This window comes from Bombus bifarius, unplaced genomic scaffold (genome assembly GCF_011952205.1).
Source record: "Bombus bifarius isolate JDL3187 unplaced genomic scaffold, Bbif_JDL3187 scf7180000008165, whole genome shotgun sequence".
NCBI lineage: Eukaryota > Metazoa > Arthropoda > Insecta > Hymenoptera > Apidae > Bombus > Bombus bifarius.
In genome coordinates, this window is record NW_022884487.1 from 181,909 (window position 1) to 439,150 (window position 257,242).

At 34.3% G+C, this 257,242-nt stretch overlaps 8 protein-coding genes and 1 pseudogene across 20 annotated transcripts; 3 read left to right on the forward strand and 6 right to left on the reverse strand.

Moving 5' to 3' along the window:
- Window positions 1-14,803: 14,803 nt before the first annotated feature.
- LOC117208964 (RNA/RNP complex-1-interacting phosphatase) lies at window positions 14,804-58,038 on the reverse strand. Its single transcript, XM_033450516.1, has 9 exons — window positions 57,771-58,038; window positions 56,984-57,059; window positions 39,305-39,336; window positions 37,935-38,022; window positions 35,730-35,809; window positions 24,019-24,062; window positions 17,167-17,227; window positions 16,324-16,370; window positions 14,804-15,920 (listed from the first exon to the last, which is right to left on the reverse strand). The coding sequence occupies exons 1-9, from the start codon at window positions 57,791-57,793 to the stop codon at window positions 15,166-15,168; spliced, it is 1,206 nt and encodes a 401-aa protein (XP_033306407.1). The 5' UTR covers window positions 57,794-58,038; the 3' UTR covers window positions 14,804-15,165.
- On the forward strand, window positions 29,075-31,503 carry LOC117208965. The gene is made up of 4 exons (XM_033450517.1): window positions 29,075-29,494; window positions 30,383-30,609; window positions 31,035-31,103; window positions 31,213-31,503. Exons 1-4 carry the CDS (start codon window positions 29,433-29,435, stop codon window positions 31,467-31,469), a joined length of 615 nt encoding a protein of 204 aa, XP_033306408.1. The 5' UTR covers window positions 29,075-29,432; the 3' UTR covers window positions 31,470-31,503.
- Window positions 58,039-58,256: 218 nt separating the features above from the next.
- Window positions 58,257-59,858, reverse strand: LOC117209112 (protein DPCD). Its single transcript, XM_033450763.1, has 4 exons — window positions 59,718-59,858; window positions 59,009-59,211; window positions 58,638-58,871; window positions 58,257-58,384 (listed from the first exon to the last, which is right to left on the reverse strand). Exons 1-4 carry the CDS (start codon window positions 59,794-59,796, stop codon window positions 58,280-58,282), a joined length of 621 nt encoding a protein of 206 aa, XP_033306654.1. The 5' UTR covers window positions 59,797-59,858; the 3' UTR covers window positions 58,257-58,279.
- Window positions 59,859-60,659: 801 nt separating this feature from the next.
- LOC117209109 (segmentation protein cap'n'collar) lies at window positions 60,660-172,577 on the reverse strand. Of its 7 annotated transcripts, XM_033450757.1 has the most exons (14): window positions 161,277-161,436; window positions 160,715-160,742; window positions 135,352-135,519; window positions 128,323-128,398; window positions 104,425-104,735; window positions 102,595-102,792; window positions 87,131-87,365; window positions 86,113-86,337; window positions 64,508-64,796; window positions 63,991-64,139; window positions 63,709-63,885; window positions 63,433-63,531; window positions 62,843-63,207; window positions 60,660-62,709 (listed from the first exon to the last, which is right to left on the reverse strand). In XM_033450757.1, exons 1-14 carry the CDS (start codon window positions 161,282-161,284, stop codon window positions 62,542-62,544), a joined length of 2,496 nt encoding a protein of 831 aa, XP_033306648.1. In that variant the 5' UTR covers window positions 161,285-161,436; the 3' UTR covers window positions 60,660-62,541. The 7 variants fall into 7 exon arrangements, with proteins under 7 accessions (XP_033306648.1, XP_033306646.1, XP_033306645.1 ...); XM_033450755.1 differs by lacking the exons at window positions 160,715-160,742; window positions 161,277-161,436 and adding an exon at window positions 172,164-172,577; XM_033450754.1 differs by lacking the exons at window positions 160,715-160,742; window positions 161,277-161,436 and adding an exon at window positions 169,392-170,728.
- Window positions 82,064-85,277, forward strand: LOC117209111 (ATP-dependent RNA helicase vasa). 2 transcript variants are annotated; one of them, XM_033450761.1, is made up of 4 exons: window positions 82,064-82,232; window positions 82,951-82,992; window positions 83,061-84,908; window positions 85,024-85,277. In XM_033450761.1, exons 2-4 carry the CDS (start codon window positions 82,957-82,959, stop codon window positions 85,108-85,110), a joined length of 1,971 nt encoding a protein of 656 aa, XP_033306652.1. In that variant the 5' UTR covers window positions 82,064-82,232; window positions 82,951-82,956; the 3' UTR covers window positions 85,111-85,277. The 2 variants fall into 2 exon arrangements, with proteins under 2 accessions (XP_033306652.1, XP_033306653.1); XM_033450762.1 differs by lacking the exon at window positions 82,064-82,232 and adding an exon at window positions 82,374-82,543.
- An 807-nt stretch (window positions 172,578-173,384) lies between the features above and the next one.
- LOC117208934 (endoplasmic reticulum aminopeptidase 2-like) lies at window positions 173,385-195,995 on the reverse strand. 5 transcript variants are annotated; one of them, XM_033450466.1, is made up of 15 exons: window positions 195,566-195,995; window positions 191,526-192,561; window positions 184,589-184,735; window positions 184,408-184,493; window positions 183,376-183,472; window positions 183,023-183,105; window positions 182,635-182,840; window positions 182,356-182,536; window positions 181,785-182,010; window positions 180,873-181,435; window positions 180,566-180,797; window positions 179,552-179,957; window positions 179,261-179,403; window positions 177,700-178,052; window positions 177,178-177,333 (listed from the first exon to the last, which is right to left on the reverse strand). In XM_033450466.1, exons 2-15 carry the CDS (start codon window positions 191,656-191,658, stop codon window positions 177,178-177,180), a joined length of 3,012 nt encoding a protein of 1,003 aa, XP_033306357.1. In that variant the 5' UTR covers window positions 191,659-192,561; window positions 195,566-195,995. The 5 variants fall into 5 exon arrangements, with proteins under 5 accessions (XP_033306356.1, XP_033306357.1, XP_033306355.1 ...); XM_033450464.1 differs by having other exon boundaries at window positions 184,589-184,738; XM_033450465.1 differs by lacking the exon at window positions 195,566-195,995 and having other exon boundaries at window positions 173,385-177,333; window positions 184,589-184,738; window positions 191,526-191,658.
- A 7,070-nt stretch (window positions 195,996-203,065) lies between these two features.
- LOC117208935 (high affinity copper uptake protein 1-like) lies at window positions 203,066-205,054 on the forward strand. Its single transcript, XM_033450469.1, has 4 exons — window positions 203,066-203,586; window positions 203,670-203,803; window positions 203,907-203,966; window positions 204,534-205,054. The coding sequence occupies exons 1-4, from the start codon at window positions 203,581-203,583 to the stop codon at window positions 204,730-204,732; spliced, it is 399 nt and encodes a 132-aa protein (XP_033306360.1). The 5' UTR covers window positions 203,066-203,580; the 3' UTR covers window positions 204,733-205,054.
- A 14,583-nt stretch (window positions 205,055-219,637) lies between these two features.
- Window positions 219,638-223,758, reverse strand: LOC117209067. 2 transcript variants are annotated; one of them, XM_033450666.1, is made up of 8 exons: window positions 223,680-223,758; window positions 223,464-223,589; window positions 223,164-223,370; window positions 222,389-222,510; window positions 222,171-222,290; window positions 221,636-221,791; window positions 220,593-220,724; window positions 219,638-219,739 (listed from the first exon to the last, which is right to left on the reverse strand). In XM_033450666.1, the coding sequence occupies exons 4-8, from the start codon at window positions 222,441-222,443 to the stop codon at window positions 219,645-219,647; spliced, it is 558 nt and encodes a 185-aa protein (XP_033306557.1). In that variant the 5' UTR covers window positions 222,444-222,510; window positions 223,164-223,370; window positions 223,464-223,589; window positions 223,680-223,758; the 3' UTR covers window positions 219,638-219,644. The 2 variants fall into 2 exon arrangements, with proteins under 2 accessions (XP_033306557.1, XP_033306556.1); XM_033450665.1 differs by having other exon boundaries at window positions 223,464-223,752.
- A 12,568-nt stretch (window positions 223,759-236,326) lies between these two features.
- LOC117209070 lies at window positions 236,327-242,858 on the reverse strand (annotated as a pseudogene).
- Between the last annotated feature and the right edge of the window lie 14,384 nt (window positions 242,859-257,242).

The following is a 257,242-nucleotide window of genomic DNA, read 5'->3' on the forward strand; positions in this document are numbered from 1 at the left end:
ATGTACAGACGTATTGGGAAATATAATCGATTACCTTGTCAAGCCATAAGTTACCAAGGAAAACTATAAATTACAAGTGCTAGTCACAAGTCAAAGGGTAAAGATAGTTGGTTCAAAGAATTTAATGTACATATTTATCACCACTTCTTGCATCTAATGTCAGGACATAATGTCAGAATGTTCAAGACACTCCGACGCCAAAAATTTATCCTCCTTTTTCTGTCATAGAAATATTCGTAGGGAACTGAATCTAATAAAGTGATTTTTGTGGAGAAATTCTCTTATACAGGGTGGTTGATAACTGGTGGTATAAGCGGAAAGGGGGTGATTCTACGCGAAAAAAGAAGTCGAAAATATACAATAAAAATTTTTTTTTAATTTTTCCATCGAGACAACGATCTACAGTGAGATCCGTTATAACGAGACGTGATAAAGTGCACGCGTACCGAGCGAAAATTTAAAGTCGATTTTCTCGAAAACAAAGCCTCAAACGAAAAATTTTTATTCTATATTTCCGACTTCTTTTTTCACGTAGAATCAGCCCCTTTCCGCTTGTACCACCAGTTACCAACCACCCTGTATAACAATACTTCTTCACTTACAAATTAAGTTCGTATTTGCATAGCACTTTAAATACCGTGAAACTAAAGAAACCATGAGGATGATCCTGACAAATCATCGACTTAATAATATGCTAAGTATTCGATTTTTGACATTTTATCGTATGATATTACGTACAAACAATTTATCAAAACTTCGTGGAAGTAACTGAAACGATGGCGATGAGAAAGTTTCAGTTGACACCATGCAGCTCCTGTATCTTTTACTCTCGAATGGAAAAATCGGATAAGAGGGACGCGATCCGGAACGAAGGTAATCGCAGACCATCGGAGTTGGAATTGTAAACACGGCTTAAAGTCTGGATAGACGAATGCGGCGCCAACGTAACGCTGACGCAACACGTAAGAGGAGAGTAAACGCGAGACGATATGTCTCGCGGCGAAAGGCAATGTCGTATCATCCTGGATTTTCCGGGAGAACAGCCGGCTACTTCGCTTTTCGAGTGAATTCAATTGTCGCAAAAAAACTGCACTGCAGTTTTTATCAGATTACTGTTACGCAACAATCGATATTCCAATGGAAAGAAAAATGACAAAATGCAAATTGCGTTCTGAAAGAACGTTTCCCATTTTTCTATTTCGACAATTTTGCATATTCCCAGGTTAACAAGGATTCTGTGTCAATGCATGAATTTGTATAAAAATTTATTTTTATCTATAGTTTTACCAAATTTTTACGAAATATTACACGATGTATTCATACTTCTTTTAATCTTTCTGATCTTAATAATATCACATACTAATTATATAAATAGCTGTACGGTACCAAAAATTACAAACTTACCAAGAATAGACGTGAAGCGTATGTTTTAATAACCCCCTCACGTTTCATGTGTATTCGCAACATTATGCATATTTTAGTAACTTATTAATTAACTAGTTGATGCGAATGCATTTATTTTTTGTAAATCTGCTATTAAGCCATAGTACGTTATGCTTTGTTTATAATCCAGAAAATATGTTTTTATATCTTAATAAATAATAAAGTAAACAATTTTGCTGCCCAGCTAAACAAAAATTTGATCTTGAAGGGAGTAACAATAATACCAAAATGTTTGTGTTCCATACATAACGCGTTAAATGGACGGTGTTCAGACGGAACTTGCAAGCCATCGGGCCTTTGAAATGGAATATTTCAAGAATTTGTCGTTCGTTATACAGCAACGATGATAGCAAATGGATTCCATCGTCCATCCTATGACGCACGCGATATTAATCAACTTTCTTCGAATCGCCGTACGCCCAAAGACCGAGATTATTTTTGGCCGAATGTTTTCTGCTAAAATTTCGCGATCGATGCGTCTGACGTAGCTCGTAACGTTACCATTCGCGTCAAAAACAGTCTGTTATTACCCTGTAGCCGACGTTTTTGGTGCGTCATACACACGCTATCTTTCTCCAACGGAATGTTCAACTACTATGCTTTCCCACGATGATGTCCCCGATATATTCGCGTTATAATACGTTAATTGTTATCGATGATTGGAATCACTAAGTTGATGAACTCGTCGTTTATTAGCAAATGAGACATTGATTCTTACTTTTCACAGTATTTTGTATAATTAAAACAAATAGGGCGGTATTATTTATTTCAAAATATATACTGACAAATAGCATATACAGGGTGGTTAGTAACTGATGGTACAAGCGGAAAGGGGGTGATTCTACGCGAAAAAAGAAGTAAAAAATATAGAATAAAAAATTTAAAAAATTTTCTTTTTTTTTTAATTTTTCCATCGAGACAACGATCTACAGTGAGATCCGTTATAACGAGACGTGATAAAGTGCACGCGTACCGAGTGAAAATTCAAAGTCGATTTTCTCGAAAACAAAACCTCAAACGAAAAATTTTTATTCTATATTTTCGACTTATTTTTTTCGCATAGAATCACCCCCTTTCCGCTTGTACCACCAGTTACCAACCACCCTGTATATTTCTGTATAACACGATGAGCTAAAAGATTTATCAATTTATCTTAATTGTTATCTTATTGTTTATCTTGATAATTTTTAATTTTATTAAGATTTATCAATAATAATAAATAAATCTTGGTTTATAAAAAGTATAAAATTCTTTAACAACCATAATGATTATTAATTCGGACGTGACTAATATTACAATAGTACCAACTAACACTAACCAGTACTAGGACTTCCGACGTAATTTGTTCCACCTGATATATCGTCTTATGGACCCTTTTTCCAGAAAGTTGTGCGATTATAAATTTGCATACCGACACAAGATTCTCGAATAAAAACATACGTACAATTTAATGATATTTAAAGATATTTACAAGTGTATCATGAATAGACAACATTAACGATCGCGTCAGTATGTACAATAACGAATAAGCCTCCTACCTCTCCTAATCGAGTAAAAAGCGAGAAAAAGCTGTGTACCACTGAAAAGAGGTACAGAGGAACAAGAAGATCCACGCAGCGGCTTCCAACGACGTAACAAAATAAACGATAGCGAAGGACGAAGAAGAAAAGAAAAAGGAATGAAAAAGGAAAAAGAGGGATGATGAGGGCGAAAGAGAAGAAAAGAAATAGGAGGAAGAGAGGGAGGAGGGGAATTCGCAAAATCGGCGTGGCGAGGGCCTCGAGGTGGACGATGCGTAAGGCAATAAATATCGTGCGATTAGATCTTCGAAGCAGCCGCTGTTGGGGTTGCTTACGAACAGAGGGAGCGTCTATTAATCACTCGACGTTAATCAAGCCAACCGCTAAGTAGGCCGCGCCACGGCATTAAAGTGCATTGCCACGTATATCTCAGTGGCGCGGTGCTCGCTGTAGCATGCGATTACGCGACGAGATTCAACTCGGTTAATCCGGTCCAATTTTACGTAGAAAAGATGCGTCTGTAAACAAATTGATAATAAAAATGTTTTCGCATATGATCGAAAACAACGATATTCGAGTCTCTTATTTGCCAAACCAATTAACTCCACGAAACAAGAAACAGAGGAAATCGATGAAATTATATGAGATAAGCATCGACCAAATGTTTTGACACTATATAATTTAAATATATAATTCTACACTTCATCTTCGTAATATCAAATTGTTGTAGTCATATCGAAATATTGCTAAATAATACGAAATTTGATACAGGTCTTAGACCTAATTAATTACTACGTGAATCCCGTAATAAATTCAGCGATGTCCAAATACTTTTCGTATTACCATTACCTTGCACATTTTTCATTACATAACCATCGAAAAGTAAAATCGAATCACTTGAGTTCAAGTGACTTGATAAATACCAGCGAGCCTTACATCGAATCATCTGATTTCAAGTCGCTTGAATTCAAACAGTTTGACTAATGTGAACAAGGCTGAACAGATACGCGTACAATGTGTCTAAATCGGTGGAAATACTCGGCATAAGCATAGATACAGATAGACAAATAGGTAGGCGAAGATCGTGGAAGAAGAGTGAAAAAGAAAGGTAGGGCTATCTATTCGAGCTAGGCCCATGTGTGATGAGCCTTCAGCCTCCTATTATTCGAACGAAGGCCCCTACCTACCGCAGACCACGCGCGTGCATCTTTCTCTCCCCATTTTTGAAGAATTAATCGAAACTAATTGCCAATCTGCGCCTAAAGGGAACCCGAGCCCTTTCGCCGCATAGAATTACGTCGGTCCAACTGCACGAGTTTTTCTCCTTCCGAAGACCCATCTTCCGCGAATATTCTATCCGTGATTTACCGTCTAAGCTAGTCAGACAATTTCTGAAGAGTAGAAAATTTGTTAATATTACACTGCGGATTGTATACCGTGTAATCAAGATAAGTAAAAATAGAGTTTAAATTTATCGATGTATATTAATAACCATTTCGAATAACCACTGTCTGTTAGATAAGCTTCTTTGTGCGTCTAGTAAGCCAGGAATTATAAATATAATAAAAGGAAAATGAGTAAGAAACGCGATGCCTCGTTGTAATTCTACGATATTAAAGCATAAAAATAGCGAATACCTGCTAATCTTGTTTAATACTTGACACAGTTTTATTTAACATACCAAACATCTGTGTTTTTAACCCGGTTGTTTACCTTCAACAAATCCACTTACCACGATACTAAAAGCAAAGTATAATTCCGTGACGCTATATTTTGACACGTAAATGGCACTCGGTATCTGGAAAGTAGCTGCTAAAGTTAGTAGGGAACACTGGACGAATCCAAAAGTTATAAGTATTCGTTGCAAAATATTTGAAAGAGATAGTCGTTCGATATCTAACGAACGTGAATTCGAATTTTATTGCATCGTGACACGCGTATTTTGAATATATCGCGGTGAAATGTGAAACTTCCGTTAAACGGCTAGCCGAAAGGAGAAACTGTAAAAGCGCAGAAAGAGAATAAGAAATAAAGAAAGAAAGAAAGAAAGAGGAAGCCGACTCTTTATGGACTTGTTTGTCGCTGCGTGGCTTTTTACGAATTATTCGAAAAGTTTGAATCCGCGTCGAGGCGCATTCGCAGTACCGTTTTAGACGATCGCGCGGCAGTTAGATGAGATGATTTCCTTTTTCACGAGTAACCGAGTGCCGAGCATGAACATTTTTCTAAACAAAAGTTTGAGTCACGAAGACCAGTTTGCAAGCTTAATTTGCCCTTATCTATTTATCCGTAATCTATAGACTATCCCTAAAAACCGTTCTTGCAGAGACGAATTATCAAGATTATAATTAAAGTTTGCTAAAATATAGTAGATATTTAATTAAATTATCTTAATTATTTTTCCAAAGTACGAAATCACTTTTTCAGATAAAATTTCTGTTGCGACGTCCAACAGTATTCGACTAGGTAGTTTAAACGTATATATACACCGAACAGACAGCGAACATTCCTTTCTTCGAGTATGACCGAGAATGTTCCCCTTTATCTATTTCGCGTCATCATCATCTCGTTTTGGGTCTCCTCTTGTTCAACCAGCGTATTCTCTTCGCAATGTGTCTGGCAAATCTGAAACAAGGCGAACAGAATTCTCAGATAGCCAGAAACGAGGAGGGTCGAAAGGGAGAAAGGGAACTGGTATAGACTGGGACGAGGTGGATTGTCGTTGTACAAAAATAAATAAAGTCTGGCAAAAGACTGAGAAAATATGTCGATAAATCTAATGTCTAGCTGAGATAGGTGGCGAGCGAATGCTTAGCGGAAAACTACTGTCTCGAAGGAAGACGAGCATTAGCCGACTCAAGCGGACTATTATTTCTCGTGATCGTTGCCAGGCTTGTGCAGAAGTTGCTGTTGAATTGTCCCCGTGTACCAGGAATCGCGGTGAGCAGGGCGACGATCCTTCCACCTCGAGCTCCGCTTTCCCCGCTGTCTTTTAGTTCGTCCAACTCAACTACGATTGCCTTACCGAGATTTGTGTACCCTTTCGAATTGTTCCACTCCGTCGTGACAAATTATACGCTTCTATATGTATGATCTAGTTTCATAGTGGCACGATGTCGAATCGCCACGATGATATTTACTTCCGCGCGGGGAATCGAGTCCGCTTTCAAAAATCTTTCGCGTCCCAGTGACTCGCTGCACAGTTCGTTGTACTTTCTTGGAGAAGTCATTCGTACAGATTACCCTAAGCGAAATCAGCGACAAACTCTTCGTTCGATTGATCGCTTGTCGTTTCTTGCTGCCTTTCTCTCCCTGTGATTAAGATCTGTTTTGAATTCCCTTATTTTTCACCTACGTCTCTCGCCGATATTACTTCGCCTCGTGAGATTGCAAATTTCGCGGGTCACCGGTATGAAAACTGATCCTTCGAGTTGCGTTTAATAACAAAGCTGCATGGTTATTCGAGAAATTGGAACGGTGAATAATTTACGGGCCTGTAATTTGAAGAAATGTATCAGGAACTGTGCGAAGATATCACCATTCCATATATTTATATTTTACAAGTTAATAATTACTTTACATGTATTATACTATAGCTTTGCTTCGTATCGTATTCCCACATTTTGCTTATTTTATATTTCATATTCCTCCCATTAAGCATTGATTATATTATATCACAGTAAACATATGAAACAAGCAAAATAATTCAATTTTAAATACACAATGTCTTTTTTTCTCATAATTGCTATGTAATATCATAATACATATACATACGCATACACATACCTAGGAAAGTGTAGCGTGTAAATAACACTCGATGAAATTTCAGTAATTTTTCACTTTATTAATAGCAGGAGCTTTCGTGTATGTAAGAATTACATAATCTCCATTTTACACATTTTTATACTAAAAAAATAACACATGCGACATAAGTACATTTGGAATATTTTCATCGTACGAAATATATGCTTCAGTTTCCTTACATTTTTATACAATACCTCGTTAACAAAGAGCAATTTATGCTTCACGATGTTACACTTCCTTAACCGCTACGTACTTAGATATTATACAAAAATATTTATTCTAACATTTATACAATATTTTTCACAATTATAGGAATCAAAAGTGCTTGGGAAGAACCCTTTTTTTAAACTGGGTGATCTTTTAATACCACTGTATACCTTTACATATATTCTATATTTTTCGAAATATTTAATCACCTCCATTTAAACCGAACACTGTACACGCGTGGGGAGACCCGAAGAAATCGTATACTTTCCTTCTAAACTTATCTTTCTTTTTTTACATTTTCTTTACACTTAACAATCCTTATTAATAAAATATCGATAAACGCGTAACGATCGCTGTTGCCTAAAAGCACAGTGCATAATAAGAAACTACTAATATTAGAGAGGAATAGGGTTTCTCTATTTTCTTTATTATCAAACAATTTGTTAATATCCGCCTTTACAAGCAATTAGTTTCACTTAAAATATTATCTCAATGACGTTTTTAATTCTTCTTCTACATTTCCCCTTCGTTGATATATCACGAATTTGCCACTCAGAACTTAGCCAATACTTTAAACAAACATATAACAAATAAATCTCATATTCAACTGCTCCCTTATTAAACATGGAAAATACGACTTATGATGTTCTTTACCCGTAGTGTTCGCATACATTTAGCGCAGAAAAAACAGCGTTTGTAACTTGAAGCGTTCGATGATTAGACATAAAATAGCTGATAGCTAGATACGTAATCTACATATAGTTGATTTATATTCTTCCTTGTTTCAAGCTACGTATCCAAGGCCACTGGCAGAGATCGCCAAGAGTCTCAGGGCGTTACTCGCGTATGACGCGTGCAATTTCTCGTGGAATTATTCCACGCACGCCAACGGCAGTTCGTGATATATGGACAGGCGCATAAAAGACATGTCCCTCCTACACGAGTGACCTATGACCGGAGCCGAATATTGAATCACTTTAATATCTCAGAACGAGACAAGGGACGTACGACGACGAGTCACGGCCCGTGTCCGACCTTGTCCCCTCTGTACGTTCTCCATCGTGTCTGTATCACGTGCAATACCTACCTACGTAACAGAACCAACGTAAAACATCGAACATTCTTTACTTAAACGTTGCGAAATCCATCCCTCTCGCCCTCCAAATATCTAGCTTCGCGCGTTCAACGTGCGTGAATTCCGCGTGGTACTCAGGAACGCTTAGGTTCCAGAGGGTACAATGGGATATGTTATAACGAATGATCGTAAAATAAATAAATGCTTTAACTAGACTGCTGATGTTTGTTCATGATCGGGAAATTTGAAAAATGCGAAAACACTCTATTTGAACATAGTATAGGAAAATATATAAAATATTTGAAATACAGAAAATTATTAGATGCTTAGAACATTGGATATAAAAAGTATAGAAATGCTTTAGATGTTTTATATCCAATACTCTACGTATTGGATATTTCTATATCTAAAATTATAAAATGTTTGTAAAAATATCTAAAGCTGGGTGAACGAAACGAATCTCTAGTTAGATACTGTTTGTTCGATTATATTCACAAAGATATGAGATAAACATCTGCAATGTAATTATAACGAACAGTTCTTAGGAATAACATCACAATGTACGCATTTATATATGTATTTTTTATTTACATATATGTATGTTAGAACGAACTGATGTTATAATGAAGTTCTAGGACCAATTATTTCGTTCTACTATATCCCATTGTATATATATTTGTGAGGAAATACATAGAAAAATTTAAAGGTACATAGTTCAAGAACGGTGATACAAATATAAAACAGATACAGTAGCGAAATACAGTAATTAAAGTATTATGAATATTATAGGATCCTTAAACGAGAGTGCACGCAGTAACAATAATTTATTGGTAATTTAAATTACTGTTTCGGATAAGCTTTGTACAGCGTAACAACTTGCTTCCGCTCGATAGAAGTTGCGTCAATTTCTATTGAGATATACAGAAAAGTACTTAGATACGAAACGAAAAAATTAGGAACCATTTATGTAAAATATAACACAGTTATTGCTTAGCGAAATTAACGAATTCTAAAGGCTATAAAAAGGTTTATTTATTTATTTATTCGTTTATATAAGGGAAACTGTCTCATTACAAATCTGGGTTACAATATTTTGGAATTTTGTTCGTCATATCGTAGTACGCACGAGTAAAATAATATTATCGCGAAATTACAAAGAATGTATGAAAACAGTGAAACAAATTTAATTTCTGTTTGGATGGTCATGGTCAACAACAAGTAGAATGGAAGTTTTGAAGGATCTGACAGATCCAAAAGCAAAGATCTTGCAGAGTTACGTATTTCACTGTTCTGCAGCAATTTTGAGAAGAAGGTGGAGAGGAGCGAAAAGATCTTGAAAGAACATTAAGTTCATTTTTACATTTATAAGTTTAAACGGAAAAATAAGATCGTTAATACGTCTTCATTCTTCTGGAGAGCAATGAAGAAAGGTTTGAATAAGCTTATAACTAGCATAGTACCTTCCGTCATAAACCATAAAAATCTAAGAAACTTATATATTTTTTTGTTTTTTATCCATTTTTTTTATTTATCTTGATTGACGACAGTCCAGATTATGTTGGCATACTTTAAAATAGGCCTAATTATCGATATATAAAGCACTTTTAAAGACGTTACACCTGTTACAGGTTGAGCATGAACGTTTGATTAGGCTTAGAGATTTCTATGCCTTATTAATCGTACGACAAATACATTGATGAAAACATATTCGTGAATATACTATAATAAATATTTCAATGACGTTTTTAATTCTTATAATATTATAATATAATAAATATACCTAACTCCGAGGATCGCAGACTTGTTCGATAATGTCGCACATTTACATTACATTACGTAATTCGCGTTATACGGCATTTCGATATATTTAGTTCCAGTTCGTTCAAAGAACGCCAGTTTGCTAATCTGGTTAGAACAGATTGCAAGTTCACTTAATGTTCATTAAATCGACTTTCAGATACAGAGTACAATAAATAACGCATTAACATGGGCAAATTCACTTAAATTATTGATGAAAATAACAGATAATATGGACCAAGATGTGATCCTGGCAATACTCTTCATTTGACTTTGATTATCTTAAAAAAGTTATTACGAACGAGCACTCTTTGGGTTCTGTTATACTTCCACGGGAACCAAAATTGTATAACTTTTATACGAGTATTTGATGGTTGATTGTCTGAGAAACCTTATAAAGATCGGTGAAGATAACATGAATTTACTTTCTTCTGTCAGGAGCTATTGACACATAATTACCGAAAACCGATAGCTTTGTAACTGTCGACCTATTAATTATATAACCATGTTGAGATTTACGCATAAAATTCTTACATTGTTTGTGAATCATGTATACAATAATTTCTTCAAAAAATTTTAGAGAAACATCGGTAGATTTAGGTAAATAATTAATTTTAAACACGAACGTATCAATAGCACAGAGGAGATTACTATGTAGAAAATGTCTACCATTGCATCGGTGATTAGACATTCGAGTTCGTCATTTCAAACGTTACAATTCAAATCTTCAAAAAATCTATCTCAAGTCCCTTTCTGTTTTGTTGCAAGGATACGAGCTTTCTTTCGCTCCTCCTCATCTTTGCTGCAGCGAGCTTTAGACATTGCTCATCCGTTATTTAGCAAACGTTGAAACAATCGACTTCAATGTTTAATTGCGTTATCTGCATCATTGATAAAATGCTTTTGTAGCTATCATTAAAGACGCTAGCAACTGTAAATGTTGCAATATCAATTGTATGTTTTTCATAAACTGATGTTTTTGGAGCCCTATAGTCCAAATTCAAACTTTCGAATTTATCTTTTCTCTTGCGTAACAGCACTAATTTCAAGAGACGGCGTATTAGAAAGACTATCTGCCTCTATTCCGCCAAACGTAAAATCTTCAATGAATTCAAACTTTTGTTACTCTTTTGTGTAAATCTAACTTCGTGTAAGTTCGCATAATTTTAACACATCTTCTAAGTTGACTTCTTCGTAAATTGGGCCAATTACATCTCGAACAATTTGGTGAAGGAGACGTTTGTGCACATAATAGCGTAATGTGTTCTTTGTCTTTGCTTGTTGCCAAATGCACCAAGAATTTTCGTCAGTTGAACACATTTGCTGCTGAACATTTTCATTGGTTAATATCTTGTGATGGAAAGTACTTCACATGACTTTCTTCGTTTCTTTCTTACAATGAGAATTTCTCTTGATAACAAGATCATAATATACGGTCAATTCATTTACTAATTTATCAGTAAGTTTTTGCTTACTGCCTTGCATTTCACAACAGACTTCCCATCCTTTTTCTCATTTTCTTCGCATGGCCAATGTATTCCTTCTTGAGGATTACTTGGTCTCTAGAAAATCTGATTTTGCATCAATTACAGCTTTGAACGTTCTATTGTCTCCATCCTCTATATAATTTCTATAATATTACAGAATACTTTTTTTGTAATCTTTGGGACAGTTCTATACATCGACTGCATGTTCCCTGACGATTCTTCGTAATTGGCACTTTGATATGTGTATTAAAAAACACGTAAAATATGATGTATTTATAAAATCTTTATTTTTATTATTCTTTTTTTATATTAAAACTTATATTAAAGCTAATAAAGAAAGTTCTTTTATGTGACTTCGCCAAATATTAACTTATGTTAATTTATGTTCACTTACATTAACTTATTTTAATTATGTGAAAATCGATTCATAGACAGCTTTAGTTTATTTCTTTTTTGGTACTTTTATTTGGCTTATTTGCAACTTATTCATAAATTTATTATAATTCATGTAGTAAGAAGGGTCACAAATAAAAGACTCGTTGCCAGCCTGTATATTTGTGCACATTTCATAAATCCACCTACGCCATATAAGATAATGCATTTAATCAACTCTTTCGAATATATGAAGAGAATCACAAAATACGCACATCTCTTCCGCAGACATTTGCATTTTTAGTAGAAACCATCCCCGATAAGAAGAATATATTATCAGTATAAAGTAATGTAATCGTAGGGGAAAAATATAACATTTCCTTCCAAATGCACCAATGTCTTGTGATGGAAAGTACTTCACATGACTTTCTTCGTTTCTTTCTTACAATGAGAATTTCTCTTGATAACAAGATCACATCAAAACAAATAGGTAACAAAAGAAATAAAGACATTTTGATACCCGTGTATCTGATTTTACCTACAATCAAATACCTGGCTTTATCTCGAACGAAGTAATTTATTAAATATTATATATTTACATTTCAATATGCGACAAGAATTCAGGTAAAATATTATTACCGTGTAAGGATTACACAATACAATTCAGTACTTACTGTAATAGATTCCTTAAATCCAAAGCACGAAAAAGGCCAATTCGCCAACACACTGAAACCTTTCAACCCGAAATTTTTAAACTTCGCTGCATGACAAACTATGATGTTCCTTGTTCTATGATTCATCTAATAATGATGAGATATACATATTGACTCCATGTGCAACAATAAATTTATACATACACGCGCAATAATATGTAGCTATCCGGCTATACATGTATATCGCATTCTCCTACTTCTATTTTGATTTTCTGTCTCTGGCCCTTTTCAAATTTTGCCTATTCGGAGGTCGATGATTTTTTTAAATATTTTCGTGCCAGTTTTTTAAATATTGATCATCCTTCTTGGTCCAAAAATTTCCGTTTCAATTCATTCATATTCATTTATCACAAATTATATAAATATATAATAGCTAAGTAAACTAAGCCTAAATACATATATAACTAAGAAACTAATTAAATAATGATAAACGTATAATTAAGAAAGTAGCAAAATAATCTAAATAATAACGAATCGTAAAGGCCGACAAGAGAATTACACGACTGTTGCAAGATACTTGCTCGACGACGCTCATTGAACTAATACTGGAACTCCAATTTTATACGAAATAACACAAAAGCGCATGATCTCTGTAGCTCCGTTAACTGTCAGAATTTTGAAAAATCGCTTTGACATATGGTACTCTACATATATTTGAAACTTTCAGAAGATTAAATTAAAAAAAACTGAAACAAAAAACCAAAAAAGGATTAAATTGTTATATATTTTTATAATTAATTTTAATTAATTTAATTTAATTAATTAATTTATTAATTTATTTAATAAATTAATTGATTTATTTAATTAATTAATTTATTTATTAACTAATTTATTAATTAATTTAATTAATTTAATTAATTAATTTTTAATAATTTTATAAAAAATGTGAAATTAAAAACAAGTGTTTTTAAAAAAAATAAACTATAACAATTATTTAAATAAGCTTTTTTCCTGCCGTTGTTTAGTTCACCCAGAAGAAAAATATATAATAATTTAATCCTTTTTTGATTCTTTGTTTCAGCCAAGAATTACGAGGTGGATCTTTCTCGCCGATCGAAGACTGTAGCGACAAGACGCCCATGAAATAAGCTTAGAGATCTATTATAATTTATTTTTTTACTTTAAAAAAAATTTTTTTGTATTCGTTAAATATATATGTAACCATACCTCAAAATTTAATAACCATTTCTTTCTTTCTTTCCCTTCTAGAAAAAATCACTAGAAAAAAAACGCTGTTTTAGAACATTCTAATTCAGGATACCCCCTTGAGACGATTACGTTCATGCTCGAAATATTTACAAATGTAAAATGTTACATTTAAAATATAAATTCTCTGTAACAGTATGCAGATACATTTTTTTTTAATCACAATTTCATCAGGTCATAAAATCTGCAAGAAAATATCTTGATTTCAACGTGTTATTTATCTTCCGCGTTTAATTATATATATGAGTTATTTTAAATACTACGAAAAGCTAGTAAAGTATAGTCTCCTCGCGTTTTACTTTTCAAACGATTCAAGCTCTATCTTATTGAACAAAGAATAGCTGCTTTTGTCTTTACGTGACATTGCTAATAACATTGATCGTGTAACATATTTTCTAACAAAAAATTTTCTTAATCTTCATGATTTACAACGAGAAATTACATCTACTGTACTCCATTTACAGAATGCAAACGCCAACGACGCTAAGGAAATCAAGTAAAAATTCTTCTTCTCATCACATTGTCTCTTACCGTTATTAACATACGATACAATTAATGAAAAATATGAAAGGATCGAATTACACACAAAGATCATAATATGGAATGATTTACGAAGAAATAGCATAATTATTATATTAAGTATAGAATGAAAATAAATGTTTGTAGCACAGTATTTACAAATCTCTTGGTCAGAAATATTTTCAAGTTAATACGCTTGAGATTTAAACTGTACAGAGATAAATACATTATTATCTATTAGTATACGATGATCGTTTATTAATCAATAATAATAACCAATAGTCCTTAATAAAAAAATAGATTTTTTTAAAAGAAGGTCGCTCGAAATGATTTGTAAGGAAAGAAGCCGATCGAGAAATTAAGTATTAATTCGTATTTGCAGTCATAAAATATAATTAACAAGCCGTTTGAATTGTCTACACGTATTTAAATGTATGATATACAGTATTTGCAAATACTGTACTTAAGGCTAACTCTGCTGGAAAGATTTATTTTCACTCTAAAGCTATGCACAGAGATCGAACTGTAATCTTTCCAGTCGGAATTAACAATAGCAATAATCGCCTGTAGTCAATTAAGTACTAGATCATAATCCTCGATCATGAGTTATTTAAATAATTAATTACAGAAGGAGAATGGTGATGGATTGGATCATAATAATATCATCGACAAAGTGTATTTATTCTCAGAAATGATGAAAGTACTCGTAAAATAGTGTCAAGGAACATGTTGCATGGGGTAACGAGAAAGGGGCGTCGTGTAGGATGGCCGTCAATCGTACTGTACAAGTTTTCACATTTCATATAAACACACTCAAAGTATATCTTTATGCTTCTTTGCTGTCCAAGTCAGATAAATTTCCATAGTCATGTTAATTAGTAGCCGTTGTCCATTCTCGCAACTGCTTATTCCTTTAATGGCTAACGAAACCATCGCAGAAAACTGCGAATTTCGGTAACAGCGAATTACACGGGATGTTGAACGTTTAAGTAAACGTTCCATGACTCCTAAATGGCACGTCGTCACTTGGTTTGATTGAATTTTCCTTTCGTTGGCCGCCTGTTCGATTGAGTCGAGACGGCGAGTAAATTTTCTTCGAACGTATCTACCGTGAAGTCCTGTTCTTTCACTAACTTCGGTATTATCCTACTCATTTGGCTATTTTGCCTAATAACACCGGAGGGATTTCTAGACAGCGACACAATGCCATTTCGCACATGCGACTTTCGTTTTTGCCCTTGCAATCGCTTCAAAACGACAGGTTGCGTTGACGAAGAATGTGGAAGGGGATGTGGAGGGATTTTTGGTGGTGGTAACCGAGTTGGTGGAACATGAGGTAACCTTCCAGCGGGTGTTCTGGACGGACATGGTGGCGGAAAACCTGGAATAGGGAATGCGAAACCTGGTCGAGGTGGCGGTGGACACATGGCTGGTCGCAGTGGCGGTCTGTACCTGAATGACCTCGGTCCGTACATAGACGAAAGACCTGGTGGCGGTGGTACCAGCGGCATGCCAGGTGGAGGTAGCATAGGACGAAAGCCTGCTGGCGGACCGCCAAAACTAAAATGTGGCAACGAAAATGGACCGTCTTTTGTGAAACCGCGACGCGGCGGTACGGGACCTGGCGGCCCCATCGTATATAGTTGGGTTGGGTGTGGAAGCCAATCCCTCGGTCGCGCTTTGACTTTACCCGTTTTGCTTTTCTCGCGTGGTATTTTCTGCAACGCGCTTATATAGTTTTTACGCTCAATCTGATAGCCACGAGCCTCTTCGAATGCTGAAACAAATACGTAAAATTCGCTTGTGTAACAGGTATAGAAACAAACGGGAGAAGCTAAATTTCAACAGAGATATGAATTTTAGAAAGGAATTTTTCTTTAACCTATATTTTTTCTCATTTTCGCGTGTATCTATTGTAACGTAGTTGATCTTATTCGATGCGTTCAATATAGATAGAATTATAATTTGTCGTTATTAGATTGCGAATATCTATGCATTTGTGGGAGATTAAAATGTGTACGAATCCATGGCATGCGCATGACATACAAAACTAGGCACAGTATTCATCAAAGTAAAGTATTCATTGTAACATTTAGTAGGTGAATTATATATATATTTATTTAGTTTCTATATAATTATGTTTATAAAAGTATGAATTTTGTAATTTATGGTTCACTTACCTTTTAAACAGGTATCGACTTCCCAACCTAATTGCTGTACAAGATACCTGTAACAAAACAAATGAATTTATGTACATCATTAGTTTTATTAATTTAATTGCAAATTAATAACGTATTGATTTTGTAAAATCTTATGTGTGTGTGTGTATATATATATATACATATATATCGGATTATGGTTGGAATTTTGGGCGTTCGATGAACCTTCACTCAAATTTACCATCGAGGATATACCTGATATTAACCAAAACAAATGTGGGCACTATAAAAGGCTATAAGTAATAGCGGCGATCGGATGGTCGAGATGTTGATGGCAACGAATTCAGGTTCGATAACAAATCCACAGTCCACGGGATGACGAATGCTATGTGATACACGTATAACTCCACGTACAAGTAAAACTTATCTTCAAGAACTCTACCAAAATCCAAGTGAGACTGCCCTTATAAATATATAAGGAATACCTCTCCCCACCTCTCGGGTCAATCTTTGTTTTTAAGGAAAGCCATATAATCATTCCATCCCTCTGTCAGGTACACGTCCCTCCAGTGACCGTGGCTACATCCAGTGACCTGCTATGTCACTTCGAGCCCAAGCCCATCGTCATAAAATCGGATTAGAACATTAAAACTATTTCTTACTTTTATTACTTAAGTGTAGCTATAGTAAAAGCCTGGGCTAGGGTTTGGGTATTAGAGTTTTTCCCAACATCCCAAAAGGGAAGTCCCGATGTCCTTTCATCTCCGACATATATATATATATATAATCTTTCAAAATGTAAAACATATCTGAGATGATCTTTGATAACCATATTTGATATTTTGCTTAATATAATATACTAACCTACAAATAAGATATCCCGAACGGTTTACGCCATGAGTGCAATGAACTCCCACAATATCGTCTGGAACAAAAGAACAAAGCAGCAATCTTCAATTTGCATTCAAGTACACATTAGCATTGTACATAGAGATATCGCGGATAACATAGAAGATACAAAATTTTACTTTTAAGATTCAGTCAAAATTCAGTCAAAAATATACTACACATAGTCACTACTATAATCATTATATTAATACTTCGACTAAATTCTTTCCATTTAAATATTTTCAAAATAACTAATTTTTCAATAACATGAAGTTATATATAGTGATTGATGTTTAGCGATGATGACACAATGGTGTGCCGACTATAAAATATCACTTTCGAAGGATCGACCTTTTGGTGATATACGAAAACCGCTTTGTTCTCAATTACACTATAAAGCAAAACTATACGATGCAGGTATACTTGCACACTGTGAAAACCATGTGCGAGAAATCTTACGAAACTTCTGAAACTGAATGTTTGGACGTCCCTTTAAATTTTCGTCCCTTTATACTAATAAAATATAGCCAATTTACTTAATTGGTTCATCAGTGCCTATCGTATCCCTTTGCACGACTCTATTTAAACCTCGAGCACTCCTCCCCCATCAAGCTGGTCCAAGTCACGGGTCCAGCGGAGCGAATTAGGTCCAAAAAGCAATTTCGTTTGCTGATTGTCAATGTGTTTAAGTACTGAGCTACAGGTTTATGACACGTCATTACTATTAAAGGTGCAAAGGCGAAAGCTTAATAACTCATCTGGCCCGTAGATGTGCAATTCCGCGAGCACAGAGTAATTTCTAAGCTTCAACTTTTTAAGCAAAAAGATTGAACAACGATAGATCTGAAATCTATAGTAAAAATAGCAATTATGCGTCTGTCTGTGTCATAAATCCGAGAAATCGAAGCAATACTTAACACCCTACTCAATAATTATATTTAAACCAAAGAACCGTAATAAATTCACAGAATAATATGTTCGTGTTGAGATATTAATATATAAGAATAACTAGCGATGTGCATTCAAAGGTGTTAACTGTAAAAGATATTTTCGAGGGTTCGGTGGGTTAATGACGTAAGAAAAGGATACTAAAAAGATGTACTCGCGCGAAGCAAGTCCAATAAGAGGAGCATACGTAAGGCGAAACGTACGATTCCACGGGTCATCAATTTAGCCCAGAGCACAGGGTCGGCACCTCCTCAGGCTCAGCAAGGGGCTGATTATAATATTACCGCAAATTACCGGTAAAATCTGCGACGAATACACGACGATTCGTGACTCGACTCGGCGCTTTCACGTAAGGGCAACAACACTGATGAAAGTAGCCGCGTAATAACGATCGCCACAACCCTATCGTCTCTTTTCTCCTTCAATTTCATCCTCCGTATTTCCCTTTTCCGCATGAGCTGTAGATAAGTACCGAGCACTTTAGAGCCACTTCGTACCTCTTTACCTCGGGTTACACTGGGAATTAAGTGGCCATCGAAGATCATGCGATATGTTGTTTGACCTTGGCGAGCTTCTTAAAAGGATCGTTCGCAGAAACGCGATGCGATTTATACGCGGAGCGGAGAGTTTGATATTTTAGCACTACTATGCAATATACCGGTGAATTTAACAGCAAGCTGTGGAAAATTATATCTTCGATGTTCGCAAGAGATGTAAAAATCACAATGCGCCCTTGGATATCTTGATATGGCATTCTCAGCACTGAGAATAGTAAAAATACCGAAATATGCGCTCCGTTCGCAAGAATTTGACTTACAGTAAAGAAGATAAACGCAACAGATCATTACGGTCTTGGTGAAACTTGTGTTCCGTATTGAATCGTTAATTTTAAATTATAATAAACTTGATATATCTCATTTGGCACGTTTTAGTACGAAGAAATTTATACATACTACATTCACAAATTCGTTCATCCGTTAAGTAATCAATAGCTTGTTAGAGTTATTAATAATGCACAATGCTGCGCATACACGACATGAAGAATGAAAATGTTAACGTATAATATTATACAATGGTACATCAATGATTCATTTAAAAAATATGTCCGATGAAAAGACATTTAACAATCCGTGAGAAGAGATTGAGAAACGAAGACATGCGTATTTAATTCAAAAGAACGCCGGCACACAGAAGTAATTCAAGGTTGCCTGTTTTGTACGTGGAGAACGAGCAAGGCTGACTTATACCACATTCCTATCTATCACAGGGTCATCTCGTTTTTGCATACGAAGGAACATATGTCGCGCAGAAGACAGGAATATTCTCAGAACACGTCGGCATCTAATGTAAATCTAGAGCGTGCACCCCTGCGGAGCTCCAACATACTAAGTCTGGTAAATAAGCCGATCTTCAGAGAGATTGCCAAAGACCTACGACCTTTTCTGATACGCTGTATTGATTTTCACAGATGATTAAATATCCAGTAATACATCTTTTCCTTCGGTAATATCAAAACTATGACATAGTAATTAATATCTCTTAGCGTAAGCTCTCGTCCTAACGTGTTCAATCTATTGTTACCCATGGATTATAGTTCATGTTTCCGTTGCTTAGATGTTTCTCAAACGTAACCTTGATTATCAGTATTAATTGAAATCACGTTGGTCAAACGATCAATCTTCCTACGTAAACGAATGGTTATGGTTCTACCCAAGGAGTGGTCATTCATTATGCGATATTACATCAATCAGTCAAAACAAATGGCATAGTTAAAAATTACATTCTCAAGATTATTCCTTTTCCTTCTTTAGATCGTCTCTGATTATCGTCAGGTTACGTTCGAATCGTCGAACAATATCTTCGATATGGAAATAATATTTTTCCCAACACCAGAAAGGTCTCTCATTCCTCTAAAATGTAAGAAAGAAATTCAATGTAAATCCAATGCATGTTTCTATTCACCTTAGTGGCGGACGAGTAGGAACCAGGGATAAAGAACAGTTATGATATCGATTTCGGTTCTTAAAACAGTTATGTACTATCTTTATTCTGAATAACTGTTATAAGGAATCGAAATTTATCTCATATCGGTTGTACAACCGTTATTTTCTCGCTTTTATAACAATTCTAAATCGATTTTCCATTTCGTATAAGAATGTCATTTATTATTTTAAAAAACTTAAATTTATTAATCAACAGATTAAGAGAAACTACTACTTCGTAATATGAAATATAAATGGGGTCGAGGATTATAATATAAATATAAATGGGGATATAGGATTCAAAAAAATAGCGGTTTTAAAATCATTATAAGAACTGGTAGGCACAGTAGATATTCGGAACGAATTAAAAAGTTTCATTTAATGATTGATAATAAAATCTCATGTACTCGATTTGAGAATTGTTGTCAAAACAACTTGAAGTTTAAGCGTAATTGGTCGAACAAGGTGGTTGCAAAATAAACAAAAGGGGTATATAGGCAGAAGGGTAAAGGGTACCTGGTATTGCATGTCAGTCCTTGGTAAACGTTAAGGTTGGTTTTCGGGCTACTAGAGTAGTCGCGAAGTACGACCCGAAGCGACGTGGTTAATGTGGCAATATGATATATAAGCAGGAGGTATGTCGGCTCAAATAGCCTCTGGTAGAAAGGGACCATGGGTTCCCCTTTCGTGTTCCTGCATCTTCTAGTAAGAGCGTAAACTCCTCTGAAAATATATGTAAGAGCCGCTGAAACGGGGAAGGACTTTAACGTTCAGTCGTGCGCGTACATAAACATGAAAATATCGTCGATACATACAGAGAACGCGACGGCTTTTCGGCCAGCCGATTACTGCCGTCTTAAATCAATCGAACGATCGAACTTCTCGAATGTGCCTCGTATCGCTGGCTCTACACACGAACTATACACATGGAGCATCGCAAACGAATATAAACGTGCACCTATACACATAGCTGATTCGTCGAGAGTGCTACATGACACACAGGATGGATGCAAGACGATTAACGACATCTTATGTTCCGCGGCCAATAAATCACTAGCCACTGTAAATGGACTCGGCTTACTTATCTCTCACCTTGCGTACCTTCGTGAAATGCCGCTGCCAGAGAAATTATAATAACGTACTCTCGCGGCACGTACGACCACGCCAGTATCGCTAACTGCCTAGATATTATATAGGCTACTGTTCACGCGACACCTTTAATTATACAATCGCGAAAGTTCATTGAAATGATAAATAGTAGTTACTGGTGTATGGGCAGGCAAAATAAACTCGCGAGGAAATGTAGGAATCCAAATACACGTGGTCGAATATAAATCACTGATGCTATGTTACGTCTTACGTTAAACTGGCTCGAATTACACCGGATAGAAATAAAATCCACTAGATGGAGTTGTTTACGTAACAGTGCAAGAAACAGTGCTGCGAAGAATTATGAAATCCCTACGAGATCTAAATCCACAATTCATATAGGTAGAACGCAAGAAATCTATGTATTGTCTTGTGTGATTATTCATTGATTGGTTAAAATTTTGGCTTTCTGATAGTAAATTCATCTTACAGTTAATACGATATTTTGCACTAGCTTTAAAGACGTAATTTAAATTTTATATTTAATCTCCTAATATAGCACTGCCTAACGCTTCCTAATATAGCAGCGATAAACCTTGATCTTGATTAACATGTAATATTAATAACATCATCATTCAATTTAGATATGTCTATTGTTTATAAATACACCTTCATAATAGGTTCATACAAGATGTTATCTAAACATACGTGATAAACTGTGAAAATCGGGGTACATAAATTACAAATTATTTATGATATCGCTCGATTGCCAGTGGAAATCACTTACATATTTACTGATTCTTTTTCGATATTAATCTTCTTGTATAGATATTAATAAAAAGTTCTGTTATGTATTACAGTCTTCTAATATAAATATTTTCAACGCTTCTAATGCAGATCTAACATACAATGTTAACATACCGCGTTATAAAAAGAAATATCCGCGATTATTATTATCAATCTGAATGTAAAAATGAGAGTATTTATATTTATGTTAGAGTAATTAACTGTACATTGAAAATTACATTAAAATAAATTGCGGGAAAAGATACAAATGAACGTTTCAGAAGCCCGTAATAATGAGAAAATATATCGAAATTGCAATTAAGAGTTTCTTCTTTTACACTGTGGCGTGTCAATAGGATAATGGGCGTTGGATGGAAGGTATTGATAAATGCTAAGTGACGGTCAATGGATGGTCGATGCAGCGGCGTCTTCGCTTTGGAATGTGTTTCGACACGTTTTTCAGTCAGCTCTCTTCCGAGTTTCGCTTCTTCGATTTGTAAGCTTTCCACGAACATTTTAAGCACTATAAACAGTATTCATTATTAACATGTACATCTTTTTTCGAATATTACACGAAGAAAAGACAAAATAACATGACAAAAAAAAATATGTTACCTGATGTTTCTATTTTATATTGTGTATAATTCTATAAGTAACACACAAGTTTAATCTTTCTTATTATGTAACCTTATAGTTTTTATTCCATGATCTACTTATATAATTGAAAGATATTCTTTATTCTTTCACTAATTTCTTTCAAAAATCGAGGTCTTCTAGAATATTTTTTATTACTTTTATGTTTTTTATACTATTATCTAATATAAAATAGAGTTCAAATTTTATACTGTTATTCATACACTATAAAACTATCATAATATATTTAACAGTATAATATTATCCATGTAAAATTGTCGCAATTCTGTCACATTGTTCATTGATCTTGTCTGTCTCGTGTATGTAAGTACCAGATCGAGAATGGTTTGGAAGAAGAAAAACAGAGATGGAATAGAAAGGAAAAAAGAGAACGGAAAGGTCCGAGGAGGATGAGAAGCGAATGAAAGAAAGAGGAAGGAGAAATGCCAAAGGAAAGTTTCTGCTCTACCGGTTGATAAACGGCGGCAGATAATTAACAACGCCCTGGTATACGTGGCTGTGCGTGGGCGATCCACTGCTTCACAAACTCTGTCCAGATTCGTAGCGTGATCACCGTCGTCATTCTCATTTTTCCTGGGAATCGTTTCTTTTTTTCCAGCCGCAGGAGCCAAACTGCATTTTACAGTTAAAATAACCGTACGAATGTTTCAGGTTCATTTTCATGGACTTAACCTTTACCAACATAGGAACACGATAATTTACTTAGACTCTTAGTTTCTTCGATAAACTATTTGTTGAGATAATATGTAATGTACGTAAATTATTCCTATAAATCACTGAGTCTAGATTGCGTTATATAAACTGCTACGTTTTAAATCGATGCATACATTACTTTCACATCGCAATACGTAATATTATAAAAGCCATGCAACTCTCTTGTCCAGACATACGTATTTTGTAACTACTTTCATCTTATTGTCATCATCGGTAATTGACATCAGAAATTAGTTACATTGTTATAGAGCGTGAGTGTGTATTTTCAGTATACTATAATGCATAATTACAAGTTTAATTTAAAATCTGAATTTAATCCGATTAATAATTAAAACCATTTTGCATTATATTCCTTTTTTCATAATAGAAAATCAATCAAACGACAAACAATTTCCAATAAAGAAATGTAATTTAAGAATTTTAGTAATTTAATTTGTTGTCGATATTTCCTCGAAAATTTTCCAAAATGAAAATTTATTTGACATTGTTCAGAAGGAAACATTTCAATCCTTTGTAGTTAAGAAAATTGAAGCATTTTTCGAATAAAGAGTTGAGAGAAGATATTTGGAATGTAGGATATTAGAATAATAGTAGACAAGATTGATGATATTACAAGTAGAATATACAGAGTCAGTATGATGTAATGCAGACTCACCTTCACCACAAGCTGACATAAAATCATCCATCGTTTTAAAGAATCTGAAAGGAAAAAGAACACATATATTTACCTTTGGAAAATCAAGAAGACATGTGTTCCGGATTTAATAAAATTTTAATTACGGGAAAGAAATGAAAAAATGTAATGTAATTTTTTCTTCCAAAGAATTTTATCAATTTTCATCATATTTTAACATTTCTTTTACGATTATTCCCGACAAATTATTATAAAACTTAGAAAATTCTAGATACGTGTTTGACTTGCAGAGAATTTTTCTTACGATTACTGTTACCATATACCTGCAATTATTATCTCATTACATTGCAGTTTGTGACTAACAAGTTGTTTTTGAACGTAAGTTGCATTACGTCGATTTATATATATTAATGAAAGTTACTTGAAAGAACGTAAATTATTATAAATTAGTGTAGATACTATATGGTATCTATACTATATGTAGCCTTATAACTTTTATACTTTGTACCTATTAGGTAATAAGTTGTAACAACAAATTATGAATATATTGATTATTTCAAATAAGTATACAAATGGAGTTTACACTTACGATAACTGTATATCAACAATTTATATTGTAACAAATTAATGTTATAATGACATGAAAATGACATGAACCATCGTCCCTGCAATTTTGATTAATCTACTTATCGTAAATTGTAACGTAGCATGATAGGGGGAAATTTTATAAAAGTTTGCCGATGTTTCTCATGCATAGAGTGTGCAATAAGAACACGAGGAGGAGGGTAAAGCGAGCGGCGTCCTTCCCTATACTTTCACGTTACTGATAATTTTTCAAAATAACTACAAATAGCGATCGAATTTCCATGGTGTCGATAAAAAAATAATCAGCTAAATCAATATTCAAATATGGTAACCGGTCTGGAGAAGTGACAGTGTAATAACTGCGTAATAGGCATGCAGGGACTCCGTAGCAAACGGACGAATATGGTAATGAAGCTTAAGAACGTGAATGTTACACACCTTGAATTGCAACGAATACACCAAGAATGGGAATCCACGTGTCAGGAAAACATTAACAAATGGAAAAATTGTCAAATTATCGTCAAATTGAAAATTTAATTTATAACCAATAAAATAAATTTTCATCTTTCTTGACAATACACGAGATATAACAAAACACTTATCGATTATTAAACAATTTCATTTAATCGTTAAAATATAAGGGAGTTTATAATGTGTTTTCTTTCTCCTTCGTTTAAGCTATCACCGATTTAATTCAATTCGTTAATCGTAGACTAATTTATGCTTAAAATTAATAACGAATGCGAAATAATAAATTTTTCCTCTGTCATTATACGATTTCTGTAGATTCATTGAACGGTTCTTTCTTATAACGCACAGCAAAGGAAATACTAGAGAGGAAAGATACGAAAGGAGGATGAGAAAAAGATCTCTGAAACTTTGCAGATTCGAAGATAGGATACCGCTTGTAATAATTCATTGGGCGGAGTCGTGCGTCGCCATCCCTTTTTTGTCTGTCCGGTTAAAAAAAGGAGAGAACGGGAAAGGGAGGTCTTATTAACGGATTAAGCCTACTTCGGCTACTCGATAAATTATCGCAAGGTGTTCATTCCCCTTATACATTCCGTCGAGATTCCAGAAACATTCCGAACGCGCTCGGAGATATCTCGACTTTTGCTTCTGCTCCCTCCAGCCTGATATTAATACGACTTTAATTTCTCATCTCGCTATTACGCACGCTTGCATTTCAGTTACGACGTTTACGCTGAAATCTTTGCATCTTCGATTAAATGGTATCTTAAATTGGCAAGCTCGTTCAAGTAATTCGTAATATTGCTGGATAAATCGCACGAAACGACGTTTATGGTGGAAGTAGTCGCTATTAAAATTATCCGTATGAAGCATCTACGCAGCTGCTTAATTTTATATGCACGTTTTATATAAATAAAGATAACTGTTGAATTTCTTTTCATTACAAATAGAAATTCTCGTGAAGCATTAAGGGTCAGCGTTGCTGACGTTAACGCAACCATTCACACTCAAATTTCGAAGTTTTCAGATCTTCAAATTCTTCGATCTTCGAATCTACAAATATGTTATTACGTAATAATGTTACGTTCGCGTGCTTATTACGCTTTATTCCGCTGCCTAGTTCTTTATGGGTTGAAGAATAATGCGTTGGAAGAAGACTTTGTTCGATTAACCTTTAGTAGAAGTAGTTTTATTTTGTACCCATTTAGTGTATCTTTATTAATAAATTCACCAACAAAAGAAACGAAAACTGTTCTGATAAGCGTGAAATCGTTTCGATTTCTCCTCCTAAATATATCTACGATGAGGTTGGTTCCACGAAAAGTTATTACTCGTCATTGTGTGAGAATAGGGTGGCCCAATAGTGCTTCTCTATAGAGGCTTAATAGGACCGTTTTAGTGCCTCTGGTCCCTTTTACCTTTAACGTGGACTTCCTATAACACCGATTAGACTAACACGATTACAAATGGTAACTCATTCACCGACTTACCGACTGCTTTCCATCGTCGTTCAGTATCGATACGTTATAAGAATAGGGATACGCGTGTAACTTATTACGTATCCTCAGATCTAATGGTTACCTGCTAGTAGACGAGAATTTTTCAAACTGAACTGATGGATGATCGTATACGACACAACTGATTAAAAAAACATGCATTAAAATTAATTTAAAGAATACATTATTAAAATATATTAAACATTTATAAATATATAAAACACTATAAATACTATATGTTACTAAAAATATTCTTAATATATTATATATAAGAAAAATATTAGTAGAATATATGTTTGTTACTAAAAATGTTACCAACAAATGCACAAAGAATAATTTTTAAGCATCAAAGTCTTTCAACGTTCTTAATTGTTATATGCTGACAATGCGTCATCGTGTTATAACTGCGTAACAATAGGATGGCTACTTCGAAAAATGTGTAAACACATACTTACGGTCGATGAATGATACGACAACTTTACAAATGTTTTGACGTAACATGAAAGTAGATTCTTTCACTAATGTATCGTATGCAAGTTAATTCACGAAGTATTTCAGTATGCTGATAGAAACTAACTCAGACGATAAAAGACGTTAAATATAATTCACTCATGTAAACAGATAAATTCAGATTATTATTTCAATATACGAATTCCACAAGTTCTTCAACGCACGCGTTAACGGAATAACTGAATAAAAAGCCTGTTTATTTCTACGAATCGTAGTTCCTTAACGAGCACATGCGGCAAATAGCGGCAATTAGCGTGAAATATACATGCAATATAGCTTCTTTTTACATAAACTAATTATCAATTAAATTATACGATACTAGAAAGATCTAATTGCATTTTGCAATATCCTACATAGTATTGACTTGTTTCTTCTCTCTCCCTCCCCCACCCCTCTATCTCTCTCCCAGATATTATAATTTTTAGATTAAAAATTTAAATTTCTAGACTGTTTGAAACGATATTTGGATAAGAAATCCTAATTGTTCGATCGGTTAAAACAATTTTTAGATTTAAATTTATGTCCCATAATATTTCAAGTAGGCACTACACGTTCTTCCGCGTCGAGATAGCCGAACCTCGAGAAGACACATCTATCAGAAAAGAGATAGTACCCCCTGAGAATGAAATATCGAAAAATGGCTGCCGGAGATCCGCGCACCGTGGCGCCGGCGGTATGTGAAAAATGACGAGCGTTAAATTAATTTGACTTCGAATTTGAATTACAGATTCGACGTGGACGTGGAGGTGTCTGCGCTTCGCACCCTGCTCGCTTGGAATTTCCCCATTGAAAGAACCAGCTATCGAAACCGGGCATCATCAACGCGTTCCGATCATCATTGCCGCTGTTCTTGTCATCGTTAACGTTGTTCTTTCAATTCTTTTCATCTTTACCGAAAAATCGATCTCACTGGAGTTTTACTGTGTAGGATAGATGACCATTATAATACTTTTATAATATCTATCATCCGACAGTAATATTATTCTTCTCAACTGGCAATATAAAAAAGTATCTAATACTTTATTAACATTTAAATGGAAGGTATTTATTGACATATAAAATGGAATAATTTCTCTCCTTGTATATCCATTAAACTTTTTTTAATGAATGTCTTTTCATGTTTAAGCTTAAATTTCTTTACACGTAATATGGCGATATTGTGAAATGATAATTCATTGATTCGTTGTAAAGTTTATTATTCGGTGAATGCGATCAGCGATATGTAGATATGAAATGTAATAGATTCTATTAGAAGATAAATATAATAAGTACGTTATATTTGTAAATCGTCGTGCATTAAAAATTATTTCTCAGCTTTAATAAATTTTTCACGGGAAAATATCGAAGACTTTGCAATCTTCGTGTATCAATTTATGCACATATGACACGTGTTACGATATGTTTATCACATCACCACTGTGACTGTATAATGTATATAATTATTATTATTATTAGCCATACTGGATAAAAAATGTCTTGAATTACATATGCATAAAGACAACTTGCACCTAATTTTGTTAAAAACTAAATGTACATATGTGTAATGCATATAATAAAAAATTTCCTCTATTGTCAACTTTTGATTTTGCACGTTTGGTTTTATTTCTTGCATACCGCAAAATTTGACACGTTACGATGGATCTTTTCTCTCGTTCATGTAAAGAAGCCTTAGCTCGAGTACCAAAAACATCGAAAGGAAGCTGCTGGCCACCAAATCGCAATATTTGGTCTGCATGAAATCATGAAAACTTCAGTGGTCCTACGTGTCACACAGTTCAATCGAAATAAGGAGATGCTCGTGAAACTGCGAAATGACGTTTACGGCAGCATGATAGTACAGCAGAAGCGAAGTTCATTTGAATATCGCACGCTGTGTGGTCTTGTACACGCGTATATCGCGCTACATATACGTTATGTATAGCAGATACATGTGTAAAATGAACCTAGAATTGCGATTAGGCACTTAAATTATCATTCGAATAGAAAAAATGCTTACTAAAATTAACTTAATCGAAAAAGACTTGCTGCATAAAAACAAGATAAATCTCTTGATATAAAAGTTAATCGTTATTTAACGATTTCAAATAGTAAAACATTATTATATTCGCAATTTAAAGTGTAAGAGTATGTATCAAGGATTAATTATTAAACACTAAATGCATCATGACCGATAGCGGGAATAAAATAATTCTTAGACTTACGAATGAGCAATCGAACCAGGCGGCTGGTAAAAAAAAATATGATAGTTGAAAGTAACGTTACACTTGTCAAAATGTGATTTTTTAAACTATCCTATACAAAATAATTAACTTTGGCCACAAATTCAAAATTACATATCTTATATTTATGATCTAATTTACATTTTACTACGCTATGTGTTCTTGTAACAAACAAGAATGCACCGATGATGTTCTCAGTCTTCCGTACGAACAAGAGTGAGTAACCTATTTTTAATTACCCATAAAACGAACATATAAACATAAATGTTAATGTATTCAGCGTAAACGTGAACATAAACAAAGATGAACAAAATGTTCAAATGATTAAATTTGTCAGTCGCATGTTTCATGAATCACTCGCGATTATCATAAATAAAGCTTCATATAAGGAAAACATCTTCCGCCACACGTATCTTTCAACTAAAAATTTATAAGAAAGATAAGAAAGAGAAGATCGATGATTTAGGAGCAAGCATAATATATAATATAACTTTTTCACTAGGATTTAAGGTTATTCTATAGCACATGATTTTTAAAATTAGGACATATTAATATCCTTGATCTATTAACCTAGCAACTTTTTTAATTACGAGATTAGAAGCTACTGGAAGGATACGTTAATTGTAGCTATTCAGTTTTAGCGCTTACGGAATGTAAATATAATATAATTTATTTTTGAAAAAAAATGAAACGTCACGTATGTCCATATATTTACAATTTTAATATCGAATTAACTCATCATCTTTGGTTACGTTAAACGTTACGTATACGTTAAACTTCACATGTTTGATAAACAGACAGATAATAAATTACTCCATTCTTAAATAGTCTTAAATACGTAATTACAATTTAAGATTTATTAGTAATTATCAAACTAACATAAATGGTATGTGCTGTCAAGTGTCAGTAGTACACGAAATATCGTTTAAATAATATAAACAACTATAATGATAAAATGTATTGAGTTAATTAGCAAGATAAGAGTTTAGAATGTAAATGTAGATGTGATGTCAACCGGAAGCCATCCCAAGTCAAAAGGCAAGGATGATAATAAATCATGAAATAAAATAAATATTTATAACATCATTTATATGGTATTTGAAGACAAAGCTCGCAAGAAGCATCATGGCGAACACCAGTAGATCAAATCGTTGAGGACTCTTATGACGAATATTGCTCGCCTGCCTGTGCAACCCCAGCAACCCCAGCAACCCCAAGAACTCCTGTATCAGCCCGACGAGAATTCCGTACGCCAGCTGCGCCACTTAAAGTACTCAGCCAACGCCGCGATCTAAGACAGGGAGTAGCTGTAGCATCTCGTCGTTTGAATTGTATGTCAACCAATAATGTAAAACCATACTTATACATTTCATATTTATAATAATGGCACTATGATGATATAACGCACTCGTGGTTCTGCGAGTTTCGATCATGTTTTTGATAGTACGAGTTGTTCACTTCTTCAGAGCAGGTCGAAAACTTCAGGTCTTTCTTTCTGAAAACTCTACAAGAGTGTCGTGTCTGCTTCGAGGAAGTAAACTGGAATGTTCACTGGAACGGTGGAACAAAGAGCGACGTACTATCAAAAACACGGTCGAAACTCAAAGAACCACAAATACGTCATCCAATAAACATCGTTAAAGTTTAACATTTAAAAAGCTATTACATATAATCATAAAGATACGGTAATATGATAGTTTCACAAGCTTAATTATTACCTCAAATAATTTTTTTAAATTAAAATCATTGTCCACAGACGATATTATAGCAACAGGAGACAACACATTCGATAGTCTGGACACAGACGATAGTACAGGCTCTTCCCGTAAGTTATTTTCATTATTTAATTATCCGTGTAGATTTGTGAAACGCCTGTTTCATTATCTCGAAATTATGACAAGTAACCGGATTTTGACATTAATTTCTGCACCTAGAACGAATTATACGCGGCATGTTTCGATGTGCTCCTTCGTCTACTTTTCAAACTCTTCCAACTCCCCAAACTCGCACAGGGAAACTAGCACAAACATCTTATCGACTCCGTACCAGACCATTACCACCAGAAAGACAATATCTACCCAGAATAGCTAGAATGACACCTTGTGGAAAATGCTTAAGAGTAAACATCATAATATGCACATATAGGGTATTGCAGGTACTTCCAGCCACGGTTTGTCAGTATATTCTATGAGTATAAATAAGGACAAAAGCGTTACATAAATACAGATTGTTGGAAGATTTATTAAAAATGGGAATACATAACAAGGAGGATAATATTTTCCGATTTCATACAACTAGTAACTTTTCTGTAGGGTAACTCTGATCCTAAGAAAATCCGGCTGGAAAAATCTGGAACACCCTTTTTAAGCTGATAATTTGATGTTCGTATGAAACATCTAACGCATTCGATACTAATTTTCAGATTTGAAGACAACGAAATGAAGGACTAATAGACGAAATTAAATTGTAATTCATACAAAGTACAATTACTACATTTAGAAAAAAACGTGGTCTGCTTTCTCTAGACAAATTGTAATCCATAAGATCACTCTCGAAGAGGATTTTTATATTTGAAAATAAAACTACTTCTTCGTCTTACGAAGATATTGTACATATCGTGTTAAACATTTCGAATTGCTTGTACAAAAGATATGGAAAGATGAATTTGGTAGCAGAGTATAAAGAGAAATTCTCTATGTTTGAACATGTTTAATGCATGGATCTCGTGGTCGTAGATAAGTGAATGATTCACTAATATTTGTATGACCGTTTTCTCGACATGGTATGATTATAGAAGTACTCTGCAAATACGCTTAACTGTTTTTCAATTAGAACCACAATTGTCCGCTTATACGAGCAAACACGTGTCGTTTCTATTGCTTCACCCAGTTTTCAGGATTATGTATTTTCAAAAAAAAAGTAAAATTTGCCACTATATCCAAAATTCTATTTAATCTTCAACTTGGATCTTTGCGTTGTAGGTTATATATCAAGCGATGGTAGGTCAGATTGTAAATGTTAATTGCAGATCTTGAAAAATGATAGAAAAGTGGCCTTGAAAGTCGAAATTATTCATCACAGTGTTCGTCGTACGATGTAGATACACCTACGTTTTCTCTACGCGATTTTATTCATGTGGGAAATAATAGCAACACGAAGGAAGGTAACGCAAACAAAATACCTTGTATATTACAATGTGTTATAAATTTATAAAAATAGGTATCTTGTTTATATTTGTAAAACATGTATTTCGAGCAAATGTGAGCAAATGTCGTGAATATATGAATATACAAGTTTGTATAAACATACAATGAAAAAGAAGTTACAACCTCACCCAAAAATTTCTATATTTAATATAGGCATTATTCTATACTTTTATTTATTTTCCTATACTTCATTTGCTGTCCAATTTTTTTTACGTGTACGAAAATTTTTCGAATTGAAGCAATGCATCGATAAATATTTCGAAAGACTTTACACATTTCATATGCAACAATCATATTTAACGTATGGAAATCGAAGTAGAATGTTCACATCAAAAAATGAAATTTTACTTTTACGCGTATAAATGTTGTAATATGTAAATTGAGGCGATCGGACAGCGTCGAGATTGAAAGAAACGCAACACTTTCTTGAAGGAATTCGTGGTTGGATATGGGTCGAATAAACCCATCTCAAATATTTTGATACGTATCATGTCCACCATACGAGAAACGAGATTCTGTGACAGTGTTGGCACAAAGATGAAAGAGAAACGTTTTGGGAAGCGGTTGTGGGTGGTAAAAGATGCTTTACGTTCTCTCGTATGCATAATATGAGAACGTGTGCGTGTTGCTTCATACTTCCGGTGCCGTTAATTCGACCCATGGACCCAGCAAACGTTGTTGTGAGTCGTCCTCGAAAATTCCCATCGTCTCTCTTTGTTTTCTCCATCTTGGGAGCATTGCCAAGATGACGAGAAATGCGTCTCACGCTTGGGACCACCCGGATGGATCGCTTCATTACGTAAATTCGCCACTATCTATCTTCCTTGCCTTCGCTTTTCGTTTCCCAAGCACGATACTTGTTAGCGTTACACGTACTATAAGCGCTAATTTAAAAAACGAAAAAAAAATAGTAACTACATCGTGGCTTGTTTATGTAATTTCAAAGACAAAGACTAAAGAGAAAAAACATGATAAATCACATTCCTCTTTGGTGTTACCCGGAAGGCAATTTAAAAAGTCAGTACGCTATTAATTATTCGGCTTTTGATCGTTCTGGTCAAACTAAACAATTTTAGATGACTCATCTATGTTGTTTGTGATAAAATCATTTTATTAGGATAAGAACTTGAATTATAAAATCCCAATTACATTAAGATTCACAGCTAGCAACGATTCCTAATTATAATTTATAATTTACTTTTGTATAACTTATTGACAAATTCAAAGCAACGTTTGAATAGAAATCACAATAAAAATCTTTTTAAAGATAACTTCTTAAAATGCAATAAGTATGGTTTTAAAGGTAACTGTTTATTTAAAATTGATATATTTGTTAACCAAAACTGTTGATAAGAGACAAGTATACGGTTGTATCGAAAATCCGATTCCTTTCCCTATGTCTTCACGTACTCTTTGAACATCGTCAGGGTATTTCTCTGTATCCGTGGAATATATGAGCATTGTCTTACAATACAAGGCAGGGAACACGTGGAAACCTATGTTCGATGTCTCGACAAATAAAGACGTCGTTGCTGAAGCGTCAACACCCACGTGCATTGTCGCACGGCGCGTACATCGTAGTCGACTTGCCTCGAATCCTCACAGAACACGATTCAAACGTATTTAAGGAACCTGAGTGCACATATTGTCGACATGATAATGAATATAACGCAACGTGATCTTTGTTAGGTATATCTCGTTACACTAACTTGTAAAACTTTAAATTAAGTTGCGCTAATATATACGTGATATAATAAATTTTAAGTTTAACATTTACTCGAACTGATCGGTATAATAGAATGTAAAAACTCTGTATCTGCCTAAAAAATTTTGCATATTTCTAGAGAGTAACGGACTAGCAATAAATAATTTATACCGACTGATTAAAACGTATGTCTATATTTTGGTATATCAAGGATGCATTTAATTACACGTCGTGCTATACTCAAGGTACAAAACCGTCAGATCTCGATTTAAAAAATCAACAAAAAACTATGCTCGTCCGGGATACGACCACGATGAGAATCGTTGGTTGTTCACATTCTTCTTGGCTATTAACGGACGATGTGAATCACCATTTTATCCTCGAATTATACAAATCGAGTCGGAGGCTTTGTGCGGTTCAAACAAACGATCGAAGGGAGCCGAGAAACTCCACAGTTTCCGAGGTCGTTCTCTGACCTACTGCGAGAGAATTCGGAGACGAAATCGTGTCAGTAGCTTATAATGTTACATACGTCTATAATAGTTCCACGTTCACTTCGGAAGTTTTTACATATGTGATAATTATAGAAATTAAAGTTTTTAAAATATACTCGATGTTTTTGTTTTAGAAAAATTTATCGTTTTTTACAACTTTGTTAAACGATATCTTTTCGAGTATCGAACAACTAAAATGTTCTGTAAAAAGTTTTTAAAATATGCTCGGTGTTTCTGTTTTAGAAAAATTTATCGTTTTTTACAACTTTGTTAAACGATATCTTTTCGAATATCGAACAGCTAAAATTCCATTAAAAAAAAAACATCTCACAAAATTGAAATTTAAATTGTTACGACATTTAATAATCACAGCACAAAAAAATTAGGCATCATAATTTACTCTATTAAATTCACCCTTAAATCCATTCTTAAATTCATTCACTGCATTAAATTCATTGCTTCAGGTTCAACAAGTTAAGGCTTCCTGGACGCTGTAATACGACTCGCTATATAGTGAGTACTTTACAACCTAAATTAGTAAACCAAAATTATTGACGAAACAACAATCGTAATTTTTACGCATTTTTCTTGCTGCGCATATTCAGGAGCAGAAGAAAAAAAAGAGAAAAGTATTCAGGTTTTTTGAACGAGATGATATATAATTTTTTCTACCATACCGTTATCTGTATAATACGAAACAAGCGTCAATTGATCGACAATTATCGCTCTGATACTTGGAAGTATAGTAAATACGAAATGCACGTGGCATTAAACTAGATAGATTGTTTAAAAAATGTATCTATTACTATTCTATACGCAAGCTCCTATTTAATAGAAATAGTTTCATAATATCACTTTCACTGTATACGAAGATAGTTCATTATTCTATAACTAGTAACAGATATAGTTAGTATACCTTTTAGTAGTAAATTTTTTTTTCAAAATTGAAGAAACATTTATATAATTTATATTTCAATGTATTATAACCTTAATATCAATACATTTGCGTTTGTTTAAAAAAGAAAGTCGACTTCTACTGCACTTACCTGTTCACCAAGTCCACGGAGGGAATTTCCCGGCCATAAACCATAATTTTTTCATATTTGACACCAGAATTTGTAAATTCCTGTAACAAAATAATACCAAAAATAAACAAATAATCGTTAGTCACAAATTGAATTACATGAAAATTACGTCAAGAGTACATAACGATTGTTTGATCTCGCTTTCAAAAAAGAATTAATTACTAAAATTATATTAGGATAATTTCGTCCAATAATATTCCTCTTAGTAACAAATATATATAATTATTTTAAGAAACCATAAGAGAATGATAATCACTGTCAAAGAAGTCCGGCTGGTTATATTAAACCAATTATATCTGACTGATCGGTGAACATGACACTGACAACGATGACACGCACTCTCCGTTCATTTCTCCTTCATACCATGATCTCATAAAATCAAAAATTAAAACTAAAATAAATGCACCATAAAGACAACATCTATAGACATTTCTTCTTTCATGCTTTATTCTTCTACATTGATATTTATCAATGTATATATTTTGTATGTATAATTTATAATTATGTATAATTTCTATGTATAATTTTAATACTATATATTCACCATTTCTTATACGATTCGATAAATATCTAAAATATAAGAATAAATTACGATAACAAGAAATTATAATATCAATAAAATAATTCGTAAATTTTAGTGTTTTCAAAATGAGAATAAAATTGCTTAAATTAGATATTAAAAAAAGTTAATAGCATCTTTACGAATACTCGTGTTTGATACTAATTTAATCTTTCTAGTGAATGAACCTCTTTCCTCTAAACTACACCATTCACAGGCCAAAAATTAAGGGTTCCACTAAGTATATCATTAGGTATAATATGCTCTAATTAGACGCGGGAGACAGCAAAAGGTATTCGTGTTAATTGCCGATACCTTGCGGCACCATTGATGCTCAAAAGCGTTGTAGTATTTCTAAAGCATTTTCTATCATAGATTCCAGGCCTCTTCGCATAGCAAATGACTGTCCATGAAGGGAAAAAGGGAGGAAAAAGAAGCACGGAACAACCGAGAAAAGTCTCCACTCCAGAACTTATTAATATAATTGATCGGTCTTAGGTTGTGACAGGTCTGACCTAAAAAAAAACACATACACTCTCACTATGTGGACATGGAAGTTCAGCGATCGAGATGTCGACAGTCAGTTATTCCAAAAATCTAATAATAAGTTCATTAGCCCTCGTCGTCCCTTGATCCTTCGTACAAATTAGTTGGACGCACTCGACTAATTTTAAATACCAAATAAAGCTCGGGCTGACACAGACGTAACGTTAGGCTTTCGTGAAAGGAACCAGGGGTAAAGCGAAAAAAGGGAGGCGAAGGCGTGCGAACGAACAAGCCAAAGGAAGAAAGAGAGATGACAGATAAACAAAGATAAGAGGAGAACCGTGTAAAGGAGCCACGTTCTCGAATATCTGCTCGATCAAGGAACGCAGCTAGGGATCGCTTGCGAAGAAAAAAAAGACGAACATTTTTCCGTTTCAATTACGGAAAGATAAAAATATTCAAGTCAATGGACATGATTTAGCATTTTTTGTATCATTATTATGACAAATTCTATTGTAAGATCTTTGCTGCAATTAATTTATTTACAATAAATGGATTAAACAGGTGTTGGTTAAACAGGAAACGATGGTTGTTTAACGTGAACTGTATACAATAACGTACTATAATTTAGGCAACTAGATAGTTAATTTGTAACACTCGTCACCACGGATTCAACGCTCCCTCTCACATGGACCACATTCTCTCGACAACGCAATTCGCAGTGGAGACACTGACACTGACTATTAATTCATCTTTGTCTTTTGTCTTAGCCCCACCACGCACGTGCTCCGCAATAACTCGTGGCCAGTGTCACGCAGATCTTTTCCGCGAAATTACTCGATTGAAGGACCGACGATGCATTGTTGGTCCTATCGGCACTTCCACTTTCTCGCGACATTGTTTATAGTTCACCTGATGTCTCTTAGGCCTTCCGTCCACGATACTACACTATTTTATCATATGAAATTTAATACTGCTCTTATCATCTTAGATGATATTCTTAAAACAGGGTTAACGTTAAATCGACATTTAACAGTAATTACAAACACATGACATTAATCGATAATTTTGATTGTTGTTTTGTACACATAATTTTATAAATTGCAAATATTTTAGCTTGCCTGTTTATCATAGTAACGATCCGTATTTGTCAAGTCGATGATGTATTTGAGCCGTGGAAATGCTTCAAGCAGTACCGACGTTGTAAATCTGTAACAATAAATATATGCAACCAAATTATAAACATTAAACGTTTCAATTTCGTTTACTGATTACTGCGATCATTGCAAATAAAAAAAAAATCTCTACAAAAATTTATATCGTCCATTAAATAGTAACACAGTATTCATTCAGAACATATTACAAAACACATACGATATGACTGAAACAACGCATTCATAAGAAAACAAAGACAGTGAAAAATATCTAATTTGTACTGAATATCAGGAAACGTTCTATTTGTGCGTGTATTTTTGTGCGTTTTTATATAAAACATATAAATCTTATATTTATTCTATATGCATATTTTATATAGATAATGTATGTATAATATATACGTTATACGCATAACATGCATCTACTGTCTGAAGAATTACTCTTAAAGAATGCTCTCCCTATTCGTATTGTAGACAGACAGACAACTTCATCCCACAGTCGAAAGGGGGAGAACACAAAAAAATCCGCCGACTGTCACGATGGTCTGTGTTACGAGAGAATCTTTTTCAAGGGCGCGATCTGGACAACGCGATGATATATTAGGGGAACAAAGAATCTGGTCCCGAGCTAAAGGGCCGGTATTAAGCGGGGGTGTCGGCCCAAATAGTTTCACCATCCCTTTCAATATATCAAATTCTCCAAAGGCTTGTACCAGGGATGATAGCACGGGCCCGCTTGTCTCGAATAAATATTTCTCATAAATAAACAACCGTCCTGGTCCGTGTTTGAAAGTTATTAAAAAATCGAAATTTATTAGAAGACTAATCGATTTAAAAGCCATTAACGAACACCTTACGCGTTTCGACAGATTTATATCTTGAACAGAAGGAACTTGGTAAAGTGTATAAAATCATCTTTTTCCAATGTAGTTTTACGCTTAGCAAATGTTAATAATCGAATGATGTACACTGGCTCGTGAAAGTATTCGAATAATAAGGAATAATAATGAAATAATAATAAAGAATAATAAAGAAAAAAAAATAAAGAAAGTAATTCGAATTTCTCAAAAACGTTTTATGTACAAATACAGAAAAGAGCTGACTCGCATTGTAACGAGACTTAACAATTTTAAAAATCTCTCAATTGAGGAGTAACATTACTCATTTAATACATATTTGCTAAAGTATGAATGCAAAAACTTATCATGTACGTATGAAGTACTTATTATATGAGAAATTTAAGAGAATATTAAAGTAGTAGTATAGTGTGAAAATATGCAAAATATATAATAAATGCAAATTAATCGAATGACGAATTACCATGCTAATCAACTTACCGTTCTTCCGGTTCTAGCTTGTTGCACAGTGCCTAAAACAAAAAGAAGAAAACAAATCTAATGAATTATCTAATGAAAGAGTATAGGGAATAATTAATAACCCCGGATATTGGCAAGTGAGTTGTATCTTCACGCGCGAAGTACTTTAAAAGAGACGTTGAAAAGCATATTCGGGTAGCTGCATCATTTATGAGAGTTACAACATTACACTGACCCGTATCTATAGCGAAGATAAGATAAAATACCAGTCATCTTCTAACTAATTAATGACGTGTACAAAACCGAAACAAATAAGAGGAACACGAGTATCATTCACGAATTTCATTTAATTTTCGAATGATCGATTGGCTGCCGTCTATTGTTAAATAAAGATAGACGATGATAGTGACAATCATAATAGAAATATACATAACATTTCAAACAATGATCGTACAATATTCAAAAATATTGTTCTAAATCTGTTATTGCACTATTCTACCTTATTTTACAAATATAATACAAACATAGGCAGTATGATATAATGAAATAAAACCATAATTATCTCCAAATTCACTTTCTACGTTATCTAGATCATTCACTGTCAAGTTGTATGATCTCAAGCTTTGTTAATTGAATTTACCAATTTATTATTAACTAATTAAATTTACTAATAATGAAATGCGAATCTGATAAGGAGTAAGCGATATAAAACGAACCACATGACAGATTCGAGGGAAATCAGCTACATAAAAAAATGGAAAAGCTTGATCGAAAAGTGAAGGAGCGGGAAGAATAAACACACGTCTCGCATCTATTTCACATAGTTTGGATAGCGTACAGCTATGAACGCGTAAATTGAAACTTTGCTTCGTCCGCTTGTAGCATCGCACTCGCTATGGGTGGGCTAATGATAATTACGGGTTTAGAGTCCGCGATCCGATTGACTGGGCGGAGAGATCGTATCTACGGATGAGTACGGAATGAGTATCGGTCGCATTAATAACGGGCTTGTGGTAAAACTTTCGTATCCAAGCATAATAATCCATTGTTGACTAGGTGTGCGACTTTGGTAGCGCTGTTATAGTTGCACCACATCTAACTTATGGAAGTGCAAGTAATCCGTTCATACTTCTCAGACTGACAAGCGTCATATATGTATATATAAAACTACGTACATCCTAAGTTATAAGCATTAAGATACCTACAGAAAGCAAGAAATATTTTATGAATGATTTTAGGAAATTACTAAAACGTTTAAGAATTATTACCTCGTTCGAACCTTACATAGAGATATATAAAGATTCTAGGATCTTAAAATAAATAAATAAATATCAATGTGTAACCGAGACAATTGTACTTAAAAGATACAAAAAAAAATTCCGAAACAATTAATACGTATTACATTTATTAAGAAGTCATATACAAAGTGTTACCGTGCTGATAGTACAAGCTGAAAGGTGATGAATCTACATTAAAAAAGAAGTGAAAAATATACAATACAATTTTTCTGTATGACCGTGCGTGAAAATCCAGTTTGACAATTTGCCAAGTATTCTTGAACTTGACTTACCCCAGACTGAACAAGAGCAGATATTTGGTAGGAGGTAATACTACACTTGAAAGTAAGTCAATACCGTAGAATAGAATTTTGTCGTAAGTTGCTTTCTTTCCGAGAAAAATAAAATTGAAAATTTATTATGCGCGTGTACCAGTTTCTTAACTAAACACGTTCGAACTTTATTTTCCTCAAAACTGTGCCTGAAATGGGAAAATTGCATTTTGCATCATTAACCTATTTTCACATGTATTATATTAGAATAATCTCCTGTTGATCGTTTACGCATACCTAGTTCGTAATTAGCCAAGTTTTAGTATATTTGATAAATTTTCAAACTCAATTTTCTCGAAAACGAAGCGTTCTCTATATTCCTGACTCATTTTTTCATCTGTTTCCGGCTTGTACCAACAGATATCGGCAACACTATAGTTGCCGAATCTAATGCTTACTAATTGAAAATTACTATAAATGAAAATAATTCATATGCTATAATGAAAATACTGAAAGAACATGAATTTCAAGAGTAAAACAGTAAAAAGGTTGAGAACATATAGAAACGCGAAAGAGAAGAAGCGAGCAAGAAGCCGCAAAGAAGGAGAAATTGAAGCTGTGGGATGCTGCCCACCTGTAAAATTTACTAACCCTGGCCACGTCAGGGGTAGTTTATTTTTCGCACAGTATAGTACAGCTTCCTCTGGTTGAAAGCAGGATCGGTCTCTCTGCTGATTCCACCATTCAATTTCACGATCCTTAGTCTAATATACGACCGCGACTAAATCAGGATTATCGACCGGCGAGCTGCGCCTCTATTGTAAGCCTTCGTGGCGGTCCGCACGAACTCATGCGAGAGCAGCCTTTTCGTAAGTGCATCTTCCCACCACCGGCACTTTCCTATTCGTTCTTCTAACTTCTTTTTGCTTTAGCTACAATCGCAAAATATCGTGTCATGTCGATACATCGCTTGTCCTACTCTGTTGTAATAATTATCAGGATTTAACGGTAGCTACAATTACGAGTAAAGAGTTTTATATAACCAGGTACATGTAAGTGTTTTCAGAGGAAAACGAACGAATGGTAGCTTTGAACATTGTAGAAATAAAGCTTCAATGTAAAACGTAATGGTACACGTTTTTACATTATTTAAGCTTTACCTGTTTCGTAACGAGAATAATCGGTAGATGTAAATACGATGACATCGGTAGGATATACATATATATATACCTTAGAAGGTAGAGAGATATCTTTTTATTTGGAAAGACATTAAAAAACGATGTGTTCAATATTGCAATAAGTATAAACATATATCACGGTTAATTAATCTATATGATATTATGACTATCTATATGATTTCGCAATATGACAAATGTAAATATAGGATGTTCATCATTGTCCATTTTATTTTCAAAAAATATATATGAGCAATATAAAGATATATATATCTTTTATACTCGCTCATTTTAACTAGAACTAAAAGGACTAAATTTAATAAAAAATTTGAAGCAACTTTTAGCTAAATCCAATTAATTAACTTCATGGGATTATTAAAACCCCTTTAGAAAATTTTATACGGTCATTATTCATTTATGCATTTATTAGACATTTTTAGATTTCTCGCTATCTATTAGGTAGTCGATGAAAAATATATTCTAGGAAATAATTACTTGCACACACCTATATTCTTGATACACACACGAAAGAGAAAAAGCGAGGTACTGTGACGTAAATATCTTCACGGTGAAATCCGTGGACGCCTTTCGCGATTCTTTTCGTGAAATTTCTCACGGCAGTTCCGCTGAAATTACGCCGTCGCGTCGGTTTTGGATGACGGGGCGAGGACCTTCGAAGTATTACGGCCCACTCGGCTCGAAAGCATGAAAGCGCACCCCTCATAAATATTCCCAATAAATACTACCAATATCTACCGTTGGGAGACGCCTACGTCGCACGCCGGCGTCTCCTCTTTGCAAAAGCTCTTTGCTGCATTCGCGCCTGATCAATTTATTCATTTGTTACGATACTTAACCCATTAACACGTTAACTGTCAAGCGAATTTTATAGATTTTTCCCTGGAAGCCACAATAGACGGAAATATACTAGGCTATTGAATTTTTGCAAAATATTCTATTCTATTTGCGCACCTTTTTCTGACAATGTTATCTAAATTTGTTAGTCTGGAATAAATTATAAATAATACGTAAAATTATTAATAGCATTACGCAAATAACACTACAGAATTAATTTGCAAATACACTATAACGCATAAATTACAGTTCTATCGAATTATACTTTAACAATAGAACTACCAAATCCGTCAAAATGACGAATTTTAAATTTTATTTTTCCGCAATAATTACCGAAAACATGCAGGTATTTTTATCAAACTTAATATCGAATTTTGTTTAAACAGACGCATAATCATATAGATTTATTTATTTTAATTAATAGCATTTGAATTATACTGATCTACATGCAGAGCATTTAGCTACATATGAAAAACCGGTTGTTCTAGCGTTAATGAATAGTTTTAAAAAATATATCATCTATTTAAAGAAGTCTATAAACAACTTACAATCGAGCCAACCAGATTCGCCAACTCCCGCGGAACATGATTCACGACTAAGCGCATCAACAACGATCGTTCGAATGTTGTAAAAGTATTCTGATCGGCGAACATTGCACCGGCTGAACCAAACGACCTCCGTTGCACAAAACGGTTCAGACGATTTCTGTTAAATTCTCTTATGGACAAGGAGCAAGCTCGAGAGACGAAGGAAAGTACATAGAGAGAAGACAGAAAGGACAACTCGCGGGAAGAACATTTCGTTGCACGAGTGCGGCCAACGGTTATACTTTCTTATATAGAATCGTACAGAAACGCCATATAGACTACTATATGGCTGCCGCCAACTGATATATACGCGACGCTATCTGTATCCACTTACTTCCTCGTTTGGCAAACGATTCGAAGCGATTTAAAATGGGTCATCCTAACTAGAAAGACATGTACAACAAAGGAACGTGTCGGGAGCAGCACCCGCAATCAAATTCCTGAATCATTTCCCCCGATTATATTGTCTTCGATGTTCACCGAACGAAACACACGACACTCGTGCTTTGCCTTATGACATTTAAATTCTTGCGGTCGAACAAGCGAATTCCCAACAAGGGAAGAATTTTTAATTCGTACGAACTACCGTCATATCAATGATATCATTTTAAATTGGTAATAATCCCGCGTGAATAATTTTGAATTTCCTGTAAAATATCCATAAATTAGAGGAATTTACAATAGTATCGATAAAATTTCTAGGCGAATCATAAATAATTCATCGTAGCCGGAAATTCTAATAAAATGTCTATGGAAAGCATAAACATGGTGTTATTCAGTTTAGCATAGATCAAAACGATCCATCGAAGTCGAATAAGAAACGAAATGTAAATCCATTAATCTTTTCTATCATTTGCAGGCAGTAGGTATAGTTTTTCGAAAATGAAACGACTTTCCGAAGGTCCGTCGAAAATTGATTCACCACCTGTGTTGCGTGCCTAATTATTATCAGAGAATTCGGCGTTCATTTATGCACGTGGAATTCCGCGGGAAAAATATATTGACAGTTATCGATTAATAACTACTTGTTGAAATCTACTGCGCCAAGTAAGCACACGAAGAAAAATATTCACAGAAAAAATTAATTTTTCATTTTCAATACTAAATAAAATATTTGTACTTTATTATTAAAATTTTGCTTCAATGCAATATCAACATTTTGAAATGTGACAACTCCTTAAATTCGCCGCCGTCACATTATTTATACCTAAGCTTAGAAACCATGTGATACCTGTGAAAACCACATGAAAAATAGCTGGAGAGACAGAGATCGGCAAGATGGGAGAAACAAAAAATTCCATGATTCTTCCGAATCCTCCCATCGTGTCAGTAGTGGCGATCGATTGTCCAAGCAATATTGGTACCGGTAGCTGTGGGAGTCCTTTAAAACGTCTCTCTATGTTGTTCTCCGATCTTTTCTCCGCTCCTTTCAACAGATCCGCGCAGCAGATAAACTGACAATTAAAGCACACTGTGCAGTCTGTCTAGAGAAATCGTTAAGTATGAAAATAACTGTCCTATTGGACTTTCCCAAGAAGAAGGAATTCTCTCGAGGAGAATAGAAAGGGCCCTGTCATTTTCCATAAAATTTAGTATATCATGGTCACGCTGAGCTCCATAGTTTTTATCAGCTTTCCATCGACAAGGACATTTTTATTCGATCGTAAAAAAGATAGTACAAGCGTTTAGGAATTAATTACAGACCTTGTACGTCCTGATATGGCAGTATACCTTCGCCATTCTACGTGTAGTATGTACATAGATAACAAATTAGTATCGGCTCGGCACGAAACTTTATAGACTGCCATTAGACACCGTGTGTTTCCTATCACCAGGCATCGTGAAAGCTCGCAGCTCAACGGCTGAGAACGTGTTTCTGGTTGGACATAAATAATAGAACCACGTCGGCAATCGCTATAATTCAATTCACACCTGATAACCGCGACCACAGAATTTCCATATTACAGGCAGTAATAAAATTAAAAATATTTTCGGGGCGGTCCGCACGCTTCGGGGGGTCCCGCCGCTCTTCTCTTCGCTCCAGACGAACGAGCCGAGGTTCGCGATCCTTCACGTCTGCTGTCTTACGAATTTGTTCCTCGAATTTGTTTCTCGTTGTCTCCGGTGGTCTTTCCTTCTATACGACAAATGGCAACCGAACCGACAAACCTAAATGCTGCTGGGAGGCTACCACTTTTTTTGGAATTCCTACTTCGAATAGTGACTTATGCTCGGGAACAGGCAAATAATTCTTTTAACTCGTTTCACATTGTTCTATAAACGAATAGAACAACCATTTAAAATTATCCCGAATGAAATGTCGAAACGTTCGGTATTTATTCCTCTTTTCTTTAACAAATCGATTATGCTAATCCAGTGGACGCGTGTAAAGCAAATTTGAAACGTATTGGAGTGAAACGTATGTATCCGAATAAAGAACGCTTTGCTTCGTTTATTAATTGGAAATTATAAAATAATCAATCTTAATCCACATAATCGTAATTCATACCTCGTTAAATCAACGTTCGAAGGTTTCAAATTCCATTCGACAAATAAATCACGACATTACGAAAAAGGAATCTATTATGGCCAAGCACCTAACGGACATCCAGCTGACAGTCATAAATTTCAGCCAAAAAACTGACCGAAGAATCAATTTCGCCGACAAGAAGATGAATTCGGTAACCTATAATCTATACACCTAATCCGTATTACACTCACAGGCGTTATTTCCCTGGCGTACCTTTCACCGGCGATTCCTGGGTCCGTCCAGTTGATTGTTTTAGCTACAGGGGTGAGAATACATTATACATTAACGAACAAGCCGGCACGACCAAAAATAAGATTAACGACTCGCAGGTATTTACGACCGTGACTTGTCGGGATCGTTTAAACAAATGTTTGTTTCCTGGCTGAACGACTCCGCCTCGTCAGCCTTTCTTTGCAGGTCGTGCAACGAGTTCCTTTGGATCTTTTAAGCGGCGGCGTACGCGCTCGTGGCACCGCACCAATCACCCCCAAATATACGCCCACTTTTGTCATCCCCATCGGTGCCGCATTCTATCCGACCGCATTGCCAAGAAGTTCATTTTTGTGGACGAAACAGCCGGCGAGCACGCATGTACTCGATCAACGAAATTACTTCCCAACGTTATCCATTCGATCGTTTGTACGCGATCGTATGTACCTAAACGCCAATTTTCTCGATATAACGCGCAGATTTACGATGCACCGTTTACCTCTGTTTCCCTTGTCGCGAACAAATCAGGGAACGACGGCGAAGAAATAACGTGGAGGAAAACAGCCAACAGATTATAAATTTGACAATTTCTTCGCGTGCCGCTGCGGCATCTGATGAAAGATGTTACACTTAACGCTGTTGTAGATAACGTTGCTGCGTCCAAAACCGTTTGAGGTTTCGAGACGCAAACTGCGTCCAACAAGAGAAAGTTCCAAACTTCTCCCTCCTGGACACGACTTATAGTTAGAAGTCTCGAACAGTGTTGAACGCAACGAAGACATCTACAACAGTGCTAAGTATGACAATGTTAACCGTGATAACTCGATCCGTGAAAGCCTCAAAACTCTCAGATGAAAGATGGGAAGAAAGAGGAAAACTAGGGTTAACCGAAGATATAGAGGAAGAGGAGAAAATCAGACGAAAACGAAAGGATACCGCGAAGGACAAAGAGGGGAAAAAAGGGAAAATGTCTGTGGGGACAGAGGGTGAAAGGAGAGGCAGGTAGAACAGAACGGTGGGCGCTGGCTCATACGCGCGCCATTCACAAGAAATTTATGTACCAGAAGCATAAAGCCACTGCCGCGTCTTCCAGACCCTAGTGCATCGGAGACATCCAAACTACCGAATTCACAAATGTTCTTTTCTTCCCCATTCTCTCTGTCTTCCCCCTCTTTCGTCGAACTCATTCCTCTCTATACACGTATTGTAGCTACAATTCAAACGGATGCTGCATTCCAGCGGATATAGTAATGTCGGATATAAGAAACGCGAATCTGATGGAGGTGGACGAGGAGAGAGAGAGTGGAGAGATAAAAGAAAAGTAACACTATTGCCCCTCAACGATCGTCGTCGGTCTATGAGAAATTCCTTACGGGACGTCTGTAAGCCATTATTCGATGCGTTTGTATTAAAGGGAGTCCCCAGTACACGTATAGCCGATGTCATTATGTTCCCTTAACGATTGAACACAAGCACATAGTATTGTTTAAATGAATGTCACTCGGTACATCCGGGAATGGTTCTAGGTGGAATGGTAAGACTTCGACGTTAAAAGGACAAAGATCCTACATATCCAAGCAATATTCCGGGATCTATTCTCTTTGAACGAATTTATATCAGACTGTTGAATACCGTGGAAACCGCGAGTTTCTTATCTCTGTCAAACGGCCAGAATCGATCAAAGTAAAGTAAAATAAAGGATTTTTATATGCACAGTTTGTTATATGGAATATTTGAATATTATACCAAAGGATTTATCTTTGCATTATAAAACTCAACAATTTTGTATTATGAAATATTACTTGCATTCGGCCCAATAAGAAGTTACTTATCTACACACAGACATATTTTATATACAATGCATCGTACAATTTTTACGCTGCATAATATAAATTGAATTTTGCCTAACTAGGTCTACCAACTTGTAATCCATTTTGTCATCTAATTTTTAATTAAACCAGTTAATGGAATAACAGAATACCTGAATAGCAGAATAAGCCTCTAAGATAGAAGCAAAAAAAAAAGATTTAGCTTCTAAGAGCGTAATATTTTAACGTTTTAAGCTTCCTAGAGTTATGCAAAAAAGATACGTATAAACAACACATACACACATAGTAGCGTAATTATGAAAAGAAAGTACTTAGCAAATTCTAGGTAATAATTCCACCTCTGTAATGATTTCGTAGAACGCAATATCCGTGAGCAGGTAAACATCAACCAGGCGGATTGGTTGCACGCGTATGCAACAGACCACGCACCCACATACGGCAGTAAGTACATAGTACCTGCGCGTAACGATGGCTCGCAAAATAAGAGAAACGGCGAAACACGATCGGGCAGGAAGATAAGGTTGGCTACTGCAAGATCTCCTTTACTCCGCGGGGTTCCCGGAAAGAGAGGGCCTCGAGATGGACACTCGCCATCTCATCTAGCAGAGATAGGCTGTGGCCCAGCTACCATATCTGATGAAACGCGATGGATGGGACAGCGTGACACTAAAGTACGAAACAAAAGTGTCCTCCGTGGCGTGCTCCGCTCTGCCCCACGGTATCTAAAACCCTATGTTTCGACCACCCCCTTCGGCACCCACACCTGGAACCACGCGATGACCGCGTTGGGACCCGACAAAAACTTTTACTATCTTTTCGTCAATTTGTTACCTACTTTCACGTTAGTCGTCGAGTCACCTCCCTCTATAACGTTTGCCTTTTTTATCCTAACACTGGACACGTATAAAACTCGGAATCTTTCCCCCGTATGAATACATAGCGGTGTCATTTTATGTATTATCATGTTTCGTGTAGTCAGACGTTCATACGATTGTCTACGGATTTTTATGCAAATTTATACTTTTACGAATACAACCGAAGAAATAGAAGTTAGACAGAGACGTTTGTTTTTTATTTATTAAAAGTTATAACGAGTACCTTGTATATTTTATATATTTTCGCATAAAATGACCGATTTTCCACATTTCTGTCCTTTACAATCGCTAAAAATTTGTAGATGATCTTGACAAAATTAATGTTTGCCTATGTTCAGGCAGAGATATACTCATATACAAAATTTAATAAAACGATTTAGATTCCTCATTTTATCCCAGTATTCTCTATTGGTCTGGTTAATTGGAGTTCTTGGAACAGCAGCCCGCTATTTCTCTCGATATCCATGATTTTTCGTTCACGTAATAGAAGCTCGTGTTCAAACAAATCGATTCAATCAGACGAAATTTCATGAATCATGCATTAACTAAAGTTTCGTTTAACTACATGTACTTCCACTCAGCTTTATTTCTTTACTAGCAGACGAAAATATTAGAACTTGATCTTCTCGATACATAAAACTATTTTACGATATCTCTTGTTCCTTCAGCCGTCGCTCGATTTCTACAAATGTTCGACGACGATTGCGTATAGAGATTCGCGACAGTGCAGAGAAGAGCTATGTAAGGCGAACAAGTTCTATCAACGAATGACATGTTTATATGGTTTCCTCGGTGTCGATCGTCGTGGAACTTGGAGAGCAAAATCGCTGTAGCGCAGTGGGTCTCTCGACGTGACGCACGATCCCCTTACAGGCGCCAGCCTGCTAGAAGAAGAGGCGGACGAAGAAGACGAAGAAGAAGAGAAAGAAGGCGTTCCGACGAAACGGAGCGCGGTGTCGGAGCCAGATAAGATCTCCGAAACGGGGATCAGTAATATTTTACAAAGTCATCGAAGTTGCTCGCTAACTTCGGCATAAATTACAATCGCCGTCTCCTTCTCTCTTTCTTTCGCCCAGTCTTTGGCGTTCATCCCTTTCGCGAAGTTCCCTTCTACGGCTATGGGAAGATGGGAAATTGTACTCATCGTTGCGCATCACGAGTGTTAAACAAACATTTACCATCGTTTAATAACATAGGACATCAGGCCCACCTCGTTGCAAGCCAATAGATCTGTTCAAAGAATACGCCAGAATCGAAAAATCGCGGGAATTAATAAACACGTGAATAGTGGCTAAATAAATAAAGCTCTTCGGAGATTGAGCATGTTTATATGAACACAGTCGTGGTAAATTATGTATCCACTCGAGTGTCGAACGAGGAGGTGGTATAAAACGAGTAAATTTACGTATTGTTGATTTAACGTGGCTTGAACAATGTCATGCGAGTTTCGAGTAGTTTCTTCTGATATATTAATTGAAGTTGTTAGATTTATTTTACCATTAGCTGATAATCGTATTTTGTATAATGTGTACGAGATAGATTATGACATTGATAAAAAACAAGAAAGTTATTATCAATTTCCATTGAGAAAGTCCTTCTGTCTTCCTGCTTTTACAGGCGATGTAGAATGAAGAGAATTTTTTATGAAAATTTCAAAATACTTTCATATTTTTACGATTTCTTTCTCGATAATTCGAAGTGATTGCAATAAATTGAGTTATTTAATTCAATAGATTAATTGCATAACGAAAGAATTACTCATTTAACAGTTTGCCATGATTTTAAAATACCATTAGTATAATCAAGTATGACCTTATTCTCGCTTAAAGGGACACCCATTTTGGCAATTAAAAAATGTTAGGTGTCAAAAAATGTTCGGCAATTCAATATCAGAAAAGTTAAAGTTCCTGCCTGTCCTAGATTTGTAAATGGACAGCACGATGTTTGTATTCGGACAGATTTCGAAAGTTTGGGATAAAAGTTGCGCACAACCATAATTCCTCCACCATGAAATCGTGTGTTTGCCCGCGAGATTAGCGTCTACGACAAGGCACAATACCGCCGTTTATTACTTCCGACAGTGAACAAACCGATTACCATCGTCGAAGCCCGTTACTTAACATTTCGCTGAAAGAAAAAAAGAAAAAAAAAAAAGGAAAAAAGAAGAAGAACGAAACGAAAGCCAAAAAGTCCGAGAAACACGAAGTCCGGACCATGACACGAATACATTCTTCACTACAAACTTTGCCAGGGACTTGTTCATAAATCATATCTGAAAAAAATGTTTGCAGTGCTGTGCGACATGCGCTAGCAAAATATCACGTATGGCAGCGGTGAATGATGGTTTCGGTATGCCTGACAAATTAATTCGATGTCTTCGACGCGTAATTTTGAAGATTTTTAATGTTTCTTCGATTTTTACGTGTTCGACGATCCCTCGGCTACGAGCAAATCGCATGGTGTAAAAACTTTATGAATTATTACAGCCTGTATTATTAATCAGACAAATCATCGCGCATGTTAAATCGTATATCTACATGAATTCCTCTGGAAGAAAGGTTCGCATCATAAATATTGACGGAGATTTCATTCTGGAAGGTATCCACGTTACAAAGTTATTTACAAGAAAGATGCTAATTTTATCATAGATCATCCGTCAAGTGAGCTTCTTTAATTTATATGTATCGAAGAATGGAGTTTTTCGAATCAAATTATATTAAAGCAGTAGAACAAACTAATAAAAGCTACGTTAGTTTAGCAACAGAGTATTGAAAGTATTAGGTTATGCGAAAAGCTTCTTTCGTTTCATAAGGCGATAACAGACGAACAACAACTTCTGTTTTATATTATTTTATTGAATTAGGTATGATCCATTTCGTTCTATTTCTATTATTATGTTCGTGCATAATGCAATAAATTAATATAAAAGAAAAAACATTGTGCGTCTATTATTTCCTTATAAAACGAAAGTAACTTTTCGGACGACCTAATAATTCTCGAAAAAAGGAAGGAAAAAGGAAGATTCGTGACTGATGTTACTCGTACTATATTCATTCCCGTTTCTATGAATTATTTCAACCGATACAATTGATAATTATTATCTGAAATAATCTAATTAATTTATGAATTATTGCAGTAGGAAAAATACGTCCAACACAGATTTATTTAAATAAATAAAATAGATAAATCATATTTTCCTGTAATACACAAGGTTTGTGACAAAATACACGAAATCACGAACTCTCGAGACAAAGCAAAGTGACTTTTACCTCCGTGAAAACAACGAGGGTGGTTAGCCTGAATGTAACCGAGAAGTTAACACGATAGCGATCTGAATTTTGAAGATTTCCAAGGGTTGAAATACAGATATCACCCACGAAGACAACCTATCCATTTTCGAGTGGATTCCAACCTGAACTTAAGTCAGAAATTAATATTCTTCTTCAACATGCAGAATTTGCCTACTGCGGTTGAACGGTCTCAAGGGAAAATCTCAGGTATTCTGGCTGAACTGCATGGAATGGTAAGAATGAAGGAATACTATACGATCCGATATGTATGCATGTGTGTGTGTGCCTATCTGCCTTCTGATTTCCAACATTTACATCATTCCTTTTGTGCTAAAGAATGAGAAAATTTATCTCCGTCTATACATATTTTACTCTATTGTTAATCTATCCATCAATACAATATAATTCATTATCTATATATTCATTCCACTTTCAATAGTATTAATTCAATTAACATTAAATTGATTTTAAATGTACGATTGTTGTTAATTTTAATAACGAGCATTCTACCTTATATTTATTTTTCACTGTAATATTAAATGGCAACGTGCTGAATGAAAGATTCGCGTATATATAGCGAGTATCTACACTCACTTTATGAAATGCAAACGAAAAAAGAACTTTCGAAGCGATAAACATCGGCACGAGCGATGAAAACATTTCAATATTCTTCGCTGCTGACATACTGCAAGTAACACGTATAACCATGTCTATCATTTCATCTTTTAGTCATTTATCTTTCGTGCTGCATCTTTTCTCACGATAAATAAGCCTTATGAAACTCGTAATATACAAGACGAGCAGAGTTAAGTGGATAAATGTGAAATATTAAATTTATCGCAAATTCGATCAAAAAGTGTTTTGATTATGTAATTCTAATAAATTAGCACGACTACTCGTACTCGTATAACGAGTAAAATATTGGTAAATGTGTTCTCACTGTTAATGGAAGAAATCACAACCCTCGTTCGGATTAGTCAAACTACCTGATTATAACGAATATATAAGAATAATTCACAGGAAAGTTGCATGTATACTAATATTAATTATTAGTACCAATTGTATGTATACTAATATTAATTATTAGTACCAATTGTATGTATACTAATATTAATTATTAGTACCTCTATTATCGTTCTCTTCTTCCACCGCTCGTTTAAAACGTAATAAAAACAATAATAAATATAATAAAAAACCTTGTGCAAAGGATGAAAGAAAAGAATGTTTATATGATAAACTCAAGCTCAACAAATAACTATCATAAACGCTAACTGGAACTATTGACACAATATCTAAATAAGCAATAATATCAGCAAGCGATTGATTAGATTAGATGATAGAAGATTACAGGAATAGAACCAAAGACGAAGGAGATGCAGTACATTAAATGCATGAATTATAACATCGATCGTGTAAAAGAATAGTAGTGTGAAACAATGACAAGTACGTGTACATACAACGTAAAACCTAAAAGCCAAAGCCGCGTTAGCCTAAAGCTAAGCCATCGCGAGGCGAGCTTCCAGAACGATCCTCGACAAGCATCCTCCATCCACCGATTCCTTGGCAAATTACACGCGTACGAAATTCAATCCAAAATTAAAATCGACTTTAAAGCGCATCTTTTACAATGTATATGGTGACTAGGGGTTATCGGCTTAAATTCATCGAGGACGGTGTCCGGAGTGAAAAAAATGAAAAGAAAAGAAAAGAAAGTAAAGGGGGAGAGAAAGGTAGAAAGCGTACAGCGTGTCGGCGAAGACGGTATCACGTTTCGTGTGAGCCGATATTTGTTACACGTTCTTATAGAAGATGAAGAAGCGGTCCGTCGTGCGGTCTCAAGGCGCAGAGGTGAGCGAGAATGGGTGCTGGCACGAGTACGAGAGCACGAGCACGAGCACGAACACGAAAACAGGAGAAGAGAAGAGAGAAGAGATGAGAAGAGAGGAGAGGAGAGGAGAGGAGAGGAGAGAAGAAGAAGAGGAGAAGAAAGAAGAAGAAAAGAGAGAAAGAGAGAGCACAAGCACACGCGGCCACGAGCTCGCACGGGTATTTCAGGGCCCTATTAACGAGTGGCCCCCCGCGGCCGGCGCAACGGGCCCAATCAACCCAACTCCAATTCCTGGCCCTCGCTTCGACTTGTTTTATGTAATGCCCGCGACGCCAGAATCAATTAGTCGGGGCACCCTCCTATTTTGCGTATGCATGCACGCCTATATGCATAGCGGTCAATCCCGGCCAAAAAGGTTCCGAACTTATTTGCAACTGTCCGTTGTTGGTCCAGAGGACGTCGGTAGACGAGAAAAACCGGTTCGCTTGGAGTTAGACGGAAATTAAATGACTCGAAACAAACGGGAATAGCGGTGCCCTCCTGACTCGTCTCCAGCCGTGCGTATCCGATTGCTAACGCCGATTTTCACATGGAAATCTATTCACCGTTGATACCACTTTTCATTACATCTGTAAAACACTCAAGTCCACAATGAACGTCTCTATACAGTCATTCTCAATTCCAAAGGCAGGTAGTTCTTATATTTAGGAGAAATACCTTCAAAATTGTTTCATTCGATACTTTTGTTTGTATATGAACCCTCAACTGATATCCTAATCCGGAGAGTATCCTAATCTGTATTCTGATGATATGTATTACACAAAATATAAAATAAAAATTAAGACGAAGTATTCTAAATCAAAGTGGCTTAACCCAAACTTCTTTTAGATTATCTATTATCCATCGATTTAATCCTTAATCTAAATCTTCCAATATAAAGATACTGAAGAAGAAGTAGCTTAACCCAGACATTCTTTACATTATCTATTATTCATCAGCAACAATTGAAGATATTATTTAATATATCAAACAATTTTTATTTCCTAGTATCCCTCGAAATTGTCCATAATCAAATTACAAATCTTTCGATATAAAGATACAATCTAAGAACCGTTACCTTAATAAAAGTAAGCAGAAAAACGAAGAAAAGATGTCACTGAATCACGTACGTATACGTATCCTGAAAATCAACAAACTTCAGTGAATGCCGCTAGATCACAGCACGACTGCGATACATACATCACACAGCGGCAACCAGCATGGGAGCGTACGATCGCACTTTGTTCAGCTACTAGGCAAACAATCGAGCTGGGCTATTCACGATCCAAAAAGCACTGCCGCGCGTATCGAACGAAGTGTGTGCATACATCAAGCTTGTTTATATCTACGCTGGAGTCAGGACATGCAACAATACAGCAATTTGGCTTGGACCGATACCAGATCTCACGGAGGTGCCTTTCCCACCTTACCGTTACTAACACGGTCCATCGACAAACAAGCCTCCCTCGTTCCCAATGCCACACCAGTGGTATAGAACCAATTTTTATCCAATGAACACACACATTTTTTTCACACCTAGTATATATATTTTAAATCAACTCCTAGTTTCATTTTCTATTTTTATTGAAAATGAATAGTTAATATTTAATAAGTGCAACATCTAGGTTTCATTTTTCTAATTACATATTCGTACACAGTGCTATAAATAACAATTTCTTTCTAACAATAACATTTGACCGTACAATAGAAGTATTTAACAAAGAATTATTGACATATTTTCAAGCTACAATAAATGCTTCATATTTTCATAGAATATACAACACGATAATTAAATCATCCTCTCTTATACAAAGCAACAAATATATGTTATCTATATGTGTCTAAATATTGTCCGCATCTATGTTATAATTATATTAATATACTATACGAATGAGTAGCTGTATACATATTTGTAAAAAAATAAATTTGCATAAATATTAGCAGTCTAATTATCATTTATTAAATCATTATGAAAGAGACTCAAATATTAATTTGTCACATGTCTCATTATTTCTACCTTATCGATCAATGTTACTGTAAATAAAAATGGTTTCTATACCACTGGCATGCATCGATTTCACGGTGGCCCGTGCCACGTATCTCGGAACGTGTACACGCATACCTAAGTCGTACGAGACGCACCAACGCGTATGGATACCGGCACTGTATCCTCTATTTCTGGAATTCGATGCGATCTTATCTCAGCTTCGAAGCCGCCACGACCCCCGCGAAGAGGATGTTTGATTTACTATGAAAGGTAAGAGAAAAAGAAACACAGTAAAGCGACTTCGACGACATCGACCATGCGTTTAACAGCGACGGTTCTAAAAACACGATTTGCAAATGAAAATCATTTTTCTAACTTTCTTTTAAAGAAACTTTAAGCTTCAAATTTCGAAATATTTAGAACAAGATAAAATTTCTCGAGTAATACGTATCTTATTCTACTTCGATTCTGCTGGTATTCTGATGGTAATTGTATATTTTAATTATTTCAATAACGCAAGAAATATTTCAATTGCAAGATAACTTAATTATTCCATTCAATCATAAATTTTTATTTATCTTTCAATTTTGTGTATTTTACAGTTTGTATCCTATATTGCATAAAAGAATTATAGGTCGTTAAAAAGAAATAAATTCTTTGACAAACTATATCTGAATTACTATAAATAAAAAAAAACCTTTAAAAAACATTTGAATCAAATTTCAAACATACTTAAACGGTAAATTTGTAATTACATTTACAATTGCAATTATAAAAATCATATAACTATATTACATATTTTCCACTTATAATTAGTAAACTTATTGACGAGAACATTGCAGTTTGTAAATTTATTAGAAACGAAAAGTTAAGGTATGTGCGAAAAAGGCACGGAACCTATATATTAAATTACAAATTTCAATTGTTTATTAACAAGAACACTCACCTCTTTCAATGGAACTTTAAAGGGAAGAATTTTTGTACCACTGATCACTGTGCCATAGGGTTTATATTCCAACCACCTAAGATAGAAAATAATAATAATGAATAAAGATACAACACACTTAAAGTATGTAAAATATGAACACATACATTTATTTATTCATCTATTTAATATACATTCATTATACGTATAAGTACACATATCACTGAACAACTATAAGCATAAACAGATAATGTTAAATAAAAAGAAATAGCGCCGCGTGAGTACTTATTCGGATTCATTCTTGATAATTTTAGATAACAGAAGTTGAAATTATTTAACACTCAACAATAATGGCATTTGAAAAATTTTATTTAATATATACAATCGGAATAATGTATTTCAATTTATATAATAATATCTATCTACATATATATAATATATATTAATATTAGAAAAAAGTATCGTCTATGAAATTACCTTACAATAAAGAAAAATGTGTTTCTCGACCGATAAGTTAACTACCATACAAACCGCATCGAGTAAATGCATTTAGAAATATTAAAAATGTAGTATTAATTGCGACTACGGAGCAGATAAACCTGAACACATTTGATAATATTTTAATTCACAATTACATTCCTACCGATAATATCGCTTAGAAAAGAAATATTAAAAACAATACAAGGAAAGTCAGAATAACATAACCTCTATGCAATGTGACCTCCGATTTAAATCATTGAATAAATAGTTTTAAATGCCTCATTAAACTCAATGGAATTGTAAAAAATAAAAAATAAATAATACTTGCCTCTCGGGTATAGATTTCATCATATTCTTTGCTTATTTAGATATTATAATGCGGAATTATAAGCATAACACCGAAACGCAATATCACCAACACAGTTTACACGGCACACATACATAGTACCAAGATGCAGTCGATAGTACTCGCGACGCAGAACGAATGAATGATCGATCTATCGATTTCTCGATTTCCGCGCGCGCAATGCCGCTACGTTGAAAAATAAATTTCATACAAAAAGTATTTATAAAGATTATTTCTCTTAACCAAATTAAAAAGAATAAAATACTTACCGTTTGTTTACTATATGCATAAAAATTCTATAGATTAATATTTTTAAATAAATTTTTCAATAAATTTTCAATCAAATTTTCAGTTATATATAATAATGCGTTTAATTTATATGATATTAATGATAAATATTATAATGTGAAATTTAATTACTTTGACTTCATTTTCTAAATATGACTGTGGACAAGCAAAACAGAAAAATATTTTTAGAAAAAAAGATTTTATTAGCTTGTTGGACACTGTACATCACCATCTTTTCTTGCTTTCAGTTGTAATATTTCATCTAATACCTTTTTTTCCAACTCCAGAAGTGCAGGTGGTTTTTTATACTACAAAAAAGAAATGAACATAACAATTATATATAGGTTACAGACTTTTATGCATTTGTAGAAAATTTAAAGGTGCAAAAATGCATAGAATAATATACAGAACTATATAAAATATACAAAATACTCAATATTTAATAAATGAAATCACTACTTAGATTCTGTCCTTCGACTTATATTCACAAAAATATAATATTGCATAAAAATCTGCAGTCCAGTTATGTAAATGTATTAAAAATACAGATACTTCTCGTACCGTAATAATTAGCGTACTGTATTGATGTGTGAAGGATATTCTGTCTTGTACTACTTTTAATCCAGCACGTTCTAAATCTGGAACTATTATCTTTTTAAAATATTTTTTGTTGGTTGTACGAACAGTTATTGTGTTATCATCTTCCGCTGTTACACTATATACATTCTGTGGATATGGCAAATTCCTTATACGCCATTCAAGTGCAGTTTTTGTAATTCTTCTTGTAATAAATGGCTATTATAAAGATATATATAGTAGTGATTATTATTCATTATATTTTGGAAAATTCAAACATATATTTAGATTAAATAGGTTATCATGTATTAGATACATGATATAATCTTATACTGTGCAAAATATACTTTACATACAGCACTTGAACTTTCCTGAATCCCATATGCTTCAATATTATTTTGTCTAGGTTCAGGGTCTCCAATTTCTACTTTCCAACCTATATCTTGTCCAAGTTTACCTTTTTCTTTCCATGCTCTCCGTACTAAAACATTTGTTTCTAAGTGGTATTCTTCTACCATTTCCCTACCATCTTCCATTAAAAAATGGACTTTTCTTTTTCCTATATATAAAAGTATGTAAAAACATTACATTTGATATAATTTTAAGAAGATGTAACATTGCTTTATGTAACCATATGTAATTATATACATCAAATTACATCTGACAACATATGTTAAAATAACATTTAAATAGCTGACAAAAGAAATAAAAATGCCAATAAAATCATATACTAGGCACATTCATATCTGTAATTTTGTAAAGCACATTTATATTTTACATTACATGTAAATGAATTTTACATATAATATATAACAGATTTTACATATAATACATAATTCAATTACAGAGAAACGTTAGAGATTAATCCATGACATTGTCAATAACAAACGTATAATACAAAATTTCAACTGACAGTATTTATTGATTAAACATTTTGAAGGTTAAAACTGTACATTTAAAAATCTTTACATTTAAGCAATCTTTGAATAATTCTTACACAAAAAAGTTCAATACATAACGAAAGCTTTAAGAATATGACATTAGTATATTTTTAAATTATCTTACCATCTTGGATAATTGCAGTTTTCGTAGCATTTTGAATAAGTCTCAACCACTCCTCAGGCGCCATTGGTAAATACTTCATTAGTCTCCTAGCAACTCTCTGCAATTACATATATTTCATATCACGATAGCTATTGATACTTTACTAATATTCAAAATACTACACTTAAAGAATCATTAAACGATTTGATTAGAAAGAAATATGTTTAAATATATAAATAATGTAAAAATCATAACATATAAAATAAATTGTTAATATTTCTCATTAGCCATATTAATTATTTACAGCTGTTTACAAAAGGGAATATATAGGTACATACATTTCACTTGACTTATAATTAGTAAAAGTCCTTGGAACCTTGAGGGGAGAAGTATTTATATTCATCGCTTATTCAGGGAATATATTCTTCACAATACATTTACAATAAATTATACACTATAATTTTTATATGATGTTTAACTTTCTTGTTATATACTATGAAAATTATTCTTTTACTTACGTATTATATGACTATTCTAGTATGCTTTCTAGCATCACATGTAATATATATAAACAATAAATATTATAATTTTTTGCAAATATATTGCAGAGCTTATTTATTCTTATTCATAGAGAAATATATTGCAAAGAGCCAAAGAAATAAAATAGTATTAGGCAAAATTAGGTTTTGCAAAATGATATATCAGACTATCCTGGATATTTTTGGTCTATAACACTGTAACTTCATTTAAAATTTCAACTTTTGTTCATATTAAAAAATCTATGTTACTTTTGCATATAGAAATATATTATGTAATATTTTTATTATAAAAATTATTTTTGTTTATCAGCATTATAATTACATGGGTAACAGCTTTCACAGTTTCATTTTTATTTTTAAATTCTTAATTTTTCATAAATAGCATGAAGATGGACAAGTATCATGCACATATTATATTAAAATGTATACAGTAATTTCCCCAAAGGTTTATTCAGCTTTATTTATACAATATAGAAATTTAATGACATAGGAGATCTTAAAATGACAATGTGATCAGATGGAATTGAGGTGTATAAATCTAGTTCGTTTGTACAATTCACGAACAGAGTAATTGTAAATTATTCTTTTTGCAGCAATTCTTAACAACGTGATCTCCACTCGCTAAATACAGTACGTAAAGGCAGCCTACACCCAATAATATAAATACAATTGTGTATGTAAATGTTAATAAAGACATGACTATTATAAATTGTCGGCGTAAACAGTAGTTCTTTTTCGTTTTTAATCTTATAACATATATCTCAATTATTACTCTGCATATATGTATTTATACATATACATGTATATACATAAATACATATGTTCGATATTTATATATGTATAATATTTATAGAAAATTATTCTAACTATATTAATATATATATACAAAGACAAATGTGAAATACCTAAACTTTATTCGTCCCTTACTTTATAAAAATATGTGTATTTGTTATGTTTTCATTCATGTTTCAAACAATACTATTATTAATATTGTAGCAGTACAATACGTTGCGTTAAAAGTATCCACATAGTCACATTAATTACTAGATATCTCCCCACTTTATATTACAATTTATCGTTAATATTTCATTTGAACGGACTGAAATTTAACATTTTTGGAGCAGTTTACTGTACAGAACACTAAACAGTTCATAGAACAATATATATTATTCGATGCTTTAACACACATTGTTTATTATTTAAATCGTTCCTTCCATTTAATTTCCAATTTAATAAATGCAAGTTTAATTTTGCATTCCTGTTTTTTATCATTGCAAATTACAAATATGTTGTCCAACAAATGTTTATTTCCCTAGCATTGCATATTTGTGCAGATATATTTTATCTCTTCCCCATTGAGTTATGTATAACAAACTCAATGTAACTCCCTTTTTTATTCCTACCAAAATATGCAAATATTTATGAAGTTTGGCAAGTTTATATAATTTTGAAAGTGATTTAATTTAATAGACACGAATTATGTTGAATAATCATATTTCGATGTGATCGTAGATAGTTAACACCTACGTCAGTTATATATCAAATATATATCATATGTATATATATTCATAACTGAAACAACTGCATCGAAACGCGTTAAATCCTCTTCATAAAAATGTAAGTATATGTAATATACTCACTATATGTATATGTAACATACCCACGGTGCGTAAAAAACATACATGTACATATACATGCATTTAGGATTAAAACACACTTGTGTTATAAAAATAACAAAAGAGAATTGTAAGAAAATTATTTTAATTGGATTATTATTATACTGTTCCCTTGAATTTGAATAGAAAAAAAGTGACACTTAAAAAATTTTATAATATGATTCTTTTTTTTTTAAATGAGCTCGTGATTGTAAATCAACTCATAATGATATAGTTGTTTAAAATAATAAATAAAAATTTTACATTAAGAAATATAACGCAGACTTTTATAAATGTTGTCTACTTTTTTTCTATTTATATTGTTTATTGGTTTATTTATGCTATATAACTATATGTACAATCGACATTTCTTACGTTTGATGATTATTCTTCAGTTGTAAAGAAATGTGAGACTCAATGTGAGTTTCTGCAAAACTTTTGAAAAATTTTTTCATTTATTTGAACATGTGTGAAATATATCAGTATTAAGCAATAAGCTTTCTACGCAAACTCGTCATTGTGGTATTTAAAATTGTAAGTAATTTTTATCTCAGCACCGCCTTTACGTTCGTTTTGCAAAAGTGCAGCCGGTATATGAAGAAAATAGAGTTTCTCTTTCCAAACGTTTTAAAACGTGATTTCTTGATAATTTCATTCCTTATGTTCAGGATCAGGTTTTGTTTTTGGTTCCATTGTTGTAGGACGTGGATGGTGAGGATTTGTCTGGTTCCTTGGCACTAACAACACATTTCCATCGGCAGACTGTTGAAGACTGTATTCGTAAGGATGATATTGATTGCCATCAGGGTCGCGCAAGGACTGTAAATTAAATGGTAAAGTTGTTTTTAATTTTAATATACGAATAATATTACATCCAATTATTAACTTATATTATTTACAAGCCGAATTTCCAATTTATTTGCAAAATAAATAACTAATAGAATATACTAACTTGAAATACATGACGGTAAAGTTGACTAAATTTGTCTTTTACACGTTGTCTTTCAATAAGCATGAATTCTCGTTCACGAATAAGCCTCATCTTGCGGTCTCTCATCTCCTTTACTTCGTCAGCAAGACTAATGATTTGATCTAGCTTACGCTTGCGACAGTTTTGGGCGGCAACTTTGTTCTTGCCCCGTCTTCTAATGTCACGTATCAAAGACAATTGTGCTTCGCTGAGATCATATTTACTAAGACGTTCGTTAAATTCGTCCATTGGTAGATTAATAATATCATTCACCGGAATAGGGACATTCAACGCCCTTGCTCTTTTCTCATCTCTAGTTAGGTGTTCCTCGCTATCACTTTTACGTACTAAAAAAGACATTAACGAAGATTACAAATGTAATACTATTGAATTATAAATACATACTATTAATTATTAATACATATTATTAAAGTATATTATAATGTTATTAATATTATTAATATTTTTAATAATATTTTTTAATTATTGAAGTTAATAATATAGTATTATTACATTATAATATTATTAAAGTATGCAACAATCATGTTGTCAGTTTGATCTATACAGTTCACCTTTTTTGTCACGAGAAACTGGACGTTGAAGAGATCCGGAACTTTCTGCAGGTAAATGGTACGTGTGATTATGATGAACGTGTTCTATAGCTGAACGTCCTGATGATATAAAAAAGAAGCAAGTATTATTATGCTTAATACCTGACACATCTCGCTTACTTAAATAATACATAATACATTTTATTTAAAATATTTTATCGTCTTAGAGTTCTGTAAGGTAAAGCTAAGAAATATCTGTTTGATATAAATATTCAGAAGCTAAGAGGTCAGTTTTACCTGATTGATGACGACTGAAATCTACACTACAACTATATTTTATTTCAGGTTGAGGCCCGGCTGCACCCTCGATCGGGCCAGAATAGGCATTTCCTGGTGCCCCAGCACCGACTGTGTGCGATTCATATTCATATTTCATTGGAGTGGTAGGATGTGCTGTAGCTCCGAGAGGCGAACCTGCCATGTATGAAAAATAGATGTAAAATCCATTAAATCTTAATTACATACGATGCCACATTGTATCGATTGTTTATATATATATATATATATATATAAACTAACCAGTTCCTTGTTCCTGGAAGTATCGTTTTGCAAACATCTGATGTTTTTTTTGAGCAACTGGAGGCATTGTACGCTCTGTTTGACATCTTGGAGAACCAGCATTCCTTCCAGAAACGGAATAGCTGCAGTCGTATGACATGCGGTATTTGCTAATAACAAAATGACTAATATAATTACATAAACATTATTAATATTATGATTTATAATTTACGTCATTTACTTTCATTTATCGACAAAATTATATAGTCTTAGAAAAACTGTAACTTGCGACAGTCGTATCTTACATGACTAATTATTAATTATTGTAATTTGTAAAATTATATTGCAAAACATTATTTGTTTCATTACCATCTTGGTTTTATTATGTAAGAGCATTTAATAAAAATTTCAGTGATAACGTTAATTCGAACAGGAAGCGAGATTGCAATACAAAATATAGGAATTACTTATCAATTTGTCCGATTGGTAAATAACATTCTATTGAAATTGTTTCGTTATTTCAATATAATTTAATCACCTAGCATAATCCATAGTATAATGAGAATCAGCTTGTGTATGGCTAGAATTAGATCCAGTTTCCATCCACTCGCCATCCGAAAGGGATGGTACACGTTCGCTGCCCATGCTGCTGACAGCACTATCACTGGATGCATCCATCCTTTCGTCTGTTACACCCGGAAGTGTCGTAACTCCTGTTGCCGAAGAGGTTGTACCACCAGCTGTCTGAACTCCTGACAAGGCTGCTGCTCCCGTTGGACCAGAAGCGTTGTTGTTACCATTATCTAGCATGCGCATGGTATACATGCCTGTAACATTTTATTTTAATAATAATATGTTATCATTATATATTATATTAATGTAATTTAAGTTATAATATAAATCATATAACTATAATTAAATTTATCTAATAAAGGATTTTTTGTAGAACCAAAGAGAGAGAGAGAGAGAGAGAGAGAGAGAGAGAGAATTAAGGCAAAAATATAAATACGGACAAATATGAAAATAAAGACTACTTTGTGAAATGATATATGTATATGATAATACGAAAAGGCGATTTTATGAAATGATCTTGCATTTCCTTATTTACTTGACTTACAATTTTGCTTAGCAATGAAGTCTATAGATACGTCAATAATTGTGAAAAAGTGTACTATATACGTACATTGCATTCGAAATTTTAGCACAAATAAAAGAGTTAATTCTTTTAATTAAAGCGGTTTTATATTACGACATTTTCAGTAAACGGATAATTTTAAGCGTCATCCACAACAATTAAATTATATTTAAGAATTATTAATTCTGTCTTAAAATATCCACTGAAATATGTATTGTATTAAGCGAGCACTATTAAAATACATGAAATGATAGAGTATTAAATTTGTAATAGTACATTTTTATAAGTTACTCATTGTGTGTAATTATTTTTGTAGAAATAATATTTATTTTTACTAAAGTTGTCAAGTTATGGTGCAAGTGAATCAGTCGTGTGTAATAAGAAACATTCGCATGATTTTATTAAATAATTACTTGACAAACAGTGCATGTATATATTTCATTTAACGAACAGTGTGAAAATACACATGCCGTAAGAAGAGGAAGGCTCAAGCTCAAGGTCTATTGGTCGCGTGGATTACTTCTTGATCAACCATGCCTATTAATATGCGCTATATCTTTAAGATAAAATCAAGAAATCGTAAAAGAATTATACGATAAACGAAAGAAATATGTATAAGAATATGTTTATTTCACGTGTTATCGACTCTACTTACCCTAGTTTAATTTAGAATGAACTTATCGAAACATATTCTACATATTTATTGAACGAATAAAGGATATTACCAATACCAGATATATGTATGAATCAATAATTTAAACATAAGATAACTAGTAAATTTTATCAAATATACATACGTATATAGATATACAAAATAAACACAACTTGACAAGTTTATCGGAGAATAACATATTGCGAAAAAGATAAAAATTTAAAAAAGAAGTCAATATCGGCTGTAGAATCCATGCCGGATATATGACAAGAAATTAACTCAGGAACGTTGCATTCAAAGAGATTAAGATGCGCTGGTACAGTGATACCGCGTTTCTTAGAAACATTCAGCACATTCAGCTGCAACAGAATCGTACGTGACTAAGATCAAGTTTCATTCGTTCTTATCAACTAATTTTGCGAAAAGAAATACAATGCTTTATTACCATTTCTTTTTTTTTTACTCCTCACTATACTAACGACTATATACGTATCTCAGATAAGAGCTATGATATATTTTTAAACTGTTGATTTTTTCAATACATTGTACTTATTGATGCAAGTTTCTCAAGTAAGTTTGTTTGCCTCAAGAAGAAATATGTAAATTATACTGCGAGGGATAATAATGGTTTCACATTACCAACGAATAGGTGAAATGTCTGTGCGATTTAACATTCTATTAGTTGTATGTTAGCTGCATAATATCTATATATATATATTATTATTATACATTTTATTTATATAATTATATTATATATATTATTATATATTTAACTACTATACGTGCTATATACGTACATTGCATTTGAAACTTTAGCACAAAAAAGAGAATTAATGCTTTCAATTAAAGCGATTTTATAAAACGCATTTAATTAAATTTCAATTAAAGCATTTTCAGTAAACGGATAACTTTGAGCACAACAATTAAATTATATTTAAAAGTTATTAAGTCTGTCTAAAAATATCCATTAAATATGTGCTGTATTAAGCGAGCACTATTAACATACATGAAACGATACATATATGTAGTATGACTTAATGGTTCAAACTAGGTTTGTTATACTCATTCGAATTTTGTTATTTATCATTTTTCATTTAATGCGCTGAAGTATATTCAATAACAGACTATCCGTTATATATAGCGATGTAAGCATGAAAAAATATGAGGTGCAAGAAGAAAAAATATAGTAAGAATGCACAGAGTAAATCGTTAAATTGTTGTGACTCAGCACTTTCGATCTCAGCGATAAGCTATCAGACTAACGAATTCACTTTTCAATGGAACCTATAAATGAGAAACGTATCATGATATAACATCATTCTTATTCAAGAAGCACGTAATTTCAGTCTTTAAGTATCGCTTAAGTGCTTAAGTCGAACGCTATTTGAGTTCGATAGATTCAATGCTGGTCACAGAGTTAATCCAGAGTACATGTAGGTCGATGGCATATCAAACACGTGATATACTCTGCACATTGTGAACTATGTATATACCTAACTATATATACGAATTCCAAAGCTCGCGCATATTACGTTTCTCTCTTCCTTCTTACGACAAAATCAAGCAGTCTCGAACATTATTTATAACTTCTTACATTTTCCATCGTAAATCGGCTTAAATAAACATACTATAATCGGGACGCCAAAAATGTAAACAATAGGAATTTGCATAGTTCAACTTTAACGAGACAGGGTCTACAACGAAGTAAGACCCTAGCGCGTGAAATATGAAAATACGATATTATTTTGCCGATCACCGATAAGTCGAGCATGAGTCGACGTCAAATGCATACATTTAAATATTACTCATTCTCGGGAAAAAATTACCTACGTGGTATATATACGATAACTCCCATAGTCGCCATTTAAGCTCTAGAAGAGCTTAATCCAAAAATCAATGTTTTCGATCGATACGCTTTAACATCAGCAGAATATCCTCACTATATATCCTTCTCTTCGATTGATCGGTCGTTTCGCTTTAGACGTATCTACGTATAAACCGGTACTATATCTCGAGAATTTTCAAGGTACAGTAAACGGTACAATACGTGTAGGAGTACATGTTCGAGAACGTCGCCGGCGTAAATGTGTTTTCTCGTAGTAACCAGCTCTTTAGCACCTTTACTTTACCAGATGTTCCTTTCTCTCTTTCACAACAATCTTCCGCGGCATATTGAATCTACCTCCTGCTGGTGCATATTAATCGCGCCGAGATAAACACAAATATATCTACACCGTGTCCCCCTTTCTTTACACGCAATTCAACAATGGCTCGGTGCTAAGGACAAAGATACAGTTATCAACTCAAGTTTAGATTCTTGCGATTAAGAATCCGTTTGTTCGTCGATACGATTCACTATGTTTCAATCGATAATCACTTCTGTCGTTCAATAATATCGAATTCGATATTGTTCACTATATCGACACATTTTAATGAATTAAAATAAAAGTGAACACTTAATGAATCACAAACTGTCACACAACCGCATGATTATGCAAAATTTGATACGAGTCATTAAAAAAAACTTTATTATAGATTCACGGAATCATAGTTCATCGTTAATGAGATGCACACAGACGGGAATCTATCATGGCCAATGATTTCTCCTCGGAGAACACATTATGCCCGTCTAGACTCGTACGATTACCGCGACATCACGAGATATGTTAGATAGGCATTCGATCGCGAACGCAGCGTAAACATAACTACAGTATTTTAGTTGGTGGCGCGTAGCCGAGAGGCTGACCCGGCGCGGGGCGTCACCACTCGCTTCAAGAGGCTGGTGACTAGCGTCACTTTTCACTTCGGCATTGGACGGACACCGACGACGGTGGGAGCGACGTCGTACGGCTACGTCGCGTGTCCACCGATTCGTCATATAGTCAACTTTGCGTACCCTTGGACAATTCGTTCATCGATCAGTAACTTAGCGTATGTTCATGTTAATCTGTTAAGTCATCTAGCTACACGTTTTAAAAATACTATGTCAAGGAACGATAGCAATTGTCATGTATATAACACTATTGTAATCTATTTACTTATCATAGAAACAAAGCGATAGTTTTACTACATTTTCACGTTACTATCACCGAAGTATTTCGTTATTTACCTTAGAAACTTTTTATGCGTTTATTATAATATATGAAACATTTTGAAGTTTCACTGGTACTGTCAGGATTGTATCGGTTTAAGGAACCGGTCTGAAAATGTATACGGATGTTACAAGACATTTACTGTAAGTAAAAAATTACTATACGATACGAACAACAATCTTAACTATATAATAACAAGCGATAAAAATGGTCTTGCTGAGACCATCGAGGCTTATTAATATAATAAATAATTTGACTGTTTAGATACTTTGCTCGTCTCTGTGAAACATATACTTTCGCTAACTATACTGTAGCTTTTGTGTATATTTTCAGATTTGTTTCAAATTTTACCAATACGACTACTATGACAGTCGAGTTTCATTCAGTACTGATAAAATTTCAAAATGTTCCGTATAACACACGTATCCATATAATATATTTATATCATACATGGCAAGATATATTTGTAAGGAGAAACAGTTACAATTCCTCTCGTGCGTATCAGTAGCATAGTATCAAGAGTCTACGAAAGAACAATTTAATTACAAATATCTCATTTTTCTCTTTTTCGTGTTCCATTGCTATCAAGGAAATAGTAGAGAACTGACCTTGCTAAAAACAAGTTCATTTTAGCGCGGTCGCAAACATATTTTATCGTTTATACCGCTTCGCTATGATTGGACTTTAGAGTCCTTTCTGATAAACCCTTGTATTCTAAAAAAGTGGGAAACTTCCTTGTGATACGTTACGTGCCACGCTCTGTCGAATAAAACGAATGGAATCGTTTCTAGGTATGGCATACAAATTTAATTGATAAATCAAGTTTTTATTGATATTAACGTTGTATTTTTACTATACGAAGTGAGATAACAAGTAACCGAGAAAGACAGAAATTGATTGGGAATATCATACGATATGTTGCTGTAGGATATAATCTCGAGTGCAATCAAAGCTGATAAATAAATAACAACGTTTTAAGATGAAAATTTATGATGCGTCCTATATGTTATGAAATTTAACAAAACGCTAATTTCAGTAGAACGATGAACACAATTAGAAGAAATAAAAAAGTTGTTTATCATACGTATCGACTTTTCATGTTACTACGTTACTTCTAATTTTATCAATGACATAATAGGCTGTCTTGAAAGCGGTTGTATCTTCTTATGCGATATAAAATTTTCCAGACTAAAAGTCACGTTTCTTTTTATTCGTAAAAATCACATTCTTTCACTTCTCTCGTTATAATTAAATGCGCGCGAGAAAACATAGTATTACTGATAACGTCTTCGAGATATTAACAGCAACATAAAAGAAACGCGAAAAATTGAAGTTGCAGTAAATATTGCTGCTTAATTGACGTACGCGCAAATGCAATTCCAGTATCTATATAATGGCGCGATTTTACGACATACAGTTACTCATTAATTTTGATAAATAAACGGAACGAATTGTATTCCGAGTATAGCGATTTGCATATTAAAATTGAAAATTGAAGAAAGAAGAAACGTGTTAGTAAGTAACACCAGTAATAACATTAACAAAGAAAGAACTTGAATAAAACTTTTAATTTGGGACGATCTTACTTATGTAATTCATTTCAATTAATATTTATTTTATATATTAAACAGCAAATTGAGCTATTTGCGACATTAGAATCCAACGACGTCAGTAACAAAATTAAACAAATTTAGAGAAAGAATTTGTATTTAACATTTAATGTGACACCATCGATTTATACGATTTATTACAATAAAATTTTCCGCAATTCCATGGAAATGATCATCAATCAGCGCAATTAACGTGCGTCTTGCCCACATATAGTGCAAATGTTCGTCTATCGTAATCACGCGATATAACAGTGTAAGGAAACGTAACTACATAAGTATGCAGCCGACAGTCATTCGTACTTTCACCGCTGTTCGTGGGTGTAGTTTTGCAAACTTATCTGCCGCGTGTACGTAATTATCCCTTTTGTTTTGCATATCCTGCTGTTTTACACGGACGTTAAAAACACAGAAAGCGTTCTTTTTTTATGCCAGGTGTTATTACGCTGGAAAGAAAGAATAGGCTCGTCGAATCTAATTAAAACGGGACACATTTACGCTTCCTACAGCCCAACTATACGACATTAAAACAGCACATGCGACAATTTTACGTTTTATCGTTTACATCTAACTGCTGTAACATTCATTCGTAGCCATCTGCGTCATCTTAAAATTGTCAAGGATAAATGACGATCACCAAATTGCTGTCTCATGAAGTAAGGCTGCAAAATATTTTTATAACGGAATAATATAATAATAAAGAGCGCTCGTAATAATTTACGTTGCCAGGCTCCAGGCATGACACGACAATTTTTTTTTCAAGTAAATATATATATATGTGTGTCTGTGTGCATTCCCCTTAATATCTAAATAGTCTATCAAGATATCAAGTATCTTATCGTACGAACGATAACGTTTCAGGGGAATCGTTCAGAAATCGTTTTTTAAGAAAGTTCATTACCTACGAGAAACATTCTTCCTTCGCTGTTACGAGATGCACTTTGCACAGACCTGTACTCTCAAAATTCATCTGTAGCGAACTAAATAGAGGAGAAGCCTTTCGAATAACCGAGGTCGCGTGACTAAGCATCTCAAATATGGATGCGATATCTGTTCGCAAACCTCGCCAAGTGATAATAAAGCACATGCGGTCGCGCACGTAACTATTAATAGCGGTAGTTTCCGACTTGATTTTGGGTGACGCTACAATGTTTTTGTTTTTAATGCTATGTTTACGTCAAACGAAACTTATTACACGGTTTTCCTGAGATTTCGTTACAATTATCGATATTTCAATCCGTAGGCGATACAATTTTTTCGAAGATAAACGCATGAAATACGAGTACACAGAAGACGATGAGTACGCGCGATGACTGAATGGAAAATAATTTGAAACGATAGTTTAATGTACGGAGAGGGAACGGCGCACGTTTGGCAAAAGTTGCAAAACACTTCATCGGCGTTCAAGTGTTAATTAATCACGATACAAGCGCAAATTTATGCGTGCAAATAGAAGCGTGACTGTAAGACAGAGAAGAAAAAGACGACACACCTGTGTAATACACGTGACACGTGACAAGCTCGAAAAGCAAATAGCCAACGCTTGTTATCGTAAATATCGAGCTAAATTCAATAGCCGTATGCTAGTTAGCCGAGTATGTCATGTGGAATGTGTAAAGAAAACAATATTACGAAATTAGAACGACAGCGCTTCACAACGTTTTATAGCGGTTTGTCCTCCAGCCGATAACCATTCGCGATATCAACATAATAATGTCGAATCGACGACCTACCATTGACGACGATATTTGTAATTTAAAATAAAAAGCAGGAAGAGAGAGAGAGAGAGAGAGAGATAGGCTTGAAGAAATGACCAGAACGTTATCACATATAACTGCACAATAAATCGTACGATGTAGCATGAACAGATACACTCTCGAAGGATCATTTAAATCAAGCTGTATCTTCTCGTTAAGAATCACTGAAATTGTTCATTACGCGGGAGTTATTAATTTTATAGTAATTACGATTATTTCAAATAATAAATGATTTTTTAACAAGCACGTATGATGAATCATGAAAGTATTTGATGAATGCGTTATCGCAGAAAAATTTGTATGGCCATATTACATAAAAAAAAACTTTTTGAAACGTTATTAATGCTGCAATAACACATGGCTATTACGCTTATGTTGGTAAGGTTGACCTAAGGCGGAAATTAGAAGTTAGTTTTAATAAAACAAAATAGAGTTGGTTTTAATAAAACAAAATACTACATAATTTCACTACAAAATTAGTGCGTTTAATGCAAGACGATTAAGAGCTGTGTTATTTGTACTTTATATGATATTGTACTTTGAATAAAAACGACTCTTTCATAAAGTATACAATGGTATTTTTGCAACGATTGTAATTAGTGGAAAAGGTGTTTTCACTAAATACAAGGAAGCTTATTAATGTAAAATGGATAACTTATTGATCAAATACTTTGATGGCTCCTGTGAAATATGTTTGCAATAACTATCTTCTAATTTCCATGTACACTTTCTAATTTTTTTTTCAAACTTCACCGATATAAACACGATACCTGGCATTTCATTGCGACGCTAATGAAATTTCAAAATATCCCGCGAAATACATACTGAAACGAACTTCTATGGGTATATTAAGCGTTCAAATTTGCGAAATACAAAATACAAAGATTTCATATAATAATGAATATTTATAACGAAAGGAACACTTCTAAAAAAAGAGACAAAGATATTAAGCTTTCTAAACATATAACAGAAATCGTAGTGTAAAAACGTACATATTTTTGATTGGGAAAAAATGTTTTGCACGTAGACGATTTCATAGTAATTTTTCCTTGATAGAATTTAAAGACGTTTAACTCAATGTTTAAAAACACTTGTAATATCAGTAATACGATATAATTACTAGAAATGTGTTCCTCTGTCCATGTGTCGTCGATCCAATTGCAGATTGAATAAACGATATGTATGAAGTTGCAGTTTGGTTATCAACTGGAACGCGTAAAATCATGATTAAAGATAAGATTTTAGTCAGCGATGATACAGTAAATACCAATTAATACTGTCAGTATCGTCATAAAACTCTTAATCGTATTTCCATTCTAAAATTGTATTAGTGATTCTAAATAAATTATTCAAACAACTATGATTCAAATACTCTATTAATATATATATATATAATTGGTACGAGGATTCTTTGTAGTCGTAAATGAATACCATACCAGTACGTATCATAGCAAACTAATAAAAGAAGGATAAGGAAAAAACGAAAGGGAGAAGAAAAGGAAATTTGCAAAGTAAATGTTAGTATCTCGAACGTTGTTATATTATATAATAGAATAACCTAACTACAGTGCAATTTTTTATTGAAACATAAAAAGAGATCATGTAAGTAAGACGTGAGATATCTACATAGCAAGTAGAGTACTTTGTTCTTTTGATGAAGTTAACTAATGAGAAAATTAAATTTCGTGGAACTACAATAATTGTGCAAATGAATTCAATATAGTATTAAATTTTTTTTTAAATTTATACTTTACAATTTGTCCAGCTGGACACTCGGCAAATTTTTCTAGCTTATAGTATTAAATGAACATTAAAATCGAACATCCGGTATTTTTAACAATTGTATTTTTCATTAATATCTATCTTAATACTGGATCATTAACTAGGCAATACTTAACTTTGCAATATAAGAATACATGCGTGTATATATATATATATATATATATACGTATTTATGCTATTCAAGTTCTCGTGATGTAAATCCATGATTAGAATCATGTTTGCTTTTGTTCACAATTGTCTAGTCCACATATGTTATCTAATGAAGATTATAAACATTAAATTTCATTACCGTTGTGCGATATCTTATTCATGAAATTAACGATAAAATAAGACAAAATCAAGATATTTCTAATGAGAGAAAGATTAAAGCGTTCAAGAAAAATATGGTTTCTGATTGTCTTACACACAAAAGCACAAAGTATAAAATTATTTTCGCCACATGATTTTTAAGGATTTTTCCCTATTTATTGAAATTCACAATGAAGATAATAAAAAAATTAACAACGTTCAATTTTTATATAAAATTCATTTGCTTTGAAGTCAGTTATCTGTTATATAAAAGCCATTTGCATTATAGTTAGTTGAAATCGTCAAACATAGTCAAGCGTAGTAGTATTAAAAAATGTTAACGAAGAATTTATTCTCTATTAAGTGATTGGAAAAATTAGGTTTCTTCTTCGTGATTAAATAATGTTTATAATTCCATTCAAAATAATTCTTTTCGTTATTTATAAATGACCTATAAATTTCCCGAAAAAAATTACCCTAAATTATAATTCTACTTTGCAAAGGATCACTAACGCATAAACATACTAATTTTTATCATTCATTCATATTGACTGAGTATATAAAAATATCTCTACGTCGTTTCTATTAAATGCAATAATAAATTTAGTAGAAGAATATTTAACTATATATCTGTTGCAGACTGAGATGAATTATTACAAACAAGTTAATTTTACATTTGTAATACTCGATATATACTTCTTGATACATATAATTTCTAACTTAGCATAAATTTGACAACCGCTGCATAAATGAGTTGTTCTGAGTAAACAAAGATCTCTGAGAATTGGGACTGGAATGATGTCACGCGAGACATTATAGTTTCATATTCTACAATTAAGATCTTCTTTACCAATTCATGACAAACGTCTTTCAACAAAGATCTTGACGTCTCAAACATTTTTTAACAGTTCTTGACACACTTTTGGTCAAATTCCATATATGCTATATTATTTTACCAAGTTTCAATCTTCTTTTCTTATAATTACTCGAAATATGTATCCACGTAGAAGTTCCAAAAAAGAAAATAATTCCAAAAAATTAATGTTCTATTGAGATCGAGAGATGATTATTTCAACTATAATTATAATTAAGTTACTATTAATATTATTACTATTAATATCTACTATTAATATCTACAATATTAATAGCTACTATTAATATCTACAATTGTTAATGTGTGGTATATTTAAGCACAAATTAGAAGCTATTTCGATGTTACAAATCGATCGATATACGTTCATAAGACCAATATTGTACTAATGCGGCTATGAAACTGAACAATTCTCCTGAATTGTAATCTCCCGTAAGTTGTAGCAAGAGCAACAACGACAAACAGATTGTACACACCACGGACCTTCTATTGTAAGATTTATTATATCAATAAATAAATAAAATATATATTTATATAAATAAATAAAATTTATGGGAGCAAATTATAAATTAGCAGGTAAATTCTTTTCGCTGTCGAAAAACACAGTTTCACAAAAATTAAAGAATGCGAATTATGAGCACGTAATACTATATAGTTATTTATTTATAATGTTAAATTGCTGCGCATTACTGAGATTTTATTCTATCTTGAGCAACTGGTTGTTACTATAGACAAAAATAAATTTTACTGAATCATGTAACGGAACCGTGACTTTATTTGATATTCAATTCGCGTGATTACAAATTTAACATTTGCATAAGTGCGCGTCATTTATAGATATTAATATTCTAGAGCACTTTAATCAGATAATTATTCAAAGATAGATGTAATGTATAATATGACGTTTCTGGAGTAATCAGAAAATTATTATACAGAAAGAAAATGTTTACAATTTGCTAGGCTTGATTCGTATCTATATTTTTTTTTCTTTTTTTGGAATCATAATTCCTGTTGAAAGAACATTTTTTTCATTATTAATAATAGAGATACATTTCTTTCGATGTTTACAAAGAAATTCCTAAACAATAAAATCTAAGACCAGCTTTAGCAGCATTATCAGATACGCTTATCATTTAGATTATTACTATATCAAGAAAATACAATTGCTTATATTTATATTCATATCTTCATTGTTTAAATGCTCCAAACAAGCTATATTTAATAAAACAATTCGAGTAATCCAATAACCCAATAAACCGAAACTCGTCCTAATTGCTTCAAGCGTCAAAGCAAATTGAATTTTATTAAACTGCCCCAATTGTTTCTCTATCATGCTCAAAGTATCTCGCTCAGGCGATCCTATATCGTTTTATAATAAAAGAAGTACTAGAAATAGCAGATAAACGATATCTTTATTCTATCGGGGTAAGTATCTGGCTACGAAACGAATCACCGGTGAGGCGAGTGAATCAATTTCGTTCTATTATTACGATCGGCTGACGAGATGCAATGGCAAAAGAAGGGAATGAGTCACTTGCCGGCTTGTGACACACATATGCGAATACAGCCGCGTTCCCGTATGCACATGTGGCAATAGCCAGGCGTACGTGTCCGCGAAACTCGTTCGAGTCCTAGCTTTAAGCCATGGATAGCAGAAGAGGATTGTCGTGCTCTACCGCGGCAGTAATCGCTCTATCCCCTTCTTCTTCCGTTACTCATCGTTCTGGCGAATCATGCAAATCACGTTTCGAGTAAACATTCGTACATATACCGTATACGTACAATGCATTAATACATCTACAATACCGTTTCTGTTTGCATTTTCGCCCGAACGCTTACGTAACGCGCGTCATAATTATCCTTAATGGGTGGCTGAATGTGTGCGATAGTATGAATATTTTGACTCGTTTCGATATTTTTCTTTCTTCTAAGTAAATGCGTTTTACTATATATTGTTCAAAAATATCTTTACATATAGTATTACGTACACGGTATGTATCCGAATATCTGTTCATTCTTGACAAGGTGTATTACAATTTACAAATTACTGATATAAATGAGATCGCGGTATTTTTATTTCTTGTGATTATTGTAGCTACATTTAATAGAATAAAATTGCTATAAGCATCGAACCTCGTAGAAGAACTAGTGTCATTTCTTCTCAAGCTTTTTATCTTTAGATTCTTTAACTTCTAACTGAACGATCAGCATACATAATACATTCTCATGGCTTCACCATTAAGTCACCTTAAGCGATAAGACCTATTCCAGAGAGTCATGAAATATGTAAACAGAAAGATTTCATCGGGATATATCATTTGTTTATTTTAAACTTGACCATATGTCTCGTATATCCTTTTCAATGGTACTATCACGTATCACGTGTAGTGGTTCACGAAAATATTTCAACTCATGTATATGTAGAAACTTTTCCTCCATATATTATGTATATTATTATATAATATGTCGAGCGTATATATATTGGCACTATATAAGAGGTTGCTGATTCATGAAGATACGTATATTTATCATTATCGTATCAGTATCATTATTTTTGTTACTAAATCAAGTCAATTAATACGCTTGTACTTATTCATGTATAAACGATTTCACATTTAGTTATTAAGGCTAATTTTACTTATGGAACTAATAAGAAAAGATAAACGTCTCTTTACTTTTATCTTAATCTTTCATTGCATTTTAATAAATTTCGTTAATTCGTTAAAAGCATACGAATTTAAGAGATATAAACGTTATATGTATTATAGATAATTAATATTCAGTGATGTAATTTATTGTCATGAACTATTTTTAGGGAAGTTTGTAAATTAATAATTTTGTTGATTTTTCCTTTAATTACTAATTCTCTATTATATTTTTTATAATAAGATATCTATTCCTAGCTTTTATGTAAACTTTTCTAAGAATGTTTTACAGCAAATCTCAACACTGAACACACTTTTCTACATCTGGTCCGATGAAGAATTGGAGGTTTACAATACTATTGCATTTACGTTCTTCGCGCACTTCAAAAAGGTAGGCAAATGGTTTCGAAGTTTATTTTACTACTATTCAAGGACGCAAAGAACACGTGAGTCAACTGTGTGCCATTTGGGTATAAGGATGGTTACTTCGTTGTTACAAAGAACAATTGATTTGAAAAGAATACATATATTAAAAACCCTATACGAGTTTTTGTATTTATTATCGTTTATGTACTTGTTGCCGTTTATAATAATTATTTCTAATTTTCATTTCTAATTATTACGGACCTTAATCCCTTCTCTTTCTTCATAATATTTCATACATCTTTAACAATTAATTGCAGGCTAATTTGCATAAGACAGTGTTTGCAATACATAATCAAAAAAATATCAAAGCTTTTACGATTACAAGTATTTCTTTATTTAATCTAATTTAGTTAAATTTGATCCAGTTTATATAGTTACTCATAGGCAATATTATACTCTAATATTTCATCAATTAACTAAAGGATAAATGTATTTGTTTTCGGAAAAATCGATCTTAAATATTAATGCTTTATGTTTCCTTCAAAATATCATCCAAGAAATGCGTTTCTATTGTAGATAATTGATAAAAAGTAATTTCTTTCGAAAGCTAAACAAGAATTCGATTCTTAAATGGATTAACAGATAGTTATAGAAAACAGGTTATATAATAGGAATTAATAGATCTTTTGTTCTTATATCAATGTACATAGATATATATTACTATTATTAGAACAAACGTGTTTTCTCTTTTTTTCATCCGCTTCAACTTTCTTTTTGAATCATTTATACCTTTTTTAACAATCTTATCTTCAAACGTTTTTCTAATGCGTAATCTTACTGAAATGCGTAATTATTCTGATCGAAATACATTAGAAGTAAAGTTGCAATTTGTGTTAAGCTTCGCCGGTATTCAGTTCATCGCTTATTATGCTAAAAACTGTTCGCATTAAAGAAATAAGGTGTACCAACCAATAAGGTTTTTACCAACTGGAATAAGTATTGTGATATATTAAAAAACAAACGATTCTTCTAACGCTGACATAAATAAATAAATAAATAAAACAATAATCTCTTAAACACTGTGGTATCCAAATATTATTTAATAAGAATCATTGTATCTGGATGTTTCGATCAATAAACCGAATGTTTGAAAACCACAATAGATACATAATTGTACGTACTGAAAACTAGCCCTACAGCTGCTACTATGGTACGTCTGCTATACTTTTTCTCTTTCACACATTCCTTTGTCTTATTCATTGTCATTGATACATGTGCGCCGCGTTTAGCGCTTTTATCTTGCTGTACGGATTAACGTGTATGCATCGTTATGATGAATTGCATGATCCGAGACAAGCAGATTCATAACAGAAATGTGATCACGGTTTTGCTGTATCAATGACGTCAATTTCCAAGATGCTCTCGATCTTGCTACAATGTAATTAGCAGACTGCCGATATTTATACATTTATAAGGGATTCGAAGAAGTAAAATTGCATAGGCTATATATGATATGCAAAAGATACTCAAAGTGTTCAAACCAAAGTATGTACTCGTTATATTAGTTAAAAAGTAGAACTTTTCACTGAAATTGTATTTCTTTAATTACGTCTTAGTAATGCAACTAAAATTTAAAAGATGTTTAACATTCGATAATTTAACATACATGTAGGATTTAACAAGTTAAAATAGAATGTATATTTTACGTTAGATATTTTGTAGCATTGAAAAAGAGAAAAATTATTCTTTAGACATCAGCCTTCAGAGGTTTAAAATAAGATATCTATTTTTGATGTTTCGCGCTGTGTAATGAAATTTTAAATAATAGTCAATATTGATCTAATGAATATTAATATATTATATTAAAATACTAAAATGATCAATGAATTTCGTTATTTTTTTTTTTTACAAGTAAATAAATGAAATAATTTTTTATTTTACTTTCTAATTGAATTTTCATGATTTAATGCTTATATAATAAGCGTAGTGCATGAACCAAATATATTATACTATATATTACCAACTTTAATTATTTTATTTATGCACATAAGTCTAACTGTCTTTACAGTAAAGATAAGAATACAAGAGCATATACGTTAGAGTTATATATTGTTAGTGATTAAAAATGAAAAGAGAACATTCATCTAAAACATAAATAAAAGTTTAACAAGGAGTTCTTTCATCGATGGAACTGTAAAAAATTATTTTAGACGAATAATTCATAATGGCTCATGAAAAGTTATGAATTTTAATATTGTTAAAATGCGTTTAAAAAAACTATTTTTATTTTATTTTTTTATTATTTTGTTTATTCTGATAATCAATTTATAACATTATTAATGTTAAAAAACATTATATATTTGTTTGCTTTCTCAAGTATGTAGATATTCCTTCCCTGAAATGATGTGAAAAAGGCAAAATTCTACTAGAAAGGTGTTGCGATCTTATCTATTATGTTGTGATATTATCTTTAAGCCTGTATATTTGTAAACGTTGAAGTACAATATTTCTGCAAATGTTCACTAAGAAGTAACATTGTTACATGAAAGTGTTATATAAGAATCAAAGTTCAACTTATATTCCTAAGTATAAATAAAAATGTAATGGTAATGATTTAACTAACAATAAATTTGCACAATCATCACAGCAAACTAGAAAGGTAGCATTCATTAAATAATTATTTTTATGATACTATATAAAAATAACGAAAATAACATCAATAGAAATTTGAACAAATAGTAAAATAGCAGCTATTTAGTGATAATATACGATCTTTATTTATTATTTAAAGTTTTATTAGGTGACAAAAAAATATTACCAAATGGCACTGAGAGTGTACTATATATATAAATGTCGATATTTCTATAAATGCTTTTCTTTATCTTTTAATGTATATGTAATATTTTTATGTATGTTTCGTTTTAAATAATTTGTTTTATTATAATATAGACATAGTAATCAAGTTGATAAAAATTGTTAAATAAGGTAGAAATTATTCTAGAATGTGTGCAATGTTAATGTTATATAAAGGATATATTTTGCAATTTGAGTGAAAGAAATGATTTGGTATATAAACATTTATAATTATGATGCTATAATCATTTGCGGCTATTGTAAACTTAACGTTCTCTGAAGATATCTATATAAAAGTTAATCGACAGGAAATTGCAACCACATTGTATACAAAGAAAACTTGACCTTGAATATTATTGGCCTTTTATCTAAAGCGACTCTGGCACTTGTTTTCGTATGGTTTCTAAATGTAAGTAACTGATTTTTAGATAGATATTTCCCTTCAACTGACTTAAAAGATTCCACAATAAATAATGTACTTTTTATCTTTGCTGTAGTAATAAGTAATACAATTTTGGTACTAGAATATCATCAAGTACGTAAATACTTAACATACATTGTAAAATAACTCAGGAAATAAAGAAGCAAATACTACCAAAATATAACTTTGAAATAATTTTATGAAAACCAAAGATGTTTACTGACAATTATAAACAACACCATACAAATATTAAGATCATTTTAGATTTCCAAAATTATTATAAAGTATCGTATCATTTATTTGTTCGAAAATTATGTTACCTTTGTTTAAGAAACTGTTTACGTTAAATTTTTCATTTATACATTATTCTTCTAATATATTTCTAATAAAAATATAACATTTTCAACAAATTATTATTTTAATAATTTATTATTTGTATTTGAAGTGGATATGTGTAAATCTGAGAAAGGTATAGGTTCGTTAATACCTTACTACGATGTTGAACAAGCTAAATGCAATGTGGATAGCGCATGCGCACTGCTTCAAAACTCGACAGTTTATTCCCGAGAATCGGTTTCCTTTAAGTTGGCTGCTCTGTCATCTCTTTGTTCGTACTGGCAACAGTTCGTACTGGTAATACTGTCTATTCTACTCTTACGGTTGGGTGGTCTCATTCGTCTTTCGACAGTTCAAAAGAAAAACGATCTGTTATATTGATCTGTACGACGCACGACTCTCTTAATTGCAAGCTTAATTGAAATTTTCGCTTCTATTCTTCTATCAACAATCAAAACGTAAGTATCGTTAAACTAGACTAACTTTGTTCATGGTTAATAGTGATCAGCCATGTTTGCCGGTAATCATGTTTTCTTTTACTTTTACATATCATATTTACTACGCGCTAGAGAACAAGATATTTAATTAGTATTGATTGTCATTTATATGTGCTTAAATAAAACAGATGAAGTAGAGATGAAGTGAAGTAGAGATCAATATTTTAATTAGTGTATAATTAATAGTTTTACAAATATATGTTTTGCATTTCAACGCATACAAATAAAGCCATAGTACAAAGGGAGATCATTAAGTCAAAGAAAAAAAGACGGTCTGTTCTGTTCTCTAACTTTTTTTGAAGTTCTGTGTACATGATTGGTGTTTATATTGTGAGAGATATAGCTTACAGTTTGTATCGATCTCTATTTGCACGAATTACTAATTTAAACTGATGCCCTTGTAAACCGGTTGTAACGGAAAGTATTTTGGAATATTCACGAAATAAAAGTAAATAGTATAATAAATATCAATTGTAATTTTCTAAATATATGTATGTATATGAACTATATTTATTATTTAGATTATTTTTATTAAATTTTGTTTATAATATTTTCAAAGTGTTTTATTTCAAATTGGAATATTATCTTTTAATTATTGTCTTTTAAATTAGATTATTGTTGTTTATTACGTAGACTTTTCTCTATTCTTATTGTAAAATAAAAATAAAATTTGTTATAGGATATAATGGATTCTGAATGGTCTGAAGAACCTCAAACTTCTGTAAGTATTAGAATTTCAATACTAGAACAGTTTATGATAATAAAAATGATTGTCATTTTTTATATTAGTATGACAGTAATGGACGTAGTTATGGAAAAGGACGAGGTTTTATACCTCACAACAATAATAATATCAACAATAGTAATATCAACGATAATCTGTGGGAATCTAAAGACACAGAAGATATCAAGAATGAGCAATCTAATACTGACAAATTTTGGCAATCTGCTGATGGTTATGATTACAAAGTAACAACCAGTAAAGTGGAGAAAGACGGAGAAGGAGGAGGAAAAGATGGAGAAGGAAGAGGTAGAGGCAGAGGCAGAGGGAAAGGCAGAGGCAAAGGAGGGGAAGGAGGAGGAAGGGTTGGTCGAGGAAGAGGTACATTTAAAAATAGGGATGGGAATGATAATGATAATAATGATTACAGAAGAAATAATAATTATGAAGATAATGCTGATGATGGTAATCAGAATGACCAAGATGGTAGATCAAAAAAAACAGGTGCTGCACAAAGCAGTTGTGCAGGAATGTCACAGAAACCTAGAGAACAGTATATTCCACCAGATTTACCCAGTGATGAGAAAACCTTATTCAGTAATGGTGTTGAAATGGGCATAAATTTTGATAAGTATGACTTTATTGGTGTTAAAGTAACTGGAGAGGATCCACCTCAGCAAATAGAAAGTTTTGAAAATAGTGGCCTTAGACCCCTTCTTTTAAACAATATAAAAAAATCAGGATACACAAAACCTACTCCAATACAGAAGAATGCCCTTCCAATTATAATGGCTGGTCGAGATTTAATGGCTTGTGCACAAACAGGTTCAGGAAAAACTGCTGCATTTTCAATTCCCATTATAAATATGTTATTACAAAGAGATGCTGATCTAGGGTTTTCCATGTCATACTGTGAACCACAAGCTCTTATCATATCACCTACTCGAGAACTTGCTATGCAAATATGGCACGAGATTGTTAAGTTTTCATACGGTTCATTTATGAAGGCTGCAGTTGCATATGGTGGAACATCTGTTATTCACCAAGGGGGAAAGCTTTCTAAAGGTTGTCATATACTTGTAGCAACACCTGGAAGGTTATTAGATTTCATAGAAAGAGGAAGAATTAAGTTTTCTTTCCTACAGTTTCTTGTATTGGATGAAGCTGATCGTATGTTAGACATGGGGTTTTTACCTAATATTGAAAAGATTGTAGATCATGAGACCATGCCCACGATTAACAGGCAAACATTAATGTTTTCTGCCACCTTTCCTGATGAGGTACAGCATTTGGCAAAAAGATTTCTAAACAATTATTTGTTTGTCGCAGTTGGTACCGTAGGTGGAGCTTGTGCAGATGTGGAACAAAATTTTTATGAAGTTGTCAAGGGTAAAAAGAAAGACTTACTTAAAGAAATTTTACAAAGAGAACACGATGCTGGTACTTTACAAGGTACTTTGGTGTTTGTTGAAATGAAGAAGAAGGCAGACTTTATTGCAGTCTTCTTGTCCGAGAGTAATTATCCTACTACCAGTATTCATGGTGACAGATTACAGAAACAAAGAGAAGAAGCATTAGCTGATTTTAAAAGTGGGAAGATGTCTGTTTTGGTAGCTACGGCTGTTGCCGCTAGAGGTTTAGACATAAAGAATGTGGCACATGTTATAAACTATGATTTACCAAAGGGAATCGACGAATATGTTCATCGAATTGGAAGAACCGGTCGTGTAGGAAACCGAGGAAGAGCAACTTCCTTTTTTGAACCTGAGGATGATGCACCACTACGTGAAGATCTTATTAAAATATTGAAACAAGCAGAACAACCTGTTCCAGATTGCTTGTTGAATGGAAGCTCGAACAGAAACTATTTGCCAGGAAGAGGTACAAACAGATATGGAGGTGCAGACATTAGAGAGGTGTGTAACTTTCTCCATTATCATACTGTAATTGTATATGTAATTTATATTTTATATGATAAATATGCAGTAGCATTTAAAAGATGAATAATAATGTATATTTCTTTTTGTACAGTATGTAAGCGGATATGCCACAGCAGTGTATATGTCACCTACAGCAATGAGGCCGCAAATAGCAGTCGAGCCAGAAGAGACGTGGTAGAAAGTTTCTCTTTTTTTTTGTTTACATACTTTTTGGTATTATTGTTAGGAACAAGGTAGTATACTTTGTTTCTTTATTCCATAAGTCAGAGGTACAAAGAATTTTCTATTCATTAAAGCTTAATATGTTTAATAGTATTCTTCAAAGAAGATTAATAAGTAATAGTAAGTTTGTCTTTTATCTAACCAAATCGTGATTGATGTTTGACTGAAACGAACCAGACTGGATTACTACGTACCTCTTTAGAGTTATAAGTTATGTATAAGATCATATAATGCTACTTTTTGTTGATGCAATATGATGCGCGATTTCCGAGAAGATGCGTATTCGTAGATACAGTTTAATACACTGCGTTGATCGTACAAATATTAGTTTTTAAGAACAAATAATAACTTCATGGTAACCACTTAGAAACAATAGTTTATTTTTATGAAATGTTACTCTTAAAATATATTATATTATATTATATTATATTCAGTGTTTTGTACGTTTCTTTTTATAATAAAAAATGCAATGACCAAATGCCTTATTTTGAATATCTCTTTAGTCATTTTTACCAAAAATATATTTACTATATAAATTTCGATTTCATATTAACATGTATTTTTACGATATATGTATATGGGGTCTTAACTTATATACGGAAAACAAATTAGAAATTATTATTATTACTATTATTGGAAAGAAATTTTCATATTAGTTCGCGTAAATACATATGTAACATATAAATGTATATGTCTATATAAAAAGAGATATTTTTTTCGAGATATTAAAAGAGATTTTTTAATAAAAATTATTTTATTTACATTTTATAAAATTTTATAAATTAAAAAAATATTTTATACATATATTAGGTTTTAGAAATAATTAAACTTTTATATTAGCTTATAGCATTATAGGGGATGAAAATTCAATCAGTAGTGAATGAATTAAGGAATCAATATAAATGATTACGTACGTATATAATTCATAAATAATTTAAAAAATAAATTTTGTACATACCATCATTCATCGCCATATCCATCAGATGTAAATCCTCATCATTAAGGAGAGATGAAAGAAAACCATCGGTGGTTTGATTGATCGAATCGGAAGTTGGTGTATGGTAGTACATCATATCCGCCGGCTCGGATTTATAAGCTGCTCCACTTTCTGCGCCCATCGGTTCGCTACTGTTTGTTAAATTCATTGACGTTGCTACGGCCGAACCCAGATTAGATGACCCACCTGTGGCAATTAGTATTTTAGTTCCAACAGATTAGGTACTTATTAACATTTGTTTTTCTATCCTGCCATTTTTATTATATTGATAGCATTAACAATATAATAATACTATTAGTTAATTCTAACACTTATAAGAATATCATTTTAGACATTTTTTAAAAACTTTAATACTTCTAATAATCTACTATAACATTTAGGAAAATGTTCAGTATCATTTAGATAGCGTCTGTTTAAAACAATATGTAAAGATTGATCAAATAAAAATGTGAGAATTAGGTCTTTTATAAAAATGATGCATTTTATCTTACAATATTTCAGGAAATCTACTAATGAATCATTTTTAATACAGATGTTTGCATTTACATCTATTTGGTTTCCTTTAATTGAAAAATAAGATTTTGTAAAAGACGAAATATTCTCATATCTCATTTCTTCAAGATTAACAAATTATCGTATAGAAAAATATAATACAAATGGTTACTTCCTAATAAGTTGACGTATGCCCATAATTTGTCGTATTTATTTCGTTTGATAATTATAGATTTGTAAATACTTTTGCATGTATTTTAAAATACGACATTTATTTAATTTTTCTTAATATATAAATTAAGTTATGTATAAAATGACCTATTTTTGGTATATTTAAAAGCCATTTAGAAATTATATAAATATATAAATATACACACACATTGTATATGTACATCTTATAGAGAAGAGACACGAGGAACTTGATTTAATTTATATAAGTATAAATTTTTGTGTAATGAAAGTAAAATGTTTAATGTAGATCACTCACCCACATTGTGATACGGGCTCGTCGCATTAAGATCACCGACCGGTGGGGCCAAAGTAGCATTGTGAAGCAATACATTACGTTGTGCTTCATAATGACTGTGGCTTATACCGTGCCCTGGGTATCCAGGATGTGCCGGATGTGCAAAGTGATCTGGTGCACCAGGTAGCGATAAAAGAGATGCTAGATCTTGCCACCGTTGTTCCATACTCATTGCACGCATAAATGGCATGCGACCCTGAAGCATGCAAATTACAAATTAGCACATTTTCCACCTTCATATATTCTAACAAGCATTAATAATTGTATCAAACGATAAAAATACTATATATATATATATATTATAACGTTTTATTTTTCTATTCGAAAGGAATTTACTGCTCTTCAAAAAATTGTACACGCTAAAAAGAAAAACAGATACAATTTTCGAAAAGGATTTTCTATTTTCAAACAATGCAACGCGAACCACCCATATTTACTGCAATAATAGAAAGAATAGATCGAGTATAAACCAGATGCGCTACTCGAAAATAATACAAATCTTGAAATGTTTGACCTCCGGAGATTCCTAGGCATTGAGATATCGCGACTGATTTGTCTTCAGGGTGTTTCCACCTCGTTGAAATTGCAAATGTCTGGACTTGGTTGAAGCATGTGAGACTGGATGGGAAATGACCTGAAGAAGTTATATTGACCATCTTGAGGACGGGGGATGGAAATACGGTTTTAAAAGGACTCTTAGCCTTTTATATACTCTGTTTGTTTCACGCGAATGCCAGTTAGAAAAAGAACCGGTAAAAGAAATATCAAATTTTACTTTTTCTCCAAATATCTTACATGTTTCGAATATTTCCTTCGTTATTTCAGGATTTAAATTTTCCAGTAAAATATGGCTTCTCGCAAATCAAATGCTATATTTAATCTTTATTACGATATAAAAGCAATCAAAGATGTTGAAAACAATTGTTGTAAAAACAACAGGCATACGTGAACACATTTTATTTCAATAATTACATTTATATCAAATAAAATCTATATATCGTAAGAATTACGCTCTCTTTATATCGTGTTGTCATTGATTCATGTATCAATCCACTGTCACGTCTACAAAATTCCGCGGCTATCGAACCTGTCAAATCTCAAATCGGTGGATGTTCGGATTCTAGCAAGATAGAAACCCTGCTGATCGCGTAGGTGTTGGCCACACGTAAGGTCGGGCAAGATATTAATGACTTTGGTATACCACGTGTCAAATGTATCTTTCCGGCTGTGTAAGAATGCACACCGATCATGATCAAATGTCAAACCATGCGTCAAGTATGGAAATTACGAGCAAGAAAAATTTTTATTCAAAGAATGATATTTCAATACGATAAGGAGAACAATTTCGTAGTCCATACGATCATAATTCAATAAATGAATTGCCCGTGTAATGAACGAATTATACAATGAAATATCTTCAAATTTAATAATTTTGATATCTCTTTAAAGAAACGATTAGGTTTTTAAGCACAAACTTTAAAGTAAGCGACCTTACATTTGTATACTACGTATATAATGTACAAGAATATTATCCACTGTATGAAGAATTCAAATAAATTAAATTGTATTTTTTGTTTTTTCAATAAACATTATAGCACAAGAGATAAAAAGACATATGTAATCCGGTTGCTTACAAAATGACCTAGTCTCCACTGAACGAGAGTTAATTTATCTCCTTTATCCAATCTGATACCATCGAGCGTATGTAGAAACACGATATTTCTCGTATCAAAAATATATTCAATGAACACGTTAATACGTTTTCTTCTTTCTTACGTTTCGTCGAAAGAATCTATGAGTTATTAACACCGCTATCTTCCCTCTAACAACACACGTAATATTAATACAAGACTTGCTCTTGGCTCCATAAATCTCAAGTAACACAGCGAGTGTTAAAATGGTACAGGAACGCGTAGTAAAACGTCGGCGAGAAGTTCGCCAGGGCAACGGAACGGCATGGCAGGAACAGCAGGAAAGAGCTTGGCGCGGCGAGTTGCGCGTAAGTACAGTAGTGGCCAGTGGCGCTTAATGCACGTTGGTATTGTCGCTAATGCATCGGGCCGCAAGAAGAAGATGAATAGGGAAGCTGGCGTAGCGCGGATCCGGCGCGATTGTTGTTCGGCCGCATCAATCAGTCGCCGGTGCAATCTGTCGAGCGCGACGCCTTTAAGGTGATTCTCGCTTGTCAGCGCATCTGTCGGCTGTAGGCCGCGAAATGTAGGACGAGACGTTTGTTCCGCGACGATTTGTCCTGTACGGAGGCGCGCGGGTTTTCTAATGGCCGCAGCTTTACGCTCGTTCTGTTTCGATGCAACGCTCATGATTGAGCCGCTACGGGGAGAGAGAATGAAAAAAAAAAAGAAAAAAGAGAACCTTCTACACGCGTTTATACCGTTTCCAAGAACGCCGCTGAGAATTTGACACGCGCACACCAGTGGCCAGTTCACCGTGCTTAAACAATTTCTCATGGTCTTTCTGGCACTCGGTTTTCGGAGATCGGTGCTATTTCTATCGCCGCGCGGTTGTTGCACCTTCAGGAAATCATTTTATCATCTATTTCATGCGTTTACCGTAACGTTCGGTTACGGTTCTGATTTTTGGATCACCGCTCTTCCGTTGCAACAGAAATAAAAATTTGCCCGTTCTTCGGTTACTGTTTCGGGCATTTATGTTAGGGGGGAAATGAGAATGTGTTCGCTGAGCTGTAAGAATATCGATTATCGGCAATATTTTTGTAACATTTTGCTGCGGATATTTAAATGTTTATATTCGTTTCAAATATCCTATTACTAATATCATACTTCTTCGCACTTTGCTGGAAATATCAAAATATCTAAGATTTTTGTGTCCTTTCCTCCTTTTATGGTATATCGAATACATTACGCAAAAACTTAACTCAAACAGTTTGTACGTTACGTTACTTCTTTGCACTCTAGTCCAGAAAATAAATTACCCAGACGATAAATGGACACATTAGAACTTCCAAACACCATTGTTACTTAACTATAACTTTCGAACTGTGGATCCTTGAACGTTTGAAAAATTTCACGACATCGAGCTAAATTTTTGAATATACATATGCCAATGCCAAATATGATCTTCGAATATTGTATGCGTTTCTCCACTAGACTACTGCTGCTCATGATTTATGTATCAACATCATACACATATACTTCATACACATATACTATACTATATATATTCGCGTAAGTACCATACGTGTACATACGCATATCTAGAAGCGAGGTGCACGATCTTGCTTCGCGTATAGGAGATTCCGTCACAAGCCATATGAATCTGCGAGACTGTGAGGAAAGAGATCTGCGAGCGAACAGATGTTTGAAACGCGCTGTCGAGGACTCGCTAGTTTCTTCCGAGCTCTCTCTTCCTCCTTCCTTCGTCTTCTTAAATCTGTTTTCTATTCCTCTCTCTTTTTCCTCTCTTTTTCATAAATTTCTATCTTTACGCTTTTAATCCTTTCTGCGAACTAATCGAATAAGAAAATGATCGTATTTATTCGCAAAATGTATAATCTTGCACACTCGAAAATATAACACGTTCGTACCATCTTTCAAGCTATTCGGGACAACAATATTTCAATAACTCGATACACGTAACGAATATTTTAATAATAAAGATATTTCAATTTATCAATTGAAAGCTGAAGCCCTTTTTGATCTCTCGAAATATTTCGTCGAAGTTGCTCGTTAAAGTTGCATAATGTTTTTTCTTTTTTTATCAATGTTATCGAAAATTTCGTTTACCTAGGCGAAAGAGAATCGATTTTGATTTATTCTTAACCTCGCTTCATAATCTCACGTACTTCTGTGCATTGCTGTTAATGCAATTGATTCAAATTGAAAGGCACGACAGCGATCAAGCAGGTATTTGATACCTGCCAGCATCGTTTACCCTAACGTCCGCGTCCCTTCGATCCTTGATCGCTTACCTACTTTTTTACCGTGCCACATCGTTCATGTTTTCGTACGTGACTGCCAGTAAAGTTCGTTTCTGTCACGAAAGTTGTGAATCAAAATATTGGGGGATAGCGATTCAATCCCTCGCACTTTACAGCCTATAAACAAATATTTTGTTTCTCATATTCGTCGTTTCGTCTTACTTATTTGAAATTGTTTACGTTCGTTACGTACGAACGCGTTAAATTCGTTTGTTATCGATTTACTAAAAGTCAATCTTATATACACACCTACAAGCTTTATTACATAAAATTCGATAATATTCTAATTCTATATGGTTAACAGAGCATTGCATTGTTTTAAAATAAATACATTTTTTTACAGCAGCCTATAATATCTGTATCTTTTACTTTTATTTTTGCGTTTCGAGTTCAGTATTGTAATCCACTAGGTATAATTAATAAAATTAACCGGAGCATTGAATCTCCTTCGAATAAGTACTCTTTTTATTCACACGATATTCTACGTTTCCACGCTCCTTCTCAATTTGATATTCTGTTGCAACGCAGTTAACACAATCAATCACAGCACGATCGTCTTTTTTGGTTTTAAATACGTTTCCACGTTTTGAAACTCGACTTGTAAAATAATGTAATTTTTACCAACAAAAAAAAAAACGTATAATTTCGATATATTGGGAAATTACGAGAACGATAAAAAATAGAGAAGAGAATAACACTTTGTAAAATTGCTTCCTTTTGATCTGAAATCCTAAATTGCTGTACGTTTATTCGGAGGATAATTCGAGGATCGAAATTGTATTAATTATATTCGCATTTCTACGACTATCAAGCATGGAATTATCTTTACTCTTTAGACTTACGGAGGAGCTTGATGATTGCACAAAGAGGTAAATTCGTTTCACACATCTTAGATAGCTCATACCGCGACGCATTATGTATTTCACAGTGCATAAGTCCAGCAGCTGTTTGGAATCTCTGACGAACGGAACGGACTGTGACGCCCCGTCGCGTTTCTTGGTTCTTGGTGAAAATTGCTTGATCGTTGTACAAGAGTATATAGACTCACGTACCTTGAAAACGCGCTAAAAACTGGACTTTCCTTATAAAATGATCAGATGGTCGCGTCTCGTGCGAAAGACGTGGAAATAATTTTCTCGTAATGGATTTGTCGCGAGCGAATTTTTCGTGTTGGAACAAAAAGATTGACAATTTTCTACTAACTCTTTGCCAAATGCATGTGGCAAAAACTACGTGTTAAAAGTGCGCTCGATACAAGGAGCTTTTAGAAGATAAAAAATCATCAATAATCAACGAGACGAAAAAAATGAAAGGAAGAGAATAATCTTACGAGACTGGAATCTTCGTAACGTTTAGTAAGCGTACATCGTGCGAATAAGTATAAAAAAAGTCGAAACTGTTCTGTACGTTTTATAGCCTATCTGATATGGTTAAAGCGAAAAGTTGACTTTGTAAGAAATTCAGATGAAAAGATAATGTGCAATATGTCGAGTATGCTCGTAAAAATGGTAAACACGTGGAAACGAAGACACTTGGTTTCGTCATATCGAAACTACCATAACGTTTCTCGAATATGTCGTTTACAGTTTACAAAAACTTGTACCATTTATCGTCAAATTGAATATAATTTAAATAAATGAAATGTAATTTAAGTAGGAAAACGTTTGCTTGTGCGGTAAGACAAAAAAGCGGAGAAAAAAAGAATCGAAACGTAATGTATGAAACATATGTAGATTTTTATCCCGGTTTGATGAAAAAGTTGTGCAGTGTTTCATTCAGGTATTCGACTTTATCGCCGAACGTGCTAGTCACATCATCGTATCTTTTCGATTAATCATGAAAACAAAAATATTTACTAAATTATCTATTTCATAAATTTGGCCACGTTAAGGGAACATCGAATTGTTATAAATTGTAAGAGAAAACGTGTAATATGACACTGTCGGATGGGGTGCTGATATCCAAAAGGTATTCTTTGTTACCAAAAACTTTTTTAACATTCAATGTCAAATTGGTCAAACTATCTATAATAGATCGACTTTATCGAAAACCTATTTGAGTTATAGAAAGGATGTTATCACTGATATTATGTTCTGTATGTACTTTAATTGTTTTTTTAACGTTGCTTTAAAAAGCTTGTGTAAACATGTTATATGATAAAGATATCTATAACTCAGAGTTAGCCTGAACATTCTTTATATCTAATGCATTTATTCCATTTATCGATATAAATAATTTAAATTTTAAAGTAAATAAAAATCACTGTCCCACTCACTATCAACAATTTTATCGCTCGTTAAAGAGTAACCGAAAAATATGTAGCACATGGAACGAAAGCAAAGTGGGCGATAGTTAACCGAATACAATAATCTCGACGCCAAGTATACTATCGACAAAATACAAGTAATTAAAGATACGCAGAGAAAGCATGCGCATTACTTATGGTCGGCGGTATACTCTCATGGCTAATGGGCCAAGATATTAATTATGATTCATTCAGATAGTCATCAGATTAATGCACACTGGCATGGGTTACCGCGGCAGGCTCGCGCCAAGTCCTTCAAGTATCGCCACAAGTGCATCCTAATGCCTCGGTCGGTCTCCCTCTTTCCTTCAGCTTCTCATTTCCATATTACATACCTCGTTTCTCTTATTAATTTCGTCTTACGACTCTGCTCGCTCGCGATCCAACATACTCGCCACTATCTTTCAGGCCGTAGCTCTCGGATCGCCCTCTCTCACGATCTCGGTTCTTTTCTGTTCCTTTATCTTGCTTCATCTCCATCTCGATCTCCATCTCGATTCTCCGTCTCTATTTCTACTTCAAGACGCGCTTTCTTTCCTCTCTCCAATCGTAACTCGATGTTGCGTGTAAATATTATGGAAAGTCCAAGGATACTTGGAGGGTTCTTCTTCGCCGTTCAAGGTTCTAAGCAAATATCCAAGTGGCATAGTAAATAAAGCGCTACCGCTCCTCTCGGTCTGGCAAATCCTTGTAGAAAGATATGCAACACCAAGTCCGTCGATCACGGTCAAAGGTCGGCCTGAACTTTTATAATTCCACGATGACCGGTGTCTAAGTGCTTGTCTAACTTTGTGTCGTTGCGAAACGTTAAGAGGAATCGGCGTATCAAACGATAGATGAGTTTTATTATCTGTTCGGTATTTCGTTAGGCGATTCCATTCGTTTATATTGACGGGAATTAGCAGAATGTGGTCATTCGTCGTCCTTCTTTTGTTTTCTTTTCTCTTTTCATCAGCGTTGTCTCGTGTGAGTGAACCTAGAAATTTTTTGTTCCCATACGTTTTCATTTTGTTTATATGCACAAACAAGGTTATTTCTCTAAGTATAAATACATATTTGTGTTTGTCTTAATCCTTACACGTTTCATGTCATATCCTTTACGTGTATAAAACAACAGTAAATAAATATTCAAAGAAATAGTAGCATAGGGTGGTAAAGATATATTTAAATGCGTATTTTTTTTTTTTTTTTTTAAGAATTTTCTATGTTTCCATCGATTGAAAAATGTAACTTTTCCAAAATGAGAACACTCAATTTTCTGTACAGCTCTTTCTTTGAAAAAGGATCTTACATTTGAATCGATCCGAAAATGTACCGTTTTTAAGATAAGAAAAGGATTTGCTATTTGTATTATATTTCGTCGTGAATTATTTATAGAAAAGTGAAAACACATATCTTTGGGTATTTACCAGTATATAAATTATTATTTTTCGAATTTGCACGAAGATATTTAAATTGTTTTGCACTTGTATTTTCCAACTACTTCCATCAGCGCCGGAGGGCTGCGGCTGTAATTACTATTGCATTCTGATGCGCTCAGGTTCGTTCTCTCGTTACTTGCGCGGATCTCTTAAAGTTGCTTTTTGTAATTCCTGCTCGTTACCCACGTATAGAGCATCGTTGGCTTCTCTCGCTTTATTTTTAATCATACGATATTATTTCCGAACTTATTTGGAATACACCTAAAGCCATTTTATGCTATTCTCTGTAACTTGGATATTTCATTGTTCTTGTTTTGTCATTAGGTCGATCAAAAAGTTCTATGGTTTTTGCTGCTGAAGGAAATCGGAGAAATTAAAATCATCTTAATCTCTAGAACTATTCGATAGACGTAAAAGTTATTAATATATTGCTATGAACTTTAATTTTCTATTATGCAGTTCGAAAATTTCAAGTATCAAATGCAAAATACATGTTATAATGATTTCTTTTACGATCAAGTTTGAAACGTGTGCTGCAACCTTACGAAGATTTGTTGTGTTGGAACAGAATAAATTGGTGGTGACATTGGTCTAGAGAAAGTTAAGGTACAGGAAAAATATTGGTAGCCCACAAAGGATAAATGGCGACGAGTCGTAAATATCTCCCACCTAATTAGCACTTAAATCCTTTTTTGGAGATCCCTTTTTCTGTCAAAACTGTGGACGTTTAAGATTTTTTGCCCTTTACTGCCGAAGATGGAAATATTTTCACTGTGAAGCCACAAAGTACCTGTCCCAAACCTTCACGGTCGATACCTGCGGATCTCACGAAGGGTTCGGCTTCTGGTTAAGCTTCTACATGGAGAAAAATTATGGAAGCTGAAGGGCTGCTTAACAGTATTACCATTTTCGAATTCTTATATTCCAATTTTGCTTTCGTTGTAGCAAATAAACAGAATATGTAACGTCTCCAATAAATGTAAAACGTAAAACTGTAACAAAATCAGATTCTATGCAAAAGAAGAAGAATCACGTGTGTAATAAGATTGAAATATGAAATTACGAAATTTCATCATTTCAGTGAAAAGAAATTTCATTGAACAGTACAGAAATGAATAAAGCGATATAAATAGCAACATGCTAGAATCATAATACAAGTTTTTACATAGTTCTTATATAATGATGTAAACTGAAAACACAGAATTTGCATGTATCTTTTCCTGGATAGTAGACTGATGAAATTAACCGTGAAATAAACGAAGTCAAAGATCTTATCGATACTACTATGAATTAATATATTGACATAAAAGAAACCACGCAATTCATTAACATTTGTAATTTAAAATATACGGAAAACTACTAATAATGTATCGATTTCCTTACGTATAGAATAACTAGCAGATAAAATTAGTGGAAAGCAGTCCGATTTACGTTAAATGTTTCCGATTGTCCTGATAATCCAACAGTGTACTACATCATAGTTGCTTCGTACGATATCAAAGGTGGTGCGATTCGTTCAAGGTTATCGCAGAAGAATACGAGCGAAGAATAAAAATCCGACGATACGTAAGAATATAACGTGGTAGCGAGTATAATGGGACGTATTATGTATATGCGTCGTCTGTATCTTGGTGTATGGTAACAAGTAGCAATTACAGGTGAGTGAGGTCAGTGTTAATACGACAGTCGCGTGAGAGAAGAGTTCCAAAAATGATATGGTTCGCGAGCGGCGACACCGTGTCTTCTTGCGTAATCTCTCTGTACAATACGCACAGTACAACCTTCTCTTAGGCAAAGGTCCCGGCAGTGGGCATATATGTATTAATTTAGCTTGCTCATTACGTATTGAGAGTCCTGCGGACGCTCAACGCTGGATATTACATGTCCGTGGCCATCGTAATCACCGCTTTACACACTTCCACACCAGAGGCAAGGTCGCGAGATCCAACTCCTATGCGTGTGACTATATTACGAATACGAATTTCTTACCAATGTCCACCTAACATACGTCTGCTTTTTCTCTTCTTTATTTTTAGCAAAAGTCAATTTAGATCGTAGTGTCACGTGGAATTGTTTGCCTGCTATAACTTTAAGATTTGCGTTCGCGTGGAATTCATTTTCGAAGAATTTTGTTCTTAGTGCGAGAGAATCAAATTGGTAAATCTCTTTGATAAAACCGATATAAATGGGCATAGAGCGTAGAACGTTCTTCTTCTCGCGTGATTTTAATTCTTCGACAAAGACTTCGACTAAATGACAAACACATCTTCCTTAGAACTTATGTGAATCTATAAACATCATGAATTATAAAGTATCTATTAGAATTAATAATTCGTGAATAATTATTCACGAGAATAATTTATGAAGTCTGATTGGTGGGGTTGGTATAATTTGACTTTCTTACATTAGTAAATTAACACGTTCGCTCTGTTGATCGGATTTTTATTCGCACCATAAATCATTCCCAAAGAATATTTGTTTTTATATTGTACAATTTTACACGTGACGCATATAAATATAGAATTTCATTTCTATCTTTTTTTTTTCTATAGGGTGCATAGAATTTATAAATACATTTCTTTTACTTTGAAGCACTATAAATAGATAATATCTTCCAAATTATTGTTTCAAGTAATAACTACGAATTAAATTAAATTAAATTTGATCGAAGACTTTTCTACTTACTGCTTTCTACGAATTATGAAATTTTTCCTGCTTTCTACGGTTCTTTTCAACTTTCATTACCTTTGATTCATGCGCCGAGTTCGAGTCAATATCATCGTAAAATTATGTGCCGAATCAAATCCAAAGCATACGCCGCGAACGTGTTAAATATAATCATTCAATATTCATTCATCGATATAATATTCTTTCTGGAAGATAATCACGTATGAAAGGCGATAGTTATTAGTAAGGAAAATAATATGGCACATACAGAATCAGTGTAACAGTACGTACGCTCGTTACATTCGTCAGATATATAATTTAACTGTCGAACGATGTTAAACTACTTTTCAATCTGTGAATGTTCAATTGGTTTGTAAATCGATATTTCCCTGTTACGTCTTCTACTTCATTATGTAATTATTTACCTTGCAGTACGATAACGTGTTTCTTGTATGTACCTGAAAAAGACCTTCGTCCACAACGAGATTCCAACATTCTGAACTAGCTTGGTATTGTTGTTCGATGCTCTGTGAATGAGACTTAACGACAAACTGCTGCACGTCATTCATGTGTGTCTGTTGCAGTCAAAAAGCATTCGTTCCCTCGACAGTTTCTTTTAAAACAATTGAAAATCGTCGATTTCTCGAATCGAAGCGAACAATAGATCTCGACTGAGACTAATGAAGCTAAACGCTGCGACAGCGATAGCCATTAGCCATCGCAAATACACGGAACAAATATTTGTACTGTCTCTCGTATTCTTATGTAGCGATCAGTTCCTCCGTTGTCACCGCGAATACAGTATCATCGTGTAATTAATATTCGCGTAATGTCGCGGATTTTCAACAGTAAATCATGCACAAAAATGATCACAAAACGAAGCACGCACTTGTGTATAACTGTCACGGTGCTCTTAAAGTAATCAGATAAAACCGAATCGATTTATCAATCGATAATGCCTGTTGACTCTAGTCGTTTTTTCCTCGTAGCTTGAAGATTGCAAGGAAAATAAATAATCCATGTATACCGAATTATACTATATCACGAAATGGGGTAGATTTCCTTCGAATCACACATTCTACCTTATATTCTTACTAAGCCTAAGTCAGTTTGAAATTTGGACGATCTTTGTCAACAGAAACACTACACTTCCTCGCGTCACAATCGCCTTTCTATATAATTAGCGATTTAACCCGGGACTCAGTTTCAACGATGTTAACGGATCAAAGTTTTTCGACGAGGGAAAAAATGGCACGCTAATTTCCCACAAGGTTTACGTTTACTTCGAGCCGCATGTCGTCCGCGAGTGTTAGTCGCGGCCGCGTTGCCAGGAATACAACGCGATCACGATCGTGCTCGGCAAGGATCATGGTAGGGGTCCCCGAGTTCTCCGATTGGCGGCAGTTTTCAGGTGTAGTTCTCCACGTGCATGCACCAAGTCCTGTGCACGTATGCATTGCGTCACGTTCGCGTCTCTCGTTGCCCGACGAGGACTATCTCGGTAGGTCATTGTCACGATCCTCCTCCCGACTAACAACGTGACTTATTTCGCCGGCTATTCGCGACGTAAACGTAAAAACGTCCAACCTGCGAGTCTAGGAGAGACGTTTATTCCACGAAGAAGCTTAACACGTTGACAGCCGTAATAATTAGAAATAATTATTTTTAGTCCTTTCTGGCGAGAATTGTTTTATCCTTGAATAGGATAGCGGTAACGTTGTTCAATTGTCGATGAATATAGAGGAAAGTAGCCAAATACGGAATATCATTTTGTTCGTTGAATTTCGCTTTTACATACTCGTCCGCGACAAATATACGATTTTTATGGCTATTCAGTTGCGTTATACAGGCATATACGCTCAATTTAAGAGAAGTCCTGTATTTCTAACGTTATGATCAATTTTCAATATTGAAGTAACATTTAAAAAAAAAAGACATAAATTGTACTTCGTACGCAATAGGAAGCCAAATATTGAAATTAGGTACAATATCTAAAAAAAAATAGTTTTATTCTTCTTACTGATTATAACGCTTTGGTTCATAAAATCACGTTTTTAAAAGATAAAAAGCGAGTATATTCGAGATAATCGTGAAACTCTACATGAGGAAATTCGTGATGTACTCAGAGTCTGCACATTAGACACTTGATCCATATTTCTCCAGCAGAGACAGATATTCATTTGTCAGAGCCTTAAAAATTGCATTATTCAATAATAAATTAGCTATACTGTTCGATACTTGCCTTTTAACCTGCATATTTTACTTTCCACTATTTCCCCCACCCTTCTAAAAAACTGTATTTTTTCACTATTCTTTTTCACTAAGAAGTACCATACGATTTACATGTGACGGTGTTTGAGAATCAATGAATTTTTAATATTCGCGGCTATTGTAGTTCTTCTGGGTACCCCAAATTGTGCATCTCATAATAGGCAACGTGTTAAAATCCCGTCTTGAACCCGAGTCTTCTCTCTGGTGCGATTTCGATCTAAGCGACAGACGTTCGTTGCATTAACATTAACCGATCCTATCTCGGACGTTACGCGCATCTTATGTGTGTCAGTAGGTTCGAAGAAATGTGGTAGAAGTTGGAAAATATAGTGCAACCTCAATTACCGAAACAACTATTTCTCTTTGTAGCCAACTCCGCGTTTCTCCTTTCTGAAACGCGAGTTTCTTCCCGCTGTTATGAGCTCTTTTTTCAGTAGCGTGATTCGAAATGGTATTAACCTTCCGGAGCTCTAATCTATTAGGTACACGGGAAATCTTTTTAGTAATATCTTTTTGACGGACATATTGTTAAAGTGAATGAAATTTGCCGACGATAAGTAGCTATTATACGTACAATACATTAACACCGGAGCCATCAATTCGTCATTTTTAGCGGTTAATATATCAAATACGAGAAAAGCTTTTTATAGATATCCTTAAACAGACACATTGTAGAGGTACGATGCATTAACGCCAGAATTATCCGTTTTATTAAATTTTCCATCGAAATTTTGTACGCTTGCAATAATACATTTTTGAAGATGCGAATGATTGTAAGCTACGTGGATGAAAATTCGAATTTTCTTTTGTATCATGCGGTTTTCACGTAGCTTTCACTGTGATCTTTTGGGCAATTTTATGTTTCGTGTTTCACGTTTCAGTCAATGATAATTCCACTGTTTATAAACTTTTCAGTGCTTAAAGACTTGAAAATAATTAGTATCTATATCCAAAGTAAAATTGGTAATATAATAGAATATATAAGAAATATATAATATATAACATGTAATAATAAGTAAATATGTAACTATATTGGTTATATGTTATAATATATATTGGTAATATAACAAAATAAACTGATATAGGTATTCACATATTTGATAAGACAACTAGATCTTTGCTATTATATTCGTCGAACTACATGTGTCATTTATCGAAAACTGGTATTGGATATAGATAAGTTGTTTTAGAATTAAGTCATTTAAAGTGTAACAAATCGCACGCGACATATACATACATTGAAATTCATATAAATACATTGAAAATATACAAATATCAAGCTGTCTTGATAGAAATTGAATATTGAAGCCATCGTTCGTATGTCGATGTGCTATACATATTTAGAGCTTGTAGATTTGCAATAAAATATCTTCGACTGTGTACGATGAATAATAATAACGTAAATTTATGAACAATACAAACTTGTCTAATAACAGATAATCAAAATATTTTCTTGTAATCGTCAACCTGAAATTCAGATCAGTTTTTTATTTATAAAAATTAATGAAAATACGAAATTCATTGCAGGATAAAAATTTGTTGTTTATGATTACTGGAGTTTTCTTTAACCTAATTGAGTTAGACATAGAATATACATAGTTTGTTAACTATAATCTGGAATATTTAGTACTTTAGTATTTTTTAGTATAAATGCATTTTATGAGAAAATGTATAAAACAAAATTTAACGAACTAAGATAAAATATATTCCAAGTCATAAATAAAATGCGATATTTATTACGTACAATTGCTTTTTAATTTGCTACAATTTTCTCATTCTAATAATTACTTAGTTCAAGAATGTAAATTTTGTTCCCTTCTTTTTTCACCAGCAATTTAAATCTCCCGAGTAAATTTTCCAATAATCAATAATTATGATAATTGTATTGATATTTGAACAATTATGACAACTGCATAATTATATCAACATTAGTCACATCTATAGTGATCTACATGCCGCTACATTATTACATAAAGGCTGATATTATTCGTACAAACGAAAGGCATAGAAACGTGAACTAAACGTTTAAGATTTATCAACTGACGTTGAAATATGATTATGAGATGTAATTTTCAAGCAACCTAATGAGATAGAAAGATATGATTTCAGATCAATGGAATTATTTCACCTGTTTTCATGAAGCTGCGAGTATGTACTATGCGCTATTTATGGTTCATAAATAAAAACATTTAATTATGGAATAATTATACCAACTATATGCTGCCTTTGTAATACACGTATACGTATGTTATAATAATATTGTTTACGATATCAGCTAACTTTTAAATATCTATACTATTGAGTAATTAATCTTGAAAAGGTCATCCTCGTAGAAGAAATGTAACTTCAACAATTTTGAAACTTACACAACTTATACGATCATAGAAGTTACAATTTATAAAATAAATTTTTAGAAGCAAGAAAGTATACCAGAATCGAATTACGTAGAGTTAATTAGTAAATGAAAGTTTTATTAGCTTGAAAACCATTTCCTAATAATTATATTGATGATTCCTAACAAAAAGTGCCTGGATACTTGTTAATAATATAAACATACATATGAATATATGTTATATAATAATATGTAATAATATAAACATATGCATAAATCGATCGTTGAATATAATTACTTAAAGCTAAACGGCGACACGTTTCATTAACAATCGTCTTACTCGATGCTGCATCGGATGAAAAAAAAGGTTAATGAAAATGCTAGTTTTTCTAGAATTACACAACTTCGCACACTGATATCCAACAGGAGATAACGATAAATTGAAGAAAATAAAATCAAGGTCGTACGTACTTGCAAGGAACGATGGTGTGGATGATGGGGATGATGAAACTGCGGTGTGTGAATCATGTCGCCGGTCTCAGGATCCTCGCACCTGGATGACTTCGCGACCTCGACGCTGCTCGAGCTGGTAATAGCCGACTCGTCCTTTGCACTCGTGGATTCTTCGATGCTATCTTTTTCCTTCTTCTTCACTTCCGGCTTCGTTTCCTATATAAGCAATCTTCATATTATAATGCCAATGTCAGCTTTTCGTTAACGACAAGTCGCTCGAATGGTTAACCAAACTGCACGATTTTCGGATGTTTTACATTGTGAGAAAAAGATTAAACCTTGGTTGGATTTATTGTATTTTCATTAGGATCATTCGATTTTCCCGTATTACATTGCTAAAAAATAGACGAAACATTTTATCGGTATACCTGAAGTTTAAACTAAACGTATCTTAAATATGTATTTTAGATATCTCAGTTCATTTTAAGTAGGTAAATCTATTTAATCGTTTATTTATTTATTCCACTTGTATCGGAGTTGACCTTGTAATTGCAATGATAATTGGAAAATTGCGAAGGACACTAATACATAATTTCATTTACTACGCTTTTATAGTAAGTCGAGTATAGTCTGAAAAGAAACGGCCGGAAAATTCGTACAGGTATAATTGGAATTTTGACCATAATGTTAGTATTAGATGAAATACTCTATTTTCTGTATACCACTACCTTGTATTTGTAATTTATTATTTCCAAAGATTACAGTGACGGATCGCAGTCTTATATTTTTATAGATAGATAATAAATAGACAATAGAAAATCGAAAATTAAAAATTTGTAACAGATATAAAACTTTGGAAAGAGCCATACGTTTCTATCTTGGGGAAGATTATTGCTACGTCGCTATTTTATAACGCTACAATAAATTCAGTTAATTGTGCTATAATATGCTATAATAAATTCAGTTAATTAGATACAAAAATGAAGAACTAAATATTTTAACATCGACTTAACAATTCTACAGCGATGGTGAAATAAATGATAAACTATTACACTGTATCTTTATAAAGTAAATTAATATAAATACAGTTTACTATAACGATTTGAAAAGTCTATTTTAAAATGTTTATAGTCACAAACTTAGAATATGTGTACTATAATCGTATAGCATAAATAAATATACTCTAAATTAGAGTTAAATGACTACTGAATCTTTCTAATGATAATTGTGAAATGATTTTAACAAACAGGATGGAAAGAAGTGACTCTCGTTTATAAGACACTGTAAAATATATTAACATCTATCAAATATCGATTTTTGTTATATTCGTTTTTAAAGAGAAACACAGAATAGCCTGAAATATTGCTAGCATCCATAGAAGAACAAGTGAAATCAATATATTACTCTATACACGCAACGCTAAAAATAAAATCCTTCTGCGTAGACTTAATGCGTAGATTTAAGAATAATTAGTACATTGCCAATATTCATGCAAATTTATACTTTTGAAGACATAATTATAAAGATAGAACCTCGCTGGAAAATTGTTTCATGTTGCAAGAGATACTAAATTTTAGTCAATTTACATATTTTTTCATATTATATGCATTCGTAATTCATGTTACGTAGAATTTTGTATTTTCAAGTTTCTTACAAATGCATAAAAATCCGCAGTCTAACGATTAGAACGTAGGCGTAGAAAATAAGAAAAATCGGTGTGCCCACCGCGATATATGTCGTAAGAAACGAAAGCTATTATTATTATTATTATTATTAAAGAAAAACAATTCCAAAAATGAATACGAGATAAAACTCACTGAAATATCAGCAAATAAAGATCGAACGAACCTCTGATTGCGCCTCATCGAGACCAACAAGTTGTAACGCCTCCTCGAGGTTGAATCCGTCGGGAAGACCCAAAGTATCGTTGTTGAGAAGGCCTTCGACGTTCGTACTTCCTAAGAGGCCACCTTCCAGTAAGTCCGAAGGGAAATCATTCTCGAGTTCTAAAGTGTTGGTTAATCCCAAAGAATCGTCGGCTAGTCCGGCCAACGGGTGATTGTTTAAATCTAACGACGCGTCTCGAAGGAGTTGATCGTCTTCTTCGATCGCGTTGTTTCCGTTCTCGCCTTGACTGCCGGAATTGAGGATATATTCACCTGTAACACAAGGCACGTTCAGTTTAAGCAGATCGAACATTTGCCAGAGAATCAAGGTCATCGATATCGTTCAAGAGGAGAAGAATTGTTTAATCGTGAAAAAGCGTTATTACTCATATTCCAATCTGTCGCATCAGTCTCATCTAATAGCGACTTTTGTCCCGCCTGACTCACAGAAAGAACGCACGCGATCAAATTATCGGTTGACGAAACATAAGTAAGCGTAAACAGAATCGCGTGCCCAAGTACGACTCTTAAGGATCATTTAAAACTATTTAATTGCAGTTAAGATTGTATAGTACCGGATAGATTGCGTACTTTAATTCTCCACTATTACATTCCGCACGATATTTATTGACAACTATAATTCATCGCTTGCTATCCTTCTTTTTACCAACTAATAGCAGACCTCGAAATGTGAAAGAAACATTTTTGAGGGTGGGACGCGCGTTACGTTTATATGCAGGTTTAAGAATCGTAGTAGCGTAAATCGGTTTGCTGCTGTCTTTCGCGAAACGGCGTATCGTTGTCAAAGATTCAGTATATTTTTTCAAGCCGTAAAATGTACCAAGACGGAAAACAAAGTTATAAATGGGTAGCTTAATTAATTGCGAAACTATAGAAACGATGATTCTAAGAATGGAATGGACACTTACACCAGTATAATTTTCAATCTGTCGTACATGAATAGAGTATGTAAAGATATATATTACTTTGTATGCTGAATTCCAAGCCATGGTTCAATATTTAGAACTTGTATCACTATTTTTTTTGATATAATAAAACGATTAAAAAATTTGTCACAGATCTTAAACGCAGCAAAGGATGTTTGTTAGATCACGTACGTTTAGTTCAAACTTTTAATTCATTGCACTATTATATCACATAATAAAAGTCGTCTTCCTTTCACACAGTATCCTTACAAACATTCTTCATATAAAGTTCACTAAATAAATCACTCGTGAAAACACCATGATTATCTGACGTAAAAAATGCTTCAAAGTTCATACGTCTTATTATTGTTACATCTTAATATTATCGAAAATATTTCATCAAAATCAACACTTTACACCATCATCGATACATATGAATATTGGTAAATCGGTGTTACATGTACGAATCGACGCATAGATCCAAATCTGTAAAAATTCTAGAAACGTAATTTTTCCACGAAAAAATCTACCACGCGTTATATTCGTTTGACGATTGGGCATTCGAACATGTTTAAAAAAAAGATTATACATAAAAATGGTTCTAGGAGGATTTGAGCAAACCGGATTCACTGTGACTCGACTAAAACTCGATTCGTCTGAAGGCGCAGCACTCGAAAACTGACTGTAGCCGACGGACAGGTAAAATTTCGGAGGAGGGACAGGAAAGGAAAAAAACGTAACTAATTGAGGGACAAAGGGGTGTTGTTGAAGATCCACCTGCTGGTTTGAACAACCCCCAAATGTTCCCGCCCCACGGCCAATCGCGCGTCCCCGTTTCTACCCTACTTCATCCCTTACGCACGCTCCGAACGCGATCTCAGTCTACATTTACCTCACCGTCGCTCTTCAAAACGCGCAACGCACCATCTACAATGCGTACAAATTTCTAAAGTGCCCGTTCTTCGAATCGATGCTTCACTACGCAAATATTGTACGTCCACTTTTCGTGAAATTTGAGTTTTCCTATACAACTGATAGAGTCCTTCACTGTCCTTTACACGACGCGTAAAAATTACATTTATATTTATTTCGTAGATTCGTGAAAAATAATATCTTTGTTTATTGTATCTGATAGAGATATTTTTAAGAACCACGATCCATCTTCGTCGCTTTATGCGGTTGGAAAGGATCAATGCACGATTTGCAACCAAATTTTATGATAGCATCGACGAAGATAAATACAAAGTAAAATGTATTTATTTATTTATGAATTTTTAAAACTATTTCTCTCGAAAAGCGCTGAAAGCGAACACACATAATATTTGTGTAGTAAACAATCGAAATTAGGGTTCGACGTTCTCAATATTTTTTAGCTTCTAATGTGATGATGCATATGGGATATCGCATGTAGTTTCTTCAAAACGTCGTACATATAGCCCTATTCATAAGTATTAGAATAGTTGTGACGAAATGAGATAATCCAGACAAATCATTAGATACTTAATTCCTCGACGCTCGTGCCCGTTGTTTAACTATGAGAATACGAGAATGAAAGAGTACGACGATGAAAGGAACTATGCGATGAATTTAGATGTGTGATACCATACGGTAATAAATTAATTGCTATATACACGACCGTCAACGGATTGAATAATAATCTGGACAGTCAAAGACAATCTACCTGCAGAAGGAATTTCCGACGAACAATTACTCGCAAAGTAAAACGAGGTAATCCACGGTAATTTTTATGTTCCACATATCACGTAACAACGACATGGCTACGTTGATTAAAAGCAAAAAGCGAATCTTCAAAGTGATTCTTCGCTGTTGTTTCGTAATTTATGTAAAACGGATAAGAGGATTAAATTTCAACAATACGTGACACCTGTATCGAGATAACAACTTGGCATACAGATTATTGGTGGGGTACGCGACAAATCGATTGCAACTTTACCAATGGCGCAAAGCTTCGCTCTTTCCGCTAATTAGTCTCGTTTTGGCGTGCGCAGGAAAAAAGAAATTGAGAGACGGAGTGAGAAATTTTCGACAGTAGATAGAGGTCTTTTCCTTTTTTCCTTGCGAGCTGATGTTATTAGAGATAATAATCTCATAAAATAATAATTCTTCGAAGGCTGCTCGAATACGGACAGGTCGGAGCCGAACGACAGGCGGGTCGGCAAAAGAAGAAGAAGTGGCTTTTCGTTCTTCTGCTGGTCATGAGTACGGTATCTGCGAAGAAGGAAGATCCCAGCTTGGGATGGCTATTACATTAACGAGTAGTGGCGGCCATTGTCTGGCCCAAATGCGTGCCAGACCGCACAATAATGGCCACCTATAATTTAGGAACTTCAAGCATTCTCCTCAACAGACTGTGCACTATTTTTTTTCAAATTTAAAGAAAGCATAAGATATATTAACCACGTATGTGTTCGGAGGAAGATAATTCTCGAGTTTTATTTATGAAAACTGAACGTCTTAGAGGCACGAACGAACGAAGATAATAATAATAATAATAATAATAAAAATAATAACGGTAATGATTTCATTATTTAGGAGAAATTGAATTGAAATGTAATTTATTTGTTTACAAGTTATTTAGTTTTTATTTCATGATCATTTGTAAAAGTAAAGTGCAATGTCAAGCTTCGAATGAAATATCTAAATAGATAATAAAACGTAAAAGTTGTTTCGTTTCTTTTCTATTAAGAAAGTTGTAAACGAGATTGATGAGCTATGAAACTGTCGACATTTCAGAAGTAGACAAAATGTTTCATTGGAAAATATTTTAAGATGCTATACGGTAACGCATGAAAATATTTCATACTTGTTGAAACCTCTTGTACGTACAATATATTATGCGTGTTACACGAAACATTCGCTCGTATAACGAGACTCTATCATTATTTAGAAGCTACAAGATATTTAGTAGAAATAGTATATACATTCATAGAGATCGCAAAAGTATTTAGATACACAATTTATTTATTGCATTTACAAGCCTCGAATATTTAAAGGACACTTATTATACATTTAAAATGACTGCTGTATATACTAATTTTTTGTTCAATTTACGTTTGCGATAAATATGTTATAACTATTATGTACCTGGATTTCTTTGAAACCTTATCAGAATATAATCACGACAACTATGTCTTATTATAGTGCTACTACAAATTTAAAAAAAGTATTGTATAAGCTATATATTATACCCATAAAAATGTTGTGCGGTGAATGTCAAAAATACCTTTGTGAATAGCTGCATGAAGCATCCATTCAAAAAGATTTCATATATTCTTAACAAATGTGTAAAAATATGTAATATTATTTTATCATATGTTTTTTTCAGTATCCTTCCCCTCTGTGCTGGAACGGACTTCCAGTTACATTTTGTTATGGTCTACTTTCCTAGTCGTCAAGCTTATATGTAATACAGTTACGAGAAAAGTAAAAAACCATAAAAGGAACTAACCTTATTCATTGATGGAATTTATGTAGAACTAACTTTTTGATAATCCAATTCCATAAGCTCTACGCTAAGACTTTACTACGTACACGTTCGCGATAAATATATATTCTTCTACTAGTTTGTCAGAAATGTTTCTTTCGTTTTACAAGGAAATAATAGACGCACAATGTTTTTTGTTTTATATTAATTTGTTGAATTATGCACGAACGTAATAATAAAAATAGAACGAAATGGATCTTAATTCAATAAAATAATATAAAACAGAAATTGTTGTTCATCTATTATCACCTTATGAAACGAAAGAAACTTTTCGGACAACCTAATATATACGAAACTTTTTCCGATTCGTTTTAATTTTTACCAGCGTAAACATGATAGTCGTGTCCTGCTACGCAGCTAATAAAATTCGAAAATGTTTTATATAACACATAGAATGTAACGTAGAATCTGTGCACGGTAACCGTACGAATACTTCTGCGGGTCACAGTCTATACATATTTTTATCGAAACCCGGATAGAAACCCGAGTAGAAGGCAAAAGAAGAGCGAAAGAACGAGATGTCTCTGGGGAACGAATCTTTTCCTGTTTAAATCCAACGCAAGAGCGAATTCGCTGGATCACGGTGCGTCTAATGGCGCGGTTCTCAGTCTTCTTCGATTCTACGGCTTCTTTGAACTCGCGGTCGGCTTTTTCCACGGCCACGGGAACGTCGACAGATCATTTCTCACATTTCGCGCGCGCCTAACGACCATTTTCTTTTTCTTCCATAGCACCCCTGCACCGTCGCCCCTTTTTCGGATAATAATTCCTGCATTACTCGACAAAATTTTTCGACCAATGGCCCTTTGGGCCGAGGCGTCGAAAAGGTACTACGCCACTAGCGTTTGTGCCTCTAATGCCGCATCCACTTCCTAGAGACTCGTACACGAATGTTTCAATGCCAGAGAGGCGAAAAGAATTCTACGATACGAATGCGCTAGCACGATTATCCTTACCCTTGTGGATGATAAATATATCGGGGACAAATCTTATTTGCAGGCCTTGACAAAAGGGTACCAATGACCGATACCGACACGCTTCCAATTCCATTTGACGTCTCATTTTCCCGTTTGCTTAGTAGACGCGCGAATGGGCGTGCAACGTGCCCTGTGCGTCACCTGGTGCCACTATAAATAGCCTAACTTATAATCACGTTCATTGATTCTTGCTAGATCATTAATTGTTGTCGTTGACCGGTGTCATCGATGCTTATCGAGCAACGTTTACCGGAACGTATCGACCGAACAACCATACAGAATGTAGAATCGGAGTCTCAACGTTAGGAATGGTTAGAGTTCCTTGTCTTTCACATTCTTCTTGGGTAGGATTTTTGTTGTAACATAAAATTAATTTTCGATTCGAAAGAAATATTTGCTATTACTTCGTACAAGATATGGACAAATATTTCGGCTTCTTTAACTTTACTGCGTTCGTTCAATCGGTTTAGACCGAACCGTGTTGTTCTATCGTTGACAAATTTCCTACGTTTGAGCGAAATAAAACTGAGGTAATGTGTGTGTATATGTTACTAGATATATGAAAGTATAAGAGTCTGGCAGTGACGCGAGAGTTGCACAGAAAGTTACACAAAGTATATGATCGCAATGTGAAATTGGCAATACGTTCAGATTTTAATTTGATTTCAAATTGATACGATCATTCATTGCGCAAACTTTTGATTGACTCCCAACGCGCTCGAATATTTTAGCGATATTTTTCAAGATAGTATCATGTTCTCTACTTGGAATCTAAATTGTATATATCCATCAAATTTTTATATTATTTTCACATTATCGCCAGGTAATTTTCAACAAACGAATGTCCACTTCAAATATTAGACAGTATTGAAAATTATAATTTTCAAAATGATCCTTTAAGTCCTTATGATCCAAGAATAGAATAAAATTTCTATGGAAATCTAAGTCTCGTTGTAATTTAAGAAGTTCGGATTATTTATTGCCTATGGAATCCGTGTTATTATTTGTTATACCCACGCGGCTGCAGCCGTCGCAACCACGAAGTACCGAAAAACTACTTGAAAATTGTCTATAGAAATAAATTACTTTTATTTCACGAGCTTTAAACGTACAATAAAAGAGCAATGACTTAAACAAAGATACAAAAACGATGTTAAAAGCGCAATTATTATTGTATTGAATGAAATCCTATAAACAATATAGTACAATGAATCCTGCTCCAGACATTTATTATCAAATTACATCGTAATTACTATAAATAATTACTACGAATAAACGGGTGTACATACAACGAACGGCTGTTCGACATTATCGAAGGTACGTTAATAATAAAATTCTTTCCCTATATCGACATACCTCAAGGAGTATAATCCATAAAACAGGTAATCCACAATGCGACTAGAACGAAACGATCACAGTGCATCACAGTTTTACAAAGTCACGTTCGTGTCCGTAGCGGCAAAATTAATTAAATCGTACCTGAAAGATAGAACTTGTACACTGTTCACGTCACTCGATGCAAACAACTCGTGGAACCCTAAAGTAGAAGCAGCAACGACCCAATCACTGTTCAGACAAAACCTGCAGCACTTCACATCGCTCGTATACACTTTTCTTATCGTTTCTTATCTGCGCTTATTCTACTGAAATTTCTGGGACCTCGAAACGAGAGCAACGATTATTCGCAGTAGTACGTCCCAGTAAAGCTAGCTACGACCTGGCAAGCCTCATTGATATAGCGAACGCGCATTAACGATGGAAATCCAAAGAAACTCGAAAAATTCGACTTTCCGAGGGAATTTCCTTTCATGGTGACGCGATCATCGTGATTCCTGCATGATACCTCGTCGACACGACCTCGAGGAGAATCATAACAGCCGGCACTGGCAGATGATTTTGATGCAGGCACAGCATGGAGTCGACTGATAGTCTATCGCGTAGCGAGGCATTGCCTAACCATGGCCAGGAACAAGTATTGTGCCAAGCGACGGGTTCTCCGTTAAAAAACGGACCAATCACGACGGGGTTGGCTGTTATTCCAATATGGCTGCCAGACAATGCGCGCTGGAGGTCTGGAGAGAAGGGAGGGAAGGTCTCTACCCATAATGCCATTCTCCGACTCCCCACTGTGACCAGGGAGCGTATACCGAGTCTTGATCGGTCGACGTTGCCGCGTATACGAGCTTTAACCAGGGGTGCATCCTACTAGGACATAGCCCCGAGTCATTGTCCTTCGACTTTTACCCTTGCAAAAATCTGTATCGACGTCTGACGAAACTCGGAGATCGGTTTAACGATTCATCTTCCGTTTCTGATACGGCTATTTTGCAGAAATATGTATGTTTCATCTTCTGCTCATGTATATTGCAGTGCTATAGTCGTTATAGTATAGTTTATCGCGTTTAATGGCATTTTTCCCTTACAAAATTTGTTGGAGAAATTTGTTTCCATGTCTTATGGAACTCTGAGATCGGTTTAACGATTCATCTTCTGTTTCTGATACGGCTATTTTGCAGAAATATGTATGTTTCATCTTCTGCTCATGTATATTGCAGTGCTATAGTCGTTATAGTATTGTTTATCGCGTTTAATGGTACTTTTTCCCTTACAAAATTTGTTGGAAAAAGTTTTTTCTATACTTTATGGAACTCTGAGATCGGTTTAATGATTCATCTTTCGTCTCTGATAAATATGTATGTGTGAACTTTTGTTTATGTATATTATAATTATATAGTCGTCGTAGTATTGTTTATCACGTTGAATGGTATGTTTCCCGTGTAAAAATTCTTGCAAAATTTTTTTTCCATGTCTTACGGAACTCTGAGATCGGTTTAACGATTCATCTTCCGTCTCTGATACGGCTATTTTGCAGAAATATGTATGTTTTATCTTCTGCTCATGTATATTGCAGTGCTATAGTCGTTATAGTATTGTTTATCGCGTTTAATGGTACTTTTCCCTTACAAAATTTGTTGGAAAAATTTGTTTCCATGTCTTATGGAACTCTGAGATCGGTTTAACGATTCATCTTTCATCTCTGATAAATATGTATGTGTGAACTTTTGTTTATGTATATTATAATTATATAATCGTCGTAGTATTGTTTATCACGTTAAATGGTATGTTCCCCGTGTAAAAATTCTTGCAAAATTTTTTTTCCACGTCTTATGGAACTGTGAGATCGGTTTAACGATTCATGTTCCTGATACGGGTATTTTGGATAAATATTTGTCAAACTTCTGTTTTGTACTGTATCATGTTGTATATTATATAGTGAATATATTGATTAAATGTTTAGAATTATGCAGTGAAAAGAGATATGTATGATTTGTAGGTATTTAGTTACTACAGTTTTGTATGTTATATGCATTTTGCATATTTTTGTATTTTTCTCTCAACAATCTTTCCTCATATATATAAAAACCCCGGTCTATTTATGTGTATATTAAACAAATATTTATGAACATATAGTGAAAGGAGATGATATTTGTGACCGTAGAGTACTTATTCTTTGATTCAAGTACATTAAGACATCGTTGACCAGACCAGGCGCGAGTACACTCGTGCTCGCATACAAACCAAGCTGTGTAATTGTCAAAGTAGAAAATTGTAGTTATTACTGTTTATCAAGCATCTGCACAGTGTCTGCGTAATTTTGATATTATCTATTTTCCTGCACTTTTGCATTTTAATTACGATTTTAGTAGCATTAAAGCTCCTACAAACACGAGAATTTTGTGACGAAGGATTTTTTAAATCATATATAGATAATTTTTCTCGAATGACAAATAGATGGAAAATTTAACAAATGTGTGTAAACATTTTTTATATTCGCCTTATATACATAAACCTAAGTAAGATATAATCTTCTTATTATATATTCTTACAGTGTTCGACAGAATTTACACAGATTTAGTACAGATTCCGAATTTATTAAATATCATCTTTTGCATAAATGTAAATAGCGCAGTCGGATTTAAAACAAGATTCTTGTGCATTATAAATATATTTTACTGGTGTCTGACGGTGACTAGCGATTCCCAGTGCCAACCAGTAGGTTAGACTCGACAGATGATAAAGGCTGTAAACCACTGCTGTTAAGATGGTATCTAAATCCTGTCAAATGCCTGTTCTATCGATACCCTTTATTCCTGTGTCGTCACTCTTATTCGAACTCTGTCTCGCGCGCGCGGGACGTATCAGATTAATTTCCTAATTACCATCGACACGGCCTCACTACTAATGCCGCATATATTACATATCACGTAAAAGTAATATCCTCAGATGAAATTTTTGGAACAAACCCTTCCTTCGATCGTTACTAAATACAAAGACGTTATGCCCGCAACGATGAATTTATAATTCATGCTCAGCAGTTGATATGGTTATCTGTTGTTTAAGAAAAAGTAATTACCGTGTAATTATTATGATAGCCGTTATTTATTTGTCATTTTATCGATGTCTTACGTTGCTTTATAGTTTTACATTTTAAGCGTATTTACCCTGTTTCTATACGAATATACTGAAAAGCTGATTTCGTCTTTCTTAAGCTGTTTTTTAAGGGTATTTTTTAAGCATGTCAACTGTACGAAATATTAAAAAGATATTCTTAATTAAGCGTATAATTTATCGTGAAGTATCGTATTTTGGTTTGGAAAAGTCAAAGAGAAAGATTGACTACATACGAGTGGTAACTGGAATTTCGGAGCATTGATTTATTAATCAATAAGTGCAAATCATTGTAGCCCATGGCGAACTATTCTGTATAAGCGAAATGCGATCACCGACAAAAGTATAACGTAACAATGCGTGCTCGATCTTCTGGAACGTTCTCGGAGGAACCAAGTCTAGGACATCCTCTGTATACGATAAATAATAGTGGCTGCATGAACTTGTGCTTTTCCAACATCGCGGCCCGTCTCCGCAATACGTACTGATAGATACGATCCTGGTTTTTAACTTTTTCTTTCGTTTCTTTGCGAAATGAGTACGCAGCGACACGATATAGTCCTAACTTCTGTAAACTATCAACAGTATTTCGGAAATTAGAAAGTTAGAAAAATATAATACACTCCTTTTTTGAACAGTATCGATATTTTTGTTTTACATAGAACTGCCTGAAATTATTCGTTTCCTTCTTTAAATCTATTGTAAAACGTCCTAAATTAAAAAATAAAGAAAGTACCGTCTTCTCTAATATTCTATTTATATTTATTGATAACGTAACGTAACGTTCGTACGTGTAAATTATTTGTACGTATAATGTCTCATCAGATCGTACAAACGTTTTGAATGAGTTAGAGATAGTAACTTCCTCTTCTACAATTTAATGACTTATACGTGTAGTAAATAACGTATTTTATACGTTTAATAATGAAGTAAAAATGTAAATTATTATTAAATGTAAATGTAAATATGTAACACGCACTATTTCTGGATTCGTGTACTAAAAAAGAGTTGAGAAGTTCCTGCAATCTGGGACATTATTTATGGATGTATGTATCTGCGTATGTGGCAGTGATATGACGAAAAAGGTTATCAACTTACAGAAACCATTTGCATAATATTAATATGTTATGATGAAGTATAGGCTGTTGCACAAGATATTAATACGTTGCACGTTGTAAAGTTTCGAGAACTTTGATTTCTTCAAATCGAAATTAAACTACTGGGTAATCAAAATTTTCCTATTACGTGTAAACACGTAACGTCCTATCACTTTTTACACTGTGTATTTATGTAACCGGACTCTAATGTTTTTTACACTTGCTCCCTTTTTTCCGCAACTTACATAATACGCATAAAATAATGTTTACCATATCCGATTCACTGACAGGCTTTCCTATACCACTGATACATAAAAACCACATCTCATGTGATGTTGTATCAATTAATTGCATCTACTTGATTATTTAAGTTGCACCTGTGTACATAGCTCTTCGACCATAAATTACTTCTTTTACGGTGTTCAGTGTAAATATTACGCAGAAGTATTTGAAGTTTTTGTAACCATATGAAGGTAAATACCATTAAGTGATACGAGATCTATTATAATTGTATCGCATTAACTAATACATAAATACAATAGTGGTTAAATGCAGTGGCGTATAAATACTGTTTTATTCACCGTACACCACAAAATAGACGATTGTTACCGATATGGTAAAAATCTTTTGATATAAAAGTTGCTAACTTTCTTTCGTCAACGATATACATCTCAGAAATCTTATCTAAACCATATGCCAAACTGTGTTTCAAAGGAATTAACTAGCAAGTAGTCGCTAATAACTGAAGGTAAGAAGATAAAACAAATTATTAAAATTCATAGTATATCGTATTCATAGTATACCTTTTCTTTATCTGCCACTATAGAGCCTGGTAAAAAGAAGTATTTCATTGGAAAATAAGACTATGTGCCAATAATCTTTGTAGCCATTGTATATCGTATTTGACCACGTGAGTCTAAAGTTTTAATAGCAATGGAACCCTGTATTTAACCATCATTGAGCCGTAATGTATAGCCAGGCAATAGCGAAGGATTCTGTAAACGGGGTCAGAGACCTAGTTAACACCCTCGTACACACCAGTCATTCTGGATGTCAAGTTCTGCCGTCAATGAGCATTGTTGCCACCTCATACTATGACGTTCGCTCTTCATGTTTAGCTTGCACTTTTCGTTGGCCACGCGTTCACGAGAGCAACGGTAGCCCAGTCATGCTTAGGCGGTGCATTTTTCTCGTTTCGACATTCGAAAACTTCTTCTCTGATCGTATTTGCTTCCGTATCCGTTCCTCCCTTCCTCCCTTATCCGTTTTGCTCGTTTCAAAATAACGTAATAGCAAACTTCTTCGCACGGAAACTGGAACGTGACGCCATAACGCTCGAATAGCAGATTTTATTTCAACTCGCTCAACACGCAATAAATTATCCGATTAATTATATACAATTTACAAAGTATACACGGTTGACGTATCACGAGATCCTTCTTTGTAAACGAGGTATGATCTTGTCTGGGTAATGTATGAAATTTGGCGCGGTGATATTGCAAGATGCAGGTTGCGAGAATCTTGATCTTGATCTTGACATCTTGGAAATTCAAAGTTTGCGAAGCTCAGTGACGCGTCTTCGTCCTTTACTTCGATGGAACAGAAACATATCGAAGCGATTTATTTGTTAGCGTACGAGTTTTACCACCACAGGCGTAAAACGAAGCTTTCGAGAAAAGGAAAAGATCATGGTGACTGGAAATCTATGTTTGGAAAGATGTTTAAATGAAATTGACTTGTATCCGTTACCACTTTTCCTTACAACGATGCCTTAAAAGAGACGTCTCGTTCCCGAAAACAAGATTTTGTTGAACCTTCGACGTGTTGCAAGTTGTCATGATGCACGAATTCTTTCTCGAGATGCAGTGGCACAGTGACCTATTCCATGACAAAACATATTTTGAATTAGTCGATCGCTAGCTTAGTGCGCTACTTATACACCGTGGTCCTAAATTCGTGGTACGAACGAAATCAGGTAAGTTCTACGGCTCAAAACAAGATGAAAATCAAGAATAACAAAATTGCGTTTATTTATATTGCCTCATTTATGCCACTTCAAGTGTCACAAATATATTTTTCTCAGTACGAGCAAGCGGTCTTCACTATGTGCTTCAGTTAACTATAATTATTTTCAATCACGATTCATTTTTATGCTTTTTAGATTTGATCGAAGATCTTCAAGAACGTTTGGGAAGCAACGAACAATATTGACGCGAGAGCTAAGTTTTTAGAAATGTTGGAATAATTTTCTTTAGGTCACAAGATCTTCGTTTCACTTTTTAAAAGGAATTTCTCATGAGAGTCAGTTGGAAAAATGGCTTGATGCAATAATGACAGGTTGAAGGTTGACTGAAGAGAGACTGTCTAGAAAGGGCTAATGGTACTTCAAGTGACAGGTCGACCTTAACCAACCTGGTCTGATACATATCTATCCTAAATCAACAGAATTCTCGGCCAAAAGCTTACCTTATGCCTTGGCTACCTTTTATTTAATGTTTGGATTTGCATTTTTCTCTATTCTTCAATTTGTATTTTTGTTCCTTGGATCACGAACGTAAAGTATAAGTGACATTTCCTATATTGGATAATCCATTTTGTAATCAATTCTGAGAAACAGATGCATTTACTGATCTTGTAAAATTACTAATTGTTGCGATTATCCGACGGAAATTGCGTATTATCTGTTATAAAACTAATCTTTTATAGCAAATTCAAATATACTTATCTACCGCACGTTCAATGATAATTTACGATATATCCGATGCGAGAAAATTGGAAAACCAAACCAATCATCTTCAAAGCCTGCAATAATTTTATCTTTTCCATATTAAATTTTCCAAACGATTTATTTTAATAAAACCAATTCGATGTACAAAATTCAGAAATCGTTTGATCCTCAATGGATACCTTAAATAAATTTTTATAATTTAGGTAATGTCTAGGAAAAATGAATTGACGCAGAACTAAAAAAAAAAAAAAAAAAGGGAAAAAACAAATACGTACAATTTGACAAAACAATTAATAACGATTTTCACATCTGACTAAAAGCCAGGCCCAACAATGAAAATCTTAACGAATCTTTGGATACGCTTGCTGCTTATGGAGCAGGGATGATTTGCAAAAAAATATCTAAGGAAATCGTAGAAGCAATGCGGACCAGGTAAAAACTCTTATAGTTCATAGAAAAGCTCTATTGTAGCGACACGAGATCTTTGAAAAGGTAAAAAAAAGGGGCGGAGAAGACATCACCGAGCTAACTTTTCAACGCTACCGGCAACTGTCGTTGTGTTCTGACTCGGATGCTTTAGTACAACTTTTATATTAATGTTTTAATCCATCGATTGAAATATTTCTGGCGTACAGTCAACGAAAGAGACAGTCTTTTGTCCAAAAGAAGAGATCTCACTGAAGGAGATAGAATTATAGCCCGTTTAACTGTCGCTGACTTCGGATGGAGTCACCATATTTAATCTAAGGTGAGAAAGCTAAAGCGAGTTAAATACAGCTAAATATAGTGGCTTCCGGCTTAATGTAATTCTTTTGCCTCGGTTGGACAACGACAGATATCTCTATTACGTTAAACAGAAATCTTTGTATCTACCTGCCTAAATCATAATTTCAATTAAAACCTAACGTAAATTCAGCAAACCCTAATTTCGACTAAAACCTTACTAACAATTAGTAACAATTGTTAATTTCGATAGAATTAAAATTTTTTACTTAAAAGGATTTATTTAGTACGTTTGTCGTATCAATTATTACGACTGTTACAGTACATAGTTATTCCTTCTTTCAATAACAAAATTTCCATTCTTTAGTCATAAAGTGGCGTTAAAATACAAAAATTCAACAAAAAATGAACTTATCTATGACATGATATCACCTGCGTATAAAGAAATGTAAGCATATTAATTGACGAATGATTCTTACGAGCCGATATTCAAAATACTTTTAATAAAATGCATAAGAATCGTAAACACGACTACAGTGATTAATGTCGCCAATTAACGATTTAATTTACGATCTTGTTATTTTCCATCGATACGCGTTCGTCGACAAAACTCTGCGCTTCAAATTCAAATACAAATTCAAATGCAACTCGCGTAGAAAGATATATTTACGCAGGAAGATACAGCTTTTTTTCAATACGTCACATCTATTGTTGTATATTTTCATCCCTAAGCTTCCTGGAAGTGCCCTCCCGAATTCGTTCTGAATCCGTGGCGTGCAACGAGCCACGATATGAGTAATGATGCGTGCTCGTGTTATAGGGGTGGATACAGCAAGTCATGGCCCCGAGTATCCCTATAACCCCATACATACCTCACCATCCAGCTGCCCCCCAAACACCGTCCTCCATGGGGGTTTCTCACTGAAATAGCCGAACTAACATGGCGGAACACGTACGACTCCAAATATTGATTCCCTCTTGGGATTTACCAGCGACTTGAATCGCTTCCAAGGATTCCACCATTTTCTTTCAAATTTCATAAAAGAAATTAAATACAATATGCCGATCTTTATTACGAAAAATTTCGAACTCGTGAAATATCTGGCTAATAATATACTCGAATTACATTATATTCGAATTTATATTATTATATTATTATTTATACTATTATTATATCGAATTTATATTCGAAGTACGAAATCCTTCAACATCTGATATGAGTAATCTCCTCTTTTCATTTTCTCGTTGTTAATTCTTTTCTTGCTGAATCCGAGGTATATAGCACTTTTCAATTTCTTCGTTACTATATTAATATACAGCGAATAATATGCATCGAGCTTTTTTTTATTATATCCATATACGATGAATAACTTAACAGGTAAGCGTCAGGTCGCATAATATACCTACGCAAGTTTGATTATTACGCGTGAAGTTCAAGATGGAACTTAAAAATGTCCAAGTCTCGCCAAGATTCATATAACTCTATCTAATCTCGCTAATAACGATATAAGTAAATATTGCGCGTCTGTCTTTTTATTATGGAAGGAAACTTAATAATTTTTGTATTTTATATGCTTGAGGAATAGGTGGTTCACGAAGGGTCCGTTCTCAATTCCGTATCCACTTTCGATGAAATTAGTCACGGTTGTTGCTACGCATCGAGCCAGTCGGATATTATTTTTTTCTCTCTTTGTGAGCGCTCGTGACGAATCGAAGCGGAAATTAATACAACACTGGGAATAAATTGCATTCGATCGTTCTCAATGCTTCTTGCTAATTTTATTGCGACGAAAAACTATGTACGGATAATATAAAAAACCGAGCGCCTATACTATATAAATGTACAATACAGAAATGAATATAACCATTGTATCAAGATAAACACGTTCGTCGTTCAGAATTAAAGATGACGTGATAGCTAAGTATTATGTAGTCTTTTATAAGATACGTTATACGTATTACCCATAGCAGCATGCTTCGTGCAAGTTTGCAGAACGTTGAACAAATTTACTGACGCGCGGATCATTTATTTTTTAATGAATCTTAAAATATTTATATATTTTTTTATACAAGTAAAATATTTATTTATATTGAAATAGAAGAAAAGAGTATATAGGTACGCGTATATAGTTAAATGCGCGCACACGCATGGCGGATGCGGCCATGCTTTCACGATCTCTTCCCCCTTGAGATTTCTGTCGTCCACGCACGAATACGCACTATGTACCGCCCGCGCACGTGGCAGATGTTCCATTTTACGTACTCACGCATGCGTTTTCCATGCTGTTTCCCCACCATTCGCGATTCTACTATCCCCATCCGATTTCACGTTCCCACCAATTGACCATCCGTTAATCCTTTAATTCCTATACAATTTATAATTATACCACGAATGACGATATATTTACAGCGAGTTGTTACGCTAATAAGATTTGTTTTTCTGTTATCGAGTATCAACACGAAGGAAATATCGTAATGTTATCAAACGTCCTTGCTATGGGACTTAAGATATTTAAGCAATACGTGTATCTTTCGCTGTATTCGTCGATCGTTCGAATAAATGTTAGGAATCAGGTATGTTGCGAACAAGATACAAAGTATTAAATTTCTATCAACTATAATGAATGAAACAAAGATTTTAGTACTAATGAAATATTGAAAATAATTTAATTATACTTACAGACACTTGTTGTTAGAAGCGTTTTAATTATCTGCATGTTACGTATATTATCGGTGAAGCAGTTATTATATTAATGAATCATGAAATTATCAGTTGTCACGGAAAAGGTATATCTTGGCGGCTGGAGACTATCTTCATACTTAGTCATATATCACATTATATTTTCATAGTACCGAATAATTGTATATTTTCAAATTATGTACCATTATTATTTCAGTTATATTATGCGTAGATATCTGTTCTTTCTTAATTTTATTTATATAAAAAAGCTTGGAACTATATAACTATATAACTTATATTTATATAAAACCTTATATATACATATCTGTTTGTATACAATAGCTATACATATAATAGGTAGCAGTACGTTTTGTAAAAGCATCGAGAAAGCAAGATCCATTCGCTGATCTCACTGCATAGTGATAAAATTCTAACAGCGATCTCACGAACCGTGGCTAGCGAAGCGAATCAATGGTCAGTGTCACTTCTTACAGCTTAATCAATGCCAACACGAAACTTACTGTTTTTTTGTAAATGAGGGAGGAAACGGTCATCATTTGAAAAAAAGAAAAAGAAAAATAAATTACATTATCTTGCAGACATAAATATCAGTATCCTTTTTCTGACCTCCAGATTAAAAAAAAAGATTTCATTTATCAATGTAGGTTAAAAGATATTTATGCGATTCTGCTTTATACACTATGGCAAAGCAATTAGAAAAGTAGGTAAATACGAATAAACCTTTATGTTGAGGTAAAATAATGAAATGAATATTACAATACAAATACCTGTTAATAACTATTTGTTGAAATCCTATTAACATGACACGAATAATAGGAAAAGAAGAATGTCTGCGTGTGTAGATTGATAAAATGACATTTTCTAATTTTTATGCCTTATTAGATCGCTTTCGTTCGATATTCAACCTCAACCTATCTTCGATTCCTTCCTCTATTCGATGAATTATTAAAGGCAGAGATAAGTCTGTAAGTATATTGAAGAAGGCGGGGTCGGTCACGTTCAACGCCTATTACAAAATTTCAATGCGGCAATTGAAAGTCAATACAAATGACAAAATAGAAATGTATGTACTACATATGTCCATTTTAATACACTATATACAGCCGATGTATGACATTAAGTATAATAGAATTATTCTTCGTCCCAATTGTTTGCTGCTTGTTCTACAAAGTTATTATTTAAACAGATTTATTTAATTTTGTACAGTCTATATGCTAAATAAATGATAATTGTATTTCAAATAATTATTCACGATAGATAGTGCAAATTAAGTTAGAAGCTTATTATATTTCGAAGGGACTTTAAATTACTATAGGCAGCTATACGTTCATTAAAGATAATACCAAATGCATGATAATTGCGGATGTTTATATAAATTCATATTTTTATGAACATACTTATACTATACTTAAAGAAGTGGTGCTTAAACTAATTTTTTTCGCTTGCTATATAATATAATATTGTAACGAATACTTTAGATCGAATTCTTGCTTACTACTTACTTTCTTTTCCTATTAAACAGATTCATTCTATAAATTTGTTCGCTTTAATACAAAACGTTTCGATCGAAATGTTAAATAAAAGCAATTCTTTTCTAAATTAAACATAGGACAAAGACAAGTAATCGAAGAACTAATAAGATAATCCTATCAAATAGGAAGATAATTCAATTCTCTGTCTCTTTTAAAAGTATCCTATTCATAATTGAATTTATTCAACGAAATTTTTCGACCGTCAATAACGTAACATCAAATAAACTAATATTTCAGAAATTATGTTCAAAACCACGAAATTAGAATTCGCTTGGCAATACGCTTCACGACATAAGTCCGGGCGAATTTTTAATCACGGCGGAACATTATCGATAACGTAAGAAAGAAAAATACATCGTGTCGATCGAAGGGGAACACTTTGCGGCGCACCCAAAGTCTTCGTGGCGAGACAATGCTATGATAATTTATTCCTCGGATATAAACTTTTTATAAGATCCGTCGTGTAATCCATCATGCTTCGTCAAATTGGTACAAGCGCCTTGTATGTCGACGGCATCATACAGCACCTTTTTATCCTCCTCTTTACCCCACCTCTTGATTCCCTTTTCACGAAAGCACTTGGTCCTCGTGCGTGAAGATCGCGATTCGCGCGGACCCATGTCTATGTAACCGCCAGGAAACGATTTGTAATAGTGTTAGGGATTACGTGTTGCGAATAAATTTACATGTAATCGTAAGAAGTCCCTTCGAATGCAACTCTATATCGAGCTACAACAATATCGTTTTGCAATTTCCCAGCGGTCAAGGTATTATGGCGCTTGATTATTCACCCAAGCTTCCCAGTGCACTGAACTTTTACCGTAGATATATCATCCGCAGTTTAATGAATTATTTGTTCATTAATCAGATAACGACCGGCTTTCGTTCCAAAGGCAACCGTTGCGTGTCATTTTTTCCATTTTTTCCCCGCTTTTTTTCCTTTTTCTTATTTCAAAGAGCAAGGCAGGTTCTCAGTAATAGGAACGAGAAGGGCCATGTTTGGAAATGAAGACTGCAGGAAGAACGCGATAAGTCGTATTTCCCATTTTTTTCAGAGGCTGGCTGCTTTAAAATTCAGTACGTTGTTAATTAATTGTAGCAAGGTAAATTAATCTTATTCGAGATAAGCTAAGTAATTCACCTTGTAATTTGGCAAATTCGGTTATGAACGATTCTTAAACGATCTATATTTGAAAACAGACTAGTTATTTAATTCTTTATTAGTAGCGTGACAAACATGCTTGATAGCTAGATGGCCATAATTTCTTACAAGAATATAACTTCTAGTCGTTAAGGAAAAAGAAGTCGGTTCAATTAATGCTAATATCCGCGATTGTGGCTATTATGATTCAGTCGTGTGTGTATTACCTTATTTCTGGAAGTTATTTTGTTATTTACTTTCTTAGTTCTTATACGTATAATACCTCCTCGCCGAGCCAAATAAACCTGCTAAAGGGTTATTCGAAGCGTTTTCTCGTTTTTGTTATTTTCTTTTGCTGAATCTGAAGTTACGCGGTATTTCCTCATTCCTTCGCTTTTACATCAAAGATTAATGAAGCTCCATAATACACAACGAGTTTGGTCATTGCATGCAAAATTCAAGATAGAATTTTAAGATGATGAATCTTAGATGACTCAAGTAATTCTACCTTACTCTGTGTTATCGAAATTATCCTTCAATTTCGCTTTGGGACTAAACACGTATCTTTTCACCATCTGCATAATATAAAGATATTGTCTTTCATACAATTAAAATATTACTAATATCAAAATACTGTTTGTCTCAAGAATTATATCTTTGGCTGGACGTAACAGGTTCTTCTCATTCTCAACTATTCTACGTAAAAATATTTCTTCCGAATCATATGGCGACATTAAAATCCAAATGTCGTTTACTCTATACGTTAAAATTATTTGGACATAGCTATGTCAGGTAAAATGTTAAGCGATAAAGATACTTTTTTTTTTCTCTCGAAAGGTCTGTATCTCGGTTGGAGCCCCGTTCGTTATTCTCTATTTTTCTCTTAGTAAATCTTAAAGAATAGCGACGCCCAAGGAATTTGTGCTTTCTTTTGTCGAGCGACTCATTAATCACACAATGCCGTACGTCGAGTCGATCGATCGACGACGAGATAGCCGCGTAATGAGCTCCGCTGCTCTTGTTAGTCTGGTCGGTGCTTTGTAAAACGAACTTATTATTGCGGAATCGAATTAATTTACTACACCAACGGCTCTGTGTCGTGCAACAAATAAGCAAACCGTAAATTGCGGTAAATTGTAACGGTCGCTCTTTAACTCTCGCTATTTTTCTCGTAAATGACAAAATAATTTATCATGCTGCAGCTCTGCATATTGTTTCGGAAATAATAAAAACGTAGAAGAGTCACGATGGTAATTATATCGTTTAATTTAAGAAACACTTTTATTTTTTGAAAACAATGAACACATACATATATATCAACGTATGGTAGAAAAATATTTTCCGTGTAATCTTGTTTCTCAGTATATTCGACTGCTGTTTAACGTAATGTTACACATTTGCATTCTCTCCCCACGGTGAAAAATAATTTTTAACGACGCGTGGATTAAAATCAAATCCCGCGTCGAATATTACCTATACAGCGTAAAAATGAAAGGCAACGAATCAATTTTCTTTTTCGTTTTCTTTTTCACATCTCCATGCACATACGATGGTTCAAAGTATTCAAACACTTACAGAAACTTTCTTACGATTCTATTACGTGTACGTGTAATGAGACACGACGATCATGACTATAATTGATCGAATTTGTAACGATTCTGAAGATATCTACAGAAATTACTGTATTTATCGCAAGAATATATTCTGCAGAGATCACGAAGATATTTAAAAAATCAAGTGCACATTATGTACCTACTCGCTAATCAGCGGGGCCACTTTTAACATTCGTTATACGTTTAAAACCGCTATTCACGCTGTGTATTAATTGTTTACTAAATAAACGTTACGTTAGCATCCTAGCGTAAGTATCCTGTAACTTTTATATACATTTGCCGATCCGTTGCAAATTTGACCAAAGCTACCCTGATCACGAAAGTCGTGTCTCGCAACTATACCACTGAAACCTCAAAACTTGTTTTTTATATAAAACATTCAATATAGACGTAAAACGTGTATACTAAATACTTCACGAGCCATTTGTGCAACCTATGTAAAATCAAATCGTCATATAGGGAAGTGCTTTCGAAGCATCCATCGATCAAATTTCTCGCTTTTCTTTTTCCCGAAAAACGGAGAACAAAAACGAGACTCGAACGAAACAAAAAAAAAAAAAAGAAGAAGAAGAAGAAGAAAACAGAAAAAAAGGAGGAAGAGAAATAAAGAACGAGGTTCGCGGATACGCCGACATTTTAAAAAGGTTTTAACGAGCGAACCTTCGTCAAGCGTCGATACGAAACACGACGTAGAGTGGATCGCGGTGGGCTAGGCGCACTCTCTGGTCGTCGCGACGTAAAGTAATTAAATGCAGAGAAGGGGAAACCGAGCGAATACGAAGGGCTGCTGAGGATGGTGGGGTTCGAAGGTAAGGGAGGGAAGAAGGCAGCGAGGGCGTTCCTGTAGCCACTCCCCGACTTCTCCACGAGACTTTACGAACTGGAACCTCTGGCTCTCTGAAATCTCTCACTCCCGCCGTACCTGGACAAAGTGTATCCTACCAGCCAGCCAAACGCTCAGCTTCGTGTTAGACGATCCTTCCTTCTCTGCATACGTTCATTCTTGATCTCGTACGAACGCGCAAAAGTGTCTCCACGAATTATTTTCGGTTGTCCGGCGACGTTCTTTTCACGCTGGTTGGCCACAGTCCTTCGGATTATGCAACAATTGCGCGAAAGAAATTCTCCTCGGTGAGCTCTCTATACACAGGAATGTACTTGCGCGAAATTTAACGCGACTATCAGTACGGGGAGGTAGCAACAATGGAATGAAATTCTTTTGTTTTCCTTTTTTTCCTTTGAGCTACGTTATAGAGGAAGAAGGTGATAAGTCACGTCGTTCATTTTTTAGAGGAAAGCAATTTAGAAGTTTCATGAGCGTTAAAATGAATTAAATGTATTTATAATCGGGTATCGAAATTGTGTTTGCTTTTGGGGCTAAATATGTATTTTTCTTACTCGTTTCGTTATATACTTATCAATCATGTTACTCGTTGGAATATAAAAATATGAATTGTATTAATAATTTTATTATTAATTAGGTATTGCATTTGCTTTTGTTGCAAAATTTCGTTGTGTATATTTTTCCACGATATTAACTATACATATATTAATATTACATGTACGAAATTCCTTCTGTTTTATTTGAGTTATCCGAGCGACATTGGAATCAACAACTTAACAGTATCGGTACTTACCATGACTTTTTCTGTAATATGGAATTGAGTAAGATAGAGCGCGCAATTTATATATTGAGACACAAATTGTTGGAATGTGACGTTATATAATCGTTCATATAAATTTTGTGTCACAAATAAAACTACTAATACGATTTCTACTTACGATTTTATAAGACAACGCTTATCGCAATTTATAGTTAGACCGCATAGTTGCCGATACACGTCATTTACGCTTTTCATAGCGTTAACATTCTTTTTTGCCTTCGTTTGCCGCCGTCACTACCGAATTATCTACCACTGACTAGTCGATATAAAAATGATTCGACTAAGGAAATAATCATCGAATAGACTACATTTAATCAACGCGTTTATGGTAATTAGATTCGCGAGAGGTGCGGCCAGGCGCGGTCGTGGCTCTTAACTGCAGCGAACCTTCAAATTGGCTTTTACAAATTGCAACGTTAATTTGACACGCTTTGAATAGAAGGAGCTACGCGAACTAGCTGTATATAATTGTCCCTGGTTTTTTACCGGCGTATTAGGACGTCTACGGTATACGGACGGTGTCTATCACCTTTGATTGACTCTTTAATTAGAGACTGATACGCAAAGCAAGCGTTCAAAGCAGCGCATAAACGTATTATGTAATCAAAATTATGAACACCTTTCATAGTGCTGCTGTGCTTGTTATACGGTTCTTTTGGATATATAAGTACCTATCTAGTTATTCTCGCATAGTTTGCACAAATGTCGCAATATTTCTTTTACAGGTAAAATTTCCAAATAAAAATTTGATACAAGTTTTATCTTAAGTTGTTTGATTGCACGATAAAACTAATTTGCACTTACCAGTTTCGAGATCGACGGTATAAGGAAGGCCTGCCCATGGATCATCTTGTGGCTCGTCATATTCCTTTCTGTCTTTCTGGAAATGAAACACCGAGGAAATGTTCCTAGCAGCTAACAATATATTCCGTTGAGCGAATAAAACCGGACTTAGTCACGAAACTAACTTTTTTCTTGTCTGCTTCAAGATACGATGACACCCAATCGAATCAATAGGAAGAACTCTTTGTTACTGAGAAATGTTTACGTAGCCAATTCCTCGTAAACAAGCCGCAATTAGCAATTATGTTGGGTTTAGATGTCGTTAAATAAACGGAGTAATAAATTAAGAAATTACCGTGATAAATATCTGACAAATCTAAGACGTCAAGTGTCAATTGATTTCTTAACAAATTAGCGATTAGCAAGCTTTTCACGTTTAGAAGACATCCAGTAAACTGAATTATTCATATTCGTTTTAAAAACGTTATTCATATTTAATTCCCACTGAATATTATTTACAACATTAACAACTTTGCGTCAATGTGATGTTTCATTTCTAACTTGTTTTCATTACTTTACAGTATTAACGTCGTTATATTCATCTTTTCAACGCGTCAAAAATTTCATCGCCACTTTTCTTATCATTTCTCCATCTATCTTATCTATTTATCCTTTACATTATCTTTTGTATTACTGTTAAAAATTCTTCTCAACTACCGACACTAGTCGCTCCATTGAAAAGAAAGTGACAGATTGTTCGTACATCGTAGCAAAAGCTCGCAATATCACGGATGAAGCCGTTTTCAAATTTGGATACGGCGGCCGACTTTCGGTGAAAACGCCATTCCGTTGATAATGAAAGGATCGAAAACGACGCCGCGTAACAATGGCTGAATTCACTCGGATGGCATTCGAGACCGTGAAGGTCGACGATCATAGAGACGTCATAATCAAGGGAACCTAACGGCAACGTGAAAAAGAAGCCGAGGGCGCTCATATGGCCGAGACCATAGGCTGGCCGTACCCCGTGTTATATACGGGCTGCAGTGAAATGAGTTTAATGAAAATAGCATTGTACTCGACCATTAATCATAGCGACTCTCTGATAGTAGCTATCCAACCACTGGCTTCTCTCTCTCTCTCTCTCTCTTCTCCCTTTCCTGGCCTCCAGCTTTTCATCCCCTTCTATCGTTGCCTCAGTCTCTTTTTCATTCAGTGTGATGTATCGTCGTTGAGTGGTGCGTTATACCAAGATCCGGGGTTATGAATACAAACTTCGATCAATCCTCTCTCCACCCTTCGATCGAACAACTCCCGCGAAATGAAACTAAGTGCATCGCAGTTACGCGCCATCAAGGATCCGCGTGCATTCTCGTGCTCACTGTTTCCTGTTTAGATTCGCAGCTAACTTTCCTCGCTTTAATTTTACTGTTAAACTTTTTCGACTTTAGAACTATATCGATATTGCTATATGTATAATCTAAACACGAGGATAATTTTGTTTTACCTAGTTTTGTATTTATGAGCTGTTCGCTAGACACGTTGATCAAGTACATTAATTGGAAAGCCGAAAGAAGAGATGATATTATTATATCGCAATCGTTACTTTTCAAATTTACCTTGCAATGAATGGAAGTATAAGTTAATTTGTTTTTACAGAATTGAATATTCATGGTGTATCTACGTAGGAAATGAAATTGAGAGATTGACAAAAAGTGGAGTTGATCAGTTTGGTTTCCGAGTTGATCATATATGTAATATCGCATGTTATATCAAATTGAATATTCACTTTTGCGTACACCAATCCTTCTGCTGATATGTCATTTAATTCAAAGGATAGCATTTGAGGCAATATATCGAAAATATGTAAACACAAAATAATTTCAGTTACCTAAATCGTTAGAATTGTTTGTTCCCATCTATATGCTCGTCATTGTATGTACCCATAATTTGTATTATACAGGGTGATTGGTAACTGGTGGTACAAGCGGAAAGGGGGTGATTCTACGCGAAAAAAGAAGTCGAAAATATAGAATAAAAAATTTTTTTTTAATCTTTTTTCTTTTTTTTTTAATTTTTCCATCGAGACAACGATCTACAGTGAGATCCGTTATAACGAGACGTGATAAAGTGCACGCGTACCGAGCGAAAATTCAAAGTCGATTTTCTCGAAAACAAAGCCTCAAACGAAAAATTTGTATTCTATATTTTCGACTTCTTTTTTCGCGTAGAATCACCCCCTTTCCGCTTGTACCACCAGTTACCAACCACCCTGTATATAATTATTCATTTGCAATCTAAAGAATTGCGATAGTAATTAGGATATGAAAGTAACTGGAAACCAAAGATCTAGCAATATAACTATACAATTTTTATATCTTATTATCTTTATCTTGTTTATTCGGAAAAGACGTGGCTCTTCTTCTCAACGACACGGTCGCCCGTATGACAATGGAGGTCCTGTCATCGTTATGAGTTTGCATCGTTCGCGCAGCTCTCAATTAAGATTTTCGAACTACTTAGAGTCTGCTTATTTCGGCCGTCACGAACGATCTGTCGGTTGAAAGCATAGCTAGAATCTGTATTGATCTCCGCGAATATGTACGAAATCAATGGGCCACCGTGACCGTCGAGCCAGCTATTGAAGTCGCCAGGTTGTTGCCAGTCACGGTTCTGCGAATAATTCGTAACCTGTCGTCTTTTCGAATTCGCAACACACCGATCCTGGCACCTTTTATCCTGGTTCTATTTTAAAAATGATAACTTCAGCTCTTGATTCGTTCGATTATTCTCACTGCCAACGAACATATAGACACGAAGTACGCGTAGAAAGAGAATAACAAATTGTTTTTAGTCCGACAAAGACTAAATACACGCGACTAATTATAAGAAGCACAATGAGATGTATAATACGTATGAAGCACCTCGTATGTTTCTTCGTCTACAACTATACCTATCTAACCCTGTACTGCAATAATTCAATTAATTAAAAAAAAAAAAAAGAAACAAGTGTTGCAAGCAAAACGTCAAGGATCCAGCAACGACTAAAATTCTAGCTCGTTACTTGTAATTTCTATCTATATTTCTATAACGATTTGAAAGACGAGAAAACTATAAATACGTAGTTGATTGAAACTATTCTTTGCCTGCGCAGAAGAAACAATTGTTCGAAAACAAAGTATGTACGTATGTGAATAATGAAACTATAGGTAGGTATGGATGGAAACAATTCCGAAATACAACATCACGGGATCGACCGCCATTTTCTCCCGAAAATTCATCCGACAGAAACAATCAGGGAAGAGAAGGAGGCCAAACCCACTTCGGTTCGCTGGGCGCGTTTTCAATTTCCAGGACCATCAATACGTCCCTCAGAATCCCCCTGCCATGCTGCTCCAATCTCTTTGGCCCTGCTCTCCCCTCTCTTTTTATCTTGCTCTCTCCTCTCTTTTTTTCTCGACTACGTCCCGCGACCAACCGGCTTTCTTCTCCCTCGCCCTAACCCTCATCTTCCTTTCCAGCTTGCTTTATCGATGCCGCCCCTCGACCAGAGGGATGCTGTACATCTATCATTTTAACAAACCCTCAGCGATTGCATCCCGCCAACAAATGAACGCCATCCGTTCCGATGTTTTTACGAATACATTTTAGCTGGCTCCTGTCGTTATGCAAAAGAAAGCGGGAAGCCATCATCGAGCATCGTTCGTATTTTCTTCTGATTATATCGAGAATTTAGCGATTCTTTAGGAACATAGGTGAGCGAAGTATATCGTAGTAAGCGTGAGAAAAATGGAGAAATGATTTGTTCAGTGGGAAGAAGGATAACAGAAACGAGTTCTCTTGTTTTTAGTGAAAATTCTTACTTTTGGTACTTACGTCGTTTGTCGGTTCAAACGCTTTAATCGTAGCAAGAGTTTGGAGTTTATATTGAAACTATCGATGATGGAATTACAAATTTCTGTAGGTAAAGAAATTGAAGAATAAAATTGACGAAATTGAAGAAAGAACGAAGAATACGTGGATAATATGGAAAGAAACGGGATTTAGGGGAAAAAATCACAGGAAAATGTCTTAAAATGCATTGTTATAAATCTGCAAAGTTCCTAAATAAATTTACTCAATTTTAAATAAGTTTCTATAGGAAGTTAAAAAAGGGTCTTCTAGGACTTTGAGTTTCCATTAGATCGAAAGAGATTATTTCCTTCGTATAAATGGAGCAAGTCGCTATAATCGAACCTGTCACCATTGCGAACGCAGATCGTTTGGAATTTCAGCCGAAGTCGTAAATTAAATATTCACGCCAGTCACTCCGAATGAGCGCCATTATTTTACGCTGGAACATAATACGCTGTACTCTTCGAGTATTCTCGTCCTATTAAATTGGAATCAACGATAAAAGATGATTTAATAGTCGCAGGCAAATTTAGATCGAAATTTTACCATTAATCTATTAGCATCCCGTTTCATATAAAAACAGACAAACCGTATACTCAATATTATTAACGAAATTACTAAAAAAAGAAAAAAAGAAGCATACCGTATATCTTCCAATCAATCGGGCACGAAAGTTTCCAAATTTCTCTGTTTCGAGAAACGTACAAGAATTCGATAAAAATCTTTCGAAGAACTTAAGTTCAGCGTTCGATAGAAACGAGGAAGATAGACTCGTATTTTTAAAGATATTCGCAGTTAAAACAATTTCAGGACTAAATATCGGGACAATGGCTGTCAATATACAGCGAAAGAAATTGGAGGAAGATGGGACAGAGGAGTGGACTGGCCTTTGTTCTCAGCTGTTCGCGAACCACACTTTGGATCGATGTGTCTGCTTTCGATCGGGATCGAGGATATTCCCCGTATTATTGGAGCCTCGAAGACGGCGGTCCCTTCACAAAGGTGGAACCCGTTGGAACAATACGATCTTCGAGGAGGAAGAGCCCGAAAGACGAAGCGAGTTAGATAGGGATTGGAGAGAGGAACGAAGGAACACCGACTTTACTACCGAAGGCCGTGAGAGCAAAAGAGAGAGTCAAAGTGGAAGAGTAAAGGAGACAAGAGACCGGAGAACGGAGAGAAGAGACGATCAGAGAGGAGAAGAGAAAAGAAGAGAAGAGAAAGAACGTCGAGAAGTCTGATGGGTTACCCGCCCAGAACGTCATGCAACGTCATTGTCGGTGACCACGGTATGGATGAGCTCTCGTTGGCTCGAATCTTCGTGGATACTTAAACGCTCTTCGTGCTCATCGACTGAAACGCGTCAGATGAAGGAAATCGACGTTGAAAAAAGTTGTGTCGTAGAATAGAAAGTGAATTAAATCAGTCGATCTGGAGTGAACTGCAGACACGATTTTAGATTCTTAAGGAAACTACGCATCGTTGAACAGGGCACAATAGAATCGTGATCGAATAAAATTCATTGAATCAAACCGCTGCAATCAATATAGGTACAATCATGCAGTCGTTCAGTCTTTGATTATTTTAAGTTTGCCGAACATATTTCCTTTTTTTTTTTTTTTTTAATAATAATAAACTCTAACTTGTATTTACCCCAAGATCGAGATTTATACTGTTATTTACTAGCTTGTGAAATTCATGATTCTGAATAAGATTACGAATTGCGCGAATAGATGGAACGTCTAACAAAATTGATAAGACGAAGAGGGAAAGACGAGGAGGCAAATCTGGAGGAAGGAGATAAAGTACAGTAGTTTCGAGATATTCTCACGTACAGGGAATTAGAGGGAAGAGACAAGACGAGAAGCCGACAGTTTGGGGTTCGAATTATCGACCGAGATCATATCCGAGTGCGCGTGGGATGGTTCCTCCTAGCCTAATCTCTTTGGTATCTATCGAACATAGCTTCTATGGGTTCTGCAGGATTATACCTTTTGACTGATCTATGTTTGACCGATTATCACGGTGGGAGTCCACATGCAGACACTTGATAAGAATTAGGAGACCTACAGGGAAGAAGGGCAGCTATACTTGCTAGTGATTCGCACGTTCTATAAGATAACTTATAGAACATAGTAAACAGTACAGATACGTTTGCAAACTTCAAATGAATAAAATAAATGAAAGAAATTCTCTTAAATTTTGTTCGAATATAATAGACGCAAGGTAGATTTATCTAACTAAATTTAACTAACTCAATGAGATATTTTCTAGACAAGGATTCGAGTAACGTTTGTACAAAACAGGACAGTCGGTCGAGAGATTGTAAAGAGATAGCCACCCCGAGTGCCGAATTCTTCTGTTAGTCCATCGAGTGGCGTCACTTTTGTTTGATGCCTCACCGTCGACTTCACGACGAATCGATACCGATCTATCGACACGGATCGCTTGCCTCTCATGGCCGTATCCACTCGAGTATTAATACGATCAAATCTTAACCTTTTTTCTTCTTTTCTTTCCCTGTCGTTTCCGATGAACAATCAAACTTCCGACTGGTGAACTGTTTCGAACTCGACGACTTAACGACGACGAACGTATTCCCACGAAATAGTTCCGACAAGCGAGAACGTACATCTAAATCATGACTTTCTATCGCTGATAATCGCAAGGAAGACACAAAAGACGGAAAGGCTGAACGCCAAGGCGAACTATCAGAAAAGATACACTACCGGACAAAAGTTTAAGTATCTGTGAAAGGTCCTTCAATTTTCCTACCGTTTAACTTACTAATTTTAATGCTTCTATTCTGTCAATGTTAACACGGCGATTCATATTATGCCATATCGTTTAACTTTACTTTCATCGGAGTCTCGACTTTTAACCCTTAAGCCGAAACTTTTAGCCGATGGTGTACGTTAGAAACGCGAATTTGAATGTCACACGAGAAAAGGCAAAATGTTAGGTTCTCTGTAATGTGAAAGTATACGAAACTCGATAAACAATATGTCATTAATTGCTAATTGCGGTCCGTAAACGGGAGAAAACGTGGCAGAGATCGAAGTCGAAATTAAGAATAAGAATATAGGTACTTATCGAAGACAGATCGGTAAGTTCGGTTGAGCACGTTATGACAAAGATAAGGGTAATGTTACGTACCTTTTCGTTAGTCCCATTGATCGCTTCCAGAGCTTTTAATTTCTCGATCTCATCGTCGGACTCCTTTTCCAACGTGGACGCCTTTTTCGTTGTTGTTGTTGGTGCTTCCACCAACGTAAATCCCAGATCCACGTCTTGCTTCCAGAGCACTTCGATTAAATCCATATCCTGAAACAATACGTAAGCGTTTGTGAAAAAGTGTTGGTAATTTAGATACATAAATTGAAAAAATGAAAAGAACTGTTACGTTGACACAAATTCATATTTTTATTAGATACAAATGTTTATTTTTACAAAAGTAATAAACGAAGCCTAAATAGAGGTTCGTTTCATCTAGTAAATATTGTAATATATGTTCCACTTCGGATATTTTACGTTTTTCTTCATATTAAATGTGTATTCTACAAATTTTTGCTTTTTAATAATTTGCCATAAGTTCGTGAACACCCGCTGTATATCAATATTCGTTAGATGTTATAATTAATAATGTACTGTTAGAAGCAGTGTAAAAAGTATAGATACGATAATTAATTTCAACGAAGATAACGTAGAACGTCGTTTATTAACTATTTTTTAACGAATAAAAAATATGTATACATTCTTACAAGTCAGCAGAATAATTTTCACAAAGAAAAAAGAAAGAAATGGCATATGTATAGTCTGTGAGAAAATATTAAGAGACATCTAAAAAATGAAAAAAATATATACGTGGAAGATATTCGTAAAATTGCAGTTTAATGAAGAAAATTAATAACTCCGATATATAGGAGAGGAAATTACTAAATTTAATTATTTTTATACTTAGTGAAGTTTTCTTTTGGTTTTACTATGGCTTGAAGCCGTCGTGATATTGAATTTATTAAATCGATGTGTACTCTAGCGGAAATGATTTTCCATTCTTCTAAAATAGTTCTTTCCCTATCATTTCTTGATGAAATACGTTGACTTCGTAATTTCCCATTTCAGGTGATCCCATATATTTTTAATAATGTTTATATCTGGGGATTGTAGAGGTGTTTCTGAGTGTTTTCAAGTATTATACAAGATCGATGCTCGTGTGTTAGTAGCATTATACTTTGGACGGTTATCATGCATCATAATGAAAGTGTCTTTCAAACTCATTTTCTTTTGATGCAGACTATTTTTTAAAATACCTATGGTCATATTTATATTTAATATTAATATTCATTATAATAGTAATAATATTTATTAATATAATATTATATATTTTTGTAAGTTGCTAGATGTTTATTGATATTTTCACAATAGGAATAGATATCGCAGTCTTTTCTTCTTGAAAATTATTCTGAAGACTTGTAAGAATACGTAAATATTTTGATTCGATTAAAACCTTGTTACCATACGATGTTTTACAATAATTCTGTTAAAGTTCAGTACTGTGCAAACACTTTTTACAGTGACTCTATACTTTTACAGGATAGAGAATTTATAATTTCTGAAAACTGCAGTATGTACCTACCTATGTATCTGAATTTAGATATTGAATTTCATACTGATTTAGTTTATTCTTCAATATCCGTAATAACCCATTTAAAAAGGATTAGATGTCACTTATCGTAAATTGCAAGAAAACTTTTGCAAATTGTAAATTGCAAATTGTAAGAATTCTATTCTACACTTCCAATTAAATTTTTCGCGTACTCGCACGACTAAAATAAGTATAATTGATGATTACATGTTTACGCGTAGCATAGTAATTAATAAGTACAAGGATTTCGTGGTAGCACAACAAGTTTTGCGTGCTCGCTTTATGTAAGTTAATAACGTTTCGATCGCGATCGAGTTGTTCGAAATCGAAATCACGATCCTGAAGATTCATTTTGTTGCGGGCCAAGATGTCCCTCGCAGGGAGTCCCATCGACGAGTGTGTACAAAAGTGCATGATTAATGACGGGCCGAGTATCGATGCATCTCGAAATGGAGGAGATCGAAAGGAGAAGAAAGAACCTGGGAAAAAGGACCAATCACATGACGGGGCACAATTGTCGGGGCAGCTGGCCCGTAGCTTTTAATTGAGCCAATTTCGCCGAGTTCGTATTCAACCTCGTTAACTAATCTACAGATTTTCTTCGCTAATTTAAACCTGACCGTTATTACAACCTGTGCAAGAAGAAGTAATGTCGAGTAACGGCGACCGTAATTAGATTTCGCAATTAATTCGACTCTGTTACAGTTTTTAGTGAAAAATATTCGATAAAAAACACTTTGGCTAAGATATCCATGTTGCAGACTACGCAGTTACAGAAGTTAAAGATCGATTAATTTTTATCGCTAATTAGAACGTTTGTTTTTTAACGGTTGATCAGCAACTATCGGTAATTTAGTGGTTTTGTCAATTAAGTACAAATAAATGAAATTATATATATATACACGCATATCTATTTGTCTCAGCTTTAGGATATACGAAATTAACTTGTACTGCTCTTTAATAGATGAATATGCTCTTTTTAATTCAATAGCTGTAACAAGTTTTACTTATTCGTAAGGAGATAGCGGACAACGTTTTCATATTATAAATAGATTACGTATGCGAAAATGTTTAAAACGATATTTCAGTAATTTAAGAAACTTATAGATACACCTATATAGCTATACGTATGATTTAAAAGTGATCGACTTTTTTTATCGAAAAAACATTGATCAAAGATAAATTGAAATTACTCCGAAGAAGCTTTCCTACCGTACATTTCTGCAAATATATAATAAATAATTCGCGTCCAATGAATCGTATTCGCGGATTAAGTGACTAGCAAATTGCAACTACTTATCGTGTCATAGCGGCAACAGGACGTGAGATTTTTGAAGTAGTATTAAGAACACAACGACGTCTTACTACGTCCAAGAGAAATGTCAAAAGCCTCGTTACGATTTCATTAAAAATTGCGAGTGAAGGAGGGAGAAAGATTGCATTGGTATAACAGCCGGTTATACAGATATGTGAATGAAGACACGATTAGATTTGCTAATTTTTGTTGGAACGAGCAAGCGTGACAACTCGTGGCCTGCTTATTAAAGTCGAAGAACGGATTTGTATGTGTTCATTTGATGTACTTGTTTATACTTTCATAGAAACGTAGAATTTCTCTTATTTGGCGAAGATTGCATTAGATTAAGGAATGCTGCTTGTTAATTAGAAGGCAATTAGAAATTCTGCTACATAAATTTAAATAGCAACGTCTCGTCTATTCCAAGTTTGAATAAAAATATGCAGTTCTTTAGTGGAACAATCTCTTTAAAACTTTCTCTATTATATATTATATTATTATATATTACATTTATAGGTAGCATAGGTTACATCTCTTCTGTGTTATAGGAAAATCATGTTAATCTTTAAAATAAACCAAACAATATAAACTTTGAATAAATAGTTTTACTTGTATATATACATCGATATGAAATACAGATACAGTTAAATAGAAATACATGTCGTCTTCAATAGAATGCTTAAACATTAATTCGCTTCATAAATTTATATCTAATACGAATCTAATATCTATATCTAATATCAAATAATACGAATTACTAATTCTATTTGACATCTAACTTTCATCGATATTTTACCAGTTTATTCTTGCAGAACTGTATTTTTAGAACGGTCGCTACGTCCTTAATCAGATAAATTTGTTAAAAAAAGAGGAAATATCTAAAGCTTCACTATCGCAATTACCTTACGATGCAGGAGAAACGATTAAGCGTGTAAAACGATGGACGTGTAGACGATTATCAATAATATCACATATTTCTCGTTAGTTTGAAAAATTATTTCTTCGATCACAAGAAATACCGAATTGGTTTTAGTTCAGTATTACTTGTACGTACTTGAAAGTTTCTTATCATTATAGTCGCTAAGCGATCGATCCTATATTCATCACGAATTAATTCCAAATATAATTTGAAATTGTTACAGACAATTCTCAACTATAAAATCAATCCAATAATTCTTATTTACATACACGTGGGTAATCCGATAATTTTTCCAAGCTAACAAGAAACATATGATTAATCATTCCACCGTTTTACACGCTCGATCGTTCTTCCTGCAACAGATCACGGTCCCGATAGAATTTATTTATTTAGCTCGTGTATACGCATAATTTCATATGGATCAATCGGAGGAATCATTTGATGGTTAATACACGGGGTAAAGACAGAGCCGGTTGGCTCGTAGCCATTAATCTTTGGCCATCGTTATCGGTGATCGCAAATTTTAACACGGCGCATCGGAACCGCAGGATAACGGATATGTTTCTGCATCACGCTCGATCACGAACGCGCCATCGAAAATTACTTCACCGAGCGTGTAATTTGATGCTCCGGAGGAACGAGAAAGAAATGGAGGACGCGATGAAAAAGAGAACCAGAGCGTGGGTGTGCATAAGGTGTCGGCCATGTTGGAGAAACACAGCGGGATATCCGCCGCGCCCACAGCTGGGCACAGCTCTCCTCGAGAAATCGAATCGACTTCGATGCCTAGGCCAGCAGCGCGTTTCACCTGGCACCAGCGCGCTCTTTCCAACGACACCGACGCCTTTAATTTTTATTCGATTAGCCACGCGGCAAGATAAAGCGTCGGGATACCGACTCCGAACGGACAGTAATTTCTTCTTTTACGTTCTCATTGATCCCTTTTTATCGCCGTAACGTAACAAATCAATGGCTATGTAATTGAGATTTTGGATTAAATATACAGAGAAAATATAATTTCAAGAGACAGTAGGTACAGTAAATGAAATTACGTGTTCATCATCGAAAGATCGCTTCGTTGCTTTCGTACGATTCCTGGGATTTGGGAAATAACGAGGAAAGTGAAACGCTTCCTAAGGAAATAATACCAAAGGGACGATTTGCGCGTAAAGAACATGCAAGTTCCGAAGCTGAAGAAAATTCGTATCTCCCGCGCTATACGTTTCTAACTGTAGGTATGTAATGATAAATAATACACGAAGATATATACCGTGAGCCTAAATGAGAGAAATGAAGCCGTTGAAGTAAGACGAAAATCAAGAATAACAAAATTACATTGGGTGGTTCGAATGTTTAGTCAAGAATTAGTCCGGTACACGCATTTTTGTCAAAAATAACAATCCTCCAATGTGAAAAGTGAAAATAAATAAGAAGAAAAAAAAAGGAGAAGAAAACGGAAAGCGGAAAGCAACGGAGAAGCGAGAAAGAAATCGACGATTTTGTTACATAGGTGCAAAAGAGATAGCATGGTTGTGGAATTAGAGAAGAGATAAAGTTTAGTCGTTTCGAGATTCCGAACAAACAAGATTGGCGGAAACGATATAACGAGGAGGTAAAATCGGTTAGGAGTGACATTTACACGTTATAAGTGTCAGAACATGTGTCGAGACACTTTTACAGAGATAAGGACTTGGAGCTCTTTCCAAGACGTACCGATATCAATTCGAAACTGTTTCCTATTGTTTCTTTGAAAAGTCCTGATTTTCAGCAACTACAAATTAATTTTTGTTTACTGGGCAGGAGATAGTAGAGACTTACTATGGCGCAAATTTCATCGTTTAATTGTGAATATCAATATCCAAATAACTTTTCCTAAATCTTAAATGTTGCATGAATGAGCGTAACTTCTCAACGATTTCATTTACAATTGCGCTCTGGATATCGTTCCTGTTTGTCTGCGTACATACTGGTAATAATTACATAACTGAGAAGTTACCTCTTGCATAATAATTCACTGATCAAATAACGATATCACTGAATCGAGACAACTGAGAAATTACAGGCTACAAATTTCTATTTTACAAATACTTTTCACAGTTTTACAATTTACAATTACAAGTTAAATAAGGCGATTACCTTGGCTGTAATTTGTGACGATCACTTTTAAGACTTCGCTCATTTCATTATAAATCTTGTTATTATCATACGAAGGAATTTATACATGTATCGATAGTTTATAATACGTACAATGTAACATATTACGATAATATAAGTCCCAACATTTTTTTTAATAATATCAAGTAAACAGAGCCTGAGCGTCCTGTTACCCGCGTAATATCGTCAACTTTTTCGACCATGAGGCTATGTTGCGAATCGTATGTTTTACATTTTGAAAAGTATGGAATAGAACAACGATCTTCGTATCGAGAACACGTGTCCCATCTTAATTAGTTATCTTGAAAAATAGTTTTGCAGTCGATTGTTTCTTCGTCCCTGAATAACAGGTGCAACGATCTCCACCAGTCTTGAATCGATCTGTCTTCCTAAAGGAAAAGACTTCGCTTCTGCGGGACACGAGCCGATGACTATACGTTTTATAACTTACTGCATCGAATGTCGATCATACAACACCGTGATAATGTAATTACTCTCCATTGTCGCCGATGACAACGAGTACAGCCAATCTTCTCGAATAATCAAACGCTTCTTCGGGGAAACGACGGTTTATCGTTGGTATACTATATAGCAACAGATCAGTTGCGTTCAAGTGGACTTTTCTGCAAAGTTTGATCGATTACACGATCGGTTAATTCGTGTTCTTGATACGATTCTTTGGTATTTGTACTGTACTCGACATTCCCAACGACACCGTAAAACTTAAAGGAATATTTCGTCAGAAAAGTATCGAAATATTTGTAACTGTTTTTAGCACTTTTATATGACACTTCAGGAATCATAAACTCGTATCGATTATTAATGATTTATATATCATAAAATATTAATTTTAACTATCAGTAATATTCTAGAAGTTATGACACATTATTTGAGGAAGGAATAACTATGCACTTTCGTTTGCAAACTGATGTTTTAATCTACTTTTCTGGGATCCAGTGCTTTAGTGGTGCCAGAATAATAAAATTATGTATGTAAAAATGAAGAAACTGCATTACATACAAAGATAAACGTAGTTTGATAAGTACAGATTCGTCGAACATTCTGGTTGATAAGAGATACGAGTATAGATATTCTTATCATTAATTGATATTTATTTAAAATATTCTCTCGGTATACAGAATTAACAACTAACGATTAATTCTATTATCCTGAAGTCTGGAAAAATATAGAATTATAAAACGTATATATACATACGAACAACGATTGACATGGATGTTCTATGAAAACTTTGATCCTCTTCTTGATAAATCCATGACATTGTGACTCCATATGTTCATGTAACCTGAAGTTCTCACTTTGTCCTCGAATTTCTTATATTTAAATTCTTCCTAATTTCTTATCTTTAAGCCTCACTTTTCCTATTGCTTTGTTCTCTAACATTTCCTACTGCGACCAAAATACTTGCTTTAACATTGAAATTATTTCCATAAGGTGTTCGTTTATTAGACGTTAGTTGAGTGTTTATTTAATAAACGTAGAATGGAATCCCATTTATTGGAACGAAATTTTAGACACTGTCTGGTTAAATAAATTCTTGAAGATTAAATCCACTTACGTGTCTGAACGTAAACATCCAATTACACGAATAAAAAATCATAAGACAATGAAGTGAATCAGTGAATTTCTATTTATGAACTTCAATTAGATATAGGATCTGTTTTTGTCTCTCGATGTGCACAAATAAACGGAATTCTTATTCTAAACAGTAATCTTATCGTATGCTTATCTTTTTCCAAATTAATCTACACTGTCTTACATTATTTATTTATTCATACTAATGGCCGAAGCATGTCTTAAAAACCCAGACGACAAAGCACTGGAGTCTTATTTTTCAAGAGAAATGTTATTTTCAAATCAATCATGGACTTGATCGATAGTAATTAGTGATACGAATTTCATTACAGATTGCTATTGTAATCATTTCTCTATTTACACAGTACGGTATCAGACATGTCGCTGATAGATCATTAAGGACACACAATGTACACAAAGAAGAAAAAAAAAGCAGTATCACAGCTTATTTGTTAGCAATATTAAGCTATTAATTACTTTTTTCACATCTGATAACGAACAAGCTGAACGTAATAAATGACAGTAAATTGTTTATTGAGTTTATATAGCACATTATATTAAACAAAATATTGTTGAAAATTTCGGTATATCTAGCGTTGACACGGGCACAATATCTATCTCTAGAATAACAAACATAATTTCGAAATAGTTTATCAATTTATGTGAAAGATGAATCAAGAAGCCTTCGAGAAACAGGTACTATGAGCTCACGGTTATGCTAATTAAATTACACCGTACTCGAATTGCATCGTAATTAAATTACGTTGTATTTGAATTACATAATTCAAACTTTTCAATTAATTCAATCGCTAATTACCGCAATCGTGGGTATAATTGGAATACAATGCAACTGAGTGACAGCTCGGAACTCCGAAGAAGCGAGATAAATGTTTATACAATTTATCTTTCATATCTGTATCTTTTTAACGTCTACGCTGCGTATCTTCCACTTCCCGTTCATGCGTGACGCAATTTTACGTTTATGTCCTAAAATTAGATTATTCGATTGTACTTTCTAACCGTACAATTACGAATCATACAGTAATTTAATCGAATAAGAGATACGAATTACGAATTACAATGTAATTGAATACGATGCACTAATCGAATTACTTTGTACACTGTAATTATAATTCATGGATTAATTCAATTGTAATTTTGCACACTTTCGTACGGTTTATAATTCACGATAATAGTTACCCATATCGATACGATCAAATACTCGATCTATGATGAAACGTGCGATCATCGAAATGTGAGAATGAAAAACTAAAAGGAAAAACGTTCGAAGATAAATGTAATACGAGTCAAAGATTAATTACACCAAATGGTGACTAGCGAGTTAGAAAAGTGGCTTACCGCTAATAAGTAATCTTTACAAATTTATCGGTAATCTCGTTATGGCATAACGCCAGTTTTGCCTTTCTTTCGACGGCTGTTGTGTATCGAATCCTCAACAGAACAACGTACTTCTTAGTCGGTGAACCTGTCAGGATGTACCTGGCTTTGAACGATAAATAGGCCTAATGGTGGTTCTACCGTTAGGTTGACCAGGCATTATCCTCGATTTTCACGCCACCCTTTCGTATCTAGCCGAGAACGTACCGACAGCTTAGATCCTCCTGTATCAGAAATAAAAACTACCTACCGACGTAGCTTCTTGTTGCGTTCGTTAAAGAAAAGACAACGTTCAGAAGCGTTTGAAAATGGAGATGACCATCCCTGGAAGGTTCTACTATCAACGATTATTTGAATTATTAATATTCATTACAAAGATTATCATCCGAGCTGTTACTATTAAGAATATTAAATTGTTATTATCGTTAAGAAAGGTTGCAATAGTGAAAAATGAAATTTCGTTTATTTCTAACGTAAAAGACAGGAAGAATGTATCGCAAGAATTATAAATGATTCGGTGCTTTGAAATTCAATTTTCTCAGTTTTGAAAGCCACAACGTAGAACAATGTTGCAATGCTTCATATACGAATACGATCTAATGCAACGAAAGTTATAATGATTTACGATCATAGAGTTACGTTGAATTAACGATGCATGAAGTGGGAAGTGTAACTAAATGAAAAATCCTAGGGAAGGATCTTTCTGCACTGCTTGTAAAGTAATGACTACGCTATAAATAAAAAAAGGTAGGAACCGTAGCGAATGATGTTCCGCAAATTCTACTTGCCATTCATAAATTATTTAATATTCGCTTAGTTACAAGTGCCTTTGAACATTTTGCGGTAAACCAAGATAGGCACTGACCGCTAATGGGTCCCACGGGTCACGCCTATTCATCTTCTTGCTCTTTCCGGAAAAGGGATTGTAAAGGACCATTTTCTTACCGGTTCCGATTCATCTTTTTTATCAGATGGTAGATATCGCTGAAAGAAATTTTTATCCAAGTTTCTACAAATCCATCGAATAGGTCGCGGTATCGCGCAACTAAAGAAATTCATCCGGTTCTTGGTAAATTTATTTTTACTTAGAAAAATTTCGCAAATTAATTGTTACTGATACGATTTCTCGCTTATATTGTACGATGATAAGTTCTTTAAAACATTGATTTTCTCCTTCTTAAAAAAAAAGCCCTTGTTTCGGTTGAAATTAAAAAGCGAAATCTAAACATAAAATTAAAGAGTCGCAGCAGCGATCGAACCTGATATGATTTGCGTATGTGTTTTAATTTGTTTTCATTTAATTATCACGTTACATCTATGTGTTATACTTGAAAACAACGCGATGAATGTAGTACCTAGGCATTGCGTGCAAATGGGTGGGAAAAATTGTTCTAATGATAAATCACTCGAAGATACCTAAATCGCGTTCACGGAAATGCTTCATTAATAATAACGAAAAATTACGTGTCGCGAAAATAATTCTGCATTACCATGTGTCAAGAATTTTCGCAAACATTTTAAGAAAATCTCTCATTCGCTGATTCACACTCGGTCGCTCAATTTTTAATATGAAAATCCTTGTAAACATTCTTGGCTAACTGATAAAACGTTATCATAATCGCACTTCACACGAACTTTATCGGTCTGTAGGAAAAAAATGTAAGTAGGTACTACATAACTGTTCAAGCAAATACAGGAGTTACAATATCGAAATACCATCGAATGCGTAGACGTTCCCGTATCAAAGAATACCCGAGAAATCTAATCAATCACTATACATTAATAGGACGTTTTCTTGAAAAGTGTCCCGTTAGGTGATTCAAAAGTTGAATTCCTATAAGGTTGATTAAAGAAATTGAGCAACTTTCTAAAGGCTGGGTTACGTCTTCTACAAAGGGAGAAAGAAAGAAAGGAGGAAAGAAAGAGAAAGAGAGAGATTCAAAAGCATAAAGCATTAATTTCCTGGTTTTAATTAATGCGTCGTGCACGCAGCCGTACAGTAATGGCGGCCGAACCGTCGTACTACGAAGAGGGGATAAAGGAGGGGGAAGAGGGAGGCGCGGCTAAAAGGGGAATTTGATTAATGATCCTGCAGGATCTGGGACGCGAGGAGGGAGAGAGGAAGCGTATCCTGGGGGACGCCTGTCTTGCCACAGAGCACCGATCACTACCAGAACATACCTCCACTCTACGGAACACATTTTTCAGATTTTTTGAATACACTTTTGCATCGAATATTTTTGAAAAATAGTTCCAACAATTTATTCTTTCTCTGATAAACGAACGATAAAAGAGAGAGGGAGAGAGTGAGAGAGAAAAATATATAAAAGATACGTTAAAGCATATAGGACAGAAATATATATGTGTATATATATATATACAGGACTATGAATGACAAACATTTACAATTAGAATGTAGAAATCAAATCAATAGAATGACGTAGTTGCGTGGGAATTAAAATTACGCAAGTTGTATAAAACTTGCGCGCATGTTTACATTAAGTTGAAGAATAAGTTGAAACACGTTAGGGTAAGAAGTAAATTACAGAACACAATCTATTTATCTTCTAAAGCAAAGCACCGAACAGTTCTTTTAATTTCCACAGCTATTCGCCTTATATAATTCGAAATAAAAAAGAAAACGGTGCTCCAAGAATGCTGAAAGATAGTTTGCTTATACCCTATTTTGGATATATGTTTTCCATGAAAAATTCCTGTTCCATAAACGTTGAGATAACTCGAGTCCCGTAAATTAATGGAATTACGAACATTCACGCACGGCAATTAATATTTCAACACGCTGAAACTCCGTTCCTCCTATCAATCACGATAAACGACCCTTAAACGCCGCTATCTCTAGAAAATTACACTTCTCGACGAATCTACCCGTTTTGTCAATGAATCATTTTGCGATAAAAAAGAAGAAAGGAAAAAAAGAATGAACGAAACAAAAAAAAAAAAAAAAGAGGAAAAGAAAAAACAAGGCAAGAAAGAAAGATTGATCAAGGAAAGAGAGGATGTCGGTAGGAAGATCAGCCGTCTCGGCTGACCGAAGAAAAATAGTTTGGTTATCGACGCGGGCTGGAGCCAAACCAGCCCCTATCTCGTGTCCCATCGACGTATCATCAATGTAATTCGTATAATGTATCCACGCAAGTCGAACTGGTGAAAGAGGCAGAGAGGGAGAGAGGGAAATAGGGAGGGGGAGAGCGTGCAGGAGAGGGCGAACGCGTACTTATGTTGTGGGATATATCGGTGAGAGGCAAAAGCAGTGAGGGGCGGTGCGTGTGTACAAAGGGAACGCCGACGATGCCGTCACGAACGTTCACCCCAACAGGGGCGTACCTATCTCTATCTCTCTCTTTCTCTCTTTCTCTTTCTCCTTCTCTTTTTTCAACCCCCGCGCCGCGATGTATCCGAGGTGTACCGCCAAGCCCACGTATTATGTATTCTCCGCTTTTTATTCGTATATACCTCGAAGACGTGCGTGTACTGTTGATCGTAGATGAAACAAGAAACGCTGGGCGATAATTTTAAAAGAAGAAGAAGAAGAAGAAGAAGAAAAAAAGAGTATGTGCGCGGCTCGACGTTAAAGAGGAAACTATAAATCTTATTATAATTATTAACGTATAGCGTTATCTTCTATTATCGCACGTGCTTTTCAACGTACGCCTCAGACTTGTCTCACTAATATCTGTACTTAAGGCATAGAACGCATTATAATTTTATCTATACGTCCATTTCGATTTAATTACTACGCGGATAGATTTCTTTGGCATCGGTGGATCGCTTTGAAGCGGCTAACTTATCGGATCAAGATGGAAAGCAAGGTAAGGCAAAGTTGGGAAATTTTGTTTTACATTTAACGTGATTTCGTATGGCATATATTTGTTAAGTGAAGTTTAGAGCTAATCATTTTGTACATTCTACATTATGCCGTCTTTTGTTATTTCAAATAACCTAATATTTGATTCTCTTTCGTAGCTTCAAGATGAACGTTAATCGAACGCCATGGCAATGTCTCAAAATTCATTTTAATATACGTGATAGCATAGACGACATAGAATCTTTTGCTCGATAATTTTACACGATAATCTTAGCTGTAGATATTTTATATTAATTGCATTTCCTACAGATTTATATATTTATTTATCGTATATAACGATATATAACAGTAACATTCATAAACGATCTAATTTGTTGCGCGATTTGTTACACGCACATGCGTACTATATGCAGTGTACCTGTATAATCTTTTATATGGCAAATAGATGAGGCAAATTTTATTTTCAATTCGAAACAAGTCAACTTCTTCTCGGCTAAGTTAATCATCGGAGAAATTCTTTTCCTTTACGATCAATCTCGGAGTCATACATAATCGAACAGGTAGGTATGTTGTTTTTCTACACGATGTTAGGAAGCTTGATTCTTTCGCTTTTCTATACACGAGATTACTTTTTTGACGTCGGTTTCGCCGTTCCTCGACGATTATTAATAATTAACGTGTCCCGGCGTACGATGCTTCCGCGAAAACCCATAAAAATGTCGTTTTTGATTAAATCGACAAGATCCGCAGATCGAGCGGCGATTTTTTCTGAGATAGCGCGCGATCGGTTCGAAGCTTGTAATTACGCGGGGAAGAAAACCGGTCTTGCGTCCAGCGATTTCACGACGGACGCCTTCACTCGGTTATGGCCGCCATTAGTGCAAATAAGATTCTGGACTGTCAGACTAGCCGAACTAATCACCTCGTGTCCTCTTCGTGCGAGACTTTCGAAGGCGTTAATTATTTCTACTGACTCGATGTCTGCCCTACGATTCACGTATCATGACAATATATTGCAGATACTTTCTACTGATTTTAAATATTCTACAGTGGACAACATCCCCACTGCACTGATGGTGAATTTTCATGGCAAACTTAATCGCAGTGTGAGCAACCCCCTGAGTGACGCCACCCTTTCTCGATATTTCTTTCGAGAATTCTTTGTTTCGTAGTTAAAATATCATAAAACTTCGCCGAAAATCTGCCTTCTTTGATTTTCATGAATTTTACGCAATAAAGTTTTAAATGTGAAGGCGCTAAACTTGTTTATATATTTTTGTAAGACTCTGATTGCGTACGTAAAAGTTTAGACTTTCGGTTTAGCTTCAGATTAGTCAAAGTCGCTCGAGTTCGAGCAAATATTTAACCCCTGCAAGCTACTACTTCACTCGATGCGAATTTTGTTTGAATATTATCTCACTATAGGATCATTTTTTTCGCTACCGATATTTTTCTTACTCAGCTAAAAGTACATGGTATCTTCTCATTTTGACGTTATTATATCAAAAACTAATCCCGTGGCTTGTAATGTACAAGTTTGATTATTCGTCGCAAACTTCAAAATTGAACTTTTAAGAAGTTAAAGTCTGGACAGTCTTCTAACTGTAGGTATCCCGTAAATTTCTTAGAAAAAGACAAAGATAGGTAAGAATGATCTTTGCCGCGAACTTGTAAAATTCGCGCAAAAGTTTATAAAATAGATCGTTCCGTGGCAGCACCGCCATTGTAAATAATTCCTAGGTAATCCTAATCTATTTCCAATTAGTTTATATACTCGTAAATAACACTGTTGCGAATCGTAAACGTTTCGCATTTACTTTGTTTTCTTCTGCAAATATACTTGGAATTATCCATATAACACGATCCACGGCAATTGTGATTACGCGGAACGACCATCGACGCGGTTGATCGTGGAAAGTCGCGGGAATATCCAAGAAACTGTAGAAACGAACAGATGTTAGCGGGTCGCTTTGATTCGTCGTGAGCCGCGCTTCTGTGAGAATCAAACGGAGAACTGCAGTCCATGCAGTGCGCGTCCGCCGCGAAGAAACTGCAATTCACGATGTAATCTCTGGGGAACTGGCATCGATCACACGGGGATCTTGCTCGACGTCAAAATATTTCCAGAGACATTTTGTACGCCCCGGGAACGGAATCGCTTGATCCATCGGAAGCTGACCGTTAAATTTTGAATGTATTTTTCTGTTGTTAAACATCCGATAGAAAGAATTAGACGCGACAGAATCGATCCCCGAGGAATAGCGAGACACTTCTCGAACTTTTGCCGCCGCGTCTTCTGGAATTGATTGCCTTACGATCGTACCATAAAGCAATAATGATTCATGGTTACGTAAGAATATCGTATTTGCAGCTTTGAAATTGTTCCTGAGAAATAATACTTAAAAAATTACATAATAAGACTATATACAACTATAAAAAAATATATATAAAAAATAGTATGAAGCAACGTGCGAATTATTTATCAGGTAATATACATATTTAATGAAGTATGAAAGTACCTTGGTATATTAATGACCATATTTTTATTTACGATCATTATATTGCCGTTACTGTTACCGTTTAGACGTTAACACGACACGTTTCTTATGACACAATATCGCTGCCATTCTACGATCCCACGTTCTGTTTCTGGTTTTCCTTGCTTCTTCTCTTTCAGCTAATTGGTTATAGCGGCAGAAGTGTTGCTTTATTGGCCAATTGACATTTACAGATGTCTTACATCTATACGTACATACATACTTTTTTACTTCGATACTTTTATCGCGCATTATTTCCAACTTCGCTTGAAACTTCGTCAACCTATTTTACGTTAAATTGCTGGCGCAGGTGAATAAAAATAACGAAAAGGTAAATACTTTTCGTCATACGTATGGATCGAGGTATATAAACGAATAAGATGAAATATTTCGATACTCGCAATATACTGGCAATTGAAAAACCAGATAATACGTACGCCGTATAGAAGTGAAACTTTAAAGAAAGAATAGAAATGCGACTTATATCACGTTCTTCCCCTATAATTCTCATACTTCGTATTACACGCGTACACGCGTATTATGCCAATAGATAATAAGAAAAGTTATAAATTCCGTGATGATATCCGTATAAAAAATATGAGACGGTGAAAGGAGGGAGAGTGGGACGAAGGGAATAAGAAAGAGCAGAGAAAGCAAGATCGACGTGACTGGCCGTAGTGGGATGATGGTCCTTTCTTATCGTAGAATAGTTAGAAGGCGTAGCAAGGAGGGCCGAAGAGGCGGTTGACAAATGAAGAAGACGGCGTCCCTTTGAATTTATAGGCTATAAAGGAGTGTAAACGCATCCGGCACGAATCAACCGAGTATCGTGGCAACGGTGAACACGTTGCCGAGTATTCGGACTCACGGTGTCGATTAAAAAAATGTTAACGAGCCGGATATGGCTGACGGCAGGAAGGTTAAGGCAAGAATCGCGAATCCACCCCAGAGTTCGATAGGTCGGCAGCTTCAAGGAATTGGATGGACAGCCGATTGACGGAAAGAGACACCGATGTAAGTACCGATAATATCTCCGATATAACGCCTGCATTATGCTATGCCGACATACCCAGACTTATTATACAACTGTCTTTGTTCCCATCATCGTAATTACTGGCCAATCGTGGATTTTTTTCTTGTTAATGAACGAGAATTCGTCCCCTAGTTTATTATTGACGCAAACTGTCGAAAAGACGATTTCTAAAATTGCTTAGCTTGCTGAACTTGAAACGTTTGTTCAATCTCATTTTTATTTTTGTTCTTGTTTTTTGTTTTATTTCTCCAATCCTACGATTATTTGAATTATTTCCTCGTTTTTTGGATATTTTTTTATCGTTGAATATAAAATACACGACATTTTCTTATTCATAGCTTAAAAGCTCATAGCGCTTCGTAATATACGAATTGGATTATTTGGTACGAAGTTCGAGAGATTGCAAGACATTGGAGCTTGGTTGATCCAAATAATCCTACGTTTCAGCTACTTGATACAATAGCCTTGTGATGAAAAGAAAAGAACTTCACTAACAAAAATTAATTTTCTTTTTAAAGCTATAATAAGTCAAATGAAATTGCGGTTAAAGTGACGTGGTACGTTCCTGACTTTCTCTTCTATGTTTTCTCGTGGTCCTCTCTTTCCAAAGTATTTCAGTATCATTAGTCATTGCCGCAACATTTCTCCTCGAGAAGGGACGCAAAACTATTCTACCTACTTTGTCCGTGATAGAGGGTGGCAAACGTGTTTATGGTAATCTTACAAAAATTCTACGTAAACGTCAAAGGTGGTCTGTCATAACCATCATTTTTCACAATAAGTTATACATTTGAAACCTCTAGCGGCAGTCTTTGAAGAAACATCAATTGTCGGCTCATTTGACACACAAGTAGACATTTGCGGTTAAATTAATTAATCTGTGAATGTATAATATAATAATAACACCGGAATTATGGTTTTTTAAATTACCAACAAAACTCTATAATGCTATACACAATCACAGTGAGTAGGAACTTTATTACGCATAGAATAGAAATTTAATTCTGCGTAGAGGAGAAACTTTCTTTTAATACGAATCGAAATGAAATATTTCAATGTAACTGTTAAGCTTTTAAATTTTAGCAGAATTTTAATTTCATATAGAATTTAATTTCATATTTCATATAATAGAAATTTTATTTATTACAAATTAATAATAACCAACTTGATGTAATTTTCGTGTGTTAAAATCTAATAATACAATTCTAATACTTCGTTTTATATTTTCAAAGAGCGAATATGGAATCAGCTGAGAAAATAAGAATATTAAAAATAAGATGTAGTTTGAACGAACATAGATAATGTATGTGCTATGCCAAGGTACAGTTCTGAACCGTTCCAAAGAACAAGTCCTGACACATTGACAACAACCTGATGCGAGACCACCTTTACTACATCAAGGTGTTTATCTTACCTGTTATCTTGAAGCTACTATAATTTGTCAAACTGAAGCCGACATAACCGAGGAACGATCCTGATTGCTTGTTTAGTTTTGATTTAGGTTGCTATAATGTCGTGATTCGTAGATATACAGGTAGCTTCGAGCAATGTTATTTTAGTCAATTAATTTTCCCAATAATATTACTTCATAAATTCAATATTTTACATAATAGAAATGTCCAATGAAAAGCTACACATATGTATAGGTGTAAAAAATACACGCGTTTGAATATATTTTCACATTGAGATTCGATATAGGAATCTGCAATATCCTATGTGCTTCCATCGCCACCTATTGGAGTCATATTAACGCTGGATAACAACTCAGATAATTTATACGAAGTTTCATCAACCGGTAACTTGTCGAATTTATTCCGGTAAGATAAATCGTATTGAACAAGGACTGCTCCTCTGTGGATAAATTTTACGCAAAATGCGTGTACCGGAAGATCGTAATGCTGGACAAGTGGAATTCAATAGAAAAACCAAGAATCGAGCTTATTTATTTTTCTACACTCTTTAAAATTCTCCAAGTGCACGTAGAAACTTTCGTGCTGAATGAATTAAAATCGTATTATGTGCGTGAATTATATTTTCGTTAAACAATAAGTATTCATCATATGTCGGATTTCAGAATTGAAAAATGAAAGAAACTTTACAAAAGAATTTTTCTTTGATAACGTTGATGACGTAATGTTGTCTCTTAAGTCTCTGCTTTATATTTATTATATTCTGTTAAAAACTATACTTAAACTATAAATTCATTAGAGGAGAAACCTATCTAGTGATATGTTACAATGAAAACTATTTCAGTATTCGAACACTCTGATAAGGCCATAGTATTAAATTTCTTAAAATATTAAACATTGTTTACTTCAGCTATAGGTACATGTACACTTCAGTATCGGTTTAAAAATTCTGATGCAAAAGATATGGCTCATACCCAATAAAAATGAGTATTTTAAGTAACATACTGATATCGCGTATCTTACCAATCTATTATGAATATTTCAATTATTAAACAAGCACTTTTCTGATAATTTCCTCAAATTGAAACTTTATTACGTAACATATGAAAGAGCCATAAACTCTTCATTTTATCTGTACTTTATCTGAGTGAATCTTAACTATATAAGCACAATTTTACTGAATCTAGTTTGCTAAACTAATAACGATAAAACTAGCCGAACCACTAGTTTGTGATATTATTCTGAACCTACAGATACATTAAATACTATCTGTTATATAATGTTGCTTGATATAATGCTACAATAAAATTGATGTAATAAGAAATGCTCCAGTAACACAAAGTTGTAGAGTTTTTGATTTCTTACAGAAAAGAAATTTTTAATAGAAAGTAAATACAAGAAGAAACATATTATTGTTTGATAGTCATTTTATAATAGTTATAAATCTTTGAAAATCTGAAAAACACAGTAGAGTATCTTTGAAGTATAAAGTTAATACGATAACCATTTTCCTATACAAAAACTGGATCAAATAACATTGTATTCCTTTGAATATAAAATAAATGTGATTTTATTACTGAATTTATAATAGGATCTTGTAAAGCTTGTAATAAGATAACTTCATCAAAAATAAATTATTACAAAATATTAAAAAATAATGAACTGACATGAAATTATTGAAAAGTTCATCTGTTCTATTGGCAAAATTAATAAACTTTTGTAAGCATTGTTTATAATTTCCTTCTATTACCTAAAGTTACTATGAGTAACGTGAGCATATAATGTAATCTACGAAATCTTTTAATGCGAAATCTATTAAAATTGGACACGAAAACGTGTTTAACTAGTTATGCAAATTTATGTTTTACCAAAATCATAGTTAATCTTCTATACTGAAGTTCTAACCATTAAACGACCATTATACTATAGTTTAAAGCACCTTATGTATTTTGAAAAAATAGATTTTTAACAATGATAGATTAGTATAAATACAATACAAAATCAAAATAAATTGCTTCAAAATTCAGTAATTTGAAGAGTTTACGAATAAGATGTATTCTAGAAGCTCAGGTATGTTTAAAATAAATGAAAAATGTGTAAATTTTAAAAACAAGATCTTCGTTTCTTCGACGAATAACTATTTAATAACTACTTTAGTTTTCATTTAACTTAATTTACCATTTTCTTCTGAGTTTAGTTCAACTAAAAAGAGAACAGAACCATTGCATAATATTGCTGAATAGAATTATGTAATTGTACATTATATAAAAAAATAATTATTAGTATGTTACAGATATACGATGTCAGGAAACGAATCTTTAAAGGTGGAAAACTGTTTTATTTACACCAGCTCGATGATTCTAATCATTGAAGGAACGATTCATGCCAAGAAAATATATTATTGCGCCATGCTTTGCACGTGTCAACAGTATAATCATAGATGTATATACAGGGTGGCCTGAAAATCACTACTTATCCGCGATTTTTTAGGCATTTGCAAAAGCTGGACAAAAAAATGTTTCGAACAAAAAGTGATCAGCTTTCAATCGACTACAGATCGTGATATTGAAAATTTCAAAAATAAAAATCGATGAAAGGTCACGGTAAGCTCTATTTTTTTTTAAACGGAATAATACATTTTGTTATACACCATTTGATGCATTTTTTTTAATTCTTTACAAAAAGGTATTAAGCTACTTGTGTTGGAAGAACGATTAGTTTAAAGGATACTATAACTCCAATGTCGTAAAACTTATTGTACGAAAGATAAGAAAAGACAATATAGTAGTTGTTTATTTCTACGGTTTTCCTTAAAAAAGATTTCTACAAAACAAGAAAGTGGAGGTGTCCTTTTCATCGAAATAAAATCTTTTTTTTTTTAATTTTCAATATCACGATCTGTAGCCGATTGAAAGCTGGTCACTTTTTGTTCGAAATATTTTTTTTTTTTTTTTGTTCAGCTATTGCAAGTACTCGAAAAACCATGGAGGATGATTTTTAGATACGATCAAGCTGTATATCAATGGCAAAAAAGAATTTAAAATCAGAAGTGATATTTACTACTAAGAGCGAACCTACGCAACAAATTAATTTACTCAGAGATAAAGGAAATAAAAAAATCTTGAAAAGGCAATATGTTAAAACATGTATATTTGTAAATTATTTGTTTTACTTATTCATTTGCGACACTATAAAGAAACACAATTTTATATATATATACAGTACCTTAATAAACCCATAAATGAAGGTTATAGCAAGTAAGAGAATTAACTAAATATTAAATTATTACAATTAAAAACAATAAATTTAAGTTGAAAATTGATTCAAGAGGATGAAACAGAGGAACAGAATTTTTATTGTATTCCATCAAATAAATGATTTTAAGTTTAACTCTATGTGGAATAAAGATGCTTTCGGCAATCGCCGCTAGAGGGTTTCCATAACATTCTGCAATATATCACTTTTCCAATATCTGACTTTTGCTCTTCAGTACTTTTGGAGTACATTGCTTTCCTGATATTGAACGGGTCTACTATACATTAAACTACAGATATTTAAGTAGTCTTAGCGATAAATCTATCGAAGACCGAAGCTAATTGTCCTTCCTAATATTTCTCCATCAACGTCCGAAAGTAAGGTTATGATATGGCATGTAGTACCTAAGTACCTTCGTTTAATAATTACGGTAAGAATGATATTTTTATATTTCTGTATCCTACGCAACTGATAAAAGGACTTTGAATCGTACCGATTAAATTCTCTTTTTATATTGATTTTCTTAAATGTATAAACTTAGAGATATTAAAGAAAGAAACATACTTGACAACTTTCGAAAATCGAAACGGAACGAATCGAAAGATCAAATGGTTTGCTTGAAACAATAAATTTATTTTACAAACTTACTTAAAAAAAAAAAAATGACGTAAATGCAGTAGTAAAAATTTAATAAAAAGTATAGAAGCAGATGGAGAAGTCTAAGCAATTCTAGATTTAGACTCTTTCTTTTTTTTCTTTTTTTAGATTTATATTTTCTTCAACTTACCACCATAGACATTTTGATCGAGTTAAATATTCCGTACAGTTAAAAAAAAGTAAAGCTTACTTAAAAGATATCACTGTGAAAACTCTGATAAAAACTTCGTTTTCGGTCTACACACCGCACTTATGTTTCACTGGATGCAGAACGTCACCGCTATTTTAGGTTGTGTTTCGTCGAAACTCACAGTTTTCACTCGAATACTTCACGAAATCGATTTACTGAGAAATCAACGAGCAATGCTAGTAGCGTTGCCCGAAAGACACTCCGAAAACAACATCGAATACTTATTGAAAACGTTTGAATTCTTGATAGTATCGATCAAATAGTGACATCGACGACGATACTACTCAGGAGAATGACTTTAATGACGACGTCGACCAGAATGAAGACAACGATTACGACAGATTGGTCTGTGCATGTGAGGAGATAACGACCAGTACCGGATAGGCATTGGAGTGCTCCTACCCATACCACGAACTGGTTGAATTTCGCCGCGAGCGAAAATCATGCTGTTTCTGGTCTTAAGTCGACTGTCGATTATTGTTTCCGGACTTTGATACAGGAGAAAGTTTTATATTATGGGACTACTAATATTAACCCATAACTAACACTGGCATTGGTTCACGAGCACATTCTAACGCTGTGATAAGATAATGATTGGCCAAAAGAATCGTTAATTACTCAGCTCTGTTAGCCTAAAGAATCTTTATAAAATCTGTATTTATTATTAGTCGCTTTTTATCTGTGTGGAACATGTAAAGATACAAGAATGCATGTAATGTGTAAAAATATGTATACAAAGTGTTCAAAGTACAGCACTTATTACAATATTTACGCTCAGAAAGCGAAATCAACGTCTACCTAGCTTTTTAAGCATCTCAAAAAAAAAAAAAAAAAAAAAAAAAACGGAAAAGAAAAAAAAGGAATGAGCCTGTATAGAAATACGAAGTGCGATTGCGAATTTGTAAACTTGTGCTATACTAGAAGATAAAATCGGATATAAAGTTTGTAATGCGTAATTGATTACGAAATTTGCAACATTTGCATGTTTATACACGAAATTTCTATGATTATACATAAAATTTATAAAACTATTTGTTTACGGTGGAAGTTTTGCAAATTCATAACTATTTGAAACTGACATCCAACTGTATGATATTTCATATCGCACGAAGAAGCAAGCGTTTGTACACTACTGTATACTACTGTGCGAATGGCGTCGGTTACGTCACGCACTAGCGTTATGTCGGTAATTATCATCACAAATCACAAGTGAGCAGTGGCTGGGGAAATAACCACAGAGTGAGAGAAAATTGGCGGTAGACTTTCAGAACAGTATGTGTAGTTATGATTAATAGGATGATTAACCAACATATCAAGTTATTGTGCATGTTTAAGTTTCCAACACGCGGTCAGGTGTCTTAGGTTCAAGGTTTCCCGATGACTTCTAAAGTGATATTGTATCGAAGTCTGTGATCCAAAGATGAAAATTATAATTTTCGGAGAAGGCATACATTTTCTGGTATAATTACACGCGTTTGTCGCTCTTTAAAAAAGATGACTAAGTACGCAGCATATAAGATTATGTAACTTACTGTATTAAGATCTTTTTACTTTCAGAAAATTCTTGTGACAATTATTTAGGAATTAAATTCTTCTAAAAAGTGCAACTACCTTCGTATATAGGATAAAATAACGTTTAATTAAAAAATAGTTACGATAATGCAGTTTTGCGTAATTTTTGTGGAATTCAATTGTACTTAAATTTCTTTGAGTTTTTCCTGAATTTATAAAGGATATTATTTAAGAAAATACGTTGCACTAACCTTTGCGTAAAGTAACACATATACATCTATTAATAATAATTAATAACAATTATTATTATTTTTTAGTTTAAACAAATTTGTTGTATAATCAGTGTTGTAATTATGTACGCTTATTATGTATCTAAGATGGGTACTATCTAATTATACAGTATGTCATTTTCGGCTAAAGATAATATTAAACGTACTATGTATCGTGTGTTCTAAGAATAATATTAAGATATCTTAAATTGCATTGATTTAGATGTATGAAATTCTATTATTAGGGGGGGGGGGAAGTACAATGAAATATTACTATTTAAGTAACACTTGAAATATAGTGTATAAAGCAATGTGACATTGTTCTTAAATATATAAATATCTGAGACATATGCAATATTTTGATATATCAGAGTAGGTAAAGTAATTTGCTGTACCATCCGTACGTTTCATTGTTTTCGAATATAATACACGCTATAAATTATTACAATAACAGATGCTAATTTAGAAGCAATTTAAATAAATGTTATTGATATCCTTAAAAGAAAAGTATGAATTTTATATTAGCTAAAAATACATATATATTTTTTATTTTTGTATGCGTATTTTTATACATGCTTACATTGCATAGCATAAAAATAAAATATGTATTACATTTTCTCTCAATCAGAAATAGTTCACTCTTTTATCTTATATCACAATATTAACAAAATTTTTTATAAGAAAACGAGGCTAAAATATATGACAGTGGCAAACAAATGAATAAGTTAAGTGTAATATGTATAAGTTAAGTATATTTAATTAACAAAATGTAAAATAATAACACTAAAAATTGTAATCGATAAATAAGTTTTTACAGTAAATCTAAACGAATCATTTTGATTGAACAAAATGATTTAACCGATAAATGGTAATAAAGATACCACTTGTATCAACTGATCGATTACTTCGATCTATCGATAAAGAAAAAATACTGTTGACAAAACAGAATAATAGAGATACAATGCTTATAAATTATATTGACAAATATAAATTTATATCAATATAATAATTTAAAAAATATATATAAATGTAGCTAGAGTGATTATAATCTTCTATAAGCACTTTTCAGAACTTTTTACTTTTTATAATTTGTTTAAATGTATAATTGGAAAAAGAGAAAAGCATAGAATCTAGATACTACGAGTTTGACGCCAAATATGCGTGGGTACAATTTGCGAAGGTTACAAGAACATTGCACTCGAAAGAACGGACGTTGTAAAGCACAGAATGTAGTTATTTTTGCAAAGGCTGTTGTGACTGGTTTCGATCTTGTTAACCTTGGCTGAAATCTTTTTAAAACACTTTTCCCAAACAATCTGAAGAATTGCAAATAATCACAATTTCTTGTATTTTTAGTTAGCACTCGTGCATTTTTTCCTATCATTAATTTTTAAACTCTGAATCGTAATACGTAACTAAAACTGCTAAATGTTTGTACATTAAAATTAAGATGACACGAATGTACCATGACTATTTTGCAATGTTACTTATTTCGTTTTTCTGATTCATAAGAGTGTACTATTGCTTGCTATATATCTAATATATGTTTTCATGTTAAAATAATAAATATTAATCGGAGATTTAACGATGAAAATAACAAATGAGGCGATACTCTTTAACCTCATATGCTATACATGAGATTTATACCTCGTATTTATACGCGATAGAGATTTCATCGTAGTAATCCGACATTCGATATATGAAAAACTTACCATAAATGTTGGTACAATAAATCAACAGAACTTTTTCTTAACAAATTCTAAAAGACTTAGTTTTATCACACAGAAGAGTAGGATATTGAAAATGTTTAAATAATGTTCATTACCAAATGAAGTTGGATTAATAGTACATACCTGAAACAGAAACAAAACAATACAAATTTTTTTTACTAAGTAGGTACTCTAAATATAAGAATAAAATTCTATGTGTTAATGTTATATGTACATTGTTAATATGTTATTTATTAGTTTAATTTATTATTTTAGTTTCCCACTACAAAAAAAAATATATATATAATGTATATTGTATAAAATAGTTTTATCTATTATAAATTAATTATATATTTTATTCGTTAAAATTTATGAAATAATATTAAAATTTCATAATATTATTCTAATCATTGTCGCAATTATTTATACTTCGTATATGATGAATTATTCACCGATTTTTATTTACTATACATATAGATATTAAATAATATAACAATTACGAGTGTAATCTTCGAGATAAGCATTTCAAACAAATTATTGTGTAAAACTGAAATAATTATTTCAAACAAATTATTGTGTAAAATATGATTTTATTTTTTTCATATGGAAAGCATTATAACACAACATTTTTCACAAGAGAACATTTAATGTAACGATTAAGCAAAGTCTGAAACCTACATCATCATGTACAAAGACAGAGATCATTCGCGGCTGCTTTTTCTTCCTTCGCGCCATCTTACGTGCCAATTAACCGGAAGTAACTCCAATTTAGTAAATTTACGTAGAAAGACACACATACACAACAGCTAACCTAAATCTTATCTCGGGGACAACACGAGTCGCACTAGAAGATATCCAACTGGGATTCCAACTGGTGAATACGTGCGAGAAAAGGTGTATACCTTTGTTCTTCAACCATATCGGGTCAGCGGGGTTATCATTTGCATATCTTTACTATGCTGATTTATGAAAATTTATGGATTACTATTTCTGTGACGCGAACGAAAAATCTTTACGCCTGATAAAGTATTTTAAAATCTTCTTTACAAGTCAATAAACACTCTTTCTATAGAGGAAATATAGTGAATAAAATCTGTAACCGAACTTTATATAATGATAAATGGGCAAGGTCAATTACGTATAATATATATATTTTAATAAATACTTCTTATATTGCATTTACGATTCCAATGCGTATCACAGCAATCTAGTGGAAACGAAATGACGTTCTACAGATAATCTACATATCATGAATCAGCTTAGTTTTCCTTCTACGAGTAAAATATAAATGATACGAGTATTGCAATTAAATGTATAAAGTATTTTTCAGCAACTACTGGTAATTTTATGGTAAATGTTTATCAATATATTAGGGAAATAAAATCAAGAATTATAAGCGTACAATTCTGTTCTTCGCAAGTGCAAATAAGAATTTCATATATTTCATTCATTATATCTTTCCTTTTGATAACTAAATACATACATAAAACATAGTCTCTTTGAACTTGTTACATTTTTTAAAAGTATGTTTTATTATATATATATACAGGGTGGTTGGTAACTGGTGGTACAAGCGGAAAGGGGGTGATTCTACGCGAAAAAAGAAGTCGAAAATATAGAATAAAAAATTTTTTTTTTAATTTTTCCATCGAGACAACGATCTACAATAAGATCCGTTATAACGTACCGCACGCGTACCGAGCGAAAGTTCAAAGTCGATTTTCTCGAAAACAAAGCCTCAAACGAAAAATTTTTATTCTATATTTTCGACTTCTTTTTTACATATACTGTATATACATCCTGTATATACATATATACTATTCAAGAAAAGATAAAAATCAAAAAGCTTTCTATTAACGTGTATGTCGTAAGTGCTACCCAAATCGGCAGCATGTTTTTAATAAGAATTTAATTCATAAGTATAAGAATTAAATCCCGTGGGATTTGTAACAAATCGGATTTCTGACCAGTGATGCGTGAAATCAAAGGGAATAAACGAAAGAGACATTTATTTGACCACGTGATAATCTTGATGAGATATAGGAAGATGATGATTAGGATCTCAATTAATAAATATTTTCAGTTCGTATTATGTATTGAAACTATTACTTTTCGACAGCCATTTTAAAGCTAATCGCATCTCTTTAATGTTAAAAAATACCTTAAGTTTGAGTAGACTATGAAAGAGTCGTTATTTGTATTTTTCCTTTAAACTGAACTAGTTTCAAGACAACATTAAGAGAGATTACATTAAAAAGGGACAATTTTCCACTTGCGAACATATGTATAAGATAATTCTCTCCGAGTTATCAACTATCATATTAAGGCATATCAGACAATCTCTACTTCAAATATAACGCAATATTGCGAAAGCGATTGTCGTAAACAGATATTAAAATGCCAAAAAACGTACGTAGCTGAATTTAAGTTTGTCTTGTCGAAGGCAAAAATAAACATCATTCAGGACGACTGTTAAAAAGAAAGATATAAATATAAATTTGGACAAGGCGTCAGTAAACATTTCTTCTGCTTGAACAACTATACAACTAAACGGTTAATACTTCTAGGAATTAAAATACATAATAAAAATCGAAAATTTTGAGAGAGAAACAGAAATTAGATGCGAGACAGCTACGAAGGAGATTTACGAGAATGCTTAATATCCTAATCCTATCGAACTTCGAGGACAAATATGAGAATGTATGCGCTGTTAAGGAAATATTATTACAGAAAGAAGTGAAGGAAAAGATTCATCGTTGAAACAAGGACACACGCATTGCTGCTTAAACAATTAGGTATTATATAGCTAGCTACGTTTCACTGCCATTAAATAGTAAAGAAGATAAGCTGCTAGACATTCATTGCGAGGTCTATCATACAAAATTGAAGGCAGACTACGCTATGTTTCCGAATATAAATACGTACAAAAATAAGCTAAACGAAAGTATTTGGAAACTTCTTATTATTTAAATACTTAATAACAATTCAATATATCATAATGTATTGAATACTTAAGCATTCATTATGGATAAAAGGTGAAAAATATTTCAAACAAAGATTCCTGATGTTATGCATGATAGAGTCTTAACTGTGTTTGGTTAAATATATTTCCTTAATGTTGCTTAAATTTTAGTCGTTGTATTTTTATGCAAAAGAGGAAGCCGTTATCGTTACTTTTATAAGACATATTACAAACAACGATACGGGTGTGAGTTCTGCATCTAGAAGATAATGAAACGATGTAGCGGAAAATTATGAACTTCTTATACAAATGTCAGAATGTAATTGGCAATTTTTTGAGGAAAGAAAAAAAGAATATCATTAGAGGAAAAAGCGATTCGGCAGAGCGTCAAAGTTTTCTCCAATAGTTAAACGAGCAGCGTTAAGAGAAATTTTGCAAATAAGAGTTTGATTGTAATGAGTGCAACGATTTCAACTAGAATGTGATTCAAGTTTAACAAGAAAGCGACACAGAGAAAACGAACAAATATCTTAAATACTCGAGCAAATCATCCCTTAGAAGATGTTGTATGAAACACTGTTTGATTTTTGCAAAGACGTAATTAAAATTTTCGTTAAATATAAGACAGAAAATAAATTGGACGCAGTGTCTGTATATATTAAATCGAAGAACGTCATCGACAATAAAACCATCATTAATTATAATATATATCTTGTTGCGTTCTTTGAACTATTTTTGATCTCCACAACTGTGTTCTTATGTTTTTAAAGTTCCATTCGGTCTGCAGGTCAATGAGATAAATAAAAGTCAAACAAACTGACGTAAATGACAATTTTATTTAATCTAACTGAATATATATTTGAATCCACGACACGCCTTAGTCGAGAAAATTTGGCCAATTAATTGTACTTCTTTCTATTATGAAACAATAAACCTATTTAGTAGTAGTTTAACAGCAGTTTTATTCTTACGTTCATTTTCACTCGCTGTTTATTTTATCAACTGAACACAAATGGGTTAATTCTGGGAATGAAAACTTGCTACGAATTCGATGACATCAACTCCGCCCCCGATGTTTTCACACTAACAGGGTTTCACCATGATTGTCACGAATATTGAATATTTGTTTTATATATGCATATGTATATATAGCATTAACACCATAATTAATTATACCCAAAAATGAAGGTTATAATTATAATCTTATTTCCAAGAAAAATGTGCGGGGAAAAGTGTAATTTAAATTCAACTAGAATGTAAGTGTAATTTAAATATTTTTGCAATAAGTCCTTATAAAATATTTTGCGAGATATTACTCTAGAGGAAACAAGCTTTTTATAGATCGAATACAATCAATTAAAAGATTTTAATAATTTAACTACACGCCGATATTGCTAACCTATGTACTTCCTTATGCGTAACACGAGAACAATAAATGAAAGATAAACGTAAAATAATAACAAATGTATGTGACCTAAACGATAAGGCAACACTGTCTATTTATAAACAGGAAACACCTGTAGTTTCTAAATGATTTGAATTTATTGAAATCTAGATTTTAATGGTCAGACCATTAAATTAGAAATTAATCTTGTAAGCAAGAACTATAACGTTTGATTACTACTACTAGTATACAAAGATTTTTTACAGTTTTAAGTAAATTAAAAGATTATTTACATATATTTATACCTTTTATGTAGGCTGTTGTATTAAAAGGAATATACATAATTAATTTTACCATTCAGAATCTATTCAACCTTAAAATTTATTGAAAAATCTCATTTTCTATTAAAAAACAGAAACTGCAAAGCACTTAAACCTTTAACTATTAGCTAACATAAGTAGCTACATCGTGAATAATAGAATACATTTTCACTGATGTAAGCGGCAATAAATGTCAACGTGGCGAAGTTACCATGTATATATACCATTCTCGTTTTTAATATAAATATGTGGCAGTTGACAATGAACAGATACTTGAATTTTAACAAACAATATGTAATGACCAGTCGATCGTGCTAAGGTTATACAGATAAGTGATGTAAAGTTAAAATGCGCTTGCGAAACTCATATTTATTAGAGATATTTTACAAATATAGTTGCAACTTATCTGATTTCTCTTTTGCTCCACATATAGTAAAGTAAAGGCGCGCATGTACAACTTGGGATACAGCGCAATAGAGAAAACGCAAGTGGATGCGGCAGAATGCCAATTATAAATACATGACAGAAGAAGAAAGAAATTATGAGTAATGGCAGCATAGAAGATAAAGAGTGCTTTATAAAATCCTTTGTTCAACGAACATTGGACTAATAACAATTGATCCCTTTTATTATCAAATAATATTCATATTTTACTTGAATTTATTAATAATATTCTTATATATATTTATATAATAATTTATTTTATTATAATTTCTTAAATTAAGTAGTTGTTTATTTTAAATCAAATGTTGATTATTGTTATACAATTACAGTATAGTATCTTTTGTATGTTGTATATTACTTTTGTTTTCCGCTTTTATGAGTAATAATAATTGCGTAGAAGAAGAAATACAATATGCTCATTCTCTTTATAAAATATCATCAACCAATTGCCAGAGAAATTTAGGTAATTGGCACAATGCAATGTTTGTATAAACGAATATTGTTTCTTACTGCGTAAAAAGGCAATACATGTGTGTCCTTTGATAATAGATGATAATTAAATCCGTTAAATAATTCGCTTTGATTCTATCAGATTGTACCAGACGGCTGGTCAATTTATCGGTACAATATGTGCAACGCTATTCTTCAATAAAATAAATATATGTTTTATTAATGTGAATATTATATTTTTAGAAAATATTATGATATTATTTAATATTAGTATATAAATAGAAATATGCCCATAGCAAACAAGTAAAAGAAAAGTTATATTCCAAGAATTAAGTTTTAATAGAATTTTTATTTTGTTATCAATAAATTCTTAATTTTTTCTTTTATTGATAATAAACACTCAATAAATCATAGAATATATTCATACGCTGTTATTTCAAGCAAGAATATCTACTAGATTCCGAAAAAGAAAAAAGCACGTTTCGAAAAACTTTTTCGTCAATTTTCAACGAATCGAGGTCGCATCTGGCATTTTCGCCTCTTTTTTTCACGAAACCGACCAGAAACGCGTTTATATTCGTGTATTTCCACACAATTATTTTTGCAATCGAGGCCGTTGTACGAGAATTCGCAGGAAATTTTGATGATGCAGTGCCACGCGATAAAAAGAGGTCTGCGATCACCGACAAGTCGCATGCGCTTATAACCACAATATTTATAATTCATGATTAAAAACCAAATTTACTGATCAAAGAAAGATAAATTACCGCGATCAAAATATTTAATTACTGTACTAATGAAAGTTTCCAGGAGAACGAAAAGAGTCTTTGTAAAAGAGAAGCGTAGGGCATCGGTATCTAAATCTGTGACATTCTACAAATCTTCAAGTACATTGAGTTAGTGGCCAACTGATAAAATAAATGAGAAGAGTTTCTTATATATGTATATTGGACAATATTATTTTGATTTTTACACTGATCAACGCACTCTTTGTATCTGTTATTTATAATTTTAAACGAATTTTAAAAACTAATATCTAAAATTAAAATCTCCACAATTGAGTACTTCCTTTTTCTTACGATAAGATTCCTCTTCGCGTGGAATATATAATTGAAAATTATACATAGTATATGTAAAAGTAACAAAATACGTCTTGGAATTTAATAGCCCTCTTTGTGTATAAAATTTTTACTTGTGTAGAAAATATTTACCGTTTTCCATGTTATGTAACAGTTACAATTGGAATGGAATGAAATAAATTGATAGTTAATTAAATCGTATGATCCAATGACAAAGGTTGTCTGTAGAAGGAAGTATACACAAACAGTATGCAGAACATGAGCGATTTACAATACATATATATGTATATTTATCTAATCAGAGAATACCTAATCGATTTACGGACATATACATAATGTATAGTTCAGAACATTTACATTTAGACAAAATAATAATTAGCTACCTTGCAAGCTGAGTTTTCTTAATTTTCCAATTCATAATTTTAAAATGTTTATCGCGGTATTATTTTTAAATTCATATAAAATTTATTAATTTTAAAAGCATTATTTTTATTGAGATATATGTATTTAATTTTCTTCAAATGCGATTTTCGAAGTATACTTCATAAAAAAAATATTCCTTGAAGATATTCTAAAAGCATGCGATACACGTCTAAATACTGGATTAAAAAATAGAAACGCAATTAATTAACCTAGTTAACTGATATGGGTGACCTGGATATTCAAGGGTATCGCTAAGAAAATGGTATCAGTAAATACTACTTATGTGAAACTGATAGAAAAATTGCTAAAATATAGCTAAAATAACATAAAATAACCTGGTTAACTTGTTTATTTTATTTAATTAGTTTTATTAATTAATATTATATGTCTCCTTTTATAAATATCAATAAACTAAATACGGTATATAGCGAAACGACTTTAAATGCCTCAACTTGCTAATATTGCATTTAAATATAAATAAAACGTTTCGTCTTTGTTTTACTGACTTCAAATTTAAATTATTACTTTTGAACATGCTTTATATATAATTAGACGGAACAAAGTTATTTAAATTACTTGAAATATTTTGTACCTACATATCGGATAATATATGGAAATACTCTCGTAATTTGAATAGTACTTCAATGCAAAATGAGAACCTCAATAGTACTCGGTCGGTGATACTAACACATAGGCAATATTCTTTATGTACACAAAATTTCAAATACAAGATAACAACAGTGATTGATTTATTCTAAACAAGTTTAAAAATAAAAAAATTTAACTTTTATATTTTCTTGTAAATATAACATTTTCAATAGTATCAATATAGAAAGAAAATAAATATAGAATATAAAGAAAACGTTATAAGGTTAAAAATAAATGAATATTATCGGAAATATGAATATACTGAAGCCTTCGGTCGACATAACTAAAAATATTGCAAAATTTTTGACCGCTGTAGGTCATTGCAAGGACTCAAGGACACGTGATAATGTATTTTTGACAATACGATCGCTGACACGGCATACTGTTATTAAGTTGCATCTTTTAACTAAATTTTGTTTTTTATTGCGATAATATAAAATATTATCAAGGAGAGATAATTTATAAACAAATGATGAATAATTAATTAAATATTTTCATTACATAAAATAATGTTTAAGTATTTTAAAAATGTTTTATTATTTTTATTTTACTTTTATTTTAAATGCATGGTAATATTAACAAGTTATTATTAAGTTATTATTAACTTGTTAATATTATCGCGCATTTAAAATAAATGTAAAATAAAAATAATAAAATTAAAATAAACAACTTATGTACACATACTGAACTATAAAATATTTTCTCAGTTACATAAAAAAATGTTTAATTAAAAGAATTGTTAGAAGATTATACACTTTATAATTATAAGATAGGGAGAGAAAACTCTGGTATATATATTTTGTACTATAAATTTATAATTTAAAAGTAATGAATACTGTCATATAAAAACAAATAAATCTTGGAATAAATGCTTCGCTTCAGCATTATAATTACTTTGTTGCATTAAAAAAATAAGTATAATTTATGTATATCAAACATATGTAAAATTATCCAATAATTTTAGTACTCGCATTAGTATCTTCTACATCTGAATTAGTTATAATAGTAATGATAAAAGTAAAGTAACGGTCAAATTAAAGTTAAACCCAAAATTTACATTAACAAGTATAAGAAAAAAAATACCTCTTGAGTAAGTTCTGCCGTATTAGCCGGTTCGTCAGGACTTTGCGAAGAATTTGATGGGTCAGGTGATGTTATATTCCTAGTTAGGTCTGTAGAAAATGATATACTAGGTCCTGCTATATCAACATCTCTTCCAGATTCCTCAGTATTTAACAGATATGCATGGATGTCATTTAAACCAGAATTTATTCTATTGTATCTTCCTAATGAATTTAAGTCTTCAAATAAATCTCTCTCATAATTTAAAAGCATAGAATCTAGGTTTTTTGGGTGAACAAAGATAGGGCGATGAACTATTGTATGAACATCAGTGTGCCACCTAGACCCATTGTTTAGATCTAACGAACCTACACCTATGGTTTGAATATCCAAACCAAGGTAGGATTCTGGATCTAGTCTTAACAAGGAAAGTAGTAATGCTAATTGGAATAGTTCCTCGTGGTATAATTTCTTTATACACAACATTTTGTGTTTTTGATATTTAAATTACTTCCAATTGACAATTTTATTTATAATCCGAATTAGTTCAGCTTATTGTCACAATGGCTTGGCACGTTTTGAGGCAAGTTATCACAAAGAAACCGTTGTTGAACCGTTGTTTTGTTGATGTCTTAGATCAGTCTGAATATTTAATAATGTTTCCATGACTGTTCACAGATATAATACGCTGACTATGAATAAAATTTTATCCACTACTTTGTAATAGGGAATCCAATATCGTGTCCTTAATTATTATCAATGTTATCAAACACCACTCTTTAAACTTTTGTTTTTTTTTTTCAGTGTAACCAATACAGAATTTAAATTAGATTAGGAAAGATGATTTTCAAAGTTCTTGCTGAAGGAACTTATTCGACAGACTGTCAGAATGAAAATAAAGATTCGGAGCTCTCTTTAAACAAGTATAGGTCAGTTACACGAACACAAAAATAACCTCAAAACACACACTAACCACGTCAAACTTCGGTACACGTCGCGCACGTCCTACGCATGCCTCGAATTTCGTTTGACAATTCAAGGCGATACTTCTTTGAATTAATACTAACACTTCATTTTCACTGACACACCGTTGCAGTTCCAGTAAAAAGTAAGAACTTCGATTTAATTGTAGAAACTGACAGATACACGAACTACCGGGCCTAAAGCTGCCTTAAATTCGTTTCCATTAAATATTCGAGGCCCGCGACAAGCGCCAAGTACCTCCTTACTTAAATCATTTTGGTTTAATGATGTTATAATTCTAACAGTGATAACGTTATACTAATGCAATACAGTGCATTTCACAGAGAAACGAACTAGCACACCTTCCTGGGAGAGATCGTTCGCGATATGTGACTCAGCATTCACTTCGGCAACGTCGTTTCTCAGGGCCGCACCAAGTCTATGCTTCTCCCTATATGTTTCCATAAACGACCAATCCGTTTGTCATTAAACTGTCCTCATTGGATTTAAATTTCTGACGTACACCATTTCTTATTCCAATTTACGGAATATTAATTTCTTTGTTTCAAATGCTAATGGCTATTGGAATACCGTGATACTGTATGATGATGCAATGAAGCTTACAAATTAATATACAAATACACGTGGTATTAACTCATTCGAGGTTATTTACGGCGTAATTTATAAAGTAGATAAACATAAATGTTTCACAAGTTCATTTATACGCGTACATATTTGTATAGTTTAATTAAATACCGAAATTAAGCAGAAGATGAATGTAACGGTTAGCAGAGATATTTTGATTTTCGAAACGAATTATCGATGCTTTATTAAAGTGCAACATATTATACTTACTTATATAACGATGTTATTATTTCATTGCATTTTCACCAGTTTTTTTATTGCATGGAAGTTTGCACTCATTACGTAACAGTTTCGTTAACATCCATTTGCATATGCACAGATATAATACATTTTTTACTATTGCTTTATTGATATATGATTATTCTGATTTCAGAGTATACACAATAAAACTTTTCGAGATTATATTTACACATATGTATAATTACGAATGCTGTCGTTCTTTTCTGTAGTAATAATTATATTTATAGTTATTCTTTTGTCATTTGAATTTATTCCGTTACTTATTATAAAATCACATTGTTTAAATGGATAATGATATTGACTAATCCTACTTGAATAGCAATAATAATATAAATGTACATATTTTCTACCATTAATATGTTAATAAAAACTATATAATTTGCAAGTTAGATTTATAGTTGAAGTATGGCAAAATGACAACTAAGGTATCTTTTTTCGTAGTTTTCATATAAAACTAAAGTATTTGTCGATAATTCGATAAATCATGTCCGTCTAAATTCCTATATAAATAATTTTGTATTGTGATAAATGCAAATACAATTTGTAAATGTAAAAGAAAGTTCTTTTAGAAACTTATAATTTGTTAATGCATTAGTATTTATTATTTTTAGGTGCGAGAGGAACAGAGAGAGGGTGAAAGAGGGAGGGAGTGAGAGAGAGAGAGAATGTGTGTTTACGCGTATGTTTGTGAAAGAAAGAGAGGGAATGGAATTGTATAAAATCAAATTAAAGGAACTTCGCTTACGGTCATGTTGGTACACACTGTGCGTAGTTGCCATATTTAAACTGTTAATACAAGTTCATGAATGATCAAGCAAGTACGTGGACATGTATGGAAGCATTCACATGTGTTAATAAGTATATGTATATGCAAAAATGTATGTATATACAGTCACAGATTACACATATATGTACATCACAAATTTTCATACATTTAGTATTTACCTTGCTGATAAATTCTGCTAACTTCAGAACTATTGCATTGTTGCCGGGTGACAATGGTGTCATACGCGGTAAATCATCTGTTTGAAGCATGTCTCTATTTACTTTTTAATTTTAAAACGTATATTGTTTTAAAAGAAGTCACTTGAACACTGGGAAACACAGGGTGGAGACTCTTTACTGGTAATTACCCGCATGGAAGTAAAATACATTACGTCACTTAATTTCGAAAAGCACTCTGCCACTGTAATAAATCCTTCTTCGAAGATATGTTGCGAACTTTCGTATTTTAAGCCACGTTTCAGTTAAAACTCAATGACAAGTATTTCTGTAACAAAATTTTCCTTCTCGCAATGATGCAGTTATTAGGATCAACGCTAAAGCAACCGTCTGTCGTCTCAGTATGAGATAATTGGAATTTTTCTTGGACTACGTCACTATGAGTTACAACCGCGCTATTTAAACATGGCGCGGACAGCAAACACATCGTTCCATTACGTCGATGTTTCCGTATCCGATGTGCTGATACGCCGGCGCACTTGATTGGCACCAAGATGTAGATTTGAAATATATGTTCAGTAGTTATGCATACCAAATAACGGCTCCACGTGTTTAATCACTAGAAACTGATTTAATGTCAAATTATTTACTAGTTATTAAGTTTTCATTACTTACCTTGCAACATAGTAATATATTAACAAGCATTACACTTAATGTAATACAGTACCAGAAGAATAAAGATTATGGCAGAATATAATGGAATTTTTATTATTTAATATCATTTGATGTTATGTATGTACATTATTATACACATATTATAAAATTTTTAGAAACAAGTAACATATCTTTAATTATTAAGCTGTTATACCTCTTCTTATAAATAATATTGTTAGTTATAAACAAATACAGTTTCTTCATAAATAAAATTATAGTTTTTTAAGAAACTTACAAAGAATGATACGGATTTCGTAATTTATTTTGTAATACATTTAATCAATTATATATATCTGAAAAATAATAAGGACAATTTTAGACAAAATATCATAAAAGTCATAATTTATATTTAGTCGCAACTGTTTTTGCAAGAAATGTATCCGTAATACTGAGCTATAAGAATATTTATTTTATATCCTAAATTTTTAGTTAATACCTTCATAGCTTCATATAGATGGATAATGTGTACTTAGGTAAAAATGTTTATGAAAGAATGAAATGACGTGTACGTTATTTTAAACATATAATATATTCATTTGTATGCTTGTACATATCTCGCATTCTTTTATACAACAAAATATCTATGACAACAGTACAGTAGAGAACGGTATACAATATATAGTTGTATCAATAATTCATTCATAAATATGAGATGCAAGACAGCCTCGTTCTCTTAAGACATAACATTATCGGGTCGTGATTGCATAAAATACATATAAGTATGTACTCATCTTGATTATTCTGATGTCCAGTCTTTCGGTAGAACTTTTGCATCGGTTTACTCCGCGTCTAGTGGATTCGATTTTTTTTTTATTATTTATTAAATCGTTCTTAAACTCGAAAAACAAATATATATTGTTATTATTCGATATAATCCTTAACACCACGGTAAAGAATGGTTTTTTTTTCTAATACTGTTAGACCTTTGTAATTAGTGATAAAAAGAAGAAAGTAATCGATAAAATAATAATAATCGTGCGTGACTTTCATGACAGTTACACTTACGATTAGATGTAAATCTATATTTTTTGTAAAGGAACATGACGATCTGTGCGATTTTCGCTCTTAAACGAAAGCGAGAGAACTGCGTATTACTTCTTAAACAAGTACTTTCGGCTATAATACGAATGTTGTAAAGTAGGCCAATCGGTTCGTGCTCCCTTCGTACTGAAAATGGCGAACCGACGAACCGGCGAACCGAACGCTTTCGCAAATATCGTGGAGCGACTTCGTCCGTTTAAATCTTTAACAAGAGAGAATATCCGTTAGTGAAAAAATATGCTATTTACATGTAAGGTATCTAGTTGTGCGTCGATTCATTAATTCGCCGTTGGAGTGTATCAAAATCTACTTAAAGGGATGAACGATCCATGCAGTCGTTTATTTTCATAAATCTTTTTTTTCATAAATCGTTTTTCTAAATGTAAACATGCGTGTACAGTTCCGGCCAGAAAATCCTAATTCGATAAAAGTCGACGATATTTTATACCAAGAAACGTTACTCGTCGGGATTCCAAGTAATTGTACTCTGATTGAAAATATGTAAAAAATGGCATGAACCTCGAAAAAAATGCTATTCCTTTCTTTTCTCTTGTTCGCGGGGGGATTCGAATTGCAAGCATCGTCGGCAGTTTTTTTTTATTGATAGATTAAGGATAGAGAGATCAATCGTGTCCTATGTGCTCTAACTAATTATAGTGAAATAACTAATTATATTGTGAATGTCTCTTTGTTAGATAACGAGTGCTTTGATTGTTTAACGAGAGTGATGAGAACACGTAAAATTGAATATTCGTGAGATCTGGTCGACCATTGGATACGGGCAGTGGAAGATAAGAGACGCATAGAAAATAGCTCTCGTGGAGTAAAATCCAAACGTATACAGAGTGTCTCGAGTTCTTTTCTGATTGGGCTAAAAATTTGTTTTGCGTTGAACTTAGTTCTTTCTGTACTATACATATTATACATATAACACCACCGCACCGAAATATCCTCGGTACTTTCTGATTTTTTTTTTCATCGCGTTCTGTACAGTTATCTAGATTTTGGTGTTTTAACCTTCAAATGCTAAATCGATTTTTCATTTATTAGAAATAGTGGCAAACGAAATCGTTCTTTCTGTTTTAAATATTTCCCTGTTATATATTGTTTTATATTTTATGTTTATTGTCGATAGAGAATTAGAAGAACGTAGGAAGTGATGTAAGTACACGACGAATGTATACCTAACGTTTAACAGTGGTTAATTTCAATTCAATCTCATTAGCATTTCAAGATTACGTATCATACCAAAATCACACGAATATTTCTTTTTCTTCTTCTTTTTTTCTTTTTTGTAAAGGCCAGCAGTTAACTTTGGCATTAACATATTTTGTATGCATCTAGATACCTTTTCTTTTAAATATATCCGATCACACAGAGCACACAATTCTCTTACGCTAATATGTACATACCATACAAAGCATCACAAGATTACATACATAAATTTATATACTTTTTCATAATAAAATATCCGATTCTCTATTATGCTACTTCACATGGAGAATGATCAGCTCCACGCGAGACATATCCCGCGCATCCAGTGTTCTGCGGTAATAATAAATACACGACACACACGGTACATCAATTTTTCGCGATTATTTCCGAGGGACGATACAATCCTCGTAATATGTTCTTTCTCTCGAGGCCAAATCTTCTCTGTTGGATCGCCGTTCCCACGAAACTAGAATTCTGTTTGACGAAAGATTTGGCCGAATTAATCTGTCGAACACTTCTCCAATATTGATATGCTACTTATATTAACTGACTGTCCGTAACAATCGTTTCGGGCATTTTCTGTAATTACTTGATTAGTACTAACCCAATTTAACGTTGTTCCTTGATTTTCTTTTTTATGTATTTACAGCGAATCACACTATCCTTTATAAGAGCAGCTGAGTTTCATCGAAAAATGGATTTCTAATGATCGTCATCGATTATATTACATATTATAATGTAATTCGTTAATTTTTTCTTTTTTTACTGACTGTACAATTGACATTTACCGCTACAAAAATTTTGTATCAATAAAATAATCATGTAAATATCTTGTAACTTTATACTTGTATATATACAATAAACGTTAAACGGAATAAAAATCTTACGTACTCTAGCACAGGCCAAAATATTATTCTGTATTACTGATCGTATTTATAGCTACTCTTTCTTTTAATATAGAGCTTAGGGCTGACTCGTGAAATATGTTAAGTAGCGTTTCTCGTCAAATCTTCAGCATTCCGTTGAATTACTGTACTGGATGGATCAGGAATGGGGCTTGGGCATCACGTGGAGATAACTAACTGTCACTCCTTGTAATAAAGTATAGTATTATTTGGGAGACTAAAGTGTCAACGTTAATAGGCGTACGTCGTTAGCCCTTTTCTTCTTCCCGGAAAAATTCGATGGGTTAGCGACTACCCTAGGAACAACGTTGTTCTCTCCTCGCTATAATCTTTCTCTCTCTCTCTCTCTCTCGCTCTCGCTCTCTCTATTTATATATAATAAATCCAATCTGCACGCACTGCGTGTATAATAAATAAATACTTTCGAAAGTGCGTATAAATCGGTGTATAATGTGTTACATATAAACAATTCGGCTTTGTTTCGATTCATCGAAAGATTTCTTCCAACGGACAAAAATCAGATAGTACGAACTTTGGTACGAGTTTAATACTTCTTGGCACTCCTACACGATTGAACTGATATTAGTGCAACTTTACAAGTTACAAAGTACAAACCATTGTGTAATATCATTAATAAACTCTCTTGTATCATATTAAGAAATTTGATAATAAAAGAAATGAAATGTTAAGAGTGAATTTTACGAATCATTTCCTATTTGACGAATAAATTGTAAAATTGTGGAATAATTTAGAATGTAGAGTCTAGAATGTAAATTGTCAAATGACTAATATTATTAGTTGGTAAATTATTGTGCAAGAGGCCTCGCAACTCGACAAAGTATCGGTCGATCCTTCGTCCGTTGAAGGATCATTGATTTTTAACCGATGAGAAGAATCTTTTGATGGGTACGACGGAAATGGGTCATTTTTGATCTGCGAATTATTATGTATATACCTAACTAAGTGGTAAATAAACGGTTACCTTTTGGATAGTAACAAACGTCTTACTTTTTTCTTAGACTATATCGTGTCACACGAAGATATCATGTATCGATGAGCACCATGAAAAACGTAAGTATTATTACGAAATGTATGGATGATAATTTCGCGTCATTCGTGTCCCATTCCCGATAAACAAAGGGTTAACTTGTGTGACTGTCCAAATAATTTATGAGCCATCGATCAACGACATCTGCATTCTGTTTTACCCAATGTATATTGAACTTGATTGTTTCTAGGCTTTGTTCTAACGCTCCCCGACCACTTCCGACATCCACTTCCTTAAAGAATTCCGAAACCTAAGACGAAACGTCAAAAATACTTATTACAGGCTCGTATGGAAAGGATTATTAATTAAATATGGAATTTTTGAAAGTTTCAGCAATTGAATCGCCCTGAATATCGTACAAAAATATACGTGATCTTGCTTATTTTTATAGAATATACTTTAGGTACAGAATTACAGAAAGAAGAAGCCAGGATAATTTTATCCTTTATTAGAGCTATCGAGTATTTAACGATAAAATTTAAAATGATTCACTTGCAAGTAATACAGTGATAAAATTAAAAATAATTCTTTTACAAGTGTTATTTGGAACATTATTAACAAAGTGTTTCATTATAAAATTGTGTTTAAGAAATGAAACAGTATATTTTTTACTTACCTCGTGGTAGTCGTATTCCGTGAAAAAGTCAGAAATTACAACAGATATAAGACTACCCATGGTCAGCGATCCATTTCCGAATAAAACATGTATCTGAGGCCAGTAAGCTTTGAGATGACGCCATGCAAGGAATTGACCCTCGGGATTGGTAGCGACAGAGGCTATAACAGTTTCAACGTCTTGTGATCTCACCATATCTCGATCTAACGATCGTAAAAGGTAACGTTGTAGCAACCAAGAATCTGTCGTCGCTCCTAACGCTTGCAACATTATTCGTTTCTCGCTTGGTACCTGAGTTTCTTGATAATTTTTCCAACAATGATTCCACTCTTTCTCACCACCAAATTTGATTCCTGTACAAAGAAAAATGTACGATGTAACGAATGATTGAATAAAATTTGATTCTTGTACAAAGAAGAATAAACGCAATGCAATGAATAAATATAATGAATTTATCTTATATAATGAATTTATATGTCGGAGATGAAAGAACACCGGAGCCTTTGGAATTTTGGATAATCCCGCAACATTGTAACCTAGAGTCTACTATAGCTGTAATTGAACAATTGTAGTTATTCAACCCGATTGTAATTGTTCGAGAGTCGTGATAATGAGCTTGGGCTCGAGGCGACAGTCAGTCGCCGAACGTAGTCGCGGTCACGGGATGAACGCTTTGTCTAACAAAGGTATGGAGTAATTCTATAGCTCTCCTTAAAAGAAATATTCGTGGCGACACGCGACAGTAAACATTCCAACGGTTTCTGTCCTGTGGCTCGCCACACGCAGACCCTATTCTTCGAGTAAGATGATTGCCAGATGTCGATGCGTCTCCGCAGTACATGTTCGGCTAGCTCGAGGGCCCGTTATAAATCTTAAGGTTTAGTTAACTAAAGTCCTTCAAACAGACAAACAGTCTTTGTCCCAACTACGGGAAGATAGGGGAGACATATTTTTCAACGAGCGGCGTCTCCCACTAGCAACTTTCCCTCGAGGGCGGCTAGCATCTTTTTCTAACCACCGATATGGAGATTGACCAATTAGCAACGCCAATTTCCCTTACTTTCTGAACGAAGGCTTTTCTCGACGAATCCGATGATCTCGTGTCCTTAGACACACCCCATTATAGTTTTCCTCTGTGGCATGATCGAGACGGGAAAGACATTCTTTCTCGCGATCTCATTGATGAAAGAAGTAACTCTTTACGACCAGTGAATATTACGCGTCCGACTTAGATTTTGTGAGTACGTTCATCTATCATCCCGTCGACCGCGGATTCGTTATTGAACCTAGGATCATTGTCATTAGTTTCTCGAGCACCTAACTACCGCGGTTACTTGTCCGGTTCTATAATAATCGTATTTGCACTAGTCAATGTCTTCTCCATTGCATAACGACAACGTGTAACCCAAACGAAGATTCGTTTCACGCCCCTAACCCTAATTCTAATGTAAACCCGACATATATATAATCTGAATATCAGTGAATCTGCAAATAAATAAATGAATCTACGAATGAACGTGGTGAACATATTGAATGTATGATAAAAATAATATTGTATCACCTGCAACGTATACGACGTCTCGTATATTTGGGGCAATTCGTTTGCCTTTTAACATCCAGTCTTCGAAAAGGTTTTTTGCTGGTTTTACAACATCGTCCAATTTTACTGATACAGCTGATTGAAGCACTGCAATTCTTAATAACCTGTGGAAAAGAAACGTAGCCAATTTAAATTTAAGATACTCGATGTACAAAAATTGTACAATTATCCTAATCTTCCTAATCTTAGAAACTTTGTCAGTTATAAAAATGACTTGTTGGTGTTCTAAAGTTAACAAAATTTCATATTTACTTTTTCAAATGTGATCCCTCGTCTGCCCAACCGACGTATTTGATAACTGGAGTTAACAAAAGCTTCAAGAATGTGATATATCTTTTATATCCGGGACTTTCGCTTAATCTATCTTTCCAAGAATGTAAATATCCCAGTGCAGTAGTCCATGGCACATAATCTCTCTCATTCAAAAGATAAAGAGATAATTCAAGAGGTACGGTAGCGTTCAACTCGCCTGTTTCGGAAAGCGTAAACGCATCGTCAATAAGATTAGCACGGTCCGCTGGACTAAACTTGGTGTGATTATTCAATAATGTAGTGATGATTGATGACCACATCTCTTCCGGGTAAGATACACGGTAAAATCCACTTTGATTCACATTGCATTTTATGTATTCCACGTCGGCAGGTATTTCGAACGTTACTGAAAATATGTAGTAATTTTGCATGAGGTCGAAGATATGGTTCAATTTATTATCAGATAACAAGTTCACTCGTATCAAGAAATGCATTTTCCATGCATGAATTTGGATTATATTATATTACCTTTTAATTTAAAAAATGCACGAATGAAACTCACGTTATTCGAAAAATGAGATCTACGAAACGAATGAAATTGCCAGCTAATAATTCATAAAGCCCAATAATTGCAAAGCTATTCGAAAACCATATAAAATTATACGCAATTGATTTTTCTTAATTTTTTGTACTTTAGGATTCATTTATGATCCATCTTGATTTCCCAACTTAATTTTTCAATTAGATAAAAAACACAGTCAACGAAGGTCATTTTATTTTTATCAAAAATCATAGTTGTCAATGTGTTCCTCTTCTTTTCTATCTAACATCGGTGGAAAAGGTAGGATCAAAAATCAATAAATCTCCTATGTAGGAATTGTAATAAATTGAAAAAAAGATCAATTGGAAATAATTTTATATCGCCTTTGAACGGACTCCTTTAACGATTTCTCGCTTAATGCTGTTAAACATCTCTAAAAAAAAAAGGTTCGTTATAATTGTCCTATGTGTTACCATCGGTTAAATTCATCCATATGTTGTGAAGCTTGCGCGGTTCTTTGTCTGTGTAGTAGCTCAACGGGACATACCACTTGTAGTCAAAGGGCGATTTTGATTCTTGCAGTTCTGTATCATTTTCTTTTGGCGAAATTAGAAATCTCTTCTGAGTTGCTGTGATGGTATTCCCATTACGTGTGATCGTAATCAGAGGAAAACCCATTTGTTGGGTCCATGTATCCATAATAGCCTGCCGACACATTGTATTTCATGGAACACCAGAAATTATAAGTTTTTAAAATTAATCTTTCAAACTTATACCTACTTTTACGTCAAAAGTATTATTTGTATGTTTTGTAAAGACCGCCCAGAGGTCGTTCGTGTCCGCATTTCCATACGCGTGCGAATTCAGATATTCGTTCAATCCACTTTTCAGAACATCCTCGCACAGAAACCCCTCAAGCATATTGAGTATGGAGGCGCCCTTACTATAACTGATATCATCGAATATAGCTTCGATTTCATTTGGATCTTTAACCGGCACGCTTATGGGATGGCTGCTTGCCAAAGCATCGAGATCAAGCGCTGGTTGAGTTTTGTCTAAAATAAACTGATCCATCATGCTCCACTCAGGTGAGATATGATTCACTCCTTTGTATTCGAAGAAACTGGCCGCTCCTTCGTTTAACCATAAATCGTTCCACCATTTCATAGTGACGAGATTACCAAACCATTGATGAGCTAATTCATGAGCGACAACTATAGCGACCCACTCGTGAGCATTGGTTGATGTCTCTTGTGGATCATAAAGTATTGATGTTTCTCGGTACGTGATTAGGCCCCAGTTTTCCATTGCACCAGCGGCAAAGTCAGGAATAGCTATTAAGTCTATGAGAAATTAATAAAATTTATATGTTAAAAACTGATATAGGATATATAAGGTGTTTCAAGTATTTTCAGTCATATTTTGTCAGTATATCCTATGAATAGAAATAAGAAAAGAATGTTATAATATTAAAATAGAAATGTTATTAGATGAAAGCTGTACTTTAAAATATAACGGAGTTTCTTAGCTTAATTGCAAGACATTGTTTTCTTATTCATAGTCATACAGTGTACTAGAAATGTCTGTTCAGAAAAACCTGGTACACCATGAATAAGAAACTTTCTGTTTCACCAATGAAATTATTATCGAGTGTATTTACAATTACTTTTATATTCTGATTTGATTACGTACCTTGTTTAGGCAATGGATAATGTACTCCGAAAAAAGATTCAAAGTAATCCATTGTACGAGCAGCTGTAGTTACCGCATATTTTGCCTGTGGAAGCATCGTCTCTGCTGCATAAACACTCACGGAAATATTCCTTTTAGTCAATTCGGAGACTCGTTTGAAGTCACAAACCACGAAAGCTACCAGGTACGTCGACATTTCTACAGATTCTTGAAAATCATCGCGAAGCTGAAAATTTTTGCAATAAATGTTGTTATTTACGTACATATAGTACAATTATAATAACATAAATTATAGACTGTACTATATAGTATTCGTTTTTCTTCCAGTATTTTGTGTACTATACATTTTAACTAAGAAGCTTTGTAAAATTATAGTACGTTTAGCAACGTACAACAATGTTTTGTAAATCAGATATGTAAAACAAGAAATAACAATAATGATATATGGTTTCAAATATTTCATGAGGAAGAAACAAAGGAAAATATTTGGCCAATAATGATATATCATGATATAACATTAATTTCATAAAATAATTTAACAAGAACATAACTTCACTAGTTTCGTACTCACCAGTCCGGTGCCCATGTAAAATCCAGCATCCTCGGTGTTTATCACAGGCATATTGCATAGCGCGATATGAAATCTGTCCCTAAATATCGAAACCTTAAATTTAGCCTTAAATTGTGGCTCGTCAAAGCATGGGAATGCCGAGCGTGCATACGTAGGTTCGAAATGAGTCGTGGCGAGGTACCTATAGTCGAAAAAATAATTCAGTTACGATCTCGTTCAAAATGAAGATACGCCTTGAGCAATTTCCCAAACAGAAAATTATTACAGTTTCAGAGTGACCTCTTTTCTCCTTCTGGGGTGACATAGCTGCTAAGATAAAATCCTTCGAGTTCACTCGTCAGTTTCGAGATAAACCTCAAGTGTACTGTGTAATTCCCTCTCTTCCGAAATTTACTCTCTTCCAGTTCTAAATACAACTGTTGATGTTTCGGATATTCCAGTAACTTTGCAATTTTTAATCTGTGGCCTTTACGGTCCTGAATCATCTAAAAACCAGTTTTTAGCAATTAGAAAGTAGATAGAACATGATACTGATGTATGTACAGTGGCTCATAATAACGTATGTTAATGAAATTTACATAAATATACATAATATATTAATAAAATATGTCTGTAAGTGTACGAATACTTCGAGCCACTGTACACGCATATTATTTTAAATACTCACTTTCTCATTTATTGTCAAATTTTTACTATGGAAGACGATATAGTTGGTCTCTTTATCGACATAGAATTCGATTGTGACCTGTCCTGCAAATGGAAATTAAAAATTATTTTTTTCTTCGTTCTTAAATATTTTAGAGCAGAGCATTACGGAAACATTACTTTTTTACTTCAGAAATTAATTTCTTAATTTTAAAGATACTGTAAGATTTCTGTCTTAAATGTCTTTCTACATATTTATAATAAATAGCGTTTTGGAAAAGCTTGATAAATTAAAACAAATTCTTTCGCAATAAAAATGTAATAATCGATATTCTCGAACGTTAGCTAACAACTAATTAACGATATACTACTTACCTTTTACATCTAAGGTGGTAAGATTTGGATGGATAGTGATATTGTACCTAGTAGGATGCACAAACGTAGGTAGCCTCACGTTATTCCAAGGAAACACCTGTAACAATTCCATTCAATTAAATTATTTTTAGACCGTTAGTTGAGCGAGCTACTGCAATTGCATACATTTTTTATCTTCGATGCTAAAGATATACTATTTATGTAACTGCTAGTAAAATATGAATGATCAACAATAAAATTGATCAAATAACCAGCAATTCTAGATTATGATACTTTAGACTCTAGGGTATGGAAATTTATAGTACTATAGACGTCTTGCAATTGATTTCCCGCCAAGACGTTTTATAGCTCGTTCACAGTAAGCTTCAAGCAAAGGCTCAGGCACAAGCATTGAAATGTGACATACAAAAGAACACACTTTGCATACACATATACGTACATGACATACCTATATATTTTGCATTTCTATACGTCCTAATTTTTTCTTTTTACGTACCGCGGCATAGAAAGGTTTCAGGTCAGATAGATTTTTCTCTTTATGTTCCAAGAGTAATATCTTAAACAACTGTGTTTTGTATTAAAAACTGCATCATTTTTGTAATGAAAACTAGTAATTGTTATTTTCTTATTTTATAATATACAGAATGTAATATATGATTCTTCAAATTTTTGTGGAAGATTAAAATGAATACTACGACTTGTATCTATACAAAAACATGAAATTAAAATTCTTTAATGTACTTATTACGATATAATCCTTTAAATATTCTAATATTTTATACATAATTAAATATCTTAATAATTTAATATATAATTAAATATATTTTTATAAAAATTTAATGTAATATATTTGAAATCATATGGCATGTATGAATAACATTGACGAATCTACATTATTCATTGTACCATTTGAGAACTTGAATACATACGGTCGTTATTACTTGTACATTATGTCTAGAATATGTGTTACGAAGTATATGTTTTGTTCCACTTCGATCGTATAACCAGCAGAGCAAACACAAATAACCATACCTCTCCATTAGTTGCAAGAGGCTCGCTACTTTTTTCATCGTCTTCGATTTCCAGATTGGGTGGCTTCTCTCCAGCACAAGGGCAGTCTATTAAAAAACGAAAAGGAGAAACCAATAACAAGCATCGAGTAATACAGAAACAAAATTGAAATGTTATTTACATTAAGGGAACGTTACATTACCATTTTGTGGTCCCGCGAAGGCAATGATGAGTGATATGGAGAAAAGGATCGCAAAAACAACGGTAGCTACGCAGAGAGCCCTTTTTTGAGAACACACAATTCCATTGTGCTCATAAATACTACGTTTGTGCAATCCTGTGTTACTGTCTCCTGGAACAAAGAGTCTCCTGAAGAATGATCAAGTGTCCATACGCTCCCTATTCTAAAGCACGAGAAACGCGTTGAATTTGTTTTGGCAACATTACGTATGTTGTCTATAACATCGAATGAAATATATATATATATCAAGAGGTACGAATATTATTGAACATTGAAAAAGTAGGTGAAACGTATAAGTTCCCAAACGTGAAATGTCCACTAACGTGAGAAACAAGTTTCCTGTCCTCGGTTACACACTTGACCTAGATTTTTGACTGCCGAGCGACAGTCCACAGTGACGTTAATGCAGTTACTCCAACAAAATACGTGAAATGCTGTGTATATATCTTATCATCGAATGACAGCTCTATAACATCCAATCAATTTAAATTCAATTTGGATGGATTGGTAAGAATGGCGCCATTACAATATAGTACGCTGAATACGCATAATTTTAAGAGACGTATGCTTAAAGCTTCCTTCAACGCAAGCGAAGTATAAAGTAAACAAAAGTTAATATCAACGTATATAGAATTCTGAGACAATTTTGCTCGAAAAATTCACGTCATTTGAATAAAGTGGCTTGTTCTATACGATACATGTTGCAACATATTGTATGGTTCTGTGTCAGACAGATGTGTTTACGCACTTTGCAAGTGGTTCTATTTGTTGTCACAGGTAGGATGATAATTAGTTAATCGGTCGACAAGAAGATACATATACATAAACGCGTGAGGCTAGCCGGGTTGCGTGTTTTAATTTGAAAGATCAGAAGCTTGTCTCTTATTGATCGCACGCACGTGCTTCTCGTATAGTCTATTCGTAGCCCGGAGGGTCGTAAGTGGGCCATCTGGTCGAACGATTTCAAAGGAAAAGGAGAGAACCGCGTGTGAAGAAAAGAGAGGGAAAAAGAAGCAAAGGAAAAGAAGGACGAGGAAATGAAGGGAAACCGTGAAAAGGAAGGGAGGTCAAGGGGCAAACAGAGCTGTCAGAAGTGGTAGGAGCTGCCCCTGGTATGAGATTGCAACGGGAACGAAACTAGAGCCTGAGCTTCACTCGAGAAAATCCACAAAAATTCTCGAATGCCTGTTCTGACGTGTCTCACCTGTCAGAAAGGCAACGTCATCCACATCTTGTTCGCTCATCGTGAACCGATTTGGCGGCGGTCTCCGACGAACGATTTCTTTTACCTGACCGTCGTTCGTAGCATATAAGATTTTGATCAAGGGCTCTCTCTGTTCAGCCAGAATTCGGGCGGTCGTACTCGTAGCTTGCCTGCTTCGCCTAGTAGTTACTTTCGTTGATACACCGTCGGTTCGAGTGTCAAGGTCAAGGAATCACCGAGGAAGACTGGCAGATTTACCTACTGGTTCACTGGGGGCTTGCGGTTACTTTAGGCTCAACCTTCTTTCCTTGTTCTCGTTCCGTTTTTCTTTTCCTTTTTCTTTCTTAATCGTTTGTCGTGCGTCTAGTTCAAAGCTTAATCGGCAGAGTTAATTGCTCGAGTAGATCGACTCGAAATTCCTGAAGTAGCAAGCACGGGCACGAGCACGAGCACGAGTTGAAGAAGCACGGGCACGGGCACGGGTACGAAGACGAGGAACTTCACAAACGCAATCATGAACACGACCGTGAGCAGAGGCACGTACACGAGCACGATTACGAGCACGAGCACGAGTACAAACAGAAGCCCGAGTAGAAGCGCGACCAACGAGGTCCCGAGGACCCGCGACAACGTGACGCTTACGAAGTCACCGAACAGCTCGACAACGTCGGCGAGTCTATAACGCGCAACGTGCCTTGACATTTCATTGGTATTAAAACGTGAATATAGCGACTGCGGAGTTAGACAGAAATGGCGACTTTCCAAACCCCTTGGTGGCGGATCGCTTTACGGGGGTGAATTTGCAGCTCTCGCCACGCCGCACCTCGCTTCGCCTAGAGTTGCAGCGGGGGTGGTTGGTTGCTTTTACTGTGGCGCCATCCGTGACCCACCCTTCACAGTGATTCCTACCCTACTTGCCATTTTACTTCCACGCTTGGGTTGGTAAGAAGATTCTCTACCATTTTTGGTATTTCCCTCTGCTTTCCTTTAAGGTTTCAATACTCCGCGACTCGTATTTTAGCACTAAACATTTTCGCGAAATTATGTTATTTCATTCATTTCGTTGTTAAAATATCCCTGTTAAAATCATCATTTTGTTGTACGTATGTTACGTTAATGTTAGGAATATTAACTATGCAATTATAGACAAAAAGAAAAAATTTAATTCTTTGCGAAGTATTGTATTTCTTTTCTATAATCGTACACTTAACATTTGTACTCTTAACGATGAACGAATAACATTCTACTATTGCGCATATATTCTATTGACGCATTATTTAGCGACGAAACGACTTAAATGATATAATTTTATGAATATTCTTTGTTTGAAAATTAATTTATACGATATTAACGAAAATATTCATAGGTAATAAATTCTTGTGTAGAAAATGGATTTTCATTTTAGTTCGCTACTAACACGATTACTTTACAAAGCTATTGAACGGTATATGAAGTATTGGCATTTTAAACATTCGATACGAGAACTCTCGTTTTTGCATACGATAGAAAGACCGACAGTGCACACAACCGCCATGCATATTCAATATGTGTTTTGCATTGTCATCGTTCTAGACCTAATAAAATAAGTTTTATCTTAATCGTTATATTATAGTTTGCATCGAGCGTGCTATGTCGTTTAATAATATTAAGATTTAGAACGTAATAAGACACTACAATTTATTTTACTTTAAGTATTTTAGAATTCTAAAATTAATCATTTCTATAAATCTAAGATAATGAAATTAATTAATATGGAAAAAATTTCGTATAAGTATATGTATAATGCGATTAAAGTTTTACTTGAAGAAACGTATATTTCATATACACACCATTCGTATATTTACACGTAGTAAGTATTTTTTGTCTTCTATCCATTCTAATTATCTGTATTATTCCGAGCACGTTTATATTCCCGATAGCATTGACATGAATTCCACAGAGACACTAAACATGATGTCTGTGTTACTTTATTTATGGCTATGATTTTAGAAATATCTTCAGCAAAAGTCAAATTAGAAAGAATCCTTCATAAATTTGTTGTTAAATAATTATATGTATATAATATTATAATTATATACAGAATTTCTGTTTAATCAATAATTAAGTAATTCTTTAGGCAAAACCAAATAAGAAGCGAAGACTGAAATATTTTTACGTTACAATGATTAATTAGTCGAGTCCCCTAATAATGCTAATGAAATCTCAAAATGTTTCGCACAGTATATACAATATATTCATAAAACGTGTCTACAGATATCTAGATTCCATACGATCGTTATAACAGAGTTCGTCTAGTAAGCTATTCGAGTTGGAACGATGGAAGCTGACATTATCAAGAAATGAACGCGAAATCAGCATAAGAATATACGAGAAAAAAATTGGAACACGTCAATGCAATGCAAGCACGGAATAAAATCCTGTCCTTGCATTAGCGATTATGGAGCTATCGAGGACCTCTTAGAAGTTTTCAGTTCATAGTATGAATGAGGGTACTCGAACCGTCCGGATTGTCGAAGTTCAATATCCTTGACGGACAAAGTCTCCGCTGAATGCTGGCAATGGCATTCAAACTAGAGAAAGGGGCAACATTTCCGTTTCTTGTCTGGCTTTTGACCTGCGAATGAAGTTTTAGGGATACGGGGAACGGTTCTTGTGTGAAACAGATCGATATCGCTACAACATTTGTTGCCAATTCTGAGAAATCGGTGTGTATATAAAAATAAATTATTTGGAATCTATAGCTGAATATAAAAAACAAAGCTAGCTGACCGATTCATCAACGCCAAGCCCACACCGTTGTACGTGGAAACGTGAAATTTGGATAGTATACTTCTTTTTAGACGTTGCGATAAGGTCGAATTTTTGGAAATACAAACCCTGAAGGGGTAGAAAGGAGGTCAAATTTTTTTTTTAAAGGACACTCATATTTCACGAATTGCTAATATTGCAGACGCGAAATTCAACATTTCGAGCTCCTCATTAAAAATAAATAAACGTATTTGAGCATATTTCAAAATTCAACCACGTTAGGGGTGAAAAGGGGAGTAAGTTGTTTTCTCAAAGGGTAACCGTAATCCTATATTCGCTAAAGCTGGAAATTTGAGGCTCGGCAAATGAACTGCTCGTTAAAAATGAACACGCTCGTGTCTCGTGGTCTTTCGAAATTCAACTCCTAAAGGGATGAAAAAGGGGCAAATCGATTTTTCAAAGGATGGGCGAATCTCTAAATCCACTAAAGTTGTGTTAAATGTGAAATTCAGAGAATAGATTCCTCAAGAAAGTCCACGTGTGGTAATTTGTTAAAATTCAATGTTAAAAGGTATAAAAATAATATTCGCTTAAAATCTTGTCGTTTAAAAAGGAATTTGTCATAAATCTAATAGTTCATTGTTAAATTGTAGATTTTTACGTATTTGTGATAAAAAGGGTATAAAAATGTACGGATTATGTAAATGTATAAACATGTATAAGATATCTGTATGAAATATTTTTTCAAAATTCATAATAATATATATTTACAGGTAGCAAAGACTGTTATCATAATCGAATTTGTTCAACTTCAACGTTTTTAAACATTGCGTGCGTTTGAAAGATTTTGCCTCCTGATTTAAAATTAATCTTTGAATCAATAATTTGATTATTACGTAATAATAGTAACCGTGGTTAATTATACGTTAAACTGTATTATTCTTTATCGTGGTTTTTAGATATACATAAAAAACCACAGTTATATATATGTAGACATGGGTTAGATTAGGTTTGCGTTCAATATGTAACGAATTATAAGGTCAATTAAGCAAGGTGTGTTATGGGACGATAAAAGGAGTATTTTATATAATATACACATGCTCAATCTTATGTTCTTTTTTTAAAATAAAGGTTTAAAGGTACGGGCCTTTAACACCTGCCAACAAATAATTTTCTATCTTTTAGATAATAATGTTTCTACCGAATTGTTTCTACAGAATTTCTATAAAAATTTAGATTGTGCAATGCATGATATGACAACTATCAATGTTATTTCGATTTCGTATTTAATTTTGGTCAGTATCTCATAACATCAGCTACAATATCTTTGTGAATGCGTCAAATAATCATATTACATTTTACAGTAATGTTAATACTTTAAACCTAAATTATCTAATTATTTAGAATGTCATATAGGAAGGAATGTAATATTTATATTGCAATGTAATTGAATTAACATGTATCTTAAATAATCTTTAATAAATAATATATAAACAATAATAAAGACCTCTTTAACGTATTCTTAAATCTTTATGTTAATACTTCAATTAATTTGAAAGACACAATTCAAAGGAAATGATCAATCTTTTCTCATTTCTGATTACTTTCTATAAAATGTTTCCGGTAACAAGTCATTGCTCGTCGCAAAGATGTGCCGCTGATAAAGTGTTAATTGCAGAACACTATTGCATTTTTATCTTCATTGAATAAAAAAAAGATTATTTTGATATAACTACATACATCGCCTATATAAAAAAAATATCTGGCCACGAACTAATACCAAATTCACGGTCTCTACGGTGCTCCTGAATCTTTTACAACATTGCGCTACTTGTAGGCTCACTCGTAGCTTTAACTCGTGAGGAAATGTATATTTCTAAGTTTCAAATGTACGAGACTCATCAATATTAGAATGATTTGTATCAAAAGCTGGGTAACTTTTTAAGGCGGAAACAAACCTACATAAATACGTTAAAATAAAACAGGTCACAAGTTCAAAAGTTCAGACATCTATAAACGCTGTGATTCTATCGATATTGATCAGATTTGGAAACGGTGTTCACTAGAATAGTACATAAACTCGACCAACTTAAATATATTTTCATGGTTACTAGTTACTACTTGATTGTAAAAATTATTCTTGGATCATAATCGGATTGTTTTCATATAAAGAATCATCACTTTACACGATAATAAAGTTTTATATATACGATAAAGATCTTTAGATTCTTATCAGGTACACAAACTTTATGAAACATAAACGTTTAATAAAATAGCAATTCTGAATCTTTCCTGATTAAAGCCGTTTTTCATTTTGTGTTAAAACAACTTGATAAACACTTTGATCATAATCTATTATAGGTGTTGCATTTTTAACGATGGCAATTATTATTGTTACAAGTCAGAATTTTGTCGATCCATGAAAAGATTGTATCTAAAGAATATAAGGTCATGAATAATAGTGATATGTGCTTTGAAACCAGTAATTACGCTTAATACATATGCTTTTCAAGCTTTGTGCAAAATAAAACACACACACCGTGACCGTATTTCAAACGTAAAAAAATGTACGTTTTGTGTTAATTTAAATTTTTTAAAATCCATTCCAAGCTAACTTCTATACATCATGATAAGAAAGTATAGAGAAAATCAATCTCTAGTTCTAATTGTTAAACACATTTGGATGGAAATATAAGTTTTCAAATTATGAAAAGAAATTGCATATTCAGCGCAGATTCGTTGCGTATAAAACTTGTTTTTTTCCGCAACAGAACCGCCAAGGGAACAATTTTATTTACTACGGTTGTAGAATACCGCTGAGACCATTTTTGTTTCCCCAGTGTTAATGAAATTTCAGGTTAAGAGTCCGTACGAGGTTGGCAGTAAGTTAACTCATTAAAGGGAGTAGTAAACGTGCTTTCTCGGTGCAAGTGGATTTTTACTCACCTGAATTTATCGGCACCTCGGTGGTGGTGTTAGCGGTTCCGTTTTGCCCGGGACTTCGCGAACTCGAGGTTCTACCTAAAGGCTCCATCCGGATCGCCTCGCTGCTTTCTCGCGTTGAAGTTCCCCCTGGCATTTTGCTTTTCTCCCTCTGCCTGCCTTTTTATCCAGTAAGCTCGCACTGTGTGCAGTTTCAAGCGGAAGATGCACGCTTCCTTGGCTCCCTATTTCTCGTGACTCGATGCGAATTACATTCTTCAACGTTGATGCTTTTAGAGAACGATGCACTTTTGTATTTCTCTTTTGCATTCGTGTCAACGGATCGAGGAATTTTCATGCGAACTATGTAACTCTCATTCGTTCGACGCTTTACTCTAAACATTCGTCACTTCTTTTTCACGATGCATTTGCTCGATCTATATTTAACACGAGTCGATAGTTTTCGTAACGTATTTTTATTATTTTATCTATTCGTCGTGTGCAGACGGATGTCACTCAAGGCGAAGAATTTGCTATACATTGGTCCCCGACACAAAGCGTTGGAAAATGTCATCGAGAAAAAGATTTGTAGCTGTTACAAAACGATAGTTTCGCGTATAAATTTCGTACAAATATTCGTGGTTTATAAAAGGAGTAGTCTATTGATCGTTTTAGTTAAATTTGAACCCTTAGTCGGGCAGTGCACGTGGATCTAGTCAATGATTGTTTTTACACTAATTACTTTCGTAGCTATTGGATGATATTGTATTATAGTTCTACGTGTCTTTCTATTTTAATGATAAAGTTCACTAGTTTTTGTAAAACTGTATGCGTGATATAAAGCTGCACTATATGTGTGCGAAGGCTGGTCATATTTTAAACAAATACAACAAGCAGTCATTAAAATTGCAAATTAAAAGAGATTATTATATTAAATATACGTATTAACTTTGTAAACAGTTAACTGGCTGGTTTTCGTTTGATTGCTTGCTAACGATGGATTAATAATTTCCTTGTAAAGTTGTGCAATATTTCCTTAGTATATCGCTAGACATGGTATCTGAAACAAAGTACGAAACATATATACAATATTTTTATACGTTGTATTTTAAATTATTTTTATAAATTATTCTCATCCTTCTTTCGAAGATATTCTCTAAATATATACAACATGTTGTTCGTAAACCTATACATTGTTAACTACTAATATACGCATAATATGAATATAATTAATAAGTAATATTAAGTGTAACAATATCATAATCAATTTTGGCAGATATTTCTTATTCAAAGTGTCTAAACTGTCGAAAACATTGTTTTTTAAAAAATAATCATCGTTTTATATAATATATAAAATATAATATATCTTCATATTGTATCCTTGAAGAACATACTTTATTATCTCTACATAATCCAAGATTCGACCTAAGACATTATTATTAATTTATACACGCGTCTTAAGAGTTTAAGAATCGATTAAATTTTTATAATGCACCATATATTATATGTTCGTTTTATATAGATAATAGGCCAGCGTTGTTTGGTTATTATTGACTTAATCAGGCTTATAATTATAATACATGGCCGATATAATAGGTCAGTGCGATCGTACGTTTCACACTCAACGCATATTTTATAAAGTTATTTTTATAGCCACAACAAAGCTGCCAATTATATGCATCAGTGTCTTTGCTGTTTTTCACCTCCTCTTGTTTAGGTGTTCGTTGAGGTGTATTTAAAAAAAAAATATATATATATACGGCGGGAAATTGTTCATACAACAGACACTGGATTGTCCTGTAGAACTTTCATTTTAAACGAAGGTTTTACCCGAGACGTTGTAATTAGAGTTGTCGAGGATAAGAGGACCGCTAGAATCACGAACGACACTTTCTTTCCATTTCGGTAGCAGGTAATTATGCATTTACCGAGTTGGGTGCTAATTCATCTCCATTATCGTTGTCTCTCGTTTACACGTACGAATTGTTTCTCTTTCAATTCAGACACGCTACGTGCCTCTCAATTTCATTAATTATATAATTACACATGTCCTACTCTAGTCAAGGTAAGTGAGTATTGTTGAAAATATCATCGATATTAGGATGTAAGTGAAAGTTAAATGATTCAGTGATAAATGTTACATATAGAGATCCATGATTTAATCGGTATAATACAAGTTTGTACTTGGTAAATTTGAAGATGATCTTTTTTATGCACTAATGAAATTGCAAGAAAATCAAGCATAATAGTATGAAATTTATTTAATACAGATTATTTAGTATTTCCTAATTATTCTGTTAAGAGATACACACATATATATATATTTATAATCTTTTAATAAAAAGGAATCAATTTAATCATGGCTACAGGATTCACATCCATGAAAAATTAAATTCATTATATTAGAAATTCCTTATTGATTTCCCGTAATCTCGATGAACAGATTACGAAGTCTTTATACACGCTGATCCCTCATGAGTATTAATTTCCTGGTAAACTCTTTCCCTTAAAGTTCCTCACGAATTCCAGCCACGTCTCTTCCTTCTTTTATCTTACATCTATATATACATTTACTAATTTTTTAATGTAACAATTTATATCTTATCAGATACACAGCTGGTGCAAAAATTAAAATGTTTTCAAAGCGTAAATAAAGTCGATCATATTTGATGGATTACTCGCAATTTAGAAACTCTTTTACTTATTTGTCCCAATTAGAAAGGAAATAACAACTGAAGGTTCAAAAATTCAAGTATGCTTTTAAAGTTATCTTAACATTGCTGTTTTATAGACATCATCATTTTTCTTCGAGTTAAAGCAATTGGTCGACATATGTACTTACATTAGTTATCGAATATTTAAAGAACTTTAATGAGGAAACACAAGGGAATTTTTACGTACAGTGGAAATTCGTCTTTTGTTTTGTTAGCTTATACAGAATCGAAACAATTATGCGTTATCGTTCGTAGTTATAGAACTTTCATACATATAAGTCTGACTATTTCTGCAGTCAGCTTCGTTTGCAAATAACTTAATAACACTTTATATGCACAACCTTACGTAATAAGTGATATGCATGTGCAAGCTACTGAAGGTTACGCGAAAATTGTCTGTAATTTCAGAATATTTTCTACATTGAAACAGAGTTTATTTCTACGACAGTAGATGGATTATTTTCTTAAAACCAAACGTGTTATGCAAGATGCATGAATTATAAATATCTATATCAGATTTAGATACTCTTAGCTATTATGTCTCCTTAAGTTTATTTAGTAGAAATAGAATTAGCAAATTTCTTGGTGAATTGCCACAGTTAAGTGAAAAAGCAAAGAATAATTATTTGTTTTCAGTAATAACTCAGTCATAACTGAGTCATAAATTATGATAATACTAAGAAATCTTGTTTTACACGTAGATTTTTATAGATTGAAATTTATAGACACCATTTTTATCAAGTAACACAATGATCACAACAGTAATGCAAGTATGTAAAAATCGATTACGAGTTGATTAACAAATGTGAATTTCTAATGTGAACACATTTAATACGATTAGTATCATACGAACAACAGAAGCTTTGTAGAACGTCCGAGGAGTCTCTCAGGTTTTTCTAGTTTTTTCTATAATTCTGAGAAACTAGCGTACGAAACGAACTAGTCGGCGTGTTCTCTTATTCAGCGAGTGAATTTTCAACAGAGAGAGAAACAGTATGCAACTTTTTGTTTCATCCTACTTCCGTCTGCTACACAGGTAACAGCATTCGTGTGCGCGTCTAATACACGGACGCGGTACCTCGTGATAGAACGTTGACCCTGCCCATTTTCGCGGTCGAGAAATCCCTCCAAACAAACGAAGCTAATATAACATACAAAGACCTCTCTGTGACTCCCCACTATCCTTAACGTCTCTCAATTATTCGGTGCTCAGTCTAACCAAAAACCAAACCGAATAACGATAACACAAAACGCTGGAAATATTCAATCTCAAAGAATTACACGACGAAGGTACACCGAGGTTGAAAGGACCTTAAGATCTAAATAAAGTATGAAATGTGCAGGACTAACCTTCTGCAGGCGAGAGAAAACGCGAACACCGAGGAGAAGGATTTCCCTCGTCGAGGAAGAAATCCAGCTGGTCGATTCCATGGGGAACCGATCAATATTCTCGAGATTCGTCGATTTCGTTTTCTCGATACCAGTGGCGTATGTGAACACGATGAACCGGCACCTCACCGTGAGACTATCGAAACATTGTACCGGAAGGGTATATTTACGTACGCGGCGGGTCGAGCGGTTCGAGCGAGAAGAAAAAGGCGCGGCGTGTCTGTGCTCGATTCGGCACCAGTTCTCAACTGCACGAGCCACGATTGCATCGCCGAATGATTTAAGCTTCGCACAGGCTGTATGGTAGAGACGGGGCTTCTTTCGTTACGAGAACAGCCACCATCGTCACATGTATGCAGTCGAACGGTGAGAATGGCACTGAAGGGAGTTTGAGAGTCGAGCGTGGCTAAATTTCCGGACGCAGGGAGGCGCGGCGGTCAGGATCAGCCACAGGTTGCGCCCGTCTCGTTCACGCAGGCCGGGCATCTTGGCTGATCGCAAAGCGGGGAGGACACCCTCTCTGGCGAAGCGACAGAAAGAGAAATCGATTAACTTAACATCCAGTAGTATACGTTCTTTCTCGACGTCCGCGGCTCGTGCGTTACGATTTCGATCGCTTTCCGACTAGACTTTCGTGCTAACGTATTGTACGATAGTCGCTCGATATATGCACGTACGTACAGTACATAGGAATGAGACCGGGAATCTTCGTCACGGTTTTATGTTCCTTGCCAGTTTGAATTTTAAATAATTCCGATTCGATCGATCGAGTGGAGATTCTGAAAATATACGTGAAAGTATTTGAACACTTGGCATAGAAAAGTTTGGGTCATGACGAATAGGATGCAGATCTGCTGCTCTCTTGTTCACCAGTTTCGAAGCCAGTGAATTTCTTATTTTGTGCAATCGTAAAAGGAATTGTTGAATAATTTCGAGTGGTTGGATTACATCCGTTGGGCAATTTACACATCGGGTTGAATATCGTTTTTATCGAACAAAGTCAATGCGTAATGTTGGGAAGAAATTTGAACGGAATGTAGAAATGCGAATTTGAAATTGTCTAAATAGCGAGAGAGAAAGAAAGAAAGAAAGGAAGGAAGGAAGGAAGGAACATATAGAGGGTGTCTCAGGTAAATGGGATCACTTAAATATCTGCCTTATTTACAATTGTGGAAAGAATTTTTTCTTAAGATGATTTTTCCACGAGATTTCATTTATATTTTTAAATCGAATTCTATATATCTTTATCCATCAATCGATAGGTTTCTTTAATACACTATATGAAAGTATTAAGCAGCAGTTCTCGTGTAATAATAACAAAGGCAAATAATTTTTATGAATCGTTTTAGACTACCTATTTGCTATATGTGATTAAATCTTTTGAAAATATAAATATAGTCTTGAAATAGAAATGTAATTTTTGTTATTTCCATTTTTCTTATTGTTTATCAACTTTCTAAACAGCCATGATTAATAATATTTTGAACTGACGTGCACGATAATTAAAAAGCTAATTAATCGATTAATCATTCTCAGACAAAGTACGCTTTGTTACAAACTTCTCCAGAGATTGAACCTCAAATTTCTAGTTGATTATTTGTTTATAATATTCTTTTAAACAATATAAATTCAATTCATTTGCCAGAAAAAGTAAATTATTCTTCTAAACGTTAAAACTTTTCAATTTTTCATGCTTTCACTTCGAATCGTTTCGTTTTTCGTTCAATCTCAGCGTAAACTGTCTAACTTTAAGGAAATTTCGCAACTTTTGCATTCTAATGACTGTGACAAATGCTATGCTGCACGCAAACAATGAATTACTGAACTGAATTACGTTTGTGCTTCAAAATTATCTATTTATATTACAATAAGATCTAGTTCCATACAACCATTAGTTAATCTAAAATAAATTTATAAAAATCACTTGCTTTTATTGTTGTTACACGAAAATCTGCTCTTAAACTATTTATGTTTGAAAATGTTTAGTGTAAAAAATATTTTAACATTAATTTTGTGGAATTTGCCCTATGAGAGACAAAGAAAGACGCAAAGTTATACTCTGGTGTACTTCATATACAACATTTGATGAGATCAAAATTGAAATATCTTTTAAACTATGCATTTTTCGATATAAGTACCCTAATACTCTTGTGCAGAGAATAAAAAATCTCATCCACCGCTGTAAAAAAAATATATATGCACCTTAGAAAAGATCGATGACCTTGAAATGTCATTAAAAAATGATCTTGAGAAAATATTCTTTCCACCGTTATATATGACCCTTAAAACAGTTTAACTTTGTTCCGAGAAAATATTTCGTACAATTATAAATAAGGCAGTTATTTAAGTGATCTCATTTAGCTGATGATAAGATACCCGGTACAATGACAAATCTAAGGTATCTGCGTGCAACGATAGATGGTATTTTCCCTGGCTTCAAAATGCAAGCACATTACAAATAAAGCGAGTTCGAAAATTAATGAAATTTTAATCTTCTTTTTGTAAGAGAACGGTTGAGTTGCAATACATGGTTTCTTTGAGACCTTTCGTCCTCATGGACAACAGAGTACGATGCAATAAAAGAAATTCGACCTTGAATTTCAAGGACAAGATGATTAGAGTCACGCGGTCGCGACACGTAATTTCCTCGAACACCGCACTGTTTCGTCAGATTAATAGAAAAAACGACTTTTTATTAATATTTCATTAAAAGATACTTGTAAAAATTTGCAAGACAGTAATAACATAAATGACCATTTTCACATGTAACAAATGTTTATATTCTATTGTAATATTTTTTTTAATTTGTTTTGCATATAATTTTATATAATTCTATATAGCAATAAAGTAATATGGGAAGCTGAGAAATATAATAATATGAGTTAGGCCATTGATATTTTTCATAAAATAAGAATTCTCTTTTATTGTTATAAAGCATTCTCTCTCTCTCGCACATTCACCCACTTAATATATTTTTTAAAATTATAAATACATTTCGTAACATTTACTATTTTTGATCAATTAATTTAATTTGTTACTTTTTATAATTAAAATACATTATCAAACTCGAATGCAAAATTCAAGACAAACCATTATGAGTCTTAGCTTACTATACAATAATGTACTTATATGGCACATTATCAAAATTGTTATCAAGAGCGTAATATTTTGATTAAGTTTAAGCTTTTTCTTACGAGAAACTATTGTTCGTTTCCATACGAAATACGAATATTTCGACATTTTTATTACAGCCAAAGTATTATTCTTACTAGTCAGAAGTAAAAATTAATTTCTTAATATAATAATGTATAATTCAGTCTTACCTGAACGTTATTGAAATGTCAATTTACTCTTTGAATTATTTCTTCATAATTGCGCCACGATTAGGCCATTATTATAGGCCTATTGACAATTACGCTCATTATCCAAACGCATTTAAAGAACGACTCTAAGTTGTACCATTCCGCAAATGCTTGGTTGAAAATGCCTGCCAATCATCGATCAAACTGTTCTATCTTTTATTTCAGGAAGCATTTTCATCGATTAGTGAACATGCAAAGTAACAAGTAAATGAACATTTCAGGCGATAAATAGAACATAAATACACAACTTATGTGCTAACTTATGTAATTACAGATGTAATATACAAGATATGAGAAAATATTTATTTTTGGACATAAAAAAACCGACGAAGTCTGGTACGAAAGTTTACTGCAATTTACCAATTATTAAAATCTTACCTAAATAACCAAACATTCTACGTAAAAATAAATGATTCGTACTGAGATTTACAAGCAACAAGCGCTGCAGTCCTATAAGGAAGTCTGTTACGTCTAATACTCTACACTTTAGACACAGCAGACGTTCTAGCAACACCAAACACTAGCAACATGTATATGGCAATGAGTGGAAATCCACAAGAAGCAGTTGAGATCTTACAAACCTACATAAGTTCACTGAAGAATGGTTGCTAGAGCAGAGAATAATAGTCAATTATAATAAGTGTAATTACATTGTTTTCACTTTTCGTAGACACTCTAAAGATCATGCTTCACATCAATGAATACCGCAAACAAAAGTGATCAAATATCTGGAATTCCATTTACACTGGAAACTAACTTGGAAACAGCATGTACATAGAAAGATGCAACAAGAATTAGGAGGAAAGACGCGTCGTGGTTAACCAACCGTCGTTCGAAACTTAGCATAGTAAACAAACAGCTAATCTACAGAGTATTATCTAGGGTATTTCTATATAGGGTATCTATAGAGAGATAATAAAACGAATATGGACGTACGGCATCCAATTATGGGATATAGTGGCTAAAAGCCGCCGAAGCATTGCCAAAGTGGAAGCTATACAATCATACTTTGTAGCATAGTAGACGCACTTTGTTACATACTAAATGAAGAACTACGCGAAGATCTTCAAATGTCCGCTATAAAGGAGAAAATTCAGTGAATATCCGACAGACATAAAACAACACCAATGAACCACCCAAACGCGCTAGCCAAATAAACTGTACACTCACAGTGTCGTTTAAAGGTTGAAAAAGAAACGACCGCAGCATCTAGAGTGACGCAAGATCAAATATTGAAACATTCTTGTATAGTGCTAATCCAATGAGATTAAAGTGTAGGAATCTACTGGGAGTTATTAAAAAAAGAAAAAATATGCAGCGCAAAGCACGTATTTAATTACAATTGAGAGTAACTTATAGTTATTTGCATTATTTAAATATTATAATATCGACATCTGTGAATATTGGTATTAATGCAAATAATTATATACTTATTATTCAAAGTTGTTGAATATAAATTATTTACATCTACAAGAATGTTTCGATTAAATTTCTAATGTTACGAAGTATAATGCATCGACGTATTTTTTTTCAGTATTCACTTCGTGTGTTGTATTACACAACATACATTCATTTTTCATTCATTGTTGTAAGTTTATCGCACTATTTATCGACGACAAGACGACAAGGTCTTTAGGTGTCGTCGTAAAACAAAGCGACAGAACTCAAGTTATTTGAAGTTATTATTACTTTAGAGATCGTTTTGAAATTTACTTTATTATTTTGAATTCTATCTTTAAAAAACACGTCGTATTTAATACCTTTAGAATACTGATAAAATATATTTGCTACTTAAAGTAGTGAACTACCTTTCCTAGAACATGTAATTATCGTAATACAATATTTTTATAAGTATGAAAAATTCGTAAATAAAGTTTTAGTTTTAGCAAATTTATTTACAATTAAATAAGATGGACCACTTCAGCAGAAGTTACATTATTCTATTAAATCAAATGGTAATTATTCGGAATAGAGGCTACTGCGTCGATTTCAATGACCTTGAAATATGTTGTAAAAGATAATATTCTGAGCAGGTATGTTTTGTTTAAGCGGCAATGCACAAATATCTGAGAAAATACAATGATACGAAAAGATGTTTCAGACAAAAATGGTATGGTATAGCGAGGTACATGCTGAACTTTTATCTACTTGACCTTGAGATGATCGTGAAACAGCCTGTAAAGGCGACATTAAAATTTTTATATGAATACCTCCATTTTTTATTATATATTTTTGTAGCTGACAGTCAGATCTCATCAAAACACTATAAACTCTTATCTTCTGTGTCATCTACTATGAAAATATGAATTTTAAAATTCAATGTGCCGTCGGCATTAGCGTTACACGATGTACACCGCAGAGACATATAAAATTCATTTTCATAAATGCTGTACTGTCCAAATACAAGATCGGAATTTTCTAATATGTCCAAAACAGTCAATCATTTCTGAGCAGTCACTTTTAGCTGATATCTTGTATTATTCTCTTGAATTTGAGAGTTTATATCATGATAACAAATGGCGCGGAAGAGACAAGATTGTAATGTTCTGAAAACGTCCCTATGTCACCTATACGAATATGTGATAAAAATGGAAATTCCCATTTAAAAATTGTAATGTCACTCTCATAACAAGTGCCAAAATTACCGCAAGGTCAAGTACACGAGAGTATAATATATCTTCCTCCATGTCAGGCAATTGTTGTCTGAAACATTTTTTCGTACCATTGATGTTTTTCAAAATATTTGTGTGGTTTGAGATAAAGTGGACATACTATATATACTAAATCATTATTAAAAATAAAATTAATTTTTTTACTATTTTTAAAGGAAATATTCTTCAATCTGCCATATTAAACTCCGAATCTTCATCCATAATTTTTGATACACGGACCGTTTATTTTGAAAGTGACATAATTGAGGATTTTCCTTTGTTTTCAGATATTGAAGTGTTCGCGTTCCCACCGATTGAAAAATCCTAATAGGATCTTCTTAGTTTGTTCACGTCTGTACGCGTTTAAATAGATGTAAATACATTATACAAATAGGTCTTTGAGAATTAACTAAATGTCCTTCATATATGTTATTATTTACTAATTATCTACGGAGACAAAGAATTAGAGGAAACACTAATCGTCTCTACTTGAAAATTCCACAGGGCGGTTTTCGATATGTTATTATGGATTTCAATGAATAAGCAGGTTTAATATTTAATCTACAATTTGAGGGTCGCCGTGCACTCCGCTGCTCGAGCTAACCTACTTTCGTTCGTGTAAGAAGGTTTGCTCGCGCACAGGGATATTTCGGTTGATTTTTAATTGTCAGTGACTAAAAAACAAAGTCAGAAACGCAATATTTCTTATTCTTGATTTTCATCTTATTTTAGCCTCAAGAATCATCTCTCAAATTTTGTTACACCTGTAGCCGAAGACGTTCTATATACAAGGTGTCCCTCGTAATGGGATTCATTTTGCATACGTTCTTACCATTTGCGGCCATGTAGCAAGAAATGTTTTTAACCGTATTTTAATAGCGTTGAGTGTACTATGTACAGATGACGATAAAAGATTTCCGATTGCCGTAAATTAGTTTTCGCATTATGCGCAACAATATTTCGTTGCTATCCGTCCGGATTTTTCCGGATTTGTTCTAGTTTTTATGAATATTCCTCACTCGCTGACCAAACGGTCAGCCTTCATCGATCATCCGTATTATCATGCTATACGTGCGTTGCGTGCAGTGATCTGTCATGCGTCAGACGCATCTATACTAATATACCGGGTAGCAATGCATTTGTTTTTTCTAGGAACGATTTTTAAGTATTGTGTTCGTATCAGATGCATTAGGTGCAATCTACATGCAAACACACCGCTATCCGTCTACAATTTATAATTTACAGAAATTTGCATCGTGGATATTTAACCTAAAAAAGCATGTAGCTAGAGTTTTTAGATTTCAGGCGGAGAAGTCCGGGATTTTAATGCTCTTCATCCCAGATTATTAATTTTATGAATGACAAACTTATTTAATAGTGATATCAGTTCGATCAGCTTTTGATTGCTTTGTCATTTTCAAGATATGTTATTATAACTTCGATTAAGATATTTTATATTTTACTTGATTATTTTACGTAGGACACCCTATAAACACAGGGTGACTGAATATCGCTATTACATCGGGGACTATTTGACAGTCAACAATGACGATTACTATAGTGGAGACAGTTGTATTAGTAATTGTATTTTGTATAGTAGTTGCATTAGTAATTTGTATAGGCGTAATTTAACGTATAGATAAAAGTTATTTTAAACGATTAATTGCTTGTTATTAATTCTACGACTGCGATGTAACGAAATTTGATATCGCGATAGTATGGATAATTTTAATAACGTCGCGATTTGAAACACCAAATTAAACGATTATCGTGTTAATTTATAAAAAAAACTAGGTGAAAAGAAAAATTACTGGTACGTGTAAGTCAGTAAGTATAACGATTGATCGATAAGTTATCTATAATTTGATAAAGAAGCCGAGCGGAAATTTGATGCTTAGCGACATCATAAGACCATATGCAGTCTTTGTGAAGATACTCGATACTGTATTTTATTCTTGCAAAAATGCATGTAAGTAATAGAACAACACTTAATCTTTACGTTATAATATGGTAAATTTTCTTTCTTCGTCTGATGGAACTGATTTACGTTAGATGTCATTTCATCTCGGTGAAAATGAAGTTATTTTGTTTGATGAATGGCACGCGATAGATGGACAAGGTATTGGATGGTCCATGGTTGGTATTATTCTTTTGACGTCTATATATGAAGGATTAAAAAGCTATCGGTGAGTGACTTACGATTATTTTTATAATTAAGATATGTGTTACGGATGGAATTATCGAAATATATTAATTTGCTTCTTTCTTTGTGTGTATATGTGTGTTTAGTGATCATTTGTTCATCAATACAGCACGGTTATGGAAAACGAAAAATAACAGATCTAGGACGTATGTATTTTATCTTTCAGATATTTTTATTTAAAGTCATCGGGATTTTTATTACAATTATGGATACTCGATATCCTTAATTTTTGTTATTTTAGACATACGAGATATAACATTTGTCGTTCGCGTGAATTTATTTAAGTTAAGAGCTAATAAATTTAGAATCAAAGATTGTTATAATAATGATACTGTAAAGTCACTTCGAATAAGTAACTAATATGTAAATAAAATAAATAGTCTCATGGTAAAACGAAAGTTACTTATTTCCTTCAAAAATACGCCTATTTATTCGTAAAAAAATTAATTTAAACGAATTTTATACCAATTAGAGTATCTGAAACATGAATTTATCAAAACTATTTCTCAATATACGAAACATTTTAATTTTGGATTTAGATTATTACTGTGTTCTGTTAAAGTTAGTTCTTATATCTTTTCTGCAATTTACTATTTCTTATAACATCAAAAAAACTGTGTTCCTATTAAATGGAGATAAATATATTATTATTACAATAAATACATTATTATTAAACACCGAGAATACCATTTACTAAATATGTTTTGTTTCAGGTCATTCCTGTTTTCGAAAATACACTTCTTCCAAACAATTATCCACGTTATTCAGTTGATCATAGGATATTGCCTTATGCTAATTTTCATGACGTACAATATTTGGCTTTGCCTCGCTGTGGCGTTAGGTGCAGGTCTTGGTTATTGGCTGTTTGCTTGGGAAAAGTCCAGTGGTGATAATATTGATTGCTGCTTGTAAATCTTAAAACAGTATTTTGTAATGATATAATTAATCCCGTATTATCGTGCTCTTAAAGCACTCATATATAATTAAAATTATAATGTAAATAATTTGTACATCATTTATGATATTGAATTTATGAAAATAGTCCTACATATTTATTTATAAAGCGTCAATTTTGTTTCAGAGGCATTTGAAACAGTACTTTGACAGAAAATATTTTTTAGATAGAAATAAATGTAACTTTCTGGTATATAATAGTGCTATTATAGCACTAATATATAGACAGAATTATTATGTATGTATTATCGTCAAAGATTTAAATATAAATAGAAAAAAACTACAAACTTATAATTTTTTACATAAATCATGTAAAAAAATAAGCGTGTACATAGAGTGTTAAATTTGCCTGTAATAAACATTTCTCTGTATTCATGTAATAATTATATAATTCGTCATTTATATATGTATAAATAATAACTTTCTGATAAATTTTTGTTCAGTAATCATAATTGACTAATTAACTGATGTTGTACAGTATATACAATAATCAACTGGACACGATCGTTATCTAATCAGGAGTCACTATTTATTGTACAACATTATCAGTATTTCGATCATTCAGTGTATCGTCGGTGCAGGAGAGCTACCACAGGTTAAATATAAAATATTTCTTGTAGTACAAAAATAGTAACAAAGATAAGTTTAAGATGAACGCTTATAGTCACAGCCGAGAAACAATGTGCGGCACAAGCACAAGAATTGTATTTAAAAAAGAGTTCAAGACAGTTAATGATATAATACTCGGATGGGATACGTTTAACAGTATAACGTTAGTTCTCTTCGTGGTACTCTTTTGTGTTTGGTGTATAATGTTCTTTATAATGTATGATTCAAATGCTATGAGTCATGGAGATCATTCAGCTCACCAACACTAAGAGCATTAACTCGAGATACACCGTTTTTAACAATACGTAAGTGTTACTACTTATACTATTGAACAAAAAGATAAATTCAATAGACAAATAAATTATCTAGTGCACTCTGATGATAACTAATAGTTATTAGTGCTCTAGTGTTGGAATTATCTATTAGCTATCACAAATATATAAATATAACAACAAACAATAGTATCAATTCATTCTGTAGAATCATTTATTTCTATCATAATTCTTATATACTTTTATATCAGGTCTTAGATATTAGGTTTTAGATATTAGGAACGATTCTTATTCTATTTTTATTCTTTCATATTTTTCTTAGAGAACAGAGAACAATACATTGCCATATTATGAATATTATGTTTCTGTTTTAGGTAATAATGAATTTACTTGTACTATCCAAGAAGAAAATGATAAGCCTGCAGATCCGAAGTTTACCTACATCGTATTTTCAACTGAGAAACGAATTTTTGATACTTGCGAAGAATTTCGGAAAAAGAGCTCGAAACGACTCTGTAGCAAATGTATACTACCATTCAGGTTTTCTAATTTATTCCATAATAAATGCAATATTTTATATTCTTTTTAAGTTCCTTCATTACGATATTTCCAACAGTAATTAATAAATAAAATTAGAAATACGTATTCCAATATGGACAATTCTAAGAAATATTATTCTGTACAGTTCGAACTGAAAATTTCACGTCCGGTGAGCAATCGTCTGATAAACAATTTATATCACTGTAACAAGCATATCAGAAAGTGTCAGAGATTAAACGATATACTCGTTAAGAATGGTAACGAGGCGTCGTAATCGTTTGTTCGTTTGCCTATGCCTGAACGAAAACCATTATACCAAAACAGAAGTTTCTTTCTTAAAAACAGAAGAAAGAAAAAGATATCACAAATTGTTCACATATGTCCTTCCCATTTATTTTCATTCCTGTTGGCATCTGGCGGCATCTAGATACGATTCACACAGGTAGTACGAACCGTCAAGTCATTACACTTGACACGACGAGTCTCGCACAATTGCACGCTGCGTTTTATTCACCCTTTCGTGAAAAGAGAGACAGAGTAAGGGTGAAGTACTCTTCGTCATGACATCTGTCACGAGAATGGTACAGAAACGTTAGATGGTACAGTAGGCGTAATAAAAATTTGCTGAAACTATTATCTACTCACGCAAATCATTTGCTTTGTTTAATGGTAACCGGATAGTTTCTGTTACAGTGATGGAATTTATTACGTAATTTGAGATAAATATACGCGTTAAATATATTTCAATAATTCACATATTTAAAGTCAATGCCTTTATATTATAACTCGTCTGGACAACGCGGATGTTTATGCAAATTCATTGAAACGAATGGAATTTAAATAGAGTTTTATTTGTAAATTAAATATTGTAACAAATATCTTGTATATTTTTGTCTTACTCTATAGAATCCATGTACATCTTTAAACTTGAAGTTTAAAAGAAAATATGAATATTTAATTGAAAAAGGTTGAATATCACAACAATATTATACATATACTTAGCTAGATACAAAGTGTAACACTCTACACATATGCATTGCTTCGAAAATAACTTACATTTCGGACATCAAAATTTAGTATTAGAATCCAAGTTTTTTTTATAACAGTATAACACAAAAACAATTTTGTTAGATCGGTCTATATCCACCAGAAAATCTTCCTTTTTTAATTTACGATATCTAGTAACATTATTGTTAAATTGGTCGTAGAATAATAGTACTCGAAGTCGACAATAAAGGAACATCGCCAAGAACATTTTCGTCGTTCGATCGCTGGTAAATACCGTATCGGAGTCTCATTGTTTTCAAGATAATGTCACGTGCTTATTTCGGTTCTTCTGTCGCCGTTCTAGGGCAGAGTCGACGAGAGATCAACAGTTATCGCGCACCCCCTTTCGTTTCAGCGCTATTCATCCGCTTTCTTCCTGAGACACACCCTCCCAACTTCACCACATCCACCTGCCTTGGGCGGCCTTTGTGCATTAAGCCTTTTGAACCTGATAATCCATAGAGATTGCAGCTCAACGGTTCATGGTCTTTCGCCTTTTTTATTTTCTTTTCTTTTTTTATGTCACAACTTCCTCTTCGCCTTCTTCACCCCTCCCCTTCCTCTGAAACATCGCAATTTACAATATAAAGATATTCATCGTAAGAAAACAGAATTGATTCGTGCGAAGCTACGATTCATGTATGTGTATATGATCCTGTCCAAGTTCGTGAAACTTGCCAGCGAGTCGCGTTTTAACAGCTAAGCATGACTGACAGCCTGTGTATCCACATAATTAATTCTGAATCACGTACAGACCCCATGTAGATCACTTAGCGCAGTTAAACCATACATGTTCATTGTAACGTCCAAATCATTTTCAATTTATCATTTCTATACTGTATACAGCATGTTCGATAAATAACTGACTAAAAATTTGATAGTGTGAAGATGAAACATATAAAACTTGATAAGAAAACGCTTCATTCAAAAATAAGGGTATGTGCTAATGCTATTTGTACGATCACTATTATATGATCAGTTTTAAGTTTTCGTAGCCATTCTGTATGTGAGCATTAATATATCGGCAAACTCGTTATTTTTCAAATCGCCTATTTTGACATAGTACTCGAGCAACACGATAGTCTCATTCTTTATTATTCCGCCAGGAAATAAATTATCATAACGTTCGGTTAATTTCTTTTTACTCGGGTTCCTATTTGTTTGTAAAGAGCACGTGTTTCCTTTCACGATCATACTTTGTATTCTTTTTAATGACGAGGAGGTATCAAGACAGTTGAATGTCTCCTGTAGGGTGTATATGGCGGAACGACCATGATATATTGTTTCTATTCTAAGTTAATATAATAGGGCCGCATTGAGATAATGAGTTACGCTCAGAAAGATTAATTCTAAGGTGTGGACTGGCTTTTGTCATTTTCTGCGTTATAATTGTAGGTTCTACAACGAGGTGGTTGAGTTTAATTTAAGATTAGGTTTCAACATAGCTATTGTCTTTTAAAATATTTTAAATACGAATATATCTTATAATACATGACGATATTACTAGATTCGTCGATATTACAAACCACGTGGAATTTAATTATTATAATAACGCTATCAGCTTCAAACAGAATCAAAATGTATGATAGTAATAATAACGATCAGTATACTTTTAAAATTACTTGTTAGTCAAATATGCAAACTTGATGTTTATAAGAAGAAAAGTATCAACACATAATATAATTATCGTTATTAAAACTAGGAGCTGTATGCGCGTAATATATTACCGATCATCCCATGAGATGGTAGAACCATGGGAATACTCCCCCATGCAGGTGGCAGAGCTACAAGTAGGAGAGACAGCAACTGGTCGATATTGGCGTGTTACCATATTACAAATCCAGTTGATGTTGGAATTCGACAAAAATCTTTGTTGACCAGTATAATATTAAAATTGAAGAATTAAAGTCGAAAAATATAAAGATCCTTCGACATACAAAACCCATTTAACTTTAAAGAAACTTTTTAACAAACAAATGAAATCCAACTTTAAATTCGAAACATTGTTCGTTACAATAAGCAAATATAATTCGCTTAAATATCTATAGCATCATCAATCATCGTTAAAACGTTGAAGATGTATTATAAGCAGATATAAGATGCATTGGAAGAGCAATAACAAGTTGGCGAGTAAGTACACGCTTCGTTAGAGAGAGTCGATCTAAAGTGCATTAACGGGTATCTCGGATTGTCGCGGAATCTTAAACCTTTGTTTGCACATCGATCAAAGTAAAGCTCTCGCATCCGATGGGTGACTCGCGAGAGAAAGGGAAGGTGACCTGATGGATCGAATAATCGGAGGAGAGTCATCCCCAACCATCCAGACGCCGTAGCGCGGTGTGAGTAAATGTACGCGTGTGCGGCCGGTCGATACTGACGTCGGCTGCTAGTAAGCTGTGCATTCTCCTTTTACGCACCCTGAAACGTCGCATTTCCTCTCTGTTGCAACCCTCTGCCCTCGTACCGCCCCTAATAATGTTGTATAACCATGCAAGTAACTTGTACGCTTAATCGACAGCGCGTAGCTTATCGTTAACGTAATCGGACAAATAACAAGCTACTCTGCTAATCAGATTGCGACGACGCACAGTGGTGGTACACAGACAAAAATCGAAATAATCATTGTTTGATTTTCGTCTTATTATTCGATGATATTATCAACTTGTAATTAAGTAATATAAATGTAAACAGTAAGTCCTCCTCAGAATCGATAAAGGATTAGTAAAAATCGTTTCTACATCACAATCCAATCACTTGAGAGTTGGCTTACGCATTCGTTATACATTCTTCTTTGTTAATTCTTATTCGATAACGTTTGTTACACTTTGAATATGGAGATATTGGGCAAAGATACGCATAATTTTAATTTTCAATCTAAAAATTTCTCTTTTTCTTTAAAGAATTATTACAAAAGAAAAAAGAAACGGAACCATCCTCTAATTGTGATTGTTCTGTCTCAAGAAGATATTGTACTGCATTGCTATATAATTCTTTTCTGCGACGAACTGCTACATTGGATGTTATTTATTTATTTATTTATTTTGTGAAATCCATTTGTGATCGAGACTTATTTGAAGAGTGGATTTACGACCACGCTTATTCCAAGGAAATTTTGGAAGTTATACAAAAATTCTGTTCGCTGCTAAACGCCAGTACAATATCTGACAAGTTGAAAGGGAGGTATAAGTGACATTTACGAGAAAAACGTACGTTTGACAAAGAAATAGATATTCAGGATATTTAAACTGAGCCAGGGAGTAGGGAATAGGATAAATTCCGTTTATGAGTTAAATTTTTAGTAGAATTATATACATTATTAGCTGAAGATACTAGAACACCTGTGGAACCTCTTACATGATGGTTTACTAATCAATAATATTCGTGAATTAATAAGTTGCGAAATGTAGGATGCAGAGCCTCTTTTTATAATTTTTCCAATTTACATTATACAAGGTATGACTCGTAATTTACAAAATTTATTTTATTCGTTTTGTCACCAAACCTGTTACTGTTATAGAAAAGAATTTGTTATACCTAACATATGTATGTATGTACATATATCTTTACTAGTTTACTAAGGATTTATATGTGCATCCTAAGACAGACTTGATGAATCTACGTAAAATTACACTTATTTACATTAAAAAAGAAGCTTTTTAAGTATATCTAACAATAAATGATATCGGCAATGGATAAAGAGATTCCTACAAAAGTTACACTGAAATATTAGTTCAATTATCTTATGTAAAATGAAGGCAATTTTACTACTAAAATAAACAAATACAGTAAATAAACAATTACAAATACAGTAAGAAAATATTTCATCTTATATCTAGAATTTTACAATAAGTTGCAGTAAGCTTTCAAATAATATATCTTGCTATAAATAAGATATTATTAATTACATTATTTATTGAGTACATTATCATTCATTATGCTTAGCAATTTATGCATTTACTTTAATAGATTTAACTTATATATTATTCTAGATTTAGAATTCGGAGAATATCCAAATTAAGTGGAAAATGTATAGTTGCTTAATTAAATTTTAATCTTAGTCAGAAATCTGGTCACTGAAAGGATATACACAGCTGGCTGGTAGGTGGACGAATTTCCGTTCTCCGGTTTATTGCAGTTTGGAAATTTCCGGGAAGATTGTAGTACATATCGACCAATGGTAATTACATTGCCGCCAAGACGACCAAAAAAGGAGTCGATGCGACCAGCTATATCCGTTTCCAAACAGAAAGTACTTGGCCACTATCCAAATTGACATCTACCTACATGTTGCTTCTTGTCAAGCGTTTTGTTAGCTTCAAATATTATAATAACTTACAAGACTCGTATATTTCTTTCGAGAGCATAATAAATTCATTAAATCTCACGATAGAAACCTTCGTTTCAGTGGTAAAGCATTTTACACATGCTATTATCATACATGTACGTTTATTTATAGAATCATATTTTACGTGACTCACCTTTTTATCTAGTTTTAACGTTTTCTGTCTTATTCTAATCAGTAACTTTTGCATACTTATCTGTTCATATATTCCTGACATAAAGGCTTCTGTAATTATGGTATCCTTCATGAGTAAGTAAAAATTGTCAATATTTTGATTGTAATATACAATTGTAAATGCAACTGCGATCTTCATTATATATGTGATATACATTGAGGCATATTATAGATTAATATTATTATCTTAAGATATATCACGAATTGCATTTACTGATTATCCGCAAAGTTAAGTATTTCCTGGATAATTTGCAATACAACATTATTGACTTTGTATTGCGAAATGCATGGTATTATTCCAGTTCGAGCTTACAATCTGCGACGGTAGTTGGCAGCACATGTTTTATATGTGCATCCCATTTGCAGGATACTATTAATACAAATTTATGTATTTTGAGCTCGTCAATATTTTGAAATTAAACGAACTACATATATTGAATTTCAATTACATATCGTTGCTGTTTTTATCTTCCATTTTCTGGCATTCTCCCTCTTTCTGTAGGAGTTCCTCTAAAATAAATCTGACTCAATATTTAAAAGCATGTGCAAAGCAAGAAAATAAGAGTGGTAAAGGGTAAAAATATAATACGATTACTCATGTAACGTTTCCCTTGTGCTTTGATTAAATATAGTTCGTCCACACTAAAAACATGCTAATAAATTCGTAGGAGTAGCATTTGCGTGTTCCGCATATAAAATTCATTTAAATAAGTATTATTTCTTTCAGGCCGAAGCTGTTTCGCATCAATATCGAACAACGTTAAGCACAGGTGTCAGAAACTCGTTTATTAGGCTTAATTGTATTATATTAATCACTTCTTTTAGAGATCATATATCATTAAATTGAGTATATTTTATGTTATTGACCTCTTACTTATCTTATACTTATCATATTGTGCTAAAAATCTCAGACGGTTAATTTTCCATAAGAAGGTATTAAGCCCTAGCTATCTTAAATTTGTATACAGTTAGATTATCTACAGTAAGAAAGATAAGTAGTAAGGCATTGAACATTCAAAGTCACCTTGATATTTCGTAAAATGGGTTATTCGAGAAACCGTTTTAGCGTCATGTGTACCCTTCAATATATCATGCAATTTATATATGTAAAACACTTTTCTCAAGAACACATAAATTAGACACATAAATATCAACACAAGAAACACACATAGTTCAGAAATATACCTTTTATCTATGATATAATTACAAACCATTTACATATATCGATAACGTAAACGGTTTCGTGAATTATTTTTAAGTTTGATATTTTCTTACTATGTATCTAAATATATTTTATCGTGACTGATAATAAAATTGTTTGCAATTAGTGTCAAGAAATATTGAAAATAATAAGAGAATTCAAGCATTCCAACGCACGTTGTTAATACCATATATATTTGTGGAACCAACCTTGCAGTTATATCAGGATTCAGATATATTATAATGAATTACGAATGAAAACATTATGAAACATTGCGTCTCAAGGAGCAAATTAAAACAGCAATTATAAAAATATGCGTGTAAAAGGTTGCAAGAACATTGTTTCTATGGAGTGTACTGCGTAAGAATCTTATAAGTGGTCGTTAAAAAAAAAAAAAAAGTAAAGCGCGCAGTTGTTTGAAAGCTTGCATCGAAATAAGAATCTTTGACGTTCCTGCACAAAGTACATCTTACTTTATTGTAATAATGATAATAATGCAACAGAAATCTCCCTGGTTTCTGAATACAATACGATATTTATTATATTAAATTATATTTATTTCTATATTAACAATTTTATGAGATTCAAGAAAATAACTTTTTAAAGTAATTATAATATGAGCACAAATTATGATCCTATATTAAAAACAATTTTTCTATTACACTAGAATAGATTCTTTTACCAATACCAATTAAATAAATTTTGAAGAAAACATCAAGATCGTATGACACATTTTGTTGAACAATTCTTCGGTTATACTGTTACGTTACATGATGCAATAGTGTAGTAAATAATGACCTCAGAGCGTATAAATTTCCATTAGCCTGTCATTCTACTTTTCACGGAACACGTTCGTAAGAAAAAAAAAGGAAATAGATCTCTGCGTAAATAATAGCGTTAAAATACAGCGAATCCTCGTCGACAAATAGATCTACTAAAAAAGGCAAGATATTTTAACGAAGGTGAAATATTTTGTCGGTGAAATGGTACTAGGATCGCTATACAACCCCTTAAGACGAGTCGAGGATCGTCAGTGGTGACCTTGGCCTCTGTGGTGGCTGGTTAGCACATAACGCAAGACACACATAAGAGAGGGTAATGCTAAGCACGCGATCCAATGTGTATAACCCAACTGCAAGGAAATCGCTGCGACAAAAGGCTCGCCAGACGTACCGCGTTCTCCTTACGAAACCTGTATTACACTGTACGCTGTACACGTAGAGAGTTGGATTGAATTTATACCCTTTCGAGCTCAGGCACACGTTGCAATTTGCACTTACAGATTGCTGACTACCTTTTAAATTTCTCAATGCCGGTCTGCTTCTCGCCCCGAGACTTTCGTCACGGCTAGCCAACTACGATACCAAGCACGAATTTCTTGCGACGAGATTCACATCGGCGACGTTGAAATTGTACGCGAAATTGCCGTGTGATACGATACGCTCATCGCGCATTAGACCTTATCGCTTCTCTGTACTCTTCGACCCTCTTTTTTCTCCTTCATTCGATCGTACTGTAATCGTAGACAAGCGTATAATTTCGTTTTCTTATGGAGCGGCTTAATTTCAAAGTTAAATTTTAAAGTACGCGTAGTGTTTAGGAGGGAAGATTATGTATAGTATAAAGCAGAGATACGAGACAATATAATTAATTAAGAAATTGATATTGAAATATTTCAGCGTGATAAAATGGAATATCTATTGTTCTAACGTGCTTATTAAACTAAGTCTGCCAGTTTCGATACCAATTTTTATGGAAACAATTCGATGCAGCTTAGATATAACGTGTGATTTATATAACACTTTTTAAATTACTTTGACTGTTTTTGTAGAGAGCTGTAAGTAAAAAAATATTTTAACAAATTTCATAATTTTTGTTTTAGTTTTAAAAATTTCCGGAAATGTTAAATAGTCTTTTATGGTAATTTATAATTACAATTCGTTACATACTGTAACTTATGATAATACATTTACATTTCCTCGTTCCATTTATCTACTTATTTGTCCTATTCCTCTACTAAATTGCTATCGTTTACTTCCTAAATTTGTTATTGGAAAGCACAAGATATACGCGCCAATAGAATCACTTCTGTTTGGACAATATCTTAATGAGACAGATTATAATAAGTGCGGTCACGTGAAAAAGAGCAAGGTTCGAGGCTCTCCTGGCCATTTTACGAGATTAAAGTCACACGTTGAGGAAGAAGCTTCAAATATCGTGCCGATGCGGCCTCAACCGCAGCGTCACTTCCTGATCGCACGAATGGCTTCTAACCCATTTTACGAGGAAAGAAGCCAGGTCGAGCCTCTATCAGCTGTCCATCTGGTTGGCGTGTGACCTTTCGCATCCTTCTGCACTCCACTGTTAGCGAATAACAAATGGAACGAACGTTACGGCTGATGGAATGCCGTCCCTTCTTTTCGACATTTGATAATATGACAGAGGAAATTAGCAAATGGATAAATAGCTTTGCTCTATTAATTTTCAATCTTCATTCAATTAAATGTAATTGTTCACTCATTCTTAATGCTGAATGTTAACGTAACATCGATTTCCCACTTTTGGCAACATTAAATTCAAATATTATACGCTGGCTACAAAAAGTATTTGCATACTTCTTCTTATTTTCAAATGAAGTATTTTTTTTATCAGGTTGTACATTTTCATAGAATAATTCTATTTCATAGAATTTCATAAAATCAGCGTAATAATATAAAAGCATTATTTAAATCACGATACTAAATTCACTGTGTCTATTTGGACCTAATTAATTAGTATGTAAATGCTATTAATAAATTCTTGTAGTCATATAAAAACACTACTAAGCGATATGAAATTTAATGTACTTAGATCCGATTAGTTAATACGTAAATGCCATAACAACGATAGGTGGTATTGATACTTTCTGCAATTACTGTCACAGAACGAAATATTATAATCTGTTTATAATTTGATAGCGATACAGGAGACCATTACGAAATTCGCAAGAAATCGCATGTTCTGGATTTTCGTTGCACATGAAGGTGCATTTGTAAAAGTTTGATAAATTTACTGATTTACGATAAGAAAATACGGTCGAAGCACGGAAGTGGTCTATCCGCGAAGAAAATATGAAGAAATTACATAGCAAGGAAAGAGTCGAATGGCTGACATTTACGAAACTACTAGGACGTATCTGTCAAATATTATGGCCTGGTTTGTAACGGAGGAAAGTTAAATTTACTAAACGCGATTTATATTTGAAACAGTGAACCACTGATACGTTGAGAGCTGGTTACTATTAGTTGTACGTTGGATAGGACAAGGCTAAATTTATCATTTGATCCGAGTACGAAATATAAAGAACGAAAGATTAAGTGCATATAATGATAGTACTGCTTACTGCTATATTGTAATCGGTCAATGATCTATAGCTCGATGAAATGTTGAGATTAAAGTTCAGCTAATTATTCTTCGCCTCCTCGTCGAAGATAACATCTAACGAAACGTAATAGTGTATGGTAATGCGCGATGAATACAGATACGTATTGTTGCATCGCACTTTATTCTTCAAGTATCGCAAAGTAACACGATGATCATTTACCTGAATGTACGATAATTTCATTCAACTCATTTGCGTTATTTACACAACAGAATGATCTTACTATGTATACGTCCTACTCTTGATGAATCATTAAAATTGAATTCAGTGCTAAAAGTGGTTCGTCAAATTTGGTCCTGTGGTAACTCAGAAATATCCATATCTATTCAAGACTCTTCCGTCTATTCCTAGTTGTCAGAATTTTAATTTCAGTAATAAAAATAGCTAGCCTCTTTAAAATTGCTACGAAATATTCTATTTAACAGAATATTAACTCTATTACGAATAATTCCTGTTCACATAATTCTGTGACGTCTTAACGTTGATTACCTAGTATTTTTGTAAAACCATAATTGGTTACTATCAATATAACACCTACATATCATAATACTTACCTAAACAACGCGTTACAGCTATTAAACAATCATTGTGTGATAAAGTTTATTACACGTTTTAATGTATATTCTTTTACAAGTGTATCATTGAGTTTAGGTTTACAAGCAGGTAGAAGGCGATATGGGAGGTCAGTCGCAGAACGGATCTATATTTAAGAAATATGCCTTGACCTCTCTTTTTCGTGACGTCATCGTTATCACGCATCCGAGTTAGGCAAAACGTCATCCGAGGTTTCCCCTAAGAGCATTGCTCTACCAATGAAAATAGCCACCAGATTTGTGGTATAGCTCCATAATCGCGTGCGCACCATTCTATCTATCCTAGAATCAGCTATTGAGCTCTTGAACGCCAAATTTTCCCAAACTGATCTCGATGGTCGGATATAGCTCTATTCAAATCAGTTTCATGTACGTCAATTGTTGGATAAAAGGATGGTTAAGAAATGTGGCAACCAACGTAGTAGTCGTTTCATTTATTTCTCCGTTTATTGTTTTATCACGGCATATTCTCCGTACAATACTCTTATAATAAATTGTACGAATATCTTCAAAATACGATGAGAGTTTAAAATTCCGTAGGATTTTCACGATTGAGAAATTTGTATGTTCTTGAATTTTTAAAAAGTAGATTTTTGCATCTACTTCAGAACTTGTATTTTCTTTAATCTTATCTTTATAAGTTATTAAATAAACAGATGAGAGAACATTAATACTATACAGTGGGAAATATCATCGATACAATAATATCAATACGGTTCGAATCATTAAAAAATTCTATTTTGATATAATAAATGGTTTTTGTGATTCGCAATTATCTACTTCAATATGCGATCATTTATTTGTATAGAGCTTTCCATAGGAAATGACGGAAGTTTATAAGAATGCTATCACACTCGATAAAGATTATTATTGTTCATTAAAGCAGAGGTTATCGTATATGATAAAAAGTTCTACGTATCAGGATATGGTAATCGTCACGTACCGTCAGCACACAATCTGCTGTGTTCCAAAGATCAATACATCTATTCCACTAGTTGCATTGGTGATGTATGATCGTCAATAACTAAGGTCGCTAAATATTAAGCGTTAAAGATAATTATGCGGCAACTCGGTATATAACTCTCGTAATTAATAATATATGTAAATATAAGTATATATATAAATATGTAAATGTATTTATAGATCGTGAGGGCGGAATTACACTTATTACTTTATCGATTTATCAATCTTTAGTAGAAATATGAAAAAAGTTTACGTTAGAAGATTGTTGAAATATCTGGTCTAATATCTCCGATAACTTTTATCAACATTGTTACCAGAGATTCTGATATACAGATCCGAACATTGATTGAAAATTAAAATTGAACATTTATGTAAATCAATTTTCTTTTCCAAGTGTATGCCATATTATCCGATCTTGATTATTCGGTACCACCATGTGACCATATTACAGAACTCCCTGTAGAATGCAGATGTTTTTCTCTGAGTCATTAGTCAGTTCAAGAGATGAACTTGACTGACTAATAAAACTGATATTGCGTTCTGGAACAGTAGATTAATTATTGAAAACGATGTTTGCGTTATATAAAATCTTTCTCGTTATATCTCAATGTTGATAACACATTTATCAGGAACTAATATTAAGGTGTTAACGATAAGAGTGATTGTTATATTTCGTGGTGATATTACCAACTGGGCCAACGAATTACTTGTTATATCGTTGTCACGAGAAGAAAAAAATTATGTCGTGGATAATACAAAACATATTACTATATTTATCGTTAGCTTTACAGTAATGATAGGCTTTGGTTTCTATATTGAAAATGTTGAAGTTAGAAGAAATTGCATAATATTTTATGACTTGAGTTATTTTAATAATGTGTATTCATTAGGGGCAAGTTAAGGTTTCTTTAACTAGTAGTTATAAATTTAGAGATAGGCAAACTCTACTAACAAACTTTGAGAAAGATTTATTATACAATACAAATATAATATATAATATATATACAGGGTGGTTGGTAACTGGTGGTACAAGCGGAAAGGGGTGATTCTACGCGAAAAAAAGAAGTCGAAAATATAGAATAAAATTTTTTTTTTTATTTTTTTAAAAATCTACAGTGAGATCCGTTATAACGAGACGTGATAAAGTGCACGCGTACCGAGCGAAAATTCAAAGTCGATTTTCTCGAAAACAAAGCCTCAAACGAAAAATTTTTATTCTATATTTTCGACTTCTTTTTTCGCGTAGAATCACCCCCTTTCCGCTTGTACCACCAGTTACCAACCACCCTGTATATTACATATATATGTTATATTGTATATTTATATTGTATAATTATATATTAGGTTGTCCGAAAAGTTTCTTTCGTTTTATAAGGAAATAATAGACGTTCAATGTTTTTTGTTTTACATTAGTTTATTGAATTATGCACGAACATAATAATAGAAATAAAACGAAATGAATCATACCTAATTCAATAAAATAACATAAAACAGAAATTGTTGTTCATCTATTGTTACCTTATGAAACGAAAGAAACTTTTCGCACAACCTAATATATAAGTTATATAGTAGAAATGTATGTTTTTTAAAATAATATTATTATCAAATATAAATACACAGCTTCGTAGTATTTTATTATATTATTTATGAAATACTTAATCCAAAAGAAGATAATTTACTGTTTATACTTTTGGCACAATATTTGTAACTAATCGTGTTTATTAACTTTGAATTGAATTAACATGTTTGTTAGTAGGAGTGATAGTGATATCAGTCCTATAATACTGGTTGTAATATTGTTACCTGAAAAAATCACATACATTAATATAATATATTATAAGTAATACTTTGCAAAGAGTAACTTTACTATGCGAAGCTAATAAGTAGACGAAAAATAGTTTTTTGCTTATTATAGCTGCTACGATAAAACGCTTAGAACAGACATATTAATTTAAAAAGATGTAACTAATACAAAAAGTTTCAGTTTCTTCAATATCAACTTTTTTAAAATTAATAATCAACATTTCTTGACACCATATTTCAAGATACGAAATAATATGATTAAAAGTAGTGTAGCAATGTGCTTTAAAAAAATTAATATATATCGCAGATAAATTCTTGGTCTTCATACAACTGACTAGTTCACAAAGTTTTTATTACACATTTTTAAGCCTATTAATATTAGAATAAATAAATGAATAGCATGGAAGGTAGATAATAATATTGTTATATGTGTTCTACATTGTTACGTGCTCAACTGCTGCCAAGAACTAAAAGATAAGGGACAAAAATACAGAAGTAAAAAAGAAATATAAAAATGAAAATGTGGCAAGCACGAAAACATATGCAGTTCCAAGGAATATTATTATTTCTTGTTTTTGTGCGAAAAGATTCGTTTCAGATGGGTTACGTAGTCTTGCCAATACGTCTTATCGCCCTCTACAATCGCAAAAATTGCAACGCAACTTATTTGCAAGAAAGCATGCGAGCAGTCGAAAGGTAATTGCTACCTAGTTATATTATTTTACCGCATAGTAGTGTTCCACGTGCAATCCAAAAAACTACCGGTTAAAGCTTCAACGCCCTGTTTCTTTTGTATCGTCGGGAATCAAATGCAAGGAAACCTTCCAATCGGTCACAAGTCAAGGTTACTTACTGTTGAAGTCGTACACAGTGTCATTTCGTTGAATGTAATTCCAGTCGCATGCGCTCTGATTGTTCCTGCGGAACGCTCCAACCCCGGAATTCAGATAACATTCTCCGAGATTCTCGTAGTTCATACCAAGAACTGGAAGAATTCAGCGAACAAAAGAATTTTTATTAATTTACATGCAACTAGCTGAAGAAAGAAAATCTGTTTAAATATCGTGCATTTAAGCTTCCTTTAAACGCAAACACTACACAATTTTCAGCGAATTATTAGATGTCCAATGTCATTTTCAACTTGTTTGTTCGATGTACGTCTTATTCAACTGGTTCTAGATAATTGTAATTGTAATAACGATCGCAAATTCGTCATTTTCCTATTTACTCCTGCGCATTTTTCATTACGTAGATGTAAGATATCATGAGCTAGCAATTCCTAGATATGTAATGGCAAAATATGACGATATTACATCTCGAATGAGAGATAAAAAAGAAGCGAATAATATTCGAATTTCGCAATAAATCCATGAAATGAACGTGATAATTTCTGGCATTTAATAAATCATCCGGCAATGGAAATATGAATTGTCATGAAATTATTACCAGTCGATTATTAACGTTTGTCTGATAAATATTAGTCCAAAAACAACGTTATATCTTCGATTGTCAACGAAAAAAGATAATTGAACTTAATAATTGCAAGGAGCTTTGCAAGAAATAATTTGAATGAGATTAAATTTTGGCTTCTTCTTATATGCAAAATTTCTATTATTTATTATTTATATTATTATTTATCTATTATTATTCACATTTATTATTTATTCACAATTATTATTCGATCTATTATTTATCACATTACGAAGAGAAAATATATAAATCGCGGGTTTCGAATTGTTACTCGTGAATATAATAAAGAAAAAAAATGTTTGGATTGACGCGACAAAATCTTAATCAAGGGAGTGTATTTGTGAACATTAATTCGCCTTTCCTTGTTAACAGGTTAATTAACGAGCCATGAAATTTTACGCAGCACATATGTATTTATTTTCGTACCTTTGCGTTTGAAACATTTCTTGAACTTGTAATGGTAACCTTTAGAACAAACGCATACGGAACTCGAGTTTGAAGTTGGATGAGGTAAACAAACTGCGTTTGATGTCACAGCAGAACACTGAATATTTTTATCGCAAGGTTTTCCATACGAAAGGGCTAAAAAGATATAATTGCATTTCTTGTTATTACGTTACGTTCTTTATAGACTTGCGGATGTTTGTGCATTTATGAGAAATTGAAAAGTGCAAAAATGTACAGAATGCACAGAATAACGAAAGCAAAGTAGTCATAATATTTAGTAGGTGAAACAAATCTCCATTTAGATTCTGCTCTTTTAATTATATAGACACATAAAAATATGAATTCGCGTAAACATTCGCAGTTACATACATATGTATTATTCTATGTATCTGAAGCGACGTAAAAGAAAATCTAGCTTTTGTATTCAAAACGATGAATTTCCATCAAATATGATAATTTTTTCAATAAACGACTTATGTTACATTTTGATGCATGTTTTAAAGAAGGTTCTTACCTTGAATACACGTGTCGACTGATTCAGCAATGTACTGTTCCTTATAAATGAAATCATTCGATTTGCATATTGAATCTTTTGGTACACAACTAGCATTGGAAATGCAACTGGAATTGAGACCTGGAAGAAATATAATTTTAATAAAATTTCTGACTTCTTTGTATCTTTGGATAAGAAATGATATCGTTTGAAAGTACAACAATGAAAGTCAAAATTACCAGGCACGCATTGCTTGTTTAACTCGCAATAATTATCTATACAAACACAAGTCATGCCCGTACATTTTGCATTCTTGATCCGTTTTCTACAATCGTTATCTCTTCACAAATATCTCTAAGATCTGGAATTAAATTGTATATAATATCAATGTTTACAAAAACTGTACAATCTATTACTGCGCGATGATTTTTAGTTTCAACGTATAAAAAGCTGCATATTACAAATAGCTCATTATAATAGTCTGTTTTATGTACAGTGGCTCATGAATGTATTTGGACACTTATCATATTGTCTGCGTGTCTTGTATAAAACATTTTGGAATTTCATTGCAGCTGTAGTGAAACACGATATCATGGTTATATTGACAAAATTTTAAACCAATCTGAAAATGCATATATAAAAGTTACGTATTTACTCTAAATGTATAAATTAAATAAAAAATTAGTATATAATATGGACAGCCTTAATATAAGCATTAATATAAGCATTCATAATGGTTCCACTGAATATCGAGGCTAATTGATACAATGAATAATAATTTAAATACTTCTTCTTTGTGCAATGTATATTTGCACTAAATATCTTGTAGCCTTCGTATACATTTACAAATTTCTTTCAAATTTTATTAATATAATCATCACAGTCTTATCTTCTTAAAGTACTAATGAAAGTTCAAAATGTTTTGTATAACATACATAACATATCCTCAAGAGGTTTCTGACTGTTCAAATATATTCGTGAGCCATTATACACATAACTTAAAACGTATCGTACCAATTATATCTTTCACCCAAGTTGTCTTGTTATTAGTTGCATGAGTTGGGCAGGAGCATAACTTCCTTGCATCGCAAAATAACTTGGTATCGATACCAACAATATAACAATCTACGTTTTGGTGACACGATTCACCTATCCTTCCTTTTGTCCAACAAAACAACTCAGTCTCGTTAAACCGAGATTTCTCGTTTCATTGTACAGTTACTACAATGAATAGAAAAGAATGTTAATTGTTTCTAATAATAATACTCGTTTTGAATAGAATTTTGTGTGAAAATTTTTGGATCTATCACTTACCTGTTTCACATTTTCTATTATGTTTAGAAGCAACTTTCTCCAGTTTACAATACCATGTGCCGTTTCGACATTCCGAACCTTCGATTCGAATTTCATTTGCTCCAGTTTCACATGGTTCTCCAAATTCTACCAGAATAGTTTGCGTTAAGAAATGTCTGTTTTCATCATTGTTTAAGCAAAGAAGACATTTCAGAAAAATTTGTAATGATAAAATACATAGTTATAAGTCTCTTGGAACATTTCCAATCTTCTTTGATATTAACTCTATCAGCGGCTCATCTGTACTAAAAAATAGTACGAAAATAAAAAAATAAAAATAGAAAAGTGAATTTGGCGGATAGAACATTTTAACAAATATATGTCGGAGATGAAAGGAAAGCCGAAGCCCTTCCTTGGAAATTTTGGGAACATCCTCTAGTACCTTAGCCTAGATTTTATTATAGTTGTAATTGTTTAAGATTTGTAATAAGCGAGATTGGGTTCGAGGTGACAATCGGTCGCTGAACGTAGCCACGGTCACGGGATGGATGTTTTATCTAACGGAGGTCTGGAGTGGTTGTATGTGTTTTCCGAGAAGTGTGGTTGTGGCGGCATGCGGCCTCGAGAGCGGGCCGAGCCACGTGTGATGTTGCCTCGGAGGTGCCGATGCAATGGGACATACATTGTATTTAGTAATCAAAACTCCAGGCGGAAACTGCCTAGCAACGGCGTTTGGAACTTTCTCGATGCTTCCAACGAGTGTGCCTAGCAACGGCGTTTGGAACCTTCTCGATGCTTCCAAACGGGGATAGAAAACAAAATGCAATCGTACAGGGAGAAAAATCTCCACGAGGCTGGCATTCTTGCGATTGCCTTGGAGAGTGATACATCGAGCGTTTTCGAGGATCGCATTTGCGTCTAAGTTAGTTTCGCTTAGTAAGGAGTTATCCCGGTGACCGTGGATTCGTTTGAACTCAAACATTGCTAATAGTATTATTTAATTTAATTATTCGTAGATCGTATTATTTATTAGGCTTAGTGTTTGTTAGACTTATTATTAGTTGTACTTATTATTTGTTAAGCTTAGTGATAGACCTGTATATACGTGTAAATAAAATCTCGGCTTTGTGAAACGATGGCTAGTCCACATGAAGAGTCGTCGCGCGCCCACAATTCGAATCCTGATCCGGCATCAGAAGTGGGATCAGTACCGTTTAAAGTGCTACAAGAGCAAATGGACCTTGTGCGCGAGTTAATTCAAACGCTAGCGCACAAAGCGGGGGAGCAACGACCGAGTACGGAATCTAAGGATGCAACGTTACCACGTTTTGACCCCGAAGGCGCGGGCGCCGATCCATCCGCGTGGTGCTCTCATGCTGATCTGATTTTGAAAGACCACCCGATGCAAGAGAGTGCGTTACTTTCCGCTCTAAATTGCGCCCTAAGGGGTTCTGCTGCGCATTGGCTTTCACAAATGGTACGCGGTGGAAAGCTTACCTGGCCAACGTTCAAGGAACAATTTCTTTCGCGTTTTGGTGGCAGAGAGACAGCCGCTTCGGCGTTAATAAGGATATCCAGAGAACGACCGTCGGAGACTGAATCTCCGGGAGCGTACGGTAGTCGCCTCCGCTCCATGCTGCAGATGAAGTTGCAAGATCTAACGAGGCCCGAAGTGATCAATGCCTTCGCCCTTTATATGCTGAGTTCACAAGATCGACGCTTTCGGCGACTAACGCTCGCGAATAATATCAGGACGGAGGACCAATTTCATGATGAAATGAGGATTCTCCCTTACAACGATCAGCCGACATTTTCGCCAAGAAATTCACTAACGGAACCTGAAGCTAAACGCAGCAGGCTATCAGTTCCTCGGATTAAGTGCTACCGCTGTGGTGCTCACGGGCATAGGAGAACGGAGTGTCGCCTGCAAACACAAACGGGGAAGGAGCAGGATATACGAAACCCGAAGGAAAAACGACCAGCCGCATCGTCGAAGGTGACCTGCTTCAAATGCCACGAGGAGGGACATATCGCGCCTAATTGCCCATCATCGCGGAAAAGAAACTACGATTCCATTGACGAACGCCGGATCGACTCCTGTGTAGTAGAAGCTCCGGCTGGTAGATTAAGCCATCTGGGTGAGTCGTATCCATTTTACTTTGATTCTGGGGCCGAGTGTTCGTTAATCAAAGAGTCCCTAGCCTCGAAATTTTCGGGTAAAAGAATAACCGATGTGGTAGTGATGCGGGGGATCGGGAATACTTGTGTTAAGAGTACACTTCAGATTTTGTCCACTGTTCGTATTAACGATCTTACATTGGAGATAGTTTTCCATGTCCTTGCTGACGATTACCTAAAATACGACATCATGATTGGTCGCGAGATTTTGAGCCAGGGATTCGACGTAAATATCGCGCAAGATAGCCTTGTTATTTGTAAAACAAAGGTCGTTAACGCTTGTGGTAAAGTCGCGGAAGATGCGGTCAACATTAACGAGGTTGACACTGATGTGATCGGTAACTATAAAGATCGATTAATCTCTGTTCTCGAACAATTTAAAGAATCATTCATTACGGGTTTCCCGCGTACTCGCGTCAGTACTGGCCAGTTGGAAATACGGCTAATCGATCCCAACGTCACCGTGCAGAGAAGCCCTTACAGGCTTAGCGTGGAAGAGCGAAGAATAGTACGCGAGAGGATAGACGAGTTAATTAAAGCACAAATTGTAAAACCTAGTAATTCGCCGTTCGCGTACTATTCTTCGCTCTTCCACGCTAAGCCTGTAAGGGCTTCTCTGCACGGTGACGTTGGGATCGATTAGCCGTATTTCCAACTGGCCCGTACTGACGCGAGTACGCGGGAAACCCGTAATGAATGATTCTTTAAATTTTTCGAGAACAGAGATTAATCGATCTTTATAGTTACCGATCACATCAGTGTCAACCTCGTTAATGTTGACCGCATCTTCCGCGACTTTACCACAAGCGTTAACGACCTTTGTTTTACAAATAACAAGGCTATCTTGCGCGATATTTACGTCGAATCCCTGGCTCAAAATCTCGCGACCAATCATGATGTCGTATTTTAGGTAATCGTCAGCAAGGACATGAAAAACTATCTCCAATGTAAGATCGTTAATACGAACAGTGGACAAAATCTGAAGTGTACTCTTAATACAAGTATTCCCGATCCCCCGCATCACTACCACATCGGTTATTCTTTTACCCGAAAATTTCGAGGCTAGGGACTCTTTGATTAACGAACACTCGGCCCCAGAATCAAAGTAAAATGGATACGACTCACCCAGATGGCTTAATCTACCAGCCGGAGCTTCTACTACACAGGAGTCGATCCGGCGTTCGTCAATGGAATCGTAGTTTCTTTTCCGCGATGATGGGCAATTAGGCGCGATATGTCCCTCCTCGTGGCATTTGAAGCAGGTCACCTTCGACGATGCGGCTGGTCGTTTTTCCTTCGGGTTTCGTATATCCTGCTCCTTCCCCGTTTGTGTTTGCAGGCGCCACTCCGTTCTCCTATGTCCGTGAGCACCACAGCGGTAGCACTTAATCCGAGGAACTGATAGCCTGCTGCGTTTAGCTTCAGGTTCCGTTAGTGAATTTCTTGGCGAAAATGTCGGCTGATCGTTGTAAGGGAGAATCCTCATTTCATCATGAAATTGGTCCTCCGTCCTGATATTATTCGCGAGCGTTAGTCGCCGAAAGCGTCGATCTTGTGAACTCAGCATATAAAGGGCGAGGGCATTGATCACTTCGGGCATCGTTAGATCTTGCACCTTCATCTGCAGCATGGAGCGGAGGCGACTACCGTACGCTCCCGGAGATTCAGTCTCCGACGGTCGTTCTCTGGATATCCTTATTAACGCCGAAGCGGCTGTCTCTCTGCCACCAAAACGCGAAAGAAATTGTTCCTTGAACGTTGGCCAGGTAAGCTTTCCACCGCGCACCATTTGTGAAAGCCAATGCGCAACAGAACCCCTTAGGGCGCGATTTAGAGCGGAAAGTAACGCACTCTCTTGCATCGGGTGGTCTTTCAAAATCAGATCAGCATGAGAGCACCACGCGGATGGATCGGCGCCCGCGCCTTCGGGGTCAAAACGTGGTAACGTTGCATCCTTAGATTCCGTACTCGGTCGTTGCTCCCCCGGTTTGTGCGCTAGCGTCTGAATTAACTCGCGCACAAGGTCCATTTGCTCTTGTAGCACTTTAAACGGTACTGATCCCACTTCTGATGTCGGATCAGGATTCGAATTGTGGGCGCGCGACGACTCTTCATGTGGACTAGCCATCGTTTCACAAAGCCGAGATTTTATTTACACGTATATACAGGTCTATCACTAAGCTTAACAAATAATAAGTACAACTAATAATAAGTCTAACAAACACTAAGCCTAATGAATAATACGATCTACGAATAATTAAATTAAATAATACTATTAGCAATGTTTGAGTTCAAACGAATCCACGGTCACCGGGATAACTCCTTACTAAGCGAAACTAACTTAGACGCAAATGCGATCGTCGAAAATGCTCGATGTATCACTCTCCAAGGCAATCGCAAGAATGCCAGCCTCGTGGAGATTTTTCTCCCTGTACGATTGCATTTTGTTTTCTATACCCGTTTGGAAGCATCGAGAAGGTTCCAAACGCCGTTGCTAGGCACACTCGTTGGAAGCATCGAGAAAGTTCCAAACGCCGTTGCTAGGCAGTTTCTGCCTGGAGTTTTGATTACTAAATACAATGTATGTCCCATTGCATCGGCACCTCCGAGGCAACATCACACGTGGCTCGGCCCGCTCTCGAGGCCGCATGCCGCCACAACCACATTTCTCGGAAAACACATACAACCACTCCAGACCTCCGTTAGATAAAACATCCATCCCGTGACCGTGGCTACGTTCAGCGACCGATTGTCACCTCGAACCCAATCTCGCTTATTACAAATCTTAAACAATTACAACTATAATAAAATCTAGGCTAAGGTACTAGAGGATGTTCCCAAAATTTCCAAGGAAGGGCTTCGGCTTTCCTTTCATCTCCGACATATATATATATATATGTCGGGTTAACATTAGGATTTAAGGCGCGTAACGATTCTTCGTTTGAATTAGCCATTGTTTTACAAAACAGAGAATATATTTACACGAATAAACAAGGTTTTACAAATATTATGAATAATGAATTTTGTAAATGATATGATTGATTAACAAATGATAAATTAAATTATTAATTAGATTAAAGAATAATAAGTTTTATCGAACAATAAAAGAAACGAATAATATATCTTACGATTTACTAATTTAACGAATAATGAAAATTAACGATTGATAAATTTACAAATATTGAATTTAATTTACGCTATAAACAATGATCCGGGGTTCAAACGAATCCACGGTCAACGGGAAAACTTTAAACAATTTTATAACACAAAAAATACGTTTGCCGAATCACTCGGAAAAATTACTCGATGTATCACTTTCCAAGGCGATCACACGAATGCCTCTCTGATTAAAATCTTTTTCGTAATACGACTGCATTTGTTTGTTATATTCTCGCTGGAAACATCGAGAAGGTTCCAATCGTTGTTGCTAGGCAATATCTGTCAAAAGTTTGTTATATACTCCTTGGAAACATCGAGAAAGATCCAAACGCCGTTGCTAGGCAGTTTCTGTCTGGAGATTGATTCCTCATACAACGTGTGTCCCATTATATCGACATCTCTAAAGTACAATTCTATGTGATTTCTAGGGAGAACAATACAACCAATCCAAACCTTCGTCAGGCAAAACGTTTATCCCGTGACCGTGGCTACGTTCAGCGACCAGTTATCACCTCGAACCCACTTTCGCTTTTCACAAATGTCAAACAATTACAGATGACAATTACTTAATTACAGTTATGATAAAATCTGGGCTAAAGCATTAAAAGGCCTCCTCAAAATCGCACAGGGAAGGCTCCGGTTTTCATTTCATCTCCGACATATATATATATATATATATATATATATATATATATATATATATATATGTGGAGTCAAGTTCCGAGTCTGAGCCCGAGTCGTCCTCGTGGCGGGGGCTTGAGACAGGTAAGTATTCCTCACTGAAGCTATCCATGTTTTCTTTTACACTGAAGTTATTTTTATTGACACACACGTAATTGTTACAGAGTTGACACAAACTCACAATGACCACACACTCGCGACGCTAGTGACAATGATCTTAGGTTCGATAACGAGTCCGCGGACAACGGGACGGTAGTCGTACGCACTCGCAAAAATCTAAGTCGGATTCTGTGTTGATATTCACTGACCGTAAGGCGTTAATCTCTTTTTGTCGGTGAGGTCGCGAGAGAGAATGACTTTCCGTCCTGGTGATACCCCAGAGGAAAACTGTGACGGGGTGTGTCTAAGGACACGAGATCATCGGATTCGTCGGGGATATCACACGTTCGGAAAGTAAGGGAAATTGACGTTGCTGCTAATTGGCCAATCTCCATATCGGTAGTTAGAAAAGGATGCTAGCCGCCCTTGAGGGAGGGTTGCTAGTGGGAGACGTCGTTCGTGGAAAAATAGGTCTCTCCTGTCTTCCTGTAACTGGGACAAGGACTGTGTATCTGTTGAGGGATTCTACGTAACTAGATATTAGTGTTTATAACGGTCCTTGGGCTAGCCGATCACGTACTGCGGAGACGCGTTGACATCTGGTAAACATCCTGCCCGGAGAATAGGATCTGCGTGTGGCGAGCTACGGGACAGAAACCGTTGGAATGTTTACTGCCACGTGCCGCTACAAATCTTTCTTTTAAGGAGAGCTATAGGGTTACTCAATGCCTTTGTTAGATGGAGAGTTCGTCCCGTTGACCGCGGCCACGTTCGGCGACTAATTGTCGCCTTGAGCCCAAGCTCATTGTCACAAGTCTCAAACGAATACAATTGGGTAGAGTGACGGCAAATCGTTTAATTACAACTGTAGATTTTAATTACAATGTTTTTATGGATTTACCCGAGGTTTCGGAGGGAAGGCATCGGTGTCCTCTTATCTCCGACATATATATGTCGGGTTATCGTTAGGATTTAAAGCGCGTAATGATTCTTCGTTTGAATTAGCCATTGTTTTACGAAAACAGAGAATATATTAACGCGAATAAATAAGATTTTACAAAATATTATGAATAATGAGTTTAATAAATGATAAGATTAACAAACGATAAGTTTAACTAATAATTAGATTAAAGAATAATAAGTTTAACGAACAATAAGAGGAACGAATAATATGTCTTACGATTAATAAATTTAACGAATAATGAGATTAACGATTGATAGGTTTTACGTACAATGAATTTAATTAACGCTATTAACAATGTTCCGGGGTCAAACGAATCCACGGTCAACGGGATAAATCTTTACTATGCGTAGAATAATTTTAAACACAAAAATACGATTGCTGAGACACTCGGTAAATTGCTCGATGTATCACTTTCCAAGGCGATCACACGAATGAATATCTGATGAAAATCTTTTTCGCTATACGACTGCATTTGTTTGTTATATGCTCGCTGGAGACATCGAGAAGGTTCCAATCGTTGTTGCTAGGCAATTTCTGTCAAAAGTTTGTTGTATACTCTTTGGAAACATCGAGAAAGATCCAAACGCCGTTACTAGGCAGTTTCTGTCTGGAGATTGATTCCTAATACAACGTGTGTCCCATTACATCGACATCTCTAAAGTACAATTCTATGTGATTTCTAGGGAGAACAATACAACCGATCCACACCTTCGTCAGGCAAAACGTTTATCCCGTGACCGTGGCTACGTTCGGCGACCAGTTGTCACCTCGAACCCACTTTCGCTTTCACAAATATCAAACAATTACAAATGACAATTGCTTAATTACAGTTATGATAAAATCAAGGCTAAAGCATTAGAAGGCTTCCTCAAAATTGCAAAGGGAAGGCTCCGGTTTTCCTTTCATCTCCGACATATATATAGGTAACAATCTAAGCAATTCGACATTCAAATAAAAATCCATTCAACGAGGACAAATATTTATTGTACCCAGCTTTAATCCTCTCCCGTGCCAGTATCCCTGCACATAGCAGGTTAGCCGAAAAGTGGAATTCGTTTGCCAGTTGCATTAAACGTTAGTTAACGCTACCCATTAAACGTAAACTATTGGATAAGCACTTACGAAGTATCAAAAACCCCGACAGACGAAGGTACAAAGATTTGTTTTCCTACAGCCAAGAAGGTGCTTACAGAGGCACTTCCAGACTGGGAATTCAATCAAATAGTTACCGAAAATACACGACAGATGAAGGTACAAAGATTTGTCTTCCTACAGCCAAGAACGTGCTACAGATGCACTTCCAGACTGGGAATTCAATCTAGTTACCAAAGACACTATAGACGAACAATACCCATCGCACACTAACACTCCTAGCTTAAAGAAAATAATAATAATAATAGTAATAATAAAAAAAAAAATTTTTTGAAATAGTCCTTAGACTATTTCTGGTGGCAGCAACTACCGTATTAATCAGAAATCTAAATCAATATTTCATACACAATAATATCATTTTAATATTTCCCTTCCGATTAAACTCAATTCCAACAGAAAATAAATTCAATAAAATTAAAATTAAAAAATTTGATCGATTTAAACAAATAAGTACGTAACACCCAACAGCTCGCAAATCGCGACGATTTCGTCGATTTTGACGAAAACTAACCGTCATTTACCTCCCGTTTGAGATATTTCGACGTTTAAGCGCTCTTTTCACTCCATTTTGCACGCCAAGTGTACTGAACGCCCGTTTCAACATCGAAACAAGCCCGACAGCTCGCAAATCGCGAAGATTTCGTCGATTTCGATGAAATCTAGCCGTCATTTCCTTCCCGTTGGCGATATTTAAACGTTTAAGCGCTCTTCTCACTCCATTTTACACGCCAAATGTAATGCACGGCCGATTCAGCATCGAAAGAAGCCCAACAGCTCGCAAATCGCGATGATTTCGTCGATTTTGACGAAAACTAGCCGTCATTTCCTTCCCGTTGGAGATATTTCGACGTTTAAGCGCTCATTTCGCTCCACTTTACATGCCAAATGTAATGCACGCCGGTTTCAGTTGTTGCGTATTTATTTGTTTAAATTGTATTAAAATTAAAATTTTGTTTAATTTATTTTCTGTTTGAATTGAATTTAATCGGGAGGGAAATATTGAAATGATATTATTGTGTGTGAAATATTGATTTAGGTTTCTGATTAATACGGTAGTTGCTGCCACCAGAAATAATCTAAGGACTATTTCAAAAAATTTTTTTTATTGTTATTATTGTTATTATTTTCTTTAAGCTAGGAGTGTTAGTGTGTGATGGGTATTGTTCGTCTGTCGTGTCTTTTGGTAGCTACTAGATTGAATTCCCAGTCTGGAAGTGCCTCTGTAAGCTCCTTCTTGGCTGTAGGAAAACAATCCTTGTACCTTCGTCTGTCGGGGTTTTATTACTTCGTAAGTGCTTATCCAATAATTTACGTTTAATGGGTAGCGTTAACTAACGTTTAGTGCAACTGGCAAACGAATTCCACTTTTCGGCTAACCTGCTATGCGCAGGAGTACTGGAACGGGAGAGGATTAAAGTTATTCGGAATAGACAATTGCTATTGACAAATGTATTTATTTTGTCCAATTGAGTTATATTAATGTAAATATGTTATAATTTATGCGATTTTAGTCGATTAAAGGTATTACAATGGCGGTTATAAGTATCGTCGGATACAAATATAGATGTATTATACGGTAGTATATAGTAAGTATGTATATAGATATAGTGAATGTTCGAGCTACTGGTCGGATAGGGTTTCAGAAATGTTCGATAAGATTTACTTATTGTGATAGGATTAATGGCGAGAACTAATTTCTACTCGTTCGGGTGATTAGCATAATACGGTTTATGACAAACGCTATCGTAAGATGTAGGCGATGGCGATCGAGATTGGAAGGAATGCGTCTCGCAATGTTCGGAAATAAGTGAACTCGAGGGCGAAAAACTCGGTGCAGAATCTTCGCGATTTAATTCTAACTCTTCTAGGCGCCTCTTTTCTTCCCTTTTAACTTCTGCAGGAATTAATCGTTTGTACCAAAGTTCGGCTCGCTTCTTGCTGAGGTGACTTTTATCTTTTCGATTCTTTCTTGATTTTGTCATCTGATATGATCAAGGTGAAATGAATATCATTCTCTGTGTGCGACTTGTGCGATTTCGCAAGCCTTACCCAAAGACGGGCGATATTTGCCAACGATGGGAGGAGGAATGCGAAAATCGATAAGTGTTTTCGATAATTGGAAACACCGTTAACACAGGTTTAACACAGCGAATAATCAGTTAGATTTAACAATTTAGAAGATATAAGTCGTTCTTGGCAACTAGTGGAGTCGTAAGCGAGAAATGATTATTTTAATTGGCAACTAGGTTCACTGTGGACAATCAGTGTGGCTTCGCAGGCCTCGCCCAAGGATGAGCAATCTGCTAACGATGGGAAGAGGAAAACGAAAAACTATAGATGTTCTCTGCGTTGAAAACACCGTAATCACTGTGTTACGTCGTGCGACATTCTATCTAGACCAGGCCACACACCGCGGACAGGATGGCAACCAGATGTCCGCACGCCTTCACTGCGTACCTTCAATAGTCTTAAGAGCCGATCATATATCTTAGAGGAATTTCTAAGGTCCTTCGGACCGAACCAAACATCTGCACTAAGTCACTGTCTAAAGGTTATTGTTTACTACGGAAAGATAGGAGAAGTTCGTCTTTCTTATGTACGATGTTTTACACTAGCAACTTTCTCTCGGGGCGGTTAACACCCTTCCTCCACTCTTCCACACCAATCCAGAAAATTAACCTATTACCAGAGAAGTCCTTCCCTCACTCTCCCAACAAGAACTTGGTCTTAACAAATCAGCTTTTCTCGCATCATTAGACCCACCCATCGCAAGTGTCCTCCGCTGCATCATCGTTACAGAAAGTCAGTCTTTATACGTTTTTTGAACCTTCAACATCTAAGCGTGCGTCGCGTACAACACCTTGTTACTCTAGCTATCAATCGAATTAATTGTACATTTCTAGTTAAGAAGTTGTTGGAATAAACATTAATTGTATTCGTTATTTCAGTGTAAAATCAACTTAACCACCCCTATTATTGCAAACGAGATCAGGGGATCGATCATTTCGTGGCGCCGATTATCCAATCGTAACGGGAATTTACGACTCCCGTTGACGTGCTTCCTCGCGATCGCGTCTCCCCGCGAATGGTCGAAACAACCGGGCATAGCCTTACTGACGAGTCCACCGGTAGTCCCGGGACGAAACGTAAAACTCCCTTTTCATTCGCCACACGATTATAAGAATCGACACCACGAACAGATCGATCCCCTTGTTTCTTGTGGGATAATAGGGGTGATTGATGTGGTATAACACTGCGATTAACAGAGTTATAAGATTTATATTTCCAATAACTTAATACACTGAATAGTTACACCGTTACGTATGATATAAATATCTTAGAAGATACTTTGATGTATGAAACTCCGATAGATGAACACTGAATGTTCTTTCGTAGTAGAGCAAGGCCCTTACAGTTGAATATAAAAAGAAGGTGACTTTCTTGATGTAGCAGAAGTAGCAATTGAATAGACTCTCCTGATATCGTAAACGAAGTATAGAGATGAAGTGGCTGCTCTATAGTCTAGATCACAAGTGTAGAGGGATGAAGTGACTGGTCTATCATGATGAGAACAAGTGAAGTTCGTTCTTGTGTGATTACGGAGGAAAGCTCGGTGTGGATGTGTCTTCTGAACTAAGGGCGTGGATTCGTTGTTTACACTTTTCTAACGAAAAGTGAGGGTAACGATCCGCGATGCACAAGTACACATTATTTCGTTTATATAAAAATTAAAATATCTATTCCGACTTCTTTTATGCATACAACATCAATTATCCCGAAGCTATTTCCAACTAGTTCATATTCATCACATCTTCCAATTTTTTTACATTTCTTATTATACTCCCAAGGTCATTTATTATTATTTAGTGTTTTGGTTACTTATCCTTAGGCAACATTTATATCAAATTTAAGTAAAATAGTATATTTAAATATAATTTGACAATATCAATTTTTGTTACCTTTATCTTTCCCATTTAATAAATGCATAAAACAAACTGAATTGAATGGAATATACAGGGTGGTTGGTAACTGATGGTACAAGCGAAAAGTGGGTGATTCTACGTGAAAAAGATGTCGAAAATATAAAATAAAAATTAAAAAAAAATTTTTTTTTTAATTTTTTCATCGAGACAACGATCTACAGTGAGATCCGTTATAACGAGACGTGATAAAGTGCACGCGTACCGTGCGAAAATTCAAGGTCGATTTTCTCGAAAACAAAACCTCAAACGAAAAATTTTTATTATTTTTAATAATTTAATTAATATTATTATATTATTTTCGACTTCTTTTTTCGCGTAGAATCACCCCCTTTCCGCTTGTACCACCAGTTACCAACCACCCTGTATATGCGCGCTCCATGTATAGATTCGAAAGCTTTTTGGTAATCGTTCACAACAAGGGAATCACCTCTGATTACTTTGACTTTAACGTATGTTGTGAAAGACACTCTTCTGAGCAATCTTAAAAACTCTGAAATCTATTGTTACCGCTACTGTGAATTTTGTTTATAATCGTACGTCCATGGCAGCGTATGAATGTTGATACTGCAGACAATTCGCGGATTGTTTTTTCTGAGCGTTCCTATATTGCTCCCTCTTTCCCTAATAATATCATTAGTTAAATTTAGACAGTTAAATTCACAGTCGCTTTAAATTAATTTATAACATATATATTCGTATTTCTGTTTATTCAACCACTCCTCCTTTAGCATATCGGAATCCTTCTCTGCGATCATGATAGTCGGTGCGTTAATATTACCACCGATTATACTTGGCATAATGGAACTATTTATAACTCGTAGTCCAGTAACTCCGTAAACTCGAAGCCGAAGATCTACCACAGCTTCTGAGTCCGAATCAGGCCCCATCTTGCAAGTGCCCACAGGATGAAATATAGTCTGAGGATAAAATTTGATCGTGCACTCCCAGTATAAATCGCTATAGAACGGAATATCCTTGCAGCCAGGAAATGGTTTAGGATTCAGTTCGCTTCCGTAACGCCTAAATGGAGCAATTTTGCTCATCTCAAGCACAAACTTAACTCCTCCGATCAGTGTCGTCATATCCTCCGCTTTGTCGAAACAGTTCGGATAAATCAATGGATAATCGAAAGGACTGTTGCTTCGAAGCTTGATAACACCACTACTTTTCGGTCTTAAAAGTATGGGATACACGCTCCACAGGTCCTTATCGCCAAGCTCTCCATATACGTCGTCATAGAATTCTTTGTTCGATCCACGAGTCCGTCTCTGGCTGTCAGAGTTCTGCCCCGTTGAGGAAAAAAGCAACTGTATGTTTAGGAAATGGCCAGAGGCATTCGCATATTTCGTATTGATAAAACCTACTCCTTCTATAGATGCTAAGTTGGTCAAAGGTCCGTCTTCGAATATGGCGTATTCTAGGATGTAGCTAATATTATTCATGCTGCTCTGTACAAGCGAAACTGTATCATTCATAAAAAACGTAAGGCCTCCCGCATTTATATGATTTTGAAGAGTATGACCGACACTTAAATCCTGAATCACTTCCGATAAATGTTCCTTGGGTCCTATTCCCGACAACATCAGCAATTGAGGGCTATTGATAGCTCCTGCGGAAACGATCACTTCCTTGTTGGCATAAACGCGCAACGTCTCTCTATCTCTAACGAACTCTACGCCGTCAGCACGCTTCGACGACGGATCTATTAAAATTTTGGTAACGTACGCTCCCATTGCGACGTCTAAATTCTTGCGCGACATAGCTAGCCGCATTTCTAATGGTTCCCTGAGGATTCATAAAGCCAGTATGCCATTCTCCGTTAACGCTTCTATTCTCGTAACCCATTTCTTTGCCTGCTTGAACAAACGCAGCGGCCAGAGGAGTGTGAAATGGTGGTTCTTGGACGTGTGGCGACACGGGCCATGGAACTTTCCAACGGCTCTGGATACAAAGCGCTACGCCGTCAAAGCGCAACACCGACGTGCCCAATGTGCCATCGATATCTTCACGCTCTTTCCGCCGAATTCTCGGAAGAGCATACACGTGCCAGGCGCGGCGGCACATCTAATGAACGCACGCTAGTGGGGGATATCGATGGGCAACGAAGGGAAGAATCCGTTCGATCCAGAACAAAAGGACAGCAGTCTGTCTTGCGCCGTGAAATAAACAAGTACTCAGTGACATTGCATAGCAACGCGTCTATTGAACTCTTGATGTCAATTGTTATTTGTTAATCGTTACCAGTTATTTGTTGATCATATCTGTTAATTGTTAATTGTTGAGTCTGTCTGTTAAATCGCTTCTTAATAAACTATCGTTCGTTTAACATCTGAGTATTCCTTTCGTACCTATCACGGCATACCACCTCAGACGGTTATGTAACCCCCGGACGAATGATACGGTGTCTCGGTGTAATTGTGATTCTTATTATGCTCCGATTTTTTGAAATATCTCAGGACATTCTTGTAGGACCATCCCGAATTGCCTTGCTGCTCCCATATATCGTAGTCTCGTTTGGCACCACGAATGTAGACCATACCGTTTATCGTGCTGCTGCCACCAAGCACTTTGCCACGTGGCCAACGGCAACGACTACCTTCCATTGCTGTGAGCACAATTTACGATAAAGTGCATTGAAAGCGTCGCAAGTAATTAATAATCGAATGTGTATTGTCGATTGGTTGTACACGTACGATTACATTTTTTTGGATTCGATGATGGATTCATTTTTCGATTTAAATTGGGGTTAGATTACTGTTCTTTGCTCACCAATGTCAATGAGCCCGCCGGCTCTGTTAGAAGACTCTATTATGGGGCCTGGGAGTCGGTAGTGTTATATGCGGCGCCTGTATGGGCCAAGGTAATAGAGATTAAGAAGAATAGGAACATCTTGAAAAGGACACAAAGGGCCGCATTGACAAGAGTTTCGACGACCTCCCGTACAGTGACCCATGCAGCAGTGTGCGTGCTTATGGGCATAATGCCCATTTATTTCACAACTGAGCTTCGGGCCGAAAAATATTGCATTAAGAAGGAAGACCATTAGGAGCAGTATAACACCCGTTCAAGAGCTGGTGCCGCCTTGGTCTATCAATAGAGGATTATGGCAGTGGAGGGACGCATCGTGGGGAAATGGAAGGAGGAGTGGCGATTTTGCAGAGAAGACAATTGGACGAAGCGACTGGTAGCGGATGTATGTTTATTTAGAAGATATAGGAGGAATATTGATCACTTCACCATGCATATCCTGAGAGGGCATGGGATTCTTATCGTAAAATGATTAATAAGGAGGATCACTCCAGATGTTGGGACTGCAATGGTAAAGGCGATGACGCTGAACATGCGCTTTTCTACTCTCCAAGGTGGATACGTGAGAGAACGGAGCTAGAAAGTTACGTCGGTACACCACTAACAACGGAAAATTTAATAGAGCTAGTAGTAAAAAAAGGAAGACGACTAGGCAAGGTTTTAGGCCTTGTGCAGAAAAATCATGCTATCAAGAATGACGCAGGAGAAATTCAAAGAGAATGGGACTCAAGTATGAGGGAGTGATGCGTAGTTAAGCCCAACTCTGAAATAATGCCGTAAGGCGGTTCTGGGGTTGATGCTTGCACAGAAGCGGAGTGGAGGCCAACGCCCTGGCCGCGCTGAGTTCCCGTTAGATCACGAAAGTTAAGCAGCGCTGGGCACGGATAGTACTTGGATGGGTGATCGCCTGGGACTCCGTGTGGCGTTGGCGAAGCGCGCTGGGCCCCCCCCCCCCCCCCCCCCCCCCCTCGTGGAGTTCAAGCTTGGGCGTTTAGCGGCTCAGCGCCTCCGGCCGCCAAGCAGTCCGGTAGGGGAACCGGGCTGCCTGGCACGGCGGCCCCGGCGACGAGGCGCGGTGTGACAATGGTCACACACCGCTCCATCAGCGGTGGTATTAGGCGCGCGGAGGAAGCCCTGTTGCGACGCTCACAGCGGTTCCCAGGCCTCTCTCGATCGCAGCCGGGACGGTTATCGTGGATTATCGTTATCGGTTTTAGTCGGTTGGAGTCCGACACTACCACGCCGCTTTCCCCAGAAGCGGCCTGGCGTCCGTGCGGATTTCCTCCACGTAAAATATAAAAAAAAAAGAAGCGGAGTGGAGAGAGGAGGGGTTTTTAGTGGGTATGGCAACGCCATCGACCGAGTCCCACATAGCCCAGTCTGAGCATGCGTAACAGCATTTTGCTCTCCTCGCGAAAAAAAGAAGAAAAAAGAAAGGTTGCAGTTAGCTTAGGCCGTGCTCTCGCTACCCCCGGGTAGCGATTGGCAGGGAGGAAAGTACGATACTGACCCAAATCATCTTGGCCTAATCGGATAAGGGCTCATCTATCTGACGAGGCACTGCCGCCGCCCCAATTGCACGATGACCCAAAGAGGGATGATATGCCCTGAGCTTTGAGAAGAATAGAAATATTTTGAAAGGAGCACAAAGAGCCGCGTTAGTACGCACATCAATAGCGTACAGAACGGTGTTCCATGAGGCCCTGTGCGTCGTGACGGGCAGTCCATACATATCAAGGCCAGGCAGCTGACGAAGAAGTACGCGTTGAAGAAGAGCCTTGCCGCACTAAACGGAAAGGACGTGCAACATATGCATGAAGAATATTATCAGTCGGCAGAGGATCAATGGAGGACAGTATGCGCATTATACAATCCTAATAATTGGACAAAAAAATTGATAGCAGACCCAACACTTTTTTATAGATTATTATACGATGGAAATTCTTACCGGTCATGGCATTTTCAACTATTATCGGTACAGAATCTGCAAAGAGTCACATACAAGTTCTTGGGAATGTGGGGAAGATCAGGATGATGCCGAGCACGTACTATTTGTATGTTTGAGGTGGCCAGTGGAAAGAGCTGCTCTTGAAACCGACTCTGGAACGGATATGAAGATAGATAATGATGTAATAAAGAAGGTGGCGAGTGACAATGAGCTCTGGTAAGGATTCGCGCGATTCTGCACCAAAGCGATGAAGGCATGTCAGACCAAGGAGAAGGAAGTTGAAGGCAGAACAGGTAGGAGAGGAAGACGGAGAAGATATACCCTTCCAACTTCAAAATGACAGGTACATTTAAATAGAGGCCAACCCTGAAGTAATGCCGTATGGTAGTTTCAAGGTTGGAACTTCGAGTACCGTTTTAGTAGTGAAAAATGAAGAGCGGGTTTTAGTGGGTACGGTACCACCATCTTGCTGAATCCCAGATAACTCAATGGCACAGACTACTGTGTATGCGTAATGCATTTTTCCCTCCTCGTGCAGAAAAAAAGAAAAAAAAGGTTAAGGCGATGTTAGTGTTTCGAAACATTAGAACTGGCCAAACGTACCTGAATATTCAATATATAAATTAGTATAATTCAAGTGACATTAGTTAAACTAAATAGACTTATACAATTAAATATACGTCTAAATAGAAGAGAGAGTTAATTTTGACAAAAATATCTGAATGGTTCTAGTAATTATAGTGTGGCGGATCGGTATCAATAGGACACCGACAGGTCGAGGCATCAACGCGGCGCAACACCTCCCGGGCGATCCGCGGGTACCAACCGCCCACACCAGAGGGCTACGACGACAACGAGTCTGTTTATCTCGCTAGCGGTCGAATATACGGGCGAATGATACAAATACCGCACCTAGCAAGATTCCCTCTACGTCTAAGGCAGGGACTACCGGGCATAGCCTTACTGACGAGTCCACTGGTAGTCCCGGGATGAAACGCAACTTCTCTTTTCATTTGGCAGCGACAATCACTGCACAAAATAGAAAAGATAATCCTAGATCCGTCGTTTTGACATCTTTGGTAGTTGTAGGGTAAATATTCGTTAAAATTGAAAAATAACGGTGTATCACTGTTCTAAAAAGCGTTACTTATTTGGTCGCTCCATATATATTCGCATTGCCATAAATTACACCTCACAATCTTTTCACGATTTTATTTATCTCCTCTTTCCCAATTCACTTTTGTCAACATACAAAATAAAGCGTTACACATGCATGATCGCCGAATGCAGTATTGCTTTCATTATTAAATACTTATTAGTGTGATATTTAGGTATTATTCGATATTATTTACCTCGACAGTAATTTTCATTCGGTTCCACTCTGTAGTCCCAATCGATATCAGTGAGCTGCAGACTATCGGAAAAAGCAGGAATATCATAAAGAATGCTTCCATCGCCACCAACTTCCAGAAGAAGTATGTTCCAATCTTCTATCTCGGACAAACGATTTGCCATCACGGCTCCTATATTAATCGTAAATTGTTAATTGTAACGTGTAAATTGATAGAATATTGTAAATAGAACATACGTAAGAAAACCTAATCTATTTAAACGTCACAAATATTTTTAAATCAAAAGTTCCTGGTTTAATTTCAAAAAATCGAGGAAGGGAGAAAATTTATCGAAGTCATGAAACAAAACTCTGGGTAAATTCAAAATACGATTACAAAATAAGCCTAAAATTGTTTACATGAAGGAAATAAGGACTTCAAATTTCATCGTTAATATATACAGGGTGGTTGGTAACTGGTGGTACAAGCGGAAAGGGGGTGATTCTACGCAAAAAAAGAAGTCGAAAATATAGAATAAAAATTTTTCGTTTGAGGCTTTGTTTTCGAGAAAATCGACTTTGAATTTCCGCTTGGTACGCGTGCACTTTATCACGTCTCGTTATAACGGATCTCACAGTAGATCGTTGTCTCGATGGAAAAATTAAAAAAAAAATTTTTTTTTTATTTTTATTCTATATTTTCGACTTCTTTTTTCGCGTAGAATCACCCCCTTTCCGCTTGTACCACCAATTACCAACCACCCTGTATATAACAGAATAACTATCTATTCTCTTGTACATCTCAAACAGGAACGAATTTCTTTTATTGCATATTCATTCATTCAATACATATGTGATATACTCGTCTCATGGCGTTTCCCTTTTGTCTTCCTCCCTTTCATTCCTCGCTCGTACAATACCCATCTATCTTCTAACATTTATAATGGAGCTTTGTATTGACATTGTGAAAATATATACCTGCAGAACCACCGGCCACGACTATGAAATCATAAGACGCCTTTAGTAATTTGGAAGGGACATTCATCGAAGAGTAAGGAACAACCAAATGCGCTGCATGTACTGGGAAGCTTAAGAGTATGAAAAACGCCGATGTGATCGGTCCTAGTATTGTCGCTTCGAAGAAAAGGTGGTTGACATCCATTTCGTAACTCTCCAATTTGATTTATCAATCTGTAATATTAAGTTTCAATACCTTAACAATCATTTTATTCGCAAGATAAAACGACGTAAAGGAGAATTATTGATAAACACTTACTTACTCTCATTTATCGTTTCGGACTCTAAGCGACTTACATGATTCTTACATTCTTAAATCTACTTTCCTTTAATGTGTAGGACGTAGATAGTAGCACTAGAAACATCGTTTTTGGAAAAATATTCAGGAAGGGTACCTACAGCTCACCGATTTGGACGACGTTAAAACATTTTGTCGAGGTCAATATTCCGAACAACTTTTTCCTCCACCGTAGTGTTGTTCGATCTTAATTCCGCAGATATTTGCAAAATACTTGAATTAAATTTATGTTACGATTGCAGCTCATCCTGGAGTAGGCGGCTACATTTGTATTGGCCAACCTAAACTTAGCTCCCTGACGAGAAAGATAATATAATATTGTGCAACTAAAGGAGAGAAATCAATAAGTTATTGATTGGGTAAAATGGTTCGATCAATAACCGTTAGCGGTTAAATAATTTTCAACGAATTGATGGATATATGGAATATTGCACTTTATCCCAAATCCTCTATTGGTAAAAAATGTAACAGATATCTCTGCTGTCATTTAAAAATTGTTTACAAAAGATTTACAAAATTTAAGACAAAATTTAACAAAATTTAGAAGAAAAATCTATAAAATAAACAGTTAAATAATATATTCGTATGTCGGAGATGAAAGAACACCGGAGCCTTTGGAATTTTGGATAATCCCGCAACATTGTAATCTAGAGTCTACTATAGCTGTAATTAAACAATTGTAGTTATTCAATCCGATTGTAATTGTTCGTGAGTTGTGATAATGAGCTTGGGCTCGAGGCGACAGCCAGTCGCCGAACGTAGCCGCGGTCACGGGATGAACGCTTTGTCTAACAAAGGTATGGAGTAATTCTATAGCTCTCCTTAAAAGAAATATTTGTGGCGGCACGCGACAGTAAACATTCCAACGGTTTCTGTCCCGTGGCTCGCCACACGCAGACCCTATTCTTCGAGCAAGATGATTGCCAGATGTCGATGCGTCTCCGCAATACATGTTCAGCTAGCTCGAGGGTCCGTAACTTTCCCTCGAGGGCGGCTAGCATCTTTTTCTAACCACCGATATGGAGATTGACCAATTAGCAGCAACGCCAAATTCCCTCACCTTCTGAACGAAGGGTATCCTCGACGAATCCGATGATCTCGTGTCCTCAGACACACCCCATCATAGTTTTCCTCTACAGCATCATCGCGACGGAGAGTTATTCTCTCGTGAGGTCGTATTAGCGAGTTACTTAGAGTCTGTACGCTCGGTGGATATTCCACGTTTTCGCAAAGAGTCCGACTTAGATTTTTGTGAGCACGTACATCTATCATCCCGTTGACCGCGGATTCGTTATTGAACCTAAGACCAACATCACTAGTATCGTGAGTGTCCAACCGCCGCGGTTGATTGTCGAGTCGGTAGCATCCATACTCGTATTAACAGACCGTACCTTCGTTATAACACGACGATGACCGATTCCAATGAAGATTCATCGAACGCCCACAACCTTATTCCTGACCCTTCTCCGACACGTATTAAAGGTGAATTAATCTATTGATCAGAAAACTGAAGCCATGCGGCGGTTATATGTATAGAAAAAAGTTGTTCAGAATGATGATTTTAACGAAACGTCATCGAAACCTGTAAGATGTAGGTGCCCTTATTTGAATAATCCTCTTTGTTTTACTTATACAACTGATAGAAGAATGGGAAGCTATTTGAAATAATAGTAACACCGACGCAAGTGGCTCATAAAATCATGAAATAGCGGTAGATTTAGAACGTTCGTGTGAACATTATGTCTTAAAATGTAGAATATCAGAAATAATGAAAATATCAAATATTATTAACAATGCGAAAATTTAGAAAATACATACGTGGATTAAACACCAAACGTATAAGAGTGCACCGATACGACGTGGAGCATGGCGGCAAATACCATTCTCCTAGCGATGGTTTAAATACTTAAATGTAACTACCGCATGACGCAGTTATTACAGTTATCGATATGATAATGATATGGGTAAATTAAAGAAAATAGCTTTTAACAGTCGGAATATCAACGTATACGTTTATTGTGCCAGAATATCGGTAACGAGGAAATTAACAGTGCATCAGAAATATACATACTACATGACTCTGACTAACAGAGCATTGCTTCGTTATTTGTCATTGGTTTACATTAAAGCCATTGCGGTTTTAAAAGTTTATTAGACTAAAGAAATTTATGGAAAAATTAAAATGTTCGCAATATTTTGTGTTAAAATTCGCCGATAAAATTGCACTAAGATAACTGAAATACTACGAAATTAAAAAGGTGAATATAGGTCATAAACGTAGAGAGTAAGTCAATAAGAAATACATGTTGCATAGAATAACGGTAATTATCTAATTTCGATGATTTTTTAATATATTATAAGAGGCATGATCCTGAAGAAGTTAATTGCCAAGATATTCGCAAAAGGCTTCAATACAATTTATGTTACGATTACGCTTCATTCTAGAGTAGGTTAATTCATAAACATATCGTAAATACTAGAATCATTATGATTTATTATTTTTAATACCAAACATACATTTTCGCATACTGAAAACCTAAGATAATGTAACGTCAATTTTATCAGAGGCCACCGCGCACCCTCAATTACCCCAGGGACCCACCATAAACCTAAACTTTTTAAGTTTATTATTTCTGTTATCTGTTTATGGATAGTCCTTGAAACAGCCCTTAGGTTGTTATACGTCCTTACTAATTACGGGGAAAGCAGGTAGTTACCTAATGGGAAAAATCCAATACTTGACTAACGAAAAAGCTGGTTTTTCCCATAAACAATATTACCTACTAGCCGCGTTGGTAGGAGGCTTTCTCCTCCTATCTTCATTTATTAACATGACCTATAACCAATTGGCATCGTGGATCGTTACCCTCACTTTTCCTAACGGAAGGTGCGAACAGCGAATCCGCGTCGTTAATTAAAAAGGGCACACCCACACCGAGCTTTCCTCCGTAATGAGACAAGAACACCTGAGGAGAAATAGACAAAACCATCGAACAGTGAACATCTCTCCGATCAGTGTAAATCTGTGCTGTGCTAGAAAATAAAGACAATAGTTGTGTTACGACTCGGCTATTTTATTTCATCAACCAATCCTTATGTTTACGTGACAATAATGTGGTTATCATTATACCACGTGTACAGAGGACACGTATACATATCTGCTCTAATTGGTATAATATATGAGGTAGTTTAAGGTGTAAGTGCCCAGGAACTACTCTCCATGTTCAACAAAGAAGTTTATTTAACAATTAACAGTCAACAATCAACGATCAACGATCAAGAATTAACAATCAACAATCACGCTTCTCGAATGTGTTTGCTTCGCTGTTACGCTAGACCCTTCGCACTTCGCTATTCGAAACGGAATGAATCTTTTGATCAAGACCAAACGGATTCTTTCCTTTGTTACTCCTCGATATCCCTACTACGCACGCATTTATTAGATGTCCGCGACTGTTGCTACGTATGCATTCTTTCGAATATTTGGCGAAAGAACCGTAGGAATATCGATGGAACATTAGGCATGTCGGCCTTACACTTTGAAGGTATAGCGCTTTGTTGGAAGCTCCGTCGTCGAATGCCGCCACATATATTAGATTTTAATTAGTATGTACGTATGGCATACAGATAAGATATAATGAAACATTTCCTATATCAGTGGATTCATTGCATTGAAAATTACACGGTCTCTCCACATAATCCCTGAACTTTTTAGAAATTACAAAGCAGAGACATTGTTTTGAGGAAAATGTTTTATTTTATTCACGACACGCTCTTCTTGTAGAGATACAACGATCTAGATGGCAATTAATGCGTCAAATAATTGTTGCACAATTTCTTATATTCTAAATTATTGATGCTCACACCATCCACTACAGAATGTTCTAAAACAGCGTTTTTTGTGATTTTTTTAGAAGAGAAAAAAAGAAATGAAGTTATTGAATTTTGAATTAAATATTGAATTGAAAACAAAAAACCAAAAAAGGATTAAATTATTATATATTTTTCTTCTGGGTGAACTAAAAAAAAGGCAGAAAAAAACGTGAAATTAAAAATTTTGGCGAGTTAAAAAAAATGTTTTTTCAAATAAACTTTAAGGTGCTATAATAATTATTTAAATAAACTTTTTGACGAACGTTTTTAGTTCGCCCAGAAGAAAAATATATAATATTGTAATCCTTTTTTGCTTTTTTGTTTCAGTCAAGAATTACAAGGTGGATCTTTCTCGCCGATTAAAGACTGCAACAACAAGACGCCCATGAATCAGGCTTAGAAATCTGTTATAATTTTTTTTTTTACTTTAAAAGAAAATTTTGTGTATTCATTAAATATACATATATAAAACCATACCTCAAAATTCAATAACTTTATTTCTTTCTTTCCCTTCTAGAAAAAATTACAAAAAAAAACGCTATTTTAGAACATTTTAATTCAGGACACCCCCTTAATTTTTTTCCCTGTCCCATAATTACAAATTTATAAAATGTACTGTAATCTTTACTCGTTGATAGATCATGAACTACTGAGCAATTTCTAAACATATTAACAGAGTGTGCTATCATTTCGTTCTTAAAATAAAACAATTTGTTTTATTATACACTAAACCTCACAATATTTTTAATTATTTTCAACGAACCGCATATTTTGAGCTCATAATTTTTTATTATGATATATCATACGTTACAGACGAAAAACTTTAAACGCGTCATTGAGAAATTAAAGATAGCTGGGCTATCTATTTGACTAGGAGGTATATATATGTCGGAGATGAAAGGAAAACCGGAGCCTTCCCTTTGCAATTTTGGGAAAAGTCCTCAAATGCTTCAGCTTAGATTTTATCATAGCTGTAATTAAGCAATTGTTGTCATTCGATCTGATTGTAATTGTTCGAGATTTGTGATAGCGAAATTGGGTTCGAGGTGACAACTGGTCGCCGAACGTAGCCACGGTCACGGGATAAACGTTTTGCCTGACGAAGGTGTGGAGCGGTTGTATGGTTCACCCTAGAAATGTGGTTGTGGCGGCATACGGCCTCAAGATATAAATGTCGGAGAAGAGTCATATATATATGTCGCGACATATATATAGACCTCCCTTGGAGTTGGCCATCGTTGTGTTATAACGAAGATACGGCCTGATACTACGAATATGAACACTACCGATTCGACAATCAACAGCGGTAGTTGGGTACTTGCGATGCTAGTGACGCTGGTCTTAGGTTCGATAACGAATCCACGGTCAACGAGATGAAAGATATACTTGCTCTAACTCAACCGTGTACTACTCACTGATCGTATGGCGCTACTCCCTTCGTCGATGGGATCTCAAGAAAGAATGAATTTTCGTCCCAATGATGCCACAGAGGAAAACTATGATGGGGTGTGTCTAAGGACATGAGATCAGCGGATTCGTCGAGTATAGCCCTCGTTCCGAAAGTAAGGAAAATTGACGTCGCTGCCAATTGGTCGATTTGGGACAAAAACTGCCTGTCCGTTTGGAAAATCTTAATTACCAAAAAAAAAAAAAGGTTTTATAGCTGGTCCTCAGACTAACTGGACTTGTGCTGTGTAAGTGCCTCAACATCTGGTATTCATTGTCCGAAGGAACCGTTGGAATGTTTTACTGTCAAGTACCTCTATGAGTATTTCTTTTAATGAGGATCATACTATAACTCCACACCTTTGTTAGACGAAGCGTCCGTCCCGTTGACCGCGGCTACGTTCGGCGACTGATGGTCGCCTTGAGCCCAAGTTTATTATCACAAATCGCAAACAAGTACAATTGGGCAGAATGACGGCAAATTGTTTAATTACGACTGTAAACTTTAATTGCAATTTTACGGATTTTCCCGAAGTTCCAGAGGGAGGGTTCCGGTGTCCTTTCATCTCCGGCACGGCCATCCTGACTATCACACGTCCCCGCGTTACTAAAATATTGAGTTTTTCCAATATTAGATTTGGTACAAATAACATTATTTACAACTTAACTAAATCAAGGGTCCGGTTTAACAGCAAATTTTGTTCAGAGATTTGGTAACAAAAGGAATAAGAGAAAGAAATTAATGACATCATGATTGTTATTCAAAATGCTAGTTGTATCCTGCAGGTTGTTAATCTGGTCGCGATGACATGATGGACCATTCTCGATTTCGCACCCACGTGAATCTCGTTTTTCTGGATCGCACGGCCGCCCAAAGTTTTGTTACATTATCACCCAATGGTACATTTAACCCATTGCTCGGCCTTCCTGACCTTTCTTACATTATCGCCCCGGACACATGTGGAATTCCTCACAGGTAGGGTCCATTACACAGTCACATCGAGATTTCCTATATTATCGTTCTGAACACATGTGGAATCCCTCACAGGTAGGGTCCATCACACGGTCACATCGAGCTTCCTTACATTACTCTGCTACGCGGTATCATGCTTCTGATCCTCCGAGATCGGGGTACTCATATCGCCATGGTCACTGTTCTCGCCATCGCTACAGACGTCCAATTCAGCAGGGATACGACTATTCGGCATTTTCTTCAACCTATCATGACTGTATTTATAGGAGCGTTTACCATCTACTGTTTTCAAAACATACCTATCTCCTTCCAAAATTTCAGCTATTACGAAGGGGCCCTTAAATTTTGGATTTAATTTAGTTTGATTTTATTTCCTCGTTCTCGCGTGATACAAAATCACCAGGATTAAACCTAACTACTTTAGCTTTAGTTTTGTCAAATCCACCTTTATAGTACCTAGCACTAATTTCTAGGTTCTCTATTGCTTGCTGTCTTACATCAAAGATGTAATATCGTGATGTAATATGTTCACAAAGAGTGGACAATAGAGATGTTAATCAGACAGAAAAGACGATTGTGGCTTAACTTGAACTATTCATACCAAACGTACAGAAAACAGCGTAATCCACACTCTCCCGGCAACGCCACTCGCAACCTCCGTCTCCGCTCGACTCGCACTCGGCTTCTCGACTCGCCCTCTGTTTCTCGACTCGCACACTGTTTCTCGACTCGCACACTGTTTCTCGACTAACCCTCTCTGGCCGTTGTCGCATTCTGTTGTCCTTTTCCTAGGCCCACCGCACGCGTGTTCCGCAGACGCTCGTGGCCAGGGTCACGTAGGTCTTTTCCACGAAACTATGCACTTGAAAAGACCGATGACACATTGATGGGCCCGACGGCGCCTCGGCTCTCGCGACACTGTTCATAGTTCGTCCGATATTTCCCAGGCCTTTCGTCCATGATACTACAAAGATATCTACTTCTCTCTCTTCGATATTATCAAGTATCAATGAGTCATAAGGTCTTTGCTGTCCTACCAATAAATGGTTCCAATGGACTCGATTTAACCACGCGGTTGGTGGTGCAATTCAAAGCCAACTCTATTTGGCCAATCGCGTCTAGCCACGATCGCCCAGTCGTTTCTTCCGTTGTAAACATACTCTTTAGCGTGTGCATCATACGCTCTACCTGTCCATTGGCCCTACTCGCACCGGTTGCTGTTAAGTGGAGTTTAATGTGTCTACATTGACAAAAATCTTTCTCAATGCTTCCAACGAGTATACATCAAACTTTTGGCAGAAACTGTCTAGCAACGGCGATTGGAACCTTCTTGTTGAGGTTATTCGGTGTGTAAACAGAGAAAACACGTGGATAAATTGTAAGGTAGAAAATATATTTAAATAGAAGTGTAATAAGTAAAAATACAATTTGAGCTGGTCCAGATCCGCACGCTAGCTGTGTTACCTAATAACTGAAAAACCCCGAAGCCAACGTCGCCTGTCTACTGTTTATGGCCTGACTTCGTCGCAGTCTTTTGTCTACACGCTGTCGATGGCTTCAGTGCTTGAGAAACCACTTCAACACCCTCCCTAAAACTCTACATCCCTACAAACAATTATCTCAAATTTACAAATTATCTCTTAATATTTTCTAACTCTTGTCGTAAATATCTGAAAATTAATTTGTCAATGTCTTCTCAAGTACATTTGCCAGCCGCCTTTCTCTTTTCCATACAAATTAATTTATTACACAAAAAAAAAAACTAGAAGACTAAACAGATCATGTAGAGTTTTTCCTCTTTTTTTTTGAGAAGTAATAATCACTTCGACACCCTCCCTAAAAACTCTACATGTTTACAAACAATTTCCTCTTAATATCTTTTTTACTTTTCAAACCTAACTTTTTCCTTAAATATTCAAATCTCGGTTTTGGCAACGCCTTTGTACATATATCTGCCAATTGCTCTTCGCTTGTTACATACGTTATATCAATTTCGCCTCTATTGTATAAATCTCGCAAGAAATGATATCTTACGTCAATATGCTTACTTCTTTGATGGAATTCTGGATTCTTAATTAATTTCACGGCACTAGTATTGTCTACACATAGCATATACTTAAGGATCTCTAATTTACATTCAAGAAATATTTTCTTTAGCCACATAATTTCTTTCGCTCCTGAGGCTGCACTGACATATTCAGCTTCGGTCGTAGATAGAGCTATACATTGTTGTCGCTTACATTGCCATGTGATGGCCGCATTCGCATACTTACATACAACGCCTGATGTCGACTTTCTTGTTTCTTTGTCGCCTGCATAGTCAGCGTCGCTAAAGGTTTCGAGACTGCCTGCTTTTGTATATAAGAGTCCCATGTCTGCGGTCCCTTTTATGTAGCGCAAAATTCGTTTGACTAATTTCCATTGATACTGGTTTGGATTCTCTAAGTGTCTCGCCGCTATATTTATTGCAAAACTAATATTTGGCCTACTTACGGTTTGTAAAAACATTAAGTTCCCTACGGCTTCTCTGTATGGTGCGTTACAATCATTATCGCCTATGTTACTTTCGTTCCAATTAGTCTCGATAGGTGTAGAAACACTGTTTGCCTCATTCATATTAAATTTTTCCAATATGTTTTCGATATACCTACTCTGATGAATGAATATTGAACCATCTTCTAATCTATTAATTTCAAGTCCAAGAAAACTCTTTACTTCTTTCGAACTCGTAATTTTGAATTCTTTATTTAAATCATCGAAGAATTTATCAATTAAAGATTCGTTTGAAGCTGCTACCAGTCCATCGTCTACGTATATGGTCATCAACATTAATTTGTCGTCTTCTGTATAAATATAAAAACAAGGATCTGCATTACTCTGATAAAATTTTAAGTTCGAGATAAATTTTGTGAAACGTTCCGTCCAACATCTTGGAGACTGCTTTAAGCCATATAGGCTTTTTAGCAATTTACAAACCCGATTTATACCATCATCATAACCTTTAGGTTGTTTCATATAAATATCTTCTTTCAGACTTCCATATAAGAATGCGGTTTTAATGTTGAACTGTCCGAGGTGTCACGAGAAAACACGTGGATAAATTGTAAGGTAGAAAATATATTTAAATAGAAGTGTAATAAGTAAAAATACAATTTGAGCTGGTCCAGATCCGCACGCTAGCTGTGTTACCTAATAACTGAAAAACCCCGAAGCCAACGTCGCCTGTCTACTGTTTATGGCCTGACTTCGTCGCAGTCTTTTGTCTACACGCTGTCGATGGCTTCAGTGCTTGAGAAAACTAAAAAAGACCAGATGTAGAGTTTTCTTAGAAGTGGTAACCACTTCAACACTTCTCGATGCTTCCAACGAGCATATAACAAACAAATGCAATCGTACAGCGAGAAAGATTTCCATCAGTTTTATTCATTCGTGTAATCGCCTTGGAATGTGACACATCGAGCAGTATACCGAGCGTCTCAGCAATCGTATTTTTGTGCCTAAAATTATTCTACGCATAGTAAAGAGTTATTCCGTTGACCGTGGATTCGTTTGAACCCAAGAACATTGTTAATAGCGTTCATTAAACTCATTATTCGTTAAACTTATTATTCGTAAAACATATTACTCGTTAATCTCATTATTCGTTAAACTTATTATTCGTAAAACATATTATTCGTTAAACTCAATATTCATTATACTTTGTAAAGTCTTGTATATACGCGTAAATATAATCTCTGTTTCGTAAAACGATGGCTAATTCAAACGAAGGATCGTTACGCGCTCTATATTTTAATGCTAATCCGACATATATGTCGAAGATGAAAGGACATCGGAGCCTCCCCTTTGGAACTTCGGGAAAATACCTTGTAGCGGCACGCTAATAAATTCAAATCGTATTGTTGTTTTGCCTCGGAGCATCAATATCGTAGGACACACACATATTGTATTAATAATCAAACTCCGAGGCAAAACAATGTCGCCGTTACTTTCAACCGTCAAACGCAGTCGAGTTCAAATTTTCCGACTGTCCCCCGACCGATATAAATAAACGAGCAAATTGACGAGCGAGAGAGTTTATCAAGCGAGAGAGTTTAGCAATCGAAGATATCAACGCATCAAAGTGTATACAAAGTTTCTCGACACACGCGCGTATTTATCGCGATTAATATTAGACCAGGACTCGTGCTTTGTATCAAGGCATTACAAATAAAGTGCTCACGACACTTAGAATATTATATCGATATTTGAACTACCTCATCCTCTACAACCTTAATACCGTAATCTAGATTCTATCATAGGCGTAATTAAACAATTGTCGTCATTTGATTCGATTGTATTTGTTCGAGATTTGTGATAATGAGCTTGGGCTCGAGGCGACAACCAGTCGCCGAACGTAGCCGCGGTCACGGGATGAACGCTTTGCCTAGCAAAGGTATGGAGTAATTCTATAGTTCTCCTTAAAAAGGAAATAGTTGTAACACTCGACAGTAAACATTCCAACGATCTCTGTTCCGTAGGTTGCCACTTGCAGACACTATTCTTCAAGTAAGATGATAGCCAGATGTCGATGCGTTTCCACAGTACACGTGCAGCTTTCCCTCGAGGGCGGCCAGCATCTTTTTCTAACCACCAACATGGAAATTGACCAATTAACAGCAACGTCAACTTCCCTCACTTTCTGAACGAAGACTATTCTCGACGAATCCGATGATCTTGTGTCCTTAGACACACCCCATCTTAGTTTTCCTCTGCAGCATCATCGCGACAAAAAGTCATTCTCTCATGAGATCGTATTAGCGAATTACTTAGCGTCTTTACCCTCGGTGAATATTCCACGTTTTAACAAAGAGTTAGTTTAGTTATACTTCCACCGTAGCCAAGCAAGTCGAATACGATTTGGGCGTTGGAAGAAAGCGCATCCTGTTATCCCGTTGACCGCGGATTCGTTATTGAACCTAGGATCATTGTCATTAGCTTCCCGAGTATCTAAGTACCGCGGTTACTTGTCAAGTCGTGTAATAATCGTATTTGCACCAGTCAATGTCTTCTCTATTGCATAACGACAATGTGTAATCCAAATGAAGATTCGTTTCACGCCCCTAACCCTAATTCTAATGTAAACCCGACATATATATTATACGTATTATTATTATACATTACATTCTATACATTATTTTTATATTGTATATTATATATTCTATATTATACAATTTTTCTATCTAATCTAGACGAACATAAGGAATATAATATTTTTCACTTTTTCAAATAGTAATTCACAACTACTTTTTTAATCTGTACAGTAATTGACTCACACTTTTAAACTCGCACGACCCACGTTTACAAACAGAAGATGAACGGTCAGTACATTTTATTCCTATACATCTTAGAAAAGAATCTTTGACTTTAAGAAGTAAAAGTTTACTGTTAAACACATGCTTACTACGAATAATTTTAATTAAGTGAGCAATATCATCTCTTGTATTACATTAAAGTTGATATTGTAAAATCGTATTATAAATTCAATGGTGATAATCAGAAATAAATTTTTTTATATTGCGTTCCTTGAAAGCCAAGCTTACAGAATTTAAAGGCGCCATTGAACGATTACAGTTCACTTTTGGAGGCACTGATGTCCCATAACTTACGATCTTATACGTATAATTAAATTCGCATTATGCTTTTCTGAAACCATTTGAAATATTGGTTGGATGCCATTTTCACCTTTCAGAATGATTTGATACAAAAATGTCTGTTTTTTTCGCTATATATTTTTCCGATTGTTTTTACTAATTTTCCAATTACACGTATTTCAAATTTACTGAACGCTTCTATTAAAGATCTATATAATTCCATTTGCATGTGAGACTAATAAAGCAACAAAATTGATCTAAGAAATTCCTGCTATGTATTCTATGTATTGTACTCTATATTTTAATTCGGTTAATAGATTAATAGGATCAGGATTTTTGTTGATTCCTAATTTGCGTACGATGACTTCTTCTCTTATTTCTCTTCTCCAGAAATAAACCATATATGGATAATCAACTAATTATCTAAATAATCAACATTTGAAGAAGGAAAAAGAAAGAAAGAATCTAGAAAATAAAATATTTACAAAATTCCTCATTAAACCTGAGACAATCAACACCAAAATGCTTGAAACATTCAAAAGCAGGTTTGCAAGCTACTCAGGTTCGTGTCACGACCGGCATACTTCAAATCCAATGGACTGACGATGGAGATAAAGATGTGGCGGCACTCGGCGACAATGTATATCGCTGAAGTGCCTAATGAACCATCAACATCCCAACGGTCCTTCCACCGAAGGTTCTAGAAGAGCACGTGGCAACGGTCGCGGACGCCTAGCAAATGTATGGACGTTGGGGATGTTGAGGGATGACAAAAGAAAGTAATCGAATCCGATCGAAAGTCAAATCATAAGAGTCTCAGTCTTAAAAAGTCACACCTAGAGTTCGGAAGTGGATTGTAAAGTGGATTGTTGTTAGAAAAAAAAATAAAGTTTTCTTTTTTTATTTTTCACCTCAAATTTCTTTTTTTATTTTGTTATTTTGCGTGACATTCGCGTGGCACGAAGATATTTTATTCGACAACTATATCGTGAATTACACAGTCACTTATAAAATTGAATCTAACCGTCACGCGACACATACGAGATAAATCGCATATTCGTGCGTTTGTACGTGCATGCGCGTTCCACCAGGCTGCGGTCACGCACCAAATTGTGTAATCCTTCTTTCCATTTTTTCTCCTTCTCGTCCACTCCTTCTCTATTTGCTCGTTCTATCGGATGCTCCTTGTGTTAATTGATGTGGGTTTGGGATTAATCGATTCACACAGATTCGATTTTCTCCATATTTTCTCCGCCTCGTACAACACATCTTAACACACAGGATACACTTGGCCAATTAACACGTGGTCTACTTCTAAGACAAAAGAGCGTCGCTAGAGGTCGTACCAACTCAGCTTGTAGTAACTAGCGATCATACCAACCTAACTTTTCTCAACACCTTGTTAGACAAAATCACAAGTAGAGAATGTTAAATCGCATACGTGGTAATATTATACATATACACTACCAAACAAAATATCCAGAAACTTGCTTATTCTTTAATTCAAGATATATTTTAATTCTAAAATTACAGATAAATCAAATTATGATCGTTTACCTTTATAATCACCTTAACTACGTATGTAAGAATAGACTTATAAGATTATATAAGATACAATGGAGTACAATAGAATATATAAGAATATTATGGCACAATGATATTAATTTTTAAAATGTGATATGTAGTATCGTAGTAAAGCTGGTGTTTGTAATTGTCAAACCTTCTAGAATCATCTTGTTACTTTGTAAACTTCTTATCTTTAGATTTCTGGATTTTTGAATCATAAGTCAGATTAAGAAGGATCTTCTAAACTGATAGAAAGATTTCTAATGTTGATACAGTTAGTACTATTTAAATAGCAAATATGTGCAGTAGAATACATATTAAATAGTAACATATATTATTGCTATATTCCCTTCAATAACCAACCTAAATTCATATTTTACCAATCCCATAAAAAGATAGTAAATACTGCTTTTAATTAATTTATCATTCATCTGCACGCTTTCATCAAATTTAAGTATCTACTGTTACTCCTAAACTGACCACACTTATGGACGTTAGTGTACATATGTGTAATCAAATAGTATCCAACAACACTTATACGAAAATTCGCATCATAAATATATAAACGCACGTCGTCCGCGTAACGTTACGATAATTGCAATTTCGTGTCAATGCTATCAGCAGTATCGACTCATACATAGTCACGAATAAACTTTTATCATCAATTTTTTCAAGAATTAGTTCGATTGAATCAC

Coding starts and splice junctions, on each gene's coding strand:
- LOC117208965 (XM_033450517.1), top strand. CDS start 29,433: ATGTGTTCTTGTAACAAACAAGAATGCACCGATGATGTTCTCAGTCTT. Junction 30,610..31,034: donor AGCATCTCGTCGTTTGAATT/GTATGTCAACCA, acceptor CATTGTCCACAG/ACGATATTATAGCAACAGGA. Junction 31,104..31,212: donor CGATAGTACAGGCTCTTCCC/GTAAGTTATTTT, acceptor TTCTGCACCTAG/AACGAATTATACGCGGCATG.
- LOC117208964 (XM_033450516.1), bottom strand. CDS start 57,793: ATGATGAAATCTATACCCGAGAG. Junction 35,810..37,934: donor ATCGTTACTATGATAAACAG/GCAAGCTAAAAT, acceptor ATTTTGTTACAG/GAATTTACAAATTCTGGTGT. Junction 16,371..17,166: donor TCGGGATATCTTATTTGTAG/GTTAGTATATTA, acceptor GTTTTGTTACAG/GTATCTTGTACAGCAATTAG.
- LOC117209112 (XM_033450763.1), bottom strand. CDS start 59,796: ATGAAGTATTTACCAATGGCGCCTGAGGAGTGGTTGAGACTTATTCAA. Junction 59,212..59,717: donor AACTGCAATTATCCAAGATG/GTAAGATAATTT, acceptor TTTTATATATAG/GAAAAAGAAAAGTCCATTTT. Junction 58,385..58,637: donor ACAGTACGCTAATTATTACG/GTACGAGAAGTA, acceptor TCTTTTTTGTAG/TATAAAAAACCACCTGCACT.
- LOC117209111 (XM_033450761.1), top strand. CDS start 82,957: ATGGATTCTGAATGGTCTGAAGAACCTCAAACTTCT. Junction 82,993..83,060: donor CTGAAGAACCTCAAACTTCT/GTAAGTATTAGA, acceptor TTTTTATATTAG/TATGACAGTAATGGACGTAG. Junction 84,909..85,023: donor GAGGTGCAGACATTAGAGAG/GTGTGTAACTTT, acceptor CTTTTTGTACAG/TATGTAAGCGGATATGCCAC.
- LOC117209109 (XM_033450754.1), bottom strand. CDS start 169,856: ATGTTGTGTATAAAGAAATTATACCACGAGGAACTATTCCAATTAGCA. Junction 64,797..86,112: donor GGATATGGCGATGAATGATG/GTATGTACAAAA, acceptor AAAATGTTACAG/GCATGTATACCATGCGCATG. Junction 63,208..63,432: donor AGTTTCTCGTGACAAAAAAG/GTGAACTGTATA, acceptor TGTCTTTTTTAG/TACGTAAAAGTGATAGCGAG.
- LOC117208934 (XM_033450465.1), bottom strand. CDS start 191,658: ATGCCAGGGGGAACTTCAACGCGAGAAAGCAGCGAGGCGATCCGGATG. Junction 182,537..182,634: donor ACCCCAGAAGGAGAAAAGAG/GTCACTCTGAAA, acceptor TTTCGACTATAG/GTACCTCGCCACGACTCATT. Junction 181,436..181,784: donor TTATCCATTGCCTAAACAAG/GTACGTAATCAA, acceptor AATTTCTCATAG/ACTTAATAGCTATTCCTGAC.
- LOC117208935 (XM_033450469.1), top strand. Junction 203,804..203,906: donor GAAGGATTAAAAAGCTATCG/GTGAGTGACTTA, acceptor ATGTGTGTTTAG/TGATCATTTGTTCATCAATA. Junction 203,967..204,533: donor AAAAATAACAGATCTAGGAC/GTATGTATTTTA, acceptor GTTTTGTTTCAG/GTCATTCCTGTTTTCGAAAA.
- LOC117209067 (XM_033450666.1), bottom strand. CDS start 222,443: ATGACTTGTGTTTGTATAGATAATTATTGCGAGTTAAACAAGCAATGC. Junction 222,291..222,388: donor AAACAAGCAATGCGTGCCTG/GTAATTTTGACT, acceptor TATTTCTTCCAG/GTCTCAATTCCAGTTGCATT. Junction 220,725..221,635: donor GAAATGTTTCAAACGCAAAG/GTACGAAAATAA, acceptor GAATTCTTCCAG/TTCTTGGTATGAACTACGAG.